The 288,358-nt window shown below is 39.9% G+C and overlaps 9 protein-coding genes across 12 annotated transcripts; 6 read left to right on the top strand and 3 right to left on the bottom strand.

Annotated features, from left to right (window-relative positions):
• Positions 1 to 2,594: 2,594 nt before the first annotated feature.
• Positions 2,595 to 60,645, bottom strand: LOC124138813 (DNA-directed RNA polymerase I subunit RPA1-like). Of its 3 annotated transcripts, none has more exons than XM_046505693.2 (34): positions 60,519 to 60,645; positions 58,345 to 58,528; positions 57,561 to 57,688; positions 55,357 to 55,570; positions 54,489 to 54,705; positions 52,111 to 52,429; positions 50,598 to 50,750; positions 50,312 to 50,449; positions 40,754 to 40,974; positions 40,038 to 40,167; positions 38,334 to 38,417; positions 36,776 to 36,914; positions 36,359 to 36,473; positions 30,516 to 30,624; positions 29,414 to 29,497; positions 28,072 to 28,221; positions 27,544 to 27,660; positions 26,385 to 26,596; positions 25,819 to 25,903; positions 21,177 to 21,377; positions 20,418 to 20,546; positions 19,189 to 19,341; positions 17,456 to 17,649; positions 16,792 to 16,921; positions 14,795 to 14,917; positions 13,807 to 14,031; positions 12,602 to 12,657; positions 9,890 to 10,057; positions 9,530 to 9,744; positions 8,076 to 8,191; positions 7,633 to 7,710; positions 6,875 to 7,039; positions 4,268 to 4,378; positions 2,595 to 3,557 (listed from the first exon to the last, which is right to left on the bottom strand). In XM_046505693.2, exons 2-34 carry the CDS (start codon positions 58,511 to 58,513, stop codon positions 3,264 to 3,266), a joined length of 5,142 nt encoding a protein of 1,713 aa, XP_046361649.2. In that variant the 5' UTR covers positions 58,514 to 58,528; positions 60,519 to 60,645; the 3' UTR covers positions 2,595 to 3,263. The 3 variants fall into 3 exon arrangements, with proteins under 3 accessions (XP_046361649.2, XP_046361647.2, XP_048255696.1); XM_046505691.2 differs by having other exon boundaries at positions 60,472 to 60,591; XM_048399739.1 differs by lacking the exon at positions 60,519 to 60,645 and adding an exon at positions 59,938 to 60,227.
• Positions 60,646 to 63,955: 3,310 nt separating this feature from the next.
• On the top strand, positions 63,956 to 72,756 carry LOC124138814 (S-methyl-5'-thioadenosine phosphorylase-like). Of its 2 annotated transcripts, none has more exons than XM_046505694.2 (9): positions 63,956 to 64,091; positions 66,715 to 66,801; positions 66,988 to 67,046; positions 67,787 to 67,954; positions 68,213 to 68,315; positions 69,896 to 70,048; positions 71,540 to 71,626; positions 72,229 to 72,351; positions 72,637 to 72,756. In XM_046505694.2, the coding sequence occupies exons 1-9, from the start codon at positions 64,077 to 64,079 to the stop codon at positions 72,676 to 72,678; spliced, it is 837 nt and encodes a 278-aa protein (XP_046361650.2). In that variant the 5' UTR covers positions 63,956 to 64,076; the 3' UTR covers positions 72,679 to 72,756. The 2 variants fall into 2 exon arrangements, with proteins under 2 accessions (XP_046361650.2, XP_048255697.1); XM_048399740.1 differs by lacking the exon at positions 63,956 to 64,091 and adding an exon at positions 64,497 to 64,597.
• Positions 72,757 to 82,804: 10,048 nt separating this feature from the next.
• Positions 82,805 to 165,741, top strand: LOC124138815 (general transcription factor 3C polypeptide 3-like). Its single transcript, XM_046505695.2, has 26 exons — positions 82,805 to 82,925; positions 83,692 to 83,857; positions 85,336 to 85,587; positions 86,185 to 86,264; positions 87,314 to 87,440; positions 87,858 to 87,934; positions 90,148 to 90,262; positions 90,951 to 91,117; positions 93,202 to 93,289; positions 94,168 to 94,226; positions 94,904 to 95,016; positions 95,351 to 95,438; positions 100,312 to 100,458; positions 101,069 to 101,249; positions 102,181 to 102,336; positions 104,259 to 104,339; positions 106,575 to 106,654; positions 109,009 to 109,113; positions 109,509 to 109,595; positions 110,777 to 110,875; positions 112,229 to 112,304; positions 114,549 to 114,673; positions 115,680 to 115,767; positions 117,055 to 117,125; positions 117,533 to 117,644; positions 164,366 to 165,741. Exons 1-25 carry the CDS (start codon positions 82,809 to 82,811, stop codon positions 117,641 to 117,643), a joined length of 2,856 nt encoding a protein of 951 aa, XP_046361651.1. The 5' UTR covers positions 82,805 to 82,808; the 3' UTR covers position 117,644; positions 164,366 to 165,741.
• Positions 123,380 to 156,020, top strand: LOC124138856 (serine-aspartate repeat-containing protein I-like). The gene is made up of 4 exons (XM_048399218.1): positions 123,380 to 124,310; positions 125,283 to 125,339; positions 148,667 to 148,818; positions 152,646 to 156,020. Exons 1-4 carry the CDS (start codon positions 123,380 to 123,382, stop codon positions 156,018 to 156,020), a joined length of 4,515 nt encoding a protein of 1,504 aa, XP_048255175.1.
• Positions 165,742 to 167,411: 1,670 nt separating the features above from the next.
• Positions 167,412 to 188,755, bottom strand: LOC124138816 (protein DEK-like). Its single transcript, XM_046505697.2, has 12 exons — positions 188,641 to 188,755; positions 187,014 to 187,248; positions 184,081 to 184,236; positions 183,611 to 183,687; positions 182,777 to 182,871; positions 177,935 to 178,077; positions 176,441 to 176,667; positions 173,945 to 174,086; positions 171,814 to 171,884; positions 171,356 to 171,439; positions 169,931 to 169,999; positions 167,412 to 169,199 (listed from the first exon to the last, which is right to left on the bottom strand). The coding sequence occupies exons 1-12, from the start codon at positions 188,680 to 188,682 to the stop codon at positions 169,188 to 169,190; spliced, it is 1,353 nt and encodes a 450-aa protein (XP_046361653.1). The 5' UTR covers positions 188,683 to 188,755; the 3' UTR covers positions 167,412 to 169,187.
• Positions 188,756 to 188,943: 188 nt separating this feature from the next.
• On the top strand, positions 188,944 to 238,863 carry LOC124138817 (probable E3 ubiquitin-protein ligase RNF144A). The gene is made up of 9 exons (XM_046505699.2): positions 188,944 to 189,080; positions 213,763 to 213,921; positions 222,997 to 223,101; positions 225,440 to 225,500; positions 225,781 to 225,908; positions 226,468 to 226,562; positions 227,956 to 228,100; positions 229,821 to 229,910; positions 230,512 to 238,863. Exons 2-9 carry the CDS (start codon positions 213,781 to 213,783, stop codon positions 230,653 to 230,655), a joined length of 909 nt encoding a protein of 302 aa, XP_046361655.1. The 5' UTR covers positions 188,944 to 189,080; positions 213,763 to 213,780; the 3' UTR covers positions 230,656 to 238,863.
• A 2,700-nt stretch (positions 238,864 to 241,563) lies between these two features.
• Positions 241,564 to 245,818, bottom strand: LOC124138818 (ribonucleoside-diphosphate reductase small chain-like). Its single transcript, XM_046505700.2, has 8 exons — positions 245,605 to 245,818; positions 245,103 to 245,165; positions 244,309 to 244,338; positions 243,861 to 244,145; positions 243,366 to 243,499; positions 242,932 to 243,160; positions 242,350 to 242,568; positions 241,564 to 242,009 (listed from the first exon to the last, which is right to left on the bottom strand). Exons 1-8 carry the CDS (start codon positions 245,698 to 245,700, stop codon positions 241,854 to 241,856), a joined length of 1,212 nt encoding a protein of 403 aa, XP_046361656.1. The 5' UTR covers positions 245,701 to 245,818; the 3' UTR covers positions 241,564 to 241,853.
• Positions 245,819 to 246,317: 499 nt separating this feature from the next.
• LOC124138820 (O(6)-methylguanine-induced apoptosis 2-like) lies at positions 246,318 to 254,948 on the top strand. Its single transcript, XM_046505701.2, has 9 exons — positions 246,318 to 246,448; positions 247,379 to 247,500; positions 248,757 to 248,855; positions 249,410 to 249,589; positions 250,721 to 250,835; positions 251,313 to 251,416; positions 252,089 to 252,153; positions 252,412 to 252,608; positions 253,184 to 254,948. Exons 1-9 carry the CDS (start codon positions 246,349 to 246,351, stop codon positions 253,249 to 253,251), a joined length of 1,050 nt encoding a protein of 349 aa, XP_046361657.1. The 5' UTR covers positions 246,318 to 246,348; the 3' UTR covers positions 253,252 to 254,948.
• A 5,784-nt stretch (positions 254,949 to 260,732) lies between these two features.
• On the top strand, positions 260,733 to 263,628 carry LOC124138821. The gene has a single exon (XM_046505702.2). It carries the CDS (start codon positions 261,221 to 261,223, stop codon positions 262,391 to 262,393), a length of 1,173 nt encoding a protein of 390 aa, XP_046361658.2. The 5' UTR covers positions 260,733 to 261,220; the 3' UTR covers positions 262,394 to 263,628.
• Positions 263,629 to 288,358: the final 24,730 nt, after the last annotated feature.

Consider the following 288,358-nt stretch of genomic DNA (forward strand, 5'->3'; position numbering starts at 1 on the left):
ATGAGGGGAGTCGGTGTAGTGTGAGGAAATGACATTGCTGAATTAAATTGCCTGGGTCATCGAACAGTGCGCAGTGTAGGGAAAACATACATGTACGCTGACGACATCGATCAAATCTGTTGCCAGGATATCAACCAGTGCACACTTCAGACAGCTTATCTCCATCTTATAGCCGGAATGCTAATTTAGCAGATCGGAATCATTGAACACACAGTTCGTGTTGTCAGACACCATGTGATGTGTTCCCAAGTGTTGTTGTTATGGATATAAACTCCCCACGAGGAGGCCCGACCCAATTTCCCCGACTCCCCGGGCTTACATTCTCCGTCAAGACCGAGTGGGGAGTTGATATCCTACTTATTAACCGTCTAAATGCAAGAAATGCCAGGAAAATACGAAAACATCGACATATCTTATAGTGAAACAATACAGTGTATCGGGGTATAAAAGGAAGTACCTCAAAGTGTGCGAGAATAAAAACACGTGCAGCCTAGACTACACGGAGTCATGACATGACAATCTGAACAATTTCACATCACCTGCCACAGGAGCTCAGTGGTAAAACAGTTGGTTACAAAACTTAACACGCTATGTGAGGTTGCAGGTTCGATTGACAATATGGATTTCTGTTTAAAACAAATGTCTAACTTTTAGCCAATTGTCCAACACTTGTGTTCACATCAAGAGGCAGGTTTATAAACGTTAAATTTCACGGAATGCCCGCTTACCCGGTTTAACCGAGAAAAGTCGAACCGATATTTTTAACAAAGTGACATCGTTAGAGGTTTATAATAACAGAATGATAACAGCCAAACTGTGTATAGCTTATAACTCCGCCATTACTGGTTTGGCTGTAAAGTAATAGCATGGGAGTATGGATTGGCTTCTTACAGTATAACAGTAAGGGAATTGATCCAAGCTGGGTCTAAACACTCGGCTAACACGCTACTTATATTACAGATTTTCTCTTTTGGGTCTTTGTAAATAGTATATGTGTTTGCATCACCGAGGCCGAATGTGTGAATATTGTTTTGAAACATATCATATAGGTATTAATGTGCATTCAAATGTTAAATGGGGGTCCCATCCTGTTTTTGGTTTCACCAATTTGCCCCCTACATCGAGACCGTATGTGTATTGAATATTGATTTGAAGCGTAACGCGAGGGGAATAAAATATCCTAAGCGTATCAATGTGCATTCAGATGTTAAAGGGGCCGTACGTAGACTGTTCTTTGTGATTTTAAAACATGATGAAATAATTTCCTATCGTGATATCATACCTTTTGTTCATGCCCATCCCGTCCTTAGCTTTTTAACAGATACACCAAACACAGCTGGTGGACCGATTTACCCTGTCAACCTTTGTTGGATGGGGCGCGATTTTGTTTTTAAATTAACGCTCCATGCACAAACCATGTGATTTGATGACACCTGCTGTAGATAAATCACTGCTCATGCTGATATGGGGTATCAGAAGACCGACTTACAACAGGCAAGAAACTCGCCCTGCTGTAGACACGTGCATTGGTGCGGACGCGAAACAAACTAGCAGGGGAGGCAACTGGTGATGAATGCGGCGAGTCAGTGAGATGGTGGACTGCGAGAAACTTGGGGCGGATGTCTGGATGAATTAATAACTTTTGGTGGATGCGTGAGTGGGTGTGTCAGTAACTTTTCTTCGATGAGCGAGCTGAGGTGAAATGGGGCTCACGCGTCCAAGATTATTGCATGTATATAGCAACGTGTGTGTGTGTGTGTGTGTGTGTGTGTGAGTGTGTGCGTGCGTGCGTGCGTGCGTGCGTGCGTGTGCGTGCGTGCGTGTGCGTGCCGGGATATGATGCCAGTCAATGCACCAAGATACCCTTGCATCAAAAATACATTCTTAGATGTTATGTATAAATTCATTAAACACTGACTCTTATTGAATCATTTTGTTGGGGACCTGTATTGAGAGTGTGAGTGTGGTGGTGTGTGTGTTTGTGGTGGTGTGTGTTTGTGGGTGTTTGTGGGTGTTTGTGGGTGTGTGCGTTTGTGGGTGTGAGTTTTGGTGTAAATGTGAGCAATTTCCAGCTGTACGACGGTGGTCTGTAAATAATCAAATCTGGACCAGAATATCCAGTGATAGACATCATGTGCACTAATCTACACAGTTGGGATATGATGACATGCATCAACCAAGTCAGTGTGCCTGACCACACAATCGCTTTTGTTGCCTCATACGACAAGCATAGTCGCCTTAATGGCAAGCATGGGTTTCTAAAGACCTATATTAACACTGATCTTCAGGGTTAGACGTGCCGGCTGAATTTCAGATGGATATTCGAAGTGGTGCAGGTCTGAGACCTGCCATTTTGCTAAAACACACAATCATGAATATGATGCTCACAAACTAAACATCCTAATCAGGGTGGTCTGGGATTAAAACCCATGACCAGCAGATCCTGGTACTGCTAAGAGAGGCAATCTGTGCCCCTTGCAACCCTAGAAGGACATAGATGAACAGATAAATGAACCATTTTAATGAATTGTACCAAACCCAAGGTACCAAAGTCAATAATTAGTGTAAATCAAGAAATCACACACAAAAAAAAATATGATGATGTGATGTTTTAGCATCACGTTTCTTTATATATTTTCTTCATAGCACTGTACAGTTCAAAAGAACAAAATGAGAAACGTTTTCTTTTCATGATCAACAATAGACACAATTTTATACACATTTACGACAAATGTGGACAACAAGTCCACAAAATACCTTATGTCCACTCATTTCCTCAACCAACCCATAGCGAATAAATACAGTGTGATGGTGACTAATGAGTGTTGTTTGCCACTGCAGTCAGCAATATTCCAGCCATATCACAGAGGACTAGAAACAGTTCAATCTGGGCCAGACAAACAAGGGACATGAGTGACAAACATGAATGACTGGCCTAAAATATGTTGCTAGAGCCCTCTTTTACTTTACAGTACATGACCACAAAGATAACACCAGCAGACGTCCAAATGCATTTGGTTTGTTTGTTTGATAATGCCACAATGAGCATTATCTCAGTGTATCATGGCAGCATTTAAACAATGGAATCTCAGGCCAGACAAACCAGTGGTTGATATCATGAGCATTGTCCCACACATCAGTGTACCATGACATTGTCAACCAAGTCACTGAGTCTGACCACCCAAGCCAGTAGTCACCAGAAATGACAAATGTTTGTTGCTGGAGCTATTCTAACCAGGAATCTCCACTGCGGTTTAATGGATCTACACCAAAGACTGTAGGATATCAAAGGCTCCTGTCCCACACTGAAGAACCTGTCCGGCCACCAGACGTGACGATGGCGACCGCAGATTGTCCAAATTGCTGTTGATGCTGGCGTCCACTAGGAACTTCATGCACGTCTCGAACGTCATCTTCTGGAAAGGAGCGATGTTGTTGTTAATGGCACCCCTATTCATGCCCTTGTAGACGCCCTCAAATGTCATGTAGTCTGTGAGGAGGGAGAGGTGGCGGTAGTCGACGTTGATGCCGTAGCCACCAAACACGGAAGATATTTCCTGGAAAGACAAAAACAAAGTGCAAGAGATTGCATTTCATCATCACTGTGCAAACTTCTGATCCCCAATTTTAGAGGCCTATTAAAACAAACATCAGATACAACAGCCCTGTTCTCTCCAAGGACAAGCTGCTGGGGGGGGCTTTATGACGTTTTTCTGTAAATAATTAAGTAGGACCAGACATTCCAGTGATTAATATTGTAAGTCATCAATTCTGACCACCCAATCCTTTTGATTGCCTCTAATGACCACAAACGGTGCTGGGGACCTATTCTAACCTGGAATTCCCACAGGGGAGGGAACAAAGAGATAACAGAGTGAATGACCTTGACAGTGATGCTTGACACAACCTTGACATATCCCAGGTGTTGATAGAGGTATTCATAGTGTTGAAACACTGATTGACCAAGCCTTAGATTCTCATGAACTGAAACCATGTTTCATTAAGTTTGCACCATGTTTCATAATGTGACCTCTGATCACCTTGAACCTGTAGTAATAAATAATTTAAGTTTGTGTTTGTTGTTTAATGTCTCACTGAACAATAACACAACAATAATCACAGCTGCTCTTTTTAAGATTCCAATTACATCCTTGCTCCAGATCCAGAACATCAGATTGCAAAAATACCTGGTTCAGTTTCAACCCTCACGCTAAACCAGCAGACATCCTCCAGACACACGATAATAACATGCAGGTCAATCTCTCACCTTGAGCAGCACTCTAGCAGCAGCCTCCACTCCATAGACAGCAGCGAAGGCGAAGACATTGTTGGTGTAGAGTCTGTTGATGTCCAGGATGTGGGAGTAGTTGTACATCTCCTGAACGGTGACATCAAATAACATCATTTCAACAACAGACTTATTAGGTGTGTTTTGTTAGGTTCATGGTTTCCACCTGTGATTATGTTTAAGGAGTATTTAGAACGGGGATCAAGGGGTACCATCCCCCATTATAAACCTTACATAATCATCTGTTACTAAACAATTAGTAGAATTTTCAACCACAAATGATTTGTACATTTCACTGAAAGATTGTTGATCAATGGAAACAGTCAAGTGCTCTCATCCTAAAAGCAGTCACAGCTCAACCGTCAAAAGTGGTGGTTAAACTACAGAGCAACGATAGCTGAAAGTCTACATTATACTGCATATATATGACAGTTGTTGCGCAACAAATGCTTTATCAATCAGAATATCCCACAACAAACCATGGGAATGGTGTCCCACTGTGACATTTTTCAGCAGACATTCCTATCAGATATCGTTCAGGGCAGGTTTTCTAACATGGTCTTTGCTGACACAGTAGCAGGGTTTCATTTTGACTGAACAGTGGTTCTAGTGTCAGTGAGCCTGACAAGTCCAAGTTATACCTCGATGTTGACCCCTCTGTCATACAGTGTGAGCCTGAAAAGTCCAAGTCATACCTCGATGTTGACCCCTCTGTCATACAGTGTGAGCCTGAAAAGTCCAAGTCATACCTCGATGTTGACCCCTCTTTCATACAGTGTGAGCCTGACAAGTCCAAGTTATACCTCGATGTTGACCCCTCTGTCATACAGTGTCAGTGAGCCTAACTAGTCAACGTCATACCTCAATGTTGACACCCTCTGTCATACAGTGTGAGCCTGACAAGTCCAAGTTATACCTCGATGTTGACCCCTCTGTCATACAGTGTCAGTGAGCCTAACTAGTCAACGTCATACCTCAATGTTGACACCCTCTGTCATACAGTGTCAGTGAGCCTAACTAGTCAACGTCATACCTCAATGTTGACCCCTCTGTCATACAGTGTCAGTGAGCCTGACTAGTCCAAGTTATACCTCGATGTTGACCCCTCTGTCATACAGTGTCAGTGAGCCTGACTAGTCCCAAGTCATACCTCGATGTAGACCCCCTGTCGTACAGTGGTACTAGTGTCAGTGAGCCTGACTAGTCAACGTCATACCTCAATGTTGACCCTCTCTGTCATACAGTGTGAGCCTGACTAGTCCAAGTAATACCTCGATGTTGACCCATCTGTCATACAGTGTCTGTGAGCCTGACTAGTCCCAAGTCATACCTCGATGTTGACCCATCTGTCATACAGTGTCTGTGAGCCTGACTAGTCCCAAGTCATACCTCGATGTTGACCCTCGGTCATACAGTGTCAGTGAGCCTGACTAGTCAACGTCATACCTCGATGATGACCCCCTCTGTCATACAGTGGTACTTGTGTCAGTGAGCCTGACTAGTCAACGTCATACCTCGATGTTGACCCCCTCTGTCATACAGTGTCAGTGAGCCTGACTAGTCAACGTCATACCTCGATGTTGACCCCTCTGTTATACAATGGTGCTAGTGTCAATGAACCTGACTAGTCCAAGTCATACATCGATGTAGACCCCCTCTGTCGTACAGTGGTACTTGTGTCAGTGAGCCTGACTAGTCAACGTCATACTTCGATGTTGACCCCCTCTGTCATACAGTGTCAGTGAGCCTGATTAGTCAACGTCATACCTCGATGATGACCCCCTCTGTCATACAGTGTCAGTGAGCCTGACTAGTCAATGTCATACCTCGATGATGAGCCCCTCTGTCATACAGTGTCAGTGAGCCTGACTAGTCAACGTCATACCTCGATGTTGACCCCTCTGTTATACAATGGTGCTAGTGTCAGTGAGCCTGACTAGTCCAAGTCATACCTCGATGTTGACCCCCTCTGTTGTACAGTGGTACTTGTGTCAGTGAGCCTGACTAGTCAACGTCATACCTCGATGTTGACCCCGTCGTACAGTGGTACTAGTGTTAGTGAGCCTGACTTGTTGAAGTTATACCTCTATGTTTACCCCCTGTCGTACAGTGGTGTTAATCCTGACTAGTCCAAGTTATACCTCGATGTTGACCCCTCTGTTATACAGTGGTGCTAGTGTCAGTGAGCCTGACTTGTCCAAGTTATACCTCGATGTTGACCCCCTCTGTCGTACAGTGTGAGCCTGACTAGTCTAAATTATACCTCGATGTTGACTCCCTGTCGTACAGTGGTGCTAGTGTCAGTGAGCCTCACTAGTCCAAGTCATACCTCGATGTTGACCCCCTGTCGTACAGTGGTGCTAGTGTCAGTGAGCCTCACTAGTCCAAGTCATACCTCAATGTTGACCCCCTGTCGTACAGTGGTGCTAGTGTCAGTGAGCCTGACTTGTCCAAGTTATACCTCTATGTTTACCCCCTGTCGTACAGTGTCAGTGAGCCTGACTAGCCAACGTCATACCTCGATGTTGACCCCCTCTGTCATGCAGTGGCGTTAGTGTCAGCGAGCCTGAATAGGCCAAGTCATACCTCGATGTTGACCCCCTCTGTCTTCAGGTGCCACTCAGAGCCGTGTGCCCCCTTCTCTTCCACCAGAAATGTCTGTCGGATGCCCTTCACCTGGTGGATCACGGCATTCTTCAAGTTGTTCTGGATCACCGTCAGCACATCAATCTTACTCTTGTACAGATCAAACTGTAATACAGCAACCATCAAACATAAATTGTAATAAAAACATTTGGTTCCCAGACATTTGCACTGAATTAGCATAGGTATCAAGTTTCATTTTGTTTCTAAAAGAAGAGTTTTTATGATGTTTTCATCAATATCATAGCAATGGCATACGTATGGCTATTTTGTGGTGTGATACGTGTGTACTATGTGGTTTACTTCACTTCCTGTTTTGGATTATGCATAATCAGTATTCATACAACATAGGTTGGGGCAAGGGACATCGTCCAAACAAATGGATTCCTTTCTAATCAATTTCGAATGCAGGTTGGGGTAATTCCACTTCATAAACATTCCAGAAACTATCATAAAAAAGTTAACATGTATACTTATGAGTAGCCGTGACATACCGCAACGAGTCCTGTATTCGATCAAGCGATGAAATATCGTGCTTAGATTTGCATAAGTAGACAGGCGACAGGAGGTGTGGATTACAAGACTTGCCGATAACGGGATAAAATAGAGCCCGTGATAATACAGAGTCATACTATAAAAAGAAAATCAATGAAGAGAGAAAGTACAAAAAGTATCCACCGTGGTGAATCTAAACAACATACCGAGTACACGACTTCACACCAAGATCCTTTCTTCTTGTCAAACGTGTACTGAGTGATGAACTGGCTCAAGACATTCACCTGGGAGGCAAAGCATAATAGTGTAAACATACAACAAGTAACAAACACACAAAGTACACGATATAGCATGGGTACATGCAAATGTGGTTGATCATAACAAGAAGAGTGATTGAGTGAGTTTAAAATAATCTGAATATTTTTAAAGTATTTATATGAAAGCGAAAATACCCTTTCTATATTCATAAGAAATATCTGCCAAAAACAAAGACTTCAGTTGTCTGCATGCTGCAAATGGTCTTTCTCTCACCAGCTGTCATCTAAGTCAATTCATACCCGATCCCTCTCCGTTTTCCTCACTCAAGGTTTGACATTTTCAACCAAAACCTCGGTGTCATGCTTTAATGATAATTACAAGAATTCCTTACCGCAGTAGCCCGCTTGGCGAAATGTCCAGAGCTCTTCCTTTGCCTGTCATTAGTTTGACTGATGTCAGATTCCTCCTCCTCGGGTTCACTGTTGTCCGGTTCACTAACATCCAAATCTGTCGAGATAAAATAAGTAAATCTAAGTCACGCCTACAGCATAATAAGTTAAGGCTTACCTATAATCTTTAGATTTAATGTTCCATATGCAATAATACCATTCTTCATTCAATAATGCTGTCATATATCAAATAGCTTTCATAATCACGTAGGAAGGTGACAAAAACATGTGACAAGTTATGTACCACACATACAAACATTTTTGAGAGGGTCACCTACAGAAATGAGTGCGTGAATGTTGTTTGGTTCACTGGCTTACCAGTCAGCCATTACTGAGCGGCAAGTCCATGAATCTACCAACACTATTGTTATAAATCAAGTTCTACTTCAGTTTGCATTACTTCTTCTGGATTCATTAGAGGCACAAGGTGCTTCACTAGAGTCCTTACATTCTTTGTTGTGTAGGTTTATATGTTCAATTGTACACTATAACACTTTGAAAACGCATAGTGGATTTTGATAGGTAACAAGAGACTGGAAGGTTATGTACAGGGATGACAATGTTAATGAGGAATCATACTCATACATCAATATTGCAATGTTGCATACCTTCAGGCCTCACTACAACATCTTTTCTGTCAGTTTGCTTAAACTTATTTCCCAAATTCAATATCCATTTTCATAGTGTGTCTGTATATAATAATGTAAACGATTGACATAGGTCGGATCCTTGGAGAAGGTTCAGCACATTTTGGTTTAGATGTGTCTGCATATTGTCAGCAGATTGTAATCAACTGCACTCAGCAATATTCCAGCTATATGATGGTGGTCTGGAAATAATCAAGTCTGAACCAGACAATCCAGTGATTGATATCATGAGCAGAGATCTATGCAATTGGGATACGATGATATGCATCAACCAAGTCAGTTTATCTGATCATCCAATCCCCTTAGTCGCCTCTTACGACAAGTATAGTCACATCTACCAAAAAGCATAGGTTCCTGAAGACCAATTCTAACCCTGATCTTCATGTGTCCACACTATTATGCATGTAGAATAAATGTGCAGATGATCTATATGTATCCTGTGTTGGATGTTAATGGAGATTAGTTAATGCTGCCTTGAACAGTATTACAGTCATATCACAGTATGTGGGAGGAACACAAAGTTTTGTAGGTCTTAGATGTTTACCTCTTTTCATTTTCTGGGCAAATATGGGATACAAATCCATAATTGGTGGATCCTAGAACAGCTAAGAAAGGCAACTCTGTACAACAAATTGTGGCACCAAAGACCAGTTGGCCACCCATGCCCTCTTCTAATGTTCAAAGGAAACCCTGATCTTCAGGCCTTCAGCAAATATGATAAAGGGAGATAACTCATTATGACATCCTACCTTCTTCCTCGTCTTCCTCCTCTTCCTCCTCCTCATCCTCCCCCTCCTCATATTCCTGGGTGTCTGTCTGCCGAGACTGCTCCTTCTCGGTAGCAGCATCCCCGTCATTAGGGTCAACATCAGAAATGTCATCTTCGTCATCTCTTCTGACAGTACCATCCTCATCACCCACGGCTGCCATGGCAGATCCCCGGACTTTGGCAGTGTCAATAGTTCTGAAGAAAACAGTGAGTTGGTGCTAAAGCCGCTTTGAACAGGAGGAAGTTTTCTGTAAAGGACTAAGTTTAAAATAAAGTAGGAAGTTAACTGTAAATGTATTTCAAGAGCCACATGACAACTCCCTTCCAACCAGATACTTACTTTGAGGACGTGATGTGCTTCATCTTGGCCCTGAAGACTGACAGCAGGGACTTGAGGTACTTCCTCTCCATGTAGCACAAGATGTCCTCTGGCTTCACACAACAGGTGTCCCGGTAAACCTTCTCCGACAGGAACACAAAGCGCACTCGGAAGTTCCGCTGACTTAAACTGTAATAGCAATATTCATCTGAGCATCCAAGAACAAAATATATAATCTTTAGATTTAATGTTCCATATGCAATAATACCATTCTTCATTCAATAATGCTGTCATATATCAAATATCTTTGACAAAAACATATGACAAATTATGTATCAAATACGAACATTTTCGAGAGGGTCACCTGCAGAAATGAGTGAGTGAATGTTGTTCCATGCCACTGTCAGAAACATGCCTGTGGTACCATGGCAACTGGTAAATAACAAAATAGTGGTTGATAGCATGAGCGACAATTCACGGCATTGGTTCATGATGCCACACAAGTCTCGTCACACATTTTCAAAAAAGGGACCTTTCCCCTTTCACAACAGGCATGGATTACAAGGGACTATTCTGACTGGAATCCCAGTGCGATCCTATAGAAATGACTCATCTATGTAATATATTCCTCTTTAACCCATGGATCATGGATCATGGATCACTACCAGCAACTAGTATTTAAACCTCTTTCAAATTTTACTCAGAGAAAAAAAAGTATTTGGGTCCCCACTTCGGGGGTTTCCGTAAGGAAACCGCTGCCTTCGGCAGCTTCGCTTATATATAAGCGCGCACGCGCAAGCGTGCCGAAATCCGTTAGGAAGCATTTTTTAGCAAAAAGGACCCCAAAAAATGAGCTGGACGTGAAAAGTATGGTCTAAAACTCCGCCCCCGTGGGGGCCGAGTGTTTTTTGTGATAGAAAGTGAAGCCGAATTATCGTACTGTCAACTTCTTGTTGTTTGTGGGCGGGACATAAATGACGTAAGACGTCATGTGTCTGATCATGTGACTTTCCTAATATTTACTACGAAAGCAACTTCGCTCCTAACTTGTAAATTCATAAACTGTGGCTTGTACAAATAAAACAGAGTCGACTTGGAGTACAGTGAAGACATCTTTGCATAGGTATGGGACAAATGCGGGAATGTATGACAATTATTTTGTTCAAAACATTATCAGAAAAGAAATATTTCAGTTGTTCAATTGATGAGTTTCTAAGTTCACCAGCCGTGGTTACATTTATTAAACTTAGGAAGCAAAATGATCGTTTAAGAAAAAGATGAAAAAGAAGCAGAAAAAGAAATTGAACTAGGTCTAGATGGATCCACAGACTTAGGTCCTAGAATCTATATGACAGTCAAAACGAATACAACGTTTCAAATGATTTGTTTGAATGAGAAAGTATCTATCGATGATCATATTCCTATGAAAATTCACATGCTTTCATGAATGAAGTTATATCATATTGCGATTTATTACCCCCCGTATTTTACTTTTAAAATGTCATAAAAGTGGGGTTGTACCTGCCTTGAACCCCGCAGTGTTGTCCGCCCAACAAAATATATTGTTCAAGTAACAGAATGAACTTACCGTCGTGCGATTTATTTGAAAAAAGGGGGGTGTAACCCACCTTTACCCCCCATTTTTACTTTAATATTTCGACAATGGGGGACAGACCCCCCTTGAACCCCCCGTGTGTTGTCTGGGTAAGAAAATACTGAACAGCAGACAGCGTTCGGTAGAAAAATGGCGGCCAACAAATCCTCTCGCTTCGACCGTAAAAAATGAACTGCGCATGCGTGGAACGTTTTTCATTCGACAACTTCCGTAAACACGTAAAAACATTCCTTTCGAAGTGGGGACCCAAATACTGCAGTCTACCCCAATAAACATTGAGAATTGCATTGTGAATTACTTTTTCTTTTTTTGTAATTGACATTTTTTTCTGAGTCTGTTACAGATAGGACCTGAGACCCAGGGTTGTGTCTGACCCAAGCAAGAAAAGATATACAGACAACTTAAAAGACACAAGCAAGTTTACTAAAGGAGTTCCAGGAGCTATTGTTATGCATGGTGATACTACTAGTAAGATAGGTATGATGGACAAGGATATTTAAAAATTGGACATAGACACTTATTCACACTCACATCGCCTCACTTTCTGTACTAACCCATAACATATTTAATATACCGCCATATATGTTTCAAATACTGGAATGAATAGGGAATATTATACAAATTTCAGTAACAGGAATGGGGTCTGAGTTAATAACTTATTCTACTGTGTGTGGCTGCTTGTACTAGTCCAGATTCATGCTGATTTTATAGGGCTCGCCCACTGAGATACCATGCTGCAGATGATACCCCACCCGGACACAGTATACTGACTCCGACCAACCAGTCCTTGTTTAAGCCCTCTAATATCGAGTGCCAGGCAGGATAACAACAAGTACCATCTTTTAACTTCTTTTGGTATGATGCGGCCAGGGATCGAACCCTCGACCTTCCTCTCTCTGGTCGGACTCCCTACAACTAGACCACGGAGATATCACTATGAATGCAACACACACCAGATTGTGTCCTAATTGTTCATGATGTTTGCAAGTTGATTACAATCTATCTCATTATTCAATTAACATTTTCTAAGTGAAAGATGGATCTGACACAAATTGGGAAACATACAAGGTCTTCCCCATAAGCCTTCAAAACACTTGAAATGTCATCTATGTACTTACTGTGGGCTTCCTTTAGGAGCTGTTATGAACTCTGTAACCTTCACATCCTGTATGACCTGCAACACAACATTCAAGGTCACCACCAGACAAAAGAACACAAATCAATACTTTGATGTTCCTTGGGGGTATATGCTAAGTTTTTTTTATGAAACAGTATTATTTGTTGTCTCCTGACCTTGGACATTCTCACGACTTTGACCTTTGACATTCTCATGACATGTACAAAACAAGATTTCCTCAGGTCCATGTGGAAGGAGTCTATGAAAGGATATATTGTCAATCTTTGAGCAGTTTAAAAAAATGAATGATACAAGTACTTTTCATAAAAATCTTAACAGTGACCTTGACCTCTGAGAATATCAATTGCTAACAAAACATCTTGCCATGCGATCAATAGTTTCGAAAGAATGAGTTTAAACGGAATGTCACAAGAGCAAAATTTAAGCTATATCATGACAAAGTCTCAATAGACATGATCAAATGGAGAAATACTGACCATCTTTTATGTCAGTAATGCATCCCTGTTTGAAGAATATTCAATGCCTTTATAACTTAAATTTGACAATAAGGGGTCCTGTGAAGATTCTGGGGTATAATAGGTCTTCAGCAACGCCTGCTTGCCTTGAAAGGTGACCATGCTTGTCATAAAAGGCGACTAACAGGATCGGTCAGGCTCACTGACTTGGTTGATGCATGTCATCTATCCCAATTGGATCGATGCTCATGATATTAATCACTGGATTGTCTGGTCCAGACTCGATTATTTACAGACCGCCATCATATAGCTGGAATAGTGCTGAGTGCAGCGTTAAACAACAAACCAGCCAACCAACGACAATAAGGGCTACCTTACTTAGGCCTTGAAAACATGACAGCCTGTACAGAAAGGAAAGATAACTTCTTGGAAAATCCAGATAATCATCACATTCATAGACCTTAAATATCCACAATATTTTCACCACAAATTATTGATTGCCCAGAAATAAATTTCATAAATAAAAAAATCACATGATAATAAACAACATTTTATAACTTTTTTATGTCCTTAACATGCTTAACTCCCTCATAACCTGTCGCTGCAATATTCTAAACAGCAGACATGTCTGACAGCCTTGGTATCTTGTGTCATGCAAATGAAACTCCTCAGTAAGGACTCAGCAATCTACAAACAAGTATTCCATCCTCACTCATAAACCGTAACCTACCTGTGAGAGAGTGACCTTGGCCAGTTTGACCTTGAGCTGCTTGGCCTGCAGGTAGGCCTCGGGGGTGTTGATGACGGGGATGTCCATGGCGGGGGTCTTGATTCTGGGTGAGGCCGTCTGCAGGATCTCCTTCAGTCGAGGGATACCCAGTGTCACGTTCATCTCACCTCGACCAGCGAAGTGAAATGTGTTCAGCGTCATCTGGGTAGACGGCTCCCCAATAGACTGTTGCACAACAAGGGAAACATGACTCCACGGCTCACAACAACAACAACAATAATAATGCATGTTTATATTTTGCTGTATCCATCCTATACAGCATGCTTGCTGTACTGCATTTCTACCTTGGTCACCAGAACAGGTTGTCCCCAAATTGCACTTTAAGCTCCCTGGGGAGTATACAGCCGAAGCGACCCATAAAATATCTGGGTTAGAATTGATTTTCAGCAACCCATGATTGTGGTAAGAGGTGAAGGGGTGGGTCAGACTTGGTGACTTAGTTGGTGCATTTAATCTTATCCAAATTGCATAGATCAATGCTCATGATGTATATCACTGGATTGTCTGGTCCACACTCAATTCATTACAACCGCCGTCTATATTGCTGAGAGCGACATTAAACAACAAACAAAAAAACAATCAAACAACACAACCCAAGCTGTCATTAGAGAGATTTCTGTTGACACTTCCATCTCACTACCCATTACTCCTGTGGAGTGTTTGTCAGATCATCACGCAGGTTGGTATTGTGACAGAGTAAATTAGACTGGCAATAACTATTAAGAATATGTGATTTCCATTTTTTAAGGAATAACAACATGTTTAAATTCTTAAATTTGGATAAGTGAAAAACTAAAATATGATTGTGTCAAAACATAATTGTTACTTATCACTGGCGATTGCCATTGCACTGCAAGGGAGATAACTCACACCTGCTTTCATCGTAAGTAAGATATTCCAAGTACAAAGGAAGAGGATAAGCACCAACCTGTGCACAGGTGAGGCCCACAGCATCTCCAGGCTGAGCAAAGGCTCGGAGGACTTTGTGGTTGAATAATTTCTGGAAAGATTTGGCTGTTACATCTCCTGCACCTGGGATGGACTCATTCACCTGCAACACAACCGCCAGACCCTGGACAACTTGTAACATTGGGGACAGAACACACCTGCATGTTTCCTTTATCTTACTGTCTAAATCAACCTTCCATCCTTCCCTAAAATATACCACTTCAGAACCCTTCAAAACATTGAACTTAAATTTCCATTTAAATGTCCCTAAATGCACTCAATTCAAATGTCCCCTTCACAACCACCCTCCCCTTCAAATGTCTCCTTCACAACCACCCCTCCCCTTCAAATGTCTCCTTCACAACAACCCCTGCCCTTCAAATGTCCCCTTCACAACCACCCTCTCCTTCAAATATCCCCTTCACAACCACCCCTCTCCTTCAAATGTCTCCTTCACAACCACCCCTCCCCTTCAAATGTCCCCTTCATCACCACCCCTCACCTTCAAATGTCCCCTTCACAACCACCCTCCCCTTCAAATGTCTCCTTCACAACCACCCCTCCCCTTCAAATGTCCCCTTCATCACCACCCCTCACCTTCAAATGTCCCCTTCACAACCACCCCTGCCCTTCAAATGTCTCCTTCACAACCACCCCTCTCCTTCAAATGTCTCCTTCACAACCACCCCTGCCCTTCAAATGTCCCCTTCACAACCACCCCTCTCCTTCAAATGTCCCCTTCACAACCACCCCTCCCCTTCAAATGTCTCCTTCACAACCACCCCTGCCCTTCAAATGTCCCCTTCACAACCACCCTCTCCTTCAAATATCCCCTTCACAACCACCCCTCTCCTTCAAATGTCTCCTTCACAACCACCCCTCCCCTTCAAATGTCCCCTTCACAACCACCCCTCCCCTTCAAATGTCCCCTTCATCACCACCCCTCACCTTCAAATGTCCCCTTCACAACCACCCTCCCCTTCAAATGTCCCCTTCAAATGTACCTTCACAACCACCCCTCACCTTTAAATGTCCCCTTCATCACCACCCCTCCCCTTCAAATGTCCCTTCACAACCACCCCTCCCCTTCAAATGTCCCCTTCAAATGTCCCTTCACAACAACCCCTCCCCTTCAAATGTCCCTTCACAACAACCCCTCCCCTTCAAATGTCCACTTCACAACAACCCCTCTCCTTCAAATGTCCCTTCACCACCACCCCTCTCCTTCAAATGTCCCTTCACAACAACCCCTCCCCTTCAAATGTCCACTTCACAACAACCCCTCTCCTTCAAATGTCCCTTCACCACCACCCCTGCCCTTCAAATGTCCCCTTCACAACCACCCCTCTCCTTCAAATGTCCCCTTCACCACCACCCCTCTCCTTCAAATGTCCCCTTCATCACCACCCCTCTCCTTCAAATGTCCCCTTCACAACCACCCCTCTCCTTCAAATGTCCCCTTCATCACCACCCCTCTCCTTCAAATGTCCCCTTCACCACCACCCCTCTCCTTCAAATGTCCACTTCACAACCACCCCTCCCCATCGAATGTCCCCTTCATCACCACCCCTCCCCTTCGAATATCTCCTTCACAACCACCCTCCCCTTCAAGTCCCTTCACCACCACCACTACCCTTCAAATATCCCTTCATCACCACCCCTCCTCTTCAAATGTCCCCTTCATCACCACCCCTCTCCTACAAATGTCCCCTTCACCACCACCCCTCTCCTTCAAATATCCCTTCATCACCACCCCTCCCCTTCGAATATCTCCTTCACAACCACTCTCCCCTTCAAATATCTCCTTCACCACCACCCCTCTCCTTCAAATGCCCTGCTACAACAGCATACCAGTAGTTTTTGGAATGTTTGAATTGTGGTAATGGAAGGCATTCTGTACCACTTCTCTTCACTTACCTCTGCTACCCCTCTATATCTATCTTAACCCCCCTACCAAGTTATCCACAATCAACTAACCTCATCCAACTTGTTATCACAGAAGCTGTTAACAGCCTCCTGTAGTTTCTCCGACATGACACTTGGGTGCAGTAGAGGCCGGTACTTGTCCATCACTGGGGAGGGGCACACACTGCTCCGCTGACTATACCTGCACACAGTCAACACTCATGTAGATGCCGGCACAACCATTAGTGTCAAACATTCAGGTGAGGTGAAATGGAAATTATATAGCGATGTATGTGTGGATGCATACTTGTACTGGAAACCAATGGTTGATAGCATGAGCAACAAATAATGGCATCACATAAACATCATCAAAACCACCCTTTGTTACCACCCAGAACCAGAAGACAGTTCCTACAACAAGCATGGTGTACAAAGGACCTATTCTGTCCCCAATATCACAAAGGCTTGGATACATGCACAGACTTGTCAGTAAAAAGACAGTGAGTGACTTTGGTTTAAGGCCACTTAATTTAAGTATATCATGGTTTGTTGGCTTAATGTGGGAGGAAGCCGAAACTGATGCAGGTCTTTAACTTTAAAACAAGCGTGGGTATAGCGGTATAAAAATTTAGAATCATAATCACATAATCATGATGATAGTAATCCAGCTGACCTGAGGGAGGCAACTGTTACCTGTTACCTGTGTTCCCATGTAAAAATATTAAAATTGACTTACTCCTCTCTCGTCTCCTCATCCAATTCCCGCCATGCCGCCTCCAGCTTTATGGCAGCCATTGTCCGGCCTGAGTTGTTGACTGTCTTCAGGTCCGAATGTTCAACCATATCCTCCATCACCTCGCTGCAGAAGTGCAGGAAGCCAGAGCTCCGCACTCTCAGCTCTCCGCCATGTTTCTGCTTCCACGATTTGATCTGGGAAAGAACATTTATCCATTCATTATGTGCAGGGGCAGTTAAGTATTAGTGTCCATACCATTTCTGAGTAACATGATGAGATTCAAACGACATACATTCTGATAGCAGGTAAGACACCCTGTCCACTTTACTACAGAGGTTAACCCAGCAAGCCGACATGGTAAGGATGTCATCTGTGGGATGACCCCACACCCTGCTACAATAGCATACCAATAGGTTTTGAATAGTTGAATCTTGGTATGCATTCTGAATACTATACAAAACACATACGTGTCATCACATCAGTTTTATGAAACCGACACCTCTGTTGCAAACATAACAATTAAGCAACAATACAAGCAACATCTGACTATTTACACTCAGATATCTTCCAAAGCAGTCAAAGTTGGTTTGACTGTATGTATTAGAGTGTGGTTTGACTGTATGTAAGCTGTGAGCTATAAAGATGTCATGTAAGATTGCTTGGGTCAGGAGTGAAGGAATTTTGTTGTAGGAGCTGTGTGATTGAATGGGTATTTAAGAAGACTATCAACTAAAATTCAGCACAGTTTATGAGAATTTTGGTTTTGGTGTGTTTTTCCAATCTTGCATTCTATTTGAAAATTGTTTATGCTTATACGTCTGTTTATGTATGTATGTATGTATGTATGTATGTATGTATGTATGTATGTATGTAATAATAGAATAGTAAACGGATGTAGGAACATGTCTTTCATACTGTATATTCATCGGGAATGAAGTTATTACAATCTTAAAGATCTCACACAAAGTTTGATTTGGCCGTGTTTTGGCAGTCGTCGTTGTATTCAAAACAACCACTTTAATATCATTATGTACATTTACTGTTGATATTACAATTGGTTTTTCTAAGTAGTACTTGTTCAATGTATGTTGAATAACTCTACGCTTTTTTTAGTTATTCTGAGTATAGAACATGCTTGATGTATGTTGAATATCCATGTGTAGTTATTCAGAGCATGCTCCCATGCTCATCTGTATGTTGAATAACTATGAGTGTCCCATTCTGAGTATACAATACTTGATGTAAGGTGAATGGTTACTAGTATATAAACTGACGTTTGTTATATAGTGTCGGAGGACCCAGTAGGGCACCTGTACGACGTATGAGGCAGTGTTTGATGCATTAAAATATTGATCTTGTGATGTATTAATGTTCTGATGTTGCTGCACTGATGTAAAAGTCAGGATTTAGGAGGTAGAATATTAGTACAATATTAGTGTATTTGTTTGCTGGGTTGAGTAACCTTAGGTATTTTGAAAGTGTATGTTAGACTGACTGTGTGAAGGGTGTGAAGTGTGTGAATTGTGCGAACTGTGTGAAAGGTGTTACTTAGTGGATGCTAGTTGAATGGGTGTGAGTACATAAGTTGTTAAGTCATTAACAGTATAATTCTTAACTTTATTTTATAAATTTATTCTTAATCCATATTTGGGTTGTGTTATTACTCCGTGTTGTGAAAATAGCATCACGACACAGTCAAACCACATCAGGCATCCTCATTCAGTGACAGATACCTTCTTGTTAAGTTTCCGGATCTTCTTCTTTATCTTATTGTCCTCAGCCTCAGTCTCAGCATGCGTGTGTCTGTTCAAGAGTAAGAAGGGGAACTGCTTCGGAGACAAAAACGGTGTCTTTGTTGTTTCCAGACCATCCTCCCCATAACAGAACTGGAAATATCAATAAATTATAATCAGTCATTCGATGATTTCTCAGTGGTACACTTGTGTTCAGTATTTGTTAAATTTTCCATTTATATTTGAGATGGATCTTAATCTGCATATGGCCTTGAAGTCAATTATTTCCAAAATAACCAAGTGACCTCCCTTTTTTCCCCCTTTTGTTTCGGAATAGTCCACAAACTCATTAACAACCATATTTTAAGCAAATAAAGATCCCTCTTCCATGAAAATTCTAGCAGTCCTGTCATTCCTAGATTTAATGTGAAGCAGGTATGTTACAAAACAAAATGAAACTCTTGTCTTTCTTTGTTACTTAACACCGCACTCGGCCATATACCAGCCATAAACAAGAAGTCAAGTCAGCATACACCCTGCCCATTGTCCAATCTTAAAGACAATCATATGTGCAATCAAATGTGACATTGTAAAGTAATAGTTTTTCCACCTGCTTGTGGAAGAGGTTGAATACAAGAGCCACTGCATAACATCTCCAGTAAAAACTTTGTACAAATATCTGCTTTAGTAAGACTGTAATGACAAACAAAGGTTAAAATCACCTTCCAGTATGTGAAGGCTAAGATATTTTGTATCCTTGAGCACTGCACAATTCACTCATTTAGATATCATGAATTGCATTGTTATGCAGGCAGGTATTGTTGCATCTGTACCTTTTACAGGCAGTTACCAGAGTAAGGTACACTGTACAAATAGGGTACAAAATGCTGACCCCCCAAAACCTGGTGAATTGCTAATACATCTAGCATGAATCCTATCACAGCTTGTTTGTTGCAGTGTCTACTGGTGTGCCATTTACTTGACATAGGAAAGAAAACATAATTTTTAAATGTTCAAAGAACAAAGACTCTATAACAGACTTAGACTGATATTGAACAAAGTTTCATGGAGAAGTACATAACAGAACTAAGGTAAACTTGTTAAGATTGCTTCCATTCAACTCAAATCTAAATTTATACAATTTATACAATTTATATAATTTATATAATTTATATTATTTAATTTATATAATTTATATATACCATACATATTTATAGAAAGATCTGTACCTGTACAACACTATTATCGCTATCCCTGACAGTCATGTCATACGCCACCTGCACCCCCTCAAGGTGCTTGATGATGCACCTCTGCAGGTACCCGCTACGACTTGTCTTCACAGCTGTGTCAACCAAGCCCTGGAACAAACCAAGTACCGGTAAGCATGTAATGATTTACCAAGCATTGCTTTCATCACTATTCTCCATGCATAGCCTAACACAAGTATCATATCTTAGTGTCCTTTATCGATACACAACGATACAATGTACTATTCAAAAGAAGTTAAAAAACACCCTATTCTTTCAAATTACACGTTCTACAGTTAATGTGTCATGACATGACAGATTAACTGTAGTAATATTAAAGAATAAGGGTTTTAACTTCATTTGCGCAGTATACAGGTATACAGATATAGAGGTGACATGTAAAATGGTTTGAACATGAATTGAAATATACATTTGTTATTTGTATTACAAGAAGTACAATATTTTACTCATCGATACAAACACACACACACACACACACACACACACACACACACACACACACTAACACACACACTAACACACACACTAACACACACTAACACACACACACACTAACACACACACACTCACACACACACACACTAACACACTAACACAAACACACACTAACACACACACAAACTAACAAACACACACTAACACACACACACACTAACACACACACTAAGGAGTTGATGGATGTCAAGAACATCCCAGCCAAAGAGCCCCCTGCCCACTCACCTCTCTCCCTGCCATACAATGGAAGAAGTATTCCGGGGCTTTGATGCCCGTCAAGAACCTCCCAGCCACGAAGCCCCCTGCTCGAGGTGCAGTATCATAGGGCAGGAAGGAGGGCAGTGACCTCCCACTGACCATCACAGGGGGTCGGCGACCTTCCAGCTCAATCTGACCCAGCAGACAGGAGATCTGCATGCAGTTTACCTGGAAGACAGAGAAGTCATATCAGTGTTAAACATGGATCAGAGGCTAGAGATTTTATAATTGAAAAATTTGCTAGGTAGGTTGAAATAAAGCAAAACAATGTAGGGCCAATTCAAATGGTAACTTAACTTGGGGTGTTTTCATTACTAACCTGAAGAAAAACAAAAATTGGAAATTTTATTATAACTTGTATATTTAAACACTTATCCTATCTCACACTACGCATTTCTTCTTTCTTCTCCGATCCTAGGTGGAAACGTGCTTAAACCATGTTTCCAGCTTCTAAAACAAAACACTTCACCCAAACACACCCATCATCATCCTGGTTACTGACCAATTACTGGATCAACTCTGTGCTCCATGCACGGTCACCTTACATCACCAAAGTCAGATGAGTGAATCCACTCTCCAACCCAAGTATTTCGTAGTCCGAAGTCTGGACCTTGGTAGAAATTGTAAAGTCACCAAAAAATGTCGAGTGGAGATGCCATCCTGTTGATGATAACTGGTTTGGTCAGGATAGGAAGTCAGCTAAGATATCGTGGATCCCGGAAACTGAAGTTCAGCGTCAGTGATGAGAGGGACAACAATTTGCTGGAGCCCAGTGGTTGACATCCCAGACGAAAGATGGAAGGCTTGGCACAGAGGGTTGGAGTGGTAGGAGAGGGAGCCATCCCCATGACACCAACGATTCACGATTGTAGACGGAGAAAGATACCAGGTCATCTATCGATCCCCCGAATCTATATAATAATCGTCTTCCAAAAGACAGCAATCATCATGATGAGCAGGAGTGGTCCAGGCAAGTTTAATTAGTTGAACGTCTTGAGAAGGTTGATCCCCTGTCAGAATCTCACAATCGATCCCGGCTACATCAATCCTTGTTAGCAGTAGATGACAAAGTCATACGATAGCTCTGGGGCGAGCTTGAAATCATCATTGGAAGCAACTGTGTCCTGAGACAAAGTGGTCGGATCAACTCCAACTGGAACAATATGTGAAAGCACGGGAGACAAGGAACAACCAGTGGTTGATGATCAGGAAGCTCTAGGATTGGAAATGGTAGGCGCTGTCAAAACTGGCTTGGACGAAACTTTCTTAAAGCTCTGCATGCTAACGTTGAACCCATTCGACAGAGGTGTCACCTCCTGTGCATCTGATGTTGAACCCATTCGACAGGCGAATATCATAACAACACCCCAAAATAAAACTCTCCATATCTATTTACCAAGAAGGCTTTGCGTAACATTTAAATTACGTATGACATGCATAATTGCTCAGCTTGTTCAGTATTAAAACTTTCAGTAGTTTATTTACCTCAAAGAGAAAATATCGCGAGTTAAAAAAGTTTCGGCCAAACTTCTCAGCACACAACTACCAGAAACAGCCATTGTTGACTTTTGGCAGGCTAAAGGTTAAAGAGAACTATCAGATGTCCAAAGCTAATGGGAATAGAAGTAGGAACTGGTATGGCAGGAACATAGTCAGTGAGGAAGCTGTCTTGAGAGCTAAGTGTCATCACATCGAGGTCGAACTAAAAGTATCGATACAGCTACTTAGATGTAAAAAACTCACTGTCATGTCAACAACAGTAAGTAAAGTGCACCGAACGGCTCGCAACAGGTGTATTGATTCTGTTCTGATTCCAACATCAGCGGGTTTGTTACAACCCAGAGAAAAATCCTGACAGGATTGCAAACATCATGAATACTGTGTCCTTGCCTAGACTGGTATCTTCCCTACGTGGCAAGGTCTGTAGTACGACGAAGATCGCATGCCCTCTAGAGCAAGCAAATGATTCTAGGTTTGGCGTCAGATCTTTAGCGTGGTCGGCACAGACAAGGTTGTAGGAACCTGAATTGGAAACTGGAGATGATTCTCAGGAGCAGCTCAGAGAATGGCGATCCTCACAAGCATCTGATAGAGACGAACATCTACAAATAGAAGGTCGTCGAGGCTCTTCACAGCGATCAAAGGGTTGATGCCCATGAGAGCAGATAGGACGAGTCTTAAGGAATACCATGCCAAGGAGGATTCCAAGTGTGAGGGGTAGCTCTTCTAGCCACATGGGTGGTCTGCATAGGGCACAAGCCTGATAGATGATTATATTGTAGGAGTGTGAGTGAGTGAGTTAATGCTTTACGTCACATCGGCAATATTTCAGCCATATCGTGACGAGGAACGATCCTGTTGACGATGTCGATCCATTCAACTGGAGGACTAGGAGCACCCCAAAGTAGAAGAACGTTTGACAGAGCCTGTATAGGAACCATGTCCTTACGAAAGCGCCAATCACTAGAAGGTCAATCTTCAAATTGTTGATCCTGAGAGAGTCGATCCCTTAACAGTCGATCCCTTTACAGTCGATCCCCAAAGCGTTGATCCCGAGGGCAACCAGGGTCAAGTCCTACAGGAAAGTAAGGTTAAGAATGGGCAGTTTCTTTGTGAGAGAGTCGATCCCTAGAAGGTTGATCACAAAATCGCCAATCCTGAGAGAGTCGATCAACTTGACCGTTGAACCCGAAAGCGATGATCCTGAGAGCGACCAGGCCGACTGGAACGACAATCCTGAGACCGTCGATCCTTAAGTGAGCGATCCTTAGATGACCCCTCTTAGGAGAGAAATCCTTAGAGTGCCAATCGTGCCATCGACTTTATCGACTCTTGGAAGAAGCGCAAGATCAATTTTTACTACATTGATCCTTAGAGGGTGAATCCGTTCTATAAGTATCAGTGGAAGCCTTATTCATTACTGTCGATGGAGGAGCACCAATACGTTGGACAGAAAGGAACAATCACTAGCATGAGCGTGAGATGAAAGACAACTGGTAATGCACGATCTCAGAGTTCCAAGAGGGTTGGTTGAAGGTTGACCGAAGGCGTATCTGAGGCAGCTTTAGAAGCACTGATGGAAGAGAGAACTTGCCAACATCCGATGTAGCTGGTGGTTCCTACGTTGAGCTGGCACAGTATGAACGTCGTAACTGACACCCAGGACACACTTAATGGTATTGGACGGTCGATACCATTAAGGCTGGCATAAACAAACTCTCCTTGACATAACTATGTGTCTGTCTGTGGGAGCAGGTTGCTCTAACGTTGGCATAGTAACGAGCGCACTAGGATGAAATGGTTGGTTTGTTATGGGGGGAACGTCATCAGTAAGAGGCTATCAAATACGACATCCACTACAACACATTAAAAACAAGGATGGGATGTTTGACGAAAGAGGTGCTTTTCACAGCTGTTATAGACAGCCAACTTAGTAACACAATAGGGCTTCTTAACTGAGGAAGGCCCATGTTCTGCTTCCTTAGATAAGACCACCATTCAATATTTCACTTATGGCATTACATAGGATAATACAAAAGGCTTCGTTCGAGAGGTGAGAACACTGGGAACAGCTACTGTCCTTTGAACAAAGACCACAACAGTCACAGCAAAGGTCGTGAGGGTCCGCCAAGGAAAAGGTATGTCTGCAATTTACACAGGCCGGGCGTTGATCTTGGTCTGCACCCATCTTCTCCATTAGTATCATAGGTGTATTATCAAGGAGGGGGAACCTACAACCAAAAGAACCCAAATGGGTTCTCTAATATTCCAAAAACACGTCCCAACAGTGTGGCCCTTAGAAAGAAAATGAGTTGGCAGAGATACATACATGATCATGTGTAAGGCTACCTTGCACCGAACACTTCACTGACCCAGTTATTGGTCAGTAACCAGGTGGATGCTGGGTTGTGTTCGGTTGATGTGTAATCTCATTAAAATCAGATCTTAGTTTTCGCTACCGCTATACAAAGATCTGAGGACATCCCATTACGGGTCACATCAGAACGACCTTTCGCAAATTTTGACCGACCATTGAAATGACTGACAAGAAATCAACATTAGCCAATCAGAAGGCAGCTTTCTCAACCTTTACGGCACTAGTTTCAAACTGGTGACTACGCTTGGAAACATATTTTGACGTATTCTCGATTAAAAAAATTAAAACTGATAAGAAGAACATTCTTGAATGGCTTATAGCCTAGATTGTATGGATATAATCATAAAACCTGTAACTGTCGTTCAGAATACCCCGTGTTAAATATTTCGTGGTTGCATGATTAGAAAACACATTCTGACAGTCACTTTCAAGATCTGGTAAGCGACGCTCTGATTGGTTGGATGAAAGGTCGTTCTGACATAACCCTTAATGGGATGTCCTCAGATCTTTGTTTAGCGATAGCTAGAACTAAGATCTTACTTTAAGGAGATTGTTTGATGTGTTTTGTTTTAGAAGCTGGAAACATGGTTCAAGCATAGGATTGAACAAGAAAGAAGAAATGTATAGTGACAGCTGGGATAAGCTTTAAAGTCTAAATTTAGTCTTCATTTGTGACATTTTTCAGGAGATCAGTAACCATGGTAAACCAAATAATCATAGAAACCACCCTACCGTGGATCCCTTAGCCCCAGCCTCAACCATCAGCTGCAGGTTGTTGTCTGGGAACGCCTTGTGGAGACCTTGTGGAATACAGGCCCTAAAAAAACACAGACTTCAATATGGGGAACATATAATCTGGAAGAAACATTGATTCATCTGTGTATGTCCTACTTCTATCTTGTATCTGGCAAAGCATGCCTGCCTGCCTTCAATTTACAAAATCAAAAATATAATAATATTTAAAAAGCCTCTTTTTTTTAACATATTTGTATTTCTGAGATTTTGTAAATACTTAACCTAAAATCAACCCACAAATTTTGCTAAAGAAAACCATAAAAGAAAATTGGTCCTACCTTACATTAAAATTCAACACTTTAAATCTCACTCTGATGCATTAAAGCCATATTAAACTTAGCACTATCACATTTACATTAACATTGCAAAACACAGTGCATCTCCTGATCAACAAACCATGAATGTTTTAGCTTTTCCCCCTTCCATCTATCTCATCACATCCTCCAAATAGCTTGCCTGTAAATTCATAGAGGAAGGTTTACAACCACTTGAAGGTAACCTACTTGACAATATCATTCTGAACGCGATCAGTCTGTATCTTCATGGCCAAGTCCTGCTCCTGCAAACCACGATCATCCAAGTCATGATGTGCATCTTTCATACTATCAATCAAGGCCTTGTCTGAGATGTTTTCATCCAGGTTGAGGGCCCTGATGACAGCCTCTCGGCCACATGCTGGAGACTTCTTGATGATTTTCCCTCTCTTCTTATCAGCCTAGGAGATTGATTGATTTCATGTGAAATTTGTCTTTGTTGTTTAAAGTCACAATCTGCAATATTCCAGCTTTATGAGATGACCAGTAAAATAACTTGGGGCCAGACAAACCAGTGAATGATATTGTGAGCAACGATCTATCGGGGTACAATGACATGCTATCCACCTAGTTACCAGGTCTGACCACCAGATTCACTAATAGCCTCATATGATGATAGGCTGCTGGGTATCAATTCTAACCTGGAATCCCCATCATGGGGCTCATATATGAGAGGAAAATATAAAATAGATCAATCAGTAGTGATAAATCTTCCTGGAGATAGGACCTTCCTGACCAACTTGCACTTTTCCATTTTGCTGGTTATAGTTTTGATAACAGACAGCAGACACCTTTATCTAATAGGTGTTTCAATATGGCTGCTGTGATGGCCATATTTAAATCGGATTTGAATCTCTTGGAACAAATTGGGGTGTCATGATTGAAGGGAATAGTATGTAAAGTGTCATTGGTCCAGTTGTTTCTGAGAAGATGTTTACAAAGGAGGGTGCACAACTGACAATGGATGAAGACAGACGACAAGCAGGCCATGACAAATGCTCAAATGACTGTCAGTCAAGTGAACTATCAAAAAGTGTTAATCTGTCATTGTTTACAAACTTTCTTAGGGGACAACACATATATTTAATAGTGTATTTGTGTATATCATTGAGCAGCCACCTAAGCCATCAGAGCATGTCATGCAACAAAACAAGACAATCAAACAAGCACTTGTACATTCAGTGTTCCAAGGTAAGGGGTGTCCTGAGGTACTCTGGGTTTGCTGCCATAGTATCCCAAACCTGTGACGAAACCTCTTGAGCTGAGACAAAGACCCCTTGACTTTCATGCTTATTTTCAAACACTGATCCTAATCGTCAGGAAAAGAGAACATGCATAATGTCCGCACCTCTGGTTTGACGAGGATGTCCTCCACTCCTAGTGTGAAGCCTCGCTGCTGCAAGAACACCCGAAACAGCTTCCCTAGGCAGCTCAGTAGCTTTCCCGCTACGTGACCTCCATACAGCTGCAACAAACAACCTCCAAAGATTTAGACTCTTCACGATCTCATACTGATAAACACAGTTGACAAGTTGACACTTGACAGCAGTTTGATACATCACTACAGCATGTTCGATTGTCGCCTTGCGCTGCTCCCAGCAATATTCCAGCTATATGACAGCGTCATGTACACCGTCAAGTCTGAATCAGACAAATCAGTGATTGATATTATGATCACCGACAAGCTGTCAGGGTACAATGACACGCTATAAACCATGTCACTGAATCTGACCACCCAATCAAGCAGAACCTGCATTCCCAGCTTTTATCATGTAAGTTCAAATTTGCCACCAAATTCTCCAAAGACCAGTACCATAACTGTTAAAACACATTTGGCCTACATGTTATTACTGTAACATGACCTGTTTCGGTGTACCTCATGGCAGCTGTGGACCATGCCGTAGCAAGTAGGGCCGTAGTGGGCTTTGTCCAAGACCCCTTGCAACAGCTCTCCATCCCGGATGACCACTGTCCCCTCCCCCATGTCGTCCATCTCACTCTGTCCACTCTTTCTCAGGGACCAGTTCTGCAGGAAACAATCACAAATATGATCAACAAATATGAACACTGCAGGTAAACAACACATTTTATGATTTATTTTTTTCATGAAATCAACTTGAACGTCCAGTACATGGCGAGTCCTGTCTACTTGATGTTTGCTGTATTTTAATCCTAGTACATGTTCATTTTCAACTTTTAACACTGGGGTTAAGACAAAGGCCCCTTGACCTTCATGCTTAATTATGAAAACGGACAATGATTGTCATAAAGGGAGCATGAGTGTAATGTCCACACCTCTGGTTTGACGACAGTGTCTTACACTCATCCACGTCCTACTAGTCATCCATGTCATGCAGCATCTTAAATGTCCACAAGAGCCAAGAGAAGGCAGCAACTCTAACGCTTATAAGTTCTCCTCTACAAAGATGATGAGCATGTGAACCAAAGTTGAGACTATACGAAAACAGTTGACAGCCATATTACGGCAGTGAGTGGATCAGACAAACTGCTGATTGACAGTAAGAGCATCGACCCATTTCATTGGGTTACAAATACACACAATAAACTTGGTCAAACACTGTGATCATCCATTCTTATTAATAGTCAGCTCATATATTGTTTAACTCCACACACAGCAATATTCAAACTATATATCATGATATATGACAGCGGCCTGCAAATGTTCAAGTCAAGGCCAGACAAGCCTGTGATCGATATTATTTAAACCATCAGGGCATATCAAGCAATCAAACAAGACTCCGAGCCATTTAGTTGCCTATTACTCCCATTACTATTGCCTAATAATTCTCTGTGAGTATGATACCAAGCACTATACTACTGCTGCTACTACTGCTGCTGCTGCTGCTGCTGCTGCTACTACTACTACTACTACTACTACTACTACTACTACTACTACTACTACTACTACTACTACTACTACTACTACTACTACTACTACTACTACTACTACTACTACTACTACTACTACTACTACTACTACTACTACTACTACTACTACTACTACTACTACTACTACTACTACCAGCAGCATAGGTTGCTGTGGACCAATTCTAACCTGGAATCACCATATAATCATATGGAATCATAAAACACACCAGGCATTTGGGACATATTCATTTGAAATCCCAACATGGTTTAAATGCATCAAGATTGTCATCACATTTACTGATATATGTCAGGAAAATTCTTTAACATACCTTTTCTGGTATTTTTGACTTGCCATTCATGTTGAGTGGCTTCCTGTCCGGGGGAATGACATTCAGGAGGACGGATGATAACAACTGAAGGACAACAAATACAAGTAAATGCTTTTCACCAGACAGACATTACAGGGCCCAGTTTCACAAAGCAACTGTAGCGCTATGATTGTTCTAGCTCCTATACTTTGACCTTCAACAGTCATAGCGCAAGTGGGCCCCTGCCTAGTAGAATTGAATCTTGGCCAGCCAAACAAGAGGTTGATAGCATGAGCATGGCTCTATGTTGATGCAATACCATGACACAACTGACCAAGCAATACAACAACCCAATCATCATGTTGGTGTGCTTCGACAACAAGGATTAGGTAATGGAGACCAGCTTGCTCCAAACTTACCACATGCTTCACAAAAGCAACAAGTACAGGGGTCTCACACATTGAAGATGAGGGATACTTTGAAAATAACATGTGGCTACAAGTTGTTATGTATTATCAGTCCTGAGTAAATTAATTAAGCCCAAAACCTTTCCCACTGGGGTGACAGAACAAACAATCAATAACGGGTACGATGACACACACTAAGCTTTCCCTTTCTAGTGAGCATGTGAGTTAGGTTTAATGCTGCTAGAAACAGCATCCCTGTTACATCACAGCATCTGACTTTCAAGCCAAGAGAGAAGGTTATTCTATATTTTACCTATTGTTTCATTTCTGAGAAAATGTAGAAATATACTACTCCACTTTTCAAAAGGGATATTTTTTATCTTTCTATGATACACAAAACTGATGCTCATAATGTCAAGTGTATATTTCAATGGAGTGAGATCTCTGATGATCCCTATCAAAAGTGGAGTAGTAGTGTATGCATGTTTCACGATCACTATTAGAAACATGATCTTAGTCAATCTAATATTGGAACGATGCCACATAACACTGAACGTTATGATGTCATTAACAATAGATGAGGTCATCCAATGAAGCAAAAAACATAATCCTCATTTCCCATTTCCCTGATATGCATGCCCCTATGTGTAATATTTGCCTATTCTACTCCAACCTTGCATGCAATATCACAAAGTTATAAACACAAGCCGTCTCACCTGTTTGCCAGACCACATAGGGTAGGGTTTCACAATGGCTGGAGGAAGGCTCTTCACACGCCCAGGAACATTTGTCAGAGTTGCAAACAGGAGCTGAAAGTAGTCCGCCCTGCAGAGAATGAAAACAACATTCTAACATCATTGCTGTATGGAATAAATAAACACTGCAATATGATGGACATGATAAAAAATCATTTCTATATGGACATCTTGTGAAAGACAATATTGTAATATTTTTGGAAAACATTCAAATGTAGAACATGATGAAGGAAGGTATGTGACACAAGTCCAACCAAATATCATTCAGATGACAACAGTCATGGTTGAAAAGTCAAAAATGGGTTTTTCAGATTAAAAACGATGTTTTATTGGTCTGTTTTCAGTCGTACAAATGGGTATCTCTCATACCCTCACGTCTAGTCGCACGTTTAGAGGAAGCCAGAAGCTGGAATGTAAACATTAAACTTGTTTCCGTCCGGTTGCGCACGCACCTCCCTATGACGTGTCACAAATCTCGAAGAATAAGCCATCAAGCAGGACTGGTCTGGATTACTTCCCTGTGGGGATGGCTGGGTGGGAACGTACGACTGAAAACAGACCAATAAAACATCGTTTTTAATCTGAAAAACCCATGTTTTAGTCTGTTTTCAGTCGTACAAATGGGTAGAATTCGACGGAACACTAGAAGGAGGGTCGGGAAAGTAATCAGGCAGTGACCACTTTCACGTCGAATGTACCAAGTTCCTCACCCCTGTAGTGACAATAGAACATTCGACCAGATGCACGGACGAGACAAGTTGTTTATCACGAACGCACAGCATGGTTAATGCTCTTCGACACACAACTAATTATCGATGCGACAGGCCAACTGCACGCGTCAGTTGAACTGCGATCGAAGTGTGGTCGACGAATAGTTTAGTTACAGAGCAACTCGCAGTATACAAGGTAACTAAAACAGCATGTTTAATGCTCTTCGACTCACAACTAATTATCGAAGCGACAGGACAACTGCACACGTCAGTTGAATTGCGATCGAAATGTGGTCGGCGTATAATTTAGTTACAGAACTCGCCATAGACAAGGTAACTAAAATAGCATGGGTAATGCTCATCGACACACAACTAATTATCGATGCAACAGTACAACTGCACACGTCAGTTGAACCCGGATCGAAGTGAGGTCGGCGCATAATTTAGTTACAGAGCAACTCGCAGTATACAAAGTAACTAAAAAATACGAGCAGTACTATAATGTATGGGAAGACGATGCATACACCGAATAACCATAATAAAAAGCAGAAGTACTGCACGCAACAAAAAACCATAAGAATGCGTACATTCACCAACAGCTTTTATTGTAACCTGTAGTATGTCACGAAGTGTCGAGCAAAAACTCCAAAGTGAATAAAACACGAATTCACTGTCTTTTCTGAGAGATCTGTTGTGCCACCACGAGTGGACCAAACTGTTTGAGTCCTTCAACCTCTTCTGTGGAGATATCTCTAAGATAATGCGAAGCAAACACTGAAGTAGATCTCCAAAAGCAGCCCTCCATAATAGCTTGTAGCAAACAATTACTGTGGAGTGCTAATGTTGAAGCGAAGGCTCGAACTTCGTGCGGATGAGATGAGGTGGGAGGTGCGAGTCCTTGCGCCTCGTAAGCTCAGAGAATTACCGCTCTCAACCAAAATGAGAGAGTATTACGTGTAATCTCTTTCTTTGCATTGGTTGAGAGCGGTATGAACAGTCGTCGAAAATGGTGTCGTCGCTGTTCAGGACGCTGCAGGTAAATACGAAGCGCACGAACTGGGCACAAGGTGAGATCAGCGTGATCACGAGGGCCCATAATGGCAGACAAGGAAGGAATGTTGAACATTCTCGGATCTTGGCCAGGAAGTTAATTTTTCGCTAAAAAATCCCATCGGAGACCAAGATGGACGTTGCCATGGTTACGCTGATCGAACGTAATCCGACCGACGTCAATGGCATGTATTTCCGTAATTCTCGCAGCCGTAGCCAGCGAGAGAAGGAAAAACCGTTTTCTGAGACAATAAGTTGAACGCGACCTTATCGAGAGGCTCGTAAGCCTGACTAGACAGGTTGCGCAGAACGACATCGAGGTCGCAGGCCGGCGGTTGGAATTTACGTGACTGATTTTCAACCATGAAGGCACGTAGAATCTTCTGCAACTCCGGTATGTTAGTGAGCTTGTCGCCCGTAGGAGATGGCACTACTGAAGCCAAAGCTGCCAGATATGTCGAGATCGTCGACCCTTTCAGACGCCGAGATGACCGGAGAGAGACTAGGAACTCCGCCACCTGTGGTGGGGTCGCTACCGCCGGGTTGAAGCCATGAGACCTGGCGAAAATGGAGAAAGTGGTCCACTTGTCATCTTACAGCTTACGAGTCGTAACTCAATGTGCCAACGAGACAAGCGCTGCCGCTTTAGCCGAATAGCCTTTCTTCATTAACGAGGTCTTAAGCAAACCCATGCGTGAACCGGATGCAAGTCGTCGGTGTGAGGATGAAGAAGGAGGTCGTCTCCATCTGGCAACGGGAACAGTGGTTGAACGATGATCTGAAGAAGTTCCGGGAACCATGTTCTGGCCGGCCAATAAGGCGCGACCAAAAGCAGACATAGGTTGGCCGTTTGACGAACTTTCACCAGTTGCGATGGTAACAGCACCGTTGGTGGAAACGCGTAAGCGTCTGGACCCCCCACGATATCGCTAGAGCGTCATGGTCCCATGCCCATGGGTCTGGAACCGGCGACACGAATCGAGGGAGGCGGTTGTTGTACGGGGCAGCAAAGAGATCTACTTGGGGCAACCAGAGTCGATCTGTCAGCAGATGAAAGATTGTCGGATGGATCATCCACTCCGTGGGAGACGGCCTTGATGGTCTCGACAGGGCGTCGGCAATCACATTCTTGTACGCCCATGTCCAAGTCGTCAACGAGGGCGAAGAACCTGAATGTCCGGTCCAGAAGGGCCGCCGACTGAGTTGTTCCCTGTTTGTTGACGCAGTGGACGACTGTGGAGTTGTCCAACTGTATCATCAGCCGTTTCCGACGGAGTCGAAGTTTCCAAAACTCGACCGCCCGAATCACTGCTTCCATCTCGAGGTAGTTGATGTGGAGGACCTTTTCTACTGGCGACCACCGCCCGGCCGCTTGGTCGTCCCTGAAGTGCGCTCCCCAGCCTTCCAATGACGCTGCTACGAATAGGTGTAGTATGAACGGAGGCTCGCTCATAAAGACGCCCTCGCAAACGTTCGACGGCTGGAGCCACCACTCCAAATGACAACGTAGCTGCGCCGGAAGTGGAACCAGGAGATTGGGAAACTCCAGGTGGGGGTACAGCAATCTCTGCAGCGGACGAAGTTGAAGACGACCTCGACGGGTCAAGTCTTGGGCCGATGTCAACAGACCGAGGACTTCCTGCCACGTGTGCACCGACGACGAGGCATGTAGACGTCACGGAACGCTGCTGACAATCTTGTCCCAACGGTCTTGAGGTACCTGGACCAGATTGACTCCCGTCTGGAAGCGTATCCTAATGTACTGTAGAACCCGAGGTGGTACCAAGTCCGACTTTTGAAAGTTGACGATCCACCCGAGGTACCGTAGTAGACTCAGGGTGGTCGCCAACTCACCTTGAAGGGCTACTGTAAACTGGTGAGCTTGGAGCCCGTCGTCTAGGTAATTCTAGCCATTCTACGACCGTCTTCATGATCCGTGTGAAAAAGCACGGGGCCGTAGAAATTCCAATCGGGAGGGCCGCCCACTGGTAATGAATACCTTGGCATTCGAATCGGAGGTACTTCTGGAACTCGGAAGCTATTGGTACATGTAGATACGCATCCTGAAGGTCTAACGAGACGAGGAAGTCGTTCGGTAATATCATCCGACGCAGAGAGCTGAGGGATGTCAAGGTGAATGTGTCGGGTGGTTGGAGGTATGTTTCGTTGAGGAAAACCCACTTGTGGGCATAGTGACAAAGTCGCCCCCCTACCGGTAGCTGGTCTAAAGGTAGTGTCACCGGGGGAGACTCCAACCACGGCGACGGCGGGGGAAGGGACCTCACTTCCTCCCCCGCTGGTACTTTCCCCCTCTGGGAAACTTGGAAAAGGAGACCTGGCGACTTTTCCTGTCGGAACCTCCCTTGCGGGACGGCTGTCGAGGCACGTCCCTACGGAAGGCCCGTTGCACATTCTCGTTTCGGTAACGTCGTCGTGGGGCGTTCGAAACCGGTGGCCGTCTGGACAGGTTGGGTGAAGCCGAAATGATGATGTCACGCTCGGCTTCCCTGGAGTACTTGTCCAGAACGTCGTTGGTACGACCGTCGAACAACTGTTGCGATGTCCACGGGGCCCGTAAGAGTGACCTGCCATGACGATTAGGTAGGTCAGTGCAGTCGATGTAACCATGGCGACGCGCCGTAGTAATCTGTCCCGATACATATCGGGACTGGGCGAGGACGTCCTAGATCCACCGTTGCATACAGGTGAGGACCGATGGCACCGTCCTGTCGTCCTCGTCCTGGGGTTCTTTCACCTCAAAGTACACTGAGAGGGCCTTGATCGCTGTCGACAGCATAGCAAGCGTTTGCAGCTGGTGAGAACAGCAGTGCCCATGGATTCCAAATGTGGAGGGTGCTGGTCTCTTGAAGAGTAGCCCCCAGTCCAAATCCCTAGTCATGGGTGACGAAAACGGCATGCCATAGATCGGGTAACGAGATCGACCAAGTTTAATGTTTACATTCCAGCTACTGGCTTCCTCTAAACGTGCGACTAGACGTGAGGGTATGAGAGATACCCATTTGTACGACTGAAAACAGACTAAAACATGCAGTTTACAGATTAATTTCTGCCATTTTACTGAAAGTTTTTTAGCTGCCATTTTCATCAACTTGTAATGGATATCAGAATGTTTGAGCCTTGAATATCTAAGTTGTTTTGCCTGTGTTTTGGAGTCATCTTTTACAATCTGGATTGTCCAATTGACTTAAGTCATTAATTGGATCAATCACCAAGGAATATTGATGAATGGATGCATGCTGTTTATGGGAAGGCTGCCCCACATATGCCACAATTAATATTGGGTGAATGAATTTTGGCATCGGAGAGAGTTTGGAAGATGACCCCCTGCTGTTTGATCCTGGATCCATCACTAGGATCTGAGAGCAAACAAGAATCCATGGAATAGAAACACTTCGAAGAAACCCGGGAGTTTAAAGCATCCAGATCTACTAAGGATGGCCCCCTTCCTTTGGGACACCAAAGGCACAATACACATTGGTTATTTACAATTGGAACAACCATAAATGGTGATTAATATGCCAACTTAATTGAAAAGATTGGGCAAATCTATCAAAGAAAAGCATTGCAGCAATGCTCTACTGCACATCCATCATGTTGCAATTGAGTGAGTTAAAATCTAACGTCGCATCAGCATAATTTCAATTGTCGCAATTGAACCAGCCTTAAAAAACAACACCGGTTTGGTCACAGATAAAAAGAGGACCAAGAACTTGTTGCTGTTGTGGAGGATGGTTGACAGACCAGATTTGGCCTTCTACAAAATAGTGATAACTGTCCGGGAGAAAGGATGGAATAAGTGTATTGAACGGCAATGGGACTATGTTGAAACATAATTAAAGCTCACGGCAATATTTCAATTCTAGGTCAAAACATGTTTATACCCCCCTCATACATCTCCATAAAATATATTAAAGTTTAATGCTTAGTTATTTGACACATATTTTTCAATTTGGCCACCTCTAAGATGCACCAACAGTTATCCGGTACAAAGCAGACAGGTTTCGGGTGGAAAACACTCCCTACTTGTCAAAGAATCTGCCCCTGACTGTGAGAGACACTCCCGACACCATGTGATCTTGAATGAGTCCTGCCAGGGGAGTGCCATCCTTGGGAACCAGATACTGGTTGTCAGTACCAGCTGAAAATACAAGGTAACATTCACTCAAAGAACGAAAGAGTAACATTCCAAGAAGCTTTTAGCAGTATTCCAGCCCACAAATAATAACCTAAATATGTTGTGTTAAGCATGTCACGTCTGTCTTATTTTTTTTATGCTGAACAGGTAGATCTGCCATCGGAGCGATAAAAAAAGTGCTGTTCAATTTCATTTCTTGCCACTTTTCATTTATATATTCTGGAAATCAATATTTTATTAAATCTCTCTTCACTGTAGGAAACACTGCACTGCTCTATAGAACAACTGGTAAATACCCAACGTACCCAATGCCATTGCTTCTGCCCTAGCCAATTCACTCTGAGGCAAGTGAGCATTCATTTCATCTCCATCAAAGTCGGCGTTGTATGCCTTGCAGTTGGCGTAGTGTAGACGGAGAGTCTTCTGACCAGGCAGAACTCGAACCTAAACATACCAAGTCATTAGCTGTGCAACAGTCTACAAGGATTTGTTTTGTTTTCTTTGTTTGTTTTTAATGCCACACTCAGCAATATTCCAGCTATATGACGGCAGTCTGTAAATACGAATCTGGACCAGACAATCCAGTGATTGACATCATAAGCATCGATCCACGCAATTGGTTTACGATGACATGCATCCACACTAGTCAGTGAGTCTGACCACCCGATCCCATTAGTCGCCTCTACGACAAGCATAGTCGCCTTTTACAGCAAGCATGGGTTGCTGAAGACCTACATGGGTATTTGTCTCGCAAAATAAGTTGGAAATAGCAATCAGCTGTTCACACATTTTCTCCCCTATCTATGGGTCTTTTAGTTTAAAAAAATACTTAATGTCATGGACATTATCATAAATGAAAAGAAATTTCAAAGGAAGACCGAAGACTTTGTATCTCTAATGACTAGAGTTTGTTTCAAGGCAAGTTAATAGGGAGTTGATGTGATTTGCTGATCAGTTCATTCACAATTTTGTGGAAAGAAAATTGAACAAAATCTTGGATAAAAGTAATATAATGGATTACAAACATAAGTCCAGATACACTATGAACACTTTTATAGCCATATAGTGTAATAACACGACTAACTTGCATACTTCAGTACAGGTTTGCTTTTTCTCGTGTTGTGTGCTCGCGATAAAGACTTCGCATTGTGAAATAAACTCAAAGCTTCTTTGTATGCATGTATTATACACACATTGGTAGTCCAACGGTAGTCAAATACTGTATTCCAGTATTTTACTCATCAATACATTTATGTACAGAGGCCCTTTCCCAGGTTGATTGAAGAAGAACAAAAAACACCACCCGCCCGCACTATATTTTCAAAAGCCATAGCCTGAGAACCAATTCTTTTATTTTTTTTAAGCCTTATAGACGTAATCATGATTCATTTATCCAGATATGTGTTAATCCTGATTATTTCAGTGGGGAACTCTGATTAACAAGGTATCACTGTATTGGCCATTTCTGTCATCATAGTTACATGCACAATTCATGAAAGTGAAGAAAGAATATTTAAAGTGAGTGAGTGAGTAACACCGCTTTCAACAGTATTCCAGTTATATCACGGAAAGTCAGCTTAATGTGGGAGGAAAGCCCAAAAAGATGCAGGTCTTAGACGTTTACCACTTCGGTGAAACTTCAGGCATGGTGCTGACAAACCTAGAAACATAATCGGGGCCTAACCGGGATTCGAAACACACAATCATAGCTTTCTGGCATGTCCAAGTGACGCAACTCAGCGAATTGCGGCGCCTTAGACGCCAGAATATTTAAAGAGGTGCTACACAAATATCACTCGGCCTCTCTTTTCAGCAAGTGATGCCGTAGATACAGCCGAGGCAGACATTACAGCTTCCTCGTACCCTGTGAGCCTGGATGCTGGGCCGGTGGAGTGTCGGCTGACGGTTCAGCAACATGTAGTCGCCATTCTTCAGATGCCTGTAAACCTGCAGCAGCACCAGTGATTTATTATTGAAATGATTCCACTACAAAGTCATTGAACAGGATAATACTTAAACACAGAATAGTGGTGCTGCTATTCCCCTACACCTGTATTCTGACACATTCCTCTACCCCACATACAGACATCCCCACCCCCAACATGTACTCACGATCTTGGGTTTCATCAGCCTGGTGCTGCTAGACCTGAGTACTGACATATTCCCCCACCCCACATACAGACATCCCCACCCCCAACATGTACTCACGATCTTGGGTTTCATCAGCCTGGTGCTGCTAGACCTGAGTACTGACATATTCCCCCACCCCACATACAGACATCCCCACCCCCAACATGTACTCACGATCTTGGGTTTCATCAGCCTGGTGCTGCTAGACCTGAGTACTGACATATTCCCCCACCCCACATACAGACATCCCCACCCCCAACATGTACTCACGATCTTGGGTTTCATCAGCCTGGTGCTGCTAGACCTGAGTACTGACATATTCCCCCACCCCACATACAGACATCCCCACCCCCAACATGTACTCACGATCTTGGGTTTCATCAGCCTGGTGCTGCTAGACTTGAGTACAGACATATTCCCCCACCCCACATACAGACATCCCCACCCCCAACATGTACTCACGATCTTGGGTTTCATCAGCCTGGTGCTGCTAGACTTGAGTACAGACATATTCCCCCACCCCACATACAGACATCCCCACCCCCAACATGTACTCACGATCTTGGGTTTCATCAGCCTGGTGCTGCTAGACTTGAGTACAGACATATTCCCCCACCCCACATACATTCCCATCCCTGATGTGTACTCCAAGATTCATACAGATATGGAACAGTAAAATTGAAGGCCTTTTCAATGCTTTTCAAGGATGTCAACCGCCATTTTCAAGGTTTATTTAGTTGGGTTATTGCATTAGTTATATTTTGTAAACCAACATTTACTATTTTACTATTATTTGATACTATACAAAGCAGTATGACCATCACACATTTTCCAACAAGATTTATTTTCACACCCAACAAATTAAGTTTGTCATGAATCTTTCATAGTCTCTATCATTCAAATATATCACTATGATAAATCTCACTTAAACAACATATATTAGTGTGCTTTAATACTTTTATTAACAAGTACCGTATTTGACGTAATAAGCGCCCAGGGCGCTCTCAAAATTAGAAATATAGGGCTCTTATTGGAATATTATTTTGGTGGAAAAAAAACAGAGTTGAATGATAAATTTCCTGGTTTATGCTGACAGCCTGAAATGTTTATATAAGACAGATATATGTTTCCAGAATTTATTTTCCCATAATTAAGGGTGCATATAACACACTAGTGCGTATTATACGCGAATAAATAAGTCTTGTGTACATTGATCAATCAGAAGGGGTGCTAATTGGGACTGTTCACTAGCCAATATATTAGCAAATATCGCCGTGGGCGCTTATTACGTCGAATACAGTTTATGTCATTTTTTACAAATTCAAGGCTTTTCAAGCAATGTTGGGTTTTCCAAGGTTGACACTAAATTTCACGGCTTTTCAAGAGGGACTTTAAAATTCAAGGCCTATTCAAGCCTGAATGAATCCTGGTACTCACAATCTTTGGCTTCATCAGCATGCTGCTGGAGGTGCTGGGGGTGAGGAGCTGTTTCGCGACGGCCTCGCGGTGAGTCTTGTCCTTGTTCAGGTTCACCTTCCAGCCATTCTCCAGCTCAACAAGCAGGGCCCTGTCATCAGCAGTGTGTGAGTGAATGAGTGAGTGAGTTTGGTTCCTAAGTTGCTCTGAACAGTAGTTCAGTCATAACAGGTGGGACGAAGCCCCCAACAAGGTAGGTGTTTGATGTTAACCAGCAAGCACAAGAATATGGCTGACAAACCCTAGGACATAAGAGAGCAACCATTTGGTTATCAGAGGGGGAAGGGGCTGGGATTGTTTCAAAAAAACATCATCAAGTCCCTGTTTCAGTGAAAAAAATGACATATGCCTGACAAGTGTCCAAAGATAACAGTTTATTATATTTATTAATATAAAAAAGAAAATAATCCTGATAACTGAGCACCTGTTTTGGAAAAAATAATTGAGCTCCTAAACATTATAAAAAATATACTGTTCTCAAATCCAAAACCCCTCCCTTCCAAATCAAATGGTTGCTCCCAAACCAAGGCGAATCTTGTATTGAAACAACAGATCACAGGTTACTGGCACATGTAAAGGATGTAACTTTGCACAGCAAAATGCTGCACTTCAGACATCTGGGACACACTAGCCCACTTCATGTTCAGTAGTAAGGTAAAAGTATTTACAACACTAACCCTGGATGTACATCTGGGCCGTTAATCACCATTTCCTTCAGTTCCTGGAAGTTCCATGGCGTCACTGGTTGGGGGTAAGTCAGTTTCTTGGCAAACACCAGGGGCACACCGATCTCACCAACGTTGATGCAGGGATCAGGGGAGATAACTGACCGGGCAGCATAGTTGACACGTTTACCCATCATGTTCTTTCTGAAGAGGCCAGCCTTCTTCTCAAGCAACTGTTAAGAGGTCAGGCACAGCATTATGAAGCAGGACAACTTAAACACAAACATGTCAGCACGTAATATGTGACAAAATTCACATTTGCTAGCTAAAATTTGTAGAATTTTCCTATTCGGAATATTCTATAAGTAATACGTTACCACTGTTATACCGAGGCTGTTGTCTCCCACAACTGCTGCTATAGCGAAATCTACCACAGAGATCTCAATTACCTCATGCAGCACGTGCGTAGCCACCTAGCTGCCATGTGACACCCTTCACTCTTGTCTCTTGCGAGAGCAAGTGCTCGGGGGACGGACGGGCGGGCAGCAGCCCAGTGGTAACGTATTACTTATAGAATATTCCGAATAGGAAAATTCTACAAATTACATTAAGTAATACGTTACCACTGTTATACCGAGGCTGACTACCACAGTAGGCGGTGGGGAGCACCTACAACCCGAATCCTGACTGCTAGCGTTTCTTCCGACCAGCGGAAGTAAACACCAAGGCGGAAGCACTCGATGCGCATGCACCTAGCTAGGCGTTAGTCTATAGGAATACCAAAGCACTGTCAAGCGCATACCGTAAGGCTCAATCGTCATTGCCAAAACGATTGGTGACTCCAAACAGCCCCACTGGATAGGTATTTCATCGCCGCAGCGGATGAGAACACTGTATCCGCGTGAGCTTAATCTTAGATCAGGTTAAACAGTCGAAAAGAGGGAAATTAATTTCATTCAGACCGTATATCCCAGAGCAAGCCTACTTAAAGTATGCATTAGGCGCGTGACCTAATTCCAGTATTTGTAAGCATGCATCACAAGGTTGGGATACACGACAGACAATTAAATACATAATTGTCAAAATACAAATAAGGACAAAACACACAAAAAGCCGCCCTCACCTGTGGTGTGAGTGCGCTGGTTTGCGGGACCCCAACTCCTGTACCCACGGCAGTGGGAACATTGGAGTCGACCCAGATTGACCACCATGCAAGGTCTGACGCCTGAGGAGTTCGGAATTGCGCTGGGCACACCCCTTAGGTGCCCGCTTGCGCCGCGATCTGCGGGCCAAGACGGTGCACACTCTCCACGACGGCATCAGCGACCTGTTTGAGGTAATGATTGGCAAAAACCGAGTCAGAACGCCAGTAACAACCTCGTAATATTCTGCGAACAGAGATATTCGAGTGTAGGGCAAATCACCCATTCTCACAAAGAATGTACAATTTCAAATTTAACCTGTCGCTTAGCCACTAGCCATATATTTTGCATTAAATTAACTTGACAGAGAAAGTAAATGTTGGGAATGGTATTGGGAAAGATATTACACTGACATTTTGGTTGCTTTCCAAACCATATTTTTGCAGCATCGGTCATAATAGCAACATTTTAGTATAATGTGATTGTCGATTTTAATATCAATCATGAAACGGTTGTGATTGGTTAAATGTCCTTATGTTTAAGCAAGTTATTCTTGGTTTTTCAGTAACTCTGATATATCATGCACTAGAATGCCAAATTTCACAGAGCTATCTTATTTAATGACGAAGTTATGCTTGTTAAAAACGTGTCGCCAGTTTTCAGGTAAGCTACGTTACTTTATTTCTGTTTGAAACAGCAACTGTCATTTTGAGAGATAAAAACAATATAATTGTTCATAAGACAACACGAATACACACGTTGGTGAGCCAAAGTGGTGACAGGCATCCGGTTATATGTATAAGCACTTTATGTCACGAAAATAGCACCATTTTTGAGAGTTGAGTTAAGCTTGTAAGCTACGTTACTGCCGATACATAAAAACTGGTCTCCCGATTATGGTACAGGGATTATGCTCATGTTGCCTAAGTGCTGTCTGCTTGTCAAAGTGAGAAACAAGATTGTAAATATATTCCACGTGTGTTGAGGATGTTTTATAGATCGAGATGTAAGCTACGTGATGTAAGCTACGTGACATCTTGAAATAAAAAAGGGAGTTAATTACAGGAACATTAAGTCTACACTTTATGCCAACACTGAGAAGGCATAAGTGCTAATTCCCACCAATCAGCAGTTGTTCCCCTTGTTTACCACATGTTTCCAGTCAAAACAGGTGATTTCAAGACAGGAAAAAACTGTGTAGGTTTTTACAGATTTTCTGAATTAAAAAGGTGTGAATATGTATATATTTTTCTTTTGAAAGTTTAATAGGTCAGAATTTACATAAAATCAAGCATTATTGAAATATAAATCACTTGCCTTTTTTACGTTTTTTAGTGTTATAAGTGCATGGCAGTGATGATATGTTTGTTGCTTGAATAAACAATACTAATGTTTTGAAGGCCATTGACATCAAAATTCACATGATCTAAAAGGAAATCAATAGATTTGTTGATCAAGTTTTCTCTCCAGATAAATAATTTTCCAATAGTGTTTCAGTATATACAGTTTTTTTATAATGTTTGCTGCTTATTACTGGTGGTAACGTAGCTTACACATTTTCTGTGAAGAACATATTTGTTACCTGATCTGTGTCATTATGTGTTTGTTGGTGGACATTTTCACACCCTAGGTGCCAGATGTAATGATGACAGTTTACATTGAAGAGTAAATACTTAGTCTATCCTTGTTAGTCTTGCTGAAATCACAATATTCATGAAGGTAACATAGATTACAATTTATGTAACGTAGATTACTATAATCATATCAGAGCAGTTTCTGATGTTGTATTTAACTGTAAGCGTTAGTTTGACTATCGAGGTACAAAGTATTTCCAGAATGTATGAACAAAAATATCATCCATGTTATTTAAACACCACGATGTAGTTTATTTTATTGAATATTCTTAATTCAAATTAAAAATCAGGAAGATTTTCCTTGATATTATTAGATTTTGTTTTTTTAAAAGGTTTTCACTTTAAAACTTCTTTATGTTTCTTAAGAAGACAATAACAAGAAATGATTACATACCTGAATCATTGTTACAAGTCTGGAAGCTCCATTGTAAATTTGTTTGTTTGTTTGTATAGTATTATGTAATCTACGTGACTGAATAAGTATTTGTTATCTTGCAAAAATGTATTACTTTATTGTTTAGATTTTCTGTCATGTTATTCTTTGTTGATGAACGTATAGATACATACGATCATAGGTTGACTTTGTTTTCCTGAATATTAAGGCATGTAGAAATCATTAACAGGTTTTGTTGAAAACAACCGTCTAAAAATCACTTTATTGTTTAAAGGTCAGCTCCATCATTGTTCAACAAGATTGGCATACCTTACTTGTGAACAATTAATAACGTGATGGTTTTCTACAAAGTCATAATGATAAAAAGGAAAACAGATTTGCAATAACTTAACATTTACATTATTTTATAGACATATGGTGGTCACGTAGATTACATCCTGCTTTATGGGTTAGAGTTAATAACTTTGTTATTGGCAAAGCTTGAGTGCCAAAATTTTATATACTTGTTTTTTAATGTTTGTTCTACGAATAAAATATCATTTCATGGTGAAAGCTGAGACTTTAATTTTTCAAGTTTCCAAACTGTTATTGTACATTCTTCGTGAGAATGGGTGAAATGTTGCCGCTAGCGCCCTGATCTCGTGCGGGTTTGACCCCGCTACCGGTAACCCCCGAGACCGGTACGCCAGATTGATGACAGAACGAAGCCACAACGCAATCGAGTTGCGAGTTATGTCAACCGTGCGATTAGGGTTACACGATATGAACAGACGGTCACGCCCTTGTCTACGTTCATTCGAAGCCTTAAGATAATACTTAAGGGCCCTAACCGGACACAGCGCTCTGTCCTCAGTATCAGCAGGATGTAAGATTTCTTTGAGTGATCTTACAGTGAATTCTCTCTCCGTTTGCCTGACTCTCTGATTCTTGGCGACGAAGCCCATGAGCAGGCCCAGGCGGACCGCTCCTTCGTCACCCCTATCGAATCGTACCTTGGCGACATCGAGTGCATGAATTTCGGATACACGTGCCGACGTGGCAAAGGAGAGGAGAAATGCTGTTTTCCAAGTCACATGCCGGAACGAAGCACTATGCAAGGGTTCATACGGAGCTTCCGTAAGTGATTGCAACAATAGGGAAAGATCCCAGGCCGGTGCCCGAAGGCGGCCCTTCTTAAGATCGTGCTGTTTGAAACCCTTGATAATACCCCGTATCACCGGCTCTTTGGAGAAACTGGTACCCATAGCAACGTCCCGTACCGTAGCAACGGACGAGACATAGTTGGCAATGGAACCCCCGGAGAGTTTCCAGGTCTCTCGCAAGTGAGACATGAAACGAGCAATATCCTGCACAGATACCTTATCTGGCGAATGAATGTGATGTTTACAACACCACTTCGTGAAAATAACCCAACGTGCATTATACACCTTCTGGGTAGAATCACGATGCATACTAACGTATGCCCGAGACGCCCGGCGAGAAAAACCTTTACTCCTCAGACGCTCGGTGACAACATCCACGCGTGCAGATTGAACTGCCCTGCGTTTGGATGAAGCTGACGGGTGTGAGGGTGGATCAAGAGATCCGGTCTCACAGGCAGTGGGAGTGGCGACTGCGTGACCTGGGTCAGCAAGTCGGGGTACCACGATCTGTTCGGCCACATGGGCACGATCAGTAACATTCGACAGCGAACTCCTCGGAGCCGGCTGAGAATGTGTGGTATCAACGCTGTCGGCGGGTAAGCATAAGCGTCCAAGCCCGTCCAGTCTAACGCGAGAGCATCGTGATCGATGGCCCTCGGGTCTGGGACTGGTGATACAAACAACGGGAGTTGATTGTTGAACCGCGTTGCGAACAGGTCGACCATTGGACGACCCAAACGTTCGCACAGCCACTGAAACACTACTGGGTTCAGCATCCACTCTGTGGGGCTCGGATCCTGAGGCCTCGATAGAGCATCGGCCAGTACGTTCCGCACACCTGGGATGTGACGGGCACGTATCTGGCACGGGACACTGTCCACCAGAGCGTAAAACTCGAACGTGAGATCGAGTAGCGAGTGACTGTGGGTTCCCCCCAGTTTGTTCACATAGGACACTACCGTCGTGTTGTCGGTCGCCAGCATGAGCCGGGCGTCGACGAGACGATGCTTCCAGTGATTGACTGGATGGATCACTGCCTTGAACTCGAGACAATTGATGTGAAGACCTAGTTCGTCTACGCACCACAGCCCTGAGCTCACTTCCCCCTCTAGATGGGCGCCCCAGCCCACTAGAGAGGCGTCTGTATACAGGTTCAACGTGGCCCGGTAGGGCCGCATAGAGACTCCTGATAAGACATTGTAAGGGACCGTCCACCACTCCAGATGCGGTCGGAGCCGATCCGGGAGGGCGACGGTCGCACTGTTCACCTCCGTTGCTAACAACTGGATTAAAAACCGTTGCAGCGGGCGGAGTTGGAGACGACCCCGTTCGGTGCAGTCCTGGGCTGATACAATTAGCCCTAACAGCTGTTCCCAAAAGTGAACAGTCTGTTGCACCGCTAAGACTTTGGCAATCATCACCTGAATCTTGTGCCACCGGTCTGGGGGGACAAAGAGGCGATGGGACACCATGTTGAACACGACCTCCGATGAACAGCAAGTTCTGAGAAGGGGTTACCGTATTTTCTTGAGTATAGTGCGCACCCATGTATAATGCGCACCCCCCTCTAGCGGGTTCAATATTTTGGAAAAAAAGAAATTTGAATATTATGCGCAGAAATTTTTTACACCGTACCCTTTCAGCGAAGTCCGGCAAACGAACGGGTGCTGAGAAACTTCGTCAGTACAAATTCGAAATTTGAGATAAAAAATCACCAGACATGTTTATTTACCGTTTAAATAGTATTTATTGTTCTGCTAGGCATTGTTTTATATTTAGGGATTAAGATTACCTTGCGTATTTTCTCGTCAACTAAGCTGGAAACAGCAATCAGCTGTACACACGTTTTCTTGGAATCGACCGGTGATTCGGTCAAGACACACCCAATGATATAACTTTATAAGATTTTTAATGCAAGGATCGGCAACAATTGTATCTGAAACAATTTTATTTATCAGGAATAATATATTCCATTATTTTCTTAATTATATGCAACCTTTAATAAACATATTTAAAATAATAATAACCCTAAGCGAAGCAGCTGATCGCTATTCCCGGGTATTATTTTTTACATGGAACATGTCTGACCAGTCACCGTCAAGGCTCACGCGCACATGATCACGTGATCACGAGAATTTCATGTTGACATAGAATCGTCAAACAAAAACAAATATGACTTTTAACGAGTCAAAGTATGTCATTTATGATATATGTATCCATTCTCTGTCAACTAAAGTTTGTTTCAAGGCGTCAATAGCGGTATTCTGACCGTGGTTGCTGTTAATAACGGTGAGTTGTGCGATCTTCCGATCGCTTCACACACGATTTCGCCGAAATTAATAAAAACAATACTATAAGGAATTTTGAATAAAATCAATGACATAAGTTACAAACATAAGTTCAGATATACAAAGAACACTTTTTATAGCCATAATTATTTTGCGTACTTCAGTATGGATTTGTTGACATGGTATTCCCGGTGTTTTGTGCTCACGGTAATGTCTTTCCATGGGGAAAAAAAACATCCAAACTCATAATTCGTGTATAATGCGCACCCCCTTCTACAATGCTGTGTTTTTTCGAAAAAAAGTGCGCACTATACTCAAGAAAATACGGTAACTCGCTCTTGGGGAGATTGATAATCCACCCCAATTGCTCCAAGAGCCGCCGTGCGAAAACGAGATGGCGTGACAGGGTGTCCGTCATTCGATTTGCTACTAGCGAGTCGTCCAGTTACGCGAAGTACCGGACACCCCTCCTGTGGAGGAACCCCACTATGGGGGTGGTTAACCGGGTAAACAGCCAGGGAGCGGACGTGTGCATCATTCTGAGTTTGGCACTGTCCTACTTGGGAACGAGAAATATCCTGGAGTAAAACCCCGGTGTTATTTCTGGTAGAGCTAACTCCCGTACTGCCCCTTCTCCACCAACCTGCCGATGGCATCGGCGAGGATGGGAAGATCGGTTTCCGAATCGAAACCTGCCAACGGGGCAACGGTGAGCGGCGGATTCGCTTTGAGATCAAGCCGATAGCCGTACCGAATCGTGTTGACCACCCACGGGTTGTCGAACACATGTTCCCAATTCTCCCAGTAAGTCTGGAGTCTGGCTCCCACTTGGGAAGGAGAGGGGGCCCTGACAGGCTGCGGCAGGCGCAACTGTCCAGGGCCAAGTGACTCGGGTTCGCCTAAGGGCCAACCGAAGTTGGCGCTGTCGGCATACGAACCCCTCCAATGAGAGTCACCTGGAGGGGCCCTTGCCGTCCTTAGACGACTTGGGCTTCCCCCAGTTCCCCGTCTTCCCGCGAAAAGGCAGCTGATTGCCCAAACCGGAGCCCTCAGGGCGGGGCTACTTCCCAGAGGAAGAAGAACCCGACCCCTTAGACCTACCGGCCGCAGCAGCCTGGGGTGCGCTCCGGTTAGGAGCGGCACCCAGGTGCCTATGCAGGGACCCAACAAGAGCAAGTGTGTGCCGAGAGTCCTCGGCAGCGTACTCCAGGGAAGCATTTAAACTGAGCAGGCAGTTGTAAATGCGCTGGTCACGGTCCGTGGGAGAACCTTCGACCAGACGGGCCGCTGCAGCCAAGTAAGTGTCTCCGTGAGACATGGAGTGCCGAGCGAGGGCGTCCAGCTGGTGCAAGGTAGCTTGCGTTACCGTAGCAGCCGGTGGGGCACGGACACCCAACCGCTCAACATGGGCCTCCGCGGTAGGACCAGCCTCGGGAAAGGATAGGTCATGTACCGGGAATAAACCCTTTCTCCACGACGTCGGAGGCAACGGGAGACCCCGACCGGAGGCCGCGGCGAAGGCGTTCTCCAAGGAAGGCTTGATACCGCGCAGCAAGGTTGATGCAGGGAAAGCCGTGTCGGAAGACTCATCGTATACCTCGGAGGAACCCACAGTCGTGGATTCCCCGCGGTACCGGCCTGGGCATGTCCTCAAAGAGGTCATAAACCATGGCCACGTGGTCCTTAACCGATAGCGGGAGCAACGGTTCGGGGGAAGGACCGGTGACCACGGGAGCCGCCGCCGTACCGGTGGACCCCGCGTCCGACCCCGCGTCCACCAAAGTGGCTGGGGACGGAACAGCCAGTGGCCTATCCTGAGATAAGGCCGCCAGCTTGGAGTCCACAAGTTATGCAAGTAATGCAGCGACGGAAACCCCGGACAGCCCACGGGCCGCCAAGGGATCCACCGCAGCTGTGGTGGTGGTACCCGCAAGGGGACCCCGACCGGACGAGCCGGCCACCACAGGGGTGGAACGGACTGCACATACAGCCGGTAGCGCTTGCTTGCGGCACACCCCGCAGCTCCTGGTTGCGGGGGTAGAGGGGGTGGAGGACGGCGAAACATCCATGTCAGACATTTTGTTTGTACTATGAACAAAGAGCAAAACATGGTTACAACACACGCACCACAAATAGTCACAAACGAGTATTTTCACAAGAAAATAAACGAGCAATGGGAATATAGAACATACACATATAACATATAGAGGAATAAGTGATGTAAAAACCCCAAGATATACTAGAACAGGGGAACGTAAGACGCAACGTGCATACGAGACACCCCGCAAGTATATAGAAAAAAAAGGGCGGGAAAAATATTTCCTTTTGGCGGGAAAAATATTTCCAAGCGTAGTTACAGCAAACGCCCCGTAAAGGCACAGTTTATTAGAGAGAATAAACAGTAATAAATATCACCGAATGGTCGGAGAAACAGGAACGCTTGAGCAGTTTATTGTACGTCTTGCTAGAGCAAGCGAAGAGACAAGAGTGAAGGGTGTCACATGGCAGCTAGGTGGCTACGCACGTGCTGCATGAGGTAATTGAGATCTCTGTGGTAGATTTCGCTATAGCAGCAGTTGTGGGAGACAACAGCCTCGGTATAACAGTGGTAACGTATTACTTAATGTAATTAGTCTGTGCTTGGTTATTATTGTGGAAAACATGTCACCAAATCTTTTAGTTATGTTTTACTTATATGTCAAGATGATCAGTATGCTTCAAAAAGGAGAGTGTGCACACACCCTGCATCTCCTCTGGATCCGTGTATGATTTGAAGGGGGGAGAAAGACATAAGCTTTCGCATAGCTTCACATAAATAAAAAAAGAGATATTTGGACCAAAAACCAATTTTTGATGTTGCACATTCATCCAGGCCACACATAGTGTAACTGTTGACCTAATCTGCCCTGAAGGTCTGTAATAAAAGTCTGTTATAAAAGTCCTGGGGGTAGGTAATGAAGGCTCTAGTACCTGTTTGATGCCCTGTTGGTCTTTAGAGAGTTTATCCAGGGAACTGTCCACCATGACATTGACGTGAGACTGCAGTGACATCCACGCATTGTTCAGCTTCTGTGTGAGGGAGGTGCCTTTTTGACTGACAACTGATTGCTGCAAACAAAGAAAGTGTATTGTATTGAAACTAGTTTGAATTCAAACCACTTACAGCAGATGTGCAAGGCAAATAGTAGAAATGATGATTTGAGATGCAAGGATACATCGGTATTAAGACAGCTCCATCCTGTGTACACCAACATACCGGCAGCAGCTCCTCCTCTGATTCCACCTCAGTGTCGTGTTTGCCAGACTTCACCTTCTGGATGATCTGTGTGATGACCTCCTTGTCCTGGAGAATCAGGCACATGTTGGCTGTCTGGGGGTTTTCATACTGGCGACCCTTCAACATGGATATCTGAAACACAGCAGAGCGGCCCATCAACATGGATATCTGAAACACAGCAGAGCGGCCCATCAACATGGATATCTGAAACACAGCAGAGCGGCCCTTCAACATGGATATCTGAAACACAGCATAGAAGCCCATCAACATGGATATCTGAAACAGCATAGAGGCCTTTCAACATGGATATCTGAAACACAGCATAGAAGCCCATCAACATGGATATCTGAAACACAGCAGAGCGGCCCATCAACATGGATATCTGAAACACAGCAGAGAGGCCCTTCAACATGGATATCTGAAACACAGCAGAGCGGCCCATCAACATGGATATCTGAAACACAGCAGAGCGGCCCATCAACATGGATATCTGAAACACAGCAGAGCGGCCCTTCAACATGGATATCTGAAACACAGCATAGAAGCCCATCAACATGGATATCTGAAACAGCATAGAGGCCTTTCAACATGGATATCTGAAACACAGCAGAGCGGCCCATCAACATGGATATCTGAAACACAGCAGAGCGGCCCATCAACATGGATATCTGAAACACAGCAGAGCGGCCCATCAACATGGATATCTGAAACACAGCAGAGAGGCCCTTCAACATGGATATCTGAAACACAGCAGAGAGGCCCATCAACATGGATATCTGAAACAGCATAGAGGCCTTTCAACATGGATATCTGAAACACAGCATAGAAGCCCATCAACATGGATATCTGAAACAGCAGAGAGGCCCATCAACATGGATATCTGAAACACAGCATAGAAGCCCTTCAACATTGATATCTGAAACACAGCATAGAAGCCCATCAACATGGATATCTGAAACAGCATAGAGGCCTTTCAACATGGATATCTGAAACACAGCAGAGAAGCCCGTCAACATGGATATCTGAAACAGCAGAGAGGCCCATCAACATGGATATCTGAAACACAGCATAGAAGCCCATCAACATGGATATCTGAAACACAGCATAGAAGCCCATCAACATGGATATCTGAAACACAGCAGAGAAGCCCATCAACATGGATATCTGACAATGCAGAGAGGCCCTTCAACATGGATATATGACACAGCAGAGAAGCCCATTAACATGGATATCTGAAACACAGCAGAGAAGCCAATCAACATGGATATCTGAAACACAGCAGAGAAGCCCATCAACATGGATATCTGAAGCAGCAGAGAGGCCCTTCAACATGGATATATGACACAGCAGAGAAGCCCATTAACATGGATATCTGAAACAGCATAGAGGCTTTTCAACATGGATATCTGAAACACAGCAGAGAAGCCCATCAACATGGATATCTGACATAAACAGAACTCTTGTTATTGTAAACTTGACAGCAGCTACTTACAGGTCTGTATCGTGAAGGACAAACAGGAATCACTTCCAGGAAGAAGATGTCAGTTGGATGGGAAGCCTTTGTCACTTTGGCCAACGACTTAAAGAGGATTCGCAGGAGTGGTCCAGCAGTGGTGTACACCTGCTGCACATGCTGGCGTATCAATGACGGAGTCAGCATGGTGAAGGCCTTGTTGTCTGTGAACAGTGTGTTGTCAAGCTTCTTATCAGATCCTTCACCATCTTCAAGTTCCTCCACATCTGCTTCTCTCTCGATGTCCTCGTCAAGGTCAATCAGCTTGGTCTTCTTGTTTTCCGTGTTTTTCTGTTCCCTGCAAACAATGACATGAGCATGTTGATTGTGTCGTTGAACCATTTTTTGAATCATAGTCCTTAAATGAGTGAGTGAGTGGTTTTACGTTGCTTTCAGCAATATTCCACCAATATCCCGACAGGGGACACCAGAAATGGGCTTCACACATTGTACCCATGTGGGGAAATCAAACCCTTTGGCGTGACCACTAGGCCACTAGGCTACCCCACCGCCCAAGACCTTAATGTCTCCAGCAACATATCTCCTTGGGCTAGCAATATAAAACTGACATGCACATCACTATATAAGTGCAGTTATGTTGAACAGCTGAAGTTAGCCACAATCCAGAGATGCCGACACCAAATAGAGCCAATTTTTAATATCAACATAATTATTGTCAAGTTTAATTTGTAATCATGATTCCCACATCTAACAATATTAAGGCTTTTATGAAAAGTATTAGAAACAAATCATCTTTTTTATAATATTTTATTACCAAAACTCAGGACCTGTAAACAAGCTAAAACAATTTATTATTATTTGACTGCTAATTGTGGTAAATGTGACAATGGCTGCGCCAAGGGTAAAACCATACAGTAAAACTACATTATGTCCAAAGAACAGGTTAGGCACAGACTGATCAGCTGATCTACCCGTCACTGAAGGTGGCACTACTGAGGGTGCTGCTATTTTGTGTGTCACTACTGAGGGTGTCATCACTGAAGGTGGCACTACTTTGTGTGTCACTACTGAGGGTGTCATCACTGAAGGTGGCACTACTGAAGGTGCCGCTACTTTGTGTGTCACTACTGAGGGTGTCATCACTGAAGGTGTCACTACTGAGGGTGTCATCACTGGAGGGGCACTGCTGAAGGTGCCGCTACTTTGTGTGTCACTACTGAGGGTGTCATCACTGAAGGTGGCACTACTGAAGGTGCCGCTACTTTGTGTGTCACTACTGAGGGTGTCATCACTGGAGGGGCACTACTGAGGGTGCCGCTACTTTGTGTGTCACTACTGAAGGTGTCATCACTGGAGGGGCACTGCTGAAGGTGCCGCTACTTTGTGTGTCACTACTGAGGGTGTCATCACTGAAGGTGGCACTACTGAAGGTGCCGCTACTTTGTGTGTCACTACTGAGGGTGTCATCACTGGAAGGGCACTGCTGAAGGTGCCGCTACTTTGTGTGTCGCTACTGAGGGTGTCATCACTGAAGGTGGCACTACTGAAGGTGCCGCTACTTTGTGTGTCACTACTGAGGGTGTCATCACTGGAGGGGCACTGCTGAAGGTGCCGCTACTTTGTGTGTCGCTACTGAGGGTGTCATCACTCGAGGGGCACTGCTGAAGGTGCCGCTACTTTGTGTGTCACTACTGAGGGTGTCATCACTGGAGGGGCACTACTGAGGGTGCCGCTACTTTGTGTGTCGCTACTGAGGGTATCATCACTGAAGGTGGCACTACTGAAGGTGCCGTTACTTTGTGTGTCACTACTGAGGGTGTAATCACTGAAGGTGGCACTACTGAAGGTGCCGTTACTTTGTGTGTCACTATTGAGGGTGTCATCACTGAAGGTGGCACTACTGAGGGTGTCATCACTGAAGGTGGCACTGCTGAGGGTGCCGCTACTTTGTGTGTCACTACTGAAGGTGTCATCACTGAAGGTGGCACTACTGAGGTAGTCATCACTGAAGGTGGCACTACTGAGGGTGCCGCTACTTTGTGTGTCGCTACTGAGGGTGTCATCACTGAAGGTGGCACTACTGAAGGTGTCGCTACTTTGTGTGTCACTACTGAAGGTGTCATCACTGAAGGTGGCACTACTGAAGGTGGCACTACTGAGGATGTCATCACTGAAGGTGGCACTACTGAAGGTGTCATCACTGAAGGTGGCACTACTTTGTGTGTCACTACTGAGGGTGTCATCACTGAAGGTGGCACTACTGAGGGTGCCGCTACTTTGTGTGTCGCTACTGAGGGTTTCATCACTGAAGGTGGCACTACTGAGAGTCCCACTAGACAGATCTGCCAATTTCTGCCTGTCAATAGGCTACAAAGTCTTAAAAAATCAAAACTTACATATTTTTCTTGTGTTTCTTGACATCCGACTTCCCGTACAGCCCAATAGACCTGTTATACTTCTGCTGCAGTTTCCTCAGTGACACACCACACTGCGGACATTTGGTTTTACTGCTGGTCAGCTTATCCATGAACTGCTTGATCAGTGAGTTCCGCACGGCCTGAATGTTCTTGTGGTTCATCAGATGAGGGTCAACCTTCTCATTTGCATCCGGAACTGTAAACACGAACTAAAACTGGAGACCAACAAGCTTCTATTTAACGTTCATGATTACTGAAATTAATACTGGCAAACAAGTGAATGTTGTTGTACACTGCATTCAGCAATATTCCAACCATATCAAAGTCACCTGTAAATAATCAAGTGTGGACCAGAGACACCAGTGATTAATATCATAGCTTAACATTCCACACTAGGATACGATGACATGCATGTCTCAGCGTCTGACCATCCAATCCATATATTAGCCTTTTATGACAAGCACAGGTTGCTTGGGACCCATTCTAACTAGAAATCTCCACTGGGGTTTACCTACATTGTCATGGCAAATGAAAATGGCAAGTTTTCAAAATTTGGGAGTCATGCAAGTCGGTGAACCAAGTTCTCATAACAATAATAGTTTGGGAGAAGGACTTGCTCCAGTAAGTTCACACACAATAGTCATATAACTGGTGTTAAAGTTGATATAATTACAACAAAGCTAAACTGGCTAAAGTGTCAAAAACACAAGAACGAATTCAACCATCCTCCAAATACAAAACTTGGCAGTCCGAGCAGGCCAATAAGGGCTTTTATAATAGTATTACAATTAATACCTCATCATTTAAAAGTTTATGACAAATCTTAAACCAAGTACATGTATCATACCTGGGAAATTGTCTGCTACATACTGATCTAAAGGTTCAGTGAGGTCGTATTTCTCCTTGCCCCTCTCCATCACGAGGTGGTCACCATATGCCGAGACTTTGAAGCAGCCCGACACTTCGCCGCGATTAAGCAGCGCCATCTGGTGGATGAAGACTTTACAGTAGAAGTTGTCCACCATCAGCTTGTGGCAGTCGAAACATGTTCCTTTCAGCAACTGCAGATCAAAGAATGTCTAGTGAGTGGGTGAGTTGGTTTCGATGCCCCTTCTAACGTACTTCATTCATATCACAGCCTGTCAGCTTAGTGTGGGAGGAAAGCACAAAGTTTTGTAGATCTTAGTACCTACTGGCGGTAAGGTCATGCAACTTAATTGTTTGATTTTCATCCAAATATGATCCACATTATTTTTTCATTTAGCTATTATTTTAAATAAACTGTTCATGATATTTACGTACATTAGCTGTTGACAGATGTGACTCACATGAAGCATGAATGTTTGGTAAAACTATGTTTATTGTGTACCTGATTAAACTAACTATTTTAGGGTATATGGTGTATTTGACAAAGCATTGAAAGAAGGGAACACACTCAGCAAGTTTCTTCATCTGTAGGTTGGATGTTATGTACCCTAGGCATGAAAATCTAGTAAGTAATTCACTCAAAGAAATTTCTTTATTTCCAACCTCATGTTCAAAGATTTTGAGATAAACAACAATAACAATATATAATATATGCATCATGTCATACATTTAAACCTTGCTTATCCCGGACACTTTCATTTTCAAAATATTGTACAGATAAATAAGTTTCCAGATATATGAATCACTTGATAACTGAGATACCTGCCCTATCCAAATTCTACAGAGGCATAAAAACTCTTACCGTATATGATCGCGTATAAGCCGAATTTTGAGGACCAGAAAAAAGATTCTGTAGAAAGGGGTCGGCTTATCCACGGGATACTTTCATGATAGTATTTTTCAGATCGTGATCCCTCAGAAACATCGCCTGAATGACGGTCCGATAGAATACAACTTCCCGAAAGTTTGGAAGTTGCCACAACTACAGCCATTATTGTTATAAATTATCAATAAAGTTATTATTATACACCAATGTTGTCATTATCAAAAAAATGTTTTGCATGTTAATACTTCCGATAATAAGTTTTCAATTGAATGTTCAAAGTTTATCGTTCTTCATAAACTCCACAATCTTTACATGTAACAATATATGTAATTCACAGCTATAATATATAAACCCCAGATGAAATCGCCAATAGCTAATACGTACGTTTGCAAAGTTCATAAATTGATAGTGAACAAGTATCTACCTTTATTGAAAGAGGCAAATAAACAACTGTTACGGTGAATTATTCCGTTCGCCATTTGCAAAAACATGTGTATTATATATATTGCATATCTTTATGCAATACATTGTATATCCCAAATCAGTAAATGGACAAGGATAAATTGCATATACATGTACAACTTTAGTATTAGTACCGGTACTCTTATATGGACAGATTTCCTTCTTTTCCCTAGCTGCCCCTGCGTTTCTGCTTAGTAGGTTGGCAGACACTCGATTCGCCTTTTTCTGCATCAAGTGTGGTCATTGTCTGGAAAGTGGGACACACTAGTGTGTATTTAGCACTGGTGGTAATTGTAATTCACTGTCTGGATACGGGCAACCAGATTTCTGGTTAAAAGAAGCACCTTAAGTAGAATTTATTTAGTTTCGCGAAAATCCGGGTGTAGGGATGAGGATAAACAGGATTCCACTGCAGAGGCATCATTTTGCTGGGCCAAAACTCTCCCTTAGGATGTCCACTGGTCTGCATTGAGAGTATTCACATTTTCTAAACATTACAGCTTCACTCACATTCAATTTTGCCATGAAGAATAGCAGCCTGTAAAATGGGAACTTCTTCACTTGTCAACATACTTTAGGAAATGTTTCTTCCACTTCACATCAGAAATGGATTATCATCAAATATGATCATAAAAAACAACAGTTTTAAATGAGCAGTGAACACAAATACATGCCATTACACACCCTAATAATATAAACCTGTTTGATAACTCCACATGTGAACAAAGCCTGTTAACTCATAATATTCAAAAAGAGAATGTGTTTTCTTTCCCAATGCTTTGTCATAGTAATAAAAAATGTCTGGAGAAGCACCAGCACTCCATTTGCTACATCACCTTAAACAGTGTGCCGAAGTAGATGGGGTTGAACACTGGTAGAGGGAGCTGGATGTGCCCCATGTGCCCCGGACAGAACACGTGACTCAGGCCACATGTCGTGCACACTTCAGTGCGGTGGTTAGGTCCTGTGGGAGGGAATGGAAACATTACAACCACATGACAGGTCATCTAATCTTTTATTAAAGATTCACAACATTATATACTACTCAAAAAAGGGAAGGAAAAACTGATTCTTTCATATTGCTATAGTTCATCTGTCAAGGCACCTTCTCCATGGTCTAGTGGCAGAGCATCTGCCCGGAGAGTGGAAGGTAGAGGGATGCTATAAAATCGTACTTGTTACCCTGCCTTGAGCTCAGCATTAAGGGGCTGAAACAAGGACTGGTCGGCTCAAGGTCAGTATGCTGTGTCTGAGTGGGGTATTGATGTTAAGCTTTGGCATGGTATCTCAGTGGACTAGCACCATAAAATCGGCATTAGTCCATACTAGTACAAGCAGCCACACACATACACACGTTGGTATATGAGTGCAATTAATCTTGAACACAACATTAAACCCCATTTCAGCTCACCTAACCTGTCATGGCAAGATAAACTATTAATATGTGAAAGAATCAGGTCATCCCTAACTTTTTTGAATATCATATTGGACTGTGATCTCACAATACAATGTCTATAACATCATATACATCATCTCATTAAAAACAGGAACAAATTTGTAACAGTAATACCACTTCTTAAATATCATTCAGATTCCAAGACGATGTTTTGAAAGACATACCCAAGCAAGGATCATGAAGACCTCCATATGTAGGATGTGAAAAGATGTCAAAAGTCTGAGGGTTGTTGACCTCGAGGACACTGAGAGCTTTGATCTCCTCACTGGTGTATAGCCGGAATGACACTTCACTTAGGCGACATACAGGTATTTCAGCACTGAAGTCCTCCATCTTGAATCATGGATGCTGCAAAACATTTATGTAGAACATGCTGAAGTACTTGTCAAATCTTTTTAGAAACACCTGATACATGCAAAACCAATAGAACCGTTATCCAAGTGCAGGATACACTGCCTGGAGCCAGGCAGTTGGAAGTTAGAAAACCAAGCAAACGAGGCCATATATTTTATTCTATATTTCAAAAAGCCCTAATATTTTGGCATGCGGGCAATGATTGTGATTGACCTGATTTTTGCCATTAGTACCTATTGCTTACAGTTAAGAATAGTCCAGTAGAAGTTGTTGTTTTTTGTGCAGAACAGATGAAGTTACATTTGACGGAAAGAAGACTAGTCCTTTTCTCTATTTAAATGTGTTTTCCAATTTTTAGCATTGGTCAATAACTGAGTAAATAAACTGAAAAAAGTTTTGACTGTAGATGTTCTGGGTGGTTGGTTTCATGGCCTAAAATGAAGGCCAATTATGTTAAAAGAGCTGGATGTTTTAACATATTTACTTCAGTAAAAGAACAAATGAAGGTTTTGTTATCATTTTCATCATCATCATGTGTTGTCAGTGGCCAGACTATGTAACTCATTTGATCAACTTTTATGCAATTTCTAATTGATTTCTTTCCAAAGTTATATGTTTTAATTTTGCAAATCAAAGCATTTAAACAAGTTGTATCTAATTTTTTTATCCACACTATGCAGTCCCTGAACTGAAAAATAACAAAAGTGTTGCTAAAATGAATGGTCTCTTGGACTACAGAAAGCAATATTATAACCAAATCACAGCAGTCTTTAAACAGAGACCATATACTGATCGGTATATGGTCTCTGCTTTAAATAATCATGTCTGAGGCAGTTCAACCAATGGCTGATGGCATGAGCAATAATCCATGTCATCGGGGCATGATGATCCACAATGACTATATATGATGCTGAATGATGGTGTCGTTCTCAACCTGGGTGCCATAGTTTTGTACCCAGGTGACTTTTTTATATCTACATGTAATGATGCATTTCATATTATATATAAAGACATATGTTTTATAACATTTTAATGTAGCAACATCTATCATGTCTTAATTACAAGCGAACTTATATGAGTGTATTATATCCAGGGTATGCAGACAAACAAAAATCCATATTTTAAGTGGATTCTTTGGCCAGGGGTAGCAGTAATTTCATAATCCAAACAAGTTCGTAACCCTCAAAATGAGTAATATCGTAACCCAAATCAAAAGTGATTCCAGAACTCTTTCTGATAAAGTATGTTACAAATAAAATATTAATTTAGAATTGGATCTATATATAACATTCAAAGTGCCTATAATAGAACTTGACCTAAATCCCTTAAAGTGTCCATCAATGTAAGTGCATAGTGGCAATATTTTATTTTAACATATAACAAGAATAACATTAGAAGTTTACCTGTTGACTTAGGCTGATCTTTAAGAATATACTGGGTTGATTATAAAGTTTTTTGTCCGGTATTTTCACACATGACATGCCAATGAAACATGTTTAATACTTGATTGTGTATGAAGATAATTTTTATGTGAATGTTATAATAAACGAATGGTTGATGTTATAAATGTGGATGCAAAGATTGCTTGGTGATGAAAATAAAATAAACGAATCGTTAGAAATATGAGAATTTTCTTAATCGTAATTTGTAGGGGTACGAAATTATCAGGGTTACAGAAATTACATACACCATGGACTAAGTATAATTCCGCGATTAACCCCTTCGTGAAATATGTTTTGGGGAGTCAGGCATGGGGCTCGCATTGTATTTTTTTCAAGTGGACTCGAACACTACATTGAAATACAGTTACGGCGATCGAAAAGCCTTGCATCAATCCACGAGGTCAGTCTTTGTAAACGGTGCCGGTGACAGTGACACACCTTCCCAGTGACACCCTAAAAAAACGACATATTCTAAGTAAATAATCTGTGAATTACCTGTGACCTAAACATAAATCATCTTCTTAATCAAAATCAAAACACACGTCAAACAAATCCCACGTGCTCCATTACAATCGATGCTTCTTGGTTTAACCTTCGATATCTCTGAGAGAGAACATACTCAGAAGAGCGCAACTCGAACAAGCCCGATTATCTCCGAATGAAAACATGCAGCTTCCGTCTAAGTCGGGTAACTCCCAAGTGTAGTTACCTTATGTAGACCACTAAAAAATAATTTGACCATGCATAGATCTTGGATCTATTGCAGGTTTTATTGAGTGAGTGAGTTTGGTTTTACGCCGCTTTTAGCAATATTCCAGCAATATCACGGCGGGGGACACCAGAAATGGGCTTCACACATTGTACCCATGTCGGAATTCGAACCCGGGTCTTCGGCGTGACGAGCGAACGCTTTAACCACTAGGCTACCCGACCGCCCCTGCAGGTTTTAGAGTTGTCGTTTCTCCACAATATGTTTATTAAACCAGAGACCATAAAATTATTTTTTGCCGCAGTCCAGCTATATCATGACAGTGAGACAATCCGTGGTTAACAGAATAAGCAACGGGTGCCATCGGGAAGGTTTCATAGTGCGGTTCTATTCAGCCCCGAAGTCAAGCAAGTACAAAAATTGAATGCACAGTTCCTATGTTTGGTGGAGAATTCAAACATGGCTCTATAGGATTTTATACAAGGAATATTTGCTTCAAGGGCATTTACTGCAGTGATAAAGATGGCAGGGGTATTATACACAGAATTCACAGTATTACTGAACGAAATTAGAGAGTACTTATATATACCTAGCATTTGCTAAAGTGTTGGTGATCGCCTTCGTGGTGAAGTGGATAGAGCGTCTGCCCGGAGTGCGGGAGGTCGGTAGTTCGCTCCCCTGCATGGTCGAGTCATGCCAAAATACGTTAAAAGCTGGTAGCTATTGTTAACCCTACCTGGACGACTCGGAGACAGTATAAAGTCTGTGTGTGGTATCTATGTTTAACTGCTGCATGGCATCACAGTGGACCATGGGCGGATACACCCCCCTTTTTATTTCGAAAAAAATCTTTATTTCTGTATAAATTACCACCAAAGACAATAAATAGATCTTAGTTGTGCAACCCCCACCCTTTTCAAAAAAGCTGTATCCACCTCTGCGGACTATCTAGAACTAGCAGCGACGCTTCACGTTACCTAATAGGTTGATTGGATATCCTAGTTTAAGGATGGTTGGATAGTATACTATTCTAAAAATAATTATACGAAAGTATATATTCCATATTATACCCATGGTAATTCCGGGCTAGGCCCAGTGTGACATAGCTGTATAGGATGCCGCAATTCGACTTGCCAACCTTAGATAAAACATCACAATTTATTCAATACAGAGGCCAATGGCTCAAAATACAGACGCATATAAGTTACATTTCTAAGTGCTACAATTTATATATACTAGGAAAAAGTACTGAAGGGTGTAAGTAGTAGTTTTCTTTTTGTGGGTAGACAAATACATGCACAGACATATACACACCAAGGCCGTAGTTAACTCTTTTTAACAGGGAGGGCAAATACTTGTACAAGTATGACTTGTCCCCAACTTGATTCAAATAAAACTGTTTTCTATAAAAAAAAATCCAGGGGGGCAACTGCAAAAACGACAAAAAGTCATAACGGCCACCACAAAAAAGTCATAAGGGACACAACAAAATAGTCAAAATGTCCATGATAATAATAACGTTAGTATACATGTTAGATCTTATACATGTTAGATGTTGTTAATAATGATAAGACCCGTGAAAACCCGGGGTAGAATAGGTCCTCAGCAACCCATTCTTGCCGTAAAAGGCGACTATGCTTGTCGTAAGAGGCGACTAAAGGGATTGGGTGGTCAGGCTCGCTGACATGGTTGATGCACAATCTCATTAAAATCAGATCTTAGTTCTCGCTACCGCTAAACAAAGCGGCAGCGAGAACTAAGATCTGATTTTAATGAGATTGGGTTGATGCATGTCATCGTATCCCAATTGCATGGGTCGATGCTCATGCTATCAATCACTGGATTGTCTGCTCCAGACTCGATTATATTTACAGACCACCGTCATATAGCTGGAATATTGCTGAGTGCGGCGTTAAACAACAAACACAAATAAACAATATTAATCATAAATGAATATCCAAAGTAAGCAGGATATGTGTACAGAGTATACACGTTGGATGTTATTACAATGTAATATCTTCCAGTAGAATTCATGTGTTGTTTTAACCAATCTCATCAATTTACTTTGATCTCTGCACTGACCAGTGTAACAATCTTTTGGGAAAACATGAATAATCGTATAATTTATCCTAATTATGAAACCTTTCAGTGATTTTATTTCAAACTGATCTATTTGTGAGTAGTAAAACTCAGTGTCAACTTAATACACATAAAACATACAGGATTGTGTTCCAACACTGTTACAATGCCAGTGTGCATATGGTGTCATGAACTGTTATACAGTGTATATAATACTCCTTATGTGAAACAATACTTGAGTTTGCCTTCTATATTTTCTGTGTTGACGTTATGTTTTGTTTTGTTTTTTGTTTTTTTGTTTGTGTCCGTTATGTCTTTTTTGTTGTGGCCGTTATGACTTTTTTGTTGTGGCCGTTATGCCTTTTTTGTTGTGGCCGTTATGTCTTTTTTTTTGTGTGGCCATTATGACTTTTTTGTTGTGGCCGTTATGTCTTTTTGTTGTTGTGGCCGTTATGCCTTTTTTGTTGTGGCCGTTATGCCTTTTTTGTTGTGGCCGTTAAGTCTTCTTTTTTTGTGTGGCCGTTATGACTTTTTTGTTGTGGCCGTTATGACTTTTTTGTTGTGGCCGTTATGTAGTTTTTAACGTGAGATGGTATGGTACATTAGTGTATCTTCCTGTCTGTCATAAGTCTAAAATTACCACATCTAAATCTTGTGACAAAATATTCTCAAATGTTAAATAATAGCAATGCATACATATTTTTTCCACGTGTAAAAGTGTCTTATAAAACACGTAGTCGGAACATTTATGAGAAGTGTGTAGTGTATAATACCAGTTTTGTTTTAGATTATCAAGAAGTCTTATTTTAAATAATCTGATAGAAATGTTAATATTCCCAACATCCTGGCATATCCATACAAAACCAAACCCAGATTGAAACAGAATATGTTTGATATGTGTAGCCCTTGTGACTCTGCCAGCAGCATCAAGAGACTTTAAATATAGATAAATTATACTACTACTACTACTACTACTACTACTACAAGTCCTTATTTAAAAGAACTTCATTTGATTTAAAAATATACACTTCCATGTTCCTGTTGAAGGATACTCTGAAATAACACGATTCTATCAGTGAATGTTAAAAATGAACAAGCTCCTCACAGCGATAGTCCGTTCGCGGAGATCTCTATACGTTACCGAGAGTGTAACGAAGGTGTCACGCGCTGGGAAGGAGCTTGAATAATGAAACGTAACGGGAGATAACTCTTGTGGCAGTCGTGTCGAAGACTGAATTGTGTTGAATGCGAAGGGTCAAGTCCCTGGGAGAGAGCATATGTTATCTGCACATCACTGGAAACACCCCCAATCATGACGACAGTAAAGGTAAACACACTTGTCATAAATCATGATTCGATTTGAATTGATTTGAACAACCCATTTCGTCGTTCTCGTCGTCAAAATGCAACTACTACTACCAGCCGCGCCGATGGATGTTACGTGATGATTATCACAACAGTTTACACAACAGTTTATTTCCCCCCAAACCACTGGCGGTGGTACAAAAGAGTACAAAAGAGCAAGCATGTAAACAAAGTATTAATATGTGACAAGATGACAGTATGTCATGCATGGATATGCCTCGTCTATGATTTATTTTGCGACTTTTTTTTATTGTTATTGTTATAATTAGTTACATGGTCCTGTGGTTATATGTTTTCTGTTTTGTGTTTTCTTACTGCTTTAAATATTTCATCAATAAATCTAAAGACCTGCATCACTTCAGGTTTTCTTCCCACATCAAGCTGACACGCCATGATACAACTGAAATACTGTCAGGGATTTGTCTGGACCAGCTCAGACGCTCAGCCCCAAGTCTGCATTAAATGACAGTAAAAATTCCAATTTAAATTTTTTTAAATCCCAATTTCTCAGAATTTACGAATATATAGAATATTGAAAAGGTTCAATTTTTAATAATATCACATATTTTTTCCATTTTCCTGCTAAGGGCACTTAGTTTTGAATCGTAGATAAATCTATGATTGTTCAAAGCTGCATTAAATAGGGCTGGGATGGGTAACTCGGGTACTCGGGTCAGGTGGGTACTGAGTAGGACCCAGGTACCCACAGGACTACCCGGGCCCATGGTTAGTCACGTGATGTATTGTTTAATGACAAAAATTATCTAGAACTCTATGGTTACACTACAAGTTACTACTGTTCGCATTTCTTTCTGACTGTGCACCAATTCCTTCAGATTTTTCATATCATTGAATATGAATATAACTTAATTCAACTTCAGTGTATGAAGATTGTTTAATACATGTATCTAAATACATTTTGCCAGGGCTATGCTAAAAATGTTCCCAATCAAACATTCTGAGATATCTCCTGAGACCTATAGTGGGTACCCGGGTAGGGTCAGGTAATAGCGATGGGGTACCCGGGTAGTAAATTTGGACTCGTCCCAGCCCAAGCGTTAAACCAAACTCACTCACTCACTCACTACAGTACCAGACTATCAGAGGGATGAGATGGGTACCACAGACAGTATATCGTGCATTGTCTGTCGGCTGCAGTAAGCTTTCTACATTTTGTTTCACCTGGTGTTGTCTGCTACACAGGCATGAATTTCAGTTTGTAGTAAATCAACTGTACCTGGCTGACTGACTGGCCCTTGATGTTGAGTTGTGAGTACTGACTCACCTGTTTAGAAGCTCTAAAAGATGAGCAATGGGTCCGTTGCTCAGCAGGTACATTCTGAGTGTAGTGAATGTAACATGTTGTGAGCCATCAATTGAAGAAAAAAGGGTGGTAACAGGTTACCACAATCGATGTTTTTCATGTTATTTTCAGGGATGCAGCTTACCCTGAAACTGTTGTTTGTCTGAATAGTGATATTCATATAAGAGCATCCCCTAAAATAACCCCTTAAAATGTCTGAAATTCACTTAACCTTTGGGTGAGACACACCAACTGGGGCAAGATGACTAAAGTATGGTTGTAAGTAGAAATATATTATCCCCCGCTCCAACGAAGTTGGCATGTCTACCAGGCACATACTGAACTGGTGCCTTTTGCTATATAGGAATTTTATACATTTTTATTTTTTATGTTTCCATGGCAACAAGTTGGACTTAGGTTCTATAGGGTAGAGTTCGTTTCCGGAGCATAACTCAAAACCAATTCAATACTTTCTAACAAAACTTTGCATGTTTACCAGACCCATACTGAACTGGTGCCTTTTGATATTTAGCACTTTTAGAAAAAACTTTTTAGAACTTCCATTACAGCTATTTTGACAAAATTTTGATTTTGTGTTATTTTGGGGTAAGTTACCTGGTTTGGGACCATAATGTGTTAAAATGGGCAGGGGATATAGATGTCTTCGTCAACTATATGCTTGTTCATTTTTGGCTTTTGATTCTTAAAGTTAAAACAATGATAGAAATACCTGGTCTGAAGAGGACAGAATGCAAAAGTTAGAATTGGTCTTCAGCAACCCATGCTTGTCGTAAGAGGCGACTAACAGGATCGGGTGGTCAGACTCGCTGACTTGGTTGATGCATGTCATCGTATCCTAACTGCATGGATCGATGCTTGTGATGTCAATCACTGGATTGACTGGTCCAGACACAATTATTTACAGACTGCCATCATATAGCTGGAATATTGCTGAGTGCTGCATTAAACATCAAACAAACAAGGCATTGTACGGCCGTGTGATTTGGTAGCTTCTCTTGCAAAGAAATGAAGAGATAGAAAACTCCGCAACATGTGTCTACAGCTAGTTTTTCCTTTTGAACCTGCTCTGGAATATTAAAAGCCAAGAAGTTTCCACAGGATTTGAGGTAAACGTGCGTATCACGATTCATATCGTATCATGACCTTGGTGTATTGTTTCACCTTTGATGGCTGGGTGATCAAATTTAAAGAATTTTGTCTCTTTATTCTAAAATATGCTGTGATGTACCCATTGGTGATATATGTCTTTGTATTGCTTCAGGTTGGAATAATAGGAGGCTCTGGCCTGGATAATCCTGACATATTGGAAAACAGAGAAGAAAAGCATGTTACAACTCAATTTGGAAAGGTGAGTCATCTTTTTCTTAAATTAAATGCAAATATTATTAAAAAAATTAATGTTAGGTGGATATGCTGGATGTCCTGAAAACATGAAAAACGTAGTATTGAGTTACGTTTAGTTACAGTCAATCTAAAGATGATGCATCATAAATATATATCTGCCACATTTCTGTTATTTTGTTTATGTTTTAAGCCTTCAGATAGCCTGGTCCTTGGAAATATAAGTGGCATTAAATGCGTCCTATTGCCCAGGTAAGTCACTAACGACATCTACCAGATGATTAAACCATTCACAAGTAATTTGGTTAGCTTAGTCCTTATTTGAAGATTTGCTATGCAGGTTCAAATTCCCAGGAAGACGTTTAGTTGGCCGATATGTCATCTCTTTATCAGGCCAAACAAATTTGTTTTCTTGTTATATAGATTACCCTGGTAAAAATGTTTGCAAAGTAAAACTAATTGTAATTGCTGTTTGACTGGAAATATGCTTTCTTTTAACATGTTATTGTCACATACGATGACATTTTCCTTGTCTGCCTCTTGGTATTTTGGTCAAGAAAATCTGTAAATATCAAGGAGAAATTATTTTGACCTCCGTAAAGGCATAACATTTCTGAGAATTGATAGAATTAAAATCCCACATCTTAATCCATATATATAAGATTAGTTGTTATGATACCCCACTTCACCCCAATTATGCATTATCACCAAAGTGGAGAACGTCTAAGACCTTCAGATTTCGGGCTTTCCTCCTACATCAAACAGAAATACAGTTCAAAGTGCCATAAAACAAAACTCACTCAGTTGCACACCCACTGCAATTATTTGCATTAGTTACAACATAAAAAACAATATATGTAAGGAAACACTTACTGTTGTCACCCATCAACCCAATGAGCCCCCCCCCCCCCCCCCCCCCCCCCCCCATTTCCCCCACAAACACACAATTCAAACAAAAAGTGTTGAAAAAATGACATTATTTTATTTTGTAGACATGGCAGACAACACACAATAATGCCATCCAACATAAACTACCGAGCGAATATTGAGGCGCTGAAGGCAGAAGGATGCACACATCTGGTGGTTACAACTGCATGTGGGTCTCTACACGAAGACATGCACCCCGGAGATATTGTCCTTATTGACCAGTTTATTGACAGGTGAAAACATGGTTCTCTTCTAGTTATGTAGATGTTGACTGTATTCAGTGTAGTTGTCAGAACCTTTTTAGGTATTTTTTGATATAGTTTATCAATTCCAACATTTCACAAAAGTCAGTACTATTTTGTGTGGGCATTTACAGGTATGAGAACACAAAAATATTCAAACTAGATTGATAATGAGAGTGACGTAACTCTTGTCTTACCATTCAGAAAAACAATCAGCCTTTCACAAGTTCCTGTGTTGTTTTCTTGTAGGACTCAGAAGAGAGCTCAGACGTTCTATGATGGGTCATCCTCTTCACTGCCAGGCGTCTGCCATATTCCCATGAATGAACCTTTCTGCTCAAGAACCAGGCAGGTAGGAATCTGATTTTTTTTCTCTGTGTTGATACCACCCTGCATCAAGACCTGCGTCAGAATAAAAGATGCTTTTGTTTTTTTGCCTTTCATGTCAGCTTTCTAAAATGATTTGTCTTGACTAAATGTTCTAAATATTTTGTCAACCGAGTCTGTTGTCATCGCAGTTTCTGTCTCTGATTCAGAAATGTCTGTCAGAACTCACAATTGTGATTTGAGGTTTATGAAAACTGGGAGTCATCATGACTCACTGCATAGTTTTAGAGAGTCGTGAACATCATTTAGTGTTCTGCATAAATGTAACATATTGATGACAAAAAATTATGTCATGAACATTCTGTTGATTTGAATACTTGACACCAGTGTCATGTACCTGTGTTATTCGACACCAGTGTCATGTAGTAGTGTTCTTCGACACCAGTGTCATGTAGTAGTGTTCTTCGACACCAGTGTCATGTAGTAGTGTTCTTCGACACCAGTGTCATGTAGTAGTGTTCTTCGACACCAGTGTCATGTATCGTGTTCTTCAACACCAGTGTCATGTAGTCTAGTTCTTCGACACCAGTGTCATGTAGTTGTGTTATTCGACACCAGTGTCATGTAGTCGTGTTCTTCGACACCAGTGTCATGTAGCCGTGTTATTCGACACCAGTGTCATGTAGTCGTGTTCTTCAACACCAGTGTCATGTAGTAGTGTTCTTCGACACCAGTGTCATGTAGTCGTGTTCTTCGACACCAGTGTCATGTAGTCGTGTTCTTCAACACCAGTGTCATGTAGTCGTGTTCTTCGACACCAGTGTCATGTAGTTGTGTTCTTCGACACCAGTGTCATGTAGTAGTGTTCTTCGACACCAGTGTCATGTAGTCGTGTTCTTCAACACCAGTGTCATGTAGTAGTGTTCTTCGACACCAGTGTCATGTAGTAGTGTTCTTCGACACCAGTGTCATGTAGTCTAGTTCTTCGACACCAGTGTCATGTAGTAGTGTTATTCGACACCAGTGTCATGTAGTCGTGTTCTTCAACACCAGTGTCATGTAGTTGTGTTCTTCGACACCAGTGTCATGTAGTAGTGTTCTTCGACACCAGTGTCATGTAGTCGTGTTCTTCAACACCAGTGTCATGTAGTTGTGTTCTTCGACACCAGTGTCATGTAGTCTAGTTCTTCAACACCAGTGTCATGTAGTCGTGTTCGACACCAGTGTCATGTAGTCTAGTTCTTCGACACCAGCGTCATGTAGTTGTGTTCTTCAACACCAGTGTCATGTAGTCTAGTTCTTCAACACCAGCGTCATGTAGCCGTGTTATTCGACACCAGTGTCATGTAGTCATAAGTACTGATCAAAGACTTGATTCTGTTGATTGAAACATGTTATAATGAAATACCAAAAATTTGGTTACAGCCTCTTAGATGTTTTTGAAGGAACTAGTACTGACTGATCAAAATATGTTGCAACTAATATGACTCACTTAAAAGATGATTAGGAGTATTTCAGATGTAAACCGCTGAATACACTGAATTGTTGTGCAACCCCTTCTGTAGAATTCTCTTTATGTACAGATTTTCTTTTATTTCTTTTCAGATTTTGTCTGGGTGTCTAAAGGATCTGGGTTACAGGTATCATACAACAGGGACAATGGTGACAATTGAAGGTCCGCGGTTTTCATCAAAAGCTGAGAGCAAGATGTTCCGCTTGTGGGGAGGCGAGGTCATCAATATGAGCACAGTTCCGGAGGTACCTCGTCCGACTGGCATTCAGGACCTTATATCTCTGTATTTTATCATTTTAACTGTAACATGGTACAGTGTCAGTTAGATTAGGCAAAAGCAATCAGGTCCCCATGGTTTGATATGTTTGGTTGTTTCACGCATGGACTGTCATTACTTGGCAGAATATGTCCCAAGTACTTCCAAATTTACTACCCGGGTACCCAACCCCTATAACCCAAAACTACCCACTGTAGATTTCAAGAGATAGGTACAAAATGTCTGATTGTGAATAGTTTCACTGTAGCCCTGGCAAAATGTATTTAGATACATGTATAAAACGATCTTCCCACGGGTCTGCGTAGTCTACTCAGTACCCACCAAACCTAATTACCTGAGTTACCCATCCCAGCCCTAACCTCAAGCTTGTCAGAGCCAATTAACATGGGGATTGGGTGGTGAGAATGACTGCTGAGTATGTAACCACCTCGAAGGTGGGCTCACCTGACATCGCCTCACGCTGTTGGTGAATCTTGGCTCACACTTTCAGCCATTCTTCAAGGTGATCTGAGCTCTCAGTAAGGACGATTGATAGAATTATCGATGGACAGCAATGATCCATAGCCAGAGGGCAATATGCCGATGACACATCAAGATGTCAATAGTTTCAATCAGTGTCACATTAGTCTCTTGATAATTTTGATAGACGTAATAAAGTGAAAAGTCATCAACAATCAAGTCATTTTGATCCAAAATACGCCATGCTTGAAGATACAAATGTGTATCCATTCAGAAATTTATACCTGACAATAATCCCTTATCTCCTTAGAAAAAAAGAAAAGAATTTTGGACTTGTTGGATGTGTTAGGCCAAATCATGTCATAAAGGTTCGTTAAGATGTCCATCAAACTATCTTAATGCAGTGGCAATTTTGGCCACTTGCACATAATCATTCATCTTCCCGAGGCAAGGGAGTTAACTGAACATACCAGGCTGGTATTATGGAGTTACATTTTGGCTGGATTAACAAGTCTATGCATAGTCCAATCAAAATCACACAACGAAATCGAAATCCGGTTCGTAATCTGTCATGCAGATTTCGGTTGATTGCAGGATTTGCAAAGCATGTGCAGCATTCACTCATTGTCAACAGATATTTTCTAAATCTTTTCATGTTTTTAATCAAGGTGCTCACATGATTTGATGCACCTTACGATGTGAGACCTGTTTTATCACAATATAGATCTTGATTATTGATCAGATTGAATTAGTGCTGCCATTTTGTTTGAAGCAAATGCAAGTGATACGAGAAGTGGAATCTGATTGGTCTATGGGAGAGGCTTAGAAGGGACTTACTCGTAAAAGCCTCTGGGCGCGCTACAATCGAGCCCAGGAATTCCAGCCTAGTTCGGCAAGGGTGGAAACTCGACTTTTAAAGTCAGTTAACTCTCTTGCCTCGGGAAAATGATAATCATGTTGGTGTGTGTCACTGTGATGAAAGCTCCTGCGGTTGTTGCAGGTGGTTCTAGCGAAGGAAGCTGGGCTGTGTTATGCCTCACTGGCTCTTGTTACTGACTACGACTCCTGGCGGGAAGACACAGAGGCGGTGAGTGGGACATCACAAAACCCCAGCTTTGAGGAATTAGTCTGGGAAACTTTAGTAGAATATGTTCTGACTGCTCATGCTTGTCTAACTGAATGAAGATTGCGTGCTTGGTGTCAGTGTTTGAACCCATAGGGATTCCGGGTTTAAATATATCCCCAGCATCCTATACAAGTTGTAAGAGCAACAAAATGGATCAATGGTCAGGCTTGACATGGTGTGAGAGGTTGCTCATAATATCAATCACTGGTCCCCCTTTATGTGTGTTTGTAACTGTTAGTACTATAATATTAGACAATGGGTTTGGAACAAGAAAGGTTACTGTCAGTTAACAATATTTGGACACTGGGCAACTGTCAGACTGCTTTTTTACAATGCTGCTGTGTCCTTGTTTATGTCACATCCTGTCAACATCGTCATCACTCATGCAATCAACCACTGGTTTGTGTGATTGACTATATTTGTACAGGGCACTCGAACAACACGCTGATTTCCTGCAGTGACTTTCAGGGTAGAAGATACTGTTTTGTTAAAAAAGAGGTGATCTCAGATGTAAATAAATGTATGGCATTTGTTGTTTTAATTTTTATGGTTTAATATTGCAGGTAAATGTTGAATTAGCTGTAAAGGTTTTCAAGGAGAACGCTGTGAAAGCCATCAATGTACTGAAAAAGGCCATCCCAAGAATAGCAGCAGAGGACTGGAAGGAGACCATCGCAGAACATAAGGTGAGTGCAGGTTTACGACAGACAGACATTTCTTCAGAAGTGGGATCAATAACGTCTAGGCATTGTAAGAAGTGGTGCTTTTGATAAGAATGAATTTACCATAGAGCTTTCAGAATTAGAAACAATGAAAACTACACTAAGTTATGTACATGTTGGGCACTAAATTGTTACTTGTTCTGTTTTAAACTCCATAGAAGTATACATACTTTCATGACAGAGCATTATGTCTAAGAATTGCCGTAATGGCTTTTTTACAGTTTTCTAAAAAAAATTATATCATTTCAGGATATAGCAAAGAGGTCTGTGATGTTACCACCAGAAAAGTGAACCTGTCAAGAATACAAAATCTTCATTTATTAATCAGAGCTCTCATTCAGAATACATGTATTAAACTTCTTTACAATTTATGGTGTTGTGATTATTTCATATTAATATATGATAAGAAAGAAACAGTTAGAAACAGATGAAATGTGAGCTTTAAGGTATTGATAATACTAGGAGTCTAGATTATTATGAACCTCATGAAAGCCACAATGAGCATTTGATGAAGTCAGTGATATCGGATGTTGATACAATGAAACCTTTTTGTTCGGAAAACACCATTTCAATTACTATTACCACCAGGAATGCTTAGATAAATAGAATAGAATATGAGGTGAGATTTAATGGGGTTATCGTCGCATTCAAGATAATTATGCTGATATTGCAACGTGTGCATGCTAACATGATTGTACTAGTCTAATAATAACTAGTATAACTAGACTAATGGATACCCCACTCAGACACATTAAACTAACACTGCACCGGCCAGTCTTTGTTTTATCCCCTTAACCAGCGCCACACAGAGTAAATAAATAAGTCTTGTGAACATTGATCAATCAGAAGGGGTGCTAACTGGGATTGTTCACTAGCCAATATATTAGCAAACATCGCTGTGGGCGCTTATTAGAGCAGGGCGCTTATTATGTAGAATATGGTACCAACTTTCAGCATGTTTTGGTTTGGCCTTCCTCTCTCTAACAGAAAGTAACCATACTTTCTGTCCATTACTTTTCCATTCGGAAATTTGTTATTCCATGAGATTTCAGTGGGAATCCAGATTAACAAAGTTTTACTGTTTTGTGAAGACAGGGTCACATCCAAAGTGACATAAGTGCCAACAAAAATTGGGATCGGGTGAATAAACTCTGTTGCTGGGCTGGCTCTCTTGACCAATGGTTTAGGGTTGCCCATAACATATTTCCTCTATCATCTCTTAATTTCGTGCATGCCATTGACCCAGCGTCTATTGTGTTTAATGCCTGCACAGTGGCCACTCACATTACAGAATCCCAAATGTTACAATCATACAAAGGGTATATTTGCAGAAAACTCATTATTAATAACCAACATATTGCAATATACAATAGGAAACTGATATCTACGGCATTAATTCATTTAATCAAACCCTGCTTCTATTTTTTTGGCAGTGTGACTGATATTGGAGGTCCAGCGTCTAATAGAGGAAATGCGGTACTTTCAGTAACTGGTTTCCCTGGTTTAGACTGGAGCTGGAATATTGCTGATTGTAGTGTCTAAACAACATTTTACCGATAGGTGTAACAATTTACCGATGTTACACCTATAAAGTTGGGAACAGATGGCAGTCTAATTAGTCTGGAACATGTAAGCAATCAGCCCAATTCATTTTATGTTCATATAAATAACCTTGGTAGATATTCACATTCACAGTGGCGGTGAGTGAGTTTCCCAGTTAGCACAAGAGGTAAGATTGTAACCATCAATTAGTGAAGAAATAAACGAAAGTATGGACTGATAAGAAACACCTTGATGATCGTAACAACCATAACTTAACATTGACATACGAAAGTCATAGCGCCAAGATCGCATTGTGGGACGCGGCCCTGGTATATTTGCAAATACGACATTGAACATTGTCGTTTCATATCAGTGTCTCTTTAAAACAAACAATGAAGGGGAGACGGTAACCACCGCAGTCGAAATAATAGTCCATAATAAGCACATTTTGAATCTGGAAGAAAAAGCCCATCCATATTTCAATACTTTCCAACTTGCAGTGTTGTTTCCCATTAAACACGTCTTTATATTTAGTGAGTGAGAGAGTTGGGTTTAACGCTGCTTTTAACAGTATTCCAGTTATATCACTGCGTGTCAGCTTAATGTGGGAGGAAAGCCCGAAGTGATGCAGGTCTCAGACGTTTACCACTTCGGTGAAACCCACGAGCACGGGTATGGTGCAGACAAACCTAGAAACATAATCGGGGCGAACCGGGATTCGAACCCACAATCATAGGTTTCTGGCATGCCTAAGGGACGCAACTCTACACAGGGAATCGCGGCGCCTCAGACGACTGGGCCACCCGTGCCCCCTCTTTATATGTAAGTCGCACTGCATGAACCTTTGGAAGCGTGTGTAATATATACTGAACCAAATTAAAAACTTCACAATCCTAAAATTTTAACATTTTGACCAGTTATCATTGTGGGCTCTTATTGTGTATTTAAACAGTAATGGCCACGCATTGTCTTCATATAACACCCGTTTTTGTGCAGGTGAATCGATCAAGCACAGCACTATAGTGGCAAAAGTGTTTTTTCACGTGCAACAGTTCACGTGGCCATAATACCGCACATGTTTTCAGCCATACTTGTTAGCAGTCATTAACAAAAAAACAAACACAAGAAAACAAAAGTCTTTACAGCCATTTGTCATGCCACGCCTTTCAAATGTGCAACGTGAACGTGCCCTCGGCATGTTGCAGACGGAACGTCCGTAGCTGAAGTCGCAAGGACGATGGGTTGTAGTCGACGGACTGTTTATGATTTACAGACGCGTCTACAGCAAACGGGTACCACCGCTGAACGCCCTCGGCCAGGTCGACCACGTGTGACGTCACATGCAGAGGATCGTCAGATTGTCTTACGTCACCTCCGTAACCGGTATTTGACGGCTACATCAATCAGAAATGAACTGTTTAGAGGTAGACTGAGTGCGCAAACTGTTCGGAACCGTCTGAGAACTGCTCACCTTCAAGCACGACGGCCATACTGCTGGCCGATTCTGACTCAATTACACAGACGTCAACGTCAATTGTGGGCACAGCGACACTTACGATGGACTCAGAGGAATTGGAATCAAGTCGTCTTCAGTGACGAATCCCGATTTAATCTTCGATTTGCTGATGGTAGGGCGAGGGTGTGGGAGGCGCCGTCATGAACGTTACGCCCAGTGTTGTGCACAGGAAGTTGACAGATTTCGAGGCGGAAGTGTCATGGTGTGGGTTGCTTTCTGTGGCAATGCACGTTCCAGGCTTCTTGTCATCCGTGGCAACCTCAACGCTCCTGCTTACCGCGACCAGGTACTGGCACCAGAACTTCTGCCTTTTATGGCAGCACATGGACCCGGTTTGATCTTCCAACACGACAATACCAGACCCCACTCAGCAATTTTGACAAGGAATTTCCTTCAGAATGCGGGAATCAACGTCATGGACTGGCCGTCAAGGTCTCCCGACCTCAATCCCATCGAACACGTCTGGGATGATCTTGGCGCCATTGTGCAGCAACAATGGCGTCGTCTTCCCAATCATGTGTACGCACATGGTGGCCATACACGCTACTAAACTTGTGTGCCATCAGATTCCCGTGCTGGGGACTTATGATTTAAACTGTTGATGTTATTACCGAATACCGTAGATGCTTGGAACAAATTATGGTTACCACCGTTAATTAAAATCCTTCTTTGGACATTAATGATTAAAAATCACCTTCTCTGACACATGTGTCCGTTGTATATCATATATGGGATTACTTTTAACATACACAAGTATGATCCAATTGCGGAAGAGTGCTCAATACAAAGTAGAGCATAAATACAGATTTGGATACACTTTCTTTATATCATTTTGCAACTCGTACGCAATACCATGTGTGAGTGAAACTGAGTGTTGCAAAATGATATAAAATGATTTAAAGAAAGTGTATCCAAATATATAATTATATATATATATACAGTAGACTACGGTTATAACCCAACCCGTTGAGTTCGTTGTAACCGTAGTTTACTCTCTCTCTCTCTCTCTCTCTCCTCTCTCTCTCTCTCTCTCTCTCTCTCCCTCCATCTATCTATATATTAAAGGGGAAAAACTGCAGTGAAGATAGCACCAAACTAAAATAGTTCCAATACCGAGTGATCATAGAATTCTCACAACTAATAACGACTTATACATAAGACCATCACCATTATGTGCTTTATGATGATGAAGTTGAATCTATTTTCCAGCTGTGGTTTGAATGTACACATGTGCCGTTGTGGCACAGCCTGGTGAAATGGATAGAAAACCGTATTAGCACAAGATTGGAAATAATAAGCAAAATGTCATATTTGGATTTATGGAAAATCGAAAGGACGTACTTAACTTGATTTTCATTTAGAGTATACATCTACAAAATCAAATGTACGAATCGCCTACCAAACTGAATGGTCTACAGACTACGTTAACAAATTCTCATCATTTCAACAAGTTCAATGTCAATTCAGAATGCAAATATGGAAAGTTCCCCACGTCACAACCTGTTTACATAGGTAAGATGTATTCAATGTCCAATGTTTACGCAGCACTAATATTAATTACGTAACGTTATAATATTGTCCATCAGGATACCTTTTGGGCAATAATCCTGGACAATAATCAGTAAACCACAGAACCACAGAATATCCTATACAAACAAACTCGCAGGTGACACCGAAGGTTACGAATTTGTAGATATATTTGTAAAATATGTATATTAGTTACATAGCCCCATGAGTAAACAGTTTCTATCGGATGTGACACATCAGCAGACAAACACTTGGTACCATAATAGGCCGGATACTAATCATGTTAATCTATATATTGAATTCACATTTCGACATTAGTAATATCCAGCATAAGAGGATTTATGCTGCAGTAATGGGTCGCCGCAGCTGTCGCCACAAAACACAGTTATCTAATAGACTGGGAAGGTGGCAGACACTATATCCACACTGCAATGCAGCAGTCCGCACAGATCTGCTATTATAGCGTACAACCCTACATTCGCCTTATACACAATTACAACAATCGCATTAATGCACTATAGTGGTTTTCACTGACTGGGGAGGCGCGATGGTCCCGCTTCCGTTTTGTTCCATTTGGACTAGCTAGGCTACATCATAGAGGGAACATATATAATTTAAAATTGTTGGGGAAAAACATCTTAATAAACATAGGAATTCATTCATCTTAAGAATTGCCCTTAGATAAGATTTTTAAAAATCTAAAATTATATTTTGTTTTTACTAAGGATACCAAACAAATTAAATATTACTAAATACGTATGTAAATGACATGGCATTTATCGAAATATTGGATAATTTGGATAATGCAGGGTAAAATAATTATAATGAAAACTTTTGAAAACATCAAACGAAATCACATTTTCAATAAAAAACATTTTGTCATTTATTGTGTGTAATTACTATTACTATGAACGATTCGAGATTCTAATATTCGTGGCTGAAATATTGAAAAGGCTGTTTTGACAGCTGTCTCGTTGTAAAACATTCCATTCCTTCACTCGACTACACGTGACATTATCGTTTTGGAATGACACGCCTGCAAACAGATGTGATAGGGACACGTCAACATACTAAAGGTACTAGGAAACTGCTCTAAGTTCTAACGGTGTTAGTCAAGCGATAAACGGTCTCATTTACTCGTGTGTTGCCGTGGAATCTTCCCAATCGTGATGTGCTAAATCTATGTTCTAGTTCAGATCAGTTCAGTCAAAGAGAATATTATTGTTTAGAAACTGAACTTGACTCCATTATACGACCACAACATTAGATCAGGTGTTTGACGTCATCCACGTCACAACACGCGAGATCAAAACACGCGCACCTATATCCAGGTGACAAGTTTACACCGGCGGGAGTCAAAAAGAGCAAAGCCTTTGCTCATTGCTGACACTACAGATAACATATCAAATAAAAAATAAATTTACGAACAAGGGAAAATCAAGATAACGTCTTCTAATATTAAATTAGAAAGACAATTGGACCTATCCTAGATCTACAATCTGCAAGGTTACAAGTGTTTTTGGCATGGTCAAAGGGAGACAATTCAATCGAACGTTTGTCAAGCTCCGCGCAGCGATAGTCCGTTCGCGGAGCTCTCTATACTACCGAGAGTGTAACGAAGGTATCACGCGCTGGGAAAGGAGCTTGAACGTTTGTGGTCAAAGGGAAGTAATTCAGCTAGACATAGACTGTGCTCCTGTCTAGGTAAAAGCACTAAACTTGCGGCGCGTACAAACAGTGGAACCAGTTTACTTGGTACTTTGATTTGTTTGTTGTTTACGCCACACTCAGCAATATTCCAGCTATATGACAGCGGGCTGTAAATAATAATAGTAATAAAAAAGTCAGCGAGCATGGGTTGCTGAAAAACTATTCTACCCCGGATCTTCACGGGTCTTGGTACTTTGAAATTGAGCCGTTAGGACAGAGGGTACAATTTAGTCTTAGCCAACGGCTAGTAGGTTGGCGAGGACCGGAAGCGCTCTAGGACAGGCAAACCAGTCCAAAATAATCTGTGTAATATGCGCATGTCCGAACTAAGTTGTGACGTCATTCGACCTTGTAGCAAGGGAGATAACCAGTATTCCTAAGCTCCTTTACTGTGCGTGAATGGGATATCGATGTGAGGAGCTTGAATTCCTATAGAACTCGGAAAATTCTACACGACATGTGGAGTTTGAGTTAATGCACTGTATGGAGCTCATACAAGGGACGTTACTCTTGCTGGCATATATTAACACGATTATCTCCCTTAGACCATTAACTGCCATGATCGCGCGGCACGGCTTGCCGCCTTCACAACACAACCGTGCTCGCGGGGTAATCTTTCCATGACGTTTACATAAACGTTACTTCTATCTTGATTCATTGTTCGTTATTTACTTTCGATCATACGACGATATTTTATGTAACATTAACAGGGGAGGTCGTGTAGCCTAGTGGTTAAAGCGTTCGCTCGACACGCCGAAGACCCGGGTTCGATTCCCGACATGGGTACAATGTGTGGAGCCCATTTCTGGTGTCCCCCGCCGTGATATTGCTGGAATTTTGCTGGCATATTGCTAAAAGCGGCGTAAAAACATATTCACACCCTTAACATAAACAGACCTACAGGAAATATCCTTAGAATCGGATACCATGTTTATTATTCAAATATGATCATTGTGGCACCGTGAATATCACATAGTTCCCGATTTACCCAAAAACATTTGTGCATAATCTCGTATCACATTAATGATTAGATCAGAGCTTGTACAGACGACATTGTGTATATGTTATGATTTACCGATCTAAAGCCATGCAGTTAGTAGAACAGGTGTTTGTAACGCAAAATATAGCAGCTACAAGATACATGGTCACACCCAGTGTCAGTACTTTATAAAAGGAATTTTTAAAGGATCCTTTTATATAATACTGACACTGGGTGTGACCATTTATCTTGTACCTGCTACCTTTTGTGTTACAAACACATGCGGTTTGTAGCAGTAGGGGCGTCTTTACTTATTTTGATGTTTCCCATCTCCAAGGTTTTCCCAGGGGGAGGCGTGCGGTCAGAAAAGGAAAAAAATGGTTCATTTTTGCAGAATACCTTCTCAAGGCTTTGACGCTCTATATCAAATATTTGACAATTTAAACATATGGAGAACAAGCTGAACCGAGTTTTATACATGTTGTTGAAAAAGATCTATGCATTGTTTAAAAATGGGATGTTGTTTTGTTTTTTTTAAAATTTGAATCAGAATGTCTTGAATCTTCTTGAAATAAGACAGTAATTCAAAGCACGCACTGGTGTTTATTTCCAATAGCGGTAAGCGCCCGGTAAGTGTTGGCCACCCTATCGGTTTGTATATATTTGTATGAAGTATGAAATGACAAAATATCAAAACGAATAGACTGAATCACTGTACATGTTACTAAGGGGATCAGGCGTATATATGTGGATGAAGGGAAGCTTGAACAGGCTGTTGGTTGGAGTCAAGCTTTTGGTGGTAAAAAGTCGCATTAACTCTCTTATCGCTGACAGAATCACCGAAGGTAGTTGTCGGGGGATTTCAAAAGCGGTAGTAATTAGTAATATCTACATCAACGACCAACCCAGAACTTCACAAACAACAGAGGTGCCTCTGTGGCTGCAACTGTCGCAGGTTTTCATGCCATGTCCATAAAGGTTTGTCAAACATCAAAACAGCTCCCCACTTTTTCTATGAACTATGGTGGAGGCAAATCCTATCGCGTAACACAGAAATAAAAGTGGCAAAGAGTTGCTTCCCTTCCAAGTTTCAACAGTTCCCTTAAAGATCGCGTACTGTCATTTATATTCTCTTTGAAAATGGTAGGGGATCTTGACATTAATATATATGTTAATACCAAGCATTAGAACAAAGATAAGTGCTGGGACAAACATCCCATGCAAGAGCGTTGTCTGGAAAACTTAACACCAAAACACATCCTATTGTTTGCACGTGCTCCACGCAATTGGGTGTCAAGGAAGGTCAATTAATCTCTGTGGACCATTATTTCTGTCAGTCCTATTGATTCTGCTTATCATACAGTTGTGAGTTACTTGATTTTATTCATTGTTTGTGTATGAACAAGCGACGCGGTGTCTGCAAAGCGCCGAGCGTCAAAGAGCTATTGGCATGCTGGAAACTAGCAGAAGTCAGCTTGCAGTGGCCAATACGTTCAATGTTTCACGCTCAGTGATTGGCAGACTTTGGAATAATTACCAACAAGCCCAAAATGTTGACGATCGACCACGTTAAGGGCATCCAAGGTCAACGACAAGAGTACAGGTTCCATGAAATCGAGCTAGAAGGCGAATCAAATTGCTGCAGACTTTCATGAGGCTACTGGAGTACAAGTTACGGAGACGGGCGTTCAGAAATCGTCTATGTGTAGCTCATCTCCATGCTCGACACCCACGTGTTGTGTCGCCCCTTACAGATTTCCATATTGCCAACGGTGTACATAACGTCGAAACTTGGGTCATCGTCGCTGGTCACGTGTCATGTTTCAGATGAGTCACGATTTACGTTTGCACTTCCTTCATAGGCGTCATGGTGTCTCCAGCGACGTCGACATGGTCTTCATGCCAATGTCAACCTGTGACTGTGTGACAAATTTGGCGATGGGTCGGTTATGGTATGGAGAAAACAAACTAACACCCTTTGTTGTCCCGTTTGCAAGGCGTGTAGGTCGACATTTTGTCTTTCAGGACGATAACGCCCGTGTTCACCGTGCACGAAATCGCCAATGCACACCTTCAGCAGCACAACACCCATTTAATGCCAAAAGTGAAAGAATGTTTAACAAATCGTGGCGTTATTACGCACTACTGATCCAAAAACGTCAACTTTATAAATTACCCATCTCACCCTAATCGTCCTTCCGGATTGTTGGCAGTCAAAACATCTACTGTCATATCCAATTCGTTCATTATTATCATGCAAGTTTTACTAGAAACTAATGTCTCTTACAATTTTGTGAATTTTAATTTTTTTCCGAGTATCCCCAATTTTATTAAAGAGTATATATATGCGGCCGTCCCGTGAAGACCCGGGGTAGAATAGGTCTTCAGCAACCCATGCTTGCCGTAAAAGGCGACTATGTTTGTCGTAAGAGGCGACTAACAGAATCGGGTGGTCAGGCTTGCTGACTTGGTTGATGCAAGTCATCGATCCCAATGGATCGATATTCATGATGTCAATCACTGGATTGTCTGTTCCAGACTCGATTATTTACAGACCGCCGTCATATAGGTGGAAAATTGCTGAGTGCGGCGTTAAGAACAAACAAACAAACAATATATGCGGCCGTGGTTTTCAAAACATTGTGAAACTTGATACATTTTGCAAGAAACGACATACGATACCGGTGCTTGGTCAATTCACTGTTACACGCGATGATCTTTTAAATGACATACCATTCACTGCTTCACGAGATTATACACCGTATGACATATTCGTCTATTCACTGCGAAAATTGTTACTACCCCCAAATTCGTTTAATATGTAATGCAGCACTCCTTCGTATGTACTTTATGTCACCAAGGTACAATTATTAAACAAGCGAAATATCTCACGTGTCCTTAAGACTGCAGATCAATCCAAAGCATCGGATTTACTCGAATGATTTTTTTGAGTTTTCATTTGTACATTCTCACGTGTTCTCGGTAAATTATTGTGTGTGGTTAACGGTAAGGAATTCAGGTGAGTTACGTCCCTTGGAGTGTTTACCATCCAAGCTCCTTCCCAGCGCGTGACACCTTCGTTACACTCTCGGTAGTATAGAGAGCTCCGCGAACGGGCTATCGCTGTGAGGAGCTTGGTTTACCATCATGGCGGAGGAAGCACCTGCCGGCGCGAAAGAGAAGGAGCAAGCCGAGCTATTTCGCTACTTGCAGGGGGAAATATCGTATTCACAATATCAGAAATGGAAGGAAATGAAATTGAAAGTTCGTAGTTTCTGCATTTTTAAAAGAGAAAATATGACATTCGAACAATATCTGAGTAATGACTTGACAGTAAATGTTTTTTTGTATTCGTTTTGAATGAGATTTTATGAAACATTGTGTAAAGATCAGATACAGCTCTCAGTGTCAATGTCATTTTGATAACATTCACGATGGCCTTGATCGTAATGAGTGACCTATGTCACATTTGCTTGGACAACAAACTAACTTAAGTCAAGTCCCCTTTTTATGTTCACTCAAACTAGTTCATATTTTCCTTTTTAATATCCTGGGATATATATTTAGCAATATTCCTGGATGTACCTTTGAAACTCTAAATATATGTATTTCATAATCTAAGTTTCTCCAACTCGAAATAATTCTGTAATGCCAAGGCTATGGTTATTGTAGTCCCTGATGCGTTTCATTTAATATCAGTAATCTGATTGCTGGGGGGATATGGATCATACCATATTGCTTTCTAATCACTTCCCTCTAAACATGCTAAATACATACACTTTATTTCATCATGTGTTATAAGTGAACTTTGATGAACATGTTGCATAAGTATAAATGATTGAACACAAAAAACATTACAGCTTATTGAAAATAAGATGGTCTCCTTGAAAACCCCAGCATTGTTTGTTTTCGATCTGGAATGCTTATGCAAAACTAGTCCAAAAATATGCTAGCTTAATACTGATGTTGAGAAATCTAATGTCACGATTATTCACAAATTTAAACTTGAATGTCTTTCTGTTTTTGTCAGACCGGTGGATTGATAGAGGAATCAGAAGATGACATCACCATGTCTGAGCCCCAGCCTGGGACGTCATCGTGTGAGCTGCTCGACTCCCCATCAAAGATGGCTGGCAAGGAGTGGATGGATCTCTTCTCAGCAGCTGAATCTGAGCTCACTGTTCAGTATATCACTGGTACACATGTTTATTGTTTAAAGCACATGTGCTAAAGATGTAGTTTTGTACAAGACATGTCAACTAGACATCTAACAGCTGAATATATTCGAAATCATTTATCATTCACAATATGTTATTGTTACATTTGGATTCATTGTTTTTTTGTTAAAACTATAATTGACTGATGTGACTTATATAAGGGTAATGCTATTTTTCAGGGCATTATCAATATCATTTGCAAAAGCCCAAGTTTTTCCATTAACTGCCCGACGAAGGAGGGCAGTTGAAGAGACTTAGGGCTTCTGCAAATGATAATGCCCTGAAAAATAGCATTATTGTTATTATTGCTAAAATGGATAGAATTTGTTATCAAATAAAAATAAACAATATCGGTTTTCAAACATTTTGTGCAATCAACACGAAAGTCACCATGGTCACTGACCCACGTTTACGAAAATGGAAACATCATAGAACAAACCAGATGACGTCACTATTGAGCGTGGTAATGTCCGTTGTCAAGCAATATGAGGGCACTATCAAGTTACAGTGGCCCGCTTATCTCTGATAACATACAGGCGGTTTCATGATAATTCTATCCATTTTAGCTGTAATAAATGGTAATGATACCATGATTACTGTACATGCTGTTAATTCTTTTATTGTAAAGATTCTTGGGAGCCATTATCCGAGCACAGAAGAATGCATAATCTGTGTTAAATTTCTAAAACATGTAACACTATGTCACACTCATAATATAAGGACTTAGTACCTCACTCTAGAGGGCTAAGCATAACATACAGGCTTAGTACTGTGAACAATATAACCATGTCTTTGTCATGTTTATTATCATCATCATTGTTTGCAAAGATTTGTGAGCAATGGAGAGTCCTTTTTATACCATCCTCTATTAACACATGATTTAATTTTGGGTTTAATTACCCAAAAAAATAAGAGATATTGTATCTTATTTGTCTTGTTTCAATTAAGTTTACCTACATATTAATCTATGGTTCTACACGGTACATTTAACTTGTTACATACAAAATGAAGGTACAGTGATAGTGACAAGGATCATGCTTACCAGTAAAGCCTTCCTCAAGGGCTGCCACCCCTGATGTGGCAATGAAAAAATCTTGAAAAGTGTACATACATATGTATTACAGAAAAAAAAGGTTTGAGATAGCGATTAAAATGTAAACACAATTGCTATTTTCTCTCTTTTCTATCACTTAATGCATTAAATGTAAACATGGTAAATAAGCATACTTGTAAATTAAGGGTAAAATCCATTAATGGTTTATCCAAGTTGTGTTACTTGTATCTAATCCTTTTCATGTAAATAAAATAAGTTTAAACTAGAAGTCTTTTTGACAGTGGTCAACTTTGGGTCCCTCCCCGGAACTCTTTCAAAGAGTCCCTTGTACTCACAGAGAGACCGACCCAGGTAAACGCTAGATACACAAGAAATATGATAGTGAGATATTCCTCCCTTCCAGGTAAGATTACGTTTGAAGAATTCAGCAACAAGATGGAGAACCGACAACAAGAGGCTGGGGAGGAGGATGACGACATTGAGATGACCGGAGTGTCATATGACCCCTCCAAAGTCGTAGTAAAGAAGGAGCCTGTGGAGGGAGAAGAAGAGGAGGAGGAAGAAGAAGCAGTGGGAAGTGATGAGGAAATGATGTATGAAGACGACACCAATGATAAAGATTGGGTGCCTTCAGCATCAGAACACTACTCCGAGTGTGAGTGTCTGGAGGTTCTTAAAGCAGAGATGAGGCTACCAGAACAAAGATCTTCTAATGCAGATTTCCAGGCTTTTATTATTAAATTCCTTTGTTTATGGATCTGCCAACCCAAAATTTCACAAATACGAAATATAATTGAAGTTCCAAGAACAGGGATAAGGGGAAGTGAAGGAACTTAATGAACCATATATATGGCTTTACCTGATGATGATCATGACATGTTATATCCAAGTTTTGACCAACTCCATGGTCTAGTAGATAGAGGGTTTGCGGGAGAGAGGAAGGTCTGTGGTTTGATGTCCTGGCTGTGTCATACCAAAAGATATTAAAAGATGGTACTTTTTGTTTCCTTGCCTTGCACTTGTCATAAAGGGGATAAAACAAGGACTGGCCACCTTTGTTGATACACTGTGGGGTTCCCATGTTAAATTGCAGCAAGATGTGGACAAGCAACCATGTACATGTACACGTTGATATATAAGTGCAATAATCTTAGACGTGACATTAACCCACCTCCTCACACCTGTACCAAGTTTGATGCCAGGATGTTTTGGGCATTAAGCCAGATATTTCAGTGATACTCTCATCTTGCAGCAAGCACTACTCCGACAACGAAAAAGGAGAAAATGAAAAAGAAGAAGAAACTACCTTTGCAAAAAGAAAAGAAAAAAAGGGTATGTGAGAAATGCGCCCACGACTACATATATGTGTCACAGGTTGAAGTCAGAATGTTCACTTTCTTTTTTGAAAGACTGAGAGTATTTCCTGATGCAGGCCATTACTGAAACCCAAGTACAGTGTCATATCTTGTGTATTATATAGTGGATAGTGTTGTCAATAAGATACGCCAATCCAACAAACTTGGTATTACAACCCGATAAATATGCCGATGAGGTCGCCAATACACCAATCAATGTCAGTTTATTCAGTAATCACTTGCATAACAGTCCCTTTTAGTTTTATGTGGGTTTTCCAATGTGTGGATGTGGTGAAACAAGTAGGCACTGTATTATATATTTTATTAATTATTAGAATGACACACAATAAAGGGATTGTTTAAATACCCTCGTGTGTTATATATTAGGTTTCTAAAATATATATTCTCACCAAGACTTGCATGGTGCAATATATTTTTAATATATGAAACACACTCAGCTTATAATCACTGAATGTAGTGAATGCCAATTTGATAGGGTGAGAAGTGGCCATATGACAGCCATGTCGACTTAGGTCAAGAATTCCATGTGTATTTTTAGCACCACCCAAATTGTTTTTGGAAACAAAGTCTTCAGTCAAGTTATCAGAAGGGAATAGGCATTAGCATCTTCCTGAGGCAAGGGAGTTAACTGACTATAAAAGTTCAGTTTCAATTATGAAGTTACATTTTGGCCGGACTGACATCAAAATCGTGCAACGAAATCAACATCCAGTTCGTAAACTGCCTAAAGATTTTGGTTGTTTGCAGTGTTTGCAAAGCATGTGTACCGTGAAATTGGCTTCAACAAATATTTTTCAAATCCTTTGCTGTTTTGGTCAAGGTGCTCACGTGATTTGATGCACTTCCCGAAAAAAGACCTGTTTTATTACCTTATAGATCTTGATTATTGATCAGATCTTTTTCACTAGGTGCATTTTGTTTTGTTTGATATGAGAGGTGGAATCTGATTGGTCCTCGTGTTAAATAGGCCTACACTGTGATTGGTGTGTTGGTTTCCTGTTTCAGACACGAAGAATGAGGAAGAACGAGGTGCCGAAACATCTGCAGGGCCTGATGGGAGAGGCCAACCTGAGATTTGCCCGTGGGGAGAAGGAGGAGGCCATCAAGATGTGCATGGAGATTATACGATTGGGTTCGTACGTCAAATCAATCTGTCCCAACGTGTAGTTGTCAGTCACATTGATATTGTTGTCAGCTGTATCACGGGAGCTTTAGTAGATAGTCTTTATTGAAAAGTCCTTCAAAGCCTATGGAAATGTATAATGTGCCTTGAAAGGCCTTTAATGTAATAAATTTGAATCGAATGGCCCGAAGCATACTCCAATTTCGCATGATGGTGTTTGTGAGGTTTTTGATTATATATGTGTGGCTATGTGTGACACATCTGCTGCCAGTCACCAAGAATGGACATCAACCGCTGTACCTGTGTTGGGAATCGAATCCTGGCGTGATGAGCGAATGTTTAAAGTTTAACCACTAGGCTACCACACTGCCCCTGTAAACACAATGTACAACTGTGGTTAACAGGCACTTTCCGTTTTGTCTTCAGCCCCAAACGCCTACCTGCCTTTCCAGACACTGGGCATGATCTATGAGGAGATGGAGCAGCTGGAGAAGGCCATGCAGGTTGATATGAGAGCTCTGACAGTAACACATGTAGCTCTGACAGTAACACATGTAGCTCTGACAGTAACATGAAGCTCTGACAACAACACATGTAGCTCTGACAGTAACATGTAGCTCTGACAGTAACATGTAGCTCTGACAGCAACATGTAGCTCTGACAGCAACATGTAGCTCTGACAGCAACATGTAGCTCTGACAGTAACATGTAGCTCTGACAACTCATGTAGCTCTGACAGAAACATGTAGCTCTGACAAAAACATGTAGCTCTGACAGAAACATGTAGTTCTGACAGAAACATGTAGCTCTGACAATAACACATGTAGCTCTGACAGAAACATGTAGCTCTGACAGAAACATGTAGTTCTGACAGAAACATGTAGCTCTGACAATAACACATGTAGCTCTGACAATAACACATGTAGCTCTGACAATAACACATGTAGCTCTGACAGTAACATGTAGCTCTGACAATAACATGTAGCTCTGACAATAACACATGTAGCTCTGACAGTAACATGTAGCTCTGACAATAACATGTAGCTCTGACAATAACATGTAGCTCTGACAATAACACATGTAGCTCTGACAATAGCACATGTAGCTCTGACAGTTACATGTAGCTCTGACAATAACATGTAGCTCTGACAATAACACATGTAGCTCTGACAGTTACATGTAGCTCTGACAGTAACATGTAGCTCTGACAATAACACATGTAGCTCTGACAGTTACATGTAGCTCTGACAATAACATGTAGCTCTGACAGTAACATGTAGCTCTGACAATAACATGTAGCTCTGACAATAACATGTAGCTCTGACAATAACACATGTAGCTCTGACAGTTACATGTAGCTCTGACAGTAACATGTAGCTCTGACAATAACACATGTAGCTCTGACAATAACATGTAGCTCTGACAGTAACATGTAGCTCTGACAATAACACATGTAGCTCTGACAGTTACATGTAGCTCTGACAGAAACATGTAGCTCTGACAGTAGCACATGTAGCTCTGACAGAAACATGTAGCTCTGACAATAACATGTAGCTCTGACAATAACACATGTAGTTCTGACAGAAACATGTAGCTCTGACAATAACATGTAGCTCTGACAATAACACATGTAGCTCTGACAATAACATGTAGCTCTGACAATAACATGTAGCTCTGACAATAACATGTAGCTCTGACTATAACACATGTAGCTCTGACAATAACATGTAGCTCTGACAATAACATGTAGCTCTGACAATAACACATGTAGCTCTGACAGCAACATGTAGCTCTGATAGTAACATGTAGCTCTGACAATAACACATGTAGCTCTGACAGAAACATGTAGCTCTGACAGTAACCTCGAGCTCTGACAGTTACATGTAGCTCTGACAGAAACATGTAGCTCTGACAGTAACCTCGAGCTCTGACAGAAACATGTAGCTCTGACAGAAACATGTAGCTCTGACAGAAACACATGTAGTTCTGACAATAACACATGTAGCTTTGACAGTAACATGTAGCTCTGACAGTAATATAAGTAGCTCTAGCTGACAGTAACACATTTAGCTCTGACAGTACATGTAGCTCTAGCTGACATTAACACATGTAGCTCTGACAGTAACACATGTAGCTCTGACAGTAACATGTAGCTAACAGAAACACATGTAGCTCTGACAGAAACACATGTATCTTTGACAGTAACATGTAGCTAACAGAAACTAATGTAGCTCTGACAGTAACACATTTAGCTTAAACAGTAACATATGTAAATCTGACAGTAACATATGTAGCTCTGACAGTAACACATGTAACTCTGACAGTACCACATGTGGTGAGTGAGTGAGTGAGTATGGTTTTACGCTGCTTTTAGCAATATTCCAGCAATATCACAGCAGGGGACACCAGAAATTGGCTTCACACATTGTACCCATGTTGGGCAAACGCTTCAACCACCAGGCTACCCGACCGCCCAGTAACGCATGTAACTCTAACAGTAGTACTGACAGTAACATATAGCTCTGACACTTACATTATGACAGGAACGATCTTTCACATTTAAATCCTCTTTACACCTTGGTCCAGGAATAACATCTTTATGTTAAGAACCAAGGCGACAAGTTGGATCTGACAGACAAGGCAGTAATGCCTTGTTTTAAAGTCATGAATTCATGGGTTAGTTGAAAATGTCTCATGAATGTTTTTTTTATTTAAGTTTTTCCTGATCGCTGCTCATCTGCGTCCTGACGACAGTGAGGAGTGGGTGAGACTGGCAGAACTCTCACTGGAGCAGAACAACACCAAACAGGCAGTGCTCTGCTTCAACAAGGGTGAGATGAGATGAAGGACAACAGACAACTATCCTCAGGCACCACTTGGAAATAATTTGTGGGACAAAGTAGACACAGCTTATGGATAACAACTTCTTTATTTACTGTAAAGGAGATGTTGTGGTATAGATACTTAAACTGTGGTCAAGCAAACGTCGCCTCTACAATAAATAAAAAAGTTTTTATCCATAAATAGATACTTATACCGTTGTCAAGCAAACATCGCTTTTATAACAGATAAAGAAAATGTTATCCATGAATAGATGCTTATACCGTTGTCAAGCAAACATCGCTTTTACAATAAATAAAGAAGTTGTTATCCATAAGTTGTGTCAACTTCTAAGTAATGCCTATCAAACAATTCAGTTTGTGTGAATGATGTCCTCTTCTCAGTGTTGAAAAGGTATACTACAGGAGTTAAGCAGAAATAAATTGTTTTCATAAATCACTTCCCTGCTTCATAATGTCCATGTACCTCAACAGCACAATTCATTGCTCGTGCAATCAGCCATTGGAAAAATTAAATTTGTTCGTTGTTCCTTCGTTCCTTCGTTCGTTGTAAAAAAGAATGTGAAAGAATCATCCAACTTTGAATGACTGTTCAAAGAGTTACCTCCCTTCCCATATGAATCTTCAGATATATTTTTTTAGTGAGGTCATTATAACCCATGTATGTTCCTGTCTCCAGCTGTCAGGTATGCCCCGGACAACTCGGACTGCATCTGGCAGCGGAGTCACCTGTACGAACAGCTCGGGGAACACAAGAAGGCCTTGGAGGGATACCAGCTCATCCTCAAACTCCTCCCCGACGATGATGGAGAGAAGTATCTGCAGCTTGCCAGGAACATCACCAAGGTAACGGGTCCCGATTGTTATCAGCTTTACATCCAGGAAAAATATGAATCACCAAGTTGATTGTTATAGATTTCGGTTACGGAATAGACCAACAGGAACCAGAGTTTTTTTCCCTGGCCTTTCTTCATCTCTTTTGAAATTATCCCCCAGGGTCACCTCTTTCTGCAGATACCATACTGTTGGGGATTTTCAATATTGGTCTTGAAGTTTAAGGGGTAACTGATAAACAGTTAAAAATCACTGAAAGTTTGGATTTTTTCATTACCTCAAATGGCTGTTTTCGGCTGTTTTTTTATTCTATTTTAGTGACTCTATCGAATGCACATTTCAAAAAGCTTTCCATATTAAAACAAATGGTATGGTTTCCAAAAGGGATCACATGACCAGCCCTTAATGCCTTATGATCAGAAATTATGTTTGATCCTGGTTTCTATGATATTATTTAGTTTGGGTGTTGGCCAATACCAAGTAATTTTTGGTAAAACTACAAAGTCATAAAAAAGAATGACTGAACTTTTCATATAGTAATTGACCATTTGCATGGTAAAGGTTGCCAAGTGGTCTCAGGTGCTGATCTGTGCAGCTCAAGGATCTGCTTGTGGGTTCAAATCCCAGGTTCACCCCGATTATGGTCACTTAATGTACATGTCCTGTGTCACTTAATGTACATGTCCTGTGTCACTTAAAGTACATGTCCTGTGTCACTTAAAGTACATGTCCTGTGTCACTTAAAGTACATGTCCTGTGTCACTTAATGTACATGTCCTGTGTCACTTAAAGTACATGTCCTGTGTCACTTAATGTACATGTCCTGTGTCACTTAAAGTACATGTCCTGTGTCACTTAAATTACATGTCCTGTGTCACTTAATGTACATGTTCTGTGACACTTAAAGTACATGTCCTGTGTCACTTAAAATACATGTCCTGTGTCACTTAATGTACATGTCCTGTGTCACTTAAAGTACATGTCCTGTGTCACTTAATGTACATGTCCTGTGTCACTTAAAATACATGTCCTGTGTCACTTAAAGTACATGTCCTGTGTCACTTAATGTACATGTCCTGTGTCACTTAATGTACATGTCCTGTGTCACTTAATGTACATGTCCTGTGTCACTTAAAGTACATGTCCTGTGTCACTTAAAGTACATGTTCTGTGTCACTTAATGTACATGTCCTGTGTCACTTAATGTACATGTCCTGTGTCACTTAATGTACATGTCCTGTGTCACTTAAAGTACATGTCCTGTGTCACTAAATGTACATGTCCTGTGTCACTTAAAGTACATGTCCTGTGTCACTTAAAGTACATGTTCTGTGTCACTTAATGTACATGTCCTGTGTCACTTAATGTACATGTCCTGTGTCACTTAATGTACATGTCCTGTGTCACTTAATGTACATGTCCTGTGTCACTTAATGTACATGTCCTGTGTCACTTAAAGTACATGTCCTGTGTCACTTAAATTACATGTCCTGTGTCACTTAATGTACATGTTCTGTGACACTTAAAGTACATGTCCTGTGTCACTTAAAATACATGTCCTGTGTCACTTAATGTACATGTCCTGTGTCACTTAAAGTACATGTCCTGTGTCACTTAATGTACATGTCCTGTGTCACTTAATGTACATGTCCTGTGTCACTTAAAGTACATGTCCTGTGTCACTTAAAGTACATGTCCTGTGTCACTTAAAGTACATGTCCTGTGTCACTTAATGTACATGTCCTGTGTCACTTAAAGTACATGTCCTGTGTCACTTACTATACATGTCCTGTGTCACTTACTGTACATGTCCTGTGTCACTTAAAGTACATGTCCTGTGTCACTTAAAGTACATGTTCTGTGTCACTTACTGTACATGTCCTGTGTCACTTAAAGTACATGTCCTGTGTCACTTAAAGTACATGTCCTGTGTCACTTAAAGTACATGTCCTATGTCACTTTTCGTCCCTCATAAAGCTTGCTCCACGGAGCACAACTGAAAAACTGTTCAAACGTAACAGTAGATCCAACTCTCTCATGTCAGAGTTTCAGTAGAGTGGGCATTCTGATGCTTGTATGCTGATCGTTTCTTCCAGAGTTTCCACGAGATTGGAGAGACTATGCTGTCCATCAACACCATGAAGAATGCTCTCCACAAACACCCCAATCTCATAACATCAGAAGGTAAGTCTGATCTGATTTTAGACTAGGCCGCTAAGACAGCCATATTGGAAATGTGAGTTCTGTGTGTATCAGTATCAAATTTGACATGCAGTCAGTATGATGTAAATGATGTATGTAGAATAACATTCCCATTTTGATTTTGCAAATATTGATATTTTACCAAACTACGACCTCTGACCTTCAGCTACCCGGTTTATCCAATGTTAATGTAGTTTCGATACTCCTCTGTGTCTTCGGGATTGATGAAGCTGAAATTTCGCGTAATGATTATCATGATTATAGCAATGGTGTCTCTAAAATATGCTCATAGAATTTTTATCCAATTTTATAGATGGCAGCCATGTTGAACGTACTATAGGTGTAGCGTCAGGTAGCAGCATTCCCGTTTACCGGTATTTACCAGTTTTTTACTGGTTTAATTAGACTTGGACCAGTAATTAATGTGTTTACCAGTCCCTGTGGACCAGCAAATAAAGTACCTTATGAATCTTTGTTGTTGAACAAAACATCGGTGATATTTGTATGAGTACATTTTTCGAACAAAGTCAGCTTGTCTGTTACCATCAGCGTTTCCCCTTGTCTATTTCTAAGTTAAATATCCATTTGTAGCGACTTTGTCTCAAAATATTGAAAAAAAAGAGAAATTTGTGACTGAAGTTTGTGTGAATGACATATAGATCAAACTAAGTTACTTCAGAGATAACGTCTTTGCACTGAACATGATGTTGAAAGAAATTTTTATGACTCTAGTTAATGTGTCATGGCTGGTGGGTATTGCAACACACAGCCTTCCAATTGTGGGTGTTCTCCACTTGTTTTGAGTGGTATACAATTGATTTCACTGAGATTCAAGCTACCCTGACTTGCCCTGTTTCCAGATGTCAACCTTCTGCTGGAGCTTCAGATGGCAGAAAGGTTGTTTCTGGAGTCGATAGAGGTACGTCCATAGCATCCTTAATTATGTTGCCCATTGTCATTTAACAGCCTTATTAATGAAACTGAAACATCTATAGCCAATTTCTTTTAATACAATAAATCAAAGATGTAGGTCACTGGTACCTGTACATTCAGAATTAGATTTTGAATTAGTGTTATTTTAACGTCACAAGACAAATTGGACACAAGATTGTCTCCCAGAAATAGCGAGGAAGTGATGGTTCAATACCAAGTGGTTTCGGGATATACTGGGGTCAGAGTTTTAATTTTGATTTTTGTTCCAGATTTTTTAACACACCAAACAATTCCTAGTGTGTTGGTTCTGCTATGGCACCTAGTCATGGTCTCCATGGTAACGGGTCTCTCTTACATCAAGCTGCATTTTTCTTTGATAGAGTTAAAGATTTGTAACTTTCTAAAGAAATAAGAAATAAATTTCTCCCTCCCTACCCAGTCAGTTTTGAAAATGTTTATGAGAATGTTTTTTTTTAATTGGTGTTAAGTTGTGTTGTTAAGGAGTCTGGTGCAGAAAGATCCTAAGTACCCAATACTTGTCTTTAATAGTTGTAATGTGTGACCTGCCTGCATACATTGATGCTCATGTTATCGACCACTGGTTTGACTTGCTTATTTACGGGCCACCATGAATGTCCTCACTGTATGTTTTATTGTGTGTAGGTGTTGGTCAGTCACTGTGGTGTGGAGGTCTTGATGCCTAACACTGTTGTGTGGAACTCGGAGAGCCCAGAGACCCCTGTTGACCCTCAAGACAAAGCTAAATCACCACTCAGGTAAAACTTCACTTCTTTACATCAGCTACTTAATGGTGTGGATGTTGCTGCTTCAGATTGTGTGAAGATGGTGTTAATGATGTACTAGCTTAGGGGGCATGGGTGGCCCATTTGACCCAAAATAAGACAATGATAAATTATTAACCCACCAGTGGAAGCTATTAATAGTCAGCATATTGTGTTATACTTAACAACAAATGATTTATCTTGCCATTGATGTATTGTCTTCACCTGACAATGTCAATACTTGCATCCATCATTGCCCCATTGTGTTGAACTGATCCCAGTCTGACCTCTGTTGGATGAAAATGCTCACTGTTGGTTTTCTCCGCAGTTGTTTTACCCCTGACCTCCTGCCGATTGATCTCCGAGTGAAACTCATTATCTGCCTGGTCAACCTCAACTACGTCAAAGTGGCCAAGGTATGGGAATGTGTTATGACAATATGAAAAAATGTCTGACACCTTCAGGGATAATTCTAGGGTGGGGCCTTGTGCTTTAAGCCCCTAAATTTGAAAAAAGGCCCACATTTTCAAATTCAATGGGGCATTTTAACATTGTACAGTATGGGCAAGTGTGGTTGTACCTCTGAAATATTTGAAATTTTCACATAAAGAGCCCATGTCACTTCCTAGAGTGAACCCTGCACCTTATGGACACGTATTGTAAGCAATCTCATGTACACTGCAGACAGTGCATGTTATTACACTCAGACCACCTGGATATTAGTACTGTATTTGTAAGTCGGTCACCGTCTCAATTTGTCCTGGTATTTTTTTTGTGTTTAAATTTCAAATCCAGTTTTGTTTTCTAGTCTCTTTAAACTTGAGCTTTATTTCTTAAAATAAACAACAAAATATTAACAGAAAGGTGTTCAAAAACACTATGATATATTATTTTATTTCTTTTGAAAAAAGCTAGCAAAGGTTGAAACTTCTGGATGCATTTGAAACCTTTAGACGATTGAGTGGTGGTGCTAATAACATGTTGCTGCTGCATGGTGTGTGTAGATGGTGTTAGTGACGTGTATGTTGCTGCTGCAGGGTGTGTAGATGGTGTTAGTGACGTGTATGTTGCTGCTGCAAGGTGTGTGTAGATGGTGTTAGTGACGTGTATGTTGCTGCTGCAGGGCATGTGTAGATGGTGTTAGTGACGTGTATGTTGCTGCTGCAGGGTGTGTAGATTGTGTTAGTGACGTGTATGTTGCTGCTGCAGGGTGTGTAGATGGTGTTAGTGACGTGTATGTTGCCTCTGCAGGGTGTGTAGATGGTGTTAGTGATGTGTATGTTGCTGCCGCAGGGTATGTGTAGATGGTGTTAGTGACGTGTATGTTGCTGCTGCAGGACGTGTGTAGATGGTGTTAGTGACGTGTATGTTGCTGCTGCAGGGTGTGTAGATGGTGTTAGTGACGTGTATGTTGCTGCTGCAGGGCATGTGTAGATGGTGTTAGTGTCGTGTATGTTGCTGCTGCAGGGTGTGTGTAGATGGTGTTAGTGACGTGTATGTTGCTGCCGCAGGGCATGTGTAGATGGTGTTAGTGACGTGTATGTTGCTGCTGCAGGGCATGTGTAGATGGTGTTAGTGACGTGTATGTTGCTGCTGCAGGGTGTGTGTAGATGGTGTTAGTGATGTGTATGTTGCTGCTGCAGGGCATGTGTAGATGGTGTTAGTGACGTGTATGTTGCTGCTGCAGGGCATGTGTAGATGGTGTTAGTGTCGTGTATGTTGCTGCTGCAGGGTGTGTGTAGATGGTGTTAGTGACGTGTATGTTGCTGCTGCAGCGTGTGTAGATGGTGTTAGTGACGTGTATGTTGCTGCTGCAGGGTGTGTAGATGGTGTTAGTGACGTGTATGTTGCTGCTGCAGGGTGTGTAGATGGTGTTAGTGACGTGTATGTTGCTGCTGCAGCGTGTGTAGATGGTGTTAGTGACGTGTATGTTGCTGCTGCAGGGTGTGTGTAGATGGTGTTAGTGACGTGTATGTTGCTGCTGCAGGGCATGTGTAGATGGTGTTAGTGACGTGTATGTTGCTGCTGCAGGGCATGTGTAGATGGTGTTAGTGATGTGTATGTTGCTGCTGCAGGGCATGTGTAGATGGTGTTAGTGAGGTGTATGTTGCTGCTGCAGGGCATGTGTAGATGGTGTTAGTGACGTGTATGTTGCTGCTGCAGGGTGTGTAGATGGTGTTAGTGTCGTGTATGTTGCTACTGCAGGGTGTGTAGATGGTGTTAGTGACGTGTATGTTGCTGCTGCAGGGCATGTGTAGATGGTGTTAGTGACGTGTATGTTGCTGCTGCAGGGTGTGTAGATGGTGTTAGTGACGTGTATGTTGCTGCTGCAGGGTGTGTGTTGATGGTGTTAGTGACGTGTATGTTGCTGCTGCAGGGTGTGTAGATGGTGTTAGTGACGTGTATGTTGCTGCTGCAGGGCATGTGTAGATGGTGTTAGTGTCGTGTATGTTGCTGCTGCAGGGTGTGTGTAGATGGTGTTAGTGACGTGTATGTTGCTGCCGCAGGGCATGTGTAGATGGTGTTAGTGACGTGTATGTTGCTGCTGCAGGGCATGTGTAGATGGTGTTAGTGACGTGTATGTTGCTGCTGCAGGGTGTGTGTAGATGGTGTTAGTGATGTGTATGTTGCTGCTGCAGGGCATGTGTAGATGGTGTTAGTGACGTGTATGTTGCTGCTGCAGGGCATGTGTAGATGGTGTTAGTGTCGTGTATGTTGCTGCTGCAGGGTGTGTGTAGATGGTGTTAGTGACGTGTATGTTGCTGCTGCAGCGTGTGTAGATGGTGTTAGTGACGTGTATGTTGCTGCTGCAGGGTGTGTAGATGGTGTTAGTGACGTGTATGTTGCTGCTGCAGGGTGTGTAGATGGTGTTAGTGACGTGTATGTTGCTGCTGCAGCGTGTGTAGATGGTGTTAGTGACGTGTATGTTGCTGCTGCAGGGTGTGTGTAGATGGTGTTAGTGACGTGTATGTTGCTGCTGCAGGGCATGTGTAGATGGTGTTAGTGACGTGTATGTTGCTGCTGCAGGGCATGTGTAGATGGTGTTAGTGATGTGTATGTTGCTGCTGCAGGGTGTGTAGATGGTGTTAGTGACGTGTATGTTGCTGCTGCAGGGTTTGTGTAGATGGTGTTAGTGACGTGTATGTTGCTGCTGCAGGGCATGTGTAGATGGTGTTAGTGACATGTATGTTGCTGCTGCAGGGTGTGTAGATGGTGTTAGTGACGTGTATGTTGCTGCTGCAGGGCATGTGTAGATGGTGTTAGTGACGTGTATGTTGCTGCTGCAGGGTGTGTAGATGGTGTTAGTGACGTGTATGTTGCTGCTGCAGGGTTTGTGTAGATGGTGTTAGTGACGTGTATGTTGCTGCTGCAGGGTGTGTGTAGATGGTGTTAGTGACGTTTATGTTGCTGCTGCAGGGCATGTGTAGATGGTGTTAGTGACGTGTATGTTGCTGCTGCAGGGCATGTGTAGATGGTGTTAGTGACGTGTATGTTGCTGCTGCAGGGTGTGTGTAGATGGTGTTAGTGACGTGTATGTTGCTGCTGCAGGGCATGTGTAGATGGTGTTAGTGACGTGTATGTTGCTGCTGCAGGGTTTGTGTAGATGGTGTTAGTGACGTGTATGTTGCTGCTGCAGGGTGTGTGTAGATGGTGTTAGTGACGTGTATGTTGCTGCTGCAGGGCATGTGTAGATGGTGTTAGTGACGTGTATGTTGCTGCTGCAGGGCATGTGTAGATGGTGTTAGTGATGTGTATGTTGCTGCTGCAGGGCATGTGTAGATGGTGTTAGTGTCGTGTATGTTGCTGCTGCAGGGCATGTGTAGATGGTGTTAGTGACGTGTATGTTGCTGCTGCAGGGTGTGTAGATGGTGTTAGTGTCGTGTATGTTGCTACTGCAGGGTGTGTAGATGGTGTTAGTGACGTGTATGTTGCTGCTGCAGGGCATGTGTAGATGGTGTTAGTGACGTGTATGTTGCTGCTGCAGGGTGTGTAGATGGTGTTAGTGACGTGTATGTTGCTGCTGCAGGGTTTGTGTAGATGGTGTTAGTGACGTGTATGTTGCTGCTGCAGGGTGTGTGTAGATGGTGTTAGTGACGTTTATGTTGCTGCTGCAGGGCATGTGTAGATGGTGTTAGTGACGTGTATGTTGCTGCTGCAGGGTGTGTGTAGATGGTGTTAGTGACGTGTATGTTGCTGCTGCAGGGTGTGTGTAGATGGTGTTAGTGACGTGTATGTTGCTGCTGCAGGGCATGTGTAGATGGTGTTAGTGACGTGTATGTTGCTGCTGCAGGGTTTGTGTAGATGGTGTTAGTGACGTGTATGTTGCTGCTGCAGGGTGTGTGTAGATGGTGTTAGTGACGTGTATGTTGCTGCTGCAGGGCATGTGTAGATGGTGTTAGTGACGTGTATGTTGCTGCTGCAGGGCATGTGTAGATGGTGTTAGTGATGTGTATGTTGCTGCTGCAGGGCATGTGTAGATGGTGTTAGTGTCGTGTATGTTGCTGCTGCAGGGCATGTGTAGATGGTGTTAGTGACGTGTATGTTGCTGCTGCAGGGTGTGTAGATGGTGTTAGTGTCGTGTATGTTGCTACTGCAGGGTGTGTAGATGGTGTTAGTGACGTGTATGTTGCTGCTGCAGGGCATGTGTAGATGGTGTTAGTGACGTGTATGTTGCTGCTGCAGGGTGTGTAGATGGTGTTAGTGACGTGTATGTTGCTGCTGCAGGGTTTGTGTAGATGGTGTTAGTGACGTGTATGTTGCTGCTGCAGGGTGTGTGTAGATGGTGTTAGTGACGTGTATGTTGCTGCTGCAGGGCATGTGTAGATGGTGTTAGTGACATGTATGTTGCTGCTGCAGGGTGTGTAGATGGTGTTAGTGACGTGTATGTTGCTGCTGCAGGGTGTGTGTTGATGGTGTTAGTGACGTGTATGTTGCTGCTGCAGGGTGTGTAGATGGTGTAAGTGACGTGTATGTTGCTGCTGCAGGGTGTGTGTTGATGGTGTTAGTGACGTGTATGTTGCTGCTGCAGGGTGTGTAGATGGTGTTAGTGACGTGTATGTTGCTGCTGCAGGGCGTGTGTAGATGGTGTTAGTGACGTGTATGTTGCTGCTGCAGGGTGTGTGTAGATGGTGTTAGTGATATGTATTTTGCTGCTGCAGGGCATGTGTAGATGGTGTTAGTGACGTGTATGTTGCTGCTGCAGGGTGTGTAGATGGTGTTAGTGATGTGTATGTTGCTGCTGCAGGGTATGTGTTGATGGTGTTAGTGACGTGTATGTTGCTGCTGCAGGGCGTGTGTCATCCCCTGCTAGTGGAGGATGTAGAGGAGACTGGTGATCTCTACTTTGATGTTGCTGAAGCCTACATGGAGAACGGCCATTACACAGAAGCCAAACCAATACTGAAAACACTGGTCAGCTCAGAACACTTCAACAAGGTATGTGTGATGATATGGACACACTGTGACATGGCTGATTGTAAGCTCAATTGTTATTAAACTACAGGGCTCATGGGCAGCCTTGTGGTTTTAAGACACTGAAAGTCACTATACAGAGTTGTATCCCTTACCTGTGCCAGGATCCCAGATTCAAAGTAGAATACATTCTCACAAAAAGCAAATCTTTTGCTTCCAAAATATCTCTTTGCATAAAGGTCTCTTCAATTATCACCTGAGTGAACTTTGAGCACCAAGCCCAAATGAAGGATGCATGTGTTCTTCACAAATTCAATGTTAGCTTTCATTACTGTAGCCTCATGATTTGTAAATTTATTGACAAAAGAAAAACAAGCTCTGTTTGAGTGAAGACGTGATTGGCACTTCAGATAAACAGCTTCTGTATTTTATGAAGATGCCAGTCTGTTGTCGATTATAGTCAGATATTTCAAATATGCTGCTCTGAATGCTTCGAGAACTAATGAGCTATGATTCTGATTGGCTGATCAGAAAAACTGATGATGAATAAGAAACTGATCACAGTTACTCTTGCTCTGAGCAGTCAGTCGTAGTACCCTGCACAGACTACACAGTGCCTTGTGTGTTCATGTAGGCGGCTGTGTGGCTGAAGTATGGGGAGTGCCTCAACTCCCTGGGGGAGCTGCAGGGGGCGGTGGAGGCCTACACCAAGTGTGTAGAGAAGGCACCAGGACACTTTGGGGCCAGGGTGTCGCTGTCCGCTCTGCAGCAGCAGCTGGGCAAACATGAAGAGGCTCTACAGGTACTCTCCAGAGGTAGGTGCCTTGTCAGATATGTCTGTAGCCAGTTCTCTGTAATTTAGATTGCTGGACATGGTTTGATGGGGATGTGAATAGGATGAGTTAAAGTGCATACCTTGTCTAAGATCATCAAATTCTGTCCTTGGAGACTAAATGCCCAAGGAGTACAGTGTTATGATGTTCCATGGTGAACCGAGAACTACTTTGTTGTGTGTAATCTTTAAAACAAGAAAAGGTTTGCAGCAATCATTATGTTCAGCGGCAAATGTTTTTCATGGTAAAACTGGAAATGTGGTATTTGATATCTGTTACTTAACACTGAGCTGAAATCTCATTTTTAACCAGACTGAGTATTATTGTAGCAACACAGGGACGAGTGTTGTAGTGTCACCTGACCCAGTGTTGTAGTGATGCCTGACCCAGTGTTGTAGTGACACCTGGCCAAGTGTTGTAGTGACGCCTGACCCAGTGTTGTAGTGACACCTGGCCCAGTATTGTAGTGTCACCTGACCCAGTGTTGTAGTGATGCCTGACCCAGTGTTGTAGTGACACCTGGCCAAGTGTTGTAGTGACGCCTGACCCAGTGTTGTAGTGACACCTGGCCCAGTATTGTAGTAACACCTGACCCAGTGTTGTAGTGACACCTGACCCAGTGTTGTAGTGACACCTGGCCCAGTATTGTAGTAACACCTGACCCAGTGTTGTAGTGACGCCTGACCCTGTGTTGTAGTGACACCTGGCCCAGTATTGTAGTAACACCTGACCCAGTGTTGTAGTGACACCTGACCCAGTGTTGTAGTGACACCTGGCCCAGTATTGTAGTAACACCTGACCCAGTGTTGTAGTGACGCCTGACCCAGTGTTGTAGTGACACCTGACTCAGTGTTATGACTGACAGTGTTGTGACACCTGAACCAGTGTTTTGACTGACCTGTATGTTCCTCAGATGAGCAGGACGACCTGTCTGAGGATGACCAGATGCTGCTGTTACACAAGTGCCACCTGCTGCACTCCCAGAACAAGGTGGTGGAGTTCCACACCTGCTGCCAGAAACTTCTCTTCAGCAGCTTCCTGTCCCGCTGTAATGCCAACTTCATGAAAAGTAAGTCAAATTGTTAGGATGAATAAGTCACTGTCCAGTAAGTTGTTCCTGAAGAGTAGGTCACAGTCTCCTGTCTGCAGAGAGTAAGTCACAGTCTCCTGTCTGCTGAGAGTCGATCACAGTCACATGGTTATGATGAATAAGTCACTGTCCAGTAAGATGTTCCTGAAGAGTAAGTCACAGTCTCCTGTCTGCTGAGAGTAGATCACAGTCTCCTGTCTGCTGAGTGTAAGTCACAGTCTCCTGTCTGCTGAGTGTAAGTCACAGTCTCCTGTCTGCTGAGTGTAAGTCACAGTCTCCTGTCTGCAGAGAGTAAGTCACATGGTTAGGAGGAATAAGTCACTGTCCAGTAAGATGTTCCTGAAGAGTAAGTCACAGTCTCCTGTCTGCTGAGAGTAAGTCACAGTCTCCTGTCTGCTGAGTGTAAGTCACAGTCTCCTGTCTGCTGAGTGTAAGTCACAGTCTCCTGTCTGCTGAGTGTAAGTCACAGTCTCCTGTCTGCAGAGAGTAAGTCACATGGTTAGGAGGAATAAGTCACTGTCCAGTAAGATGTTCCTGAAGAGTAAGTCACAGTCTCCTGTCTGCTGAGAGTAAGTCACAATCTCCTGTCTGCAGAGAGTAGATCACAGTCTCCTGTCTGCTGAGTGTAAGTCACAGTCTCCTGTCTGCTGAGTGTAAGTCACAGTCTCCTGTCTGCTGAGTGTAAGTCACAGTCTCCTGTCTGCTGAGTGTAAGTCACAGTCTCCTGTCTGCAGAGAGTAAGTCACAAGGTTAGGAGGAATAAGTCACTGTCCAGTAAGATGTTCCTGAAGAGTAAGTCACAGTCTCCTGTCTGCTGAGAGTAAGTCACAGTCTCCTGTCTGCAGAGAGTAAGTCACAGTCTCCTGTCTGCAGAGTGTAAGTCACAGTCTCCTGTCTGCAGAGTGTAAGTCACAGTCTCCTGTCTGCTGAGTGTAAGTCACAGTCTCCTGTCTGCAGAGAGTAAGTCACAGTCTCCTGTCTGCAGAGAGTAAGTCACAGTCTCCTGTCTGCAGAGAGTAAGTCACAGTCTCCTGTCTGCTGAGAGTAAGTCACAGTCTCCTGTCTGCAGAGAGTAAGTCACAGTCTCCTGTCTGCAGAGAGTAAGTCACAGTCTCCTGTCTGCTGAGAGTAAGTCACAGTCTCCTGTCTGCAGAGAGTAAGTCACAGTCTCCTGTCTGCTGAGAGTAAGTCACAGTCTCCTGTCTGCAGAGAGTAAGTCACAGTCTCCTGTCTGCTGAGAGTAAGTCACAGTCTCCTGTCTGCAGAGAGTAAGTCACAGTCTCCTGTCTGCAGAGAGTAAGTCACAGCCTCCTGTCTGCTGAGAGTAAGTCACAGTCTCCTGTCGGCTGAGAGTAAGTCACAGTCTCCTGTCTGCAGAGAGTAAGTCACAGTCTCCTGTCTGCAGAGAGTAAGTCACAGTCTCCTGTCTGCTGAGAGTAAGTCACAGTCTCCTGTCTGCTGAGAGTAAGTCACAGTCTCCTGTCTGCTGAGAGTAAGTCACAGTCTCCTGTCTGCAGAGAGTAAGTCACAGTCTCCTGTCTGCTGAGAGTAAGTCACAGTCTCCTGTCTGCTGAGAGTAAGTCACAGTCTCCTGTCTGCTGAGAGTAAGTCACAGTCTCCTGTCTGCAGAGAGTAAGTCACAGTCTCCTGTCTGCAGAGAGTAAGTCACATATCAGTCATGTCTGTCAAGTCCAGAAACTATGCAGTTACTCACTACGTCCTGGAAACAATATCAAGACAAATCCTTTTAAAAGCATCTGTGTCACAATCAATCACACAATGTAATAGTAAAATTAAAAATCTCTTAAAGCTACCATCTAATTCAAAATATAATATTTCAAATAGTCTTCAGATATTTTCAAAGGATATTTTTCCTTAAGTCTGACTTTCATCAATTTCAGTTGTTTTCTCTTATCGAACTCACAAACACCGAGCTGATGCCTTGAGGACATTCATCGCATACCAGGATAAAACTGGAAAAGGTGGGTTTTCAGCGTTAGAAATTGGCACTTGTCCTATAGTCCTTGCTTAACTGCCCAATGGTAAAGGTATCATAAGGACTAGTAGAAATTTTGCCTTTTTTAAGGGTTTTGCTATATGTTATCATTATAAGGACTAGTGGACGGAAACTGTTAGTTTCTAACCCTAGGTTTTTGTATCTTCAGATTGCAAGTTAATTTACATTAATGATATTCTTGTAACAGCTGGTAATATTCAAAAAGTTTTATGTCCCCCTAATTACAGATACTGGTGCTCAGCAGTAAGGACTGGCTGGCTCAGAGTCAATATAGTGTGTCTCATTGGTGTTAAACTGTGGCATGGTATCTCACTGGGCTACCATTTAAAACAGGTGTAAGCAGCTACACGCGTGCATGCTGTACAAGGGAAATAATCCTGAGTTGTTGTCACCACAGTATGAAGGATGTCTGCTGATCTGTTGTCAGATATTTAACCTTTTCTAAGACAAGTATTTGTGAAATCTAGATATTTTAATCTAACTTTGAAATTGGTAACAGGAGGTTAGCGTGTCTTTTTTTTGGTGCTGGCTGTGATTATTAGCTGCCCTGTGAAATGGAGCTGCTCTAAGTCTTTGTTGAAATCTGACTGATACTGGTAGTTTTCTGAATAGTGCAACACAAAGATTATTGACATCAGAGATTATTCTTCCAAGGACCACTTCCAAATGTCCCCAGGAAATAAGTTTTGCACATGTCAAGGTCAAGGTGATGACATAGAAAATAGTTTGTGGTTACCTTTTTGAAAAATGTTTTCTGCATTTTATAACATTAAACTTGGCATATGCATCTACCTTCTCTTGGATCAGGCACTGAATGGAATAGGTTTAGGCCAAGGTGAAGCTGAGCATTCAGCTTTTTGTAAAACATAGCATACGTATAGAATCTTTACGAATCCTACAAATTGTACGACGTTGAATTTCTATCAAAACTCATGGTCATCTTTAGTTTTTTTGTGAAACATGGTTGTGTAATTTATTGCCAGTTAGTCTTGCACATTTGCTTTTTACAATCCTGAGACTTGGGTCATTGTTGGATCTTGAGAAGTTGTCTTGATTAAGGTCAGTGTCTGGAAGTAATGTTTTTGGACTGGAAGTACATTGTGGTGCATTAAGACTTGGATAAAACATTCATTTATACGAAAACATCATCATTATCTAACTGGCTCCCATTTGCCCTTTGCTATTTCTATTCTTTTACCTATCAGTGCTAATTACCCCAGCCTCCGGTTTGTCCATTGCTCCATTGCATCTCGATACTAATATCGTCATTTCCAAAATTATCCAATGATTAGAAAACTCTTTTGAAATAAAACCACGAAGGATTTAAAGAATCTTAAGTCATATCTGAATATATTATATAATTTGTTAAGGTAATATTCATATTATCCTGTCCCGTCACTTGCCATGTATATATTTGTTAAATGATGTAAATAATTCAAATTCTCATGTACCACCGTTGGTTGGTTGAGTAATAAAATGTTCTGTCTGTGTGCCAGTTACCAGTCAGTGATAATTTAGCCTTAGCTTCCAGTTGTCCAAAACTATCAGCGCTAATTACTGTAAAGTGTTGGCTAATTAGCTATTGCTAATCGCCTATCAGCCCCAATTACCTGCTGGCTTCCCTTGTTAAGTTTCCACCTGTTGTTATCTTATTACTTTTGTTGTTCTTACATGTACATATAGATGTTCTCTGCCTCATAGCAGTCATTCACCTGATGAAGGAGTAAACATATACTCTGAAACGTTGTGTTCCTCATAATAAGGAAGTTGAGATCCATAAATTCCCTTCCATATGTGTATCACTTCTAAATGCCTTTCAAAGACTTGATTTCTATGTCACTGTTGCTATTTTAAAGCAAACTGGTAATAATGTGTCTGTTTACATGTATTTACCTTAATTTCAAACTTGTAGCAACTCCAATGATGCTCACTTTTCCATAAGCAATATGTGACGTGTTGTGATTTGGGAAATAAAACACATTTTATTTGCTATATACAACACTATATCTTTGATGATTCGACTTCGCAACTTTGCATATTGGCAAGAGATTGACTAAAACTATGTTGTGAAAGGATTCCCGACTCACAACAGTTGAGTTGTGCGTTGAACACAAGATCATACCAGCAGATATCATTGACACCTGTAGTCCACCCAGAGGACCATTTAGCACTGTAAGGTTGACTCTCTGTTACTTCTCAGATAACATCCAAACAATGGCTGCCACCACAGAGGGCAAGAAGATGGTCAAAGTGGATGATCTCTGGGATATTTACAAGCAGGTAATCTATTGGTAGTATTAGTAAGTCATATTTGACTGCCCCTGTCAGGATTCCTGGGCAGGATACGTCCACAGTACATCATGTTTGTCTAAAATGTTGACTACAATGCGGACCGAGTGTTCAGGCTCTGGAACCATGGTGTTGTGTTTCATTGTACCCTGATTGTGTGGCTTGTTGCTGTCAACCACTGGATGTTCTGGCCCAGACAGTAATATGGCTGTGGAATAACTGATATGGCTGTGATGTAGGTGCGATGTAGGTGGAATATAGCTGTGATATACTGGTAGCTGTGATATAGCTGGAATATGGCTGTGGAATAACTGATATGGCTGTGATGTAGCCAGAATGTAGGTGCGATGTAGGTGGAATATAGCTGTGATATACTGGTAGCTGTGATATGGCTGGGATATGTCTGGACTATGGCTGTGATGTAGGCAAGAATGTAGCTGCGATGTAGGTGGAATATAGCTGTGATATACTGGTAGCTGTGATATAGCTGGAATATGGCTGTGGAATAACTGATATGGCTGTGATGTAGCCAGAATGTAGGTGCGATGTAGGTGGAATATAGCTGTGATATACTGGTAGCTGTGATATGGCTGGGATATGTCTGGACTATGGCTGTGATGTAGGCAAGAATGTAGCTGCGATGTAGGTGGAATATAGCTGTGATATACTGGTAGCTGTGATATAGCTGGAATATGGCTGGGATATGTCTGGACTATGGCTGTGATGTAGCCAGAATGTAGGTGCGATGTAGGTGGAATATAGCTGTGATATACTGGTAGCTGTGATATAGCTGGGATATGTCTGGACTATGGCTGTGATGTAGCCAGAATGTAGCTGCGATGTAGGTGGAATATAGCTGTGATATACTGGTAGCTGTGATATAGCTGGAATATGGCTGTGGAATAACTGATATGGCTGTGATGTAGCCAGAATGTAGGTGCGATGTAGGTGGAATATAGCTGTGATATACTGGTAGCTGTGATATGGCTGGGATATGTCTGGACTATGGCTGTGATGTAGGCAAGAATGTAGCTGCGATGTAGGTGGAATATAGCTGTGATATACTGGTAGCTGTGATATAGCTGGAATATGGCTGTGGAATAACTGATATGGCTGTGATGTAGCCAGAATGTAGGTGCGATGTAGGTGGAATATAGCTGTGATATACTGGTAGCTGTGATATGGCTGGGATATGTCTGGACTATGGCTGTGATGTAGGCAAGAATGTAGCTGCGATGTAGGTGGAATATAGCTGTGATATACTGGTAGCTGTGATATAGCTGGAATATGGCTGTGGAATAACTGATATGGCTGTGATGTAGCCAGAATGTAGGTGCGATGTAGGTGGAATATAGCTGTGATATACTGGTAGCTGTGATATGGCTGGGATATGTCTGGACTATGGCTGTGATGTAGGCAAGAATGTAGCTGCGATGTAGGTGGAATATAGCTGTGATATACTGGTAGCTGTGATATAGCTGGAATATGGCTGGGATATGTCTGGACTATGGCTGTGATGTAGCCAGAATGTAGGTGCGATGTAGGTGGAATATAGCTGTGATATACTGGTAGCTGTGATATAGCTGGGATATGTCTGGACTATGGCTGTGATGTAGCCAGAATGTAGCTGCGATGTAGGTGGAATATAGCTGTGATATACTGGTAGCTGTGATATAGCTGGAATATGGCTGGGATATGTCTGGACTATGGCTGTGATGTAGCTTGGGCTGGCTAAAATGATTGATAATCAGAATTATCGTTGATGGGAAGAAATATGAACTATTATCGATATGAAACTGTTGTCAGCGATAATATCTCACATAAACTATTACGATGAAATAAAGTTTAAGTGTTACCCAAATAGACTTGACTTTGTCAATGTCTAAGAAGGAAAGCAACTGTTTTTGTTACATGTCAAATGTCCACAAAGTAATCCATGCATAAATGTGTCACTGCTCACCAGTGGCGTGAAATCTGTTGATTTCTTTCGGGACTTTCTTTCATATTTGCTTAAAGTTCCTTCTTCTTTTATTTAGCGATAATTGATCAATATTTAGTTAGCGATTATCGTTCTCTATGATCTATATCGATAGCCAGCCCTAGATTTACCTGTGATGTAGCTGGACTATTGCTGGTATGATTGGAATATGGTTGTGATATGATGTGAAATATAGCTGGAATATAACTGGAATATAACTGTGATATAGCTGGAATATAGGTGTAACAAAGCTGGAATATAACTGTGATATTACTGGAATACAGCTGTAATGTGGCTGTGATTTATGATGGCATGCTGCTAAAGATGTATGACAGTGGGTACCAACCTGATTGCACTCTGTCCACAGCTGTTTGAGTCGCTGGTGCAACACGAGAAGTACGAGAACCTGCTGGAGATCACGACCCTTGGACTGGCCTGTCCTCAGTTCATGAATGACCCAGTCAAGGTCAAGGTAGGGACACTGTCCAGCTCATTACCTGATAAAATGTAACTAGCCCCTCTTGAAAGTTGCAGGCCTGTATTTGTGAATACATTCATAGATGATTATTAAAGTTATTCTTGGGTTTAACGTTTACAGCTTTATAATCACAATGGTAGCTCTTGCTCTGACGTTAGTAAGTTACAAATTAATGTCTGATTCAACATTGTCAGTGTAGCAATGAAATTTTCTACTGACAATCAGACAGTTGAGAATACATTTCACCTATTGTGACAGAAGTGTTACAAGCCACGGGATAGAGGGCAGGCAAGTATTTCTGTCACTGGTTCAACACAGTGTTAAACTCCCTCACTGCTCCAGTGTAGCCAGTGCCATGACAATGTGTCTACAAACCATCTCTCCTGCAGGAATCGGACTTCATGTGTCTGACGGCCTGCATGTTGATGAAGAATGGACAGTTTGCCTACAACTTTGTCAAAGATGAATGTATGAAGGTGAGGTGATTGCCATGTTTCTAAAACAATATCATGACAGCATTTGATGTCCTTACAGTCCGTGTTGGTCCAGAAGAGCAAGTCATAGAATAACTTCTTTGATAGGCATTTAGAAGTCGGAGTACTAAGTAAGGATAAGAATTAATGGATGAACAACTTCTTTATTATTAAGAGCAACATTTCGGTGTAGATTCTAACACCGTTATCAAGCAAGTGATATACATAGTATGGTTGACACGTATATATACAGGTAGGAGGCAATGTTTATACAGTAGAGTAGATATCAGATGTAGATATACTGGAGTGGAGAAGCCTGTTATGTACACGCAAGGGTAGTAACAGCAATCATCAGTGAAGTCAGTGACATAAACAAAGAATGAAGCCAGTAATATAAATAACAGGATTATGGCAGATTGGGGTCTTTGATGAGTTGCTGGTATACCCTCGGCATACCATCAACATTGCGTCCTACCTGTATATATACTTGTCAACCATATGTCTGTATACGTTGCTCTTAATTGTAATAAAGAAGTTGTTCATCCATACATTCTTATCCTTACTAAGTCATAGAATGCTTTGTGAGTAACCAATGATCGATGAGCAATATGGTTATCTGTGAGTGGTGTACAGCAGAGCCTTTCATTACGATTTATTACTCATTGAATTTCAGGAACAAAAAGACTGAAATATCATCCCCTCAGCTTCAGCTGACCGAACAGAAATAGAATCACTAAAATGCTTTGTGTCTTGCCTTGCTTCTTACTTGATGAAAGTTTTAAAATAGTTATACATGACAACATTCAATAAAAAACAGGAAGCTATAACAAATTTGAGACTGCCGAAATTAACCATTCTGCATCTGTTGCATGTTGGAAATAGATTTCTCAGCTTGTGAATCACATATACTTCTCAAAAGAAGTTGACGAACACCCAATTCTTTCATATCACTGTTGTTGATGTGTCATGGCATTAGAGATTAACTATGTTAATATGAAATAATCTGGTGTTCTTTAACTTCTTTTGATTAGTATATATTGACAGCTTATGTCCACATTTGCCTTGAAACTGTTTGTTTTAAACAAAATATAATCTAAAATCTGCTTTACATTTTTATGTATTTTTTTCCTGAAATGCATGATTTTTTGTGGCCAGACCTTATATGATGTATTATTGCATTTCAGAATTTAGAGAACAATCAGGCATGGAACCTGTTTGGCCAGGTCATGTCATTTGCAATGGATATCCGACATAATCGATTTGCCCTCAGACTCTGTCTCAAGGTGAGGACTTAATGTCATTAATCAAACTTGGAGTTTGAATGTATGCTTGAATACACCACATCTGTTTTAGATACTGATACAGTTGATATCTGTAGGGTAGTTTGCAATAAGTGCATTTGAGCTCATCTTCATCAAGAAGTCATGAAATCTGTGATAAATTTCTTTTATTTGTTAATTGTAATGAATTTCTAGGAAATGATACGGTTTAGTCTGAATGATGAAAGATCTGTTATAGTTAAGTGTCTAATGTTGGGACCAGGAACCTGACATATATTTTTAATTTGAGTGGTGGGCTGGTTTTCTTTCAATATCATATTTGATGACTAATGTTATTAACAATGCAATGTAATGCACCTAAAACAGTGTCTTGTTGGAGGTTTAAGGTCCCGAACATTTTGCTGGATCACTCAACACATATTATGTCAGTAACTTGGTGTATGACCTTATGCCATACTTATTAACATAATAAAATTAAATTAGTCACCAAATTATACCAGTAAGATGAGTAAGTGATGTTTTCCTTCCTTTTTAAACTTCTAATTTAAGTATTGCAGCAAAATAACTCATAGTTGTCTTGGCATCAGCTTTTGATTTAACTGGAACACTGTTACACAGTGAGTGAATTGTTGCGAAATATGAAGAAACTGCTGAGATGAATGGTGTGAGATTCCAGAAGTATACCCTGAAGGAAGCTAGGAACATGCAGATGAAGCATAGAGCACTGGCACTGTGTAGTTCAAATTAATTGGTATGTGACATGGACACAAACAAAGGCAACCCCACTATGCAAACCAGTTATGTCAGACAATTTTAGTGTCTGTTGCTGTTACAGTGATTACTAGTAGAAACACGATGTTGTAAAGTATGGTCTAATGTCACAATTTTGTATATATATTTTTTATAACAGATTTTTGTTGGCATTTAGACGTTGGAAGAACATGAAGACTTCTTTATTGCTTGTTTCAGTGTTCCTGGGCTACCTCTTGCCCTTCTAGGGGCGGTCGGGTAGCCTAGTGGTTAAAGCGTTTGCTCGTCACGCCGAAGACCTGGGTTCGATTCCCGACATGGGTACAATGTGTGAAGGCCATTCCTGGTGTCCCCCGCCGTGATATTGCTGGAATATTTCTTTAAAAAATTGGCGTAAAACCACACTCACTCACTCACTCTTACCCTTCTAGGCTGAACACACCTGATGAAGGGGCAAGAAGTCGCCCTCAAACATCACTACAAACAATAAAGTTGTTATCCATAAGATGTATGATTTTAATGCTTTTTTTATTTTTTTATTTCATTCAGGATTGATCCTTAGTAAAATCAATCTTGTATTTAACCAATTCCTGTCACCACTTCCAGCATCCCGAGGTACGAGCTCTTGGCATCATCAATGGCCACAACAGTCTCATCAGCGGAACTTACAAGCACTCGCTAGGTAAGTCTACAATCTTTGCTGAACTCACAATAGAAGTCACTGAGAGAAGGGTGGTTTATTCCATCGTCAGTGGTCATGGTAGCTTGGAAAGTGATTATGCAAACAGGTGGTTGAAGGTGTAAGCATCTCAGGCTTTGTCAGAGGTTATAACTTGAGTCTCCAGATGGTAATCCTTCAAAATACTATTCAGAAGATAAACATTATATCATATGTGTTTTCAGGTTTGTGGGTATATTTAGTATTTGATACGTCCTGTGGGGATCTGTGTAAGAATATAGGTCCCCAACAACCTATGCTTGTCATAAGAGACAACTAAACGGATTGGGTGGTCAGACTGATGACTTGGTTGATTGCGTGTCATCCTATCCTAATTGCATGGATGCACAATATGCTCATAACGTTGATCACTGGGTTGTCTGGTCAACCAGACATTTACAGACACTAGCTGGAATATGCCATGTCAGCGTTAAACAACAACTATATTCCATATTCTAATAGGTCCAAGTAACCAAGTATGGTAGCTGTATGCAATGACTAAAATGGATGTTGTCAGACTCAAGTTACTCGGTTGTGTGTCATTGTACCCCTCATAACATCAACCACTGATTTGTCTGGCCAAGACTAGATTATTTGAGGCAGCAATATAGCATGATATAGCTGTGATATTGCTAGCTGTGGAGTAAAAGAAATTTACTCACTTCCCACTATTGGATTTGTGGGAATTTTCTTTGAACATGTCATATGTTGATAGTATTAGGCTTACAGTTGCAATTTGTAAAACACAGATATTTTAAGCAAAAGACTTCTGTCAAGTTCAGGAGAAGTCTCTTTTGTAATGCATTGATGATGCGCACAATCAATGGTATATTACAGTGTTGTCATGGCAACAGTATATAGAACTGCTGATGGTTCTGTCTGCAGGGGAGTATATGGCAGTGTTGTCAGGGTAACAGTGTATATAACTACTGATGGTTCTGTCTGCAGGGGAGTATATGGCAGTGTTGTCAGGGTAACAGTGTATATAACTGTTGATGGTTCTATCTGCAGGGGAGTATATGGCAGTGTTGTCAGGGTAACAGTGTATATAACTGTTGATGGTTCTATCTGCAGGGGAGTATATGGCAGTGTTGTTAGGGTAACAGTATATCTACCTGCTGATGGTTCTGTGTGCAGGGGAGTATATGGCAGTGTTGTCAGGGTAACAGTATATGTAACTGCTGGTGGTTCTGTCTGCAGGGGAGTATATGGCAGTGTTGTCAGGGTAACAGTATATATAACTGCTGATGGTTCTGTGTGCAGGGGAGTATATGGCAGTGTTGTCAGGGTAACAGTATATGTAACTGCTGATGGTTCTGTGTGCAGGGGAGTATATGGCAGTGTAGTCATGGCAACAGTATATAGAACTGCTGATGGTTCTGTCTGCAGGGGAGTATATGGCAGTGTTGTCAGGGCAACAGTGTATATAACTGCTGATGGTTTTGTCTGCAGGGGAGTATATGGCAGTGTTGTCAGGGTAACAGTGTATATAACTGTTGATGGTTCTATCTGCAGGGGAGTATATGGCAGTGTTGTCAGGGTAACAGTATATCTACCTGCTGATGGTTCTGTGTGCAGGGGAGTATATGGCAGTGTTGTCAGGGTAACAGTATATGTAACTGCTGATGGTTCTGTCTGCAGGGGAGTATATGGCAGTGTTGTCAGGGTAACAGTATATATAACTGCTGATGGTTCTGTGTGCAGGGGAGTATATGGCAGTGTTGTCAGGGTAACAGTATATGTAACTGCTGATGGTTCTGTGTGCAGGGGAGTATATGGCAGTGTAGTCATGGCAACAGTATATAGAACTGCTGATGGTTCTGTCTGCAGGGGAGTATATGGCAGTGTTGTCAGGGTAACAGTGTATATAACTGCTGATGGTTTTGTCTGCAGGGGAGTATATGGCAGTGTTGTCAGGGTAACAGTGTATATAACTGTTGATGGTTCTATCTGCAGGGGAGTATATGGCAGTGTTGTCAGGGTAACAGTATATCTACCTGCTGATCGTTCTGTGTGCAGGGGAGTATATGGCAGTGTTGTCAGGGTAACAGTATATGTAACTGCTGATGGTTCTGTCTGCAGGGGAGTATATGGCAGTGTTGTCAGGGTAACAGTATATATAACTGCTGATGGTTCTGTGTGCAGGGGAGTATATGGCAGTGTTGTCAGGGTAACAGTATATCTAACTGCTGATGGTTCTATCTGCAGGGGAGTATATGGCAGTGTTCCGGCAGACTCCGAGAGATCCCCTCATCAGCCTGTGTATTGGGCTCTGCTTCATCCACATGGTGTGTCAGAAGTTCACCACCAAGAAACACTACCTCTTCACACAGGTCAGTCGACACTTAGTACTTTCATTTTATCTGTTAGCTTTAGGTTTCACATGTTTATTTTTCCAAAAGTCGAAGGTTCCATAACACCTGAAAATCACATAACACATGATGCTTGTCAACATTGTAATTACGAAACTGGTGATAAACCCTTAATTCTCTTGTTCCTGTACTCAAACCAGCATGTCATGTCTCACTCTGTAATGCAATGGTGTCATCCAACGATGGATAATAGGCATCACCACTTCTGTCTTGTTAATACATAACGCAAAGTCAAACTGTACATTGTTTCGCTTCTAGGGTTTTGTTCTTGCTTTGGGAAAAACTCATTGGCTGTGTGTATAATACGCACTACCCTCTTTATATTTGTTTTATTTTGGAAAAGTGTGTTATACACACAAGATGTCACCCTGCCAAATACCATTGGTCAAATTTAGCACTGAGTGAACTATCATGTTTTGCAACTAAATTATTCATACATGTTGTAATTTTCAAAACATTCACAGCCTTTGAGCCCGATTTAGCAAATCAGATTACAGCACACATGCTAAACTGTCAGCCAAAAATATCATGTCCCCAAAATTCAGTGACAAAAGTGTTCGATATTTACAACATGCAGTAGTATCAGAATACTGCAAGCAAATCTACTTGTGATAGGGGCACTGACATATGGAAGTCCTTTCTAGCACAATATCTCCGAAATTACAACCCTATGACAATTTCAGTTAGAACTGGTCGTAAGAGGTGACCAAATAGATCAGGTGGTCAGGCTCTGTGGCTTGCTTGATTGCATTTCATCATACTCCGATGACATGGATTGTAGCTCACATTATTAGTCACTGGATTGTCTGGTCCAGATTCAGTTATTTACAGGTCAAAATCCTAAGGCTGATAGTGGCATTATACAACAAACAAACAAAAAACAAATACTAGATGTCCGTTTGTTTGAATGAGAGGAGTATCTGTATCAAGAGATGGGATGTAATGTTGTGTTGTGTCTAATTGACAGGGTCTGGCGTTCCTCAACAACTATGTGGAACTTCGGGGAGAGTGCCAGGAAACCCTCTACAACCTGGGCCGGGCCATGCATCAGCTTGGTGAGTCAGTCCACTTGTCACCCATTTGCCAGTGTTCAAAAGTAAGGGGTCTTTGAGTCCTGGACGTTTGCACCGACAGTATTTGAGTTTAGGGACCCCTAAATGTTAACCTTTTGACATTTGGGCCCTTGACTTCTTGCTTTCACATGCTGTTTGGTGTGTTTTTTTGGTTTCGTGGTGAGCTATATGTTGATATACTCATGTGATATAATCACATCTGGATCTGATATACTCTGTTTTTTATATACCGTATATTGTTGTGTATAAAGCAAGTTTTTGAGGGGGTTAAGAAGGGGGGTCGTCTTATACACGGAGTCGAAGATATCTTCTTTTTTTTTTCCACTGGCGATGTCATCCGGCGTACGATAGCCAGCCCAGCAATGGACAATAAAACTGTTCCAATAACTATTTCCATACATAAACATGATTTGTATCTCTTTTCCTTGAATAAAGTTTAATAATTTCTGCAAATAAAGTTGAAATGACCCTCACCTCGATGCAGATTGTCAAACCAGCTGACACGGTAAAACAATCAACATCCATGAGCATGATAAGTAGAGAGCCGGAAGTACCGGTAAGCATTTGCATATTGCACATGTGACTTAACATGTGATAACTGGTGAAGCTGAAATCAATTCCCGCTGTTTGTACAGTTGTATTAACAACTGTTGGAGACAGTGTGTATAAGTGATTGTGGAATAAACACGCTGAATGTGAAGCAAACATAAGCCTAGTTAGTTACAACATAGTTAATTGGCGATTAAATTACTCACCATTGTTTCTTATATGTTATTACTTCATAAATGAATTTTATTTTACGGTCATCAATTTGGTGTCGTACTGTGTAAACACAAAATGGCAACATGTGTTGGAGTTACACACGCGACCAATCATCGTAGAAAAAACAGTGCAAGATAAACATATTCTATTGCATATATAAGGTTTGTCTGCGCACTTGTGATGTGCTTCATTCCAGGTCGCCTTATACACGGAGTATAGGATTTTGGGTTGATTTTGAAGGCGTGTACAGGGGGGTCGTCTTATACGTGGGGTCGCCTTATACACAGCGATATACGGTACTCATGTGATATACTCTGTGTCTGATGTACTCAGGGTCAGATATACTCATGTGATAAATTCTGTATCTGATAAATGTCTATGATATACTCTGTAAAGTCTTTGATAATCATTTAGAAGTTGGATGATCTTGAAGACGTGAAACTTCTTATGGATACCAACTGTGCTGTTACCTCCTGAAACCCCATGTTTCACTTGCTTTGTCCACAGAGCTGAAGTATGCAGCTGTGTACTACTACAAGAAGGCTCTGGCATGTCCTCCCATCATTAAACATGATAAGGTGAGCTACAGGCAACAATTCTGTCAACTTACCCATGTACTCAGTAATATATGACAAATATGTTGTATATATATGTTGTATATATATTGTTTCAAGATAAGATTTTTTGTAAAGCAAGTAAATAAACAGGCTGAATGTAATAAAGTAACATAATTATCTTTGACACATTATAGTATTCAGATTTGCTCATTTCGGTAAAATGGAGAGAAAAAATGTTTTGTTATAAATTGGAAAATGTTGAACTTTGAAAATCTGTAGGAAGACCAGGAGAGATGAAGGAATTTCTGTGACTTTGATTTGTTCATGGCACAGATTTGAAAAATCTAGTTCAACTTTTAAAATTGAAAAAAAGTTGTCAAATGTTTTAAATAACCAGGGACTATCTGACTTGAATCTGTTGTTTGCAGGGCATATTTGACCTGAGCATGGAGATCGCCCACAACCTGGCACTCATCTACATGAAAAGTGGCTCTCACGACCTCGCCCGCATGGTGGTAGGGCAGTACTGCGTCATTTGAGGTGAGGTGCTTGTGTTCTCCTGACACTGTGTACCATGGAACATTGTCATATATATCTTGACACTGTACCCAGGTAATCTATGTCCTGGCACTATGTACCGTGGTAATATATATCCTGACACTATGTACCGTGGTAATATATATCCTGACACTGTACCATGGTAATATATAACCTGACACTGTGTACCATAGTAATATGTATCCTGACACTGTGTACAATAGTAATATGTATCCTGACACTGTGTACAATAGTAATATATATCTTGACACTGTGTACCATGGTAATATATATCTTGACACTGTGTACAATAGTAATATATATCTTGACACTGTGTACCATGGTAATATATATCTTGACACTGTGTACAATAGTAATATATATCTTGACACTGTGTACCATGGTAATATATATCCTGACACTATACCATGGTAATATATAACCTGACACTGTGTACCATAGTAATATATATCTTGACACTGTGTACCATGGTAATATATATCTTGACACTGTGTACCATGGTAAATTATATCCTGACACTGTGTACCAAAGTAATATATATCCTGACACTGTGTACAATAGTAATATATATCTTGACACTGTGTACCAAGGTAATATATATCTTGACACTGTGTACCATGGTAATATATATCTAGACACTGTGTACCATGGTTATATATATCCTGACACTGTGTACCATGGTAATATATATCTTGACACTGTGTACCATAGTAATATATATCTTGACACTGTGTACCAAGGTAATATATATCTTGACACTGTGTACCATAGTAATATATATCTTGACACTGTGTACCATGGTAATATATATCTTGACACTGTGTACCATGGTAATATATATCTTGACACTGTGTACCATAGTAATATATATCTTGACACTGTGTACCATGGTAATATATATCTTGACACTGTGTACCAAGTATATATATATCTAGACACTGTGTACCATAGTAATAAATATCCTGACACTGTACCAAGGTAATATAAATCTTGACACTGTGTACCATGGTAATATATATCTTGACAATATGTACCATAGTAATATGCATCCTGACACTGTGTACCATGGTAATATATATCCTGACACTGTACCATAGTAATATATATCTTGACACTGTGTACCATAGTAATATATATCTTGACACTGTGTACCATAGTTATATTTATTACCCACATGGTGAAGATGCAGGTGGTAAGATACTAAATCTGTACGTCACACGCGTGTCGTACAAGGTTGGCCTTGTTTTATTCGTTTGGATTGGATAACCATGACCTCTGTCACACCGGGACTACTTTTTTCATTCATAAAAAAATCGCGAGACGTCATTCATTTTTGCAACTACAAGGCAGAACTGAAGCAATCTCATGTGAGCGAGAGATATGAACAAACACTTTATTAAACCAAACAAGATAGTCACACGCATCTAATTCGGTTTGCATCCTATATAAGTTATGCATTGAGCTTCCACAGACATTATATAATCGAGCTATATCCATTTACAATGTAGGACTACCGTTCAATAAATCGAGGGTCCCAATGAGCGTGACGCACCCGACTTTCACAACTTCCCATTTGATTTAACGTAAAAGGATAAGCGTGGTGAAATGAAGTCACTTTAAACTATCTGGACAGATATCTAGACTTGTTGTGCAATCAGTGTCCTCTTCGAAGCATATTTTGTGGCGCTGTTTCGGGAGTTGTTTGTTGACGACTGCACAACCAGATCACTCAAAGTAAACATTTCCGATACAAATCATTCGAAAACTCCGTAGAAGTGTGCCTGATTTCTGATTATGTGGCCCAAAATATCCCAAAGGTGAACAAAAGCATTCCCTATCTCTAGCGTAAAACGCTGAGTAGATCACGGTTGTCTTTTCTTATTCCGGTGGTGACCTTGCCCTTCGTTCGAAGCTGACATACAAGCAGACTTGAGCGTGTTGATTTTCACATCTTCAGTAAAGGGTGGTACAGTAAACATGAATAATTCTTGTGAATACCTCACCTCTATCACATCAGTGCCATAAATTCCTGTTTATGCTGAGAACCACACTATAAATTTTTATAAATTTTCAACAGACGTCCACTACACTGCCAACATATCCATAGTTGTGAGGGAAACCCTATCCCTTGTCAGAGGCGCCACTGCGCATGCACAAGGCGGGAATCTAGTCACTTCTTTCCTGTGTGTCCTGATGACAACAAGGAAAATTTTTTTGTTGCACATCCGAACACGTGATTGAGTTCCACATACAAGATAGATCGTCTCAAGCTTTATAGACTACAAGCAGAGAGCAGTTCCACTAGCAGAACGGGGGTATAGAAGATCGGAGTCTCTAGTAAGTAATTAGTTAAGAAAAGTGTTGTGGGATGAGATCTTCATCTCATAAGCAGACACCTGTCTGTTCGGGCTGTGGACAACACCAAGCTCCTGGGGATCCTCACCCTAGATGTCTCGCATGCAAGAAAAGCAGCTGTACACAGAGGTCAAGGTGCAGTTATTGCGAGCATCTGTCAAAAGAAAAATTTGACAAGCTCTCCAAGACATGGATCAAAAATCCCGATCATAAAACGGTCACTAGAGCATCTACATCAAGAAAACAAGTGATTAAGCCCGTGGCGGCTAAAATTAATCACGGGGCTGACAAGCGAGTGTCGCGCGAGGGCGCCGTCTCACCTTTTGAGGAGAAGAGACCCCGTCGCTCATCCCACTCTCCCAATAATGTTGAGGAGCAGATGCATGGAACCGGTCAAACAGAAAGTGCCTCTAACTTGCATCCGGCAACGTCTGGTACGGTCGATCATCGAGTTTGGACAGAAACTAACGACTTTCACCCTCTGCCGCGTTCCCCCTTTAACGTTAATGAGTTCACGGAAAGAATAACAAATTCAATGTCTGTTATGATTGACACATGCATGCAATCTATGTCTCGAGAAATCTCAGATCTAAAAGAATCAGTTAATCAAACCCGGCTTGGCCAATCAGGGATTGATCACGAGAGTAAACAGAGATCTAAGGCTGAATATGGCAGTACACCCTCATACAGCAGACATGTACAAGGTTACGCTGAATCAGACTATGAGGACAGTAGGAGAATTATACTAAGAGAGCGAGAATCTCATAGATCTTCTCCCTACCACGCACATCACAGGGCTCATCGTGAATCACGGTCTTCACACCGCAGTATGCACAGAAATACGCACCAATCACCGTCAAGCCACTATGATAGACGCACCGACAAAGCTCGTGCATATCAGGATAGTAATCCTAAGCGTGTACCCTCTCATACTGCCACACAGTCCTGTTATACGGGCGAAGAAAGCGAGGGAAATATGACATCACCATACAGTTATAGAACACGTGATTCCCGCACAGCTTGCCGTAAATCAGACGACCGGGATTACGATACCCTCAGCCATACGACCCACTCCCAGCCCAGCCAGAGTAGGGGGTGCTGATCTACACCTGAGTATTCAGGCTATGGGGACACTGCTATAGAGGAGGATTATAGATCAAACAATTACTCCCTTAGAGACATCATAACAGAACTTTATGAACTAATGCCCACCTTAAAACCAGACCAGGACAGTACACCCGTTAAACCCTTGATTGAACGGGCAGGATATGAGGGACCCGATAAGGGGACCGAACCATTCCATACGCTTCCCCCTCCGTCATATTTGGATGACGTCATCAAGAGAACTGAAAATCAATTGAACTTTTCAGCGGGTCCTAGTGCTAAACTGAAGCCTATCTATATTAGATCTGCTTACAAAACACATGATGATCCATTCACACTACAGCCTAGCATTGACGAAGATTACTTCGATCTGGTTAAGAAACCTAACCCCAATATGCGCATTGATATGTCCCAGATCAAGAGCTTAGATAAGGTCAATAAACAAATGATTAATACCAGTTCTTACATCAACTGGTTAGCAGCTGGTATTCGCCATGTCATACCCCCGTACAACCAGAGCGATGATCTTCCCTTAGACACTTCCACGGAGATGACTAGTCAGAAGACGGGATTTATCCACAGCTCATTAGACCACATACTGAAGATGCAGGAAGACCTCCTATCATCTCAAGTATGGATGTCAGCGCAGTTTCTGCTCATGCAAAGAAGACACTTACTACAGCAAGTTCATCATGTGATGCCAGACCCTTTAAAGAGATCCATGATGTCACAGCCCATTACGTCATCACAGTTTTTCAACGGTAGACTGAAATCGGTGAATCTCGTCAACTAACCAGAAATTTCAGGAATCTCGTTAGCATCCAAGTTACAGAGACAACCGGCAGTTACTCGACCCCAGGGACAGAGCCCTGGACCCCGACGCGAACAGCCCAATCAGAATTCTTTTCGAGCCTCTACTCAGAGAAACAGATCGTATCAACCCAGGTACAAGAACTCCAGAGTTGATCTTCCCACTTCACAGAGAGGACTTGGCAGAGGAAGAGGCAGTTCCCGTAGGGGCCCCCCTCGGAGATGACTTCACCATAAATCTTCAGACCCATCCAGATCCTACCGACTTCGCCTGCCCTACGGACAACGAGTTAGAATTACGGAAGACCAAGGACACGCCTACTCCAAATCCAGTCGAACTAGCCAATCTTACAAACATCGACCCAAGACTACCCAAGTTCAAATCTCATCCTATTCCGGGACCAGTCGGAGGCCGTCTTATGCAGTACGCAGACAACTGGGAGACCATCACAGACGACTCATGGTTACTCGAAGTAATAAGAAGAGGCTACAAACTTCACTTCTTAAAACGACCAAAACTAGTCATTCATCCTACCGGCCCCCGATTCCAGCTATCAGGACCGAAGCTAGTCGCAGCAGAAGTAGCCATACAAAAATTACTCACAAAAGGAGCTATCAGCACCCTAAAGGAGTCAGACAACTCCCCCGGATTCTACTCCCCAGTTTTCCTGGTACCGAAGAAGAATTCTTCAGAGATGAGATTAATAATAGACCTAAAAACTCTGAACAAAGATTATCTGGAAAAACCACCCACATTTCAGATGGAATCTATAAAGAAGTTGAAGAATTCCCTAAGACAAGCAGATTGGATGATAAGCATAGATCTCCAAGACGCATATCTTCACGTCCCGATCCATCCAAGTCATTGTCGATACCTACGATTCGCTGTCAACGGTCAGAGATACCAGTTCAGGGTACTACCATTCGGCATATCCATCACCCCATGGTTATTCACCAGGATCACCAATCCCGTCATTGGTTCCGCCATCTAAATCTCATAAGGCTTCATGGATATATCGACGACTTCCTATCGGTCGATCAGGACGAATCACAAATCAGTCTAAACACAGTGTGTCTCATCCAACTTCTCACAAACTTAGGTTTCCTGGTTCACGCTCAAAAATCAGAGCTGGCACCCACACAGGTCATCACCTACATAGGCGCAAGATTTATCCTCGACAAGGGCATAGTAGCACCCCTAGAGGACAGATATGCAAGAGTACAGAGCATGATTACATGCGCACTCGATCAGCCCGTCAAGTCGAGACACTCGTGGATGTCTTGCCTAGGCACGCTCACATCTATCCAAGACCTAACCTACAGAGGCAGGCTACAATTAAGGCCATTGCAGATTTGGATGAACACCACCAAGAATCTAGAGCTGGAAGCACTAATCCAACCCCCAGAAGTTCGAATCTCAGAACTCCTTTGGTGGCTAAATCGCCAAAATGTCATGCCAGGTATTCCACTACCCCACCCCCCTACATCAACTCTACACAGATGCATCAGGAGAGGGTTGGGGTGCCCATATGGACGATGCCACCATTCAAGGGAAATGGTCCTCCCAAGACAAAGAGCTACACATCAATTGTCTAGAAATGAGAGCGATATATCTAGCATTAACAGCTTGGCTAAATCGTCTACACCACTCGTCAGTGAAGATCGCTACAGACAACTCAACCGTGGTCGCTTACATACAGCACCAAGGGGGCACAAGATCTCAGCCTTTACCGAAGGAGGTTACACGTTTATATGCCTTGGTAGACTCAGTGAGTTGCAAGATCGAAGTAAGACACATTCCGGGCAAGCTAAATATACTAGCAGATTACCTATCCCGGAAAAACAAGATAGTACCAACAGAATGGTCACTACATCCCGAGGTGTTCAAGTGGATAACCCAGATATGGGACACTCCAAACATAGATCTATTCGCCACATGTCTCAACAACAAACTACCAGTCTACGTCAGCCCAGTACCAGACCCACTAGCACTCCAAGTCGATGCGCTCCCAATGGAATGGAAGGGAATGTTTGCTTACGCATTTCCCCCATGGGCTCTCCTAGACAGAGTACTGAAGAAAATAGAGGAAACGGATTGTGTCATAATGCTCATAGCCCCGGCTTGGCCCAAAAGGGCTTGGTTTCCGAGACTTCTACAACTCCTGCTAGAAGTACCTCTGAAACTCCCAGTACGTCACGACCTATTGAGACAACCAAAGACGGACATATTTTACAGCCGCCTCGACAACCTCCATCTTCACGCTTGGAAATTATCTCGCATAAGATGCAAGCCGCCGGTTACTCTAAATCAGCTGCACGAAGAGTGGCTAGCTCAAGGAGACCAGCCTCATCTGCCTTATATAATAACAGATGGGACAAGTTCGTCGAATGGAGAAGAGGGAAACAGTTACATGGAGATATAACGATACCTATAGTAGCCGAATTCTTGATCCATCTCAGAAACGACAAGAAATTACGACACGGCACTTTCGAAGGATATAGATCAGCCCTGTCATCAGTATTACAACACGATGACCTATCTATAGGTACCCATCCAGTACTAAATCGACTTTTGAAGTCTTTTGCCCTGGAAGATATAAAAGTACCACGTACTTTTCCTAAATGGGATCTATCTATAGTATTGTCGGCATTGATGAAAGCACCGTATGAACCCATGAGTAGTGTGACATTACTATCAGTCTCCAAGAAAACTGCTTTTCTCTTAGCCATGGCTACGGCGGCTCGTGTGTCAGAACTACACGCTATTGATATCTCCACTGTAACCCATACCAAAGAATGGAAAGCAGTGTCGTTCAGATCGCTCCCTGAATTTATTGCCAAAAACCAGTCGTCAACCTTCGGCCCACTCGGACATCGGCAATACACGATACCAGCCCTAAGTAAAAGTGTGGACTTCCCGGAAAGATTGCTTTGCCCCATAAGAGCCTTGAGATATTTTATCACAGCGACTCAACCCCACAGAAAGCAGAGAAAACGCCTATTTATCTCTTGCAAGCCCTCGTCAGAAAAGGACATCGCAAAGGGCACTGTAGCGGGATGGCTAAAAACAGTTATCACAGATAGCTATAAAACGGCACAAATTTCCACGCCGATTTGGGGTAGCTGCAGACCCCACGAAATCAGAGCACTGGCAACAAGCCTAGCCACATGGAATACTGCATCCATCGAACAAATCGTGGCCAGCTGCCAGTGGAAGTCCCACAACACTTTTTCAAACTTTTACTTACGAGACATACAGACCGATCTAAATGGACTATACACTCTGGGGCCTTTGGTGGCCGCCCAGGTGATAGTTACCAAGTAAAGTAACCTGTTCCCTCCCTCTTCCAGGAAAGGGAAAAAAGAGGGAGGGGGGGGAAGATTTCAGAAGTACCTCAGGAACTCAGGGTAAGTTGTACTTTGTTACTGGACTGCACTATTGAGTTAGTAAAACAGGGCAAATGTCAACACTGAAATCAGAGATCGAAGGATTAAGTGATATACGGTAATCTACATGATAGGAACGTCAATGTACTACCACCGGAAGTGACGTCATAGGAGTCATCACACCGGAGAAACGTTAAGATACGTTAAATATCACTATCCAAAAAGGGCATAACGGTAAACCACGTCATAAGTGATACGGGAGAATAGTGACACCGGAAGTGACGTCACAGATGACGTCATCACCGGAAGTGACGTCACAGATGACGTCATCACAGGAAACGACGTGACTAAAAAGTCTAAGTATCACAAGGGAATATACATATACCCTTCATATGACGCCTTGAAAAATTCTATATGTCTAAGTCTTGTAAGTAGACTATTAGACACATCCGTTTAAGACCCTTTTGGCATATAATCCTTGGTTTTACCACTTCACTAGCCAAATATCTATGGGATGCTAGATACCAGAACCCGCCAGTCCCTCTGGTGTATACTGGCACTGATGTGATAGGGGTGAGGTATTCACAAGAATTATCAAACAATAGTTATCATTGTGAATAATTCTAAGATTACCACCTCTATCAAATCAGGAATTAATCCCTCCCACCTCCCCAAATATCTGCATCTAGTTGATGAGAGTATGGGTTGAAAGAAGTGACTAGATTCCCGCCTTGCGCATGCGCAGTGGCGCCTCTTACAAGGGATAGGGTTTCCCTCACAACTATGGATATGTTGGCAGTGTAGTGGACGTCTGTTGAAAATTTATAAAAATTTATAGTGTGGTTCTCAGCATAAACAGGAATTTATGGCTCTTAGAATTATTCACAATGATAACTATTGTTTGATGTCTTTGGCGAACCCTCTGATTTCCCTCTTCCAAAATGGTATGGACATGATATAAATTCAGCTGATAGATCAAGGAAACCGAACCATTTTAAATGCACAGACAAGACCCCGGCAGTGCGAGTGACCGACTGTTGGTCCGATATTGACATTGACTTTTCAAATTTTCTTATAGGTGTCCTGTGTACTAACAATGTGGCACTTGAATTCTCATAAGTTGAAGAAATTCTTCCAAAAGGAACTTGAGCGTCTGTGCTGTTTTGTTTTCAAACACAACTGCAGGCGCATGGTGTTAATGCGTATGCATAGGAATGTCAACAATGCCCATATTTGGGCATATATCAATATTCGTACGCAACCAGATTTGTCAACCAGTTTCAGTTTGGTCTGTCAACAAACAAAAGTTGTTATGTATTTACACTTACATACATATTTAACGTGGGTAATAAATAAAATACCACACGCATTCTCGTTAGATACCGTTTTTACGAAACTCGTGAACTTTCTATGTTATCTGACCTCCCTTTCGCTCGGTCAGATACCATAAAAAGTCCACTCGTTTTGTAAAAATGGTATCTAACGAGAATGAGTGTAGTATTCTCTATATATCCTGACACTGTACCATGGTAATATATACTGAACCAAATTAAAAACTTCACAATCCTAAAATTTTTGTGGGCCCTTATTGTGTATTTAAACAGTAATTGCCACGTATTGTTTTCAGATAACACCCGTTTTTGTGCAGGTGAATCGATCAAAATCATGTGCACAGCACTATAGTGGCAAAAGTGGTTTTTCACGTGCAACTGGGCACGTGGCCATAATGCCGCACGTGTTTTCAGCCATACTTGTTAGCAGTCATTAACAAAAAAAGAAAAACACAAGAAAACAAAAGTCTTTACGGCCATTTGTCATGCCACGCCTTTCAAATGTGCAACGTGAACGTGCCATCAGCATGTTGCAGACGTGAACATCCGTTGCTGAAGTCGCAAGGATGATAGGTTGTAGTCGACGGACTGTTTATGATTTACAGACGCGTCTACAGCAAACGGGTACCACCGCTGATCGCCCTCGGCCAGGTCGACCATGTGTGACGTCACATGCAGAGGATCATCAGATTGTCTTACGTCACCTCCGTAACCGATTTTTGACGGCTACATCAACCAGAAATGAAGTGTTTAGGGGTAGACTGAGTGCGCAAACTGTTCGAAACCGTCTGAGAACTGCTCACCTTCAAGCACGACGGCCATACTGCTGGCCGATTCTGACTCAATTACACAGACGTAAACGTCAATTGTGGGCACAGCGACACTTACGATGGACTCAGAGGAATTTGAATCAAGTCCTCTTCAGTGATGAAACCCGATTTAATCTTCAATTTGCTAATGGTAGGGCGAGGGTGTGGAGGCGCCGTCATGAACGTTACGCCCAGTGTTGTGTACAGGAAGTTGACAGATTTCGAGGTGGAAGTGTCATGGTGTGGGATGCTTTCTGTGGCAATGCACGTTCCAGGCTTCTTGTCATCCGTGGCAACCTCAACGCTGCTGCTTACCGCGACCAGGTACTGGCACCAGAACTTCTGCCTTTTATGGCAGCACATGGACCCCGGTTTGATCTTCCAACATGACAATGCCAGACCCCACACAGCAATTTTGACAAGGAATTTCCTTCAGAATGCGGGAGTCAATGTCATGGACTGGCCGTCAAGGTCTCCCAACCCTAATCCCATCGAACACGTCTGGGTTGCTCTTGGCAGAAGTCCAGAACTCTCCAGAACCAACCACAGAATTTGCAAGATCTTGGCACCATTTTGCAGCAACCATTGCGTCGTCTTCCCAATCATGTGTTCACAAGCATCACAAGGTCCATGCGGAGGCGTTGTGTGGCAGTTGTCAACGCACAAGGTGGCCATACACGCTACTGAACTTGTGTGCCATCAGATTCTCGTGCTTGGGACTTATGATTTAAACTGTTGATGTTATTACCGAATACCGTAGGTGCTTGGAACAAATTATGGTTACCACCGTTAATTAAAATCCTTCTTTGGACATTAATGATTAAAAATTACCTTCTCTGATACATTTGTCCGTTGTATATCATATATGGGATTACTTATAAAAATGTGAAGTTTTTAATTTGACTCAGTATATGTCCTGACACTGTGTACCATGCTTTCTATCAAAGCTTTCAGTGGATCCAGTATTAAATCAGACTCATTCACTAGATCCCACTTGTGCATATGTTGCACTTTGGTTGACTAACGACTGATTGCTCCAGCTATATAATATTTACATTGCAGAATTCAGATAGATGATGGGGTTTCAAGATCATTTCTTTGCTTCCTTTCAACTCTGTCTATGCTGCAAAATGTAGACAAACCTATTGTTAATATCTGTGTACTGAGTGAAGGCACCTGTCTAAACAGCCAGGATCCAATCACACAGTATGCACTTGTAACTATGCACTTGTAACTATGCAGTGTTGTCAGGTTGATTCATCATCAGTGTTTCTGTTACTGACCAGAAATATAACTGGGACTGGCAGTTGCAGTTGGTCCTGGGACAAATATTGTTGAAATGTATATGATAATTACTAATATTCTGCCATGTAAAATAAGCACAAATTTCATGATTATGTTAACAATGTGAGAGGTACAACCCGCATACATGTATATGTATGACTTAATCATCCTGCACTGAATACAAAGGTCTCTTGTCATTGGCTAATGATATCTTGGGTTTTATTCTTACGATAAACTGGTTTGAGAGTATATTGCAAATGCATATGAAATGGCAGAAATATCAATGCCAACATTGCTCTCTTCCTTTCTTAGTTGCAAAAGTATGGCAAGTTTGTAAGTGATGATACGCTAGGTCTAAGGTGTTTGATGTTCTTTTTTCAGTAATGAGAGTGTTGTAATCTGGACTGGTGAAAAGTTGCCAGGATGGGTATCTATTCTCCCAACAAAAAATAAGGGAACTGATGAAATGATAGTGAAGGTGTAATGATGATAATGTCTAAAATTAATTTCGGGTGTGTAATTAATATCTGGTGTGTCGTCCATGTTGGGCAATGTTGGTGGGTGTCAGAGATAATTGGTGACAACCTGGTGGCCTGGCGTTGTCATCTGGAGAATAGATAGACTGAGGTGGTGAAGTGAGGCAAAATGGGCTTTGACGTCGCTTTAAATATCATTAAATAGCAACATGCATGCGTCTGTCTGTCTGTCTGTTTAGGGAATGGAGACTTGGTAGTGTTCTCTGTTGCTTTTGCATGTGCCCCGTCGCGAGCTGATCTTTGCAGTGCATGTTTCACGGCTCTTTAGAATGTTTTGTCAAAGTGTAAGATTAGAGATGTGTTTTAAGTAGGGGAATATCCTCGTAGCTCTCCATTCCTGCGGGTAAGGAATGGAGAGTTACTTGGACATTCCCCTCTATGGGTTTAGTCTGCAAGAGATTTATATGCCCTTCATTCAGACCAGTCAGGCGGCATAACCCCAGCAGTGATTGATACAGAAGGAAATGCGGTTTATTGGGACACTGTCAAGGGAAGTGTTTCATTGATGGAGAGATATCCAACAACTGTTACATCTTCCTGTGGCCTGCATCATGGAGTCGGAGTCGGAGTCGGAGTCGAGTGAGCTCACCAATTAGACGTCATCTTTTAGAGATTATTTTGTGTAGTGATCAGGAAGCCCAATGTGGAATGTGTTGGAGAGCTCTCATGTTTCTTCTGATTGTGTCTGTAAACTAAGGTCAATTACAAGAGGGTCAATGTAGGAAGGGAATTCTTACAGGGATTTATCTAGACCTGCTAAGAGGCCAAAATTCAACCCTGTCTCTGCAGCAATTGTCAGTAAAACTTCCCAAGTTGGAATTAAAGATTTCCTAATTCATCATAGTCATGCTGTTATAGTTGTAACTAATGTTATTACTTTGTAGTGGGGACTTGTATTTCACTTATATCAGGGCCAACATAGAGGAAGAGACCTAATGCTTAGTTTATTGCAGTGAATTCAAGGTTAAAATACCTCTGAATTTTAGGAAAATAAGACCCGAAGAAATCTTTTTAAACAAGATAGCAAAAATGCCTTAAAGGGCACTTAATTTAGAATTCTAGATAAATCCCTGCCTTAAGTTGTGTTTTTACATGAACCCTACCTACCCAGCTTACTGACAATATGACTTTGGTCAATATTAATTACTGGTAGGTCAATGGTCACTTTAACAGAATGGGCCTGGTACTCTTTGACAAATATTGATAGACTACTGCTGGTATGAGCTTAACGTGGTTGTATGGTTGTTATCAGATTTCCAGCTCCAAATTTAGAACAATTGCTAGAATCACAACTATATTGATGGAAATAATAACTGCCATTTTTTTGTCATCATGTACATCTGAAATCTATACTTTGTGAGTGAATGAATCTTGTTTGATGCTGTAGTGATTAATATTCCAGCTGTTTCATAGCAGCTTGTAAATGATCATAAAAACCATAAATGACATAAAGCCTGAGCATTGATCCAGTCCTGATTTAGCCCTGGGGACTTATTTTAGCCCAGGTCGCTGTGGGTTCATGTGTATCTATTCTGAATGTACAGATGATATTTTAGGTGTGCATACAAGTATGTTTACGACCAAGCAGACCCACAGAGGGTCCTAACAAAGTAGCTCTTTCATGTGGGCAAGGTAATTTCCAGAGATGGAGATGCACAGTAGGATTGAAGACAAAGATCATTATACAGAATATATTCTAATAAGTGCTCGGGCAAAGAATAGAGGACCTGCTTTAATTATTTCAAGATTACTGATAAACATAAAATATCACTATTGATAATTTTTTTTGCAGTGTAATTTTTTTTCGTTTTTGCCATGCAGTGCTTATGGTGGATAGTGCTAAACGGGGACCATTAATCCTTGTTCTGATATTTAGACCAGGGAGAAGAAATCAGTTAAATTCAACATTTTGGAGTCCACACACAGCTGAATAGAGGCACATGATTATTTAAATTTTTAATTGCTTCAGACATGGTGCTTATTAGTGGCTGGCATTTATAGGTGTCCTTGAAAAGAACTTAATTATTATTTTTTATGTTCTGGAACAAATTAATACACAAACATTCACACACATACACACACAGGCTTAATTACACACACATACACACCAGATACACTACATTCACCAGGCAGGCACACATACGACATCAGACACATATATCAACGCGTGTCGATCTGACGTTGATTAATGAACAATTTGCATACTCGTATATGCAAGGGGCTGAGGTATGGTTCTCAGTAGGAAGTGACAACTTGGTGACGATGGCTTGCGGTATATACAGTTTTACTTTATACATGTCGATATATACATACAGAAGACACTATGTGCCAGTTCAGCACATAGTGGTAGTGGTTGTTGTCTAGGTGCCCCGGAGCACCCAGCCTAACCCTAGCTAGGCTAAGGGTAAGACCTTTTTTTTTCCCCTTCTCTCTTTTTTTCTGTCCTTCTTCCTTTTGTCTTTTCTCTCTGGACCAAGGCTTATATAGCCAAGGTCACCTGACATTTAGTAAGTAATAAATATAAATGTAAACAGTAAATCACCAGTGACATACTTGCACATCCTGTTCAGGATGGCAGACGGTCGATGTACACAAAAATGGGGATTAACAAATAGAATTAGCATCTAATAAATAACAGCAATTAAATGTTTCAAGGCATATAGATGTCATGGCTCCAGGGTAATGAGCCTTTGCAATTAAATGTTCTTTAGACAATGGGTGTCGTAAATCAGTCACCATGACAACTTCCCTCCGTTACGTGAAGCTTGGACCCCAAGCTTATATGAGTCCAAATTGATATGTGTGAGTTTTTTTCACCAACGAAAACAACCATGCAAATGTGATCAAAATCAGTTATATGAAATCCTTATGCAACAAATATATCTATGCAATGACGGTATGAAAGTGATCATCTAGCCAATTTGAATTAGTGCCAGTTTGAAAACTAACCAAGTGATCTTTGTAATGTGCAATTTCACTACAAGGTAATTACTGCTTTGCACAGATTCAATAAATATATCACTGAAGGTTCTTCGAATTCAGGAGTCTGGCTTGGCAGTGCGACTCAGTACCGAATAATGATAATGATTAATGTCATAAAAAGTACAAATTAAACATTTCAGCAAATATTTCGCATAAAGAAATTTGAAACCAGGAGTCTAGCTTTACCGCGTGACTCAAACGGTACTTGTGGGTACTATTGCCCTTTTAAGTACAATGGGTGTTCTTCCCGTGTCTATGACGGAGCTTGCCCAGATATTGTGGGTGCGATGCCCAAGAAAAAAAAATCCTTAATTCTGACATCAAAACTCTGAAATGCTGAATACTGCTGTGCTGTTAATTACTTAATACTGACATACAATAAACATATGTGTGGGGGTGGCTCACCCAAGAATATCCCTAATCTGAATTCAAAGTCCTAGACAATACATTCAATTTTGTACCAAACTGTGCACATTAATAACTTGTAACAAATGACAAATTTTGTCGTTTAGATTTTTGAAATTACGAGTCGAGCTTAGAGGTGTGACTCGATAACCCTACAGCTAAGGTTTGTCTGGGCCCTAGCTGCAACTATATGTCTGGCGTGGCCTGGAGACATTTCAAAGATTCCCTACACAATAACTTCAAAGATCTAGCTGACTAAAGATGTAATTTGGAGTATATTGCACACATACAAAACTGAATTTTGGAAAGACACATTTTGGCATTAATATACTGGCTTTGATTAAACATACCTGGTTGCACTATTCAACAGTCACACAATATATATCCTTGATTGAGTCCATGTAAGTAAACACAAATTAGTAAGTCCCAATGAGATATCTTGTACAGTGTCCATCTTGTAGGTGCCCGTGAGGCGGTTTCTGTATTGTGCAGGGTCTGCATGAAGATGGCTGTGGTCGGGTCTCTGTGGGATACGCGTGTATACTTCTTTTCTTAGGTCATGTGCAGGAACGACATCTTGAAGGGGAAGTCTTAGCAGTGTTGCTAAGATATTCGAGCAGGGAAGGTTTGGGATCGGAGAACTTGTTCTTGATCGGAGAGGTTCTTGTTAAAGGCCATTTCTTCGTTCTTGGTGATTGGCCCCCAGGAAGGTAGTATATCCTTTTAATAAGAGACTGTCACTTCCTACAGTTTTGTGAACCATATGCCATGCTGCAAAGAGGTACAAGAAAGGACAGACTAAGAAGTCTGTCATACCCGATAGCTCCACCAAATTATCAACGCATGTCGATCTGACGTTGATTAATGAACAATTTGCATACTCGTATATGCAAGGGGCTGAGGTATGGTTCTCAGTAGGAAGTGACAACTTGGTGACGATGGCTTGCGGTATATACAGTTTTACTTTATACATGTCGATATATACATACAGAAGACACTATGTGCCAGGTCAGCACATAGTGGTAGTGGTTGTTGTCTAGGTGCCCCGGAGCACCCAGCCTAACCCTAGCTAGGCTAAGGGTAAGACCTTTTTTTTCCCCCTTCTCTCTTTTTTTCTGTCCTTCTTCCTTTTGTCTTTTCTCTCTGGACCAAGGCTTATATAGCCAAGGTCACCTGACATTTAGTAAGTAATAAATATAAATGTAAACAGTAAATCACCAGTGACATACTTGCACATCCTGTTCAGGATGGCAGACGGTCGATGTACACAAAAATGGGGATTAACAAATAGGATTAGCATCTAATAAATAACAGCAATTAAATGTTTCAAGGCATATAGATGTCATGGCTCCAGGGTAATGAGCCTTTGCAATTAAATGTTCTTTAGACAATGGGTGTCGTAAATCAGTCACCATGACACATATCACATCACAGACACACACAGACACACTCACACGATACACATCACAGACACACTCACACATCACAGACACACACACCACAGAGAAACACTACAAACACCACACTGACACACATACTATATCAGACACACACATACTATATCAGACACACACATACCACATCACAGACACACACATGGACACACACCACACACACACACACACACACAACATACACTTCTCTCTCTCTCACACACAAACACACACACACACACACACACACATCTCTCACATCTCTCACACACAAACACACACACACATACCACATCACAGACACGCACCACACACATAAACATACACAACACACACACACACACACACACACACACACACACACACACACACACACACACACACACACACATCTCTCGCACACACACACACACACACACACATCTCTCGCACACACACATCTCTCGCACACACATCTCTCGCACACAACATACACATCTCTCGCACACAAACACACACACACATACCACATCACAGACACGCACCACACACATAAACACACACACACACATCTCTCGCACACAACATACACATCTCTCGCACACAAACACACACACACATACCACATCACAGACACGCACCACACACATAAACACACACCACAACATACACAACACACACACACACACACACACACACACACACACACACAGAATTTCAAATAGTCAGTCCCTTATTAGAGGCAATATGGTAGTCCAGTTGTGTAGTGGTCACATTGTGGTAATCTCTGAAATAGCTCCCTAACACCATGTGTAGCTGTGACAAAGAAGGGAGTTAATTACTCTGGCCTGTGAAGTATTGTGAGACTGCCAGACTGCCATTTCTCCTGTGAGGACAGGGGTCAGGATGTCTGGGGCTGACAGGGACAGTGGTGGAGCGGAGTGGCTACAGGTGCCACACACAGACGGAGTGGGAGGAGGGATATCAGGCTGACAAAGACAGAGGCGAAGCTGAGGAGATAATCTTTTTGATGTATTTCGGGTTCAAGATTGTAGCTCCAGTTGACAATGAGCTCAGAGTTATCTGGGGCTATAAATGCATGATTTGATTAATGTAGCTGGATAGTGAAGGCTGTATTGATGCAAACCCAGAAAATGGATCGGAGTTGGGGTGACAATGCTGCATTCATTCTTTGTCAACCATAATAGATTAGCTTGGATGAACTTAAGAGATCCGAAGCTGTCTTCCACTGCTATAGCAAGGGATGCCAGGTTGTAGAGGAGAAATCAGTTGTATGGACTTAGAGATGGGTTGAAAGTGGGTGGGTTGTTTGGGGGGTTAACTCCGTACTCCAAACTCAATAAATTATTTTAAAACATAAAGATGGTACTTGTTGTTACCCTGCCTTGTGCTCGGCATCATGGGGATGAAACAAGGACTGGTCAGCTCGGAGTCAGTATACTGTGTGTGAGTGGAGTATCCATGTTAAAACTGTGGCATGGTATCTCAGTGAGCTAGCACTATAAAACCGTCATAAGGACAGGTACAAGCAGCCACACACACATTCACAGAGAAACATGTGCATGCACATTGCTATAAATATGCAATAATCTTCAACAAGATGTTAAACCCCATTTCACCTCACCTCACAAGAAACTTGGGAGAAAAGTTGGAAACAAAATCTGAAAAGCACTTCGTTTTTTATTCCATCAAAAGCAAACTTAGGTGATGGCAAAAAAAACATATTCATACAATATGTTAAGCTGCAAGACTGATGAGACTGACTTAATAAACACTGCGAACATGGTAATATATTCAGATAACGTTTGGAGCACACAACAAAAAGAGTCTGTGATGTGTCCCACACACATTAGCTTTCTCGCTATTGACTACGATGGTTCACAAATCTGTGAACCAAGAAAGAAGACACTTCTGACCTTATGGTCTAATTAGGAGAGCTGTTCATCAACGAGTGAGGATTTCAAATAAAACAGTCCAGCCCTTATGAACAGTATTGGGTACATTTCAGTGTTTATGATTGCTTCTGATTTTTCCAATCTGACACCATGTAACTCTAGATATGCTGGTAGGACATAGGAACAGCTTTGGAAGTCAGTGTCTAGTCTGAATGTCTCTAATAAGCAATTTATATGCTGTCTCCTTCAGCTTCTGATTGGTATCTCAAAGACACTGAGGTCAAAGGATGAGTGTCCTTCAGTGGCTCTTTGATTAGTTGTCTGGGAGACAGGATGCACTCACCTTCACAGCCCCGTGGCTAACTTCGTCGAAGGTGATCACAGGATAGGGAGCTTGAGGGCAAATTAAAATGTTTGTTGTTGGCAGTTGTGTCAATGACAGATACTACGAAATATATAGCATCCTGTTTCGTGTGTTTATATCTATTATATTTTTTGTGAAATACATATTTTTAGTGTCGCCGCCATGATATTGCCTGAATATTTATGTGGCGTAAAAACCATACACACTCACTTTTTTCTTTTAATCTGTTAGTAATCGCATTCAATTATGGATAATGATATTTTTAATTGTATTGTGTAATTATTTAGTTGCAATGTTGTGCAGAATGTTTTTCTTCAGAAGAATATGAGTAAAATTTAAAGATGGCTGTCAGTAGTGTTTGCTTCTCATAAAATGTTACTTCTTTGAAAGGCGAGAAATTTTGCTTTGAAAATTTAAGATTAATTGTGCCTAACTAGTTCTGATGGCTTGTCAATCAAAGGAGGGAAAGGGCAATGAGAAACTTGAAAAAAACAACATGATGTGTTGTAATGGTGCAGGAAGTGGGATTCAATGTTCTGTTCAAGTGACTTCAAAATAAATCAATGTAGTGTGTATTCCAGGCTCTTTATTCAATGCTGATTAGGAAAGTCTGCAGCCATATTTAAATTCAAATCATTGGAAGTAGGATAATAGTTTTAAGGTTGGTTTGTGCAGTGTAAAATAAAACAACATTTTCTTGTACTGTAGACATCATCTCCTGAGAAACCACTTTCCCAAAGAAGCTGAAACTTTACATTTGTTACCACCATTGATGACACCTGAATTTGTTCGAGAGGTTTGAATCTGTTTTTCAATATGGCCCCATTCCACAAAGCAATCATAGTGTTAAAACCATCATAACTCCAGTGTTCTGACAAGAAACTGAACAATTGGGAACAGGGACCTCTTCAGCATAATTACTTGGGGTCATTTTCAATACTTATGGGGCCACACTCTGAGAGATCATAGGAGGCACAGGTGGCCCAGTCATCTAAGGCGCCGCGATTAGCTGTGCAGAGTTGCGTCCCTTAGGCACCCCAGAAACCTATGATTGTGGGTTCGAATCCCAGTTCGCATGATTATGTTTCTAGGTTTGTCTACATCCGTGCTCGTGGGTTTCACCGAAGTGGTAAACTTCTTCCCACATTAAGCTGACAAGCCGCAATATAACTGGAATACTGTTAAAAGCGGCATTAAATCCCACTCACTCACTCACTGAGCGATCATATGAAACTTATTTACCCTTAATATGCTGGTTATGGATACAGAATCATCGTTCACAAGTTATGTTAGCGATGCAAAGAAATTTCACTGGGCATCTTTCTCAGATATTACGTATTGCAGCAACAACGTGCAATGCCATATATTTAGCCTCAAGAGTTTGTATGTGATCACTGTCTCTTCGAGGTACTCGTTATTAAATATAAAATGGCTTTGTCATTCAATTAGATTTCACATGATTTATAAAAATCTGACATGTCATTGTATTTCTTTCTGAGTTATGTGTAGTCAAAAAAGTCAGGTTTGCTGAAAACTTCTACCTTTCTCAGTTTTTCTGCCTTTCCTCAGTCGGACACCATGGTCACTCTCAGGTGTTAATGCCAGTCCAATAACCAAAACCAACCGCTGTAGACACTTTGCTTCTTTTATTCTTCCTCAGCTTACACCACTCACACAATAACAACCTGTCACGCTGGCCGGCACATGCTCACACACTTTCTCACAACACAAGATTTTCCCAGCAGCCCCACTTCCGACATGCGCAGTGGGACTAGCTTAGCAGACGATATATCAACATTCAATACATTTTATTTTCTATTTTTTTCTTCTTCATTACTTGCGAGCACAGAAGTCAGTGTCAAACATTGTTCATAAAAATCTGTAAAGACATTATAAAATGTTTTCAAATATATTTTAGGACTTTTTAACTTATATTTAAAAGAAAATGTACACGGGCATGTGAAAAGCAATCTCAGGGATAGACTTCCCAGAGATCTTCCCAGAAGCCCCACTTCCGGCATGCGCAGTGGGACTAGCTTAGCAGACGATATATCAACATCAGGTGAGCCATGTGACACATTCTGTGTATCGCTAACATAACTTGTGGTCGGCGATTTTGCGATAAGCGATGAGTCATAAGTAAGTTAAACAACAACAAACAAACATAATACCAGATACCTGTGGTCTCTGTCTCTGTCAATGATACAAGTTTGGGATGGAAAAAAAATTTGTTTTCATAATTTTTTAAAACTTATCTATGTATCTCTCAAACGATAAAGTCATGTATCATTAAAAAGAAACGTTACATAAGTATTTGCTTGTATGAGAAACGTTTAGGTTTAGCGATTACAATATTGATGAGAGTTTAGGTGGTGTTCCAGACGATGGATAATGGGAGCCTGAGTGGTAGTCCAGATTCTTAATGTGAGCTTGATAATAAAATGATAAAACATGATAAAATGTTTGTCTTTTGGATTGAATACTCCTATTAAATGCATCCATACAGTCCATGGCACAACTGCAAATATAATGGTATTATTTGGTTGGTTGGTTGGTTGGTTGGTTTTTTTACGCTGCACTCAGCATTATTCCAGCTATATGACGGGGGTCTGTAAATAATCAAGACTGGACCAGACAATCCAGTGATTGACATCATGAGCATCAATCCACGCAATTGGGATCGATGACATGCATCAACCAAGTCAGCGAGCCTGACCACCCGATCCCATTAGTCGCCTCTTACAACTAGCATAGTCGTCTTTTAGGGCAAGCATGGGTTGCTGAAGACCTATTCTACCCCGGATCTTCATGGGTCGTATATTATTTGGAGTTGATTACGGTTAATACAAAACTGACAGTCTTCGGTATGAAAGGACCATTTCGACATTTAAACATGCTGATTTGTTTGAGCAATGTTGTACTGTTTTCAATTTAGCCAGGTTACCTTTGCTAATAACACGATATATACAGATGAGCACACAGTAATTTCCTCATAATTATTGTTTTATGGTAAAAAGAAAACACACAACAATGTCAGCACACATTTTCTCAATTCTATTTATAGGATTCTTTGACAAGGCACTACACCGTCAATTTTGAAGCTATTCTGTTCATTTCTTTTTTATTCTGGAGGGATGACATTGTAGATTATGAATCCACTCTAAACTCAATACCAACCATGTGGTCCCTTTTGCCTTCCCCATTTGTGAAAGTCATTGATCATACTTGTATGTGGATTCAAAATGAACTTCTTGTGCCTGAAATTGACAGTAGGCTATCAGCCCCGACATGTATATTGATAACTAGCACACCTGGTGTCTCGCATTGTGTTACATGGAATATGTTTTTAATCTAGACACTGAAATACACGCACACACCGTAGTCGATATGATACATCAATGCTATACATTATTGTTAATATTCACATTAATTTAGACTGGTACACTCTTTTGTCTCGTCCCACATTCAATTTAAATGTTTTATCATATTTTTTACCTTAGTAATCATCTATTTTTTAGTGTGTCAGGATGTTGAGCTAGCAAAGCCTATTATCCTAAGATAATATACACAGAAACCTGTTGCAGAGTTATGCAAAAACCTTCCCCGGTAATACTAGCCGAAATAATGTTTTGTCAGAGGATCATTATCACGATGTTGCGTCAAGGAAGAGTTTCCCTGATTATTAATATGACCAAAATATTCCCAATTCCACACCAGAAATAATATTCTTCAGAAACATGTTTTACACTGCTCCCCATCTTTAATCCCAGAAATAAGTCAAATAGCGTCTCCCTGAAAAGTGAGAAGATGAGAAAAGCTAAGCCAATGGCGTTGTGTCAACATCAAGGGTTTCAGTGCAAGGATTAGCATCCGAAAGACAGTTTTCCTACGCTGAAACATCATTCTGGTACTGGATGTAACAAAGTATCAATACTGTCGTACATGGATCTCCGTCTATCACTAGGCTCATTACCATCAATGGGTGATAAATGGTTTAGCTGTATTGTTTGAAGGATACATTGCAGCCTCCAGCTAGCTATTTCTCAAACATATTGACCAGTTCCTGAAGCTTTGTTCCAAATTACCCCTGTATTGGATCAGTCTTGTTGTCTTTATTTTTTGATTAAGTTACAAAAGATTACCCAGCGGGTCTCTGTGCAATGGTTCTCCATAAGCTGCTACTAATCCTCTGTGATTAAAGGTATATCTGCCTGCAGTCCTTTGAATATTCTATTTGGACATGTGATATGAGAGATTGGGTTTGGATGGAGGAAGAAAACCTATTTGGCGATTTGAGCTAATTTGGATGAAAGGACTGTTTTTTGTGAAACCTTGATGTTGGGAATATCGGTGATATTTTTAGATTTATTTTCTCTCCTACGCTGGCATTTCGACATCATGATGGTTCTGTAGATGATGACACAGGAGGTGCTGTACATAGTTATATTTTACCTATGTAGATATCTTAAATGGTTTAGTTTCGTTACCTTTGTAGACAGTTTAAATATGTATGGACATGTGATATATGAATTATTGATTTGTTATGAATATTTAAGAAAAAAATCATTTTCATTTTTTCTCTTCTTGATTCTGTTACGTTGATGTTACAAGGTTAATAGAAAACAAAGGTTCTGCTGAAACTGAATATTTTTTTTCACTTTCCTGAGTTTTACAGTCAGCGGATCCATAAACCAATTGATAAAAGAAAAAACGCCTCTTATGATTGCTGAAATATTGTGTTTGAAAGCAGCCATCAGGCTTAACATAATTGATACTTTGTCAACAAAACAGGAAGTGTAATGCCTGACCAAACAACCTGGGACACAAAATATCAGATGTCAGCATTATATCCAAAATAATCACAGCATGCTCCACAAATAGCTTTGATAAAACATTCTCAGCTGTTACACTAACTGACTTTAATCTCTTTGCAAATGCAAAATAAAATTGAAAAATGTAGCAAAAGTTGATAAATGTGTTTGAAGTTGATTTCATGCACTAACCACACTTTATGGTTTAAAGCTCAAACAATAATCACTTCCTTTGTAAATCATCTCCTTGGGAAATGGTTCCTGATGCATGTCACAATCAATCCAGTCTTCTGTCACCCACATTACAGTGTTGGCCTTGTTACTCCTCTCTCCTAGTCAGCACTGTTAATTGTGGACTGAGACACAGGTCTCTCAAAATGTAATAAGGTCTCATAAGCCGTGGGTTTTGTAGATTTGCTTACTTGAACACTTCTACACATGCTCGTATAGATCCTGCATCACTTCAGGCTATCCTCCCACTTCAAGCTGACACACCATGATATTACTGAAATACACTTCAAAGGTGTGTTAAACTCAACTAGCTTGTCACTCATGAACGAATGAACAAATGAACGATATTTACCATTGGCCAAGGGACATAAGAATTCATCATTGTGTATACCCAGCGATAGCAACTAACATTTTTAGCCCACTAGTCCTTATAATTATAACATATAGCAAAACCTTTTAACGATGGCAATTGTTTACTAGTTCTTATGATTCTTTAACCATTGGGCAGTTTGCGAAGGACTGTAGGACAAGAGCCAATTTCTATCGCTGATACTAGAAGCGATATATGATACCCTTTTGCAGGGGTCCGGAAAATTTAAAATCCCAATCGGACATTTGCATTTATGCCACGCCCCCTTCAAATAGCGTATTTTAGTACGACTTTTCACACGCATTACAAGTTGTTACACAAGTTATTGCGCACTTTGGTTACAGCGTGTGGTAAAGCATGGCTCCCAAAATTTACTAACATTTTTAATAAACTCAAGTTTTCCAATGACACGATATTTTCCCCCATCTCAGAAAACATTATCAGCTGATAACCGCAACCACGTAACACCGGAAGGGCCTTTTGTGATATTTACTGTGCGTGCTATGATATATATGCATGTATGCGTGCACGCTTATGTGTGCCATTTTATTTTTATACATTTATAACATATTGATATATATATTGGCGCTAATATTCCGAGGATTTGCCACAGTGATGTGTTTCAGAGAGTCCATGAAACATCATTTTGTCATCATAGGCACCATGAAACAAAAACGTTATTGGGACAGGGCTTGGGTCCTACCCTTACTGAAGCACATATAACACATGTGATGTCTCCTTGTGCAAGTGACTTTGATCAAAATATGCCTCTGTTCACCCAGCAGTGAATGGGCACCTGGTAGGGTGAGATGATAATATGACTGTTAACCTTCTTGTGCCTCACAGCCAGCCTTGGTTGTATACTCCCCAGGGAGCTGAGAATGAAAATAAAGTGCCCACTGATCCATTGACCGGGCGTATAATTTTCAAATGGTGGTGTATACAGTCATTGTGAAGCATTGGCACTATGATGTATATGTTTTTGCCATTGTGAAATTATCATTGATGCTGGGATATGTGACCTAGGCTGTATGAGAAGATGCAGTTTGAGTGTGAAAATGAAGTTGGCTGATAATGGTAAATAGACTCCCACAAGCTGCATGGGACTATGGTTATTGGTAAACTGGTAGCCTATGGAGTTCAGACATTGTCCTGCTGTGGGCCAGGACAAGATTGGTTAAATACTACAGTTGTGTGTCCGGCTTGTTGAAGAGCGGGATTTGGTGACTTGGCTATTGCAACCTCACCAGATGTTCCGTTTGATTTTGTTAGTGCATAATCATGATGCAGCAGTGGATGACTGTCACAGATTACAGACTTGGTGTTTAATTGCTTTACATTGACAAATGAAATATTTGTTTTCCACAGTTGAATGAGTTCTTCATTCTGTTATGTTTCTTGGTTGTTTTTTTCCATATATTGTTAAGTGTTCTTTATAATTAAATTGATTGGTAGAAGAGAATTTGATGGACAGAAATCCTATTACAGATTGTAAATTTCAATAATTTCTTAGGTGCATATAACCTAGACTTTCTGGCATGAGGATGTTTGGGTTGAGATATACTGATGGAAATTAATAAGGGAACCCCTTAGTTATAGACACAGTAAAATGATAAGCTATCATGGGTTTCCGGGCTTGTCGACCAATTACATGTTGGAAACAATGCACACAAACACATCTCAACATATGATTCTGCCGTGTTGAATTTGTATGCATATTTCAAATGTACTGACTTGTAAAGCTTATTTCCCTATATATTTCATTGTTTGTGTAGATCCTTAGTGCTACTTATGCTTGCTGATAGAACTGACTGAAATAGGGATTGGGCTGTCAGGCTCTGTGACAAGGATGATTGTGTGTCATCGCTGCTCAGTGGCCTAAACATTGCTCATGCTCTAAGTCACTGGCTTGTCTGGTCAAGGCTTCATTTTGTACAGGTTGCATGTTATACAGCTGGGTACCGTTGTACAAACAGATCTTAGAGCTAAGGTGATCATAGCTCCCATACCTTAACATAGACTTACGACAGTCGTAGCACTGAGGTTGTTTTGTATGACACCCTGGTATATTGCTGAGTGTGGCATTGTGTAACAACAAGTTTTATCCAAGCAGCTACCAGTATGGAATGCACATGAAGCGATAGAAACTAACATTGTTCATCCACTAGTCCTTATAATGATAACTCGTAGCAAACTGCTTAAAAATGGCAAATTTCTACTAGTCCTTATGATACCTTAACTATTGGGTAGTTTGGCAAGGACTATAGGACTAGTGCCCATTTCTATTGCTGACATGACTCTTTGAGGATTCAATAGCATTTACATGAGCAGTCAATACGTTCTCAGTGAGAAGTGTTTGGCAGATCCTGACACTGCTGTAAGTTAACGTTTTACCTCATCTGCCCAAAGAGCAAGTAGGCTCACGCCATGATCTGTTACTTGTCGTGCAGTGTGCATCATGCATCATCTGTAAACATCTTCTTCTTCGAAACCACTGCACCTATGAAGCTGAAACTTGTTCACACCAATTATGACACAAAAACTTTCACAAACACATTTTCCTTTGATTTTCACTATGGACATCCCAACAGTCATACGAGTCGTATTGAAAAAAGCCACTTGTGGCCATTGGACAGCCAATATCAAATTTGGCATATGTGTATGTGTAGTTGGGCTGAAGATATGTGTTCTCTTTTTCACTGCAATTTTGCCTTGATTTGACCTTTGAACTTCGACCATGCCCAAATGGCCACTACTCAATCAGTTCTAATTTCTAATGAAAGTGAAAGTGTAGTTGTGAGTGGGGCTCAACATGTATCTTCCATTTTGTTTTACCTTGTTTTGACCATGGTCTTAAATCCTCTCAAAATGCATATTTGGTTCTGTAAACTTATTCCCCTCTGATATTGCCAGGCTGAGGAAGCTGAACTTAGTGGGTTTGTTTCTTCTTGTGATGATACACAGTCAAGACCTGTTAATCTGACATGGTAAGTTGCATATGATTGTGTCGGATTAACCAGTATGTCGGATAAACAAAATTAAGTAGTATCAACGTTCGTTATAAAAAATCGGACAACTACACGATGGATAACGATACAAACACGTAATAATAAACGAAAAATGATTATTTGATTTTAATAAGATTGGGGTAATATAAGCATTTGATTAATCCTGTTTTCTTTATTTAAAGCATTAATTGTTATTGTTAAGCAAGTTTATCTCTGCAGCCGTTGTAATATGCAGCTATTAGCCGACTCATCTCGCATCAAAACACGGGCTGTGAACTCGCGGGCAGATGACCACAGAGTACGCTGATCACTGTGTCAGATTAACAAGACTGATTAATGAGTGATTTCGGTAATTTGTTGCAAAATAGGTGTGTCGGAGTGCAAGACTGTCGGATTAACGGGTCTAAATAGCACTGATTTAATCGGTTCCCATGATTAGTGTCGGATATAGCTAATTGTCGGATTAACGAGTGTCAGATTAACGGGATTTGACTATATTTTGTTCAAACCATTAGATTTTAGTATCATTTTTCTTTTGTAATTATGCAGGTAATATTTAAATACCTAACTGACTCCAACTTTTGTTGAGTGATTGTCTTTGTTGGCATATCGAACTGTTCACTTTATATACAGGTGAGCTACAGTGTCATGGACCTATTTTTATAATCTAATCTTTTACCCCAAAGATAATTAGATCGAATATTGCTGCTAGCAGCTATCAGTTGGAAAATATTTGCTCTCTTCAGCTCAAATTCATTATCTTCTGTTATCCACTACGCAAATGTAAGTCATCATTTTATTAATAATCAACTTGTGATATATTTTGTCAGGCACTCAATTTGTCCCTACTTTTCTTTTAAGATATCAAGTGTACTGTTGTCTAACTGGGGTGAAAATTTACCCATTTGGCTTTCCACAAACATTAATTTCATTTTTTTAGATAAAAATTTAAACACATTTAAACAAAATGAAACTCAAGTTATGCCACATGGAACGTTATGTCAGCCATAACAACATGTAGGGAGTCAAGCCTGGGTCTTTGTCGTGATGAGCCAGTGCTTTAGCCTCTAGCGGAGGTTTATCTAAACCTGCTCAGAGGATGATGTTTGGCCCAAAGTCTGAAGTTTAAGTTCCCAAATTGGAATAAGTATTGCCAAGTCGTGTTATTATAGATTATAGCAATAACTAATGTTAATGGCTTTCCAGATGTGACTGCATTTCACTGATAACAGGACCAATAAACAGAAAGAGGTTTAATGTTAAGTTTCACTTTTTTTGCATTATTGAAATATTAAAATACCCATGAATTTCAGAAAATACCGACTGAACAAGCCAGGGGAATCGTAGATAAATCCCTCACTAGGCTATCACACCAGCCCCAGAATAACATCTGAGCCCCTATAATATTAAAACATGGACATGGGTGGCAACTTATCACTCGTTCTTGATGTCGTGAATAAAATGTGTTTTGTAAAGAAAGAAAGAAATAGTTAGAAATAGCTCCTCTTTTCTGAGAAAATAATTGAAGCACTGTGTCTAACAAAAGTCCCACATACAGCACAATTTCATTAAAAACAGATCTTTACTCCAATGCGATACCTCTTTGCATGGAGGCCTCAAAACCTTTCATAGGAGGTCGCGTCAGGCTGAACTTTCCCATCAGCCAATCAGCATCAAGGCTTCTAAATTCTGGGTACGAGTGAACAAAGCAATTAAACCAGTATGTCGGAAAATGAATATACATGAATGCAATATAATAAAGGCAACACTATTATTTTAGGATGGAAGCTGACTTCTGATTGGCTCAAGGACACATGCATCATTAATTTAAATTGGGCAGTCAAAGTTCGCTCATGGTTCCCCAGACACTACCATGTATGGAGGGGTTGTCAGATCTTCACGCAGAGACTTAGTGTATTGGAGTAAAACATGTGATTTAAAATAAGATTACATAGATACATAGAGAAGCATTTGTGTTGTCATGGTTGTGTCAGTTACAGTAGTAATTTCCAAACCAAAAACGTTCTTGTTTAGGAAACACATTATCAGGTCAAGATGTGAAGCATGACAGTTGAAATCATGATCCAGTGTGTAGATTTACCATTTACATTTGGAATTTTGGTTCTGTAGCCTCAAGCTTTAATGGGCTGACTCTATTTCAAACTCTGACTGTCATTGCTTGTACTTAAATCTTAATTTTAAGCTAAACTGGTTTCAATTCCAATGTGATATTCAGTCTTTACAAATTACCTCTGACTGTCAAAATTCCGCAATGGAAACTACTCTAAAATAAATTAACTGTGTAGATACATGACCACATTAAAAAAAAAAATCTTCATAGTCTAGGACTCCATACGAAAACCATCATGATTCTGTTCAATTAGACCATATTTTCATTTCATTGAGGCTCAAAACTAGATGAAAAAATGAAATGAACAATGCCGTGAGGCTTAAAATGACTGATTGCTTGTCTGTTGTTTTGTATGTGTGGTTATTGTTTTAAAGAGAAAACTAAATTGATTACATAAACTAAATCTTTTCAATGAGTTTCTTTTAATTGATTGTATTCCGATCAGGCCAGATTTAAGTTGTAAATTGAATTGTATATATTCACTGGCAAGAAAAACAAAATTTATATTTAAATACTGATATATGGGAAGCAATAAAGAGCCTCACTTTGAAGAAGTCAATTGCTGAAGAGTGAAAACACATAATAAGTTTTCTGTTTTCTTTCATTCCAAACATTTCTTTCTTTTCTATCATTCCTCATTTCCCCCTACAAATCTTTCAAGGGATCTTTTTTTATAGATTTGGTTTTGGTTTTAATTGTAAGCACAGTTAGGACACTGAGGTTTTGGAAACAAGATGCCTGTCTTGCTTGTTTGGTTTGTTGCTATATAGACTGGCTCTGTTACCTTGAGTACAGAAACGCATTCATTAAATGGAAAACTCAATTGTTTGAAAACAGCACGTGTAAATACCCAATGAAGCTTTTTCAACATGCGTACTACGGAGCTAATTTCCAAAACACAATAACGAGATAATTTACTTTCCAAGTCAAGCCTATATTTATGAACCGTTATATACATCTAAAATATTATTTCATTTTTTTTGAATTTTTAAAATCTCAAAATGCTTACTCATTTTTGGAAAAACCCAATAGAGTGATAAGTAGATGAGTGAAAAAATATTGGTTACCCAATAAAAAATGTAATAACCCGATTAAAATAGAAACCTTCGAGTAAAAACTCAATTGCTCAAAAAGTTATCTGGAACTCTGCTTAAGTCTCCGCCAGTATGTACAAGGGACCAGTCAATGAAGACACTGCAACTTGCTGCACAGATTTGCATCTCATAGGTGTACCAGTTTCTTGTGGTAGTGAGTTCCAATCCCGCTTTGCCCTGATTCTGATTTTTGGTTTGTCAGCACCATACCCATGCTCAATGTGACAGGTTTCATCAAGATGGATAATGTCCAGGAGCTGGATCTCTTCAGGCTACCTTTCCACATCAGCTGAAAAGCTATGATATAACTGAAATACTGTTCACTCACTTACTCACTCAATGTTTGTTCACTGTTGTTTGGCATGTAACAGGTTGATGACTGTTCTGCCACTTCTGAACGTGTTGTTCTCAGACATTCTGCAAAACCCAGAGCCAACTCCCAATAGTATAGAAACTGTGGCAGATCGCTATAATCAGACTTGTGGCATAGACTCTTGAAGATGATTTATATGTTTGCCAGCAATGTAATATAAAGCCTTATTGCCTGGCGCCAATGTCCATTTGGTTGGAGATACTGGTGGACAATGGAGCTGGCTGGTAATCACCTACGTCCCCATTGGTCCCCATTGATTAAGATGAGTAGAGACTTGGTGTGTGACTGCAGAGGGCTGTGAGTGGGACTACACTATTACAAGGAGTAGTGGCTCTGAGGACATGATGGATTGTGCAAGTTTGCCTGGCGTACAAGGTCAGTTTGGTGTGGGGATGCTTGTAGAGGAAATGTTCAATGTTGTTGATGTCAGTGTTGTCAGTGTTGTAGGTTGTGCTGAGAGTTGAGGATGAAGGATGTGTATGGTGCATGGTGTAAATCAGTGTCACACAGAGTTGTGCCCTTTACTTGGTGCTGGTTGTGACAGTTGGTGCAATTTAGGATCTTAGTGTCGATTGATTGGGGATCTTGTATTCACTGACTGAACTGGGGAACTTATGGTCACAAACTGAATTGCAGATCTGGTAAGTTACCAAAGTGGGCATCTTGGAACCATCTAAACTGAGGATCTTCACAGTGGTCACCAACTAGTCTGGGTTTCTTGTAGCTAACTAAATTGGGAATCTTGTGAATAACTAAACTGAGGATTAATGCGTTCACTCGTGCTGCCAAGGCCCGGGTTTGATTCCCACATGGGTACACTATGTTACGGGACAGTACATCGACTGTTTCGGTGTTTTTAAATCATGCATGAAATATTTCCTGAGTGTGACTTAACATCTTTGGTTCATGTGTGATTCAATTCTCAAACCAAAACAATAAAGCACCACACAGCAGAGCCGACAACCCCGACCGCTGCACAGAAGAACTGGCTTTAGTCATGATATTATTAGAGGCAAATTGAAGTGAAAGCTTGTGTGTTTTTCTTATGTATGAGTTATAAAATACTAACTGCCAGCTTGATTGGATTAGAGGCCAGTGTTTATCAAAGCCTGGTTTACATTATAAATGCCTCCGTTGAATGAAGCCAATCACTCTCCTACCCAGAGCCAGCCTGGTACCACAATCACATCTTTCACAGTCCATTCAAGATATTGCATATGTTTTTCTTCTGTTTAATTTAAGACAAGTCAAAACTATTTCCATTTGCGTATATATCCTCAACATGCTGTCATCGAAGCCTTTACGGCTAGCGATATGGTTACTTTGATGTGTAAAGCTATATTGTCAGTGACTGCACTGTCGCAGTTGTAGTAGCATATCAATATAATTATGCAAAACAATATGTAAAACACACAGAAAGGCTTGCATTAGGCCAGTCTTATTATTTTAGAATAACTGTCTTTGTTTACAAACAAGAGAAAAGCCTCTTCACAAGATAAGCCTACACCCAACAGTTTGGTCACGGGAGCAGAAACTTCTCTCGCGGAATAATCAGAGCAGAGCTGAGTAAGCTTGGAGTTTATTGGCTATTATTTGCAAACAATGCCTCAGAATGGTCGACATACTGGCCCTTTATAGGGAAACACTGCTTCAACTTTGAAAGTATTTAAATATGAATCAGTGTTTTCTTCGCAGAATCATAATTTGCTTATTATGGACTATAATTTTGACTGGTTTGACTTGTATAACGGAATAATATCCTATATATCTGCAGCTGTACAAAGAAACTTGTTTGATGTCACATGTCTTTGTATGAATGTACTATTTTAAAATATATATTGTGTTTCGGGATATTACAACCTGTGTTTGTCTCTCAACTGATCACATAAGTTTGTTTCAGGTGTTTTACATAGGTGTCATATGTCTCATTGGTCAGCAGAGACAGCACATATTACAACTATGTTCATGATGTCCATCGTTCTTTAAATAAATTAGCAATGAATTAACATATTATCGGCTAATCCACTGAACAAAGTATGTTGTTTTTACATGGGCACTTCATGCCCAAATATTGATGTATTCCATTTGCTTTAGTCAACCTACATATATAACCAATTACTTTTGACAAATCCACTCTGAAAGGTAAAAGTCATTAATCAATCTATGTGTTATTGTTTAATCCTTGGAACAATGTTTTTTGTAACTCAACTGATCATTCCTCTCTTGTTGTGCTGCCAGGTACATATTACATAACATGTAGTATGTACACCACAACAGACTTGGATTGGGGGCACGGGTGGCCCAGTCGACTAAGGCGCCACGATTCACTGTGCAGAGTTGCGTCCCTTGGGCATGCGAAAAACCTATGATGGTGGGTTCAAATCTCGGTTCGCCCCGATTATGTTTCTAGGTTTGTCAGCACCATACCCGTGCTCGTGGGTTTCACCGAAGTGGTAAACGTCTAAGACCTGCATCACTTTAAGCTGACACGCCGCGATATAACTGGAATACTGTTAAAAGCGGCGTTAAACCCAACTCACTCACTTACTCACTCAGACTTGGATTTATGACCCAATCTTAGAATGAATAATTACCCAAAACGACGAGAAATGTCAAATGCAAACCACTGACTGCTATATATCCTTGACACCCTCAGAGGCAGGGGTGAACAGAGTCTTTTTGCATAGACTTTGTAAGGTAATCTTACTGGTTCTACCACTAATTATACCTGTTATAAAGTCGTCAACTGAGCATCAAGTGAATGAAGACAAATACACAGTTGTGGGTTTATGCCAGGAAACATCATCCAATCAAAAGTGAGGATTCAAGGGGATTCCCCCTCGCTGTCAAAGAGGTCCCCTAATTGCAATCTGGCTGGTCCAAAGCCCCGAGTTTGTTAGGAAGCTGATGCTAATTGGCAGCCAGTGATTATGGGGGCTAATTAAAATGTTGATTGAGTTAAAGCATTGTTTTCCTTTAAACTCATTTCTAGTGTCCCCCGCCCTGATATTTCTAGAATATTGCTAAAGGTTGCATAAAACCATACTCACTTGCTCATTCACTCACTCACTGAAACCTTTTAAACCTAAGTGACACATTCACTTCTCTGAAGCCGTTGCCTTCGGTTTCCATCCAATAATGGCCAGACTCCCCAAAGTGACTGACTTCAAGGACCATCTAACCAGCCTTTTGGTCACTGTTGTTTGTTCCCCTTTCAAGTGAGGCTATAAGAATGTAGCTTATCAAGTTAAAGGTGCTCAGGTGCTTTGTTAAATCCATAAATACCAAATGTTAATCTCATTGTAGTAACCATCTTCTGTAGCTTTTCATATCTCAAGGCACAAATAATCAGCCCAATAACTGTGGTGTCGAGGCCTGTAAGCGATGAAAGGCCTGAGTTAATAGACGTCTGATTTTCATCCCAGCTCCATCCCTCTGATGTTAAATACTGCATTAGAAAGCTATTAATCCTAGTGAGGGACAGGATTATTCCTGCGTTGTGATTAGCTGCATTACCCCGAAGATTAGCAAACATGACCCTGAGGATGCTGATGATGAACAGACGCCACATCAAACAAGTTAATGCACTCAGGCAAACACTACATAGATGATACTTGTGAAATGTAAATTTGCAAATTTGCCAGTTGGAGCGAAAGTCTGTCCACTGTCGGAGGTAAAATGGGAAAAAGGTTGTGGTGAGCTGGTTGTGTTTCAATGTGAAAATATTCTTTAGACAGGATGTGACTCAATTTGAAGTTTTTGGGAAGTTTGCCAGAGGTTAACAGTATATCAGCTAAAATATTACCTCACAATGCTTTTTGATTGGTCTTAAGGGTACATCGATGGACTAGCGATGTTAGTACTGTGAAAACTTAGTCACTTGGAAGTGTCAGGATCTGCTTGTGGTTTTCGAATCAGGAATTCTTGGTTTGTCTGCAGCATACACATGCTCCTGGATGGTATCCATCTACGACCTTTGTCGATTTTGCTTTCTCTCCTACATCAAGCTAAGAGATATATCTAGTTTATCTTGCTACGACATTTAACTGGGGTCGATTCCCATATAGTTATTAGGTATGAATCCCATTTTATGATGTTCTGCTGATATGGCTGATATATTGTTACAACAGCTAAAACTATTTTTATTTACATAGTGTACTTAAACAAAGAAAAGTTTGAATAAGTCATAGGGCTGATAGTATTTGTTTATTTACCTTTAAAACATTGCAAGTCATGAAAGTTATGCTATGTATATAGCCATGCATGGTAGGATGCAGTCAAGGATGCAGACAAGGATGTTGACACGGATGCAGACAAGGATGAGGTCATGGTTGCAGACAAGGATGTAGTCATGGATGCAGACAAGGATGTAGTCAAGGATGCAGACAAGGATGTAGTCAAGGATGCAGACAAGGATGCAGTCAAGGATGCAGTCAAGGATGCAGTCATGGATGCAGACAAGGGTGTAGTCAAGGATGCAGTCATGGATGCAGACAAGGATGAAGTCAAGGATGCAGACAAGGATGTAGTCAAGGATGCAGACAAGGATGCTGACACGGATGCAGTCACGGATGCAGACAAGGATGCAGTCAAGGATGCAGTCATGGATGCAGACAAGGATGCTGACATAGATGTGGTCATGGATGTAGTCAAGGATGAGGTCAGGGATGTAGTCAAGGATGCAAATAAGGATGTAGTCAAGGATGCAGTCATGGATGCAGACAAGGATGCAGACAAGGATGTAGTCATGGATACAGACAAGGATGTAGTCAAGGATGCAGTCATGGATGCAGACAAGGATGCTGACACGGATGCTGACATAGATGTGGTCATGGATGTAGTCAAGGATGTAGTCAAGGATGCAGACAAGGATGTAGTCATGGATGCAGACAAGGATACAGACAGGGATACAGACAGGGATGCAGTCAAGGATGCAGACAAGGATGTAGTCATGGATGTAGTCATGGATGCAGACAAGGATGCTGACACAGATGCAGTCATGGATGCAGACAAGGATGTAGTCATGGATGTAGTCATGGATGCAGACAAGGATGTAGTCATGGATGTAGTCAAGGATGCATATAAGGATACAGACAGGGATGCAGTCATGGATGCAGACAAGGATGTAGTCAAGGATGCAGACAAGGATGTAGTCAAGGATGCAGACAAGGATGTAGTCATGGATGTAGTCAAGGATGCTGACAAGGATGTAGTCATGGATGTAGTCAAGGATGCTGACAAGGATGCAGACAAGGATGTAGTCATGGATACAGACAAGGATGTAGTCAAGGATGCAGTCATGGATGCAGACAAGGATGCTGACACGGATGCTGACATAGATGTGGTCATGGATGTAGTCAAGGATGTAGTCAAGGATGCAGACAAGGATGTAGTCATGGATGCAGACAAGGATACAGACAGGGATACAGACAGGGATGCAGTCAAGGATGCAGACAAGGATGTAGTCATGGATGTAGTCATGGATGCAGACAAGGATGCTGACACAGATGCAGTCATGGATGCAGACAAGGATGTAGTCATGGATGTAGTCATGGATGCAGACAAGGATGTAGTCATGGATGTAGTCAAGGATGCAGATAAGGATACAGACAGGGATGCAGTCATGGATGCAGACAAGGATGTAGTCAAGGATGCAGACAAGGATGTAGTCAAGGATGCAGACAAGGATGTAGTCATGGATGTAGTCAAGGATGCTGACAAGGATGTAGTCATGGATGTAGTCAAGGATGCTGACAAGGATGCAGACAAGGATGTAGTCATGGATACAGACAAGGATGTAGTCAAGGATGCAGTCATGGATGCAGACAAGGATGCTGACACGGATGCTGACATAGATGTGGTCATGGATGTAGTCAAGGATGTAGTCAAGGATGCAGACAAGGATGTAGTCATGGATGCAGACAAGGATACAGACAGGGATACAGACAGGGATGCAGTCAAGGATGCAGACAAGGATGTAGTCATGGATGTAGTCATGGATGCAGACAAGGATGCTGACACAGATGCAGTCATGGATGCAGACAAGGATGTAGTCATGGATGTAGTCATGGATGCAGACAAGGATGTAGTCATGGATGTAGTCAAGGATGCAGATAAGGATACAGACAGGGATGCAGTCATGGATGCAGACAAGGATGTAGTCAAGGATGCAGACAAGGATGTAGTCAAGGATGCAGACAAGGATGTAGTCATGGATGCAGACAAGGATGCTGACACAGATGCAGTCATGGATGCAGACAAGGATGTAGTCATGGATGTAGTCAAGGATGCAGACAAGGAAGTAGTCATGGATGCAGACAAGGATACAGACAGGGATGCAGTCATGGATGTAGTCAAGGATGCAGTCATGGATACAGACAAGGATGCTCACAAGGATGCAATTAAGGATAAGGTCATGGATGCAGACAAGGATGCTGACACGGATGCAGTCATGGATGTTGTCAAGGATGCAGACAAGGATGTAGTCATGGATGCAGACAAGGATGTAGTCAAGGATGCAGACAAGGATGTAGTCATGGATGCAGACAAGGATGTTGACACGGATGCAGACAAGGATGTAGTCATGGATGCAGACAAGGATGTAGTCAAGGATGCAGACAGGGATGCAGACAAGGATACAGACAGGGATGCAGACAAGGATGTAGTCAAGGATGCAGACAAGGATGCAGACAAGGATACAGACAGGGATGCAGACAAGGATGTAGTCATGGATGCAGACAAGGATGTAGTCATGGATGCAGACAAGGATGTTGACATGGATGCAGACAAGGATGTTGTCAAGGATGCAGACAAGGATGGAGTCATGGATGCAGACAAGGATGGAGTCATGGATGCAGACAAGGATGTAGTCATGGATGCAGACAAGGATGTAGTCATGGATGCAGACAAGGATGGAGTCATGGATGCAGACAAGGATGTAGTCATGGATGCAGACAAGGATGTAGTCATGGATGCAGACAAGGATGGAGTCATGGATGCAGACAAGGATGGAGTCATGGATGCAGACAAGGATGTTGACACGGATGCAGACAAGGATGTAGTCAAGGATGCAGACAAGGATGTTGACACGGATGCAGACAAGGATGTAGTCATGGATGCAGACAAGGATGTAGTCATGGATGCAGACAAGGATGTTGACACGGATGCAGACAAGGATGTAGTCATGGATGCAGACAAGGATGTAGTCATGGATGCAGACAAGGATGTTGACACGGATGCAGACAAGGATGTAGTCAAGGATGCAGACAAGGATGTTGACACGGATGCAGACAAGGATGTAGTCAAGGATGCAGACAAGGATGTTGACACGGATGCAGACAAGGATGTAGTCATGGATGCAGACAAGGATGTAGTCATGGATGCAGACAAGGATGTTGACACGGATGCAGACAAGGATGTAGTCAAGGATGCAGACAAGGATGTTGTCAAGGATGCAGACAAGGATGTAGTCATGGATGCAGACAAGGATGTAGTCATGGATGCAGACAAGGATGTTGACACGGATGCAGACAAGGATGTAGTCAAGGATGCAGACAAGGATGTTGACACGGATGCAGACAAGGATGTAGTCATGGATGCAGACAAGGATGTAGTGATGACATGCAGACGAGGATGTAGTCATTGATGCAGACACAGATGCAATTAAGGATGAGATCATGGATGCAGACTAAGATGTTGACACGGATGCAGTCAAGGATGTAGTCATGGATGTAGTCAAGGATACAGACAAGGATGTAGTCATGGATGTAGTCAAGGATGCAGACAAGGATCTTGACACGGATGCAGACAAGGATGTAGTCATGGATGCAGACAAGGATCTTGACACGGATGCAGACAAGGATGTAGTCATGGATGTAGTCAAGGATACAGACAAGGATGTAGTCATGGATGTAGTCAAGGATGCAGACAAGGATACAGACAGGGATGCAGTCATGGATGCAGACAAGGATGTAGTCATGGATGCGGACGAGGATGCAATCAAGGAGTCAAGGATGCAGTCATGGATGCGGACAAAGATGAAGTCAAGGATGCAGTCACGCATGCAGACAAGGATTCAGACATGAATGCAGTCAAGGATGCTATTATATAATACAATTAATGAATGAGAAATTATGGGGTTTTTTTTAAATTTCATCTTCTGAATTTCAATTTGGTGTCCAGGAAGCTGATGATGTGCATTTCATGTCTTTATTTGAACTTTTTTTCAATAAATGAAACCAAAAGGTTATATTTTGGGAAGTTATTGAGTTTGGTGTTTATAGTCGCTGGTCTGGCAATTGTTTCTGAAGATGTCGTGATATTTTCTGAGACTCACAAACGCTTGCATTAAAAGTCAAGAATATCAACCAGCAGTCTGTTAAAATCTTGTCTGGACCAGGCAAACCAGTGACTTAATACATCCGCACTGATTTTTAAAATTATTGTTGTTGAATATAAATTGCTCTGCCTTACACTTATGAAACATTTTGATGAAAATCTAAAAACTAATTTATTGTAGCAATACATAAAAGGTAACAGGATTCAGGACACTTTTTATGGATAACAACTTCTTTTATTCTTTGTGACAACATTTCAGAGCTACTTCTTGGCTCTCAATAAAAGTTGTTATCTATAACAAAGAGTGTCATGTATTCATGTTCTTCCAACTTCTAAATGCCTATCAAAGACATCAGTGAGCAGGTAGGGTTAGCTTCTAATTCTGTTGGTGTCCTCAGTAGAGGTGGCCCTGACTCCAGCCAATGAATACAGGAGGGTATTGGAGGCTATTGGTTTATTGATCAGTTTGCAAGTGACGCTCAGGCGTGGATATGTTGTAGTTAGTGTTGAAGAGATGCAGGCCATGGATATCTGATGGCACCAGTTTGGTTTAAACAGGTAATTTGTTTTGTATTGATCCTGTCAATGTTAATTTGCCTGATCAAATGTTTGGCTTGATGGGACGGTGACTGTAATGACAGAGTTGTTGTAGGATCCGATTGTACACGCTTCCAGGACTTTAGATATCTTTTAGGTGGGGTTATGGGCTGATCATTCATATTCTAGAGGGGATGTGATTTTTATATGTGGCAGAATATTTTTGTCAATCAGCGCTTCAAAACATACAATGTTTTCCCTGTATGGAGGAGCCAAATATTTTGTTTACTCACAACAAATTAGTAAAGTATTTATCCAGCCTGTCTAGTGAATGATTTGTTTTTTGGTGTAAAAGCTGTGGACAAATTATTTTTTTCTAGCATTTTAAAGATCAGCATTTAACATTTAACAGATTATTTTTTTTAACCCCCATCCCTGCAAATATCAAATGGCCTGCCCCTTATGGACAAATTTGTGATTGGGTTTAAAAAATACATTTCCATTGAATCTAAGTGTGGGGTAAGTGAATTGGAATATCATGATTGACTAGTCAGTCATTGCTTTAAGTGGTAGGCCTATATCTCTGAACTGCCCGTAGGGAATTGACATTTTGGTGTTTGAATTTGGTGCAGTGATTGCTTGGTGAGGTGGAACAATATGTAGCTTCCTGTCCTTCAGCCTGCAGGGCCAGTGGTTTAGGTGTACTTATAGCAAGGTTGGTGTAGGTCTGTAAACTTTGGACTTCTCTGAAACTGGATTGTGGGAGAGCCTGGAACTTTGATGAGATTTGTTTATTGTATTTAACTCTCAAAAACATTGGGTTTTGTTTTGTTTTGTTTTTAAATTGAGCACACAAAAAAGGTCACAATGTCCTTGTCAGAAGCATGACCAAGAAAGTTGAAGGTTTGCTGAAGTTCATTTGAATGATGACTAATAGAAGATTCAGGTCTTTTCTAGGCATTGGTGGCCAAGTCATCTAAAGCACTATGATTTGCTCTGCAGAGTTGTCCCTATTAGGGTGCAAGAAACCTATGATCGAGGGTCCAAATCCTAGTTTGCCCTGATATTGTTTCTAGGCCGCTGTAATGTGGCACTATATAGCCAGAATATTGCTGAGTGTGGTGTTAAAAAGAAACATAATATCTTTGATAAGTTGGTTTACAAAATAATTGGTCCGAAATTCAATGTAGCTAGGTTGATTGTCTTTGTACACTAATTGTACAAATCGTTGCTCATAATATCAATCACTGGTTTGTCTGGTCTAGACTCAATTATTTACAGGCTGCTATCAGATAGCTGGAATATTGGTGGTTTGGGTTATTGGTAAGTGTCTTGAATGACATAAAATTGCAATCATTATTATGTTGATCGATATACATGTGTCATTTACCAATGTCTGAAACTAATGAATGTTTTTAGAAAAGTATTCACTTTCAGCAAATCAATCTGTCCATCAGAGTATCTCGCTTGAGGCTAATCCAGGTTATCTTATCTGTATCTCTATCTGATGTTTGCCAGACAGCTGTTGTATGCTTCATCAGAACACCCTTCCTGCTGGGGGGTGGGGTGGGGTGTTTTGTTTTGAATGAGATTGTCCCATATTGGCGGTGGGGGGGAATGTTTGAATGAGAGTATCTGCTGGGGGGGAACAGATGAAAGAAGAGAAATGTTCCAGCTGTTGCTGTAGGTATTTGCTGTGTCTGAACATACCAGCAGAGATGGTGTGAGATTGCAGGACAGCACAACACATACCTGATAGATGTGTGTGTACTGGTGCAGTTTATTGTGGTTGTGTGCTGTTGTCCAGCTTATTCACAGGTTGTATTATGACTGACAGTCTGGAGTGGTCAAGGGTTTGATTCAGGTTGGATTAAGACTAACAGTCTGGAGTGGTCAAGGGTTTGATTCAGGTTGGATTATGACTGACAGTCTGGAGTGGTCAAGGGTTTGATTCAGGTTGGATTATGACTGACAGTCTGGAGTGGTCAAGGATTCAATTCAGGTTGGATTAAGACTGACAGTCTGGAGTGGTCAAGGTTTCAATTCAGGTTGGATTATGACTAACAGTCTGGAGTGGTCAAGGGTTTGATTCAGGTTGGATTATGACTGACAGTCTGGAGTGGTCAAGGGTCAAGGATTTGATTCAGGTTGGATTATGACTGACAGTCTGGAGTGGTCAAGGGTTTGATTCAGGTTGGATTATGACTGACAGTCTGGAGTGGTCAAGGGTTTGATTCAGGTTGGATTATGACTGACAGTCTGGAGTGGTCAAGGGTCAAGGATTTGATTCAGGTTGGATTATGACTGACAGTCTGGAGTGGTCAAGGGTCAAGGATTTGATTCAGGTTGGATTATGACTGACAGTCTGGAGTGGTCAAGGGTCAAGGATTTGATTCAGGTTGGATTATGACTGACAGTCTGGAGTGGTCAAGGGTTTGATTCAGGTTGGATTATGACTGACAGTCTGGAGTGGTCAAGGGTTTGATTCAGGTTGGATTATGACGGACAGTCTGGAGTGGTCAAGGGTTTGATTCAGGTTGGATTATGACTGACAGTCTGGAGTGGTCAAGGGTTTGATTCAGGTTGGATTATGACTGACAGTCTGGAGTGGTCAAGGGTCAAGGATTTGATTCAGGTTGGATTATGACAGACAGTCTTGAGTGGTCAAGGATTTGATTCAGGTTGGATTATGACGGACAGTCTGGAGTGGTCAAGGGTTTGATTCAGGTTGGATTATGACGGACAGTCTGGAGTGGTCAAGGGTTTGATTCAGGTTGGATTATGACGGACAGTCTGGAGTGGTTAAGGGTTTGATTCAGGTTGGATTATGACGGACAGTCTGGAGTGGTCAAGGGTTTGATTCAGGTTGGATTATGACGGACCGTCTGGAGTGGTTAAGGATTCAATTCAGGTTGGATTTTGAGGGACAGTCTGGAGTGGTCAAGGATTTAATTTAGGTTGGATTATGACAGACAGTCTGGAGTGGTCGAGGGTTTGATTCAGGTTGGAGTGGAATTAGTTGTGTCAATGAGAATGTTGTAAGGAACATGTTGATGATGTGCTATGTTGGCTCATGATGCAGTTAGATGGGTAGGATGTGTCATGGGTGCTGTGCGTTAATGCAATTGCTCTTACATCATTGTAAACAATGCAAAGGCAACACACTTATTTCATGGTTTACAGACCGACTGGAGCTAAAATCCACAGAAAAAATCTATTTGAAATATACTACTCAAAAGAAGTTAAAGAATACCCAATTCTTTCATATTACAAGGCATGACAGATTAACTGTAGTAATATGAAAGAATTGAATGTTATTTAACTTCTTTTGAGTTTGAGTTGTATAAAATAAGAAAAGTGTAACTAAATTATTTGTCTGATCGCTCCATGTTTGATTGCCCTGTTAAAATAGGTCTCCAACAACCTTTACTGGTTGTAAGAGGCAACTAAATGGATTTGGTGGCCCGGTGACTTGGTTTATAGTATATCATTTTAAACTGACAGCGTAGATCAACGTACACAATATCAATCCAAGGATTATCTGGTCCAGACTCAAATATTTACAGGCCGCCCTCATATTTAGAGAATGTATCTGAGTGTGACATTAAATGACAAACAAAAACACCTTTAATTGATGAGCACAATAAAAAGATACAGCAACAAGAATCATACACAAATTTAGAAACAGTTAAGTTTTTACCCAGATTTACCCTAATCTGTTGATGTGGGGGCTGCAAAACCCTTACTAACATAACTTTCTGAAAGCCTTCTGAGCTTCTCAGAAGTAATTAATAATAATAATGACAATAATAATAATAATAATAACAATAATAACAAAAGTTTTCAACTAACGTGGCTATATCCCCCGCCCCTGTTGCAGAATTTATGACATAATTAAATCTAAACAAGGCTTAACCTTTTTTAACCGAGGTGGAACTTGTCATGGAAATTGTAAAAAAAAAAAGAGTTTGGAACCTAAGTCCATCTTGTTGCCATTGAAACGTAAAAAAAAAAAAAAAAATTCTAAAATTTCTAAATAGCAAAAGGCACCAGTTCAGCATGTACCAGACAGACCTGCAAAGTTTAATGAAAAAATATTAAACGGTTTATGAGTTACGCTCCAGAAACCAACCCTACCCTGAAGGAACCTAATTCCATCTTGTTGCCATGGAAACATAAAAATAAAAATTTCTAAATAGCAAAAGGCACCAGTTCAGCATGTACTTGACAGACCTGCAAAGTTTGATGAAAAAATATTGAACGGTTTCTGAGTTATGCTCCGGAAACGAAACGTGACGGACATACGGACGGAGCCCGTTTCTATATCCAACAAAGTTGGGCGGGGGATAATAATAATAATAATAAACTGACAGACATAGACAAATATAAAGGAAAATATAGAGCTGTATGAATTTATTTCTATTTATATTGTGACTGATCCAAGCTAGTACATAGATGCTCATGATGTCAGTCACTGGATTGTCTGGTCCAGACTTAATTATTTACAGACTGCCGTCATATGGATGGAATGTTGCTGAGTGAGTCGTTAAAGTCTTAGGGTTTAACAACAAACAAAGATATAAACTTTCATCGACGTTTGAACAAATTTCTCTACTGCTTGATCTCTGACAACAAATATATCTTGTGGATAGTTTTAATAAGCACCAATCTTAATATGTTGGCATGGAAGCTAGGCTTGTCTTTACATTTATCATTGTGTAGCTTAAACTATTGTATACACAAATTTTGAAGAGAAAATAAATAATGCTTTCTAAATATATATAGTATCCACTTTTCACTTTGGTAAAGCCACAAGTATGGCTGTGGAGCTGGTAGAATGAATCATGTGTTCAAACCCAATCTGACAGTGAAACGTTTCACGTTACCTCTGATAATGAGATATATACTGCATGGAGGGAGACCACACTTTATAGCTACATTAGAGGGATTTTTTATATGGATCATAGGCTTGAGAGGCCTTGAATATAGATTCTGCCTTGAAAGTGGATGCCTTGTACTTTTCTTATTAGTCACATCGTTTCACAGTTTGAAAAACATCTGGTTGAAATCTATTAAGAACTTTGAAGAAAACAAAAAAGATGAGAGTTATTGTCAGTGACAATAGATTTATTTCCCTTCCATTGATTGTCTGCTTTTGTTAAGTGTTGAATAGGCCTGAATATGTAACAAATTAATCACAAGGCCACTGTTTTCATGTGTAAAAGGTGGGATGGTGTTAAAAGGAAAGGAGGTACATGATATGCTGACATGCTGTGGTATAACTGAAATACTGTTTAATGACAGCATTCAATACCCTCACTCATTCACTCCAGCCATGATAAGCTCGATCAGTGATGTAACTGTAATATTCAGACAAACTCATTCACTGGATGTGACCCGTGAAGATCTGGGGTAGAATAGGTCTTCAGCAACCCATGCTTGCCGTTAAAGGTGACTATGCTTGTCGTAAAAGGCGACTAACGGGATCGTTTAGTCCGGCTCGTTGACTTGGTTGATGCATATCATCGTATCCCAATTGCGTAGATTGAAGCTCATGATATCAATCACTGGATTGTCTGGTCCAGACTCTATTATTTACTGACAGATGTCATACAGCGGGAATATTGCCGAGTGTGGCGTAAAACAACAAACAAACATTCACTGGATGTAATTTCTGAAAATTCCCTACTTTTGTGAAACTCCCTTCAAGTTCCTCCAGAAATTCCAATCTCTTAATAATTTGAATGCATATGCTTCCCAGGAGTGCATCAATAAACAGGATGGGTATCCTAGTCTAAATTGTAACTACTGGCCACTTACAGTAAGACCATACAAGATCTACATCACACACACAGCAAGTTTGTTATTTATCAACACACTCAGCAATATGATGGTGGCCTGGACCAGGCTTTTCAGTGATTGCTATTATTAGCAACGAGCATAGGTTTCTGGGTACCAATTCTACCCCGGAACCCCTTTGGTATTAACCTGCATTTCTTCTTACAGACCATTTAGAAGCTGCACATCCATGACGATATGGTTGAACAGTAGTCTGAAAGATGACACTTCATATATTGTTTTTATTTAATTGTCAGAGGCTAAGGAATGAGTAAACTTTGACTGATTCTGTCTAGAGGATTACAAATAGCATTAGTTGAACTTGCTGAAGTAACATTTTTCATGAACAAGAAGGTCACAGTGCTAGACTGGACTATTGCTCCTGGTTCGTCACTGGCTTGCCTGGTCCAGACCCCATTATTTACCACAAGATGTTATATACCGGGTAGAGTCAGGAGGATTTTTCAGTCACTGCTTCACAAGATAAATTTTGTTCCGTGTAAGGAAGTGCCAAACAAATGATTTGAGTATTTCATTGATTAGCTTAAAATTTAAATCAAAAACGTCCCACCCTCTCCCCAACCAAGAATATATCTAAATGGTCCCAAAGTGGTTTACTGTGTATCTTTTTTAGATTTTAACCCATAGGACATGATCATGGTAAAAAATACTGTATTGAAAAAAATTGTAATGTTGCCAAGATTCTGGTGTCAGCTCAGGTTGAAAACAAGTGTGCTTGACTTGCACCAAATGAACAGCCCAAGTCAGACAGGTTTGTCAGAAGTCTAGTCTGCTCCCATCCACTTAGGTAATGAAGATTGTCATGCTGCCCGTCATGCTGCCCATTATATCTCCACATACAGACACTCCTGCCCACGCGGATCATATCAGATTTAAACTTTATTGATTACACAATTAGCAGCTGGTGGGAATGTTCTTGGTGGGTTATATTACTGAAGATATCATCCAAATATTGACTTATTTGTCTGATAGTTTTGTACATATGGTATGTAGTGTCAGACTGTATTTCTTTTTTTCTACATGTCTAGCTTATTTTTCAGAAAGTAAAATAAATTATTAAGGCCACAATAAATTATTATTAGATTTTCATCCCCATCATGTGATACGATATGTGAAGTGGGAGTCATTTTATTGAAACAAAGTTGTCAAGGCATCTGTTTACATTAATTGTCTATGGATATGATACACTTTTGAATCATTAAGGTTTCCATGTTTTTTTAATCATTTACAATACTTATGTTATATTTTGTGTTTCAGGCATGACATGACAATGCTGACATTCCTTGAGTGATGGCTGTCGTGCATCAGGAGGAAAGTTAATAATGTCCCTTGAGTTTCATGGAGTCAAACAGCCAAGATCAGCTCTACACTGTCCAGCTACTGTACAGGAACATGGCTTCAGTCAAAAGATGAAAGAGATTGATTACATGCAAGACGTCATCTGTAGTTTCACAGTAGTGTTGTGAACAGGAATGGAGCAATTGAACTGATATTATCTGGATCCAGAAAATTGTTATTCAAACATGGACCAGTTTCAGAAGCACCTAACTCTCTACATTGTAGTTTCTCATGGAATCTGTGGCTTGCAAACTTTCACCAGATTGTGTGTGGGAATAAATTCATCATGAAACTACCAAGTCCAGATCTGACACTAACTGACCTATCAAAATCAAGCTTACTAAACCATACCCTCAGACCTGTGTTTCTAAACCAATCAACAATGGAATTAGTAGAACAGGGGCTGACGTCTGTTCCTTTGAACCAATCAGATCCGGTACTCAAGGGCAAGGGATCCATAGATGCACTCCTCTACATCATAATTGTGCTGAGTTTTTATGCTTTCAGCATTGTGGTGCTAATGATCAAGTATATTCGGCGTGAAAAAGAGGAAGCCAATTTACGAGAATATTACCATGAGTATGTTTCTCGGGACAAGTTTCACTCACCCAGGTTTCAGAACAGGCTGAAGATGAATGAAATGCTCAGGAATAACAATCTGTCCTTGAATTTGAGTCCTAAGAGGCCAAAAGGGACCGACTTGGAAGGATTGGAGCATCCAGAAGCAGAGAGACTTCTCAACAGACGTGAAACCCCAGTTTAAGCATTTAATAATAATAATAATAATACATGTTTTGTATAATTATGTTTTGTATCAGCAGAATGTTGGTAAAATGAAATGGTTCCATGGTAGTTCCTTCATTACTATAATTTCCTCAAATTCACAAGGAACTTTATCTCATCTTACATTAAAATACTACTAGCAATTAAATTCTGGAAAAATATATGTCGTATATAAACATTTCAGGCTGTCAGCATAAACCACGAAATTTACGATCTTTCAACTGTTATTTTTTCACCTAAATAATATTCTAATAAGAGCCCACTACTTCTAATTTTGAGAGCGCCCTGGACGCTTATTATGTCAAATATGGTAATTAGTTTACTTAGGCCTTAGGGATGTTTCATCTGAACTTTTTAACTCTTTTGGAAACCGTTTGTATCCAGAATGTTTTTGTGTGCAGTTTTCATGTTAAAATGAAACTACAGTGCTCAAGTGTTAACATGTACAGATGTGGTGTATGTGTGTATGTCTATAGATACTGTGTCATTGTCTCAATATACATATTTAATTATGTCTGGCATCTTCTTGTATAAGCCAAAAGGAAGAGTGTTTCAATAATTCATCATGGTTGACATTTAGAAGTTGGTAGATGTATGGATTTCAACTTATGTATTTTTGAATACATGACACTTTCAATATGGAAACTTTTATTGCAAAAACATATCAGAGCTACTTCTTGTCCCTTCATCAGGAGAATACTGGGTTATATAGGGTTAAAATATATCAGTAAATATAAGATATGTTTGCACAAGGTACTGCACAGTGGAGTACATAATGGGTAGGTGATAAAAGAAGTCATCCATTAAATAGTGTCATGTATTCATGTTCTTCCAACTTCTAAATGCTTATCAAAGACTTGACATATTCTTTATCATCTTCCCAAGGCAAGCGTGTCCACTAGCTCATATGAAAGCCTAGTTTCTACCCACATCAAGGCCACATTTCTTGGGTCGACCCTGGCGCCACCTCTCTTAGATCATGAGTTGTGCCCCTTTTAATGAAAGATTTCCAGTCAGATCGCTGTTCTTATCTCGTATAGCTTCACAAAGATGGTGACGAACTAGTCAATCAGATAACGAAAACATTGATGATTTCATTCCTGACACAAAAACATTGGCAATCGTTGGGGGTTTAAAAGATGAAAAAGACATTCCTGTCAACAAAGACAGGCAGCAGTAGATCACTTTCATAGACGTACCAGTCTTGGATGTTGTGAGACATTCTCTGATTGGACTATCGATATGTGTGATTGTCCAATCATATTGAGCAAAGGAAAGTGGGCTTGATGTGGCAAGGGTGGAAACAAGACTTTGATAATAAGGCTAGTGGATGCTTTTGCCTCGGGAAGATGATTCTTTATACTCTTGGGGATACTTTTTGCCCCTTCATCAGGTGAATGATGCATACCAAGCAGAGATGTGGGAAATGAAGCCAAGAAACATTATACATTCAACTAGAAATTTTGAAATCCATACATGTTGTGTATCAATACATTCATAACTTATGAATGGGCAGGGAGTGAGTGGATCAATGGCTTTTGACAGTGTTCCATTCACATTGGTCATACATGTATATCAAAAGATTCTGTTGTGAATGTGAATGAAACCCAAAAACATTTCAAGACATCGTTCAGTCTTCAGGGATCCTGGGTTCGATAATGAACTGGGTGGTCAGGGGGCATCAGTTTTGTTTGTTTGTTGTTTAATGTTGCACTCAGCAATATTCCAGCTATATGACAGCACTCTGTAAATAATCAAACCTCGACCAGACAGTCCAGTGATTGACATGAGCATTGATCTACTCAAATGGGATACCAAGATCAACCAAGTTGGTGAACCTGACCACCCAATCCCGTTAGTCGCCTTTTACGACAAGCATGGCTTTCTGAAGACCAATTCTAACCCAGAATGTTCACGGGACTTTGGGCATCAGTGACATGGTTGATTGTGTGTCATCATACCCCGACAGCGTGTATCGGTGCTCACAATATCAATAGAGTCATCTGGTTCAGATGCTGCTGGTTGTACCAAGGGAATTCCACATCAGCCTCTACGACTTTGTTGATAGAGGTCATCTTACCCCGAGGACATTTCTCATAATATATCACTGGATTATCTGAAACAGCCTTATCTGTCATACACGGGAATATGGCATTTAACAACAAACTAACACAAACATTTCTCAAAATTTAAACCATTTTATTTCATAACATCAGAGTTTTCAACATTTTGTTTCTATTTCGTGATCATGTTTGGTCGTTAACTTTTAAAGCATTGACTTCATTTTGTAGAAAATTCCTAGCTACTTATATTTCATTTAACAGAAAATAAAATAAATATTAGACAGATACAAGAACTAGACTACAGGGGAAGCTCTTACACAATGAAGAGAATATTCAGCAAAACTCTTGATAATGACCAAGAGACAGAACCTGTTTAACAAACCGGGTATACTGTAATTAAAGCTTGGCTTCAAAGACAGCAGTAAACCATACAGACACTAAACACTACATACCAGAAAACTATACAATCAATCCCATATTGTGGCCCAACTTCAGCCTCAGATGATCCTAGTCAAACCGTACTGTGCCATCATTCACAATAATTCAACCCCTACTCAACAAGAAGATGATGATATAACTCTGATGTTGTGAGTATAAATTCCTGTTGCACTTGCCACTAAGGTATACATATGTTAAAGGTAATCATCAAGTGATGCCAAAAGGCTAGAAGACTTAAAATAACATGTGACCTAAATATGCCACAATGGAATGCCCTTTTCGCACAGGAAACTGTTTCACATTGAATACTACTCAAAAGAAGTTAAAAAAAACCACCTGATTCTTTTACACTACTCTTGTTAATCTGTCACGGCATGACAGATAACTATAATAATAAGAAAGAATCTTCTTTTGAGTTGTATACATGAACACCTTGTGTTCTTAAACAGCACATATTTATAAGCCTCGTTTGCGATTAAGCAGCACTTGATGGCTACCTTTAAGTGCCCTGCGTTGAACATGGTTCACTGCTAAACCAAGCATAACAAATCTAAAGAAAAGGAATTGAGCAGAACTTGTGCAGTCTAATTCTTAATTCATGGAAATACATGCTATAAAGGACCTTATGAATGATTACACCGAGGTTTGAGGTTAACCAAGTTAACCACCGTAAGCAGGTTTAGGCTTGGAACACACTGAGGCACATTTCTTATTTGTAAATTTTACAACTTGTATTGGTATATTTCTCACAGTGCTTGAAATCAACAACTGTAACAAGGTAAATGGGAAATACAAATTAACAATGTATATGAAAGATGTGATTTTGTTCATCAATCAAATCTTAACGATTAGGAATAAACCCTTTGGCTTTTAGATCATTTGTTTCATGTAAAGAATCACACTAAAAAGATACATGAGATTCATAAAAAATAGCTTCACGAGAGTCAATTTCACACAATGAGTGTCAATTGAAGGTGGAGTGTGTCAATTGCAAGCACTGTTTGTTCTCCATGAGATCGGAACAGACGACATTAACAAGACAGACACCTAGTCTCTCCCATTGCCTGGAAACGTATTAAAACCATGGGTGTGGCTGAAGCACATGATCATCATCATCACATATATTACAATTCCAATAAAACACATTAAAATCGACAATGGGTGATAATAGTGGCATCGATGAGAGTAAAAGCTGGAAATTCAAAATGAAGCTAAGATTGTGATGATGAAAAATAAAATCTAGGTGACATGTTCCATGATAAATGTCTATACAAGGATCTACCGAAGGCTCCAACATTCACTAGTGGTGAGTCAGTGTGGTTCGGCCCTACTCAGTTATGCAATGATTTCCAACACACTCATGGAGCTGCTGTCTTCACAGAATTGTCCGGCCCTCCTGCGTGTGTACGTTTCATTATGATTGGCTGCCATTTCACCAACGTCCTTCCTCACTGCTCTCATGATATAAGCTGAAAACAAAATCAGTTCATTTGTGGTTGAAAATAGTTATAAAAATTGTCCAGAGTTGCAAGAATCAACAAAAGGTATAAGAAAATGTTATTTATTTTTAATTTACTATATTTCTTTAAAGAAAATAAACAACTAGCTTTATTCATATCCTCAGTACTATTACAGTTATTAATTTTCTTTTAAATTATTTTAAACAGAGATTTCAATCACAAATTGAGGCAATTAGGAACATCTAGGATAATTTTGGTTTAAAATGTATTAATTAAGTAACTTCCAACATGACTTTATGGTTACAATGAAAATTAATCATCTTTCCCTTGCATTTTATTACCCGAACTCCTCAAAATCTGTAAAACTTCCTCCTATCACTAGCTAAAGTAAGTGATCGTAAATTGACAATTAACTGGTTGTACATGTGACAATGCTGTGATCTAAATTAAAAATGAAAATTAAGGGGTCCTTGTGATTGCCATAATGTTAACAATTTAAGATTCAGGGGTCCATAGATACAAATACTTTTGCAGCAAACTTGAAGGACCCCAGGTCCCCCCTTAAATTTCTATCACTGCACTGTCACTGAGTTCGAAAGGTCAATCAATAGTCAAAATTACTGACGATAAATTATGAATTTGGTAAAAATAAATTATTTCACTTTTTCTTATTGGCGTATAACACAGGTCATGTCGACATGAAGTATCAGAGCAAGTCACAAACTGAAGTAATGGAATACCTGTTTGACTGTGTTTTTGATGAATTCTTTTTTGTCTGACAAATCAAATTCTGGATACTTTGCATAAACCTGAAAAACACCAAGGAGTTAAGGTCTTGATGAAATCTTGCAACAAAGCTCCACAGGAGCAAGGCTTTATTCATTCAGGGATGGAAATTAACCAAAAACACCTACTAGCTTGAATAGTGACAACATATAGCAATATCCTTCCAAAATTCTACTGGACCCTAAAATACTTTTAACAAAACTGGTCAGGACTTGCCCAGTTAGTGCTAATTTCCATCCCTGCCATATTTTGTTTGTGTGTTGTTTAATGCCGCACTCCGCAATATTCCAGCAATATGGCAACGGTCTGTAAACATGAGTCATCAGAAGATGACAAATCCACACAGCTCCCACAAATTCGAAAGAACAAATCATCTGACTGTTACTTTAAGTCCAACTTGATGAGAGAATTTCTATCTAATCTGTCTCTCCGTATACAAGAGCAGTTATTGAGCTCAAAACAAGACCACGGAATTGGGATTCAGAACTTGGTATCCTATGTCAGGTACACACCACTATGAATTAGAGTAAAAAATCAACAGAAAAAATATACATTAAAAGAATTCATAAATAGCAAAAGGCAGCTGACATCTCAGGCCACGATGAAGGAGTAAGCATGTACTCCGAAACGCTGTGTCCCTCATAACAAAGAAGTAAACATCCATAAATTCTCTTCCCCCTGGTCTTTGTGTGTGTAAAGTTTCATGAAAGAACACCTATTAGTTTAAGAGATGTGATCCGAACAAACACCACTATGAACAGAGTCCAAGTCAGGAAATCCGATGACTAAGGGTCGTATACCTCAGCACAGTGGATTGCAGCCGGCCTAACACCCATGCGTTGTCAAGTCTGATATTACAATATGAAGCTCAGTGAACATTTACTTTCCCCCAGATTGAAACAAGATGGCGATTATTTTGAGTTAAGGTGAGGTGAAATGGGGTTTAACGTCGCGTCCAAGATTATTGCACTTATATAGTGATGTGCATGCACATATGTGTGTGTGTGACTGCTTGTACTAGTCCGGACTGATGTCGATTTATAGTGCTAGCTCACTGAGATACCATGCCGCAGTTTAACATGAATACTCCACTCAGACACAGTATACTGACTTCAAGCCGACCAGTCCTTGTTTTAGCCCCTTAATGCCCAGCGCCAGACAGGGTAACAACAAGTACCATCTTTTAACGTCTTTTGGTATGACGCGGCTGGGGACGCTCTACCACTAGACCACGGAGGCGGTCAATTTTGAGTTTAAAAAACCCAGTAAACCAGTCTAGAATCAAGTCTCTTTAACTGCACAACATGACAGAATATTTTCATTCATTTTCACATAAAGATAGGACACTTCCATCTGGTATCCTAAACTATTTCGCTCACCTGTTTTACAACTGTTTTCATCGTCACCTCCTCCAAATTGGCACCATCTAAAATTTTCTTAACAACATCACGCAATTCATCATTCTGCGAAAAGAAAGAAAAGTATTGGAATCAAAATGGGATAAATTAGGAGATAACATACTGTGTTTTCATATAGTAGAGAAGTGTGGAGTTTCAAATTCTAAACTTGGTGTCGTTAAATCTACAGGTAAACCAGCAGTGTATTGAATACAGTATGTTTACCTCCATTCTACCATGGTGAGGTGAAATGGGATTTAATGATAAAATTTTACATTGATTGCAATGTTACAATACAATGTTAAAATGCCCTTGAAATGAGAACATTAGAATTCTGTTGAACAAGATAGCAATATTTACGAATTTGCTAGCCAAGGACAATAATTTCAGAATCCTAAATAATTCTGTGCACTAAATGTTTACTATAGAGGAAAACTTACATTTGGTGGTCCTGTTTTCTTTGATGCTAATGTTTCGTCTTCTGAATCCTCCTCGTCCGATTCTGATTCAACTGTAAAGAAACCATACTATAATGACACTGCAGATATACACAACAACAGAACTGATCTAATTGAAACAGTGTCTCACATGTTTACCTATTACCAGCTGTGTCAACTGATAGGGCCAATACAGAGGGAGAGCTAAGAATAGGACAATATACAAGGCCACAGTGAAATGTTGTTAGAGGGAATACAACGATAGAAACTAACATATAGCAAAACACTTTGCAAATATAATTTGCAAATTTCTACTAGTCCTTATGGTACCTTAACTATTGGGTAGCTTGGCAATGACTGTAGGACTAGTGCCAATTTCTATTGCTGGAATACACTGCCATTTCCCCAGGAAGTTGAGGGGTAGAGATTCAATGAGGAGGTGAAACCTACAATACACAAAACTAGATAGTGATGGAGAAGATGCAATAAATAGCTACTACTTCTGTGTACTTGAAATGATGGCAGCCATGGGTTCAAGAGCTCATAAAATTAAGTAATACACACAGTCAATCATAGATTTATTTTGTATGATGATTGACCTTTTTAATTATGTTGACCATAAACGTTCCCAAAAGTCGCCCAAAGCTTATTCAACTGTTTGCTTTGTCTGGTGAGTTGAATATCCTTTCAGAAAATCTCAGTTTATGCAGGTTCAAACCCATATGGACAGTCAAAGTAAAACCAAAACAACAAACCGAGAAAAAATAAATTCTAAAAATCCCTTAATAACAAAAGGCACCAGTTGACAATCTGGTCTTTGTGTGTGCATAGTTTCAAGAAAGAGTACACAGTAGTTTCAGAGATACGTCTGGACAAACACACCACTATGAGTGAGTGAGTGAGTGAGTTGGGTTTAACACCGCTTTTAACACTATTTGTTATATTGCGACGTGTCAGCTAAATGTGGGAGGAAAGCCCGAAGTGATGCAGGTCTCGGACATTTACCACTTCGGTGAAACCCACTTGCACAGATACAGTGCTGACAAACCTAGAAACATAATTGTGGCGAACCGGGATTCAAACCCACAATCACAGGTTTCTGGCGTGCCCAAGGTACGCAACTCTGCACAGCGATTCCTGGCGCCTTAGACGACTGGGCCCCCTGAGTCCCCAATACCACTAAGAGAGTCACCATAGAGTCAAAGTCAAACTTGTTGCCATGGAAAATTTTGAAAAGTCTTCAAATAGAAAAAAGGCACCACTTCAGCCCTTGGTTCATACATGTACCAGGTTTGGAAGAAAAGTCTTTCACGGTTTTCAAGTTGTGCTCTGGAAACAAAATCCATCCCCCCATTTTGAGACTAAGTCCAAACTGTTTCCATGGAAATCAAGAAAAAGGAAAAATGCCCCAAATCTGTAAATGGCAAAAGGCACCACTTCAGGATGTGTTTGATATATCTGACAATTTATTTTTGAAAAATATGGAACAGTTTTCAAGTTGTGCTCTGGAAACGAAATGATAACTGATGGAGGTGGGTTTAACGTCGCGTCCAAGATTATTGCACTTATATAGCGATGTGCATGCACGTGTGTGTGTGTGTGTGTGGCTGCTTGTACTAGTCCGGATTGATGCCGATTTATAGTGCTAGCTCACTGAGATACCATGCCGCAGTTTAACATGAATACCCCACTCAGACACAGTATACTGACTCCGAGCCGACCTGTCCTTGTTTTAGCCCCTTAATGTCGAATGCCAGACAGGGTAACAACAAGTACCATCTTTTAATGTCTTTTGGTATGACACGGCCGGGGATCGAACCCCGGACCTTCTGCTCTCCGGGCGGATGCTCTACCACTAGACCACGGAGGCGGCGATAACTGATGAACGATAAGGGAATAGCAAGTAGGCTGTCAACTGAAGCAAGGGGAATTTGTGTTAAAATGACATTGATATGTTCAATAGATTAGAGAAAAAAAGATACTTTTAGTGCAATGCTAATTGGTTGGATGGACAAAGGCCTATAACATAAGCCCACAGATCCATGTTTCTACTTTCATTGGCCAAAATCAAGATGCTTTTTGCCTTGGGAAGCACACTGATCACGGTTATGGTTTTCAGTGTACACATTCTCACCTTTCTTCTTCTTTGATTCTTTCTTCTCTGCTTTCTTGGCTGCCTTCTCTTTCTTCTCCTTCTTGTCATTTTCCTTCTTCTCTCTTTTCTCTTCTTTAGGCTTTTTGGGTGTTTCCAACTTTGCCTTTTTCTTTTTAGGAACCTGAAAACAATCACAAGTAGACTGAATTAGCAGACATGTATGATGAGTGAGTGGGCTGTAAGCAGGGTTGGAAACCTAAGAATTAAATTATCATGGCTTAAGATTCACTTGTATGCACTTCTTGGCAGTCATATTGGGGCAATAAAGGACCAGAATTGATCTAATAAAATCCTCTTAACATATATCACATGGACCGCTTGATATCAAGCTCAATTTTGATCACTGAAAATATTAAGTGACATGAGAAATTACAATGCCATTACACATACTTGGTCAAACACCAGCATCTCAACAATGTGTGAATTTGATATGAGTTGTCTCCCTTAGACCAGAGTTTTTAGAGCTGAGTTGCAATAGGCTTTAACGGTGCTGCCAAGATTATTGCACTTATATTGCGACATGCATATCTGTATGTATGTGTCTGCATGAACTAGTCCGGTTTCATAGTGCTAGCCAAACTGAGATGCCATCAGACCTGTTAGTACTGTAAGAATCTGTCAGTAGTCATTTTTACCAACATGCAAAACAGGCAGTATGAGGAGAGGGATGAAGACAATCTCCTTGCCTCGGCTGCAGCTTGCATTTCTCCAAGATAGTTTCCAAGCGGTCAGATGAGGCACAGGTAGATTGCTGTGAAACATGTCTGACTTGTATTGACGTAGGCGATCTCATCTTATAGGAAGAAGGATTGTGTTTTCTCATGAGTAGTGGCTACAGTCTGGGAAACCATGCTCTGCTTTGCCACAAAGGAGCTATTACCCAGATCACTTTGTCTAGTAGAGTCCATGGAGAGAACGCTTAGGCAAACCGGCCATTCCAAGCCATCAATAGGGCTTCTACTTGGTACTGGGCTTACGTAGACTGGAAGATGGTTGTTTAGACAAGTTGCAAAGAGATGCAGATGTGAGGTATCCTACAGTGACGTTATAAAGTTGAAGGCTTCTGGATGTAATGACCATTCTGTTGTCACTATCCACATGGTGAGCAAGGCTGACAGATGGAATATGTCTCACTTCAATCCAGCAACTGATGGAGTCTGCCACGGCAAACAATCATGCAGTCTCCATCATGAGTGAGCTCGACTTGCTTCCTCATTGCTTCTGAATGTAAGCTACTACTGTGGTGTTGTCCGTTGCTAAGAGGAGATAGTTGGGTTTTCCAATTCCTGGGAGCATAGAATATTGCCCTAATTCTAGGCAGCATATGTGAAGGTTCTTTTCAAAAGTGTTCCAAAGACTTTGAACCAGGTACCCATTCCTGCTGGTGGTCAGAGGCATATTACGAAATATGTGTTACATGTGTTCAATGATGAGCTTGAGTTGAGACATAAACATCACCTCGACTGACCAGGGACTGCTCCTGAGCGGACCTGGAAAAATGACCTGTTGTCTCTGGGTCCATAGCAGCTGCGATCATTACCTGGTTATCGTGTGAACTTCTCTTGGCTTGTTCCCATTGGTGTTGTTTCAACCATTCCACCTCAGTGGATAAGGTCATCAGATGAGAATCAACATTGATTCCATCGTTGTCTTCTGTGTGTAAAAACATCTGTTCTTGAAGATCCATAGGTTTGGCCTGAATTGTCACGGATGCAGTAGGAGTCTTAGGCGTTCCCTATCCAGATAGTGTTTCAGCTGGAGTAGCAATAGAGGGTGAAAAATGACGTCTGCTGTCTTCCTCCTACCCTTCTTGATGGAGTCATAAAGCTTGTTGAAGGTAGGGATGTGCATGACTCACAGTGAGTCTCTACTGTGTAGGTGTCTCAGAATTCCCAGCAAGTCGGATGGGAATCCCCCGTAATGATGAACTTCCCATGATTTACAGGCTGGAGGAGAGACCGAGGACACCATCTTGGACTCACACACACACCAGCAACCACTAATATTTTCTTGAGTATCAGTTAATAATTATCTTTTCTAAAGTGTTGAATCAGTAAACAATAGATAAACAACTAATTATCTTAATTTTAATTATCTAGTGTGACTACATAACCCTATGTTCTCGAAATAAAACTCAGTTGAAAAGCTGAATCTAGCACACAGGAAAGAGTGACATGTTGATCGGCGGTCCTATTGTCTTGACAACTAGTAATGTGTGGTTGACAGTGAATAGGACCTCCGTTGAAAATTCTGAAGATTAGTTTTGTTCAAATGCAGCCCAAATACAGGATTTCATACAAAATGAATTTTTTTTGCATTGATCTAATTAAGACATCATGTCTTTTCTTTTGAATAGCAGGGACTTTATTTAAACCCCTAACATTTTCAAAACCATTTACAGGTAAAGCAGTCAAAAGGTTCAAGAAATTACAAATTCTGACAAACAAATAAATTCCACATTTCAACCCTAAGTACCTCTTCCTCGCTCTCTTCCTCCTCTTCTACATCCCCATCTTCATCTGCATCATCGTCATCATCCTTATCATTTTCCTCAGGCTCCTCGTCATCTTCATCCTCATCCTCCTCATTCTCAGACTCCACGTCTTCTTTTGATGTTTTCTTCTTTTTCTTCTTGCCCTCTTTCTTTTCTGCTCGCTTCCGTTTCACTCCCTTGTCTCGCCTCTCCTTCGATGCCCGACCCCCTAAAACACCAATCAACATTTAGAAAACAAAGCATATAACATCTGCTTAAACCGTTGTGTGCAAACACTAAATGGGAGCCCACTGAGATACCATGCTAAGTTTAACATGATTACTACACCCAGACAGTCATCTTTCCAAGGCAAGCGAGTTAACTAACTATGAAAGTCCAGTTTCTACCCTTGCCGAACTTGCCGAACTAGGATGAAAGTTACATCCACAGAACTATGGAGTTACATCAACTTAGCGTCAATTTTTTCAAATCTTTTCATGTTTTTAATCAAGATGTTCACATGATTTGATGGACCTTGAGAAGTAAGAACTGTTTTACAACAATATAGATCTTGATTATATTGTCTTGACTGGGTGTTTGAAGTAAATGCAAGTGATATCAAATGTGGAATCTGAGGAGTCAGCAGGAGGGACATAGACAGGACATAACTTGTAATAGTCACTGGTGGTGCTACGATTGAGCCAAGAAATTCAAGCCTAGTTCGGCAAGGGTGGAAACTGGGGTTTCACACAATGGGACACAGTTAGTATACTTAGCCCCTTAATGCAGAGTGCCATGCAAGGTAACTACAAGTACCATCTTTTAACGTCTTTTGGTATGATGCGGGCGGGGATCGAACTCCCAGATCTTCTGCCCTCTGGGCAAACACTATCACTAGCCCACGGCGGTCTATTGGGATACGATGACATGCATCAAACCAAGTGAGCGAGCCTGACCACCCAATCCTGTTGGTCACCTCTTATGACAAGCATGGGTTGCTGAAGACCTATTCTAACACGGATCTTACTGGGTAGACAGTATGGTATTACCTGAATACCAGAATACTGCAATATGTTTTTCAAACGATATGTTCAAATTATGTTTCACTTCAAAATTAATTGACAAAACAGTGGAAACATAGAAGTGATATTTCTCTCATGTTGTATCCCCTGTATCCGTAATGACAGCTACTGACCGTGCTAAGTAGTATTTACTTTAGTTATAGTATGTAGAAAAAAGGATCCCCACATACAAGCAGCGTCAATCACTGTCAAACACTTTGGCTCCAAATATTTCACAATACATTCGTCTCGATTGCAATACAATATTCTTTGCCAATACTCAACCCTAGTATATGCATCAGGTATCAGCAACAATCCATGACATACAATTACACATAATGATAGACAGCTCTCCAACAAGCATGTGATACTGGAGATATGTATTCTGTCTGACATCTCTATAGGGGTGTGCAATACAAAAATTAAGCACTGTACGTTTTTTGGGCTCCGGTACTTTCCTGCCAGAGTCCGATGGGTGCATGAGGAAGTCCATAACCCTCTGGACCACGTCATCCTTGACTCCTGACCTCTCCAGGTCAAGCACCTCACAGATTGTCTTCAACACTGGGAGCGTTAACCTGAAACCAAACCATCACACTTGGAAAATAATCAAGGACATCTTACCCATGGAGGATAAGCCAGAGACGATTGTTAATTCGATTCTTCAAATAATATTCTTACATCTTCAGTCAAACCAATCTCTACAAGATCCTCAAATCACTTAAACATCGATACTGTACAGGAAACAAGATCAGGGTTTACCATTTCCTTAATTTGAGAATGAGTGCATATAATTTACATTGTGAGTCCTTGGGCTGTTATTACTTGCCCGTGAAAAGATCACCTGTTTAATAGACACACTGCTGTATTACACATTGTGTAATAGCAAAGCGTGTGCTTATTTACTGCAGGAACAAGTTCCACTAACAAACATTGAAAGCTCTCATCATCTCTTGGCTTATTCAACGGCATTGCATGAGGGGATGATAGATCACTGAGAGGAGTTTATGCACACTCAATAACCCGAGCAACCCCATTGCGAGGCTGACGTCACATGGTATTGTGGATCTTGCAACAAAATTCCACAAATTACGTTATAGAGTATTTTGAGGTGATTGTAAACTTTGTGGTGCAGGGCCCAGTTCCACAAGGCGATCGTAGTGTAGCGCAACGACAGTTGTAAGTCGTATTTTCTTGAGTATAGTGCGCACCCATGTATAATGCGCACCCCCCTCTAGCGGGTCCAAAATTTTGGAAAAAAAAGAAATTTGAATATTATGCGCAGAAAAAGTTTACACCGTACCCTTTCAGCGAAGACCGCCAAACGAACGGGTGATGAGAAACTTTGTCAGTACAAATTCGAAATTTGAGCTAAAAAATCACCAGACATGTTTATTTACCGTTTAAATAGTATTTATTGTTCTGCTAGGCATTGTTTTATATCTAGGGATTAATATTACCTTGTGTATTTTCTCGTAAACTAAGCCGGAAACAGCAGTCAGCTGTACACACGTTTTCTTGGAATCGACCGGTGATTCGGTCAAGACACACCCAATGATATAACTTTATAGGATTTTTAATGCAAGGATCGGCAACAATTGTATCTGAAACTATTTTTTTTATCAGGAATAATATATTCCATTATTTTATTAATTATGTGTATGTGAGTTAGGATAACCTTAGCGCTACCATAACTTTATGGAACGGACACCGGAATTCTAAAGGTGGACCGTTGTATGGTATTAAATTAATGAGTGTCAACGTTTTATGTGTTTGAAGTCTTATTCTGTTAAACTCAATTGGACTACGTTGTGGATCATATAGGTGAGTGAGTGAGTGAGTGAGTGAGTGAGTGAGTGAGTGAGTGAGTGAGTGAGTGAGTGAGTGAGTGAGTGAGTGAGTGAGTGAGTGAGTGAGTGAGTGAGTTGGGTTTAACGCCGCTTTTAACAGTATTCCAGTTAGAAAGACCTGCTTTCGCTCGTCAAATACCATAACTATTCACTCGTTTCATAAAATTGATATTACAAGGGAGCTCGTTAAGTATTCTATATATCTTTTGTTCTTCATTTGTTATTTAACACCTCACTCAGCAATATGACGTTGGTCTGTAAATAATTGACTGTGGACCAGACAATTTAGTGACTGACATCATGAGCATCAATCCACACAATTGGGATACAGTGACATGCATCAACGAAGTCAGTGTGTCTGACTACCCAATCCCCTTACTCGCCTCTAGTGACAAGCATAGTCGACTATTACGGCAAGCATGGGTTGCTGAAGACGTCAAGCCGGATCTTCACAGGTTTGGGGGCTGTTATCAAAATTGTAGATGGCACGTCACATTTATTCTTTCAATGCGACAATCACAAACAGATGCTGTAACTTTTGCTTGAAAAGAATGAACAAGTTGAAATCTACAAGTCTACTAAGCCTTCATTGATAGTACAGTTTCTCAAATGCCACTTAAGTGTGTTGTTCAGACACAACTAATGTCAATTCACTTGTTTCATTTCATATTATAAGCAACATCATTTCAGAAGTACACTCAAAGTTCAATGGATGATGCTCTTCAGTCCAATACTGAATTCCCCGTCACATGTCATCAGCCAGGGACCCCCCTTACTCATGCCTTGGCCCAACAAAACCTATCACTAAGACTCCCCTGCACTGGAAACTAGACAGACCCAGGTAACGTCCAGTTGTCATATAAAGTAGCAATGAAACCACTGCCATTTACTGGATTCAACAAACATCATAGAAGCACATCAGTCATGAGTGGTCCAGGGATTTACCTAGGATTCAATTTAAGTGCTTTTGGCACTGGCAGGCACATTGATATTGTTCAAAATTTGATTTTTTAATGTTCTAATTTTTATAAATTCTGAGGTATTGGGATTTAAAAAATTTTAATTGGGAACTTTTACTGTCATTTATTGAAGACCTGGGACCGAAAATCAACCTCTGAGTAGGTCCATATAGTCCCTGTGGTCATTTTGAGTTTAACTTGGAATAAATTGCAAGTAATTCAGTGGCATTTCATTGGTTAACCAAGCAATTATTTTGCGTCATGTGTCTGGCCCACATACAGACTAATGTTTCCTGACTGTCTGATAATAGAATGAGCAGGGCTTGTCTCGCTATATTTCGCTGAATAAAGTGATTGACAGCATGACATGTATTCACACATTGTAATCTCTCGATCTTCATTTTAGTCAGCTATTTGAAGCTCTGGATTCAGGAAACCTCTTCTTATTCAGTAGGAGTTGGGTGGAAAAATTAAGAACTAATAACGTTAGAAGTGAAAGAGGATAGCTGTGTCCGGAGTCTACCAATCTCATTATACTCAGATCTTTTACTCTGATATGATTCCTCTGTGCAACGATTTGATGATACCTCCAGTGGAGACTGCTTCAGCTGAAAGTTTCTGATCAGCTAATCAGCATCGAGGCTTCTAAATTCTTGGTACAAGCGAGCAAAGCATTCAAGCCAGCATATCTGATTTCAGTAACACTAACACGAACTAAAATGATAAATTCAGAAAGTAGAAATATACTTTATACACCTTGTCCTGTCATTGTCCTGAGCACCATGCCACTAACAGTAACTATGAAAATATGTGTAATGTGTGGGTTTTCATGTGTACAAATGAAAATTTCCAAATTAAGGTTTGTAAAGAAAAGAAACCGAAATGGTTTCAGAAAGCTGACATCTGATTGGCTCAAGAATCCATGTATCCTACTTAGACTGGGCAATCAATGTTGGTTCAGGGTTTACCTGATTTCACCTTCTTATGAGATGTCCTCAGATCATAACACAGAGAAAGGTATGGTATTGACGTAACATATCTGATCTTATTGAGAATGAGACACAACATACGATGTATTTGATCAATTACTATGTAAACAGCTAACATGCAACTCAAAACATGTTACAGTTGTTGTTGTTTAACACCGCACTCAGCAATATTCCAACTGTATGACGGCAGTCTGTAAATAATAGAGTCTGGTTCAGACAATCCAGTGATTGATATCATGAGCATCGATCCACGCAATTGGGATATGATGACATCAAAACATGACATCAATCAAGGCAGCGAGCCTGACCACCCGATCCCGAGCCTCTTACGACAAGCAGAGTCGCTTTTTACGGCAAGCATGGGTTGCTGAAGACCTATTCTAACCCGGATCTTCACGGGGTTTAAAAACATGTTAAAGAACACCCATAATTGGAAGTTGCAATACCCACCAGCATTGACAGATTAACTTTAGTCATATGACAAAATCAGGCGGTCTTTAACTTCTTTTGAGTAGTATAATTAGATCTACTTTATATTTGTATGATTATTGCAGTTGTATCAAATCTGTAAATCAAAAAGTCTCAAGCGTATAGACAATGATGCATCTATATCCCCCGCCCATTTTAACATGTTATGGTCCCAAACCAGGTAACTGACCCAATAATTCTCTTAGCCCATGTCAAAATAGCTGCAATGGAAATTATGAAATAAACATTTCTAAAACACCTTAATATCAAATGGCACAAGTTTAGTATACGCTTTATATATAGACATGCAATGTTTGACAAGGAAATATTTAATAGTCTATTTGTTATACTCCATAAGTGAACCCACCCTATATTAAAACTTAAATCCAACTTGTTGCCATGGAAATGTAAAAAAGGCACCAATTCAGTATGTGTCTGGTAAACATGCAAAGTTTTGTTAGAAAGTATTGAATGGGTATTGAGTTAATGCTCCGGAAATGAACACTACCCTTATAGAACCTAAGTCCAACTTGTTGCCATGGAAACGTAAAAACTAAAAATTTCTTAAATTCCTAAATAGCAAAAGGCACCAGTTCAGCTTGAGTCTGATAGGCATGCAAAGTTTCGTAGAGAAATATTTAACAGTTTCTGAATTATGCTCCGGAAACGATTTTGGGATGCACGGAACCCATTTCAATATCCCCTGCCAACTTTATTAACAAGAGGATAACAAGAGTCATCAGAAGATGACAAATCTCCCACTTCGGCTCCCACTATGGCAAAAGGCGCCACTTCGGTCTCTGGTTAATACATCTGCCAAGTTTGGATGAAAAATCTTCCACGTTTTCATGATATGCTCGGAAACGAAATACAGACAAGACAGACTAGATGATGACTAACCCCCACCCTCCGAGGGGATAAAAAGGTCACAGTGGCACCTAAACACTGCCCTGTGGCCCTCTTGAAAACAACACACATTCCAATCTCTGCACCAGTAAAAATATCTCTTACTTGCCAATGATAGCAACTCTCTTGTCATACTCCTTGTCTTCTTTTGAAAAGGAAAACCCACAAAACTGTCGAAGATTCTTTTTGACTTCTTGTGACTGAAACAAAACTGTACATCTTTAACAAAACTTTATTCGATACCTTTTTAAAATTAAGTTTATTTTATTTTATTTAATGCCACAGAATGCAATATTTCAGCTATCATAAAAATAAAGGCCTACAAAAATTTAATCTGGGCAGAACAAAGCAGTGTTCGATAGCTTGGACAACATTCAATGCCATCAGGCTACAATGCTACATCGAATCCCCATTTTATTTAACTTTGACAACAAGAATGAAGCTCTATTCTGACTCTGAATCTCCACAGATATTTTCAATATAGTATCATAATCACTTGTTTAGGTCAAGATAACCTGTTGACAGGGCTTGTTTGATGTTTAACGCTGAACTATGCAATATTCCAGCTGTATGATTGCAATCTGTAAGTAGTGGAGTCTGGAGCAGACAATTCAATTACTAATATATATATATCACTATGAGCATGAATCCGTGCTGCTGGGGCATGTTGACACACTATCAACCATGTCCTGATCATGACCACTTGATCCTTTGTCACGTCTTATAACAAACATAGGTTGCTGGGGACCAATTCTAATCCAGATTCCCCAAGGGGCCTATTGACAGGATTGTATTATCATAGTTACAACACATGCTAGAATATAGCTGACAAATAAGAGGGGTGAAATGTCCGTCCTCACTGTTATTGTATACAACACCTGAGAGACCTGTTTGCTAACATTCGCAGAGCAGCAAGAATGTTGCTGTAGAAATACTCACGGTTCCTTTCTTTCCAAAAACTATTCGATGTAACGTCTTCAAGTCATCTGCTTTCAAGTGTGCAATTTTGAATTCAACTGAAAAGAATACAGTAAATCTTACAGGAATTTCAGTGGAGACAAATAACATTGGACATCCTTCTGTATCGCTATCAAATTTGAAAATCATCTACAGAACAAGTTGGTTGACAATCAGTCAACACCATCAATGTCCTTGAAAATGAACCGATCAGAAACCTTGTCTTATTTAAAACATGATTATCAAACTATCGTGTATAAATTCCAAAATGTCCAAACCGACTTTGTATAAATGACATCTTTACATCACATTTGAAGTAAGCAAGCATAAGTACATCAGAGATCAAAATGATTTAAATTAATGAATGAGTATGTTATTACTTGATCATGTTGAAGTAGGCTACACGTAAAAGTGTAATCCTATATTGAAGTTATTGAGTCTGCAGCACTTACTTCTAGGGCATTCTCCAAGCTTGGCACCACTTCCTTCAGGCACATCAACCTTCTTCCTGTGCTGAGGGGCAAAGGTCATGGTCATCGCCAACCTTTCCACTTTCTTCTTCTCTCTCTTCCCAGATTCAATCACTACAGGCCTCTCCAACAATCCCACTAGAAGCCAATCAAAAAAAATCATTTCAAGTACTTCTATCATGTTAAAAGTTGAGTTGAAATGGAGTTTAACATCAAGTCTAAAGTTTTTGCACTTATATAGCGACGTGTGTCACACAGTGTAGTGTGGTGTGGTGCGGTGCGTGTGGCTAGTTTCTTGTACTAGTCCAGACTTATGCCGATTTTAAAGTGCTAGCCCACTGAGATACCATGCTGCAGTTTTACATGAATACCCCACTCAGACACAGCATGATGACTCCGAGCCGACCAGTACTTGTTTCAGCCCCTTAATGCCGAAAGCCAGGCAGGGTAACAACAAGTTCAATCTTTAAACATCTCATGGTATGACACGGCCAGGGATCAAATCCCCAACTTTCCCCTTTCTGGGCAGATGCTATTTCTAACAAGTTGAAACATCTCAAACAAAATTTTCAAGGTGTCATTGAGCCACTCGGCTTCCATATCCAATGCTGAGTTTCTATGGCCTGAAACACAGGGATAGAAATTTGCACAAGCCCATGTCAGTTTGTCCAATGTTAAAGGTATCCTGAATGCTTGTAGACCTTCAGGAGTGCCAAGATAAGATGTTATTACCATTCAAGCTCCAGTAAACTTTTCAGAATAACTTCTAAAGATGGAATGTATAGACTGTTGTTTTAGCTAAAAACATTGTAAAAGTCTGATAATTTCTTAGTTCAGTAAGAAGAATTCACCAGCATTTTCATTGTCTGGGTTGTAAAAATATACCTGACTTGAATGACCTCTGGTAAGTCTGTCAGCATGGTCAAACAAGTTAAATATTTCATTTCTGTTGTCCAATGAGTTTCCACTGAAGACAAAGGGTGGCTTAGGGATTTTAATTTCTTTCTTCTCTAAATGCGACATTTGGGTACAGATGCTGGTACCTTTATCATGTTTATCACTTGCTTGAAAAGTACGAAGAAGTTGAAATCGTATCAACTGCGTCTTCATTGAAATACAGCTTCTAATATGCCACTTAAACATGTTCAAGACAGTATTAATCTTAGTTCATGTATTCTTTGCATTGTAGTGGAGTGATAGCATGGAGTTTGGAAAGTCAAACTTCTGATTCATGTGATTAGTTTATTTGTTAGTCTTCCCTTAACAATACAAACATCCCTGGGGTGCAACTTGTTGAAAAGAATTTTGAGTTGTACCTCCGGTCCAGATCCAGACTTAACAGAAATAGTCTCAACATACAAGCTTAGCACCAAGACAATCAAACCCAGTGTTTCTGGTGGCATTTTATCTGCCGGTCATGTGGGCTGCTAGCAAACCAAAATATCGGTATTTGCCAGTCCCAGATCGCTAATAATTCATTCATGGAAACCTCGCGAAAGTAACAAAACAATTAGGTGTTCAACAACAGGTGACGTCACTCGAGTGCAACGGAAGTTTATAGACGAGGCAATAGAGATCATTCTGCTGATGAAGACATCCACTACTGGTATGAACACAAATTTAAGTTCTGATTCACTATTATCAGCAATGTCCTCTTAACTGTTTGAAAATAAGGTACAGGAGGATATTAAAATTGATATAGAAACATTGTAATGTGTTGATTCAGAGTTTTCGGGGGTTTTTTTATTTCAGAAGGAGTTAATATGCAACAGCAAGGGTATGAGAGTTGGGCTCATTGGCCTGCATATTTAATACCATCAGCTTGTCCCGACGACTTTGATTGAGGTGTTTTGGGAGAAGCAGCATGAACACAACTCTGTAGGCAAACCCACGTTCAGTTGGTACACTGCTGACTGGAACAATGACTGAGTATGGTTTTACGACGCTTTTAGCAATATTCCAGGAATATCATGGCAGGGTACACCAGAAATGGGCTTCACAAAATGTACCCATGTCGGAAATCAAACCTGAGTCTTTGGCGTGACCAGCAAACACTTTAACCACTAGGCTACCCGACCGTCCCGACTGGAGTGAGTGAGTGAGTGAGTGAGTGAGTGAGTTGGATTTAACGCCGCTTTTAACATTTTATTCCAGTTATCGTCCCGACTGGAACAGTGAGGGTTACGGGTGCTAAATAAGTGGTGTCTGGATTTGCTCAAAACTAATAGTACCAAGGCCAGCGATAGTACTTTTGAATCTTCCAAAATCACTCCTAGCGCGGTCACCATTGGTTATCTCTGTGATGTCATTATCATGTCAACCAATCACAGACATCTTCTGATGCCATTTTAACATAATGTCAAGTATGCTTTCGGATAATCTAGCTTCTTTACAACAGCGTATATGAAGTTATTGATGTTTGTAGATCACATAAAAACCCAAAACATCACTGTCGCAGTGATGGACAATTATTTTATTATTGGCTCAAATTATGCATTGTTTTTAGCACCAGGATTGCTAATAGAAAGTTATAGAAAATTGAGTGATTTAATGTTTACAGTAATTAACAGGATATGACAGGCTTTTTTTAATGGACATTTCTGCTGGACACGGGGGCCGTCAACCCTCAAATTTACAAGCCCCCGTCAATATCCGGAATACTCCGGAGAACAGAAACACTGAAAACTCATACTTTTACACTGACTTGCGACAATCGTAGTGCTCAGATCACTATGTTGAATAGGGGCCTGGTCTATAAAAACCAGAAACATTCAAATCTGGACAAGCAGATTTTAACAAATGGTTTGCCTATGAAATCTTTTCAATGTCCATATCCCTGTGGATGCTGCAAGTTCTTAATCCCCCATTCTCACTTGTAGTTTGTAACAAAAGTGAAAAAAAGTATTATAGCTTACATGGCAGTTCTTCCTCTTCTTCATCATCTTCTTCTTCTTTTTCCACCTTTTTTCTCTTCTTTGGAGACTTCTTGGGGGATGCTTCCACTGGCTCAGGCTTTGATTCAGGTTTTTCTTCCATTTCTTCCTCTTCCTCTTCTTTTGTGTCAGTTTCTTCTAATTCTTTTGAATCTTCAAGTTCGTCCATTTCTTCTTCGTCTTTCAACTTATCAGCCTCTTCTTCTACATCTTCCTTCTGTGAGAGAGGAAACAATATGTCTCACACATAACATTCCCAAGCAAAATTCTAGTCTAGGGACAAAACCATGACAAAAATGTTTCTATATCAACTGTTGATAAACTTGAACATAGAACATAACTGGTTTCAAAGACCAACGGTCTCAGCTGGTGTGCAACTTTGTTTAAAATCTGAACATAATTACCCAAATCATTTATTATTAATGATTAAGCTTGCAAGTCCTTGCAGTTCTCAGAAAGCAGTAATTTCCATGCGTCAGATTAACATAATCAACATAATCTAAGTATTATACAAATGAAACATACTTTCATGCATCAATATACCTTTAACCCTGTCAAGCCTAACCTTAACAAACATCATAGAGCGCCATATAAGCTATGCATAACATACACAAAATAAATCACCATATCCCAGTTAATTTGTAGTCACTTAGGTGTAAATATGCATAGAAAATTTTAAAAACCAATGGTATAACACGAATGTAACCTTTTCAGATTGCATGCACATGTCTTTAGTGATCGATTTGCATCACATATATGGTACTTACTAGCCCTTTTATATCTTGGAATACAAACTACAGTTCCCATAAAACTCATAATTTTTATTAAAAATTGGCATTTTCCTGAACTAGAGGAGCTTGTCCCCTAACCTTCAATCTTTTTTATTGTGTGCCAAAATAGTGATCAACATTCCCTTCATGCAGTGTTTGTGCATTAATTGTTTACTTTTTCACACAATATTTTATACACAATCATCACATTACAATCAGATACCTACAAATAGTAAAAGCTCACAGCAAAATATTAATCTTCTCTCATAAACAACCTGTAGGAGACTGGCATGACAAAAGATGAGTGTTAAAAAGCATCAGCAACTTGCAAAATGGAGTTTACACCAGCTCCAAATTTTGTTCAAAGAAGTAAACAACAGACTATGTCATAGTTTTATGTACAAATTTTCGAAAAGCTTGAGCTTTGTAGAAACACTTGGCGGGTTAATTGTTTCTAGATTCTAATGATATATAGTGTTCGTGCATCATTCCTATGAACAATACAGATCAATTCATGTCGCTTGGTTTAAAATCCTATCGACGCCAAAACAAAACAGAAAAGGCAACTTAATTCAGATCAACGCGTAATAATAACATCAAGTAATGGTTCCTCGTTTCCTGACATACGAAACTGATCGTCTTGCTACATAAGATAACATGCGTAGTTCTCCAAAATAATGTGTTGAAAATAAAAACAACGTGTTGACGGCGTGTGGCAATGTGTCGATTTTAACTAACGATATCTCAGAAACCACCATGGCATATTATACCAAATTCGGTTTCTGTATTCACATATTTGTATAAAATAAAATGCACTTGAAGACAAGCCCATTTAATACCTCCTTTTGAGGGGCAACATCGGTTTTTTCGGTGTCAGACATTACGATTTTCGACTGAAATGGCGGCAAAATGGCGTACAAATTGAAATCAACCAATGGGCACCAAGTTTACAATTTACCCACCCTAAAGGTCAAGGTCACAGCATAATAATTTTTGTTTTATTTTACAATTATTGTTTTAAATATATATTAAATCATATTTTCCACATATCATTGTCGTAAGTCAAGGATATAAAGCGATTAGTTGCTATTTTTATGATGATATGGCATGTTTTGCCAAATCTCGCCAGAACGAGATTCCCACAGCCCAAACACTGAAAAGAAGGTGTCGAGTCCGATGAAACGAAATGTTAACCAGGCCTAATATTGCGATATTTCAACCAACATGAGAATACAATGGAATTCTTTTTACTGGAATATATAATTTCAAGTACCTGAGGGTAAGTTGTAACATTATGACATATACGTGTATCCAAAATGTAATGGCAAATGTTATTTTCAGATGTTGATAATGTCACGAAACAGTACTTATAATTTTGTCGATGACAGTTAGTGATCAAAGTAAGACCATGCCTGTATGATTAATTAATATCGGTTTTGTCCAATAAAGAGATATGAAGGTATGTGTAGTATAAGATAGATTTGCTGTCTCGAATTTCCACAGGTTAATGTCATGACTGGCAAACATCAAAATAATGACAACACACGTTTTAACCAAACATGCTGTCAAAAACTACTTCCAAAGGAACAAAAGTCATGTTTTAAATAACAGGGATGTAACTTTGCACTAGCTCACTAGCACAAGTCTAATGTTAAAGGTATCTGAAGAACAAATAGAAAATATTGTTTCACATATTTTGGTCTGTGTCGTACTGTCTTTATATTATCACTTTTCATGATTGAAGATGTTTCAAGTTAAGTTACATCTCGCATGATAGTAAAGTCTGTTTGACAAAATGTCACAGCCATAGTCGACCTAAACTTATTTTGACTCTTCATATTTTGAGAAAGAAATAAAGGCCAAAATAATAAATGTGTTTGTTTCTGTCAGTATTGCCAGTATGCATGACTTTCCTGCCCCAAGATAAAACCTTGCTAAACAAATCAGCCATGATTTTTGTTGTGATATTGAAAGTATGAACCAACATGGTCCAACTAACCTATAACATGATGTTTGCATGTGTTCAACTTCAATTTGACATTTACAATTACAAACATGTTCTCCATCTCTGATTTATTGATCCATTTGTCATCATTAGTTAACATTGTTTGAGTCACATCGTGTTGTTTATTTTATGTCTGCATGAACATGATGAAGGCAAGTGCCATGTCAAGCAGATTTCAGTCTGTAAATCTCTGTATGCAATTGAAAAGCATTACAATCCTCTGAAAAGTGAATGACAAGATTTTGTTGATGTAAACAGGTTACTATATATCAATTAGCTGGCTGTAACGAATTAATCTAATGTAAATTTGTAATTTGAGGAAAATCCATACAATTTTTATCAAGTTTCGTTTTTTCTATGCATGCTCATAAATGTAAACAATCAGGTGGTGATCATTTGGTAAACAACACTATTTATTTGTGACAGTGACCATGTTACTGTGGTAAGTGTTGGCTGGTTAGATTAACACATTAGCCTAGCGTTGATGTGGCCATGTGTGTTCAATCCTCCACCCAGTTCTAACTGAAATCCAAAAAAGTAAAGTGTAGTTCTTCTAAGAAAAAGAAGTTCAAATGGTGGACTTACATTTTGTCTCTGAAATAAAAATACTTTAAGATTTGTTTTCTTTAATTGTCTTTTCATGATATATGTATAATAGAAAGGAGTCCAGAAAATTTCTTCATTTTGATTCCGGAAACTGAAAATAATGTTGGATATCTTTGTTTCAAGGTGTATATGAGATATTATTCACATGGGTCAATCATGGGTCAAGCTGTCAATAAGACTTTATTCATTTGCAGTATCATCCAGTAAATCTAACAGATCTTGTCCATGTTGACAGATCACACTCAATAGCTGGCTTGTAACCAAAAATGTGTCGCACTGGTACTTAACCCACAAGAGTGAATTGCAAGATCACTGGTGTGGAAATATCATGATCATGATGTCTGACACGCTCCATGTGTTATGTTAGATTGTCAGATAGGTAAATATTCTCTTGAAACTGAAATCACAAAAATTTTAAATCCTAGTGATATACATGATATTCTGGTATTTATTTAGACAGAATACATCATAATTCCGTCATTCATCACACCCTAGTGCATTTTATTTTAGCTAATTTTTAAAAGTTGTTTTTTATGTGAATATGAAGATGTGCCACTGTTTAACATTTTACTGATATGTTTTTAGTAACACAGATATTACAAGAACCTCCATATATTGACACTACAGTTAATGTTTCTCTAATGATGTGTGATGGTGTAACAAAAGTTTGACCCGTAACTCCATCCATGAAGCTTATTTGATTTGAAACACTGGTGTGTGGAGGTGGACATTTTAATATGTATTTGGATGTACAAATGGACCTATTCAGACAATGAAAGAAAGTAAGAATACCCTTATAACATGTATGAGTCAATAAGAAAGGACATAATTGGCATTTTAGCTTTTAAAAGTGTCATCATTGAAAAAAGGCCTTGAAACTACTAAAGGCATTCATATTGGTGGATTGAGGATGTGGAAAATCAGATCCAGACTTGCCTGACTTGCCCAACTCATTACCTGCGATCGCTGGACAAACACAAATAACAGCTTCAGTTGTTTGTAGAGAACCTTCACAATGTGACATGTAACATTCCTGTGGTAAATTGTGATAAATACTTGTAATAAGTACTAAATATAGTGTAACATTGTTTGTATGACCAATCCAACCGAAGTCAGTGTACATGTATATTGTTTAATTCATTATTCCGGGAAAACACACAGAGATATGAAAACTGATTTATCAACATCAAAATGAAAATTGCAGGCAGTAAACAATTCACAATGACATTGCTTACTCATTCTGTTATAATGGAGAAATCATGAGGATCAGTTGATTCCTGAAGTAGAATCAACAGGCTCCAAAGGGCTTCCAGAATCAGCAGATATGAGTGATTTTTTCTGATTTCATACCATGTTATACTTGATCATGTTGATATATAATTTCTGTATCATTTTGCATAATGACCTGTATTATTAGTGGCCTCAATTTTACACATTCAGAATGGCCAGTGAATGCCTCAGTATCAGCTGCAACAACAAGTGCATGATCATCATCGTCATAATGGTTTTGAATGTGATAAAGTACTATTTTCAGACAATACTCTGAACCAGTAGAATTTGCCTCTGGAAATTGAATTTTGAATTTTTACTGTTTACTTTTCCATGGACAAGTTTTAAATTGTGATCTTTCCACACACTACATATGAGTCAGAACATCTGTTCAACACGTTCAAGTGGGATTTTATTTTTGTGAAGTTTAATTTTAATTGCAGTAATTGTCTGCATGGTGTGACCTGAACATGACAAATGGACTGTTAACATTCAGCAGAGCTCAGCATGCCTGAGCTGCCATATATACATGATATGTCACATGATGTATCAGAATTCCAGATAAGCTGTGTAATGGCATAAAATATGCAAAACCAATCCTCATTAACCGATTAGGTTTTAAATGCTTGCATACAAATATGAACATCCCGAGGTAACCACTGTACCAACTGTAATTATAATATGAAATATGGTGTTTGTGCAGCCTGTCCTTTGCTGGATCCAGGTCCTGTTATGGGGGATTTGTTTTGGTTGCACCATGTGCACATTTAGATGTAATAAGTAGGTAGTCATAAAGCCTAGGGGGCCACAGGTGGCTCTGTTGTCTAAGGCACCGCAATTCGCTGTGCAGAGTCGCATCCCTTAGGCACGCCAGAAACCGATAATTGTGGGCTCGAATCCCAGTTCGCCCCGATAATGTGTCTAGGTTTGTCAGCACCATACCTGCGCTCGTGGGTTTGACGGAATTGGTAAACATCTAAGACCTGTATCATGTCAGGCTTTCCTCCCACATTAAGCTGACACGCCGTGATAATGAATGGAATACTGTTAAAAGCAGCGTTAAATACAACTCACTCACACCCTCCATAAAGCCTAGACGGTATGCCATACAGGTCCCTGACTGCCTGGGACATTTAACTTTAGCATAGGGCAGTGACAACATGGACAAAGACCACTTGACTTTCATGCTAAATTTCAAATACATCTCATCATAGATGGGGATTTTCTATTTGGAACTGAAATTTAGGGATGGGTCACCATGTGGAAAATCTGGACTGTCACACATAATTGATTGCATATTTGGTCTGAATAGAAGTCTCAGTTCTAACATGTCAACTGCAATTGAATTAGTTTCAGTGATTCAGTCACAATCTCTCATGTCCTATAAAACATTCAGTGCAAGTTATTTGCATTCATCCTAAATTTTAATCATGTTAATGCATACAAATAAAACCCTGAATAAACAATATTGTGAGAAACAACACAACAAACCTTTCTCTTATGTAACAAGTAGTCTTTGGCCCAAGGCGTGGGAAGCAAGTTGGAAAACAATATTCTCCATATGACTGCGAAGTCAGTGTGGCTAAACATAATGCAGCTAACATACTTACGGACAATGACTTGATGGCCCTGATATATATGCTCATCACCATGTCGGTTTTTGAGGTGTGCAGATGACTGTACATTAACATGTTTGTTGTGTTTTGACTGATTGCTTGTTATTTTACACTGTACTCATATATGATGGCGGTCTGGAAATAATCAAGTCTGGACCAGACAATCCAGTGATTGACATGTGATGAGCATTGATCTACGTAATTGCAATCAACCAAGTCGGTAAGCCTGACCACCTGATCCTGACCACCTGATCCTGTTAGTTGCCCTAAGCATAGGTTGCTGAAGACCAAATCTAACCTTGATTGTCCCAGGCAGGACATTAAAAAAATTAAGATAATCTGAACTCCAAATGTACAATAATGATTTGGCCTAAAATTATTATGTAGTATTTGAAATCAAGGAGTCCTGTCAGTCTTAATTTTAGGGTCATGACAAGGACCTTTGACTATTATGCTTAATGTCAAACACTTATGTAACGTGTTTGACATTTTTAAGACTGATAAAAATTCCATTTATTTTTCACAAGGTCACTGATTTCTTTAGCGAATTATTCACGAATCATGTCAATGAATATGGTAATTTTGTTTAAAAATAGCAAACAGTGACAAATGGAATGAGAAAACAAACACATTCTTGTTTTGTAAATGGCTCTACCTTGGAGTGCAAGAAGACACAACTTTAAAAAGTTAATGGGCCTGTTAGGATTAAACTAGGAGTTTCCAGTGAATGATAGTGATTATGTTGGCCAATAGTCAGTGATGCACTGCAATCTCATCATGATCAGTTCTTTTACTCTGATCCAGTCGTTCTCTGCATGAACATCTGAGGACATCGTCATTATTTTGTCCATAGAATTTCGAGTCAGGTGAACCCTGAGGAGAACTTTGACCACCCAGTCTAAATGAAAGATGCAAGTTTTTCTTATCCAATTAGGTGTCAGCTTTCAAAAACAATTCTGATTCATTTCTTAACTGCCTTAATTCGGAAATTTTGATTTGTACAAATGAAAACCCACAGTGAACACAAACAGTCCTTTGAGGGTACTTCCATTTGGGTGAAGAGGTCATGGCACTCAGAAACAAAGTACAAATATCAGATGTGCTTGTCTGAATGTTTCTCTCATTCGTACCAGGAATTTAGAAGCCTTGACGCTGATTGGATGAACTGAAATTTCATCTTACATGACCTATGGAGGTGTCCCAGATCTTCACCTAAAGAGGTATAATCTAATCGGAGTAATCTAAATTTAATGAGATTGTGGTGCTCTGAGTTTGTGGGATTGTACTTACAGTCATCTATACTCTTTACACAGTAGTAATAAATTGTCCCACTAGGCTTTCCCTAGCTGCAGGCCTGTGAAGATCCGGGGTAGACTACGTCTTCAGTGACCCATGCTTGCTGTAAAAGGTGACTATGCTTGTCGTAAGAGGCAACTAACAGGATTGGGTGGTCAGACTCGCTGACTTGGTTGATGCATGTCATCAATCCCAATTGCGTGGATGGATTCTCATGATATTAATCACTGGATTGTCTCCTCTAGACTCGATTATTTACAGACTGCCATCATATAGCTGTAATATTGCTGAGTGCGGCGTAAACAACAAACCAACCAACAACCAAATCTCTAGCTGCAAATGTCATTTTTGTATCACTCAATTCCGGGAAATTCAAACTTTCAGTAGTTCAGTAATGATTTCCTTCATTATGGGTGTCATCAGTTGCATGTTGAAGATAGTAAAATGGCAAACAAGACATTAACTTAAAAATACAATGAGATGCATCCCTTGATGACATCACATCAACATGGTGCTATAGGTGAAATGTGGGAGTGAGTTTGGTTTACTCTTTGAACAGTGTTTCAGTTATATCACAGGGAGCCATCTTAATGTGGAAGTCAAGCCTTCCAGCTAAATTTAGTACTATAAGAAAGTTTACAGACTTACACTTTGTCACTTTTGGTCATAATACTTTCTGTATTATAGAAAAAGCAATGACATCAACCTTGAAGACACACCAGCACCATCTGAACATGCTGAAGGCAATATATTGACATATTTTCATGAACATGATGCCTGTTGACACTTGAATCATTTATCATCATACATATGGGTTTGTTTTTTTTTGTAACTGCTGTTAATCTTGTACTTGTTACACGGTGTATTCAGTCTTCTAGCATGTCTGGAATAGCACCAGTTTCAATCAGAACAAAAAGTCAACTCTGGCATATGCAGGCGATTTTCTACATTTACATTTAATTTTCCACTCAAATAATGACATCAGAAATATTGACCAAGGCATCCTGACATGCAGAGGCTCCTGGTGTTCGACAGACATGTTCTGTAAGAGCAGTCCTGCATGAGATATTGAATATGAATGGCCATTATATGAAACAGATCACTGTGCAGTTCTGTCTGGAATCAATGTGATGTGTTTTGTAATTATGGTAATGAGCTGCAAAGTGGGCCGCCTAAATGCATGGTGAGGTGATGGACCGATTTATCCATGTCTTCACTAGTGCTAAGATGTTGTGTTCTTCAGAGAGGAACTTCACAGACTGACATTAATCATAATTCTTTTTAGAAAGTTGGGGTTGAGCATTTCTCAACAAGACTAGTTTGGAATTAAAGTCCTTGCTCTGTTTATGCACTTGTCCAATGCAATTGTCAATTATTTGTATCGTGTTATTCAACATGGTTAAGGCAGGTGAAGACAACAAGAGTTATTTCATAGATAACAGGGGGCACGGGTGGCCCAGTCATCTAAGGCGCCGCAATTCGCTGTGCAGAGTTGCATCCCTTGGGCATGCCAGAAACCAATGATTGTGGGTTCGAATCCCAGTTTATCACTATTGTGTTTCTAGGTTTGTCTGCACCATACCCGTGCTCGTGGGTTTCACCGAAGTGGTAAACGTCTAAGACCTGCATCACTTCAGGCTTTCCTCCCACATTAAGTTGACATGCCGTGATATTACTGGAATATTGTTAAAAGCGGCGTTAAACATAACTCACTCACTCACAGGGAAGACTGCATCAGTTTTGTGTAACTTGATAGAAAACAAACTGGTCCTTGCCAATTTTTACTAGTTTCAAACTAACCAGCCAGTGGTTGCTTCTAACACTGTAAGTGTCAAATATTTGATTGTGGTTTAAGCTGAACACATAAGTTAGCGTGTACCTAGTACCATTGTACTACAATGATTCTATGATTATGAAACAACATAGAGGGACAGTGGACATCTGAACTAATGGTCCCATGGTCCGTGACCAACAGAATATCAGAGGGCCAACTGTTTTCATGGTAATTTAGGCAGGAAATATTTTTGAAAAAAAACCCAACCGGTAGTGGTTTCATGTTTTTTTTATCTGGAATTCCTATTCAGAGTTTACTTAAATGAAACAAGATATACTTATTTATAGATAAATGGTTTAGGTTGAAATATGAATATCAGGTTTTTTTTATAATTGTAATTGTATTGTAACATGTGGAGCAAGATGTGCATTTTTCTAGAGGCTTTGTTTGGTGTAGCTTGTAGTGGAAGAGAACAACTTATATGATAAACGAACAGCAGATATTATTAATAAATGAGCAATGAATGAAGGGATACTGATACAAAAGTTTGCAAGGTGGTACAAGAGATGTGTAAATAGTGAGTGGTTAGAATAGCGCTGCTTTGACATGTCTAACAGATGCAACTCAGCACAGCACATTGTGTCACGTTCGATAATTGGGCCACATTTCCCCCAGTATGTAATGAAGATTATATATTATGACATATATATATTCATAAGCATGAAAAGGTCAACAGGAGTAACACAACATGCCAACAAACTATCTCCTAAATGGTCTTGTCTTATCAGATATTTCAGCATGTCAAGAAACACAACAGGGAGCGATATGAACAAGTTTACACTCTCGTCAATAACAGAGACAATCCCGGGTAACATTTGATACAGTTTCAGGCTGTTATTTGTGGCTATTTGTCTGTATAATAAGACAGCTAGGACCTTATTGATTGGGCAATCTATAACGAGATAGACCATGAAACAAGCTTTGCTATACATTGGATGGCGGGTACACCAATATGGCCGCTGCCAGTAATGGAAGAAATGTAATCTATCAAAGTGCATATTGTGCTGTTTCCTGCTATACGGTCCTCATGGCCAGTTTTGAATGACATGTCATTTACGACAGTTTGTTGAATCATGTCAGGGAGAAATGTGATAAATGTGTGTGTTTTTCACAACATTATCAATCTCAGTGTGTGATTTGGGATTGGCTTTGTTCTTTTTATGATCATGGATGTAAATTATTTTTTGTATAAATTTGCAGAGATTTGGAAATGTTTCAAAGATGTTATTTGATGTGATGTTTGTTTGATTTTCACAACAAAATATGTGGGATTACCATGTTTTATATGAAGATGGGAAAGAGTTAAAAAATTCATATATGATCCACATGGCCAGATTAAAATCTGATATTGAGAGATGTTTGGGCTTGTAGACAGAATTCTTTTTGGTAAAGTTTGATTAGAAGGATAAAATGTAATCAGCAGAAAGAACTTGCAATTCCCAGAAGTGTCTATGTCTAAATACTTTATTTGCGTAAGTCATTTTACACATGGGGAAAGAAATAAAACAAATGAGAATTCTGTTGCCATTGGGATGCTTTGAGAACATTGTGCAGAGGATGCTGCATAGTTTTTATGAGCAAGTGGTGTGTGGTCGTGGTCCCTACACACATTTCTCAATCAGCTCCTTCAAAGCCCCTCATAAACACTCCCAACACCTTCCAAAAAGCTATCATAGCGCTTCAGATGTGGAAAAAGCCTGTAACTGCTATGGGGAATTGAGTTGGTTCTATATGGGATGGATCCTTTAATCGTAGTGTTTTGGGCCTGGGGCTTCAGTAATGCTTGGCATCAGGTCATGAGTGGCCAAAGCATCCAACTGCTCTTTAATTTATGTTACAGAACCATAAGAACCTGACTGATTGCAATCGGAAACCAATCATGTTACATGTAAGGCCAAGAAAAAAAGCAATTTAAGGCTGAATCATTTGCAGTGAGTTGACATGGATGAATCTTGTTTCAACTAGATAGTTAAAACTCATTTGATGTGATGGTGAAACTTAACCTGATGCATACAATAGCCTGAATCGTGATAAAATATGGACATCCTCAAAAAGCCTTAATGTCTTCAAGCTCTCAGTCATGTGACTAGACCTTTAACATGAGTGAGTGAAAATAGTTTTACTCCACTTTTAGCAATATTCCAGCAATTATCACAGCAAGGAGCACCAGAAATGGGCTGCACATATTGTACATGTGAGAAATTGAACCCGTTTCTTAGCTATGACGAGTGAACGCTGTAGCCACTGGGCTTCTCCACAGTCCCTTTAACATTTGACAAACTGATGTGGACCAGCAGGTGGTATTTTGTATTTGATTGATATTTCTTCCTACTAATATGGTCTTCTTTGACCCAATACATATAAATGGTCATGAAATAAGCTAGTTTTTGTTGGATGGACATATGTTAAGGTTTTCCCACTTACAAGTTTGATTCAAACATATTACCAGTAAACATGACAAAGGCCAGAAGGTTCAGTCATCTGCATGCTTCATCTGTTTTTTGCATTTGTGGCAGGTAAAATTATAAAATACTATGTATCCCACCTTGGAGAGAAATACATTTTTCAGCGGGAGAATGTATCCCTTATACCCCTCCACTAACAAGACAGGTTGCACGTGGATTTTTGAGAGGGAGAATAAATCCCTTATAACCCGCTTCGAAGCAAAAAGCAGCACACTTTTTCCCCGAGTCAATATAAGTCACATGACATAGCACAAGTTAACCTCAGTTCAATCAAACAGCTGTTTTCTATCAATTTTCAATTTGTTTCAATTTGTTTTAATTCTTTTGTTTTACAGTGTCATATAAAGACATGACGGTAAGTTAAATTTGTTGTGGCAGTATCACAAGGGGTGTATGTGGTTTTGCATCCCTTATTAGGTTTTATACCACTCGCCTCCGGCTTGTATAAAACATGACGTGGGATACATTAAACTACACGTACCCCTTGTGCATGTTGTGATACTGCTACAACTTATATTTTACCATGGTATACGTGGGCATATACATTACGGAGAATTTTGAAGGCAGACTGCATACAAGATTGCTGAAATTTCATTTGTGATATCTTCTAAACAAGTGTCACATGATAAGGAGCATGTTTCTCTTATCACTGAACAAAGAAAAAATACATTGTGTAATGTTTGTGATGCAAAAGTACTTACACTACTAAATGTTATCTTAAGTGATGCACATAATAAGGGAAAGTTTTATGTAGCAGTATATATTGTAAGTTTATTTCTGATGATTGTTAGTGGCAACAAATCAAACATAGAATGTCATTAGCCTTGGTGGCAAGGTTTTTATGTAGTAGCATGCCCACAGCAGCTTGTCATAGAGTGACATTCCCTTTAGTTATGGTCGTTTACAGTCGCAGATTCACTTCCGGGACTGACTTGATTGTTTGGTGTTATATTTTGTTAATTATTCATTGATTCTTTGTGGTTATTTATTGATTTCACGGTTTTGTTCTATACATACTGATTCAGTTTCAACTTGGGAATCAACATGTAACAGTAAGTAGATATCGTCGGGTACCCTATTTTTCGAACAGCCCTATTGAAAGTGATTTGTCACGATATAACGAGAGGTAAGACGTCATCAAGGCTGCCGATTTGAGAGTGCATGTTCAGCCTGTCCACATTGGGTTCATGTGTAGTACTGTACACCTGTCAGAACATTCCGTCATCATTCAGAATTTTGGTGCCCGTGTCATGATGAAAAGGAAAAGTGAAATAGTGTTAACAAATATTCATATTTTGGGAATAGGTTTCAAACTTTCAATTTCTTTTTGAGTTTTAAAGCCAACCTCCAAGACTTTTGTTGAGAACTGTGTGCCAAAACACATGGAAACACTTCCAAAATAACAAAACAATCAGACGTTCGAAAATAGGTGCTGTCACTCGACTGCAGTGACGTTTTCAGACAAGGCAATGGATGTCACGTCATGGTGATTGGGCATTTATTTTCTTTCAGAAGAAGCAGAATTCTATTGTTGAAGAAAACACCAACTGATATAAAGCAGAATTTGAGTTTTGATTCACTTATCCCTCAAAATATCAGCAATGCCATCTTAACGGTTTGAAAATAGGGTACGTCAGCATATATTGGTAATTTTTTATGCAACTTTCTCTCTTTTCATCAACTTCGAATGTCAGCTAATCAACAAGGAAAACCTTTATGTTATTTTCAAACCAAACCCACTTTGCAGGACCTCATGAGCTTTGTTGAGCAGAAAAGGTGTTCAGTACAGCTGTTTGTCCCTGACACAAACTAGAAGGAAGATCTGGTGGTTGCCACTTGTGACCTGACTATCGTCATCCTTCCGTCAAAGTGGATCATTGATCAAGCTATCAACCGTGGTTTGTCTAGCCCAGACTTGATTACTTACAAGCTGATGTGATAATGCTGTAATATTGCTGACTGATGTAAAATAGTGTACACTGCCTTAAACTTACTGTTTTACACTTTAGTCAGCGATATTCCACCTACATCACAGCAGCCTGTAAATAATCTAGTCAGAGCCAGGCAAACCAGTAGTTGAATGCTTGATCAATGGCCCATACTTTCAGGGACAATGACATACTCAGCCACCGAATCTGACCTCTGGATCTTCACTTGCAGCCCGATGTCTTGTAAGCTATTAAAATAAAAGTCATTAACGCAAAGTCATCTACCTGTAAAATGACAAGTTCAGGCTAGTAGACTCAAAAGTTTGAGACAGCACTTATGTGAGCCTCTATGACAAGTAGGTGCTGTGAACTTACTCTGACCTGGGATACCCACAGGGCAAATATGTACTCTGTTCCAACAGCCCAGGTTGGATTCCAATTAATTTTGGCAGTTTTGACACAAGGATTTGACTCTTTTCATGGCCAGTTTTCCTAAGACCCTACCAACCTATAATATATTTTTTACTATCAGACATAATATATATGATGATCGGACCAGAAGACCAATTCAGCACAGGATTAGAGGGTCCACATACTGATTTGACAGGCTTGGTTGTATTATCACTGCCATGCATCACCGAGTAAGGTGTTAAGCTGATCAATTAACTATGTGGTGGTTCATGTGCGTGGCCAATTAACATGGTCGTTAATACTCCTGAGACACTGCTTTCATGATGGGATAAAAGGGTTGTGATTAACAAGCATGTGAAATTATAGATCATCTGAGTGGATTAGTGATCACAGGATGTGGAATCTGTTAATACAAACTGTTCCCTTAGCAGACTTAATGTGTGAATAGGTCCTGTTTACCATGTTTAACATGTTTACAGGATTTGATATTGATTCATAGTTTAGGACATTCACAGATCGTCAGGAAGGTTTGTGCCATTTTGAAACAAGGTTTATGCGATTTGTAATAAGGAAGAACTAAGAATTCAAGCATAATCTTTCTTGCAAATGTTTGTGTAATTGGTAATGATGAAGTCATAAAAAATTGAAAACGTCTTGGAAAATGCTCTAAATTGTCCTAATTGCAAAGCTTACATGGTTGTCAAAGATGAAACTTCTGGTGTTCAGTTTCAGTGTTTAAGATCTGTCAGCTTTGGATGGCCCCAAAAGGTATTTTAGTCATGGGATTTTGTACTATAATACATGGTCATCTGAAGTTGCACTGTTGCACCAAGGCCATCAATGTGATCTTTCATAAAATGGACCATCCATATTTGAATATGCTTGCTTTTCATTTTCATGACTGTTATGGGTGATATTTCTTGATCAGTAAACTTGAATCTGTCTACCCCAGAAGGCTGAGACTTATCATGCTTGTATGATGACTGCATCACCTTGATTTGACACCTCAGCTGCTTCATCGCTATGGCAACCAGAAATATATGCATATGAACATGATGAAGTTAGACCTCATGTAAATTCTGCATGGGTAAGAAAGGATTGATCAGCTGGGATTTAGTATATTTCTGTAAAAACGGTTCTGATTGGCATTGACTGAAATGATGTGGAAGTAAGAGTGTGCAGCAAACAACGGTGAAAAGCGTTACCTTATTACAATTGATCCTGATGTATAAATATTTTGAACCACAATACCTTTCCAAGAATGTGGGACTAACCGGTATAGCATATAATCTTTGTGCATCAAAAATGTTTTTATCTGACCTTGTGTTACAGAGACTGTTTTAGGATTATTATTAGCTGAGCTTACTAGACCAAAATCCATTTATCTTGACTCGGGGTTAAAGTAGATGACTGTCATCTTTCTGAATGGGTGCGCCCACTGAGATTCAGTAAACCTTTTCTTGGAGGTCATAGGTGAATTGTGCGATGTCCATCATCCTGTAGCCTCGGTGCAACACAGGAGATGTCAGTACATTGTGTGGAGAAGCAGAGAGTTTTATACCACTGCTTTAATGTTCCAGTTAGAATTGGTGCCCACAGCAACCAATGTTGGTCCCAAGAGGCGACTTAACAGATCAAGTGGTTAAGCTTGGTGACTTGGTTTAAAGCATGTCAGTCTACCCAGACAGCTTGGATTGTTGTTCATATTCACGGGATTGCCTCGTCCAGACTTGATCATAAGCCAACTGCAATCATATAACTGTATTGTTGATGATTGCATCAGAAAACACACATTTTATTGTTTTTCCTATCACCACAGTGTCTGCCTTCATTTTGGTGTAGACTGCCTCCTTGGTCTTGTGGTAGAGCGTCCGCCAGGAGAGCAGAAGGTCAGGGGTTCGATCCCCGGCCACATCATACCAAAAGATGTTAAAAGATGGTACTTGTTGTTACCTTGTCTGGCACTCGGCATTAAGGGGCTGAAACAAGGACTGGTCGGCTAGGATTCAGTATACTGTGTCTGAGTGGGGTATTCATGTTAAACTGCGGCATGGTATCTCAGTGAGCTAGCACTATATATCGGGATCTGTCCAGACTAGTACAAGCAGCCACACACACACACGTGCATGCACATCGCTATATAAGTGCAATAATCTTGGACGCGATGTTAAACCCAATTTCACCTCACCTGCACGTCGCTATATAAGTGCAATAATCTTGGACATGACGTTAAACCCAATTCCACCTCACCTCGTTTTGGTGTAAAAAATATACTGGCATTGATTTTGTCCATATCTCTTGAATCCAGCCAAGATCTTTAAAAAATGAGAGATGTAATGAGAACAAAATACTGAGGTTTTGTTTTTTCTACGTGGAAATATCACATATGCTTTGTTGATTTTGACTGGGTTAAGAGATATTGGATCAACTAAATACACAGCATAGCTTGACTCCTACTTGAAGTGCTTTGCCATTGATTCTGACATTACTGCCATAGTTTATCAACAAGGGCAGTCAGAGACCAACAGTCCTTGAGTCAATAGTGTAATAGAGCAGTGGTTTAGATATCGTGTTGGTGGCCTGTTGATAAATGGCCTCTGCACTATCATGATCACAACATCCTGTGTGGGAGGATAGGATTTAGACATCATACGTGTTTCATCTCTGTGTCCTGGGAGCAAGGAATTGTGTTATGTTTATCAGCGAATGATCTCAGAATTTGTGGTGTGTTAATCAGAGGCAAGAAAAATATGTTATGTGGTAACTGCTTTTTGTTTTGAGAGAGGCTGTCATTGTGTTTTGGAGGATGGCATTGGGTGGTGGTTTGTGGTTGATATTTGTGTGTGGATTGTGATTTTTGATTCTGAAATTGATTTGTTTGATCTAGATCTGATTTACTCTTAACGTCTGCATCTGACCACCAGCCTGAAGCCTAAATCTACCATATATGTTGTTGGGTCAGTAAAACTTATTATATAATTAGTTCTGTGTAGGAAATCTTTTTAACAGGTTGAAAATCTTTCTGAAAATGAGAGGTCAGGGTTTGAAATTATCATTTCCCCTTGACGTTTGTTTGTCAACTCCCACTTTTACCTTTGGGAAGCAGTAACTCTGTAGCAGATACAAGAGGAACCAAGTTGAAACTTTGTACATGATTCCAACAGTGACGTCTCACAGAATTCTTATCTGATTTGAAACGTCCTCCATAACAGATTTGAAACTTGATATACAGTGTGTCTGGGGTCAACTGCAGTGTTTCGGTCTCCGCTTCGGTGGTTTGCTCATATATAGACTTGCACACGCTCATATATAGGCAGGCAAACGCTCATATACAGGCATGCACACGCTAGCATGCTGAAATCCGTTCGGAGGCATTTCTGAGCCAAATTTTAGGACTCTAAAAATGAGTGGGACGGCCTCTGGGTTTATGATAGAAAGTGAAGCCATATTCTTGTGGAGTCGACTTTATGTTGTTTGCAGGCGGGACATAAATGACGTAAGACGTCATATGTCTGATCATGTGACATTACTTATATCAGTTATATGGACTTGTTACAATAAACGCCACTACCCTCGTAGTACGTTTTGCGACTGGTAAGTCTTTCATTATTTGTTACTTTTTAAGAAAAAAAGTAGGATTGTGTATGATGATTGGTATGGATTGTGCAGGGATAAGGGGAGACTTTTGAACTGGTTAGAGGATGTAGGTGTGATAGGACAGAATGGAGGGCCTTGCTGTAAGTGTGGGAATGGTGAGATGAACAGGAGGAGGGACAGCAGTAGGAGTGAGGGATGTGTGTGGCGGTATAGCAACAAGCGGTGTCATTATAAGATTTCAGTGAAGTGTTCTTCCTGGTTTTGCAATTCTGATTTGTCCATTCCTGACATTTTGAAAATTACTTTTTGTTTGGTTTACAGGTCTAGAGAAGAACTTGTTAAAGTTTACCAGTAGTTGAAACTTGGTTCTGATCACACTTGGGTTGATTGGTACAACTTTTGCAGGGAGGTTTGTTTTGGAATTTTGGCACGAGAGAATGAGGCTATTGGGGGACCTGGAATAGAGGTAGAAATAGATGAGTTGAAATATGTGAAAAGGCAGTTTCACAGGGGAAGGAGAGTAGGTGGTGTTTGGTGGCATTGAAAAACGTTCTAGGAAAATGTTCATCACTGCTGTCGAGAAATGAAATTGTGAAACATTGTTGGAAGGCTTGTGACTGTTTGGAATCTTTGGAAGGGATGGGGATAAGTTCATAAGAAAGTTAATCATAGTGTAGAATTTGTAAATTCAGAAACAGGGCCTTGTCCAAATAAAATAGAATTAACTTGGAGAGCAGTGAAGGCATCTTAGTGCCAATGCATGGAAGGAATAAACAGAAAGGAATGTATGATGCATGTAGTTATTTTGTGGAGTACATTAACATTTCAGTTTCTTAAGTTCATCAGCCGTGTGTACAATCCATATAAAAAAGAATCTGAAAAAGAAAATGAACTGGAAAATTGTTTTGATGGATCAACAGATCTTATTGAACTGGGGGAGAATTCATCACCTCAAGTGATCTATTTGATTGATTGAGTTAGGAAATATTCTATAATATATTCATATGCATTCATTAATGAACTTACCATTGTGCAATTTATTTGAGCAAATCCACCCCACCCCACCCTTTTACGCCCTGTTTCTTACTTTGAAATATCAGTAACACCACCCCCCTCCCCCCTTTTTAAAAAAAATATTTTTATATATTTTTTTATAACTTTAACATAATGTCAGCATTGGGAAGAAAAAATGGCGGCCTACAAATCCTCTCGCTTCGACTGTAAGTAACAAACTACATGTGCATGGAATTTTTTCATTCAACAACTTCCGGTTTGGGTTGAAAATGTAAAACCTCAACCTCGCATTCTTACATTTTCAACCAAAACTCCATAGTAGTGTTTTATCCTTAACTTAACTTCTGACCAAAACATTCATGAAGTCTGATATCAATGAGCGAAACAAATTTCCATGTCAAAATATGTTCTTCCATCCACAAACTGAAATATGATTTTGACAATCAATCCTTATTTCCATTATCTTCCTTAATGGACAAATTGTAAACAGGATACGACACACAGGGAAGGAAATAGGGGTGGTATTTGAACATACATGAGCTGAATATGATGAGAAGCCCAATGTGAAGACTATGGTCCTGGCAGAACATGTGTTGGAGCTGAACTGTTAGTTCCTATTGATTTCTAACTTCAGGGGAGGAAGTGGAACATCGCCAAAACTGATCTCACACTAATAAAAAACCTGTTTCGTGTTCAAGGATGACCGAAATGACTGAGTGGGATGTAAATTTTATGAGGGACTCACTTCAGATAGGCAGATCCTGAAATCAGAAAATCAATTTTAAAATACAATTCTCCCTCCATGATTTCAAGAAGATGAACAGGGCTAGCAGGACAAGCTGACATCGGCAAAAGTCAGCTAATTGTCGACCTTACCATAATGTTCAAAAGAAATTACATATAATTGTTTTTGCATGTGCGCAAATCTGCTCTGAACCATTGTCTGGCTGATCTAATGACAACTGGTTATTTTCAAAGATCTATTTACTCTGCGCCTGCGCTGTTTCCAAGTTTCAGTATCGTTTGTCTATTCTCTCTTAGTCCAGATATTTAGACATGCTGGAGTATATGGGGATTGTGTAATATAATATGACTGGAAGTTCAATAAGGAGGGAGATATTGATGCTGGTGTATTAACTCAACGCGACTAAGGTATGAGTGTGGCATGGCACGTTGTCTATCCTGTCCGTCTGTTATTTCTGATGAGCCTGAAACAGAGCACTATAATGTGACTGATGTGTTCAGTGCATTAAGTACAAAAATCATTATCTAGGTTGTATTGTAACAGCACAGGAAATCGTCCTTTTAAAAATTACACTTAGACAAGATCATCTCATTACATTAATTAATTGTAGATTCAAATCTGCTCCTGTTATCCTGTCTGTATATAACAGGAAGGTGATTTTCAACGTCTATTGTAAAAAACATCTCTTACGCAACCTGCCTGAAAGCAGGGCGTCCTTTGAAAGGTGTGACCCAGGTGGCAAACATTAAGGTGCGCTCGGCAACACCAGGGACAGGCTGTACCCAGGAGACCCAGCTTCCGCCAATGTGACCTACCTTGGAGTAGCTCTACAGGCGGAATGGCCGGCAATACCAGGGGCAACCATACGCAAGCTAATTAACAGTATGCCATCAACCAAAATTCCTTTTATAGACCTTTATCATTACACCTTCCCTATCATTCCATCAGTTCTCTTATTTTTTGTCGGTAGTATATGTTTGTTCCATCACATGCATTATGAGGAAGAACACAACTCCTTCAGTGTTGTGTCAACTCTTAAAGTAGTTTCAGAAGCCATCAGTTGTTCAGGAAAGTGGTTCATCCCCCAAACAAATTATGTCACTTACATGTTCCAGGGTTTACTCATGATTATGAAACAGTAAGTTGCCCTCATCACATTAAACAAAGTCAATAACATCAATAACATCTTTGCATTGGAAAAAATAATGAACATAAAAATGAGGTGGGGGCGTGGAAATGTTTGCACTCATAATACACAAGGAAATATTATCATTAGAAATATAATCCTAATGGTGTACTTCTTTAGCATGTTCAGAGAAGTGTTATGACCTTCAGATCAATTGTCATGGGTGATGATGACATGCCAAGAGATAAATGTTATCCAAAGTGTGGTTACATTTAGGATTACTATGACTTATGAGTATGTTTGTTTCCTTACTATGTTTATTTAATGATAGCGGTATTGATGTGTACAGATTCTAGGCTTATCTTAACACTGAAAGGTTTATACAAGACTTAAGGATCATTCAGATGTTCATTCAAAATTCTTGTGTTATTGAAGGCTATTGACCTTATGGCATTTTGTCCTGAGGCAGATCAAGGGTTCTGGGGCCGGCACATTGAAGTGTCTTGTTCACAACTTGAATTGTTACGTTCATTTGGTCTGTGAATCAGACAAGGATGTACATGGGTTCAGTGATACGAAGGCACTTTGTGCCAAAAGCTTTTGAGTCTTCAAGCCCAAACCTGGGTCTTGGCATCAATTTTATGTTATTATATAGACAGTTTAGCTTTCTACTAGACCAAACAGAACTTTACTACACTTGGGATTCAGACTCGGCTGAAGTCAAAGACTGTGAAGGTATTTTTGGGTGTGTGGGTGTGTTTTGGTGTGGATTGGGAGTAGGAGCATCTATTATGATGTTTTTAAGGGAGGGGAATGGGTTCGTATGCTATGACATATCAAAATTGATATGAAAATAAATGAATCCCATAGGATGGACAATGCCTGCACTGGACAACATTTGATGAAGCTAAACAATTAGTAGGTGGCATGAAGGAAATTAACAATAATACAAACACAAACCCTGGTCATTGCAGCACAAGGCTGCCTTTGTTGTACAAACTGTCAGGTCTGTGTTATGCTAGATATCTCTAACATCACTTTGTGCGACATTACCTTGGTTTTGCTCCACTAGAAAATAATGCGAAAAGTGAGAAATACATCATGACAATGTTTGGGGAACTGATTTTTCCAGTCCACCAGGGAACAGTGTTTGAAAGTAACATGTAGTCTTTCACATGGACTACTGCTCCATGAATACTATCACATTACAAAGACTTCTAGCCATCAGTAGTGCTGGAGCATGTAATCAGTCCTTCGGCTCTGAACAGTCAAGACAATTACCATCATCGATATGGAATTTATGAAATTGAAAATGTGGCTTTTGTTTAGGGTAAAATGATACAGCAAGGTCAAGATACGATACATATCACAATACATAGCTCATGATATGCATATATATGTAGAATCATGGTAACTTTTTAACTATAAATATTTCAGAGCCTGTTCAAAAGGTAGAGCTAGCTGTAGTCACATGTTCGTAGTGGCTATATTTAGTAATGAACAGGAAACCCTAATTACAACACGTTTCGTGATATTTGACTGATGAATATGCTGGGTGTCATTTTAACGAGTAGTAAGTAATTTCTTTTAGCAAGTGTATTATCTTTTATCGATGCAGCAAAACATGGATGTGTATTCAATCGTCACATGGAAACTCGCGATGCTTTGGTGCACGCATGTTTTCGTTTCACCCCTAGTTTTTGTATTGTGGTGCCGTCAAGATGCTAGACAGTCTATATCCATATTCAAGAGGAGCCAAACAATTTTTGAGGGACACAAAACAGGACATCAACTGATCCAGCATGTCGATTGTCCAGTGAACTACCGTATTCGACGTAATAAGCGCCCAGGGCAATATTTGCTAATATGTTGGCTAGTGAACAATCTCAATTAGGCCCCCTTCCGATTGATCAATGTACACAAGACTTATTTATTCGTGTATAATACACACTCATGTGTTATATGCACCCTTAATTATGGGCAATTAAATTCTGGAAAATTTATCTGTCGTATATAAACACTTCGGGCTGTTGACATTTACCACGAAATTTACAATCTTTCACCAAAATAGTATTCTAATAAGACCCCCCTAATTTTTAGAGCGCCCTGGGCGCTTATTACGGCAAATATGGTATGTATTATTATTTCTTAAATTGTTTATATACTTTTAAGGTTTTTTTCATTTTTCAGAAACACATTAGTTGGGTTTTTTAAATCTCTCGCTCTGTCTTGCTCTCTCTTCTCTCTCTCCCCAACCCGACCCCTGAAATCAGCCCCTTATGCTTGTAATGAATACAAAAGAAGAGGAAGACTTACTGTTCCTCAAAGGCTGTGAGAGGGCACAGCAGGACTGATACTTTGTTTCCTGTAGCTGATAAACAAAGCAAATGCATGTTGCTGATATATCTGGAGTTGAGTAGACATTAAGCAAGTTGAGTATGTGCTGGGATATCGGTTACAACGCTGACATTGATGAAAGAATGAGTTTTGAAATCAAATTGTTCAAATTGATTATGCATTGTCGAGTCAGATAACATTATTTGCAAGCTCAAGGTGAATGCGGAATTCATTTCGCAGTCAAAAAAACAGCAGTTAGATTGATACTGGTCTCATGGGTCACAGAGAGTTTTCAAATTGAATTACAAGATTGAATTACATTGCAAAGTTATCTTTGTTCTGGTCTTAGATCTAAGTAAATGTCTTATACTTGGCATGTACTTATGAATTAAATCCATCATTGTGATAAATAACATTGAAGAAAATATTTCTGGGGGACTTTAAAAATATTCACCTCTTGTCATAAGAGACAAATGATAATTGAGTGGTTAGTATGTGAGACCAGGGCCATATTCAACTGAAGCAATCTTAGCACTAAGACTTTCATACTTAGACATAGTCTTACGCTAGTTGTGGTGCTAAGACAGCTTTGTGGAACAGGTCCCTGGATGTTTACAACGCGATCATAGCCTTACGAGTGTCGTAACATTATGTTAAGGTATGGTAATTACTCATACAGTCATAGTGCTAAGATCACGAGAGTCTTTTTCACAAAGCGATCTTAGCATTACACCTCTCATAAGTCTGTCTGACAGTATGTGTGCTTAGGAATGATCATCTTACAGAGATTCCAACATTTACAATTTCTTTTTTCACGAGTTATTTACATAGTAAATTGTTACTGCACCAGTGACATGAAGCATTCTACTGCGAGACTATGATTATCAGTGAGAGTCATGCTTTCAAATCACATAGTGTTGAAACATCCATTACTCGCTGATTCAATGTTTCTGATTGGTTGTAATGTTAAAACATACTCAAGTCATTTTATCGGTTGATCTTTTCAGGTGCAGACAGGGAACTAATTCCATGTACACTAATGTTACTTTGGAAGTTTAAACACTACTTTGTCATAATGAAAATAAGGATTTGATTATTGTTACAGATAAATTTAATGAATGTCTGGAGCTTACACCACATGTTTCACTTATGTCTAGGCCTAACAAAACTGTCGAAGCAGAAGCCCACTGTTGACTTGGTACTGTTGACATTACTCTTTTTCAAAAGAAATTATGCTTTTTCACCCCACTGATTACTTCAAAGCTTCAGCTAGGGGTGCCATCTCTGGTCTTAGCATTTAGATCACTTGAGAATGGGGCACTGGTTGATTGTGTGTCATTATGCTGTGATGGTGTGGGCCATTGCTCGAATGTAGTCTACTGCTGGTTTACCTCGCTCACGCTCTATCACAGACAACTAATGTAGGCCACATGAATGGCAGGTTATTAATGACAGTAACTAGCAAAAACAACATTTACATTCCCACAACAACATTGCATTCCTAATACAATATCTTGTATGGTTACTATCAGTCGAAGTAATAGTCCATCCCTATTGGGACTGGGCGATCTTAGAGCTACAACTGTTTAAGTCAGAAATAAGTAAAGAATTCAAGTTACAATTGTCTTAGCACAGACATGGTTTTGTGGAGCAGGCACTCGAGCAGAATACGCCACCAGTATTTTGAACATGAACAACAGGCCCTAAAGGACACGCCACTAACATCACTGTGTGCAATGATCTTGAATGCGACGTTGAACCCCATTTCACCTCACCACCTATTCATTTTCACTATTACCACAAAAAGTTTCACATACACGTGGTCATAACAAGAACATGCACATATTCTTGTTCCTGGTACTGGTAGATGTGAGATCCTACATACTGACAGTTTACAGGAGATAGTTTACAAGATAACACAAGGAAGTTCTGAACATATACCGGTAACAAGAAAATATACGTACTGGATGTTTACAAATAATATATTGGCTAGCGAACAATCCCAATTAGCACACCTTCCGATTGATCAATGTACATAAGACGTATTTATTCGTGTATAATATGCACTTGTGTGCTATATGCAATTATGGGCAATTAAATTCTGGATAATACATCTGTCGTGTATATACGCACTCACTCACTCTTTTGTATCATTTCAGGCTGTCAGCATCAACCATGAAATTTTCGATCTTTCAACTCTGTTTTTGGGGATTTTTTTCTCACCAAAATTATATTCTATTAAGAGCCCCTTATTTGTAATTTTGAGAGCGTCCTTGGCGCTTATTACGTCGAATACAGTATATATTTTAATATATTAATGCGTACATGAATGTCAGTCTAGGGAATTATCTGTAAAATTGATGAAGTCATTGGGAAACCCCCAGCTTTTTTTACCTCCAACACAAGCTGAGGCCCTCTTAACTAAGATTTGTGTCATAAGTAAGATAACGTTGTGATAGGTTTTAAGACAGCATCAAGAATAGCTCTTATGGCAATCATAATTTTAGTCACAAGTCGCTGATATTTGTCTTAAATGAGGCAGCTTCGTGAATATGCCTCCGGGTAAGATATACACTCAGAAAGCATAAGTCTAAATACCTGTCTATTATACTCTCATGTTAAATTGAAACATCTATATATAATAAAGAATCATCACTGACAATGCATGTATGTTGCTGAAACCTAGTTTCTGTCCTGTAATTAGTTTCAAGTCCTACTGAACTTGCATACTTCATGTAGACATACAAGTGTAACTGTAACCAATGGTAACAGAGAAACATAGCAGCTACTTAGAGAATGATAAATAAGTGCAGTGCTTATAGGGCCAATGCACTCTAAAGCTAATTACACTTGTCAAGTATTTGATTATTACGTTGTTAAATAATCTTATTTGTTTGCAGCATTGGTGGAATAAATATTTCTTGGTCCACAGATTTTATTTAGATAATATATTGGCCCTTTAAGGATCAGATATGAAGAATGAATTAAATACAATAATTTGCCAGATAATGACAGTTAAGAAGTCATTGTACATTTGTCTTCATCAGTTCATTGGCATCATAAATATCTTATCCACCTTTTTTTTTCTTTCTGTGAATCCATCAAATTAGTGATTAAGTATCTTGGAAAGGAATAAACTTATCCATCTTGACAGAAATTGTTGAAATGAATAGTTATCAGTATTTCAGATATCATGTTAAAAATGATTATGATAAATGCATTCCATCATTTATTGATGCTGGGAAAATAAGAATCTATTGATGTAGTAATTCAAATGAATGTCTTAAGTTTCAGCAAATAACATCTAAGAAAGGGATGTAATATCTCAAATGACATTAAATTTATGTCATGGTGATGTACATGTATATTGAAGGTTTAACATTTAATGTGCATTAAAAAAATCCATTTAATCAGCATTCACTCATACAGAGATTCGGTGAAGCAGATCAAATTCATTTCTTTGCCCTATAAACTTGGCACATATTGTTCCCACCATATGAGAAACATTCTGCAGGTAATGACATATTTGCCCCATCAATATCATAATGACTTCTCCGTGTTTCCCCATCAAGTTACCAATAAGCACCACCTGATGACAGTCATTCTGAGTGTACACAGAACATAGTTATGATATCAACTCTTGGTGTATTTTATGAGCCATGAACTACTGCTTCATTTTGCTATTGTTTCAATGTGCATTTTCTACTTTCAGAGCAGTTTGCTGCCTGCAATGATGGCGACGTATTCAGCGTCGCGGAGCTCGGTTGACTTGGCAATCGACCCCCTGATCACATGCAAGCTGTGTCTGATGGAGTGTCTCCTGCCAGAGATGTATGAGCTGCATGACTGCAAGTGTCTGTACTGTGAGTCGGTAAGTTGAACACACATCTACTGGCCTAATGATTCTATGATGATGACTGCCAGGGTTGATAAATACAATGGCTGTTTGAGTATAATATATTATTAAATTTAAATGTATTTTTTTAAGTCTTTGTTGTATGCTGATTTCTTGACTCATTTGGGACAATGGGTAGCATAATGGTTCAAGCGTTTGCTCATCACACCAAAGGCCTGAGTTTGATTCCCCACATTAGTAGAATGTGCAGGGCTCGATATAAGGAACTTCATTTAACTTGCACCAGGTGCATATTGACGTGAACACCTACTGGCACTCTAGTCCAAATCCCTTAAATTTATCAAAGTGGTAACATAGACCCGTCTTCTGCCAGTGTCACATAAATTGCTGTAGTGCTGTAAAACATCATTTGAACATGTGCACTTGATCTTGAAGTACCTCCAGTTCAATGTCATCAAGAGCCAGAAAGCATGACAAATTAAACATAACACAGAGATTAGTGATTTAGTATGGTAGATAAAGCTTTGGAGGTACTGAGTGTGTTCAAGGATGGATGTTGTGTGGACAAGTAAGGGTCCGTCAGACTCAGATTAGAATTGTTTTTACTTGCACTAAAAACATAAATATTAGATTGCATTTATCAATGATTGCTTGCATTGGTGCATGTTTCATAAAGCTACTTCGAGCTCTGATGAGTGGGGCCCATATGCAGCACCCCCCACCATGATATTTCTGGCATTTTGCAAAAATCTGTGTTCTACCAAACTCATTCACTCATGACTCACCTTTAGCTCACCTGAACATTCAGTCCAATTGTGCTTTTGACATGGTGTGTTGTCCGTCCATATGTTTGTCCGTCTCCTCTGAAACCACAAGGCTTTTGAAGCTGTTCTTTACAAAGATAATCTTAGCTATGGCAGTGTTCAAGACAAACTTAGGGGGAAACTTTCAGGGCCCTCTCTGAGAGATCATATAAAACTTAAAACCTAGTATGTATCACCTGAATACCTAGTTCTTACAGTATTATGTTGTAATAAATTCTACTAGGACATATGAAAGAAGTTGCAAATTCAAAAGAAAAAATGGGCAATGTGCAGATAACTCTCTAGTGAACCGATTGCTTTGTTCTGTAAAGAAAGGTTCAAAGCATATTATTATACTCTATGCTCTTCTGAAGGTAATTGTGTATCTAAGTCTAAGTGGCAAGCTGAGTTCTTATCTAGTCTTCATTGACATTGTATTTTCTCTAATCCCCTTAATCAAGGCAGGAAATAAAACTGAGGTGGTTTCAATGCAGGATAATCCACAGGATTTTTTCAACTAACATTTGTCTCTGCAAAATCGAAGTTAAGGACTCTGATTTATGATCATTTTGTAATGAAGAGTGAGTCCATCTCACACTTGTTTTGGGAATGTGAATTTGTACAAACTTTCTTGTTACAGTTTATGACATGGTTGTCAGGAGGATGTAATCACATTCATAACCTTAATCTTACATTAGAATTAATAAGTTTTGGTTGTAAAATGGATGTTATGACTGCTGTGTTTGATCTCTTCATCATCTCAGCAAAATATTTCTTGTATAAATGTAAGATAAAAAATGACCTACCATGTTTTGTACATTTTAAGATTCATTTAATAATGAGATACTATGTTGAAAATACTTTTCATTTTAGCAAAAATGGTTATAAATGAGTTTTATATCAAATGGGCAAATTGGAATAAGAACACACACTAATTACAACATGGTATTGGTTTTCTGATGTTTAGCTCTGTAGTTCCCCTGGCTACAGAGATACATATGTAACAGGGATACAGGAGTAAAAATATCAACAAACAACAAGAAAACCTTAAAACCTGATACAGATGTTGTTGATGCAGAATCACTGTCCACAAATATCGTTAGCGATCACAGAATGTTTCACATGGCTTCTCTCTCAGACGTAAAGTTATCAATTGCAGCTCCAACGTCTGATTTCTGATATTAAGTGTCAACAGTTTGTATGGTGTCATTCGAAGCAGAAACATAGTTACAATTACCAGAAGAAGGTCTAGGCACAGGAGTCCGTATCTAAAAATAGACGCCCTCATGCGCCCTTTGGGCTCACGTGTGGAGATGGTCATGAATATGCATGATGGCGTCTATTTTTAGATACGGACTCCTGTGGTCTAGGCTATTTGTCAAGGAAAATGGGTTTTTTCGTTTTGTTTTTTTAACTGATCTATCTCTGAAACTTTTCCATCTGTCTGCTCTCGTATATTCCTGTTTGGCCTTGATTTCTTAGTTATAGTGGGGGCACGTGTGGCCCAGTCGTCTAAGGCGCCGCGATTCACTGTGCAGAGTTGCGTCCCTTGGACACGCCAGAAACCTATGATTGTGGGTTCGAATCCCGGTTCGCCCCAATTATGTTTCTAGGTTTGTCAGCACCATACCCATGCTCGTGGGTTTCACCGAAGTGGTAAACGTCTGAGACCTGCATCACTTTGGGCTTTCCTCCCACATTAAGCTGACACGCCGTGATATAACTGGAATACTGTTAAAAGCGGCGTTAAACCCAACTCACTCACTCACTCATAGTTACAGTAAAGAACAAATGCGACTAGTCCATAATGACTACTATATTTGCAAAAATGTGAAAGTTTGACTGACTGGACCATTTTTGCCCATTACTCAGCCATTTCTATTATGTAATTTCATATGAAGTAAGTATACAGTTAATATGAGTAAAATATCATGGGGATAGAGGCTTTGGTGTTTGTTCTTTTTCTGTTGTAGTCTTTGACATTCACTGAAAAACCCATTTATCTTGTTTCACTGAACTTTTGACATTATCTCTGAAACCTCTTGAGGGGTGGTGGGGTAGCCTAGTGGTTAAAGTGTTGGCTTGTCATGTCCAAGACCTGGATTTAATTCCTCACATGGGTACAATGTGTCAAGCCCATTTCTGGTGTCCCCTGTCGTGCTGGAATATTGCTAAAAGTGGTGTAAAACATACTCACTCTCTCACTGAAACCTCTTGGTTTATGGAGCTGAAATTGTGTATATGTCTCTATATTTCCAACAGACTTCTACATATGAATCCTACTAATGTAGGGTGTTTATCATAAGAGAATGCAGATTTAGTCCACTGAATAATCAAGGATGCACTGGCTGTAGTATTTTGTCTTTTAACCCCAAATTGTCTTTCAGAGATTTGGTTCAGTTCAATTTCATTTTAACATATGGATGCTATAGTCTGAGATTACAAGATGGAAATAAGTTTTCCTAGACCTGGGCTTCAGACTAGTGGCTTAATGCATAGACTGATTCAGTATGACATAACAAACAGAAATCTGTTGTAATATTTGACAGCGAAGCCTTGTTGGCCTTGTAAACAGTTTATTGTCACAGGCTATATCTTTCTCTGATTAAGATGATTTATGCCACTAGAATCTAAAAGATTGTCCGACCATATCGAATGAACATACAGTTATGCTATGATCTTTTCCATCATGTGGTAGCTGGAGTAAATAGTGCCTGCCACTTAAAGTTAATGGTGAACTATGCTGGAGCTATGGCCACCTGAAACATATTGGTACATGGCAAAGTGTATCATTTTAATCAATCTAAGAGCTTTTAACAAACCTTTTCATGATGATTTTTCCACTGCAGAACATGATACTGCTTCTAAATTCCAATCATGGAACTATTTTTGGTTTGTTGTAAATGTAACTGATGTCGTCACTAGGACCTCTCGTGTGTTAATAGCTCTTCTGTTTCAGATTTGCTATAAGAAATGTTAAAGGTTTTGCAACTATTTGATCTCTTAGAAGTCATTTTGTTCTTGTGTTCAATTTCATCCGTTTTTTCCATGTTTACCAATTAATGGGTTATGCAGTAAATATTGATCTTCATGAGAGTGATGCTGTTTTAACTGTAGGTTAGAGTTACAGGGACATAACGTAGGTGGACAGATCTTATAGGAGCTTGGGTTGGGTCAGGGTGGTCTTTGGCTTGGTGGTGCTGGTGCCATCGCTTTGATTTGCTTCAGGCCATAATAAATTATTAGATTTTCATTCCCTCCCACCTCACTACCTAACATTAACAACCTACCTCACATCATTTTATTGTCCTATAGTACCTACAGACAAAAGAAAATTGCAATGCTCCCTTCTTTCTCTTCTTGATGCAATACACTATGTTTTTCGCCCTCCAAAACATTCATGCTTCATGTGATTGTATCCATCCATCGACATCTGTTGTCATTTGATGTAAACAGATCCCTTGTATGGTTTGTTTGTACAAAATAAGCTAATGAAAATAAGTTACCTCCTACTCAACATATTTTTAGCAATAACAATAAAAAAAAAATTTAGGTTATTATTATTACTTCCATATCTTTATCAGATTTACCTTTGGTGGCATACCAGGTACCCGAGCTTGACAATGTTGGTCCAGTGTATATGTGACCCTTGCATTTCTGGCTCAGCCTATTGTTTTACATGTTTATATGTTATTTTTACAATTACTGTTTTCAATACTAATAAACAGTGTTGATAAACTGTGATTGTTTTAACAAAAATGCATTTCGAATAACAATATTAAGTTTATTTACAAACAATGCATTTCCATTAACAATATTAAGTTTACAAACATTACATATTATAAACATTCATATAGCTTCAAATACAAGCTCAAGCTTAATTTAATCTATTTATGTAACATTTATTTACATTTATATTTAAAGATACCTAACATTTCACTTACTACTATGAAAACAAACATGAAACAATGGAGGTTACTCTAACCTTATGACCACAAATATAACTAAGTCGCATCACTGGCTCAAAAAGAATGCCATTTGACTATAATTTTCAGCTATATGTTCACAGTTAAATTACAGATACTAATCAATACAATAATGCTTCTAAACAAGGAAACATTAAACAAAATCTAGTGCTACAAGACACAGTGGGAATGCTTCACATAGTTCACATTGTTTCACATTGGACTGGCCCACTAAGTCCCGAGACACGTCCCCAATAGATCATCTGTGGGATGTTCTCTGACAGAAAGTATATGTCAGACACCCAGCACCTACCAATGTGGCCCAGCTTGGTGTAGGTCTTCAGGTGGAATGGCGGGTAATACCAAGGCTTCATTAGCAGTACGCCATGAAGGTGTCGTGCATGTATCACCCAAGATGGTGGACACACCAGATATTGATTGATCTACAGAAATTTATCGTCATAACACCTTCTCCATCTTTTTATCAGTTCCCATATTTTTTAATTGTTGATTTTACGCCATCAGATAGGAAGTTTAATATTAATATTGTACATCCCTTGTAATTTTGATAGACCCTGGGCTGCACAATCGCAATTCTTGCACAATGTTCAATTTTCAGATCTTATAGAAATGATCGTCTGAAAAATAAATTGGCAACAGGGGTTAACATGGTTAATGTACATTCTTGGGGTACCAGAGATTTACCTGGGTCTATCTATTTTTGAGTCAGAGGACTTTCAATAATATATTTTAGAGGCCCAACGCGTTGACAAGGGAGTTCAAGTCTGACAACTTGTGGCACACTCAGGGATTTATCTACACCTACTCAGACGCAGATATTCAGCCAAAATCAGAACTTTTAGAACAATTCCCAAATTTGAAGTTTTTATAATGATTTTTCCCATTTTGCCTGTCAAGGGTATTTGGTTTGGAATCCTCAATAAATCCTGGTGCTTCTCTTGGTTACAAGAATTTTACTGATGCCATGTCATTGCACATGCTCAGAAGCCTTAGGCTTATTATGAATAGTGATTGCAAGCATAGATTGAAGCGAAAAAAGACAATCCCACACACAGAACTTTGAGGGAATTACTTGCCAGAACAAAAATGTCAATAATATTTAACATGCAATCTACAATCTTGGTACATTTAAGGTTTCAAACAAATACACTCTTTTTGCATCCCTCAGACTTGCTAGGTACATTATTTACCCCTATTCTCAGTTTGTATGCCCTGGGATTCTGTCCTTAGATGGATTGTTCTGTATCAGTCTGGGACTTCAGCCAAATTTCTTCATCACAAAAACTAATCAAAGTCCATATATAACACTAAAATTTACTTGAAATGATGTCAAGATATTGAGTTAGTGCTGGTAGAATCACAATCTCATTAAAATCAGATCTTAGTTCTCGCTATCGCTGTATAAAGATCTGAGGACATCCCATTACGGGTCACGTCAGAACGACCTTTCGCGAACTTTGACCAACCACTGAAATGACAAACATTAGCCAATTAGAAATCAGCTTTCTCGAACTTTACAGTACTGGCAACTTCCATTTCAGAATATGCTTGAAATTTATGTTAGCACAGTTCTCGATTAAAATTGTGAAAACTGAACAAACGAACATTCCGGAATGTCTAATATATGGCTGAAATTGTATGACAGTACTTCCGGGAACTGTGCAACGCCTCCTCCATTCAAATGTTTGACCAACGGAAGGGAGAGATAATGATAATTTTGACGGAATCAGTCGGAATACCCCGTGTTAACGTTTTCGAGGTTGCATGATGAGAAAACACATTCCGACTGTCACTTTCATGATCTGGTAAGCAACGCTCTGATTGGTCAGATGAAAGGTCGTTCTGACGTGACCCGTAATGGGATGTCCTCAGATCTTTGTTTAGCGATAGCCAGAACTAAGATCTGATTTTAATGAGATTGGTAGAATCACAAATCTTTGGCGACCCATGAAGATCCAGGTAGAGAATAGGTTGTCAGCAACCCATGCTTGCCCTAAGACTTAGTAAGAGGCAACTATACTTGTCGTAAGAGACGACAAGTCACAACAGAATTGGGTGGTCAGGCTCGCTGACTTGGTTGTCAATCACTCGATTGTCCCTGTCCAGACTCGATTATGTACAGACCGCCATCACATAGCTGGAATATTGCTTAGTGCAGCATCATACAACAAATACAAATGTTTGGCATGGACTGTAGGCAGTCAACTGTGTTTTGGGGCAAGGAACCAAGCCCTAAGTGTCAACTATTAGGGATTATTACGTAATCAAATTCAGGTATTTCCAACCTTTTCATCACAAACACATAAGGTATTTGCATATATGCACAGCCTTGACATGCAAATGATGAATAAAAAGTAAAATTAACGCTTAATGATTGCACATGTATGCCATTTATTCAGGAATTATTGAGATATACAGATATATGTAGCATGGTTAAATTTACAGGTATGTATGTAACTTCGTTCTACATTGAAAACACATTATGATTGTCTCCATTCTATTCTGCAAACATTTAAAGTGAACTCTTTGCTGTTTGTGAGAGTTAAGCTGGATGGATTGAGTTTTAAGTGTTTGGAGTGGGTTGTGGATCTAAATAAATGAAACTCCAATTACCGTATTCGACATAATAAGCACCCAGGGCGCTCTCAAAATTAGAAATAGGGGGCCCTTTTTAGAATATTATTTTGGTGAAAAACAACATAGTTGATCGTAAATTTCATGGTTTATGCTGACAACCTGAAATGTTAATATATGACAGATATATTTTTCCAGAATTTAATTGCCCATAATTAAGGGTGCATATATGCATATAACAAACATATTATGCACAAATAAATAGTCTTGCATACATTTATCAATTGGAAGGGGTGCTAATTGGGATTGTTCACTAGCCGATATATCAGCAAATATCACCGTTGGCGCTTATTAGAGCAGGGCGCTTATTACGTCGAATACGGTATAACCATTTGTTCACACCATTATTCCTCACTCACATCATTATGTCTTACTCACACGTATGATTGGCACTGAAAGTGTGAGCACAAAAACTTTGTAAACCACCATGAAGTGGACATGCATGAAGAAAATTTTGTTCAACATAGTACATCATAGGGATGTCACGATGCAGATGTCATGATACACGTGTCACATGATATGATACATATCTTATTGATAACGATGCAAGATCAACTTCGACAATCCTGCAAAGTTTGCCTACGATGTACCGGTGAATCGTGACATCACTTGAACATCGGTATAATGACACCACACTGCTTACCTTGACACTAAAGATATGTCATAGTTGGATATCGAAAATTGCCAAATTTCAAGCTCTCTGTTTTACTTAAGACTTTTTCATTGTCGATTCCTATTGTGATTTCTTCAATCATCTATTGACACACATACTTTGAAATATTGTAGTACCATATTGTCTTAAGTTCAGTGCCCACACGAGTATAATGCACACACCCCTCTAGCGGATTCAGTATTTTGGAGAAGAAAAATAATTGGAATATAATGCGCAGAAAAAAATTACCCCTTCAACGAATTCCGGTAAACGAACGAACGAATGAACTGCAAATCTGCATTTGTTACATATAATTGTACATATAATTATTTCATAATGCCTACCTATAATGACTGAGAAAGAAGTACTTTTCTATAAATAGTGCAGCTATGACACCCCTACTTTTCTATAAATAATGCAGCTGTTAAATTTACTGTTTCAATCAGAGGTTATTTTGATTTGATATCTGATTGACCAGTAATTTCAAAAATTCATGGTAGAATAGATTTTGTATACAAAACGCTGATCAGTTTGCAGCTAGTGAGCAGCCACCTGTGACTGGATTGTTTTATATATACAACAATACTTGTGCAGTTACATGATCAAATTTGTCTAAAGACTCATTGGGTCAAGACCTGGCATGGACATGTCTTGCAAGAATATAGGTCACCTAAGCATCCTATACTTAGGCAGCTGTATGGATTGGGTACTCAGGCTTGGTAACTTGGTTGATTGCATGAGGAACAATGGTCATGATGTCAATCTCTGGATTGTCTGGTCCATGCTGGAATATTTACAGGCTGCGCGTTAGACAACAAACAAACATTGGACCAAGTGAATGTATCTGACATATCTATTTAAATATGTATTGGATTCAAATGATGATCTTTGATTCCAGTATGTCAGTGTTGTTGTGAATAGTTTGTCTCTTGGTATCAAAAGGGACTGCCCTTATTAGTGAAGTTGTCATGTTTATATTACTGGTATGTAAATGTATATGTGTATTGCATTGCAGTGTGTACGGCAGTACCTGACAGTGATGATCACTGAGGGCAATGTATCTGAGATCACCTGTCCCGATGCTCAGTGCAAGAAGCAAGGCAAGATTGAAGGTCCAGAGGTGAGCACAGGGAGCCTCAGTAATCCAGATACTCTCAATCCATGATAAGAGAATCATACGTGTGTTTTTGATAACATGACTGAATGACTGTAGGTAGTGAATCAGTACACCCTAGTAACACAGGTGTAGTAAATCAGTACACCCTAGTAACACAGGTGTAGTAAATCAGTACACCCTAGTAACACAGGTGTAGTAAATCAGTACACCCCTAATATCACAGGTGGTAGTGAATCAGTATGCCCTAATAACACAGGATTAGTGAATAAGTATGCCCTAATAACACAGGTGGTAGTGAATCAGTATGCCCTAATAACACAGGAGTAGTGAATAAGTATGCCCTTATAACACAGGTGTAGTGAATCAGTATGCCCTAATAACACAGGTGTAGTGAATCGGTACACCCTAATAACACAGGTGGTAGTGAATCTGTACACTCCTAAAAACACAGGTGTAGTTAATCAGTACACCCTAGTAACACAGGTGTAGTAAATCAGTACACCCCTAATAACACAGGAGTAGTGAATCAGAATGCCCTAATAACACAGGTGTAGTGAATCAGTATGCCCTTATAACACAGGTGTAGTGAATCAGAATGCCCTAATAACACAGGTGTAGTGAATCAGTATGCCCTAATAACACAGGTGTAGTGAATCAGTACACCCTAATAACACAGGTGTAGTGAATCTGTACACCCTAATAACACAGGTGGTAGTGAATCTGTATACCCTAATAACACAGGTGGTAGTGAATCAGTACACCCTAATAACACAGGTGTAGTGAATCAGTACACCCTAATAACACAGGTGTAGTGAATCTGTACACCCTAATAACACAGGTGGTAGTGAATCAGAATGCCCTAATAACACAGGTGGTAGTGAATCAGTATGCCCTAATAACACAGGTGTAGTGAATCAGTACACCCTAATAACACAGGTGTAGTGAATCTGTACACCCTAATAACACAGGTGGTAGTGAATCTGTATACCCTAATAACACAGGTGGTAGTGAATCTGTATACCCTAATAACACAGGTGTAGTGAATCAGTACACCCTAATAACACAGGTGTAGTGAATCTGTACACCCTAATAACACTGGTGGTAGTGAATCAGTACACCCTAATAACACAGGAGTAGTGAATCAGTACACCCTAATAACACAGGTGGTAGTGAATCTGTACACCCTAATAACACAGGTGGTAGTGAATCAGTTCACCCTAATAACACAGGTGGTAGTGAATCAGTACACCCTAATAACACAGGTGGTAGTGAATCTGTACACCCTAATAACACAGGTGGTAGTGAATCTGTACACCCTAATAACACAGGTGGTAGTGAATCAGTATGCCCTAATAACACAGGTGTAGTGAATCAGTACACCCTAATAACACAGGTGTAGTGAATCTGTACACCCTAATAACACAGGTGGTAGTGAATCTGTATACCCTAATAACACAGGTGGTAGTGAATCTGTATACCCTAATAACACAGGTGTAGTGAATCAGTACACCCTAATAACACAGGTGTAGTGAATCTGTACACCCTAATAACACAGGTGGTAGTGAATCAGTACACCCTAATAACACAGGAGTAGTGAATCAGTACACCCTAATAACACTGGTGGTAGTGAATCTGTACACCCTAATAACACAGGTGGTAGTGAATCAGTTCACCCTAATAACACAGGTGGTAGTGAATCAGTACACCCTAATAACACAGGTGGTAGTGAATCTGTACACCCTAATAACACAGGTGGTAGTGAATCTGTACACCCTAATAACACAGGTGGTAGTGAATCAGTTCACCCTAATAACACAGGTGGTAGTGAATCTGTACACCCTAATAACACAGGTGGTAGTGAATCTGTACACCCTAATAACACAGGTGGTAGTGAATCTGTACACCCTAATAACACAGGTGGTAGTGAATCAGTTCACCCTAATAACACAGGTGGTAGTGAATCTGTACACCCTAATAACACAGGTGGTAGTGAATCTGTACACCCTTAATAACACAGGTAGTGATGAATCAGTACACTCCTAAAAACACAGGTGTAGTAAATCATTATATTTCTAATAACACAGGTGGTAGTTGACGTTTTGCCCCATTCCTTGGTCCATCACATTTTTTATTTCCGGAGCATAACTCCTAAACCGTTCCATATTTCTTCAGGAAACTTTGTTTACACATGAACCATGTGCTGAGCTGATGCTTTAGCTATTCAGGATTGTTTTCATTTTCTATTTCAATTCAATAGGGAGCTACCTCCATCAGAAAACTCGATAGTATTTCACACACCTGAAAACCTGGTGAGGAAGTTATTTTTGAGTTTTTGTTTCAGATAAAAAAAATGGTAGACCACACCACATTTGAGAGGTACCAAAGATTACGGTATTTGAGGGGTAAGTAGATTTTCCTGGACATTTTTGCGTTATGTCTTGAGACCAACATGTCAAAACATGTCAAAAATCTCTTCTTAGTGAGTTAAGTTTCGGGTTGAAAGGGTGAGTTGTTTGGCATTGGATGAGATAGTAGAGGCAAATGATAGGTGAGTCCACAGACTTTACACATTGTACCCATGTGGGCAATGGAACCCAGGTCTTCAAGGTGACAAGTGAATGCTTTAACTACTAGGCAACCCACCAAAATGTTGTCTGATTATTTTGATATGTTGTATTACAGAGGTTGACATGGACCCCAACCGTACCTTCTGTCCCGAGGCTGGCTGTGAAACAGTCTGCCATGTTTGCTCAAGTCCCACACCTCCACCGGAGGAGAACGTCCATCCTTCGCCTGTCCAGTGTCCAACAGTACGTTTATCACATTTACTACATTTTGGCCATGACAAGATTTTGAAATGTTTCTCACATTTAAAACATGCTGTCTTTGTTCAGGGTGATCAAAATATTGTAGTTTTCATATTCGTTATTTTATGGAGTTATCTTTCCTTGCCTCAGTTGCTATTGTTACTTGCTGGGTTTGAAGTAGTTTTTTGCTTTCTGTGAAGAGAATAGGCCTGGTCATTTTGAAAATAGATTATTGATGAGACAAATTGTTTTCATGGCCTTATTATATTTGGATTGGTTAAGAAATGTATGATCTGAAACATGGAATAACGTTCATCAATAAACAACAAACAAAAGCCTATCAAAAGCTCAACTCACATATACTAAATTTAATATAACAGTTTGCTCAAATTATCCTTTCACTTTGTATAATTTGTTATATTATCGGGCCATGATTTCTTTGAAGAATGTTCCATGATTTAAAGGAAGACTATTTTCTTAATGGCTGTTCAAATGTCTATGATTTTGACCTCATCATGGTAGTTGAAAGATAGTTGAAATGGCAGCTCTTCTCTTTTTGCAGTGTGGTCTGAAGTTTTGTTCAATATGTAAATCCAAATGGCATGCTGCCAAAACTTGTGATGAGGTGATGGCGTCTGGCAGACAGGAAGATATTGGGTGAGTTGTCTCATTATTTGCAGCGATGTTGCGAGAGACAAATGGCATTAGGACATTTTCATGGTAGATTTTTCAACTTTGTTTAGACGTTCTTCTATATCATTACCAAATTTAAACAAAATCTATATGCACAGGCTATGAGTTTCTAAGTGTGTCAGACTCACAGGGGAACATAGCCATGGTCACCATATATTCAGGGCTGTCTTTTCTTACATCAAGCCAGCATGACATTTGTGTCTTGTTTACTTTTAACGATTTGTAACCTAACAAATTACTCCCTACCCTTTCCATTTTGAAAAAGTCGAGAGAAACAAGAATGTTTAAAGCCATCTTAACACTTCAGACCTATAATCATGGAAGTCGTAGCAACTTGGTTGACCAGGTCCCATATTTTAATGGTGTCAAGAGTTAAACTTGAGGGCTCAAGTTTTGTGTGAACCATGTACTGATTATTGTCATGACACAGTGCTAGGTTTCCTCAGGGATAACTTTGCAGATTAAACCAAAGTGTTAATTAAATTCTGTATGTGTGATCTTTAAATGTAACTTGTCTATCATAAGCCACTGGATATTGTGTTTTGATACCTCTGATTGACCAATCAAAATTGAGTATTTTCCAAATCCAAGGCAGAATATCAGATTTATATGAACCCTAAAATAAATGTGACAAACACATGGAAAATGATGAACACGTGAACATGCTTAATGCACAGTGTGATTCACCAAATAGATTTGGGTTTTCAGAAATGAACCAATATCAATGATGGGGACATACTTTTTATTGACAATTGCTTATTATTACTTGCCCGTGAAGAGGTCACTCGTTTTATAAACATACAGCAGTATTACACATTGTGTAATACCAAAGCGTATGCTTATGTACTGTGGGAACAAGTTTCATGAACAAATATTGAAAGCTCTCAACATCTCTTGTCTTATTCAACAACATTGCATGTGGAGATGATAGACCACTGAGAGGAGCTATTCACACATGACAGTGAAATTCCAGCAAGTTATAAATGGTATGTAATGAATAAAATGCTAAACTCGTTCCCTTCTAATACCAATGTTATGAAACTCATGATTAGTTCTGGTATCTGGTATTCTATATTTATCTCTTAGGTGAAATGACAATTCACCAAGTTTGATGATGGATCAAAAATATTTTGTCCAGTTGGTGCTTTAATTCCAAAGGGCAAACCTAAGCATTTTTATGAGTGCTCTGTGGCACACCTCAGCCCAAAATACACTCTGTCCAGGAACTTGTATTACTCATACTGTTAATCACTGATGTGGCTGGCCGGGACTAATGACAGGCTGCTGTGCTATAGCTGACTGCAATGATATTCATTCATCACATGATATGTCTGCGAATATTGCCCTTGTTTTGCAGCATTCCATTCAGCAGTGCAGAAGATGCGAAGATCAAGCGTTGCCCCGTCTGCCATGTGCCTATAGAGAGAAATGATGGCTGTGCACAGATGATGTGTAAGAGATGCAAACATGTGTTCTGCTGGTACTGCCTTGCATCTCTAGATGTAAGTCACACACAATTATACCCTTTTTATTTGTTTGCTTAATGCTACATTCAGCAGTATTCCAGCTATATGACAGGAACCTGTAAATAATCAAATCTAGATGAGACAACTCAGTGCTGGATATGAGATGAGAAATGCCCATCGCAGTCTGGGTACGATGATGTGTTAACAAGAGTACCATACCTGGACAACCAATCCATTTAGGCACTACTTAAAACAAGCATATGTTGCTAGGGACCAGTTTTGAAAGTTCATTGTAGGATAAAAAGAACTCAATTACTTCAGATTTGTCACATTCCTCTTCCATCCCCACAAACTGTGTATTAATGCTGACATATTCCTCAAAGAGTTTTTTTGTAAAGCAATTCCTAGGACCTATTTATTACAGATATGCATTGTAGAGTATTTGAGTATGTCAGGTTGACTGCTATTTATCTCAACTCATTTATATACTTGATACCTCTTATGCCATTCATTTTGACATGAAGAAATGATATTTAGTAGAGCCGTTATTTATTTACTTGACCTTTTAATCCCCTGAAAAGTTGAATATGTCAGATGGAAAACTTGTGGAACTGTTAAACCTCTCAACCCCAAATTTAAGGAATTAAGATTTTTTTTGGTTTTATCTGGGAGGGCAGTCATAACAACACAGAGTTACAGCAGCCATAGTGCTAAGATCGCTTTGTGGAACAAAGCCCTGTATTGAGAATAATCAACTTTTTTTCTAACATAGTGGTGTAAGGGAGATAACTCTCCTTCCGGAAGTACTTGTGTAATGATAGCATGTGAGTCATATCTGTTGAGAGTTGTAAAATATGTGTTTGGTTGTCTTGTGTGTTGTCATAGGTTTTTAGGAAGGATTGTGTGTGTAGAGAAGATTGTTTGTCAGTTAAATGATGAATGCTAACGAATACATTTACTTGAAGAAGCGAGATCTGTTGTCGACCAATAGGTACGCTTACTATGCTGCATTCAAACTGCAAGTCTTCGCTCTAGCTGATATATTTTCTCACGGGTTCATAATTCTATATACACCGATTCACAAAATGGCACTTCGTTGTTGATGGCAACGTATAACGATCATTGTGAGATTAAAAAAAGACAAGAGAAACAGCTTCCCACATTATGAAAGTGGATGACTGGTTTGTTAAATCTTATATTAGAAATAATAATGACTTTTTCAATACATGTATAATTACAACGTTTTTCATCTTATATTATTGAATATTTGCGAGTACCGGCACATGTCTTGCAGTCCGACTTCGCAGTGTTTTTTACCTTTCACTTCCTGTTTCGGCTTATCTGGGGGTCATATCATTTTCTTTCGTATTTCAATGGTCAAGTTAATACCTCGGCTTATCTACGGGGTCGGCTTATCTGCGGTCATATAAGGTATTTAAAAAATATAGATGATTTTGTCCATCTGCCAAAATGCGAACATAAATGTGTTGCAACACAACAGGTGCACTTAGTGCAATGAGATAACGACTGTGCCCCAATGTGGAAACCTGGATTAGAATAGAGCCAATGCTGTCTATGCAACCAGATTGGATCAGGTGGTCAGGCTTGGTGACTTGGTTGATTGCATGTGTAAAAATGTATTATTTGACACCTCCAGCTAGCACCGTTTCCAGACATCACATACTCCATAAGAACCAGTCAATGTTTATCTCCTGAATATAATGGTCCTAAGATCTGGTTGTTGAATTTCTTACAGGATGACTTTCTGTTGCGGCATTACGACAAGGGGCCATGTAAAAACAAACTGGGACATTCCAGAGCCTCTGTGATATGGCATAGAACACAGGTGCTGTATCCTTTTTTCACAAATATATCGGTTTTGTGAGCTATACATGGACGTTATATAATGTTTAAAGACCTGTCTGAAATCAAATGAAGAGAAAAGTTTTAAAAGCCTGCAATGAAAATTGACTGAAAGCTAACATTTTATTCTTTTGAAAACTTCCAAGTTTTGAACTTACAACACCAAATGGTGTGAATAGGATAATAACAAATGAAGTGACTAGGATATGTTAAAAAAGCTGTTTCTATTTGGAAAGAAAGTTCTTGATGAAAGCTTCTACTTTTAGCAAATAGTTTATATTATATTTTGTTGTCAAAGACTTGCTTATATTTAGTTCTTTTCCTCAACTTTGAGAACAGGATGAAACTTAATGTTATAATGCTACGTTGTATTTCCTGATAATATGTACGAAGGTCTCAAGCTACTGTTTTAGTTATCAACTCAAAATTTGATCTCTTGGTTTTCTTTTCGTTCTCTTTGATGATGGAATGTGTCCCAGACATGGAAAGTGTCAAGTTTTCATGTATCGTATCGGTATCTTGCTATCAATATGTCTCTTATCACAATTAAGTAAAACCTATTCATGCTCTGTCTTCTCTTTCAGGTGGTGGGCATTTTCGCAGGTTTCGGCGTGCTGCTCCTGGTGGCATCTCCCTTCCTCCTACTTGCTGCACCATGCATCTTGTGCTGCAAGTGCAAGATGTGCAAGTGCTGCGAAGATGAGGAAGGGGATGGCCTCGCCACTTGACGGGGGATGCCATCGCTGGGGAGAAGTCATTTTGGAGAATTGTCAAGCCAAATTATTATAGGAGCAGAATATATATGTATGAAAAAATGACATTGAAATATCCTCTTTTTGTACTTGTATGGGAGTTCAAAGTGAAATTTGAATTATTTCAAGATGGGTGAGACTGGGAAATGGAAATGAGACGTGGCAATATTGAGATGTCACCAAGCAGGGAGAAGTCAGTGTGCTGGTTTGCAGTGTCACATTCCCAAATGGGTGATCTCAATGGCAACTCATGGTACAACAGTAATCTGAGAGTATAAATACTATTGTTTAACAAAGACTGATTGTAATTAGGCTTCTGGCCAGTTCAAAGGCCAATTCTCACTCACATTGATGTTCCTGGAAATGGCCTTAAACAAATCCCCTTCTACATGATCAACCCTCTTGTTGGAGTTGAATATCCTTGAATCTTTAACCATGGTAACAAGGTAAACAGGAGAGCCAAAACTGTGCCATGTTTTCTAATGCAGATGGTGGGATGTCTGATATATGGCCTTTGAAAATGCTTGCCTTCAATCTTGTGACTGAAATTCTGTATGGACCTGTATTATGGCCAAAGGAAATATTTTCCTGTATTATGGCCAAAGGAAATTATTTTCCCTGTGATCACAGTTTGACTGTATCTTCATGGTTCCACCAATATGCTGGTCTACTAGACAAATGCCTGTAAATGGTAATTAGGACCAGTAATATTTTATTCAAAGACTGGCTTTTGAAAAATATGTAATGCCAAGACTCCTTTTTTACTTTTAACTCAATATAGGAGCTTAATTTGGCAGAATATTTTCTTTATAAATGTATGCATGTTTTGTAGTTTTGGAGCCAAATTTGTGGTACCACTGTTTCTGGTTTATCACTGGCTACCTGACAAAACTATATATGAGGTCTTAGGCAGCCTTAGAAATTGGCACTAGTCCTGTAGTCCTTGCCAAACTGCCCAATAGTTAAGGTATCATAAGGACTAGTAGAAATTGGCCCTTTTTAAGGGTTTTGCTATATGTTATCATTATAAGGACTAGTGGACAAAAACTGTTAGTTTCTACTGCTGTTAGGAGTGTTTTTTCTCTCAGATTACTGATGCAGCTGTTGGAGTTCAGCTTGTATAAAATGTACAAATATATAATAATATTTAGTGTGAAACTGTAAGAACCCTAGCTGGAACTGTGATGTCATGTTCATTAACAACGTTGTCTGTCTGGTCAGGACCTTGTAGAAAGTGAGTGTTACTGATAGTTTGGTATTTATGCTACATATACTGCTCAACTTTTGTTTGTTAGGGAAATCAGCTAACCCAGTGTAGGATTTGAGGGTCGATTTAGGTGTATGACATGATTTTGTGTCATAACTGCCAATTATTGCCCTTGATCTTGTTCTGCAGGGGTTGTCGTATGTGTATGTTTGGTAGAGTTACAGTTGTCTTTGCGCTAAGATTGTTGGACTGAACAAGCCATGAACTCATTTCCGCTAAGCTGTCTATGCATTAAGCTAATTATAACGCCTATACTTTGACATAGCTTTACGATACTCATAGCATACATCTACTCTATGGAAAAAAGGCCTTAAGCTCCATTCCATGAAGCAATTCTATTATTATAACTATCATGATGTGTTTGGTAGTTACAGAACCACCCTCTCATGACAAAGATGGTTTTATGGAACAAGGCCATAGGCTTTGTTCAGTGAAGTGTCTGTGTCTATAAATATGTGCTGTTTCGGTGTTCCAACAGTCATAGCACTAAGGTTACTTTGTGGAAAGGGGCCTTTTGTCTTTTGGTGGTCCTTCTACCATACTTTCAACACTGACTTAGCGCTAAGATTGCTGTACATGGACATTACGGAGAATGCAAGGGGATTTACTTTAGTGGTACCCCACTTATCCGGACCCTTATCCAAGCCTCGCCTACTGGACAATATTGATCTGAAACGAAATAAATATTACTTACAATTCTGCTTTAGAAAGTGGTCAGATGTAACAAGTATTATATTTGGGATAACACTTTCTTAGTAAAGTACAGATTCTCATATTTTGGGGGGTTGTGACCCATCCGGGATTCGAACCTACACTGCCAGAGTGAGGCACCTAATCGCCAGCACACGAAGTCAGTGATCTAACCCACTCAGGCTTCCCAAAAAGTGAAAGTCCGACAACTGGTAGTTAAGATCACATACTTAATGATCACTATGTTAATTAGTTACATGTCTGATTGTGAGTTGGGCAGTCATTGTCATTTGGCACTGAGTGAGCTTTGAGATTATCCCATAAATTAAGGTGCAAAAAACAGGTGACTGCGTGTATGCACACTGTACATTGTATCGGTCAACATTGCAAGTCAACATGCTAAGCAGAAACGAAATGTAGTGACAGCTGGGGAAAAGAAAGAAAGCTGTCAGTGTAAAAATACTACTCCTAAACTAGCCTCGACTTTTTGAGTAAAACGCTTTGGCAGTAAAGATATTATATGTTTGAATAAAGATATTATGCCTTACCCTTATATATAATAATAGAGTTGTTTATGTCTCAGGAGAATTTAGGTAGGGGAGGTAAGTCTGGTCAGTTATTACAAGGGACTCTGATATCAAGAAACTTGTTTTTCCTGACAATATTTTAGAAAAAAGTGTCCGGTTAAGCGAGGTTCAACTGTTTTGTTTTATTTGTGGTTGCCAGTTGATTTCCCTACAAGTTGCATAGTATGTATGATGAATGATTGTTTGAAATGTTTTCTAAATATGTGACAATGTTAGAAATGTTTTTAAACACTGGTTGTTTGGAATCTGTCATGCCTTGTGCTTTTATGAATACAACGGACATGCTTGGATATGTTGTGGACTAGGAAGGATTGAGTTGAGAAGTTTGTGTTCATATATAATCAGTCGTCTCTTATCAACTGTGGTGTTACTTGTAAGTTTCTCATTCTGCCTCCTGGGGCGGTCGGGTAGCCTAGTGGTTAAAGCGTTCGCTCGTCACGCCAAAGACCCGGGTTCGATTCCCGACATGGGTACAATGTGTGAAGCCCATTTCTGGTGTCCCCCGCCGTGATATTGCTGGAATATTGCTGAAAGCGGTGTAAAACCATACTCACTCACTCACTCATTCTGCCTCCTAATCTACAGGGTTGCATTTACCAGTAAACTCAATAAACATACTAACCAATGGTGGGGTCCCATTGTCTTGTAGCGATGTTGGAAACTTTGAAAGCAGCTAATGTTGACATTTTCACAGTTATATTTTATCGTAAATCCTTCAATATATTCTGGGGCCGATGAACCTCTGACTTGAATAAACGATAGGTCATATTTTAGTGTACAAAATTCAGTTGTGTAATGCTCCTTTTTCAATACGTCCGGTGTAGTTTCAAATTTTCTGAATTGTTTGAGTCAACGGTCATATGGCATGGGTGTTGGAATACAGAATGCGAGAAACAAACAAAATGCTTTATTGTAAAAAAACCTGAATAAAATTAACGCCTGTTTGAAATAATTGCCGGGTCTCTGGACATTGCCAAATAACTAAAACGCTGGATGTGTATTCAAGGATTTACGGTATTAATAAAAAAGGTTTAAATTATCTTTGAAAATAATGGCAAGAATCAGTTTCAGAAACAAAATGTGAAAGTCAATGGGTCCTTGTCAAAACTGTTTCGTTCAATTTTGAAAATTACAGGGGTTACTAGATAATATTATTGATGGAAGCAGATTTCCAAGGACCCCTCCCCCATAATTTTTTGCCTGGAAATATTTGGAAAATTGGTGGGTAGTGTCCCTTCCTTTTTTTAAATTTTTGCTGCAATATTTAACAGTTGCTTCACTTGCTTGAGGACACAAATTCAATGTCTCTAAATTTCTCGATAACTGATTTTATTCAATTCTGCAACTTTAATGTGATAATCTTTTATGATATAATGAACTGACAGGAAGAACATCAAGCTTCAGGTTATGGGACTCTGCTGTAATATTGGGTAAAGAGATATATGCCTGGGCATATATTTCCTAACCCAATTTCACTGACACTGATAACAATCTGTATGCGAACGCAGATGATCATCAAACTTTGTCAACCCGCACTTTTCATCCTCAGAATATTTAACATATCGTACTTTGTGATACAAAATGAATTATTTTGTCGCTGTGTTGAACACAGATTTATTACAATGTAGTGTTCAGTTTTGTTGTTGAATGTTTGCTTCATGTATTTATTTTGTTTTTTGTTGTGATATACTTGTGGTTTTAGCATTTAGTGCTGTATTGGTCTTAGAAATGAGATTTGGATTCAATTTCATAGCTATTTATGCACTTCCCCATTGTTTTCTTCTGTTAGCTCACCTGGTTCAAAGGCAGTATGAGCTGATGTTGGGTTACTTTTACATCTGTCATCTGCAAACTTTTCACGTTTTCTATTTTTCATCAGAACTGCTAGATTGATTTACATGACTTATTTTTCAAGGCATCAATTTTGAGTACTGTATCCACCCTGCTCCAATATGCACCTTCGACTAACTTCTTGACCAATCTGGATTAATAAGTGCATTTTATTCAAGTGCCCTGTACAAAGACTACATGAACATGAATGCCCAAAATGATTTAGTAAAGGTGCTATTATGCACACAGACACAGGTTTATTCCCAAAGCAAACACATCACCACCTGAAATGACACGCAGTGGTGAGACTCAAGCAGTGACTCCTCGAACTGTTCTTGCCATAAAAGGCAGCTATGCTTGTTGTAAGAGGCGACTAATGGGAGCGGGAGATCAGGCTTGCTGACTTGGTTTATGTATGTTATTGTATTCCAAATGCGTAGATCAGTGCTCATGATGTCAATCACTGGATTGTCTGGTCCAGACTTGATTATTTAAAGACCGCCGTCATATAGCTGGACTATTGCTGAGTGCTTATTATGGCAAATACAGTAGTTTTTTAAAAATTCTGGTTGTTGTTTTTTGTTTTTTTAAATATTGAAAATCTTCTGAGAATCCACAAGACCTTGAAAGGTAAATCCTTGTAGGGATGATACTAACCTCAAGTGGTTTCACGTCTCAACAAGGCATCATCATTCACTATCCATGTTGTAGAACATCGTTTGGTCTTTGGAGTTTTAAATGTGAGCCATGTGAGCTACAGAGCCTTTTCTTACATTTTACCGTCCTACTTCATTGAACACTAACAAAGTTTCATAAGGTTTGTGAGAATATGGTTGAAGTCAAGAGAAACAAAGGTTGTTCTAACAGGCAACTTGAATTTAACTCAATCTGTTTACAAGAACAGTAATAGCCACTGTTGTTGATTTGAACTAGTTTGTAAACATTGTTTTCAGTTTTGTTAAGACTCGACTGCTTGTAGCCTTTGTCAGGACAGGACAAATCACTTTGATAGAAGCCTGTATACAACGAAAATGTTGTCTGTCAATTTATTGAAAAATTATTTTGTTTTGTTCTAAATTTACATTCTCATGACACACTTCATTTGAAGATTTTTACAGATTTGGGTTTGAAATCGAACTTAACAGAGATCTATTTATTCCACGCGTGTTTCATGAAACTGTTGTATTGAGGTGTCATAAGTGTTATTTGGAACTTCTTTATTGATTACTGTTACAAAGAGAACTCAATTTTGAGTCAAGTCAGTATTGAAGAACAACTTTTTCTCATGGGTAAGGTGCTAAATAAGCTGAAAAATCAAATATTTGATTCTTAGGTAAATCTAAATACATATTGTTTTTGTTCCAAAGCACCAGTGAATGCTGTGTTGTGGGATTTTGATGGTCCCTTAGAGCCTCTGTAATATCTAATACTTGGACAAACACTTATTTTATGTATGCCTTGTGTTCAGTGGTGTATAAGATATGTTTCTTGTTAGTGATTATGTTTTCAGGCTATAGACTTTGTGTTCAGTGGTATTTAAACATTTTTCAGTGTTCCTGTTTTATTCTAATGCTTGTTGTGGATGTATTATATCTACATTTTAGCTCAACTGAGTGACAAAATAATCCCTGAAGCACTACCACATGCCAAAAAGTTCTGATGTTTGGAAGGTATATTTGTCAGGGAGTATTGTTTGGTTTGCCTTTCTGGAGACGTTTAATGCATTTGTTAACCATTTATTAATATCATTTGTTGTTAATTACTTCTAATGTATCTGTGCACTTACAAAAAATAACTTGTATCTGGAAAAAAATACATATTGAAGAAAAAATATGGAATTTTTGCAGAAATTATCATTACTCATTTTAGAAACATAAGTACTTGTACATGTTTATGGAGGAATTTTATGATAGATGGGTATTATATTACCATTAACTGATAAAGGTCCAATATTGTATATATTCATGTTTTGGTGAGATATTAATGTTCAAACAAGACTAGCTCATTTTTATAATACTAATGACAGCAATGCATAGCTAGGCATAGTATGTATCTATAATCTTTTGCTTTTTTAAATTGTTCTATAATTCATTCACAAGAAGTTGTGTGGGAATTTTCTGATTTTGTTGACATGTGAAAAAACTAATTCAGCATTCATTCCATCTGCCAGTCATTCTTTCCACTTCCGTTTTTCAACTTTCATCTCACAGCATTTAAAACTATGCTCAAAGGCTGAAGTAACAGTCATCATGTATAATTATGCTGTACATCTCTTTTGTAAAACTGAATTTGAAACATTGAAACCTGGAGGCTAAGAGGTGCACTCATCAGCCTATTCCTTACATGCAATTGTGGGATATCTGGAATATTGTCAAAGGTGCATAAAATATTCTTCAGTCCAATAAAATGCGAGTACACATTTAATTATAAAAAAAAAGGGTCATGGTCTTTACAAAATAACAATATAATATATGAGAAGATGGCCATATTTATTTTTGCCTTTAAGTATTTTTTTTTTCGATTTCAGAGGTAATACACACTACACTATTCAATCATAAATGCATCTACTGTTATTCATGCAGAGAGAAAATGAGGAAATAGGGACCCCTCAAAATGTTTTTATTATCCAAACAACATAATACTGAAAGGATGTATTGTAAAATTATGTAAGTATGACAGAATCTCAAAGATATCGTTTATGACTGTTTCAAACAATGAAGAAGGCAGATTAATTATAAACATGTCCTACAAGCTTGTAGTGAGTACATTCTTCGACTTATCCCTTCTAAGTTCAAAAGTTTGATGTATACATGTATAAACAAATAATTCCTCTCCTATTTTTCTTCAGATTAAACTTAATGTTATGAGCGAGTTATCCTGTGCCATAGGTCTTGTTCTAAATGAAGAATAGATGTTGAAAGTGTGTGTCATTTGTAGCTTGTGTTGACTGTACTGTGTGTTCACATTGCAAGCTGTTGTTCAATACTGTACTTGTCACTGTAAACAGTGCAGCTATTTTCACTGTCTTTGAATCAGTGTTTTCAGACTCTATTCAGTTACCTTGCATGTTATGAGAAACTCTGGAAACCTCACCTTTAAAAACTTTATATTGAAATCTTGTGTTGTATTGCTCAACTAAAAGTCACCCACTTTGAAAATGACACATCTATGAAATCTCTGATGTTCCCAAGATGTTTCATTGTACTACAATTCCATGTCAAGCATCTTCATGATTCTGACTTTCATGACATTATGCTATAAAAAAAGTTTCCCATTAGCTCATTTTACACTTATGAGGATGTTTCTAAACTCAGAAGACTGAAAACTAGATAAAATAATGAGAAACACTTTTTACCTACCTGGTATTCATGGACTAAGAAATATGTTATAGATATGAAACATTATTAGCATTTGGCAGAAGGGGTAAAAGTACATTGACACTACATAATGGTCAGCTGTGATATTTTTTCTATCGAGTGTTTCTTTCATTCTAGTCTTGTGTTTCTACTAATTGTTTTTATCTCATTTTAGCTGGAACAAAAATCAGCATTCCACAAGTTCAATGTATCCACGTTTTTTAAAATCAGTTTTTTGCAAACACAAATATATTTAAAGAGTCCAAACTTATATTGGTATGCAATTAATCATTAACTAGAGGGAGAGTATTAAATCCTGGATACTCATATCAGCTAGTCCTGTATACTAATGATTTCAGTTTTTGTTGGCGTGTTGACTCATGTAATGTCATTGCAGTTGAACATTGTATACATATACCATGTGACTTGTACCAAATAAATGATTGATTTTTCAGTAAATGTCTTGTTTTTATATGTAATTAGGAGGTAAATGAGTTTCCTGATTTACAGGTTTTGAGTATTTGATGCTACACTGTCAGACAGCATGATATAATGAATGATAAATGTTTATCAAAATATCATGGTGTAACATTTATACAAATGATCATATAACTACAGAACAGCAGGTAATATATATTAGGATCCAGGAAAATACACATACAAAATATTAGTAGTTTCAGTTATGGCATTTAGATAGATGCTAGTCTAAGGTAACAAGAACCCATGTACCAGACATACTATTCAGTAAGACAAAAGTTATGTCTACATAGTTTTATAGATTGCCTTGAACCATTTTATTTAAATAAATCGGTCATCACCTATATTAGAATAGCATTGAGCAAATACTCAAGACTCGTTAAGGTTTGGCCCCTTTGGTCTATTGTGATATAATCTCTTCCCAAGCACCCAGTAAACATCAACTAGATTAGTGCCAGTCCAACAGACATTGACCGTAGGGCACACAATAATATTCCATTTATTGTTCTAAACTTTAGTTAACAAGTATTTGTCACAAAGTGACGAAATGTCCCCCGCCTGTATATACACCATAGTACCAAATATGAAGACAATCCAGCGATTAGTTCTTGAGATATTGCGGCAACACTGTTTTCCAACTCCAAAAACAGATTTGCCTGCCGTGAACTTGAAAATGGGGTCAAGTTCACCAATACCGACTGGTGTATGCGGTGTCTGTATATACACCATAGTTCCAAATATGAAGACAATCCAGCCATTAGTTCTTGAGTTATCGCGGCAACACCGTTTTCTAACTCCAAAAGCAGATTTGCCTGCTGTGACCTTGAAAATGGGGTCAAGGTCACCAAAACCGACTGGTGTCTGCGGAGTCTGTATATACACCATAGTTCCAAATATGAAGACAATCCAGTGTTTAGTTCTTGAGATATCGCGGCAACACTGTTTTCCAACTCCAAAAGCAGATTTGCCTGCTGTGACCTTGAAAATGGGGTCAAGGTCACCAAAACCGACTGGTGTCTGCGGAGTCTGTATATACACCATAGTTCCAAATATGAAGACAATCCAGTGTTTAGTTATTGAGATATCGCGGCAACACCGTTTTCCAACTCCAAAAGCAGATTTGCCTGCTGTGACCTTGAAAATGGGATCAAGGTCACCAAAACCGACTGGTGTCTGCGGAGTCTGTATATACACCATAGTTCCAAATATGAAGACAATCCAGTGTTTAGTTCTTGAGATATCGCGGCAACAAACAGGTGGGACGTACGGACGGTCGTGAATACTATATCCCCCGCTTCGCGCGGCGGGTGACAATTACATAGGGAAGCAAGATGTTAGGCCTTACATTTTATAGATATTGTTCATTGTCCTTTTAAATAAAATTGTAATTAGTCGAAAATCAGCGCACCATTTTATAGGGTTTGAACATCAGACAACCATAATATAAACTAAGCAGACATAACTTTTGTCTTATTGTATAGTATGTCTAGGAGATGTGTTCTCGTTACCTTAGGCTAGCATCTATCTAAATGCTATAACTGAAACTACTAATATTTTGTATGTGCATTTTACCTAATATGTATTACTTGCTAAACTATAATTATATGAAATGCTGTATAAATGTTGTACCATGATAACTCATAAAAGCACTTGTGGATCTAATTATAAGAACTTGGTATACATTGTAATGTCATGATAACTTAACATGAAATCAGGCCTCATTTATTTATTACCAAGTAGCCATATGCTACAAGTTTGTCTTTTTCCAGGTACCCAGTGGTAATATCAAAAAGTCAAACCAAAAGCATTTGAAATTATCTTTTATTGAATAACTATTACTTGTGCAAGTCATAGCACCAGTCTTGGAATTGGATCTTAGTGGAAACTGTACTCAAGTTTGTTATTTGTGATGCAATTTATGTAGGTAATATATTATACAGGTATATCCTCGCTTATCCAATAAAATACTAATTACATTACATATTTATGTATTCCGGTTCATTGTTGACTTAGGAATTATTTGCGAGTACAGACATGTTTATGTCAACATGTGTAGCAATAGAATTTAGTCGCCACAAGATATTTTTCAAGTTAGTCATTTGGCTACCTCTGAATTTTAGACAGTAGATAAATTGAGATTTAGGTTCCATTGGCGATCGTTTTAGTCACGTCTTTAATCGCACCTGTCCATCCAAATACCACAACAGTTTAAGATAGATATCCTGCTCTAACAGTTTGTATACTAGCTCAAAGCCAGTTCATGTTCCATCCATTAATTGCTGATTGTAAGGCATGTAAACAGCAAGTACAATATTTTAATATTTTGTTTTGTGGTCAGGGGATTGAAGCAACCTTCCACTCCAGACAAATCCTGTGTCCACAAGGGCACAGGTGGTTCACAGGTGCCCACGACACCTACTTGTCACAAACATTTATAGGTAGATGGAATAGTCAAGGATGCAATCCCACTTGTGCAAGAATTTCCCAGACTTAAAATAAGCACTCCAGACAGATGCATTTTAGTGACAAAGGCACATCACATGCTAGTAACATCAATCCTAGAGAAGGTTGGAGAGAGTATTCAATTCATTTACATAATTACACCACAATTATAATATAGTAGCCCTCACATTGTTATTCATAACCCTGATTCCTGTGGTGAAAAATTACACAAATACTTATTAATATAAATTTTTATTAACAATTATACATAAAAAAGGGTACTAAAACAGTTAACTAAAACAAGACAATACATACATGCAACTTAAAAAACACTAAATAACTTATTTTCCACACATTTTCAACGAATTTTAAAATCATTAAAAATGGCTGTGTTCCAATCAATGATTAAAAAAGTATTAAAAATAGTTCGCTGAATTCAATTGTCTCTGATGTATTCATGACGGTGGTGAGATTATGATCGCAGTTCAGGTCTTGATTCATAAACAGGTCTTTTGATTCCAATGTTTAGAAATCAGCATCCAATGTGAACTGATGGTTAGCAGATCCTCCGGACATCACACCCATTCTTTGATATTCACCAACTCGCTTTTCAAAAAAGTTTGTTTTTCCTTCCAAGGAAATGTGTTCCATAAAGTCAAAGGGGTTTTCTGAATTGTACACCTGCCAAACATAACAATAATTAGTACCAATGTCTGGTATGTTTATAGAGCATGTTATCAATGTTATACAATCAAAAGAATGTGCAACAAAACTGTTGTGGAAATAATTTTATGTAATACTTCATAATAGATAATGAAAGATTTCTAGTGCATCCTCCATATAAAGAAAAAGGTTAAGGATCCTTTCATATTACCAGTTAACCGTTATGCCATGCCACATTTTTTTAGCATACAATATTACGTAAGACATCAAATAAGTGTAGCAGATGTATAACTGAAAATGCCAAGATGCAAGAAAAGCTGTGTTCATATTTTTTTACTTTACGCTGACATTTCCTTACCTTTTCACACTGAAGTTCAACAAGAAGTCTGTCAGCTACAAATTCGATGTATTGCTTCATGAGATCACAGTTCATGCCGATGAGGTTTACAGGCAGTGCCTGTGTGAGGAATTCTTGCTCAATTGTAACAGCTTCCTTGACTATTTCATAGATTCTTTCTTGGGAAGGCTTGTTGTTCAAGTGGCGGAACATCAGACAGGCAAAATCACAGTGGAGACCCTTAAACAATAAATCCAGCAAATATTAGTTATGATCTTAATCATTTGTACGCCAACTTAAAGTTGTTTTTTTTAATCATTTGATTTACATATACTTGTGTTAAAATGACATTTGGTTGTCACAAAATGAAATGTGAAACATATTAAGATTAAAAGTAATTTCTTAAAATAGTTGATTTGAGTAAAATGAGTTTATACAAATATCAGTACTGAAAGGGTAATTATTTGTATTGTTTTCATGACAACTGTTTGCAAAGAAAAATATTTTTCCAGTTTGGTAGTCCAGAAAAGTAATGTGTTAAATCGTCACAATACTACCACTTTGCTGAAGAAACAAATTTTGTTTTTAGGGAAAGTAGCTTACCTCATCTCTGCTGATGAGCTCATTGCTGAATGTGAGACCAGGCATGATGCCGCGCTTCTTTAGCCAGAAGATAGCAGCGAAAGACCCAGAGAAGAAGATTCCTTCTACAGAAGCAAATGCCACAACTCTTTCTCCATATGAAGCCAAATCATCATTCATAAAGCGCATAGCCCAGTCAGCCTTCTTCTTGACACATGGCATGGTCTCAATGGCATTGAACAGGAAATCTCTGCAAGAATACAGTAGAGTTGTATAATGCACTAGTATGTAAAATATATATGCACCAACATTAAAGAAACAGCTAGACTGTCAGTGTTACAGAGCAACAAAATATGTGCCAAGAAGATGCCAACAAGAGTGACTGGAAATGTTTAAATGATAGTCGTAATGATTAGTTTTTATATTCAAAATTTAAAATATGTTGGTACCCGCACCTTTCTGCTGCATCTTTGATGTAGGTGTCGATGAGTAGGCTGTACATTTCACTGTGGATATTCTCCATGGCAATCTGGAAGCCATAGAAACACCTGGCTTCTGTCACCTGGACTTCCTGGGTGAAGCGTTCAACCTGAAGAATATAAACGGTTGATTCATTTATAACATGCAAGTTTGTCAAGACACTCAACGTTTGATGTGTTCACACTGTAACTTCAGAATACTTAACCAGACACAAATTGTCGACAATACAACAAGCTCTGCCCTCTTATAACCAATCTGAGTCAGGAATCAGTCTGCTGGTGGTGTGGCCTAGATTTTATAACAATTGCTTGGATAGCACACAATTGACCCTGAATCACTTGCAATTTAGCAATTAGCACAAACAAGGTTTTACAGTTTGGGTATATTGAACTGTCATTTCCTGCTAACTGGGCCCAAATATTGGTCTCTGATCAGTCATCTTTAACTTATAATTCAGTTAACTGGCTTACCAAGTTCTCATTAACAATGCCGTCACTTGCGGCAAAGAAAGCTAGGACATGAGAGATGAAATGTTTCTCATCATCCTTGAGCGTCTCCCAGTGGACAAGGTCCTTGGACAGATCAACCTCTTCAGCAGTCCAGAAAGAAGCCTCTGCCTTCTTGTACATCTGCCAAATGTCGTGGTACTTGATGGGGAATATCACAAAGCGGTTGGGATTATCACGGAGGAGGGGCTCATCTTCTTTCTTGAATAAGTTCATCTTTTTCTTGTGTGTTGGTGCTTTTTTGATTGGCTGTAAAAAGAATATATCTATGAGCAAAGGGAAAACAGTCATCAGACTATTTTGACTTCCGACAAATTATTTTAACTCAAACTTTCAATATGATTGTATCTATATTAACTTATTGTCCATCTGTCCCATTCAAACCTTGGGATGTGCGTTCCTCAGTTCTTACCTCATTGGTTCCATTTGTTGTTATAATATTCTGGAAAAAGAATAACCATAATTAGAAATAGTTTTTATTCATACTTCAAGTTCATCGCATCTAATAAACTTTTTATAAAGGAATAGTCAGACCCTGATATCTCGAACCATGTCTCTGGTCCATACCACCTCGCTATATAAATATGACTGCTTTTCTTGAACATTGGCCTCAGTCACCAAGATTTTAGTAAATATACCTAGTTTATGGGGTTGTGGGGCGGGTTGGGTGAAATGAGGACATACAGAAGCCTTACTAAATGTTGAAGAAAAAACTTCAGCCATTGTGTATATAAATTATTTACCCAACTCAAGTACTTAACACCTACATGAACCTAACATTGAGGAATTCCAAATCAACAAAAATTGAAAATAATTTTCAAACTATCGACCTAACATGTGGGGCCAAAACCCATAAACAAAATATACAAAAACATCTGGTCTTAAAGACTAATTTCAAGGTCAGGCATCACATGTCAACATCCAAAGCTTTGGAACTATGAGAACTTAAACGAGTAATAAAGGTGCCCTGAAATGCTATCTTTATCAAAGAAAGGAAACCTTCAAATTGTACAAATTCTACGTTCAGAAAGAAAAGTTCAATGATTAAAAATATTGGTTCGTTCATTCAGCAAATTAATTAAGTTATTAAAGGAAGGAATTTAGCAAATGCTTTACATCGCTACAGATTCGCATACTAATCATATACCCTTTAGATATACTCACGATAAAATGCATGCACATTGACAATTAGAAGAAAATACAAACCTGTTTCTGACTCTCTCCCAAGACCTTGATTTTCTTCACAGATACTGAATCTTTGTTTGGAACCTGAAAAGCGTTTAATTTTGAGGTTATGGGAAACCATACAGACAAAAGACGCCCCATTGTCACTCGCGCCAAAAAAATTCTTTGTTCATATTGTCTGAGCAAACAATGTGAAATTGCGAAAACATTATCCACAAAACAACTTTCAATCTCGTAAGCAAGACGTAGTCCCAGTTATCAAATGATTAGGACACGTTTCCCATGTTTCTCTCATCAGAAGCAGACGTCTTTTCAGAATCATCAGACAACAAAAACTTTGGGGAAATCAAAATCTTTTAAATAAATTAACAAGTATTACATTTGGCATGGACCATCTGACTACATTTTGTATAAAATTGGCTACCAGATCATAACTTGGAAAAATTTCCATTTGCACGAAAGCTAAGAGTGACGCCCATCTTCGCGCCAAATGTCAAACATGGAATTTTAGTGGTAAACATACCTCATTTTCGTCATGAATCTTCGTTCTTCCGAGCTGTGATGAAATGTCAGCGTCCTTGATGACAATTTTGGTTTTTGGTAGGTGTGAGGACAACATGATAAAAGTTTCAAGTAAAACGTTACAAAACCAAACTAAAATATTTGCCACAAAAGATACAAACACACTCTCTACCAGAATTTCAAGAGTCAATGACAAAAATCCGGGAAAAGATGTTCATAAACTCGCGCGCCGGACGATTATAGCCAATAGGATTTGATTTTACAATATGCGGACCAGCTGTCTTGCTTCGAATTCAATGATTGGACACTTGTGGTATAATCCAAAGGGGTGTCAGATTCTATGCGCAATATACATTGTCATTTCGTCAAGTTGTCACTTTGATCTGATAATATATTATTCGATATGGATTTATAGGGACATTTTCATGCATTTGTAGAAGGTCAAATCATTTGAATGTATGCATTTAATATGTCTAGCTAAGTGACCACCCCTATCGCCTGGACGAGTATATTTTGGTCCTCAGCAACGAAGTAGTACCCTGATTCAATTAATACGCGAGATCAAAGGTTACATAAAATCTGATTTGTTTAAAATTTACATTATTTGTAAATATTCCATAATATTATCATTTCTTTCATGTCTGAATAGCATCTTTCACCAAAGTAGGAGAGGGATGAAAGCTGAACTGTTACAATGAATATGGAACTATTTAGGTAGGAGTAACTTCCGGGAGGAAGTTGTTTCATGGCAGAATGTTTAGACATGGCTGACAGCATCAAAGTGATTGACGAAGATTATGTTAGGAGGATTCATAGTAGAAATCCTTCTGGCCACATCCACAAAGGTATATGACTTATCAAGTGAAAATCATTTCCAAGCATTTAATTGAGGATTTTGCTCCTTTCCCCACCAGAAACAGCCGTGAGCCACGTGCCTTGAATCAATCTGTCCACAGCCATGTTTACATCCTACAGTCTACTTTTATATTTGGCCCCGTGCTCTATGTTATTTTTGAATATTGATTTTTATGTTATGAAGAGACGAGTTAGGGCCCCAATTTCATTTTATGGGTGGCGTCAGTAGCCATGCCTATGCCTTCCTAGTTCTTTACTATGATCCATGTTATCCTTACAGTGCTACCTCCCACACTTTTCATAGACAAAATCACCCAACAGATTATAAAAGCTTTATGCATACTCATGAATTCAACATCTGACAACTGGAGATGGTCCTCACCACTGTGTATCGTATCGATTAAGGAATTGGGGTTCCGGACCAGTGTGCTAAATGTCATCACAATCTCTCGTCTATGTCCATTGACTAAAGTCATGACTCGTAATCTTAGTAAGTGTCCATCACCTATTCGACCCTTTCCACTCTGTTCCGTAACGTTGTAGTCATGGCTAAGTAAATTTGAACTAAGTTCAACAGTGTGGACGTAGCTCAGTCGGGCTAACAATCTGAAGGTTGTGTGTTCGAGTCCGACTGATTCTCAAAAACACTGGTTGCTTGTCTTTGAGACATTTCACCTACAACAGATTGTCCTGAGTAAAAGTTGTGGAACTGTATACTAAAGGTTCTCCATCAAGGGTTCCCCTGTCAAGATATCTTCAACAAAGATGTATAGTAATTGAATTCCTTACTTGTTTAAAAAAAATTGGATTTGTTTTGTAAGAATGTATTGTTATGATATTTACATGCAATTGCACTCCCATATTTCTTTTTCTTTTAAGAAACAAGTTCTGATCTGCTACATGAATAACTCTTTTACTAGGTCATGGCGTCGTTGCAGCAAATGCCTCTATTCCCACCAGGTTCCAGACAATCGTCACAGACAACTCCGACAAGAAGGGGTTCCTCAGCAGGGCCAAAAGATTCCAGTCTGATTCCAATATTGTGAGTTCAGTTAACATGATCTCTACTTGTTACTACTTATTCATGTAGTTCAATATCTGTGTGTGTCTCTAAGAAAATGAATCTCCGGCTAAACCCTGTCAATAATCACCAGTGACTTTAAGGGATGGTGTAAATCCGGCTGGGGTCCATGCAGGTAGCAAAGGTACCGTAAGTACCAAAGTCCCCAGTATGGTGGCCTAACTTTGGTTGCTGGTGATATATGACCCACTTTGAATAGTCAGATTTTATGGTTACATACTAGTTATAAATTTCTATCTGTGATAATCTGGTTCTTTTACTGTCCTTTGTCGATATGTTTTATTCTAATTTTATGTATTATTAATGTATAGCTTCTCATCACAATATGGCTGAAATATTGCCAATGTGACGTTAAATATTAATACACTCACTCACTCTAAGAAAATGACTTCTTGAGTCAGTGCTTTGTGATGTGTATTCTGGTTAAAATCAGAATATTTCCATCTTACTAGGAAGCAGTCGATAACTATCATGTACATTTGGTTAGGACATCAAACATACAGTTTACAATCTCATTTGATAATTTTTATGGCCAACATTCAAGAGTTTGAGAAATCTATAAACATTACCTGATGACTGACCTTAACCAGTTAACAGAACTATGTTACTCTCATTTTTTAATTGAAACAATATTATCGGTTATCTTAAAAATAATGTCAACAAATATTTGTCATATTTGAAGAAATGCTGCTAGAGAGCAGAAACTAATTCCTAGTTGCTAGTGTTGTTTTGAAATTGTTTTTAGACAAGCAAAAATCATCTAAAATGCTCTTCAAATGTTAGCACTTTTCAAGCCAGTATTTATCAAAGCTTAGTGTGGACAGACAGCCAAGTCATTAAAGACCTCATTTCCTACTTTCCTTACACCTTAATATAACTGAAATACAGTCCCATGTAGCATTAATCCAAACAAACTCCCTCAATCAAATCTTAGATCAAACCCTATGTTCTAACAATTAGTGCTAAGACACAAGGGTGGCCCAGTTGTCTAAGGCACTGCAGTATCCTGTGCAGAGTTGATTGTCCTGATTATGTTTCTAGGTTTTTCAGGAGTACAACATGCATGTGGGTTTCACCGAAGTGGTAAATATCTAAAATTTGCATCACATCAAGCTGACATGTTATGCTATTACTGAAGTACTGTTCAAAGCAGCATTAAACCAAATTCACACACTTTGTGATACATTTCTTCTCATGGATTTTTGTATTTTTCCCAGACTGAAGCCCCTGGGCCAGGAAGTTATGTACGGCACAATACAGTTGATAATATGAGTACATCCTTCTCTAAGAAAGGAACAGGAGGATTTGCTTCTAAGGTAGGCAATTGTGTAAACTCTACTGTAAATGGGGGTGGGGTGGGGTGTTTTTTTTGGCAGATATTGATAAAATAATGAAAACTCATTCAGGTAGCTCACTGACCGTATGAAATGCTTTATCTAAATATAAGTGATCAAATTAAAGATGCACACAATGGGCTGATAAACAATGGGGGTGCTTTGTAAAGATAATTTCGCTGATTTTCTATAGTACTTGCAGGGTAATCTGGGTCTTTCCTCGGGTGTCTCAGGTTATAATTTCGGGGTCTTAGCCTTCAGGCAGCCACATGTGGCACACTAGACTTCAATGATGTCATAACATTGCACATTCTCAGAAGGTCAGCACTACTATGGACATGATATAAGGTGAAACATGATTTAGTGATTGGGTGAGGAAGACATTCTGAACATTTATTATATTACTTCTGATTTTTTTTTTTATCTTTTCATTTTTTGGGAACAATAGTTTATCAAAATGATTATGCACTTACCTTTGGTTATTTTCATGGAACAATTGAAAGTGTTGTTATGTTTTTTTGTCCGAATGTTTTCAGTCAAAGCGAGGTATAAAGTATCACCTATCCAGTGCACCTGGGCCAGGGATATATGCTTTACAGAGTACACTAGTCACCAAGAAAGACTTCAACAAAGCTCCCACCTCAAGTGTTTTCCATAAGCCAATAGCTCAGAGGACAAGCAAGCTGAATGGTGTTCCTGCTCCAAACTCTTATAACGTATGTACACAGGGTTGTGTGTGTCATTTTGAAATGCTTAATGGTGAAGTATGCTCCCTGTTCTGATGTCTATGTCAGGTGCCTATTTCTGATGCCTGATATGAAACTGTAGTCTATCAAACAGACCCTGAAACAAATATATCCAATACAGCCCAGACAGCCTAGTCTAGATTTCTGCATCTGAAAATTAAGATAGTGAAACTCATAAACTGTGAGTCTCAGTTTCTTTATGTGTCTGACAATTTAGACAGGGTGGTGGGGTAGCCTAGTGGTAAAAGAATTTGCATGTCATGCTAAAGACAGCAGCTTGATTTCTCACCCAGGTACAATGCATGAAGCCTGTTTCGGATGTTTTCCCACAGTGATATTGTTGGAATACAGCAGGGCACTCAGATTTGTCTGTGCTTAAGCAGACTCTTTTTACTCTAGGGTTTCCATTATTTGGGTTATTATATGTAACTATATAACTGTTCTAAATATATAGGCTTGACTCAGAAAGTAAATTAACTCAAAATTGTGCTTCGGAAATTAGCTCTGTTGTACGCATGCTGAAAAAGCTTCATTGGGTATTTACGCGAACTGTTTTTATACATTTGAGTTTTTCATTCAATGCATGCTTTTCTGTACGCAAGATAATTGAAAGTAATTGGGTTTTGAATATTTTTGGGGAGTATTTTACGCAAATACGCAGCATATGCTAATGTTAATTTTACCCATTATTTTGTCATGCTTGTATTACATATAAAAAGTATATATTTTTACATTTCATTCTTCATATAAAGATATTGTTCAGCTATATTGTGATGCATGATTATTGGTGATGACTGAAACCAGTTACCCAGTAACAAACCCATGATCTAAATGTAAGTGTCCAAATCAAATGTGAAGAAATTTATTCCGTAATTCACAGAATCGGTACATGATTAGATACAAACAGTCATCAATTATATGACATCACAAGCTTTTTGAAGAAATGTGTTGTTTCAAAGTTTAAAATAACGAAACATTATTTGTAAACCTGTTATGATGGTGATATTCAGCAGATACAGTATAAGTATAACTAATGATTATTCAACCCCAAAACCCATTAACTCAACTGATTCTCAACTGTAGGATATTCTGTTGTTGCAGGTGTTGAAATACAAACCAGGGAAGGTCAACAATGTTAGTGCTGACTCAGCATTCAAGTCGCAATCCAAGAGAGATATGTTGAACACAAAGGAGGCAGCATCACTGCCTGCACCATGTGAGTTATCTTACTTTATATTAGCGTATTCCAGTGTGTGTCTCTGTCAGGTTGCTAATATATCGGAAATTAACTGAAGTTTCATTCATAAAGAATGTATAATAAGACCATGACAAACTTTACATGCTAATAAGACAAATGGTGCAACTCCCGTCATGGATCTGTGATGTCACATGTGATGCGTTCATGAGTATCGGTTCACACAACATACCAGTATGTTCATTGGTGGATCGAACCAATGTAATATCACTTAAATATGAATAAGTCTTCATGTATTAACCAACATGTATGGTATTCACGTTTCTTTTGACAGTGAATATATGTAAAGGATCTGTTAGTGTAGAAAGGGTTATAAGATATTACACAAGCTTCAAATAAATATAGAAAATGCTGTCCAGGTGCAGTGTGACAGATATCAGTAATGACCGAAGATTTGAATGTTCATATTGTGTGTGACCATGTTGACCTTCCATACAGGGCAGTACCAAGTAAAGGATGACCTGCTTCACGGATCTGTGAAGGCTCCGGTGTCAAGTTTCCGCTCCAGGACTCGAAGACAGATGCAAGCAGATCCTCCCGCTGTAAGCTGATGTTTATTCCTTCCAGATTAAGTCGTTGTTTTGCTGGTCTTTCTCAGAAAAAATAACTTAGGAGAGGCAGGGAAAAAATCAAATCCATGGTTTCAAAGGCTTAGTCTTCAGTGCAGTGTTTTGAATAAATGAAAACATGGTTGACAGACTAGGATCTCATCGGAGCAATATCCCCCAGTTATGATAATAAGTGTGGTTTTTAAATGATGGATTACATCTGACAGGGCCCTGTTCCACAAAGCAGTCTTAGCGCCATGATGGTTGTAAACCAATGTTAAAGTATGGGAGTTATGATCACCTTTGCGCTAAGAACGCTTTGTGGAATGGGGCCATTGTCTCTCCTCTTTACATTTTCCGCAGTGGCAAGGTGTCAGATATATAGCAAACTCTTTACCTATGCAAAATATTTATTGTGTCACAATGTATTTTACAGGTTTATTTTTTATTGCCTTGAATATTAAAACAGTGTTTGCAACATGAATAGTCAACCAGATAGAAGACATGAATGATTACTTTTGACTTCCATGGAATAACAGACTGGCATCTATTTGGAACACTGCTCTCATTCTATATTTTCTTAATCCATGACTGTTTACCCTATACCATTTTTTCAAGATGCTAGAATTCCTTAGAAAGGTTAAAAGGTGAATTATCTATTGACAGGTTCCTGGACCAGGCACATATTTCTCATCAGGAGACAGAGAACAAGTCAATAAGCAACTATTTCCGTAAGTTATATGTCTGGTTGTAAGTGAAAGGGAAATATTTGGATTATCTCCCCTTGACCATGTCTGACGTGATACTCATACACAGAATCAGAAGTCAAGTCATTACTGTATTATTATACTCGGATCATATTTCAAATAAATGTTCTTAGATTTTGAATGTATTAAAGCAGTAACTAATCAAAATTAATTTGATTTTCATAATTGACAAAAAATGTCTATATAGAGACTTTTATATGAAAATAATCTTAATATTTGCAGGAAGAAGCATTATTTGTGTATCTCAGCCCCAGCAATGCCCCTCCCTCCTGCCCCACCCTCCCCTGGGCCTGGTAGCTATGAGATGGTGGACTACGAGGGGGCGCCCAAGCACTATATGTCTAGTGCAGCATTTGTGTCGGCATCCAATAGGTGGACAGGAGATGCGACCATGTTAACTGTGGATTTGCCAGGACCAGGTAATACAGACTCAATGTTGTTCATTTGGTGTCTTACAATTTTTGTAGTCGCTAATGAAGACGGTGAACGCCTTTAATTTGGTACATTTCATAAAATATGTTCCTCACTAACATTAGATTTTTAGTGGTGAAAATTTGTGATGTTTTGAGGACATGAAAGTTGTTGAAACTTTAAGAATTCATAAATATTAGCCATGGGATGGCTCATATCACTTAGTTATATTTTAGTAAGTCAATGAGAATTAATTATATTATTTCATGCTGATTGACAGTTTTATGCCTATTTTTCCATTGTTTTGTTTGTATGTGAAATGGACAGAAGTAAAGTTAAAAGGCTTTTGATTTCCAAAATTAATTTACTCATTTTTTTATGAGCTTGTAGTTCAATCTCCAAAACGTTTGATGTGATGGGTTGGTTTCTTTTATACACAAACAAGTTCAGGTGCAAATAGGGTCAGTTCAAAGGGAGACAACTCTTCCAGTATTGTTACTATGTTTGTAGTTGTTTAGGAAATTTGAACTTCCATTAGCATTTTGTGTGTTCACTACTTGATTATTTTCTTTTACCCTTGCAGCTCACTATCGGCCACTGACAGTCGGAAAACAGTCATTCATTTACAATTCAGCAGGAAAGTGGATATAGGATGCATGCATTTAATAGGTTGAATCTTACTTCTCTACAAGTTTGTTCACCCTCAAATCCGTCCAGTATTAAAATCATTCTATTTTTAAGATGAATCAACAGGCTTTACAGGAGGAATGCCACTTTGATGGACATTGTACCTTTTATGAAGATGCGTTGTGATAGTAGCCTTTAACTATCGTTCACAAATTCCAGTAATATTCACAGGCAAAATGACAAATGCTTTTTGCCCTTGGCAACAATTTCAGTGTTAATATTTTTATGTTCTCTGATCATATATGTCATTCGATTTTAGGAATTATTGCCACAAATTATTTTGTTACTGCCACAAAGCTTAGTGTTATTTTGACATTCTTTTTCCTAAGCTTCTTGATTGTGAACTCTTATCATCAGAATGTTATTGTCAGTTTTTTCAAGAATTCATGAAAACAAAAGGGATGTGTATAATTGTGTTGATGCAAATGTTTCTGCTCCTTCCACGATAGCTTTCCAAAGAATTTGGATGTGTATTAACACTTACGAAACCAGCATTGTTTTGTGTCAATTTGACAAATTATTCATATATTTTTAGCATTGAACCTTTTAATGTGGATGTACATAATAGTGAATATATTACAGAATTGTTATATCTACATGTTTATATATTTATTATTTTCTATCCATTCTAGGCTAACTGTGATACTGTTAAAGTTGTTGTGGTGTATATATTTTCACATCAATTTTCATACATACAAGTTCCTGAACACTCAGTCTCTTTGCCTTGCTATTAATGCCTTACATTTATATTGGAACAAGTTGGAACAATGTAACACTATAGGCGCCTTCTATGTGATAACTACTCTCTAACACTTTTTTTATTTGATTGTCCCATTTGACTTTTACAGAGCCTGTAAGGTCATTCAAATATATATACTGAACACACAATTTATAGGTTCGTCAATATTTTTGGGGATATTTTTTATGAAATTCAACTACCAAAAAAATATCCCAAAAATATTCATGATCCTTAATATGTTCAGTTTATGTTGAAAGTTTTTCAAATTTTTAGTATAATTTCAAGATGACATTGAATTTTTGCTTTAAAAATTCATTGGATTATCCTGAAATTCAATAAGTTCAGTTTCTTGAAAAATCAGCATGCTTGAAACAGTCCTAACAGGATTCTGCTGATCTGAATCTTGTATATCTACTTACCCATTAGGTACCACTTGCAATAAGTGTCTGCTTGAACATGACTAATGTCAGTGACATAAATGGAGTGTTAAACTGTATGGAGTTCACTCCTATGATATTAAGTCAGAGAATTTGAATACAGTAGAAATTAAGTCTTTGAAAGGCATTTAGAAGTGATACACATAAGGAAGAGAATTTATGGATGTCAACTTCTTTATTATGAAGAACACAATGTTTCAGAGTATATACTTATTCCTTTATCAGGTGATGAAGATGAAGAAGTAAGCATATACTCCAAAATTTTGTGTTCTTCATAATAAAGAAGTTGACATCCATAAATTCTCTTCCTTAGAAGAAATGAAGTTACAATTTTTATGTTTACATAATATTGTAGTGAAAATATGATTATCAAAAGGCAAATGTCAGTTGTTGAGTTAAAATACAATCCTTTGGATAAATTACCATATCAGAACTCAAAGAATATTGTGTTGTTTATGAAGACAATAAATTTTGATTAATATGAATTCTGAATGTGTCTCTTTATTTGCGTTAGAAATGAATATTACAGTTTTAAAGTTATGTTGCACAATATACTCCTCCAAACAAGTTATAGAACTGTCACAATTGGAAGGATATGTGTCGTCATACCAACCAGCCATGACAGATCAACTGTAGTCATATGAAAAAATTGGGTCTTCTAAACTTATTTTAGTAGTATATTAAGACCAGTACGTTTAGTTCATCTACAATTTGGTGTATAGTTCTTGTACTAACCCAGTTTTAAAAAAATGGAGAGTGAATATTGTTTCAGAATCTATTTTTCACAGCTGAATGAGCAAAATCTTCAATGCTATTGTAATATGATTTACAAATCATACCGACATTGATGTTGAATTAAACCCATTTATTAATAATATTTTTAGGCTAGGTCTTTACCTTCTGTAACTTATTTCGTGAATTTTGTTGAGGTAAGAAACCTAAATCAATACTGACAATTCTTTTTTTTTATATTCGAACGACATCTCGGCTTATAATATTCCATACAGTTTACGAACATGTATTACATAATTTCTGGGTGTTCCAGTGTGCTTTGTGTTTGAATAATCCATGACACTATATTTCGTTAGTAGTAATTCAAGTGTCTGTTGGTGGCACTTTTCGCGACCCTTCCTAATCCTTAACTTTACCTTCATTGCATAATCTTCCCGACTCAAATCAAACGGTCATTAAGAAGACAATATGGCTGCTCCATGTTGTAAGGCAGCTGTCATGCTGTGTCAATAACATCGATTGTTGTTGCCATGTGTTAATTGCGCTTGACGTGGTGGTGTCAATTGGCGTGTAGACTGGAAATTGTCCTCGCGAGATAACACCTACGTTTTAATGCTCTCAGTCCCTCGTTAAAAAAATTATTTAATCTTTAGAGACAGCATTTATGACATCATTTATATTTTTCTTTTTGCCTTTGTTAGGTATGTGATAAATGAACCATGATTGTCAGTTTCGGTTCCTTTTAAGCTTTGATCTATTTCTACATGTGCTTGTTACGATGTCAAGACAAGATTTTTGCGTCAAGTTGGGGCAATCATGTTTTTTGTGTGTAATATCACGACCCTTTGGTGAGATTACTAGAAAAGACGTAAGAGGTAAGGTTAGCCATTAAAATTGCGTAACCGACTTCAACCCGATAGCAGGTGTGATGTACTGTGGTGAGCAGACGACAATCTGTTCATTACCGTTTCGAAGATAGTTTACAGGTCTGTCACATAGTTGTTTGGGGATATTCACATGGAAAAAAAAGAACTCCCCATTTTATCTATGCTGAACTTACACGTATTTTGAAAATGTTTACTTATGGTATTTAACCCAATTATAAATGTCAAATATACTACCGATGACTGCTGGCATATCATTGCAAGAAAACTATCTGTTATTGCAGAGCCACACGTATGGACTCATATCATATAACGCAGAGATGCCTCTGAAAGGAAATTAGCAATCATGTCACAAGATAACCAATTTCAGTTTCTGTATTTCTGTGTGGATATGTATTAATGTAGCCACGCTTTAATCAGATATATCTACATATAATGTTTATTATAAACATGTTAAAGAAGATTGATGATATACACGAATGTGTCTTGGCCAAATTTGCGATGACCTCCAGTTCAATGTTTTACCCCTAATCAACAGACTTGTAACATTTTACAGTTTGAGCATACATGTAACTTATTAACATATTTATGTCAACGTGCAATGATCCGAAAAGTGAGTGAGTAGGGTTTTACGTCGCTGTTATAACAATATCATGGCGGTGGACAACCATTGTACCCATGTGTAGAATCAAACACGAACCTCCAATATTGCGAGCTAAGGTTTTAGCCACTGGGCTACCTCATCGCAACTGATCCGAAAAGAGGATTAATGTGACATATCATGCAGGACTGATTAATTTGCTATTTGGGGGTGGTGGATAGCCTGTTGGTTATAGCGTTCGTTCGTCACACTGAAGGCCCAGGTTCGATTTCCCACATGGGTACAATGTTTGAATCCCATTTCTGGTATCCACAAACGTGATATTTGTAAAAGCAATGTAAAACCATACTCACTCACTCACTCACTCACTCACTCACTCACTCACTCACTCACTAATTTACTGACACGTGAAGATCCGGGGTAGAATAGGTCTTCAGGAACCATTTCTTGCTGTAAAAGGCTTCTGTTTGTCGTAAGAGGCGACTAACGGGATCGGGTGGTCAGGCTCGCTGACTTGGTTGATGCATGTCATCGCATGTCAATTGTGTGGATCGATGCTCATGTCAATCACTGGATTGTCTGGTCAAGACTCGATTATTTACAGACCGCCGTCTTATAGCTGGAATATTGCTGAGTGCGGCGTTTTAAACAAACAAACACAAAGGGTTTGTTGAGGTTTTACGCCACTTTTAAAAATATTGCAGCAATATCACGGGGGTTGGTAGCAATAGTGGGCTCCAGGGTTGTATCCATGTAGGGATCGACCCTGGAGTTTCCTTGTGATTAGCTCACTTCTTTACCACAAGGCTATCAGACCCCAAGGAACTCATTAAGGGGGTGATAAGCGTATGTAAGTTATTGGTTCATGTTAAGAAATATGTAACATAACACAATATATTTATGAACGATCTGTATGATGAGCAGGACACAGCTGACCAAGTGGTCAAATAACGCGCTGCAACACGATGTGCACAGTTGCGTTCCTCGGCCGCGTCAGGATCCGCAGATCATTTGTGTCGAATCCCTTGTTTACCATCAGGAATGCGTCATAGAAGCTAACATACCTCGCACTTTTCGTCCATTAGTTAGATTATATTAATGAATACACAAGTTGTAGAAGTTGTATGATATAGCAATAATCATCAATAGCATTTTATAATCTCATTACAATCAGATCTTAGTGTGCGCTACCGCTACAAAATGTTTAGCGAGAACTAAGATATTACTTAATGAGATTGAACATTTCAGTCATTATCACAGTGTCATTGGGTCCCAGAAGTTTTCCACTACGCTCAACGTACACTATTGTTTCCTCTTTTACTCAGCAATAATGAGTTTTTAACGACTAAAACGTCTTTCAAAACGCAACTGATAATTAATTCAAGACAAATATAGCTCTACAAAAATGTTTGACATGCGTTTGAAGTTTTCATTGGGGTAAAAAGCAATCATTAATACACGTCTTATCCCTGGCACTGATCACAGTTTTAATTGAGCCATTTTGAAGACGATGACAATTTGAAAGTACAGTTCAGTGATTGTCAAAGTTAAACGGTGTCATCAATGCACCTCTAACACAATCAGAGCTCCACAACAATCAAACGCATTCCTAAACTGAAAAAGCTTCGGTGTCAGGACTTTGCCGTTCGAACGCTTTTGTAGAAATACAGCCCACCTCAGCGAAACCCCAACTGTAGAATTTTGAATAGTTTTTGTGACAGTGGTGTTAACAAAAGGAGCAGATTCGAGACAGACTTCACGCCTTCGCGTGGGGCCAAAACCTACAAGAAGTCGTCTGATGCTCTCGGTTTATGAAACAAGAACCGAGCATGCGTAAAACGATCTTTCATTTTCACCTAACGCCTGTTTGTCACGAAATAATATGATACATCGATCATAATCCCGTTGATTGATTCTAACATATCAGTGGTAGTAATTGTAACTCCCTTAATCCAAACGCCATTTTATATAGCTCAATAACTATATAGATTTCTTTTGTACCGAATGGTTTTCGCCGTCTAATCTTGAAAATGTATACGTAACGCTGCCTGCGCATTTTTGATGTGCTCCCTTGCTTAATACACACTTGATGAAATGTATTTATTGCTTAATTCCAATTCACAATGCATCGGAGTCGATAACGTATTCACGAGGCATCACGATTAATTCACATCACACATTCTTTGTCGGAACTCTTCAAGAAAGCATAAAAGAAAATGTAATGAATTTACGGGAAAAAGTAAGGTTGCCCCAACTTCAATGGTTACTGGTTTTGCTAGCAATAATTAATGATGGTACAGGCATTTGTCGTATGTGGAGGGTACGGATGGTCAGGTCACACGTCGCTATTCGTTGTGCAGAGTTTCTTCCCTTTGTCGTGTGAGGATCTGATGATCTTGTTTTGAATACAAGATTCGTACTGATTGTGATCGACTGTTTGTTTACAAGCTGATAGTAACAAAAAACGATATGTAGGACAGGGTAATTATTGTATTAATCTACTGAGGGATTTCGTATGAGTTTTTAACATTAGGGGTTGGGGGGTTGGGAGGGGTACATAGAAGGGACATAACTCTTAATAGCCACTGGTGGCGCTAGTCGGAAAGTCCAGAAATTCCAGCCGAGTTCAGCATGGGTGGAAATTTGGGTTTTAAAGTCAGTTAACTCCCTTGCATGCACCAGGATGTAGTCATTATGTCTTCTGCACGGCCATTATCATTTTGGCACGATTATAGTTTTTTGTTCGAAAGGATGAGGTTTACGCGTTGACATTTAAGCTAACGCATATAAGACGGTGTTCAAGGGTACAGTCAACTAATGTTATATGCAACAGACAAGATATAATTATGTGGTAAAGTTTAATATTGCGTCCAAAATTATTGCACTTATAAAGCGTGTTAGTGTGTGTGTGCGTGCGTTCGTGGGTGCTTTTAGTAGTCCGGGCTAATGCAGGCTTTATAGCGCTAGCCCACTGAGATACCATGCCGCAGTTTAACATGGGTACCCCACTCAGATACAGCATCCTGACTCCGAGCAGACCAGTCTTTGTTTTAGCCCTTTACTGCCAAACACCAGACAATGAAAGCAACAATACCCCATTTTAACGTCTTTTGGTATGGCGTGGTGGAAGATTAAACCCACTACCCTCCGCTCTCCGGGCGGGCCCTCTTTCCACTTATATAACCACAGAGGCTGTCTGGTAGTTATATATGGTGGACGTAAAACAAGTATAACATCTAGGATTGATTCTCACAACCTCGCATGTTGTGAGTGAGTTTGATTTTACGCCGCTTTTAGCAATATCACGGCGGGGTACACCAGAAATGGGCTTCACACATTGTACCCATGTCGGGAATCGAACCCGGGTCTTCGGCGTGACGAGCGAACGCTTTAACCACCTGGATTCCCGAGCGCCCCCCTAAGTGATGAAGGTCATAGACCTTTACAACTTTGGTAAAAGCAACGAGCAAGGGTATGGTGCTGACAAACCTAGAAACAATCAGGCCGATCAGATTCAAACCCATGATCATAGATTTCTGTCACACACCAAAGGGACGCAACGCTGCTCAAGAGATGTATATCGAATCGGAAGAATATGTTGTTTCACTAAGAATGCCTTTTGTTATACAAATAATATCTACACTGGTTAGCGTAGAAAATGACACAGTTTATGATTTGTTTCTCTGCCGAAATTATCCATCTCGTTGTCAATATCACCATTTCTGGTATCCGCCGCCGTGATATTACTGGAATACTGTTAAAAGCGGGGTAAAACCTAACTCACTCACTCACTGGATATAAGTTCTACAGATAAAGTTTTCTTTCACCTTATCAATCAAACTATGAAACAAATATCACATTGTATCAGTCATTTCTCCAACATGGAATAACGTTGCTGTTATCCCTACAATGACTCATGTACCAACACTGGAATACTCAAACCTGAGCACCAGTCACCAACCCTAGTTCTAACCAAACAGCGCACCAATATTAAAGTCCCATACCACGTGACAATAGACGGGCTATGTATATTGACTCGACAACAGAAAGCAGTATGTGAATCGTGTGTTAGCCTCGAGTGGTGGTGTGTTTAGGCAGAGATTATCAGTTCATCAAGCTGTACTGGTCAACTGCGGAGCAGACAACACTTCAATGAAAACGCAGACCACACTCTCATTTTCACTGGATCTTTTTCAAATGAAGCATTATTTTGAAGGAAAAAGTGACATTATCACTCAAGGTGAATTAAGCCTTCTCGCAACTTTGTGTACGCTCCGACGTTGGTACTAAACGCATAAACCGAGGGACGAACTTTGTGCAAAGGTTAATCCACTGATCGTTGAAATAACCAGATTGGACTTGTATGAAAGGAGTCGTACAAAAGGTACAACGATTACCAGGTAATCCAATGTGATAGACTGGTATTGCTGACTCGGGCGTGAGCGCAGCCTATACCTCCAGCGACGACTGTTTCCGCAGGCGTTGTTTATAAGAACTATGCTTAATTAAGCCTAGGCATTGCTGTGCATTTGCTACCAATATGAAGTTTTCTTCCGACGAAAGTCACTCCCCATTTTCCAGCAAATCGGAATCCGCTATGGATGGAAAAAGACCTAAGATCCTTGTAAATAACTTTATGACCGACAATTCTCCAGGCAGGCAAAGAACAAAGTCAGTCTTGTTCAGTGCGGATGAACAAAATGACAACTTGCTAGACAAGAATATTGATAACAGATCGGCCTCTCAATGTCCAGTAGACAACAACAGACGCCGTTCTAAAGGAACCGTTTCTAATGGTTCCCGATCAACGTATAGAAAAGGTTCCGATTCCGTGTCCTCGGAGAAAAGAGACAACTTCACGTCCTCAACTCCGAAGTCCTTGTCTTCAAGTCGAAATAGCGTGTCCTCCTTGCGACGAATTTCTGTGAAATCAGAAGACACGAAGAGCTCTTCACGTGCTTCGGTACAAAGGTCAGAAAGCATGTCGTCTGATTCAACAGAGGAGAGCAATTCTCTCAATCTTTCGACAAATTCTAACAGTATTGCGTCTGCCTGGGAGGTATTCGGGGATCACGTGAAAAACGTGCACGAAACCTCGGACTATGTGTGCCGGAAGTCGCGAGTTTCCTTTCAAGCAAGTGACACTTTTCAGAAGACAATGAAGGACCTTTTTGGTATGCCAGTATACGGGATGGAACCAGAGGTTCCTAAATTCAAATCGAAGGTAGGTAACTTGGGAAGCGTCGCATCTAGACTCATAGCTACTACTCGGAGAAGGCGAAAGGCCACAAGCGAGGAAGAGAAGCGGCTCGCTTTGGAAGCTGCCAAACCCAGCAAGACTGTTGTAGAAAACGCCAGGAGAGGTTGGAGAATAATCAGACGACACGTCAATGAAACTATTGCGGAGAAGAAGGGGAGTAGTGCTGCATTCAACTGGTCAATGTTGACACAGACTGTACGAGGGCTTACTGACATGCAGCGAGCGCGCATTGATCTGTACAAAAGATACGGTATCATCCCAACCGTGCAACCAGATGGGACCACCGCTCATGTGAACACAATGCTCAGTGAAAGAGCTCGTGCTGCGTCTGCTAATAGTTCTACCCCCAGTACGACTCCCCCCATCCGTCCCAAGGCCAAGCATTTAGTTTCGAGGCAGGCGACACATTCAAGAAGGATTGAAAACCACTTGCGGAGACCCAGGGTTTCTTGAGGGTACCCTACGGTAAATATTAAGAATACTGGTGTGAGATTTGGCTAAAGGACAAATGGGGGTATTAAATGATCGAAAAATTGTTCAATCATGAGATCGGATTGAAGTGTATTCAATGCAGCATCATTCATTACTCCCTTTGTTCATCGCGTTACAACATGAATATGTTTTATTGAACTGTGTCGGAATCCGTGCCGGAACCTTGACGTTGGGGATAACTGGAAGATTAATTCTCAATCCATAGAACTGTGGATGTGTGTGCATGAACCTAACGATGAATTAGTTGATTGTGCCATTCTCAAGAGATCAGGTTTATGCTTGCTGGACACAAGTATTGTCTGAAACACCCGTGAATTACACCTGTTTCACACGATAACCGTTGATAACAAAGTCCAAGAAATAGCGCTTACGAGGCGGATTTTCAAAGAAGGAGGGAGGGTACCCAAGTCTTGAAGTGAACAAAAACATTTGCCAGGTTGACACCTGAATCCGTCAGTGGATTTGTCTGGTCCTGTAGCCCTCGCATCAAACTAACTTTCGTATTTTGATTCGCTTGTTCCCCTTAAACAAGAAATGCTGTGAAGGGCTATGGATCTGGTGTGTTGGTCGACACGCATCAGGTGTTCCTTCTCGGAGTGAAGCTACTATAGGACACTTCCCCAGCTATCGTACATCTCCTCCACAGTCCAGTGTGGAGGTCAGTGACGTGATGGGGCAAGGTACGTCGTCGACTCCGGTCATAACGAGCTCCACGGATCTTCAAAATAAGTTCGTTTTCCTTCAAATATGTCGTGTATTTCTACTCCCTGGGGATAATTATTTGGTCGTTTCAAACGACGTTTCGTTATATCCGACTTCATTACATCAGGAGATGGCGGTGTCGAGATTTAATTGTTCTGGAACTAACGGTACTTCTCCGGGACACACGCGCAGGGAGTGTGTCATTTGAATACAAGCAGATGCCATGCGATCAAACACAACCGTGGTCTCAAATGCATACTGTATTACAACTATACCTCTAACATAACCTTCTATTTCGATAACTAACACATTCGGATAGCTGGACAAGAGATGCCTCTGTCGATCATCAAGTACTATAATGTGTTTTGCAACCGGAAGGACATTGCTGTTACATGTGCTGATATTGTGACTTATCATCTACTAAATGCTCAACTAATACACAAACGTGAGTCTACATCACCTTTTATAACAATAAATAATATGTCTTAAATGTTTCTACGTGTAATCCTTTTACAAGTATTTGTGTAACCCATGGAGTGTTCTTAAACGCATGTACATGCACGATATATGTTATGGTGACTTTGGAAAGTAATCGGGATAAAACACACTGATACCAACTTGCAGAAATAAAAATAGTAATTGTGTTATGTCTACTAGGGACGCAGAGTAACGTTGAAAGCATCTGTCTAACTCGCATCCAGCTTATTGAATCCCCAACGATTGTAACATTTATCTATTTTCACGATTAAACGCCTGGATTTTCGAATTAACGCAGGGACTCGATTAAACATCGTGTTGTTTTTTTATGTACAAAACTCCCCCCATTATTATCTTTGCGATTTTACACCGGGGGTGAAGAGTGTCTAAACAAATTATACAGCAGGGAGTATAATCGAGAGAAATACGATATTTGAAAACTTATATCGAGTCTTTTATTGGCGTTTTACCAAAATCATGGCATGCACAAATGACAACACTGCGTACTTCTGTCATAAACGTCAGTTGAAAAAGGCATGTGCATTACCAACCTACTTATTCAAAGAATATGTCCACTTTGCACATCCCAAGATCTTGTGGATGTGTTTCAAATAATTTTATGTGTCTTATTTTACTGAAGAGACAGACATGTTCATTTAAATCAAGTTATTAACATGAACACCGCTCAATGTATATACTGCTTCAATTATTTCAATCCAAAAATGTTAATGGTTTGACAAAAATGTTAATACATTTACATTACATACTTTAAAATAAGGCCATCATTTAACTCTGTTAATATTCTGTTCTGTCTATCACATATTTTCCAGTGTCGAGTAGACGACCATGTCCTGTTCTTATAAATAAGATTTATTCCTTCTTTATTTTCATAAACCACGAACGTCTATGCATCTTTGGAATGTTATATGACACCACCGATATCTGATTAAAATTATAAGAACACGTTGTTCGTGCAGGTGGTTTGCAAAGATTCTGTCTTATACGAGGACGGGTCTGAAAGTTCTGAACCTAACAAACAAAACCAACAATTGTGAAAGTGCTTTTAATGTTATTTTTCAACATAATCTCCCTGCTCAATACACTTCTCATATCGATAGTGAAGCTTTTCAATTCAATTCCAATTCGATGAAGCAAATCAGCATAGTAGGCAACGGTTATCGTGCTACCGGTAGAACAGGACATGCTTACACTTTTCGCGAACACCTGGTGTCATCGCTGATTTTTAGTAATTCATTCATATAATTTTCTTTAACGCCCTATGGAATTTGTTTCGGCAGATATTCGAGACGAAACAGTAAGCTTAGTTGTAAAACATGTACTTATGAATAATCAATGTGAAAAATCACAACAAACGTGTTTCGTCAGAATAATAAATACACGATCGGATTAAAACATGCGTATTTTTATATAATATTGTTAGCGGTGCATAGTTATTTATCAAGGGCATATATGTCATAGCTTGTTTCTAAATCCAATCGCACAGTATCTATATGGCCAGTTTGTGTAACCCCGCACATGCTTGAATAGATCAGCAAATATGACAAGGAATAAAGTATCGACCACTGACCTCGAGTTTGACCACTGGACTAACACCAAAGCGCCAGATCCCATTAAGAATCGGAGTCAGTGATGCAGGTAGAAATAGGTAAATACGGTTTATGTGCAATGGTTAGATAACTAACTGAAGCTATTATACACACATTATATATAATGTATACTGTATTATACACACATTTTGTATATTGTATAGTGTATTGAAGGACTTATTACGTGAAAGTCTGGTTATAACATCGGCACATACATTTGGCAATGGAAATGAAGGGAAGACAAAAACATCTATTGTCAAGGGGCGAAACAGGCATAGTGTTGTTGGGCATTTATTATCTAACGTTTGCGAAAAAAAGATCATAACAAAATCCGCTGAATGACAACATACGTTTAATCACAACCAGATTACAAATTATGTGAAGAGATGTTTTCAATCTGCCTCTAACACAGACACAGGTATGCACATATTGCACGTGCAAAACGTGCCTTACCCGTTCCGAAATTCAACAGCCTGTTTTCGGATCCGTTGCCTCCACGGGCCAAATGCCTGTTGTACAAGCGGCACACCAGTTTTACCCTTCCAAGACAGTGCTTAATTGATTACCATTTCCAACTTGGCAGCGAATGTCAAGTTATAATAAAAACTACTATATATATGTATGTAATTCTAACAATTAGGTGATATCCGTTGTCCATATTGAATGTCCTGTTGAAATATTAACAGGATATTGAAACGTCTGTTGAACAAAACATGCTTCGAGGTATGGGCGGGTCCCCCGTCATGGTTGTCACTTTGCCTTAATTTGTGTGTAAAACCCTAGTGAGCATATTCATAGACACGTTCCTATGGTCTGTTTAAATCCATGCATACATAAGACGTGTTTTCTTGTTGAGCGTTGGCGCAACGTTCTCGTGGTGCGTCTGTATCAGTCCAGATGTATGCCTGTTTCATACTGCCAGCCCACTGAGATACCATGTCGCAGTTTAACATGGATACCCCACTAAGACAGTATATCGACTCCGAATCAACCACTCCTTGTTTTATCCCTAATGCCGAGCGGTCAGGCAGGATAACAAGGTTTTACAGTATGGTAATTATTGTTTGATTAGATGAACTTCGTAGGAACACTACTGCTTCAGTTATTGTGAATAGTGGTTAAACTCTGAGTACGGTTTTCGAGTATGATATCGTAGATAAAGTCATGGGCCCCGTCGGGTTCAATGGTAAACTATCGGGCCATCTTAGACTAACGTCTAGTCTCAGAACTGAACATATTTTACGGACAAAACAGTTGTCAAATTATAGTTATAAAATATAATCATTACTGATACTGCAGTAATCTAGACTAGCTAAATATTATAGACTTGCATGGGCTGTATTGGACACATTTGTTTCAGGGTCTGTATGACGGACAAGGGTCATCTTATAAGGGATATGTTTTGTTTAACTATGCTGTTTCATATTGGGCACACTCGGGTCATACACTGTGCTCATAACACAATGTTTATAGTGCGACCGATATTCATCAATATTGATCAATAGTGATCGATATTCTATATTTAGATGTCTTCTATTATTACCAGAGAGCCGAAAATAGATCACGATTAAGGAGTTCCATATCGGTAGATGTTGGAGCCATATGGAAAATAATCTTGATCAATTCTTGCTTGCGCCCCCGAGCACCCGGTACAAATCGAGCGATTATTCCAAGCGCTGCTTAATTCCCCAAACGAGGCTTCCGATATTGTTCTATTTTAAGAGTCAAGGTTTCCCCATAGTTCCTTGTTTTTCGAATTGTGTTCAATCAAGACGTTGTAGCGATTGTGATGACACTGATGTCGTGTGTAAGAAGGCCTCACCCCATTTGTGTGACATCTTAATATCACAAAGGTCACGGTTGACTTCCCCAATGTATGTTACCTATGAGGCTAAATGGATTAGTCCCGATCATATCCCATTTGGCAGACACCTCACGAAAATATAAAGCATAATAAACCAAAAGGCTTTAATAGTCATGGGCTTTAATAGTCACACAAATAATTCAAATAATTTAACTGTCTGGATTTTAGCTGGAGAGAAAGGTTGGCCTATAATGGCTGAGCATGCGTCTTGGGGTGTGACTCAGGAGACGACGATAGGCAGTAATGGTACGACTGGGCATCAGAGCATACACAAGAGGATAACATCTCATATGTTCTGACAAGCCATCTCTACTCCACTGTTTAATAACTGAGGTGTCTGACAACTGGGGTATGACCTGTAAGTAGGGAAATTCCGTTCTCAGGTATTTATGTCACGTGTTACTTGTGGTCTTCCAGCCTTTGGGAATCGGTCGATGGCTGCCTTCAGACATTAAACCACCACCTTAAGACACGCACCCCTGTTATTATAATTGCTTCTTCCTCGTGCTGCTGCAAATCTTTTTTCAACTTACAATCACCATCCCCACGCCACGGGCGTTAAGTAACAATGCTGAATTCAACACCTATAGTATACACTCCATGGAAAAATGTGTACCGTGCCTAGCTCTCAAAATTCGACTTAAGGAGAGGTGAATCACGGTTCATAACACAGATATTGACATTAAAACTTCGCTCTCGAAATCTTATCTCTCTCGGACCAAAGGTTGAACAACGCTCCGTGATCGTTCCCGATGTCAGCCGGGAGATCACACACAGACACTCCGAATGACATGCAATCGGAACATACCGGATGATTACTAATACACCTCTGATTGATCTAGTAGCCATGTTGGAAAACATAACTGGGCACCTTTATTTATGTTTCTAATTTTGAGTAGATGAAATGACGTTATATATGAGTTGGATTTGTATTTTTGTAGGTTATGTTAGTTTCTTTGGCCTTTGCATGGTGTTTTGCCTTTTGGCTTTGTATGAGGACCAAAATTGTTTTATGATCATTCCGATTTTTTTGTTTGAATTTTAAACTGCTTAAAACTCGCACATTTTCTATCTAATTACATTCACAACCTTTGCTTTTCGTCGAAGCTATTCAGGAAAATAATGTGACGAGGCTAGTCGACATCATGTAGAGGAGATCATACAATATAAACAAGCACTTGCCTTTCCAAATAGCCACTTTAAGGTTTAAATCTCTCGTAAGAAGGCCGGGGTCGACCCCTCCCCTCTCGACCTCTATATGCTGTGTTTGCCGTATCCACCTATATAGCTTTGTTTGTTGCTAATACAAACACGCCTAGAGCACCACGTTAACACCCCCTTCAGACGAAAGAATAGAAGTAATGATAAAAGTAAACTGTTCGAGGATTGTTGTGAAGATATGTTTTAAAATGGTTGTAATATGTTATGAAGTGCAGTCGTGATAACATAAAAAATACACATGTAGTTAAAATTGATCGACTATTTGCTAAGTCGAATCTTTGTTTATAACACAGCTGTGTCCAGTTTGTTTCCTTATGTCTAATTAGGTGCTTGACCTATTGACCCTTGTTTGTTGAAAAAAACTATGGGTTTGTTAAATATATAATTTGAAAATGTGTATTTGTGAATCGGTTTTTAGCAAATCCTCCACTAAAAAAGTCGCTGAGACGATGTGCATGGTGGCAGTTTCTGATTGTTTTTTTAACGCCGCTTTCAGCAATATTTAAGATATATGACTGCGGTCTACAAATAATCATGGCATGACCAGACAATCCAGTGATTATCATCATGAGCATCGATCTACTCATTTGGGATACAATGATATGCATCAAATAAATCAGCCAGCCTGACCACACGACCACACTACTCGCCACTTACACAAGCATGGGTTGCTGAAGACGAATTCTAACCCGGATCTTCGTTGTAATTTGTGATATGTGTGCGACTGATATATGGTCTTTGTGTAATTAAGGTAAGATAAGAGATGCGTATTTATGGACGTACCTAAACTAATCAGGCAGCTTGTCTTACTTGACTAATTACCGCTCATCTCCACTCACCAACTACGCCCGCATGTACATTTTGTTTCGTTCCCGACGATTCTATATTTCCGAAAAATAATCTGAGAAATTCTGCCAATTACATAGGCAGAAAGGTTGAATTATCTCAGCTTGTGTTTTGCAAAGCATGATATATTTATTTACAATAAGATGCTACACTCACGCTTAGTGTCTGAAAATATTTTAAATTGAAAAAAAGGAGCCAAGTGAGATCGGGAACCTGTGGAACATCTAGACTTGCTTCATTTAGAGCTATAGCATTACAGGAAGCGCTGGGCGGAAGGGAAAATAATATGGTTCATAAGATACTAAACCTGGTGAATAATTGGTATGTCTCACAGTAATGCAATACACACACTACGAAGGACAACTAAGATTATTTAACACATTTAGAAAATTTAGAAATACTGTTTCATGTAGGAATATATGGTAAGGGGTGCTTCACCTGTGCTACAAGCAGAGATGTTCCGAATATTTAGTGAGTGAGATGGATTTAACAACGCTTTGAACATTAATTATTAGATATCCTGTCATTAATTTGTATAGCGTACTTTCCAATTAATAACTGCTCAAAAGCGCTCAGATCATGATAGATCTTATTGTGACCCCGGTCACTGGATCAGTGTGCGCTGGATTTTCATTCTCAGCTCCCTGGGGAGTATACAACCCAAGCAGCCTTTGAGACGCTTTAGAAGGTAAACAGTCACATTACCATCTCCAGTTTTATAACGGAGCGTCAGCTTGAGTATTGAGTCCAAATGAAAGCGAGAAATTGCAAAATAATGAGTGAGTGAGTTGGGTTTAACGCCGCTTTTAACAGTATTCCAGTTATATCACGGCGTGTCAGTTAATATGGGAGGAAAAACCGAAGTGATGTAGGTCTCAGACGTTTACCACTTCGGTTAATCCCACAAGCACGGGTATGGTGCTGACAAACCAAGAAACATAATTGGCGCGAACCGGGATTCGTACCAATGGTTTGGATCGTATTGCTGGCTTACAATCACTGGCTTGAACATTACAAACCGCGGCGGAAAACAACAAACACTCACTCACTCACTCAGAGCACGAGTTACGAGCATGTTTCTTGTGCGTCAATACATGAATGTCCCGATGATTTACAGACAATACATTTATCAGAATGTAAATATACACCACGTGATCAAATGGTGATTAAGCACGTTAAACGCCAAATGTCACATGGTGTACAAGAAGTACGTGCAGCACACAATCTGTTTATACGAATTTGAATGAAAGACGTTGTCTCATTGGACAAGAGATTAAGCTGCGTTTAATTAGAAATGGTCTTCTATCAGCATACATATACACTCAGACATATTCGAGGCATGATTTATGACAATTTACCAGCAGTCATGCAATGTTCATATACACTCGAGGGCAAGATCGGGTATGTATTTATAACCTATTGATAAGAATCCTCTTATAAAAGGTTATGATACAATGAATCACTAAGTCATAAATACACAGTGTTGTTCCAAAGGTTTCAACAAACAAAAACTTTGTCTTTATTGTGCCCTGCCGATAAATGAGATAGAGCACATATTTATTACCTCCTTGATGTTTCTATCGTACATTATGAAGATGTTGAACTGAATGTTTTGGGTGGCTCAGTCGCCTGAAGGGCAGCAATTCGCTGTGCAGTGTTGCGTCCCTTATGTGTGCCAGAAAACAATGGTCATGGGTTCGAATCCCAAAATTCGCCCCGATTATGTTTGTAGGTATGTCAGCACCATATCCGCAATTGTGTGTTCTTCTTCTCGAGGCAAGGGAATTAACTGACGCTGTAAGTAACGATCGAGCCATTAATGTCAGCCCAGTTCGGCAAGGCTGTCGGTTAACTCCCTTGCCTAGGGAAGATGGTGTTTCACCTAAAATGATGAACGTCTAAAACCGCCACACTTTGGGCTTTCCATAATATAAGGAAAATATTTTTCAAAGCGGCGTTAAACCAAACTCACTCATCACTACCGGATGTCTTTTCCTCAATATTTTATTGTGTGTATACGAACTCCCTGTCGTGACAACGCCATGCTATGCTATGCTATGCTATGCTATGCTATGCTATGCTATGCTATAACTGTTGGTCGCCAACTACGTGTGCTGGTCGTACGAGGTAAGGGTATTTAAGCTTGGTGACTTTATTGATGACGTATTATCATACCCCGACGACGTGGATCGTTGCTCACAATATCAATCACTGGATTGTTTGGCCCATTGCCGAGTGCGGCGTTAAACAAGACACACAGACACATATACACACAAACAAACACACACACACGCGCGCACATGCACACACACACACCACTGCGGTGCAGTATGTGAGGCATTAAGCAACATACATTCGCACACATCTTCGTGCTTGACGGGGGCGATGGGTAGCCTAGTAGTTTAAGCGTTCGCTCGTCACACTGACGACCAGGGTTCAATTCCCCACATGGGCACAATGTGTTGAGCCCATTTCTGTTGTCCCCTACCCCAATAACAGCTGCGTAACCATGCTCACTCACTTATTTAATGCTGTACAGAGAATAATTTTATATGAACCGCCTTCATTCTCTAACAGATCAATGTTTAGTCTCAGCTGATAACTGACTCCGTTCTACAGTCATGTTCAAGTGCACAAAAGCTGTCACATGATCGCGTTTTCATATTTGAATATGTGAAATGCATGTTACACTCAACTTAACAAATTGCTTTATCACGCAAAATCAATCTCCAATTTGCACATAAAATGTCATCGACCCTCATCGATCCACGGATTGCGTGCCGCGACGGTGGGAACGGTCGGTCGTTTGTACCGATACATTGATTCTCCCATTGTCTCCCTCAATCGTATCCCCATCTCGACTAACGCCACACAGAATACAAGGCCCATCAATCACCTCAATTGTGACACCATCCCCGAAGAGACAGGTGTCTAGTTCTACTAAACATCGGTTTCCACTTCAGATGCGCTGCGTACTAGAAACTATATAGTTACTTCCTTAATTACCCTGTTACTCTGTAAACAAACAGATTATCCAGTTGATTGGTCATTGGGTAAAATAGTAACATATCAATGATGTTGTTAAATGCGTTATACATGTATTCTGTCCGATTTAATTGTATTCGTGAGTCCATCAGTTAGGTTTTGTTCGTTTCGTTGTTTGTATTTATGAAAATATACCATTACTAAACATTTTTCTTTGCTATAATATACTACAAGAACTCGATGTAGAATTTGACATTATTATCGAGTGGAACATAAGACTGAAATACATACAATCATTATATTTATCAGAATAACGCATGATGATTTTATTAATAAATACATTTTCGATTAATCAGTGTAATATATCCCCATTCTATTACGATCCCGATTCGAATGACACGAGAGGCGCTGGGGGAGCCAAGTGGTAAAAGCGTTCGCTCGTCAAGCTGAAGAACTGCATGGTTTCGATTCCCCACAAAGATGCACTGCTGGAAGCCCATTTCTGGTGTCCCCCTCCGTAGTGTTGCTGTAATATTGCTAAAAGCGGCGTAAAACCACACTCACATGAATAACGCTCATGAGCGAGGGAAAGTCTGCGCTGAGAGAGATGGAGACGTCACTTTTGAAACGAAGCTTTTATGTCGAATGGGCTCATCTCTCTATTCCACAAAGCGATCTTGGCGCTGATTATAGGACAGTTGTAAGTCTATGTTAAAGCATGGGAGTTACGATCCTCTTAGCGCTAAGGTCGTTTTGTGGAACTGAGCACAGGGTATTTGCCCTTACAGAATAGAGATATAATGCACTTGACAATCGAGAGGGGGTTCGCAAAATCGTGCCAAAACTTTCTGATATTTCCAATGGTGCACGTGATGCTGCATGTAAACGCAACGTCATGTAGGCTGTTTCAACGAAGCTCCAATGAAGGAGACACGTCTCATGCCATTTTGTTAAACTTGTGAGTGAGTGAATTGGGTTTAATGCCGCTTTGAACAGTATTTCAGTTGTATCATGGCGTGTCTGCTTAATGTTGGAGGAAAGCCCGAAGTGATGCAGGTGCCAGATGTCAACCACTTCGGTGAAAACCACGAGCACGGGCATGGTGCTGACAATCCTAGAAACATAATCGTGGCGAAAACTTTGCATAGCGAATTGCAGCGCCTTATACGACTGTTGTTTAAACACGTAGTTCTTCGAGTATTAAACAAGGACCGTTTATGATTTTTTTTCACATGCTAGTTTTTTACTATTTGATTTGCATGAAGAGTTGTGAAATGTGCATATGATATATTGAAAACCTTAAGATGGGTCACTAGCTCCCAACCTAATCACTATCTATGTGACAATAATATATTCATGTCAAACTGTTAGCTTCATACTTTCGACAGTTCATTATTTATGTTATGAAAGAGATGTCATTATCTCACAACCAGCAGATATGTGTAATTATTTCAACCTTAAACTTGATCATTACCGTGTATATTTCACCGCCGAGGAAAGCCATTCGCACAATGCCAGCTGTCAAACTTTTTTCATCCATAGCCAGAGTTCTATATCCACATGGGTTTACTCAAGGGTATCGACTCCAGCATGTGTAAGTTGAACCCGCTGATCTAAACGTTTATATCTAAATAATACGCAAGGTTAGCGAACGTATTGGGAAATAGACAAGGTCTGTTGTAAATTTCAGGGGTTGACAGCTCGAAATGTACACCAACCAATACCCTACCGAGTGAATATATTGTTCATATTACCAAATCGATTTACGTGACGAGTAATGTTAAATTACCTATAAATATGCCCCCCCCCCCCCCCCCCCCCCCCCCTCCAATTTAAAACTTTAATAATATAATCAATGATTCAGCGTATGACCCATAGTTTCAAAAGACTATGACATAGCGTCAATATTGCTGACGGCGTTATACAATATTCTATTTTATTAACTAAGGTCCTGGGCGGTGGGGTAGCCTAGTGGTTAAGCGTTAGCTCGTCACGCCGAAGGCCCAGGTTCGATTCCCCACATGGGCACAACGCGTGAAGCCTATTTCTGGAATATTGCTAAAACTGCGTAAAACTATACTCACTCGTTAGTAACGCAATTAAACTAGTTCCAACCGCTGTTTATATCACCATTGCCCGTTTTCACCTCTTACAGACTATTCTCCGTGTTTTTCGACCCAAAGTGATTTTGTATAAACAGGTCGAAATTAAGTCGCTGACAATACACAGTTATTGTAATAGACATTGGGTGTTTGTCAACCACTCGACGACATGGCGTATGTCAACACATGGCAGGAGTAATGTGAATGTCAATATAGGCGAGAGTTGTTCCTCCCTCTGTCATCCGGGTTATCAAAGACGGGTGGTGTGTATTTCAAAGAAGTTGTAAACAGGAATATTGGACCTGAGTTTGGAAAACAGGTCCCTTTGTAAGATCCGACGTTAGTTCGAAAACAAGATTCGAGTTGTCAATATCATTCATAACGATGTTTTGGACGGGTGTTCACCTTGAACAGGGGTCAGCAGGTGAAGAAAGAATAACGGTTAATTGTTTCTGAATTCGGGAGTTCAAGTAACCTGCTGTAAATATACACATATAACGGTCTGATATTTGCAATGGCGCACGTGATTCTGCATGTAAACGTACGTAAAGTCGGTTGTTTCAGCGAAGCTACAATGGAAGGGACACGGATTTATACCGTTTTCTTAACGAACTGTCTTCAGCTGATGGCAGGCGACCAAAATGACTCTCAGAATTTTAACTCTTGCATTCAAGTGACACGGATGATTAATCACAACTACAGTGAATGAGTTACGCCGCGTTTAGCAATATCCCAACAATATCACGGAGGGTTCACCATAAATGGGCTTCACACAGCTTACCCATGTGGGGGACGCGAACCCAGGCCTTCGGCGTGACAAGCGAACATTTTAACATTTCATAAAAAGAAGGTGAAATGTCAATTGTACGAAAGTAAAATTTTCATGTGAATATAATTGTCATTGTCGTTTATACTTACGTTATACTGCCTGTGTGTGAATACTTGTTCCACACGCTTCATTCGCAACAGTTTATTACATTAATATTACTTTGTTGAAACATGCCCCGTTTTTTAGTTAATGCGCGAAGTAAATGTATCGAATATTGTATGAATCTGATCTTATGGCTGGGTGAATGATGTTTTAAGCTGCAGTAAATAGTATATCAGATTTATCAAGGTGTCCTGTAAATACACAATCAAGTCAGGAATACGAGAGACTGAGAACGACCCACCCAAGGCCTGACCTCCAGATTCCATATACTCGTCCCTTACGTTGTCACTCCACCAAACGAACAGGCTGCCCAGGGCCTATTCTAACCCGGGTATCACCTCGGAGTAAGAAAATCAAGAAATGGTTTCATTAAATGTTTTTGATAGAGTTATATTAAGTGTCACATCGGTTCCTAAACGGTCAGCGATGTGTGTTTGTGGTTAGACTAAACACATGATCAACAGAAACAGGCGTTACACATCTGAACCATGTGTGGAATAGAACCCAAGAAGTCTATGCGACGAAAGAACACGACAACCACTGTGCTACCGAACGACAACAATAACAGACACAAAATTGTGACTCATAATAGGCGTTTGAGGAATTCCTTTTTTGACATCAATTCTACGTGAGGTAAACATGTCTCTCGTTTAGTTTTACGCTGGAACGTGCTGCACTGCTCGCTGGAGTGATATATTGATCACCCGGATCTATTTCAAATAGTCACAGTAACACGTAAGGATAGATCGTTTCCTTTGAAGACTTAAAGACAAAAACAAAACCTATATACATGTACCAAACTGATCCAATGAATGTATAATTACGAAACTGACCGAATGAATGTATACTATAAGTCACTTAGTATTTCAGTGCTACATATTTCCTATGGCTTTGATATACATTTTTCCATTTGAAAATGTTGTACCAAACGTGTGTTTTCTACACTTTTTTAGGATTTGCTATACATTGAGAATTATACATTGGATTTCCTTCTTTGTTATTCAGGGCTGCCTGGTACTGGCAGTGTTCGCTGATCACGCCCAAACTTGAGTTTGATTCCCCATACACATGGGTACAGTTTATATAGCCCATTGTTTCACTCACTCACTCACTCACTCACTCACTCACTCACTCACTCCAATATGACCTCCTGTCAATCATGACCTTTATTACGAGTACGTTAACATTTCAACAACATATATAATTTCCTATAATTTACCTTTCCTTAACACATATGTTAAAAAAAACCTGGAAGATTTGCATTTTAAATGCATTGAAAGTCCCTTTAAGAATTCATGTCGCAATACATCCCTTCCCAATCTGATAGGCTGTACAAAGAGATTAGGTTACCTTGTTCTGAGGTATAAAACGCGCCATATTTGATATCTCTGCAATATTTTTGTACAGGTAAAAAACCAAACTTACAGAGAAATAGTTCATGTAAACAGACCGAACAATGTTTTGTTGTATTCGCCTGGGCGATGTGATATCGTTTAACAATGCACTTTGATCATTGCTATGTGTTTGAAAAGCGCGACGCGAATGGGACAATAGAGTATGTCTACAATGCAAGCATAAATTCGAAATTAAATATTAAAAAAAGATAGACCTGCTTACTGTAGAGGTTATATAAACACAGCGACCATGTAGGAGCAGAGGAAATGAGCTTTAGAAGTCTATAATCAATATTCTATTTGATAAACACAAACTCGTCGGAACAACTGGTCGTATTGTGATGTATTGTGTTTACAAAAGGTGCGAGGTGAGGTGAAATGGGGTTTAACGTCGCGTTCAAGGTTAGTTCGCTTACATAGTGACGTGCATGCATGTGTGTGTGAGCGTGCGTGCGTGCTAGTGTGTGTGTGTGACTGCTAGTCCGGAGTAATGGCGGTTTTTTGGTGCTAGCCCATTTGAGATACCCTGTCGTAGTTTTTAACGTGGATACCCCACTCACACCATATACCGACTGAATGCAATCTGGTAACATCTTGCACGATCGACCTGAAACTCAATCATTTTCGAATAAGAGTACTCTTCACAGTGACACACGTGACTCGTCTACTAAAACACAATCTGCTGCTTAAGGTCCCGTGTGTTAACGTTGCTTGTTTCAAACAAAATATATGAAGTTTGTGATTGATTTCTTAATCAGCATAAAGTTACATATTAAATAGAATAGACATTTCGCTTTAAAATAGTTTTAATCGCGATAAAGATTCTAACCAGCTTTTGAAAAGAAATTTAATTTTGAAAAATAGGATCGCGGGTTAGTCTTAATATTACGTGACCATTTTGCACTAAACCTGAGATTGTTGTGAAGGTTGATATTATAGTCCTTCTTCAGCATCTAATACATTTTGGAGATCTTTTTTTTTTATCTGATAGATATATAGGAATGTCACATTCACGACGCCATTATTGTGCATACAAAAGGGACAGGGTTCAGTCAATAAAATTAATATCCCAAAAGGACAGGTGTTAGAATTATATATCTATCTATGTAATCCCGTGTTTATTAGATCGTCTAAAGCGTGAACCATGCGTTATACATTACAAGGTATTCAGATACGAAAATACCTTTCATCACTTTACAGGACAAGAAAGTACGAAACTGTGTCAATCATATTCACGTGACACCGTATACGACAATACCCGGATTACCAAACCATAAAGCCCTAAGACGGGATACAAGCATACAACGAGTGTCCATTCAGAGAGCAGCGTTTATTACGGTTTGATCATCTCCGCGTGTGGGGGAGCTGACTTAATTATCACACCACCAAGCCTTGTAAGATAGTGTCGTATTATCATGATACTATTCAGTGACTGGCGCAAAGCCGCCCTCAAGTTAATGACATTATAACATTCTTGATTGTCTGCTTTCGACTGCATTGAGGTCTGGTTACAAATTTCTTCTCTGTGTCATGAGGACACAAGGTGATATTACTGCCAGGGGGCGTGGTGAATTGTGTTTCTTTCGGTCAATGCTGCATCCCTGCATGAAGCCCCTGCGTTTTTATATAAATTGAAATTAGTTCAAAATTTGGTAGTGGGAAACATGTTTGATCTGCGCAACTTCGAGCTTTCCTGCCAAAATACCACGATGGCCTTGATGATAGAGCTTCTGCCTGGAGAGCCGGAGGTCGGTGGTTCGAACCCAGGCCGCGTCATACCAAAAGACGTTAAAAGATTATGCTAATTGTTAACCTGCCTGGCGCCCGGCATAAAGGCATAAAACACTAGTCAGCTCGGAGTCCGTATAATGTGGCAGAGTGGGGTATCCATTATAAACTTAGGCATGGCATCTCAGTGAGCTAGCAATATAAAACCCATCTTCAAGAGGCAAGTGAGTTAACTGACTATAAAAGTCCAGTTTCCACCCTTGCCGAACTAGGCTGGTATTATGGAGTTACATTTTGGCTGGACTAACGAGTTATGCATGGTCCAATCAGAATCGCACAACGACATCGAAATCCGGTTCGTAATCGGTCGTGTAGATTTCGGTCGATTGCAGGATTTGTAAAAAGTGTGCACCGCTCACTCGTTGTCAACAGATATTTTCCAAATCTTTTCATGTTTTTAATCCAGGTGCTCAAGTGATTTGATGCACTTCGCAATGTAAGACCCGTTTTATCACAATATAGATCTTGATTGTTATCGATCAGATCGTCTTGACTGGGCGCCGCGATTTTGTTTGAAGCAAATGCAAGTGATACCAGAAACCTGATTGGTCCATAGGAGAGGCTTAGAAGGGACATAACTCATAATAACCACTGGTGGCGCTACGATCGAGCCTAGGCAAGGGTGGAAACTGGACTTTTAAAGTCAGTTAACTCTCTTGCCTCGGGAAGATGTATAAACCGTTTATTCCGGATTTGTACAAGCACACACACACACGTGCGCGTCCCTATACATATAAGTGCAATAATGTTGACCGGGTTGACAAACCATTTCACACCACCTTGAATGTTGAAATTGAAGAATGGAAATTAAACCAGCAAACAAGTTCTCCCCAATTCCGAACAGAAGTGTGCCCTTTTGGCGACGGCAACGACTCGGTCAAAGTAATATTGCGATACCTTTATGCAAATTGAAATTGGATTCATTGTACAAAATGAACACACAACTATAAAGGAGGACGGAATTTAGGCGTGTCTATATTTGTTTTGAATTTCCTATTCTCTAGATTCTATACTTCTAAGTCGTTTACTCTTAACATCTTGACAGGGAGTTAGTGAGTTAATATTGTTTAAGGCCCTGTCGCTATCATTTTTTCGTGTGATTTATTCCACTTCCATTGCGACGTGCAGGCATGTGTGCGTGCGTGCTTGCGTGCGTGCTTGCGTGCGTGCGTGTACTAATCCAGACATAGTTTATGCCGGTTTTATTTTAACTTGCAGCAGTTTAACATGGATACCCCACTCGGACACAGTATGCTGACTCCGAGCCGACCAGTCCTTGTTTTATCCCCTTAATGCCGAGCGCCAGGCAGGGTAACAACAAGTATCATCTGTGGTCGTTTTTGTTTGGATCGAACCACCGACCTTCCGCTCTCCGGCCAGACGCTTTATCCACAAGGTTACGCTGGCGGTTTAATTTATTATGTCCTGACGGAGAGAAAGTGTGAAATATATGTTTGAATAAAAAAAGATGAAAGTTTCCATACAAAAACATTTTCAGGATCTCACACCTGGGTACATATTACCTAGTAACTTACTAACATAATTACATATCAATTTTAAGTTCGGCCATGTATAGAATACAAGAAGTACTATATGGAGTAATTGAAATACCGAGTTCGCGACCTGGGCGTGAAAATGTAAGGCGTCGCTAGTCTATGGCATTGTTGTGGCTGACCCCGATACAGTATTTAGTGAGTTTTATTCTAATATAATTGAGTCTCAGGGCAGAGAGATAAACGCAAGCTTACACGAAATTGCATTCAGAGCCACTGCGAGTTGGGACACACCTTACTGTCCCATCAACACAATGTGTGATTGAGTCTACATGCCTCTAGCTCTCCGCACGCCCGTCTCCATTGGGTATTGTGTAGTTTGGTCATAGAATGCATTGCTTCGTAAATGTCTGGTAGCGTTGTCAGCGTAATGACAAAATAATACCTGTCTTGATGTATACATAAACTAAAACTTGTTACATTATCAGAGATATTGTGCGTGAGAGTCTGAGTGTGTGTGAATTTGTGAGACTGTCAATGTGTGAGAGAGAGAAAGAGAGAGAGAGAGAGAGAGAGAGAGGGGGGGGGGGGGGGGGGGGGGGGGGGGGGTAACATTTATTTAGCTCGTAAATTGTATTGTTACGGATGTTGTTCACGTAGCTTTTCAAAGTACACCCGTACTTCACAAGACCATACAACTGTGTTCATTGTGCACCCCTATACTGAAGCGCTAGTGGTGATTCAGGGGCAGGTCGAATAGAGTCGGTCAATGAGGTTTAGGTGGTTTCAATGTGTGACCTGGCTAACAGTGTATTAGGAGATCGTGGCCTCATGCTATCAGCCACTGGTTTGCCTGACCCAGACTCGAATATTTACAGACACTCGTGACAGCCGGACTATGGAGTAAACAATATTCCATCACTCACTCCCGTGCACTGAAGCACGTTTTATGTTTCCTTTGCAAAATTCATGATTTTGATTGGTCAGGGGTTTCAAATCACAACAATCGCATCTGATTCGAACAGTTCATTTGGAGTATGCATCACTGAAACTGGTAGTTATAGAAAAATACGTCTTGAAATAATTATATAACTGTACATGTAGGTTCCAAAATGTTGAGGGCGGGGGAGTAGCCTTGTGGTCAAAGCGTTCACTCGTCACGCTTAATGCCCGAATTCGATTCCCCACATGGGAACAATGTGTGAAGCCCATTTCTGATGTCACCGCCGTGATATTGCTAGAATATTGCTGAAAGCGGCGTAAAACCATACACACACTCCAATATGCTAGGCGTTCAGTTCCAAATTCAATTTAGCAAGAAAGCTCGGCATTGAAAACACGCCGTGTATATCTAAAAAAAATAATTAACGATTCCACGGTTCTATTAAATCACTAATGTATTATCAAATATTTCCGCATGAACTTAATCTAACATTAAAATACATTATTTCTTTCAATTTGGTCATGAATATATAGGCAACATCTATTGAAAAAGTCCATACAAACTTTTGTCAAAATGTTTTACAAATTGGCTCCAGATCCCCAAACAAAGCTGTTTTAGCTGAGTGTGGGCGTTATCCGCTATGTTTATTTGCAAATGTCAGATTACTTGCATTTTGGATCAGGCTTCTCCATCAACCAACACACAGATACACCAAGAAGTGCTATGAAATGTTAAAAAGATTAGACGAATCGGCTGATGAAAACTGGATCTCGAAAGTACGAAAACTGCTTTGCAAATATGGTTTTGGTTATCAGTGGGTAGCCCAGTCAAATGATAACAGAAACTACTTCTTAGAATTATTTCAGCAATGATGTAAAGATGTATATTTCCAAGAGTGGAGCCATGAAATATCCATATCAAGATACTTACAATTCTACTCATGATTAAACATGACTACAATCCCGAGAAATACTTATTTATCAATAATGCAGGTTTACGGAGATGCCTGACAAAGCTACGTTGTAATATTCATGGTTTTAGTGTAAATTCTTATAGAAAGTACCAAACACCAGACACATCTTGTCATTATTGTAACGCACAAGTTGAAGATGAACTCCAAGTCGTGTTGGGATGTCCGGCTTATAACCATTTACGTGTTAAATATCTTCCAACTTATTATTATTATCAACCAAATATGTACAAATTTATTAACTTGTTGAACATGGTTGATTATGATAAGTTTTTAAGCTCTGTATTTTCCTTGATAAAGTCTTTAAAATAAGAAATAATATGAATGTATTGTGAAAGAAAATAGAATCATGTTAGTGGCGCCGTATCATTATATTGTCCCATTTTTTACTCACGTTGTACTGTTGGCCTTATGGCCATTTATACGGAATAAATGGCTGACTGATATAGGCAACAGTGGAACGCCATTCCCACATAATCCATTGCACCTCATCCGCCAACATTTTTCTTACAAAACACAATATCAAACACGCTGTGCAATGTACACCGATCCATTCGTACACCACGTCGTGTTAAATCAAGTGGAGTAATAAATGGAACTCTTATTGTTTACATTCAGTCGATACAAAACATTTGTAAATGTCGAAGAATTGCAGAAAACAGCCGCGGTTATGAACCCAGGGGCTTTATTAATCTATCAGCGGCAGAGTTGTCATGGTAACCTTTGTTTCACCTGCTATGATTTATTTTGATGACTTTAAGGTTTATTGTAGTTGTGTAATTGAGCGGTGTGATTTCTGGTATTGTATATCCGTTGTCATGGTTTCATTCCGTTGATTTTTAGTCAGATTGGTTTACATGGTGATTGATTGTGGGATTTGATTTAACTAACCACTCATCCATGCGTTGTCGAACAATCAATAGTTGCATAGGATTATATATGTTATTTATCACTTTTTTTGTAATTCACACATGTACTTTTCTTGTTATATTTTCCGTTAAATCTGAAATACAGCTACTAGACTACTTCTCCCGTGATGACTTGGTCACTAGAATTTGTATTTCCACAACGACATGTTGTCCCACGCCAGGAATGTTGCTGACTGCGGCGTAAGACACCATTTACTCCCATATTTTATAAAAAGAATGTCCCCGAAAATTCTTTTAAAAAATAGTTATGCTTCATGTTGTTCATATTTTGGCTCGTAAATTAATTGTTTTTAAACTGTAATTGAAAAAAATATATATCTGGTCTCAATACAAAATCCCAACATTATACACAACTACTACGAACACAACCGTGACTACCTCGACCACCGTGACACACACCCACTACATACACGACCGTGACTACATCTAGAAACATTACACACAACCACTACATACACGACCGTGACTACCTCTACCACCGTGACACACAACCACTACATACACGACCGTGACTACCTCTACCACCGTGACACATAACCACTACATACACGACCGTGACTACCTCTACCACCGTGACACACAACCACTACATACACGACCGTGACTATTTCTACCACCGTGACACACACCCGGTTCATATACGGCCGTGACTACCTCTACCACCGTGACACACAACCACTACATACACGACCGTGACTACCTCTACCACCATTACATACAACCACTACATACACGACCGTGACTACATATGCCAACATTACACACAACCGCTACATACACGACCGTGACTACCTCTATTCCCATTACACACAACAGCTAAATACACGACCGTGACTACCTCTACCACCGTGACACACAACCACTACATACACGACCGTGACTACCTCTAAGACCATTACACACAACCACTACATACACGACCGTGACCACCTCTATCACCGTGACACACAACCACTACATACACGACCGTGACAACCCTACGACCATTACACACAACCACTACATACACGACCGTGACTACCTCTACCACCGTGACACATAACCACTACATACACGACCGTGACTACCTCTACCACCGTGACACACAACCACTACATACACGACCGTGACTACCTCTAAGACCATTACACACAACCACTACATACACGACCGTGACAACCCTACGACCATTACACACAACCACTACATACACGACCGTGACTACCTCTACCACCGTGACACATAACCACTACATACACGACCGTGACTACCTCTATCACCGTGACACACAACCACTACATACACGACCGTGACAACCCTACCACCATTACACACAACCACTACATACACGACCGTGACTACCTCTACCACCGTGACACACAACCACTACATACACGACCGTGACTACCTCTGCCACATGACACACAACCACTACATACACGACCTTGACAACCTGTACCAACATTACACACCACTACGTGAACGAACTTGACTACCTCTGCCAACATCCTATTGAAAGACAACCTGTTATACTGCTTACACTGTACAACGACACAATAACTAAACACCTCTGCTGATATCAAGCATCACTAATCTGACTAGATATACTGTACTAAAACTAATATTACAATAAATATTTTATTAAAACAATAGACCGTCTCCGTGGTCTAGTGGTAAAGCATCCAGCTGGTGAGCGGAAGGTCCGGGGTTCGATCCCCGACCGCGTCAAACCAAAAGACGTTAAAAGATGGTACTTGTTGTTACCCTGTCTGGCGCTCGGCATACATGGGCTAAAACAAGGACTGGTCGGCTCAGAGTCAGTATACTGTGTGTGAGTGGGGTATTCATGTTAAACTGCTGCATGGTATCTTAGTGAGCTAGCACTATAAATTGGCATTAGTCCGGACTAGTACAAGCAGCCACACACACACACACTCACACACACACACACACGTGCATGCACGTCGCTAAATAAGTGCAATAACCTTGGACCTATTGGACCTCACCTATTAAAACAACAGCTACGTCAACTGCTTCTACAGCTACTCATGTCCGGCTACAATATCTCACGTTTTAAACCTCTACTGCTTTACGATAACTAAACAACTACATGTTCTACGACCATCATTGCAATAATAATACGATGGCTCCTACTGCAACTACAACTACTACTTCTACTACAACTACTTCCACCACCGTCACCACCACCACCACCTCCACTTCCACGCATACTATTTTAATACAATTTGATAGCCGGGGTGGTCAGGTTCAGTCAGACAGGGTGTTCACATTGGCGAGTAGTTTGATAGACATGAATGACAAAGTCAACTGAAGACCGCCCACTCCTCTTTCATCGTGGCAGATGTACTTAACAAGTCTTTGTGAACCATAATTTAACCCTCACGTGTAGTTTAAACTTTGCTAGTTTAAGGGCCTGTCGAGGGTTGAGCTCTGAAATACGAGAGCAGTACACCTGGACTGTGCGAACTTTTGCAGCACTATGAAGTCAGAATGGAGACTCGGATGAGATTGGCAGAACTGATATTAGCTAAACTATTAGCTAATCTGCAAAACGATTGTACTATTCATTTCGAAACTAATCAACACTTGTCCGAGCGTTATATGATGTGTTTGTTGTTTAACGCTGACTCGCAATATTCCAGCTATACGACGGCGGTCTGAAAATAATAGTCTGGACCAGACAAACCAGTGATTGATATTATGAGCAACGATCCACGACGTTGTGTGACGATGACACGCCATCAAGCAAGTCAACGCTTTAACAATGCATCCCATCGCCTCGTATTTGCTGAGAGGAATGTCATCATCAGCGGATTACATATACACCTTGAAAAAGGTTTATCGCCATCGCTTCTTTATTTTCATGTTTCTCAACCTTCATGTATCTATGGAAATATCCACATGGCACAGATGTTGATAATTGTCTATAAGATGCCACCGAAAATATTACATGTTCCCCAGATGATCGTCATTAAGTTTTGAGGCACACCTAATGATCCAAAGAATCAGAGGAAGCATTTGGATGGGTCGTCACATAGCTATAGCCGTGGAACAGATACAAAACATGGCAGTAGATTTCCGTTTCACTATTTCAATCGGTACGTCACTATGCTCAAATAGCTATTGCCGTGGAACAGATACAAAACATGGCAGTAGATTTCCGTTTCACTATTTCAATCGGTACGTCACTATGCTCAAATAGCTATTGCCGTGGAACAGATACAAAACATGGCATATGATTTCCGTTTCACTATTTCAATCGGTACGTCACTATGCTCAAATAGCTATTGCCGTGGAACAGATACAAAACATGGCTGTAGATTTCCGTTTCACTTCTTTAATTTGTATGTCACCTGGTAAGCAAAAAGAAATCTGTTTAGCCTGGAAATTCATACAGGATACAATATTTGTAAAATTGTTATTGTATATGGAAACCTTTAGTAAGGAGTGCTTAACCTTTTTCCAGACGCATATAAGTATCTGCTACAAGCAACTTCGTGTGTCTTGTCGTAACGTAAACACTCACAATAACACGACTACTTCTTCTATCTCTTATCGCGTGTGTGGGAGTAAGTAGGTTATATAGCTTCATTATATATCACGTAGAATGCCAGTGTGCTGAAATGTCTGTACAACAGAAAACCACTTGCAAATAATTCAGTCGAGATGCGGTGCATGATATTTTCAGTCTATTTGTGAAATTCTCGTCTCACCGCTGAGCACCTGGGCTGAACAAGGGGTCAAGTATAACCAACAGATATTAAACCACTGTCTTTGTCTTAAAATTTATAGTGTTTTGTTAACGTTCATTGTGAACTGAAGAATGTGTATGACTGACCTGCCCTTACTCTTTATCGATTGTTAGTGGGTGAAGGATATGTTTAAATTTTAAGTAGTCACTGGTTTTGCGTGCTTTAGGCCAGTTACAATTATAATCTTGTTTCTTGTGGCTCTTTAGGGGTAAGGGGAGAGTATATTTATTTTATTTTATTTTTTTGCAGGTTACAAATTAATAAAGCATCCCAATCTCATTAAAATCAGATCTTAGTTTTCGCTACCGCTATTGTTTAGCGATAGCGAGAACTAAGATCTGATTTTAATGAGATTGTAAAGCATCCTTGAGTCTAATGTATCATGTGACTCTTTTGGCCACTTCCTCTACGGCTCCAAGTATAGGACGAGACGGTTAGGATCATTTGCGCATCCGACAACCTATAGTTGGTATGGCGCGTGCACACTCTCCGAATCTTGGTCCTGAGCGTAATTTGAGTTGAAAAATCTCTTTTTAACAGTGCTTAAAAAGTGAAAAAAATATTAGGTGTCGTCAGCACGTTTAGGTACGGGTAGGTCATAAGAAAGGTCAGTTCCAGTCATGCATGCAGTAATCTAAAAACTAACTTCAAAACTTTTGGAAAATCACATCTATGGTTCAACAAGTCCTCGAATGTCATAAGTTACATTAGATTTCATAGATTGTTATCCCATGAGTTTTCCAAATTTGGCAAAACAAGAGGAAGATCATGTTATTGTTCTATATTATCACCAAACTCAGGTGTCAGTGTCAGTGAATTCCTTTTAAAGCTGTACATACAATTATATTCTGTCGACAAAAACAATGAACTAATTCATGCTTTTGGGTCCAATAGTCTTTGTTCTAAATAGTTGATTCACGTAATGATATCAAACTCATTAAAATCAGATCTTAGTTCTCGCTACAGCTAAACAAAGCATTTGTTTAGCGATAGCGAGAACTGAGGTCTGATTTTAATGAGATTGGTAATGATATATAAATCGTACTGTACGTTTGAAAAGAAAATGACGGAGTATAAGCCCTTGGAACTTTTCCCCAATCCTATTTATAGTCAATAAATGTTTCAATATCATTCTAGATTAGATTTATATGTAATTCTCTTTCAACAAGGTAACAAAAATTATTCATTACGTTAAAAAAATTACATAAACAACATGAATGGGTCACGGAAAGCGAATGCGGATTCGGTTTGCACTATTTTGAATGTCAGCTCACCAATTCACGTTCGTCAATCTTACTTTGACGTCCTTATAAACAAGGCAAGTTTCTTTAGCGCGATTTTCACTTGCACGAGCACGCAGAGGAACTGAATATACATGCAAGCAATCCTACACCTGTTTGATATGCATGAGGATGTCTTTTCTCGTCAAAGATCCCAAACCACCTGTCTCCTACCCCACACCGCGAACGACAGTGCAGTAATAACGGGGCTTGTAACGCCCTCTTGTAGCCAGTGTAACCTTGACAGTGAATTTGAAACCATTGTTCAAGTTCTCTGTGGGGGATAACAATGACTTGCAACAAACAACTGAGACCATGTCGGAAACATAATAAATCCGGAATCTGGACAACAAAATATACATATCAACATACCCCATGGGCAGCGATAGTGGTATGTGTGGTGAGATTGTATGACGCTTAGCCGAACTTCACTGTTTTCGCAGGGGCAGAACCATTCAAAACCGAGATGTTGTCTTACATTTAACAGGGACGGTCGCGTGGTAACGGTGGTGTCAAAATTGAATGAGTTGATAAATTTTGATGTACATAGTTGTTTCTTATAAATTGGTAGTGTATAATTGTTACCTGAGATTGTCAGTGGCTGTATCCTCGAAGTAGGTTTAAGTATCAAATTATTGTCGC

This window comes from Haliotis rufescens, unplaced genomic scaffold (assembly GCF_023055435.1).
Source record: "Haliotis rufescens isolate VD_foot unplaced genomic scaffold, xgHalRufe1.0.p SCAF_2, whole genome shotgun sequence".
Taxonomy (NCBI): Eukaryota; Metazoa; Mollusca; class Gastropoda; order Lepetellida; family Haliotidae; genus Haliotis; species Haliotis rufescens.

What these genes read in the sequence shown, in the direction of transcription:
- LOC124138813 (XM_046505693.2), bottom strand. Translation starts at nt 58,513, where the DNA reads ATGGAGGACTTCAGTGCTGAAATACCTGTATGTCGCCTAAGTGAAGTG. An exon ending in CAGAGGAGGAGCTGCTGCCG is followed by an intron (nt 50,450 to 50,597) that starts GTATGTTGGTGT and finishes CTTTGTTTGCAG; the next exon opens with CAATCAGTTGTCAGTCAAAA. An exon ending in GGTGTGAAGTCGTGTACTCG is followed by an intron (nt 7,040 to 7,632) that starts GTATGTTGTTTA and finishes GCTGTATTACAG; the next exon opens with TTTGATCTGTACAAGAGTAA.
- LOC124138814 (XM_046505694.2), top strand. An exon ending in ATATGAGCACAGTTCCGGAG is followed by an intron (nt 70,049 to 71,539) that starts GTACCTCGTCCG and finishes CGGTTGTTGCAG; the next exon opens with GTGGTTCTAGCGAAGGAAGC. An exon ending in AGACCATCGCAGAACATAAG is followed by an intron (nt 72,352 to 72,636) that starts GTGAGTGCAGGT and finishes ATATCATTTCAG; the next exon opens with GATATAGCAAAGAGGTCTGT.
- LOC124138815 (XM_046505695.2), top strand. Translation starts at nt 82,809, where the DNA reads ATGGCGGAGGAAGCACCTGCCGGCGCGAAAGAGAAGGAGCAAGCCGAG. An exon ending in CATGGAGATTATACGATTGG is followed by an intron (nt 87,441 to 87,857) that starts GTTCGTACGTCA and finishes TTTTGTCTTCAG; the next exon opens with CCCCAAACGCCTACCTGCCT. An exon ending in GCTCAGAACACTTCAACAAG is followed by an intron (nt 100,459 to 101,068) that starts GTATGTGTGATG and finishes GTGTTCATGTAG; the next exon opens with GCGGCTGTGTGGCTGAAGTA.
- LOC124138856 (XM_048399218.1), top strand. Translation starts at nt 123,380, where the DNA reads ATGTCATGCCAGGTATTCCACTACCCCACCCCCCTACATCAACTCTAC. An exon ending in AAGTACCTCAGGAACTCAGG is followed by an intron (nt 125,340 to 148,666) that starts GTAAGTTGTACT and finishes GTGTGACTGCAG; the next exon opens with AGGGCTGTGAGTGGGACTAC. An exon ending in ATGTCAGTGTTGTCAGTGTT is followed by an intron (nt 148,819 to 152,645) that starts GTAGGTTGTGCT and finishes CATGCATGGTAG; the next exon opens with GATGCAGTCAAGGATGCAGA.
- LOC124138816 (XM_046505697.2), bottom strand. Translation starts at nt 188,682, where the DNA reads ATGTCTGACACCGAAAAAACCGATGTTGCCCCTCAAAAGGAG. An exon ending in ATGTTGCCCCTCAAAAGGAG is followed by an intron (nt 187,249 to 188,640) that starts GTATTAAATGGG and finishes CCTCTCTCACAG; the next exon opens with AAGGAAGATGTAGAAGAAGA. An exon ending in GCTTGGAGAATGCCCTAGAA is followed by an intron (nt 183,688 to 184,080) that starts GTAAGTGCTGCA and finishes TATTCTTTTCAG; the next exon opens with TTGAATTCAAAATTGCACAC.
- LOC124138817 (XM_046505699.2), top strand. Translation starts at nt 213,781, where the DNA reads ATGATGGCGACGTATTCAGCGTCGCGGAGCTCGGTTGACTTGGCAATC. An exon ending in ACTGCCTTGCATCTCTAGAT is followed by an intron (nt 228,101 to 229,820) that starts GTAAGTCACACA and finishes AATTTCTTACAG; the next exon opens with GATGACTTTCTGTTGCGGCA. An exon ending in TGATATGGCATAGAACACAG is followed by an intron (nt 229,911 to 230,511) that starts GTGCTGTATCCT and finishes CTTCTCTTTCAG; the next exon opens with GTGGTGGGCATTTTCGCAGG.
- LOC124138818 (XM_046505700.2), bottom strand. Translation starts at nt 245,700, where the DNA reads ATGTTGTCCTCACACCTACCAAAAACCAAAATTGTCATCAAGGACGCT. An exon ending in GCATTGTTAATGAGAACTTG is followed by an intron (nt 243,500 to 243,860) that starts GTAAGCCAGTTA and finishes TATATTCTTCAG; the next exon opens with GTTGAACGCTTCACCCAGGA. An exon ending in ATCAAAGATGCAGCAGAAAG is followed by an intron (nt 243,161 to 243,365) that starts GTGCGGGTACCA and finishes GTATTCTTGCAG; the next exon opens with AGATTTCCTGTTCAATGCCA.
- LOC124138820 (XM_046505701.2), top strand. Translation starts at nt 246,349, where the DNA reads ATGGCAGAATGTTTAGACATGGCTGACAGCATCAAAGTGATTGACGAA. An exon ending in CTGCTCCAAACTCTTATAAC is followed by an intron (nt 249,590 to 250,720) that starts GTATGTACACAG and finishes CTGTTGTTGCAG; the next exon opens with GTGTTGAAATACAAACCAGG. An exon ending in TGCAAGCAGATCCTCCCGCT is followed by an intron (nt 251,417 to 252,088) that starts GTAAGCTGATGT and finishes ATCTATTGACAG; the next exon opens with GTTCCTGGACCAGGCACATA.
- LOC124138821 (XM_046505702.2), top strand. Translation starts at nt 261,221, where the DNA reads ATGAAGTTTTCTTCCGACGAAAGTCACTCCCCATTTTCCAGCAAATCG.